The sequence below is a fragment of the Martes martes genome, assembly GCF_963455335.1.
Source record: "Martes martes genome assembly, chromosome: 8".
Taxonomy (NCBI): Eukaryota; Metazoa; Chordata; class Mammalia; order Carnivora; family Mustelidae; genus Martes; species Martes martes.
Genome location: NC_137895.1, coordinates 6,727,493 through 7,010,477, shown reverse-complemented (window position 1 = coordinate 7,010,477; position 282,985 = coordinate 6,727,493). Strand labels below are relative to the sequence as shown.

At 50.0% G+C, this 282,985-nt stretch overlaps 10 protein-coding genes across 13 annotated transcripts; 6 read left to right on the top strand and 4 right to left on the bottom strand.

Moving 5' to 3' along the window:
• Nucleotides 1–3,277: 3,277 nt before the first annotated feature.
• On the top strand, nt 3,278–5,934 carry LOC308348037 (uncharacterized protein; the record flags this gene model as incomplete). The annotated part of the gene is made up of 3 exons (XM_080811856.1): nt 3,278–4,595; nt 5,544–5,637; nt 5,865–5,934. The coding sequence occupies 3 exons, from the start codon at nt 3,278–3,280 to the stop codon at nt 5,932–5,934; spliced, it is 1,482 nt and encodes a 493-aa protein (XP_080667982.1).
• A 5,492-nt stretch (nt 5,935–11,426) lies between these two features.
• Nucleotides 11,427–24,002, top strand: SEPTIN3 (septin 3; the record flags this gene model as incomplete). Of its 3 annotated transcripts, none has more annotated exons than XM_080812253.1 (10): nt 11,427–11,613; nt 14,349–14,477; nt 14,900–14,981; nt 15,932–16,069; nt 17,478–17,595; nt 18,496–18,591; nt 20,263–20,359; nt 21,404–21,455; nt 21,735–21,828; nt 23,937–24,002. In XM_080812253.1, 10 exons carry the CDS (start codon nt 11,451–11,453, stop codon nt 24,000–24,002), a joined length of 1,035 nt encoding a protein of 344 aa, XP_080668379.1. The 3 variants fall into 3 exon arrangements, with proteins under 3 accessions (XP_080668379.1, XP_080668380.1, XP_080668378.1); XM_080812252.1 differs by having other exon boundaries at nt 11,451–11,613; nt 20,260–20,359; XM_080812254.1 differs by lacking the exon at nt 14,349–14,477 and having other exon boundaries at nt 20,260–20,359.
• A 3,221-nt stretch (nt 24,003–27,223) lies between these two features.
• Nucleotides 27,224–52,575, top strand: WBP2NL (WBP2 N-terminal like; the record flags this gene model as incomplete). The annotated part of the gene is made up of 7 exons (XM_080811851.1): nt 27,224–27,285; nt 43,334–43,442; nt 43,702–43,843; nt 44,063–44,155; nt 48,995–49,105; nt 52,062–52,387; nt 52,495–52,575. The coding sequence occupies 7 exons, from the start codon at nt 27,224–27,226 to the stop codon at nt 52,573–52,575; spliced, it is 924 nt and encodes a 307-aa protein (XP_080667977.1).
• A 30,055-nt stretch (nt 52,576–82,630) lies between these two features.
• Nucleotides 82,631–92,294, bottom strand: NAGA (alpha-N-acetylgalactosaminidase). The gene is made up of 10 exons (XM_080810012.1): nt 92,224–92,294; nt 91,710–91,792; nt 90,739–90,874; nt 90,171–90,342; nt 89,509–89,686; nt 89,055–89,149; nt 88,211–88,372; nt 86,743–86,940; nt 85,515–85,658; nt 82,631–85,041 (listed from the first exon to the last, which is right to left on the bottom strand). Exons 2-10 carry the CDS (start codon nt 91,723–91,725, stop codon nt 84,907–84,909), a joined length of 1,236 nt encoding a protein of 411 aa, XP_080666138.1. The 5' UTR covers nt 91,726–91,792; nt 92,224–92,294; the 3' UTR covers nt 82,631–84,906.
• A 2,137-nt stretch (nt 92,295–94,431) lies between these two features.
• PHETA2 (PH domain containing endocytic trafficking adaptor 2) lies at nt 94,432–98,977 on the top strand. The gene is made up of 4 exons (XM_080810013.1): nt 94,432–94,602; nt 95,341–95,492; nt 95,903–95,984; nt 96,807–98,977. Exon 4 carries the CDS (start codon nt 96,812–96,814, stop codon nt 97,583–97,585), a length of 774 nt encoding a protein of 257 aa, XP_080666139.1. The 5' UTR covers nt 94,432–94,602; nt 95,341–95,492; nt 95,903–95,984; nt 96,807–96,811; the 3' UTR covers nt 97,586–98,977.
• On the top strand, nt 97,696–103,171 carry SMDT1 (single-pass membrane protein with aspartate rich tail 1). The gene is made up of 3 exons (XM_080810015.1): nt 97,696–99,725; nt 101,057–101,197; nt 102,937–103,171. Exons 1-2 carry the CDS (start codon nt 99,540–99,542, stop codon nt 101,192–101,194), a joined length of 324 nt encoding a protein of 107 aa, XP_080666141.1. The 5' UTR covers nt 97,696–99,539; the 3' UTR covers nt 101,195–101,197; nt 102,937–103,171.
• Nucleotides 103,172–104,392: 1,221 nt separating this feature from the next.
• On the bottom strand, nt 104,393–111,835 carry NDUFA6 (NADH:ubiquinone oxidoreductase subunit A6). Its single transcript, XM_080810014.1, has 3 exons — nt 111,661–111,835; nt 105,704–105,819; nt 104,393–104,598 (listed from the first exon to the last, which is right to left on the bottom strand). The coding sequence occupies exons 1-3, from the start codon at nt 111,797–111,799 to the stop codon at nt 104,467–104,469; spliced, it is 387 nt and encodes a 128-aa protein (XP_080666140.1). The 5' UTR covers nt 111,800–111,835; the 3' UTR covers nt 104,393–104,466.
• Nucleotides 111,836–135,881: 24,046 nt separating this feature from the next.
• On the top strand, nt 135,882–138,677 carry LOC308347654 (uncharacterized protein). The gene is made up of 3 exons (XM_080811260.1): nt 135,882–136,664; nt 136,952–136,994; nt 137,300–138,677. Exons 1-3 carry the CDS (start codon nt 136,491–136,493, stop codon nt 137,419–137,421), a joined length of 339 nt encoding a protein of 112 aa, XP_080667386.1. The 5' UTR covers nt 135,882–136,490; the 3' UTR covers nt 137,422–138,677.
• A 436-nt stretch (nt 138,678–139,113) lies between these two features.
• CYP2D6 (cytochrome P450 family 2 subfamily D member 6) lies at nt 139,114–143,565 on the bottom strand. The gene is made up of 9 exons (XM_080811259.1): nt 143,215–143,565; nt 142,415–142,586; nt 141,697–141,849; nt 141,436–141,596; nt 140,802–140,978; nt 140,482–140,623; nt 140,062–140,249; nt 139,461–139,602; nt 139,114–139,363 (listed from the first exon to the last, which is right to left on the bottom strand). The coding sequence occupies exons 1-9, from the start codon at nt 143,401–143,403 to the stop codon at nt 139,185–139,187; spliced, it is 1,503 nt and encodes a 500-aa protein (XP_080667385.1). The 5' UTR covers nt 143,404–143,565; the 3' UTR covers nt 139,114–139,184.
• A 5,154-nt stretch (nt 143,566–148,719) lies between these two features.
• TCF20 (transcription factor 20) lies at nt 148,720–254,181 on the bottom strand. Of its 2 annotated transcripts, XM_080812483.1 has the most exons (6): nt 253,901–254,181; nt 198,944–204,625; nt 163,961–164,054; nt 156,405–156,454; nt 155,217–155,344; nt 148,765–149,997 (listed from the first exon to the last, which is right to left on the bottom strand). In XM_080812483.1, the coding sequence occupies exons 2-5, from the start codon at nt 204,587–204,589 to the stop codon at nt 155,261–155,263; spliced, it is 5,874 nt and encodes a 1,957-aa protein (XP_080668609.1). In that variant the 5' UTR covers nt 204,590–204,625; nt 253,901–254,181; the 3' UTR covers nt 148,765–149,997; nt 155,217–155,260. The 2 variants fall into 2 exon arrangements, with proteins under 2 accessions (XP_080668608.1, XP_080668609.1); XM_080812482.1 differs by lacking the exon at nt 155,217–155,344 and having other exon boundaries at nt 148,720–149,997; nt 253,901–254,029.
• Between the last annotated feature and the right edge of the window lie 28,804 nt (nt 254,182–282,985).

The window sequence follows — 282,985 nt, the reverse complement described above, 5'->3', positions numbered from 1 at the left end:
TAGTTCTTGGCTCAGGGGGAGTGCTCAAAGGATGTCCTGTATTGTCATTGCTGTATGACTGTAAGGACCCGTTTACATACCCATCTTCTGGAGCAGCCGGCGAGCTCCTTCCCAGCCTCGGCACAGTGCCTGGCATATAGTAAGTGTCCAGTAAATGGCAGCTATGATTAGCATGATCACTGTTATTACTGTTGCGATGACAGGGGCAGAATAAGACACTCAGCCCACAGGGTGGGGCTCCCGGGCCCAGACCTGGGTCATCTTCATGTCCTCAGGGCCTTGGGACAGGGTCCAGCTGGAGTGGGGAGGGGCTCAAGGAATCATTGAAGCAGACAGCCCTGGCTTTAGCTTCTGGGAACTCCAGCTTGGCCCAGAAAAGACCTCAGGTGGGTGGACAAGATAGCTGAGAGTCACAGAGCTAAACGGGGGCGTGGAAGCAATGCAGAGCGAAATGAGGATGGTGCAGGGACCACCGGAGTGTGGTGGTATTTGGAGTGTCCTTAATTGGCTCCAAGAGCTCTAATCATTTGGTTTACAGGATAAAACTGCGTGGGTTCCCGTGTGAGAACCCTAGCTATGCTGGGAGAAACTTCGGAGGGAACCAGGAGACGTCTCTCAGGGGTCAGCGTCTGTGGGGGGACAGAGTAGATTTAAATTTGGGGAGGGCAGACGACAGGGCACAGCCCTCCCCCGAGATGCTCTTGAGTCCAGGGCAGCCCAGCCTGGCCATTAGGAGCCTCCCCAGGCCCTTCAGGATTCCAGAGGCTCAGAACAGCCATTCACGGACGCCCACTCCTGAGAAGCCAGCCCCTCCCTGCCCCGTAGCCCAGCCCAGCTGCAGATGTCGCTGGTGGGACAGGTCGGGAGAGGGCTGGGCCCTAGGCCTGGGGACGATGGCCTGGAGGCTGAGCAGAGGCCCATGAGGGGACCAGAGGGAAGAGAGCCCTGAGCTGGTCACAGTAGCCCTCTGGGCACAGAGGAGGGCTTCCCGGACTGAGGAGCGCTGGACTTTTCTTGTTCTCTGATCGAGGCAGGTGGGTATTTATGTGTGTGTGGAGAGGGAGTGGATGGGAGAGGACCAGGGATAGATGATGGGAGACAGGCTCCGTGAGGGGGTGGGGGTTTGGTGATATTGAAACAAGTGGATCTCAGAGATCCTCTCCTCGGGCCTGCCCTCTCCGTGTGGGCATGCACACCGAGGGTAGATATTTGTGGGTGAGGCCAGCGTGTGCCCAGGTATGCGTGGTTGTGGATAAGTCCAGGAGAGGAGGGCCATAGGGCTGTGCTGAGTGGGGGTGATGGAGGCTGGCACAGTCTTGGGTACTGTCCCAAGTGGCTGGAGAAGGGCTGGGGTATCACTGTGAAGACCCCTTGCTCCAGACCTTAGGGACATGGCTTTAGGGTCAGCCCCTCTCCTGAGAACCCTTCCGACCAGCCCCGGCTTGCCCAGCCTGCTGTGTTGAAAGCAACAGGAACAACTTCAGTCCAGCAGGGAAATTATACCGAGCCCAGAGTGTGCGCTAGCTGGCCAGCTGGGGCTCTTGGAGCCCACCTTGGGAGATAGCTCATCCACACAGACTATCAGCCAGCATCCTCGACCCCTCCTCTCCCCACCTCCTGCTGGTCTGTTGTTTCTACCACTTGTGCTGGGCAGCCTTCTCCAGCTCCACGCCAGCCACGGAGTTTCAACCGTGTGTGTCCCTGCCAGTCCCCTGGCCTCCACTTCTGTTCCCTTCTCATCCCTCTGTCACCCAGCACAGGAGTGACTCTTGCCACCGGCTGATCTGACTGAGTCATTTTCCTGGGCCGAGCATCACTGTGGCCTGGCCTGGGCCTGATCACTGCACCTGTGGCTTTATGCCGCCCTGCTCCCCCCCCCCGCCAACAGCCTAGGAGTCCCACAGTTGATTTTCAGGCAGATAGCACACCCCTCACCTTTGGGGCTTCTGTGGGAGCCATCCCAGCCTCCAGGCCAGCGTCCCTCCTCTGAGGCCAACGCCCACGTCCGGCTTAGCTGGGCAGGCTTCCCTGCCTGGCACCACTGGGGATGGCAGGTTCCCCAGGGGCAGGGACTGTGGCTAGTTCACTGTGAGCCCTTGTCACTTGGCTTCCCGAGCCTCCCCTGCACCGTGGCCCTCTTCAGCTCCGGCTGATTCCGGCCCCAGCAGCAGGCCAGTCCAGGGCTCTTTCCTGATTCTGGGCAGAAGCCCCAGAGGCAGACGCTGTTCCCAAGCCAAACAGGTCATCCCTCGGTCTCCCACCTGGTTGCCTGAACTCCTGTGGGTGCTGTGGGTGGGAACCCAGAGCCCTCTGGCCCCTCCTGGAAAAGACAGAGACAGACAGGCTTCCGATAACCACTGCCCTCCAGCAGGGGTCCCAGCACAAGGCCCCTTCAGACCTGGCAGTGTTTTTTTTGTTTGTTTGCTTGCTTCTTGTTTTTTATTTTATTTTATTTTATTTTTTTAAAGATTTTATTTGTTTATTAGACTGAGATCACAAGTAGGCAGAGAGACAGGCAGAGAGAGAGGAGGAAGCAGGCTCCCCGCGGAGCAGAGAGTCTGATGCGGGGCTCGATTCCAGGACCCTGGGATCATGACCTGAGCTGAAGGCAGAGGCTTTAACCCACTGAGCCACCCAGGTGCCCCTTGTTTTTTATTTTTAAGTAGGCTTCTTGCCTAATATGGGGTTCAAACACAAAACCCCAACATCAAGAGTTGTATGCTTTACTGACTGTACTGACTGAGACAGTCAGGCGCCCATGACCTCTAGGTATTTGTGTTTTGGATAAGTAGTATAAAACTCAAGCCATTGAGGATTCCACAATTTTATATCCTGATATATTAAATTTTTTTGGTCAATATCTTTCTTGTAATATATTTCTGTTTTCTTATTGTTAACAAATTATATCTAGAGATTAAGCTTTATATATATATTTAGCAATTTTTTCCATTGTTATACTTCCACCAGTTATAAGGTGAATAGTTTTTAAAACTATTTCGTACCTTACTGACTGCATAATATGAAAATGAGAAATCAGGCTTTACCCAACAATTACTCTGTAACATTTCATAGGATTTAAGTATTGTGCATTTTAAAATACTGTCTTGTTTTATAAGACCTTGGCAAACACTGACAACTGCAAATTAATTTGCTACTTAGTAAAGAAGTTTTCATACTCTTTATTAACCAGGAATCAAAGAAATGCAAGCGGATCCCCTCACCGCCCCCTTGGCACCTTCGCTCTGTTGATTGCCTCAGGGGAAGACGGAAGACCCAGATGGACCACAATTTTGAGATGCAGCGGCATGGCTCCCTCAGCCCCGCAACCCCTCTCTCCCACAGCCACCTGCTGGGGCGCCCTGCCCGCCCCTCAAAACTCTCTGGAGGGGTGTCTCCCCTCGTCCCTGTCCTCAGGAAAACCATCCGTCTGGATGCCTTTCCTCAAAGCCATATCCCACAGGCTTCCGGCCGACCAGGCCCTGGAGCCAGGGCCCGGACTGTGCCCCCACAGGAGACCGTGCCCCGGAAGCTCAGCTCCATTTCCTTAACACTCCGGCAGAACAGCCAGGCATGGCCCCTGAATTCTCTACCTTCTCACTGGGAAGAGCTGCCCACCCCGGGCAAGGAGGCTGCCACCCATGGAGGAGGGAGGCTGCCCAGCCCGGGCTCACGATCTCTGACCCAAGTGCCGGGGGGCAGAGTCCACTCTGAGGGCCCAGGGAACCCAGGTCTGGCCAAACCCAGCAGGATGCCCATAGTGGAGAAGCCTCTGGTGAGTTCCTACCTGGCCCTACCGTTTCAATCCCGGTTAGCCCAGAAATCACCAGGTCCCGCAGGGCCAGGCTTGGTAGGTCAGAAGCATCCTGTCCCAGGGACTGCCCATGTGATTACCAGAGCATCTCCAGGAAGAGGCAAGCCCCGGGCCAGGGGTATCCCGAGACCCCGGCTGCATCTCCAAAGGGCCACCTCTACCATGGGTCCTGCAGCGACCCTGGATTTGGCTACTCTGGACACAACCAGGCTAGGCACAGGCAGACGTTTAGGCACAACGGTCACCAACAGACCTAACTTGACTGTCCATCCGGCCACACCAAACACATCCGGACGGGATCCAGGCATGGAGTTGCCTGCTCTGGGCACCAAGCTGGACGCAGCCGTGGACTTTGCTACAGCAGACCCAACCGAGCCGAACACGGTCACGGATTTGGTGACCCCAGAGCCAGACAAGCTGGGCAAAGCCATAGCTACAGCAGGTCCAGCCAAGCCAGATCCAACCACAGAGGGCACAGCCGTGGATTTGGTGGTCAAATCAGTCAAGCTGGGCACACCTGGGACACATGCAGCTACGGCTCTGGCTAGAGCAAATACAGCCCAGCCGGACAGAGCTCCAGATTCTTTGGCTTTGGACACAAGCAAGCTGGACACCGCCATGGGGGAGATCACACTGGACAGAGTCATTAACCTGACCATATCAGCCACCTGCCCGCTGAGGCCAAACAGAAAGACAGCCCCATCATGGGTCCATGCTACTGCAGATGCTGCCAGAGACTGGCCCGCAGAGCCTGGTGCACTGGACCGAGCCAGAGAAACCAAAGGTAAATGCAAAGAGCTTGGCTGGGGATGTACGGGGGTGTTGTGGGGGGTCAGAGTGTGCTGGTTTGGAGATGAGTAGATGGGGAAAAGGAGGTAGGACTGTAAGGTCAGGGGTGAATGTGCTGAGGGAAAAGACATCGAGACCAAGGGGTAGAACACAGGAAATGCACCCTAAGCTGGGTCCCCCCTGCCGGTCAGAGGTGAGGTTAAGGGAAGTCACCAGAAGGGAAGTTTCCAGGGTGACTTGTGCAGGAGCAATTGTGCTGAGTCCTTCCTTTAGCATCTTCCGTGGTGGAGTAATCAGGTGATCTGGAGTAATCAGGTGATCTACAGGTGAGTCCAGCTTTCAAAGCGAACCACCTGTATGGAAATACAGACTTGCACGTCAAGAAGCGGTGATTTGTCCAACAGCCGTCCCTACAGTGCCTCTCCAGATAGGCACAGAGACCTCATCTGAGACCTTCTAAGCGATGCACATTCAGCCTTTTGGGAAAGGCTTTTGCTGGAAAGGTGCCCCACCTGACCTGTTCTTCCTTGGTCCCCTACCCCCAGCCCTTTCGTCCTGAAAGGTAAGTTGGAGACTTGTATGTACAGAAGTCCTGCATGCAGTATGCAGAGAACTGTAAATAGGTCAACATAAGGGCTAGAAGTTCATTCTGTCTCGGAGAAACCTGGGTTTCTTCCTTTTCTTCATCTTTCACTCTCTTTCCAACCAGTCTATTTCCAACTCTGATGATCTATCTCAACAGCACTTGGCTGGCTGACCCTACTCTTTGACCCTCTGCCCCTGCCATGCCACAGTCCTGCCCTCCCTTCCCCCACCCCCACCCCACACTCCAGGTTGGGGGGTTCTCTGTTCCCCATGCAGCTGTCCCAGGGACTCGCGGATGTGATGGTGGCTCTTTATGCTAACAGTCACTGGTGACTCACCGGCTTCCCTCAAAGTCCAGCTCCTTCGCCCAGCTTCCAAGACTTTGATCTTTCCCAGCCTCCAGCTCTGTATTTCCATCTGGAATTTTCTCTGCTGCTGCTGCCCCAGGAGCTGTGAGTTGTCCACCAGCACCAGGCAGCTCTCCCCTCTGGGTCTGCTCACCTCCGCTGCCCCTGACCACAGAGTGCCCTTCCCCTCATCCCTCCCACCTCCATCTGCCTTTCTGTCTTAGCCCTCACCTTCCCCATGAACTCTTCCAAAATCCCTCTCCCCGGGATGACCACCTCACAGCACCCAGTACTCCCTGTGTACCCCAGCCCCCAGCTGTCTCCCCCACTAGGCCTAGAAGAGTCATCCTCATCCCTGTGTCCCCAGGGCCTGGCAATGAGCTGTCTATTAATGTTGACTGAATGCATGAACATTTTTTTCTGATGGGTAAATTGAGGCTCAGGAAAGTTCCTGACCACCTCAAGGTCATAGGGCTCATCATCCAGAAGCCAGGCCTGGAACCCGGGCCCCTGACTCAGGGCTCCGCAGGCGCCGGCGCCTGGGCAGAAACGCGCTGAGCCCGCGCAACATCCCCACCGGCGCGTGACCCGCGCGCGCACCGCCGCTCGCCGCTGTCACCGATCCCCCGCGCCCCCCGCCCCGCCCCAGCTTGCAGGGTAAGAGGCGGGGAGCGAGATGGGGGGGCGGGCAGGGATCGAGACTGGGATGCGGGCACCTCCCCCGGCGCGGCATCCGGAGCGGCAGGCACAGCGCCCCCGCGCGCCTCCCGGGCCGCCTGCAGCCGGGACCCGGTACCCGCTCCCGCGTGCGGGCGGGCGGAGAGCGGGTGCGGGCGCGGGCGCCGTGGGAGGGGGAGGGGCTCTCGGCGGGGCCGGCAGGCGCGCGGGTCACGTGGTGCGGGTGGCAGCGGCAGCGGCGGCGGCGGCGGCGGCGGCGGCATCCGTGCGCGCGGGCAGGGGCAGAGGCGCTGAGCGAGCCGAAGCGAGGTCCCCGGCGGGCGCGGCGGCGCGGGGCGCAGGGGCGGCGCGGCCGGGCCGCGGGCCGGGCGGGTGGGCGGAGAGCGCGGAGGGGCGAGGCCCGGCTGCAGGGGCCGCTCTGCCCAGGGGGAGCCCGCGCCCCGCTCAGCCTTGCAGCCCCGCGCCCTGAGCATCTCCCCGGAGGAACGGAGACAAAGGAGGATTCATGTCCAAAGGTAGGGCGGCTGGCCGGGCCACCGGCGCCCGCTGGGAGGAGGCTGCGGCCCCGAAAACCCCGGCTGGAGGTGCTGCCAGAGGGAGGGTTGCTGCGGGGAGGAGCCCACGCGCGGTGACATATGCACGGACACACGCACACACCCCAAGGTATACATGCCCGGAGAAATGCACACACGGGATCGCGGGGAGTTCTAGAGGCCCACGGACGTACAAGCAGGGACCCAGATGCGCACAGAAAGCCCCACGCTAGAGCACACGCATACACATGCACACCACGCACAGGTATCGGGGCCACGGACAGCCAGATAAGAGACCTGTGCGCTGACACATAGGCCCCTTCCCCCCCACACAGGCGCACACTGAGACAGGCACCAGCTGGTGGTCTCCAAGGGAACTCATTGGCCTCCAGAGAACTGGGGTGGGGGAAGGGGGCGTCCCAGGGCCCTTTGCAACTGTGAATGGGAAAGGATCGAGATGTCTTAGGTGATTCGTTTTCTAAGACCGGAGCTGGAGCTGCGGTGGTCTGGAATTGGTCTGGAATTGCCTCTGCCGGTGGGGGTGGGGTCTTGGAGGCTGCTAGGGCTGGGAGCAGGGGAAGATCTTCAGCCCTGGAAGGGAGGAAGAGACCCCTCCCACCCCCACCCCTCGCTGAGCCAAGGAGGCAGGTGCTATTCCGGAAAGATCCTCTCCCCCGGCTGCCACCTTCCCAACAGAGGGGTGGGGTCCCTGGGCCAGACAAAGACAAAGCCATTTATTTGGCCGTGTAAACGAAAGCGCTGGGGTCCTTGCTTGGCACGGGGAGGGGGTTCTGTTTCTGTGGGGGCCTCAGCCAGAGCTGAATCAGGTGGACAGTGCCTCTCCCTAGAGCATTGATGGGGCAGGTGGCACCTGGCAGGGGGTGCTGCTGACAGATCCCCCACCTCTCCAGGAAGCCTGGGAAAGCTGGGAGCTTAGGAGGACCTCAAAGGACCATCTAGGCAGGGTGGCACTTGAGCTATATCCTGCTGTGACCTTCATCCTTAGCTCATCCCACCCTTGGGGAGCCCCTGTCCAATCCCTGTGGCAGGGAGAGAGAGGGCTGCTCTTCACAGAGTCTGCTCCCTTGACTGTGGCCTACCGAGGAGCGATTTGCTGGCTGGGGGGGTCAGCTGGTCTGTAAAGGGAGCAGCCTGTGAGGGAGAAGAAAAGTGATGGTTCTAAAGTGACATCTGGCTCCCTGCGAAGCATCTGTCCATCCGTCCATCCAAGCACCCATCCATTGACATCTGCCTCCCTGCCAGGCGTCTGTCCATCCATCCATCCATCAATCCATTGCTGAGTGCCTGTGTAGTGTTAAGTTCAGTGGGGGCACAGAGATCAATGAGACACAACCCCTTCCCTGAAGAAGGATGGGCCTATGTTCAATGCCAGGTAATTTGCATCCATGCTTTTGTATAACTTTCACAACAACCCAGCAACATAGGTAATGTGCCCATTTTCCTGAGGAGAAAACTGAGGTTCACAGAGGTCATCCAGCTGGGAGTTAAGCCTGGGCCAGCTGCCCATCTGGGGTTGGCATGGTAGGACCAGGGCTGCTGTCTGGGCTAGGGGTGGAGCTACGGAATTCCTTTCCAGAGCAGCCTCGTCCTGTGCCCTGGGAATGGTGTGCTTGTCAGGCACCCTCACCACACAGTGACCCTTGGGGGTGAGGACCTTGTCTGGGGTCCAAAAGTATCTTTGGCACGAGGTCTAGGGTTGGCTGGAGTAGGCTTCCATTTGGCAGCACATGAAATGTCTTGGAAGTGGGGTGCCCTGTGGCTCCGTTGTTAAAGCGTCTGCCTTTGGCTCAGGTCATGATTCCGGGGTCCTGGGATTGAGCCCCACATCAGGTTCCCTGCTTAGTGGGAAGCCTGCTTCTCCCACTCCCCCTGCTTGTGTTCCCTCTCTCTGTGTGTCTTTCTCTGTCAAATAAATAAATAAAAATCTTAAAAAAAAAAAAAAAAAGAAATGTCCCGGAAGGCATGGAGTGAAGGAACGAACCTGATGGGTCCAGGGTACTGGGGGGTTGAGGAAGCACAGAAGAGGGCCACGCGTATCAGGTAGGAAAGCAGAGGCTTTTCTAGAGGTAGGCCTTGAGCCCAATGGCGAAGAAGGAGTAGGTGTCAGCCAGGGGCTGGAGTGGGCAAGGGCCTTCCAGCAGAGGTTGTGGCATAGTGACCCGCCACACGTTTGCCGTGCGCGTGGCTGATGGGTGGTTGCGGGTAGCATGTGGCTGGCATGTAATTGGCCAGCCAAAGGGTTGGGAGAGGTGTGACTTGCTGGCAGGCACGCCACACAGTGTGTGCACGGGTGCGAGGAGGTGCTTGCTGGTTCTAGAAGTTGCCTGGGAATCTGGTGGGCGGTCCCCTTCTCGCAACCAGCGTCTGTCTTTTGGGAAGGCTCTTTTAGGATGCTGCCATCGACGGGCTCGAGCTGAGCCAGCCATAGGGAGGGCACCTCCTTTACAAGGATACTAACAAAATCTCCGGAAAATAAATACAAGACTCACTTTCCAAGTCTGTGAAATAGTTTGTGATACCCCCCTGCCCTCCAGTGGATCTGTCTCACAACATGGTTGTGCTTGGCTGTAGAGGCATGGCAGGGGAAGTGGCCTGGGCCAGCCGTGGCGGCAGCTGGGCAGGGAAAACGGGGCACGGCCCCCGGTGCAGGTGTGCTGAGTGGGACCCGGGAGCCACGTGCAGAGAGTGGAGGAGCAGGCCAGGCTGTGAGAGTCAGCTGCCGCAGGGCTGAGCCAATCTTGCGGCCGCCTGGAGCCGTCTGGCTGGCAACAGCTTCCTGGGAAGCAAGGGGGAGCCACGCCAGGCCCTGGGGAGGTCCTGAGGCTTTGTCAGATTCGGCTGTGCCTGGGAGTGACAAGGAAGGAACAGCTTCCCATTGGGAGAGAGAGTCTTGCCAGGACTGGCGGCCGGACCAGGTGGTGGGGGTACAAGAACAGACTCCTGGCTGAGTCTGGGGGTGGGGGAGGGAGGCCCTCCTGTCCCCTCCCCCTCTTGCCCATCTGCTCCTCCATCAGCTCTCCCCGGGAGCCTGAGACTCTGCAGGAACCCCAGGATTCCAGAATGGCAGTGCTGGAAGGGGTCCTGGAGAGAGCGTGGAGTCCAATAACTATGCTGTGTAATTAACATCGCTTGCCCACGCCCCACCTCATTTGCCCTCCGGACAAGCTGGTGAACTTGAAAGGGGCACAGGGGTCAAGAGGGTCTGGAAGTGTGGGGGGTATGCCGCTGCTTCTGGGCATCGTAGCTCACGTGATGCTCACCACAGCCTTAATCATGATCCTAGCTTATAGATGAGGAAACAGGCTCGGGGGTGGGGCGGGGGAGTGGTAATTTGCCCAAGTGCAAGTAGCAGGGCCAGGCTCGTTCCACTTCACCACATATACCCATTTTATGGACGGGAAAATGGAGGGTTCTATACTGAAACCTGCCCTGGGGGACATTGGCCCCATGAGGAAATGCACAGATTTCCCTTGTGCGTGAACATGCCTGTGACCTACCAGACCCAGAGGGATGTTGGCCTTTCCCTACTAGGGAATGGCTCTGTCCTTAGCCTCCCCTTTCTTTTGCCACCCACCATTCCAAGAACACACTATGTCATCTTAGGCAGTGGCTGCCGCAGGCTGGCTGTGTCTCATCCCCTCCCCACTGGTCAAAAGGAGAGACTTATCCTTCCCACAGATTTAAAACTATGGCTAGGGGTGCCTGGGTGGCTCAGTGGGTTAAGCCTCTGCCTCCGGCTCAGGTCATGATCCCAGGGTCCTGGGATCGAGCCCCACATCGGGCTCTCTGCTCAGCGGGGAGCCTGCTTCCTCCTCTCTCTCTGCCTGCTTCTCTGCTTACTTGTGATCTCTGTCTGTCAAATAAATAAATAAAATCTTCAAAAAAAATTAAAAAAAAAATAAAACTATGGCTAGGATGGTGTCTGGGACTCCTCAAGGCATAGACACCCCGACTTTGCAGTGGTGCTTATGGAACAGAGGGGACACTGAGGCTGGGGGCAAGAGTGATGCTCCTGTGGTGTGAGGGGAGAGTCCTGTTTGCTTCTATAAGACAAAGCAACTGAGGTCAGTGACAGTCAATAGAAGTTAGGTCCAGTATCCTAAAAGGTCTTAGCCCTTTATTTGAGGAGGCAGAACTCAGGTCAGAATAACCCCAGACATATCTTAGATCGGTGGTTCTCCACTAGGGTTATGCTGTCCCCAGGGGGCATTTGGCACTGTGTACAAATACTTTTGGTTGTCACAACTGGCATCTAATAGAGGTCAAGGGGGCCACTGAACATCCTACAGTGCACGGGACCGCCCTCCCTCCCCACCCCCCCCAGTAATTATCCAGACCCAAATGTCAACAGGGCCAAGGTGAAGTCCCTGGATTAGATGCATAGATGCACTTTGGGGCAGCGAGTACACCAGAAAGTGCCCCAGCAGCTGGAGAGGCTGGGCCCCGATCCTGATCTGGCATTTGACTTGCTCTGTGTCTTGGGGAAGTCCTTCTCCCCCGCACCCCCAGGCCTGTGAAGTGAGGGACCGATGCTGGATGACACCTGAGGTCCCTTCCAGTCCCAACTCTGTATGATTCTGTTTCAAGAGACTAATACTGTGGCTGCCACGTGACTCCTGTTTTCCTCCAGCCCACCTCTCCCACTTTGGCTTTGCAGGGCTCCCAGAGACCAGGACGGACGCAGCCATGTCAGAGCTGGTGCCTGAGCCCAGGCCTAAGCCGGCAGTGCCCATGAAACCCGTCAGCATCAACTCAAACCTGCTCGGCTACATTGGCATCGACACCATCATTGAGCAGATGCGCAAGAAGACCATGAAGACTGGTTTCGACTTCAACATCATGGTGGTCGGTATGGAAGGCCGTGGGGTCACTGGAGGCCATGCTGGTGGGCAGCACTGAGGATCCTGTTTCCTTCCCTAGGCTGGGCCTCAGCCCTGGCTTCCCTAGGATGAGCTCTTTCCAGGAGGAAAGATTTCACTATGTTGATCACAGAAGCCTGACTCTCTTCTCCCCAGAAGACTGGCTAATCCAGGGGTGGGAACTGTAGGTAGATGGTCAGCCTGGCCCCACTCCCAGTAGGGTGGACACAGGCAGCCTCTTAGCCATACTCAGCCAGTTTTTAGGTGTGTGGCACGGGGAAATCATCAGTGTCTTTCCCCACTGGTATCAGATGGAGGGTGATCTTCTGTAGTGCTTGAAACCTTAAAGAGAATTTGCAGGACATTGACTGGTCACTAAGTGGTGTCACCAGGTCACAGCATGTAAGAGCAGGAAGGGACCTTTGCCTGATATTAGTGAGATATTCACTCAATTGCTGAAACAGGGACCTGGACATCTTTCTTTCTCCCTTATTTCATTCCATCAGCCATCAGGACCTGCTAGTTTTCCCTTGTAAATCTCTCTGAAGTCTGCCCATGTCTTTCTTTCTCCGCCGTGACCACTCTGAGCTAAGCTAGGGCTCCCACCTGGATTGCCACAGCTCCCTGACTCAGTGCTGCTCAAAGATAAGGAGCTGGCTGCAGTTTAAACCATCTAGAAAGTCTTGTTGTAAAAAAAAAAAAAATCAGGTGAACTAAATAGTGTGTTTGGTGCTCTCTCTCCATTCACTTCTTGCCACTAACCGTGTAGCATTCTACTCCTCATTGGTAAGTTCTGGACTCTCGGTGCTCTTTCCAGCCTCTGAGCCTTTGCCTCTGCCATTCCCTCTGTCTAGAACCCCATTCCAGCTTCTCAGGGGTCTTTTAAAGTTTCTCCGAAGGTTTCAACTTAGTTGTTGCTTCTTCCGAGAAGTCCTCCTTTATTGCAGAGAGACTGGATTACATTCCCTTCAGTTTGCTACTGTAATACCCTGTGATTCCCTCTTTCATGGTGATTAGGGCAACATACCGTAACTACCCGCTTGTGTTTTGATCTTCCTCACACTCAATGGCTTCTTGAGGGTAAAGATGTTGTTTTGTTTGCCTCTCTGCCTCCAATTCCAGCACAGCACTTAGCACTCAAGAGTACTTAGTGAGCAAATAACCTCAGAAACTATCCAGACCGGGAACAGCAAAGGAAGCTGTGCAGGTTTCTTCTCTCCCCAGCAGCGCCACCAGGAGAGACTTTGCTGGTCAGTCCCGGCTCACATTCAGGACTGAGCCCACAGGTAGCCTTTTTAACATATTGGCTTGGGTGGCTACTGTTGACTGATCAGTTGGAATGAGACATGCCCCTTATCTGCTATCCCTGGTCTCATCCAGTTCCCTCCCTTGCCATCACTTGTCAGTAAGGAAACTAGAGGAGTGAACACGGCTAGTCCCAGGTGTTCAGGGAAACCGCGGTGTTGGGTCTGGAGCTTTCGGTTCTCATCCGCCCCCTAATATACCACAGGCATGTTCTAGACCAGCACTTCTGACTTTACTGTGTATGTGATTCATCTGGGAGAGTCCTGTCAAAGGGCAGATTCTGAATGATAGGGCTGGGGCGGGGCCTGGGAGCCTGCATTTCCTATAAGGGTGCAGGTGACGCTGATGCCATTGAGCAGATGTAGAGCCTGCTTGTGTGATTCTCGTGCATCGCTTCTCGGCCTTTTGGCTAAGATCAAGTGTGGCATCTGATCCTTGTGCACGTACAAGTTTGAGAAGCGCAGCTTGGACCCGTGGTTTGCAAGCGCCTTTTAGTTGCAGAACTCCTCCTTGGAAGGAAATCTTCTCTAGATTCTACAGACCCTTGTAAGACACGTCAAAATGGGGTGCCCAGGTGGCTCAGTCAGTAGAGCATGTGATTCTTGATCTCCGGGTCCTAAGTTCAAGCTCCAAGTTCAGAGTGGAACATATTTAAAATTAAAAAACAAACAAAAAAAAACACCCCCAAAATGCAAAAACACACTTCCCTCAGGAGGGAAGTGGAGATGAGGGACCGACCCTGGCTGGTCAGCCGCCCCCTCCTCTCTCAGTGCCCTCCTGGGCATTTTTCTGGCATGAGGTACTAATGGCAGCACTAGAATGAGGAGTGGACACAGAACCAGGGGGTTCCTTGGGTTCAAGGCCCTGGTCTTGCCTTTCTTAGTTATGTGACCTTGCACACTTCTTATGTCGGGTGGGGGTCAATCTCTCTGGGACCACTTGAGCTGGGGATAAAGAGAGTTCTGCTAGAAATTCCCAGGGCTGTGGGATTCAAAGGCAGATTTGGCTAACAGATGTGAAAGTCTCGGATCCACTGAGGCAGCCTAGGAGGACAAAGTAGTTCTGTCATTCCGTTTAGTATTAGTAAAGACTAAAAGCTGAAGTCCAGCAGGCACAAAACAAGAAATCGCTGCGCTAGACAAAGGCAGAAGTTGTTTCCCCTCCCAACGGTCCTGGGGCTCCAGGAAGGAGAGCATGTGGAATCCAACTGATGTTTCCCCAAGTCCCTCTCCGGTACCAGGGAAGCATCCCCACCTGCCTGCTCTCCCACCCAGTCCTCTGCTCCCCCCATGGGCGGTGAAGAGGGGGCATGCCCTGGATCAAAGCTGTAGAATTCTGTAAGCTCGTAGGAGAGATGGCAAGCGTAGGAGGTAGACACGGGTCTTCCCCACCGTGTCATCCTCCTCCTGTCTTGCGGCAGGTCAGAGCGGACTGGGCAAGTCAACGCTGGTCAACACACTCTTCAAATCCCAGGTGAGCCGCAAGGCCTCCAGCTGGAACCGGGAGGAGAAGATTCCCAAGACCGTGGAGATCAAAGCTATTGGGCACGGTGAGGACCAGGCGGGGACCCCTGTGGCCCTTGTTCGGAAGGCTCTCTGCCAGGGAGGGAGAGATGGGCCTACCGGGGAATGAGACAAATGGAAAGCAATCTCAAGACAGAAGAGAACGGAGGCCTAAAGTCTGTAGAACCAACTCCTTGGTCTAGAAAAGACAGGGGGGGATTAGAAATGGGGCTTGAGCTGAATGGTGGAGCATGGGTGGGATTCAAGCAGCAAGAAGCAGGGAAGGCATGCTAGGTGCAGGGAACAGCATGAACAGAGCTGCCGAAGCGGGAAGACCCTGAAATTGACTTTTCCCATAATTGGTCCTGAAGAAGGAAGGAGCCTGGTTCTCCCTGGATGGTAGCCAGCAGCGTAGCCAGCATCAGCCCGATGATTGACATCCCTGGTGCCTTTTCTGTTCACCCTCCAGTGATAGAGGAAGGCGGGGTCAAAATGAAGCTGACCGTCATCGACACCCCGGGCTTTGGAGACCAGATCAACAATGAAAACTGGTATATGTCTGCCTGCCTGTGAGATTTCTGCCCTGAAGACGCTGAACACGGTGCAGATTCCTTCATATTGAGAACCATCTGCGCCCTCCATGCTGAGGGGCTAAGTGGGAAGGCGCGCTAAAGGATGGGAGAAGGGGGCTTTGTGAAGAGGCCCAGGAAAGGGCCAAAGCAGAGGGAATTTTGGCTGTGGGATTGCCTAGAGGTGGCAGCAGGGCAGGGCAGACCCAGGGGGACCTGTGGCAAACATCTAGGCTGACCTGAAGGCTGTGGCCGAGCTTGGCCTGTGGGCAGTGTCATAACCCTGCATGACGAGAGGACACAGGGGAATTTCCAGGAGGAGAACACCTCCAGGAATCCACAGAGCAAAGCGGCCGTCAGCATCCCTCCAAGGATGTAGATGGAAAGTTCCAGGCGGAGATTTGCTCCCAGATAGGGACAGAGACCATGGTTCCTCTGTGAGGATGCTGGGGTCTGCCGCACACAGGCAGGGTCGCCAAACAACACAACTTGATACAATCTTAGAAAAGTGACTGGTTGTCCTCTCCTCTGGTTATAGACATGCTCCTTAAAGGAGAAAGGTAGTGATAGCGTTGACAACGGTCATGATAATGTGTTGTGGCTGTGTTGAATACTTTCTATGTGCCGTTGCTATGTTAAGTAGTCCTTAATCCCTCCAAGCACGCATTGGTACTCAGAGAGGGGCTGAGACTTCCGCAGAGCCTCCTAGCTAATAAGGAATGGAGGTGGGGAGAGTGTGTGCTGCTCTCTGGGGTGGGGCGGGGTTCTGCAAGTTCTTCTGGCTCAGTCAGAGGACCAGGTCCCCGTGGGAGTTCTGGCTTTGCTTAACAAAGAAAGCTATCCATGGGGGCCTGAGGGAGAATGGTCAACAGGCCTTTCTTTCTGGGACACCCGTCTGCTTTCTTCCTGCCCCCCGCCCCCCGCACCCCCAGCTGGGAGCCCATTGAGAAGTACATCAATGAACAGTATGAGAAGTTCCTGAAGGAAGAGGTCAACATCGCCAGGAAGAAACGGATCCCCGACACTCGTGTGCACTGCTGCCTCTACTTCATCTCCCCCACGGGACACTCGTACGTACCAGTCCCTCCCCCCGTGGCTGTGGCTCGCTCTGGTTTGTGTCAGCTGTGCCCGTTCTGTCATGGAGAATCAACACCCCCAGATGGGCCCCGATGCCATCAGGGCCCTGTGATCGCCTGGATTTTCCCCCAGAGAGTGTGACTTTCCCACCAGGAGAGTAAAGCTGACCCAGCCCAGCCCCCATGCTGCCCACTGGTGTTCTAGCACAACTGTGCCAGTGGTGGGGGGGAGTCTGCATGTGAGCCCAGAGGGCTCCTCATCTATACAGGAGATCTGCTTTGCACAAGGCTGGGGTGGGGGGAGGGGCGGGCAGCAAGAAGCGTGAAACAGGGAGAGGCAGGGCGACTGGATCAGGTGGGTGTTTTGGGGGGGGGCATGGGGTCCAGCTGTAGGCATTTGGTGGGTGGGCAGCCCAGCAAATGTCGAGAGATGAAGGCTGGTGACGAGCAGGTGTGCAGGGAAGTCCAGTTGTGAGTGGCAGTTGGGCCGAGTGCCAACGAGTGCCAGTGTGGGATGGAGAGATCCCGGTGGGCAAGCAGGCGAGCTTCCATAACTTACTGCTACGCCTAACTGCTGGGCCAGGGTTCAGTTCTTGAGCGGACAACGTGAGCCAGGTAGTCCCCCGATTTTGGAAGAACTGGGTACTCAGCAGGTGTTCGATGGTGGGGTCTAGGAGCTCCATAAAAAGATTAGCTGTATTGCTCCCTAGCATGTGGACTCATGGTAGAGCCAGCCAGCAGACGGCCTGAATTAGTAAGTCACCGGACTGGGAACTAGAGCCAGATGGGGGCCCCAGAGCCCAGGGGAGCGAGGCCCTCAGATGGGGAGGGCCAAAGCCCCCAGCTGGGCCCTCCAGGACTAAGGGTGGGCTGGGAGAAGGCCCATCAGAGGGGCTGTCCTGGATGCCTGGCTGGCTCAGCCCGTGGGGCATGCGACTCTCAATCAGGGGGGTTGTGAGTTCAAGCCCCATGTTGGGCATGGAGATGACTTAAAAAAAAAAGTGCTGTCCTATATGGAGAATAAGATATATCAGTAACCATGACACAAGGACTTAAAGGGACATAAAGGCAGAGATGACAGTCCATGACTATTCCCAAGAGAAAAAGATCCCCACGGCAGGAATGGTGTCCTGAAGGAGCAGTTTGAACAGGGCTGCGGGAGGGGCGGGATTTGAAGAGAGGGGGAGACCGGGGTCTCTGCCCTATGGGGGCAGACGGTTGCAGCCTGTTCCACAGGCAGTGAGACTCTGGGAGCGTGTCATGGAGGAGAGGGAGCAGCCCCTTGGCCTCAGCCAGGTTCCCCGCCGGTCCCTCCCATCCCAAGGGTGGCCCTGGCGTAGTGGCCATGGCAGAGTGGGGGAGGACAAGGTGGCTCTGACACCCCGCCTTCTCTGGGCCCCAGCTTGCGACCCCTCGATCTGGAGTTCATGAAACACCTCAGCAAAGTTGTGAACATCATTCCGGTCATTGCTAAGGCTGACACCATGACCCTGGAGGAGAAGTCTGAATTCAAGCAAAGGGTGAGAAGGCCCCTCCTCCTTTTCCTGTCCCCACCCTTCCTTCCCTTCCTCTGCTCCAAGCCGTGTCCTATCCTTGGTCATTATATCCCCCCTTCCCACTCAGCTCCCACTGAACCATTAAAGAGGCTGGGCTGGCTGTGTCGAGGACCAATGGCAAAGAGAAATTAGTAGCCACCGGCTGCTTCCTTCCCACCCTTCAAACTTTCTGGTGAAGACTGCTGAATACATAAATCACCGTGCAACTGGAAAGCACTCCTTGATGTTAGTTAGCATGCTTGAGGGGCTAGAATAATTAATCACCTGTCCGCTAGTCTTTATTAGTGTCTTCTATAAGCTCGTCCCCGTGCTGGATGCACAGGGATGGAAGTGGGGTCTGCAAGTGAGGTACAAAGACATTTGCTGCCTTTGAGAAACTTGTAATCAGGTAGAGCACTGGGGAGTTGCTGGATGGCTTCCTGGAGGAGGTGAGACTTAAGCCAAGCTTCGAGAAAGGACGGACCAGACAGGCTTGGGGTTGAGCCTCAACTCTCTTCCCTGCAAACAGGAATATGACATATGGCGGCATGAGCACTGCCCTTGGGGAATCTCTGCTCGGCAGTGCTGCTTGTCTAAACCCTAAGCTTCTGGACCCTGAGATGCGCAAGCCGCACCCCCCAGATTCTTCCTCATCTCAGCCCGGGCTGTAGCAGCTGGATGACTGGGGCTGCCATTTAGGATCTTCCTGCTGCTCAGGGCCTTGGAGCTCAGAGATGACTGGATTAGCAAAGGCTGCACTCATCCCTCTGACTTCAGCGCGCGCACACACACATACACACGCTCCCATGTGCACACACAACGCCCACCCCTGCCCCGCCAGTTATCCCAACACTTGGCTACCTTGCTTCTCTTCCTTGCCCCTAGGTTCGAAAGGAGCTTGAAGTGAATGGCATTGAGTTCTACCCCCAGAAGGAATTTGATGAGGATTTGGAGGACAAGACAGAGAATGACAAAATCCGGGTGGGTGCCCAGGGCTCTGTTCAGCACACACATGTCCCCCTTGGAACCAGTGGGATGTGGATTGTGTCCCCCTTCTGTCTTGCCACCTGCTTTCCCCCTTTTGAACCCTCTGCCCCACCTTGCCTGACCCAGACCAGAAGTGACATAGGAGAGGATGAGGGGTAGGGCCCTGGCCAGGACTGTGAACCCTGCACCCAGAGAGCCAAGGTTTGCATCCATCCCCGGGCTACCCCAAAAGCCTCTTCTTCCCCCACAGGGCCTGGAAAAACAGGGTGTGGTTGGTGGAAGAGCGTGGGCAGAAAGAACATCAAGCTGGGGTCCAAGGTGTCCGGGCTCTAGTCAGAGCCCTGCCTCAGTTTCCCCTCTGTAAGAGGCAGAGGTCAGGCTAGGTGAGTGGCGTATAGGCATTTTTTCTCCCTAGAGGAACTCTTTTAAAAAATTAAACATTAGACAGAACTCTTGTTGAAATATAAAACATGAAAACAGAGCTGCTCTGGCTCAGGGATGTGGGCACAGAGCGCTGTCTTCTCAGCTGTCCCTGGGGTGTCTCCTGGGGATCTTTTTTTTTTATTTTTTTATTTTTTATTTACTTGACAGACAGAGATCACAAGGAGGCAGAGAGAGAGAGAAGAGGAAGCAGGCTCCCTGCTGTGCAGAGAGCCCGATGCGGGGCTCGATCCCAGGACCCTGAGATCATGACCCGAGCCGAAGGCAGAGGGTTTAACCCACTGAGCCACCCAGGTGCCTCTCTCCTGGGGATCTTAAGGCTTCTTGGGATTTCTACAATCCCTCTCAATTCCAAACTTTGACAGTTCTGGGATTTTACATCAGAATTCTGAGTTCCAGTCCAGGCTTTTCTATGCACCACTATGATCTGAGACAAGCCACTTGCTTTGGTCTGGAGTCTCCTCTTCTGTCGGGGGTGGATAATCCATCTGAAGCCCCTTATCTGGTGTAGCTGAGAGAGGTAGTGGGTCAGTTAATTGAGAAAATCCACTGAAGAGAAGAAATCACTTTAAAAAAATGGTGTATGCAAATCTTAATTTTTTTTTTCAAATCTTAAATGTTTTTAAGACTTTCTCAAGTCTTTCTGAAACACTCAGCTTGATTTTCAGAGAAACCATTCTCCACGGTCACACATCCTTGGCTTAAATCGTAGTTTTTCCAAGAGCAAATGAAACACACATCAGGCAAATGGATTTGGGAATATATACAACCCACTAGGGGGGAACAGAGGAGGCTACAGAGCTCCAAAGGTGGAGGGCGGCAGACACGGACCTCTGCCTGCAGGTTTGATGGGAGGTAGCGTAAAACATGTAACTTGGCTATCACATAGGTACGTATCCCTAATGAGCTGTCGTTCTGTCCTAGCTGTTCCAAACCAAGCCAAATGCGTTAAAACTCCCTAAAAAACACAAAGCTTTCTTTGGTTGAAGGAAAGCCAACCTACCGAGGTTAACCTGCTAAGCAGGGAGGGATGCGGCCAGGGCTGGACCCAGAACTCAGAGTCCCTTTTAAGAGACACGCGCCTCGCCCTTGCCCATCAGTGGGATCGCGGAATGGGCCGTGGAATGTGTAGTTCAAGGCCAGAGGCCCAGGACCCTTGGGCATCCTGTCCATGGCAGCCCGGATGGCAGGAGGCTGACATGCATGTGTGTGGTTTGTCAGCAGGAAAGCATGCCGTTTGCTGTCGTGGGAAGCGACAAGGAGTACCAAGTGAATGGCAAGCGGGTCCTCGGCAGAAAAACTCCCTGGGGGATCATTGAAGGTAATTCAGTGCATCTTCTTGAAGAACTGGCCGTTGCGGGTACGTTATGCTAACTCACTCAGCCTCTAGAGTTCAGGGCACTGTCCTGGCACGTCAGATACGAAACGAATGCCAGCCAGACCCTGCTGTAAGGAGCTAACAGTCTAACTGAGAAGATGAGTGTCTGAGGCAGGCAGCGGTCAAAGACCGGTTTAACACCTGCCTGGGAGGCCCTGACCCACGCGTCAGAGGAGTAGAGGACACGGAGAGACTAAAAAGCACTGGAAAATCGCAGAAAGGTTTTCACATGAGAAGGGACGTGATCTGACAAACCGCTAAAGGGTGTTTCGGAGGTGGTCATTTTTGTTTTGTTGTGAATGGATGTGACCTTGAGAAGGTCAATAACGATTCTGGAAGGTTTCAAAGAATTGCTTCAGTGATCTTGTTCAAGCCTGCCCACCCTCTGTGGGGAGCAGGGGAGGCGTGCCTGTCCTCAGAACATTAGCCCCCGAGGCCTCGAGCCTCAGACAGGGGAAGGGTCTTGCTCAAGGTCACACGACTTGTTAGCGGTTGAAACTGGGATTTTAGAGGCCACAGCTGAGTTGATTTTAATTCCAAAACCAAGTTCATCCCATTGGATCACGTCTCTCGTTTGCCGATGACCTTGTGTTGAGATTTTTTTTTTCATGGCATTTTCTCATCCGCCTTGAACTAGAATCATTTATGAAGATGTCTGTCCTGTCCTTTAGATCGTGGGACTAGAGCCTTCGTGTCTTAGTCCCCTTCTCCCATAACGTGTGGCAGATGGCTTGCAGCTAGTAGGTACTCAAATCCGTATTGAGTTAGAGTCATCGTGTAGCGTGTGACCTTTTCTAAGAGGGCTCGGCTGTTGCATTTGGCGTGTGTTACTGTCTTCCAATCAGATCATAAGCTCCTCGAGGATAGGAATTGTGTCTGAGGCCTTGGGCCAGTTTTTAGAAGCCCTGTGTGATCGGAACAGAAGTGAGCCTGCTGGGTGTTGCTGCATTAGTGAAATGACCACCTGTTGTTCTGTTTTGTTCCCAGTGGAAAACCTCAACCACTGTGAGTTTGCCTTGCTTCGAGACTTTGTCATCAGGTGAGATGCGCCCCGTTCCCTCAGAGGGTGGCTTTATTTGTTGGTCAGGAGGCCATCCCTTCAGGTCTCCTTCTTCTGACAGAGCGCTCTGCGCCCCGTTCCTCGTCCTGTCATGAAGCAGAAGGGGCAAGAGGAGTATTTTTATTTTCTCTCTGGCCTGGGTCCCAGTCATTGGGCCGCAGGCCATGGGAGCGATGCACTGGCCTCAGGTGTGGGTCCGTCTCTTCCTCCTCCCACCCATAACCACACCCCTCTCTCTCCTCACCCCGTGTCCTTCAGGACCCACCTCCAGGACCTCAAGGAAGTGACACACAACATCCACTACGAGACCTACAGGGCCAAGCGGCTCAATGACAATGGAGGCCTCCCTCCGGTGAGCGTGGACACAGAGGAAAGCCACGACAGTAACCCCTGACGGCCCTTTCTCTGTATCATCACACATCCCCGCTTTTCCACACACACATCCCAGTACCACCACCAACCACCTTCTTGCTTTCTACTCTGTCCCGCAGGCCTGTCTGGTGTTTGTGGAGTTTGTCTACAGTGTGTGAGTGTGTGTGTGTGTGTGTGTGTGTGTGTGAGAGAGAGAGAGAGAGAGAGAGAGTGTGTGTGTGTGTGTGTGTACCTGCGCAGGGGTGAGGTATTTTCACTGCCTTCCCTGGAAGATCCCTTGTAAGTTTGGTTCCTCCATGGCTGTCCATTATCTGTCTCCTTTCCTTGTGTCCCAGAACCAAGCTGTGCGCCTCACTCAAGAGGTTTTGGGGGAGGTTTCACTTAAAAATGATGGGGAACAAGTGAGCCACAGGTAACTTTCTTATCTCTGAACCGCCCACAACAGGGACGGCAGAGACTCTCTAAGGACAGCTTTGGAGCTGGACCTGGTGGGGGAGGGGGTAAGGCTGGGCCTTCCTAGGAGTGGGAAGGTCGAAGGAGAGCAGAGTAGGTGGGAGCTGGGCTCCCGCAGAAAAGAGAAGTGGGGAAGAGAGCTGCACCCTTCAGTGTGTGTCGTCTCCACTGTCTCCACTGTCGGAAACCCACCACCTGTCACCGTCTGTCCTGGTTGCAGTCCGCTGCCTTCCACACGCGCCTCGCCTCACTCCCCTCTGCTCCCAGCTTCTCCCCCTTCCCGCGTTCCTTCATCCTGCCCCTCTCCGTGACTTCTTCCACTCGCTTTGAGTCTAACCCATCTTAGCTACATTCCTATATGTAGGACTTATGCCCAATCTACTTCCAAAAAGGCCTTCAGGCCACCTTAAAATAAAATCACAGCCAACCACATGACAGTGCCCACAGAGAGAAATCAGACCCACAGAGACGAGAGGGAAAGAAAGTTTCCACAGCGCATGGTGGACCCATGTGGGCCCAGGCAGAGGAGGAAACACGAGTTACCCAGTTCCCAGTATCTGGTTCGAGAAGCACATGCGCTGGTCCAGCACTGAGTTTGGGCACTGAGTTCTAGGAGAACTAGATCTAAAGACATCTCAAGAGCAGTACACGATCTTTGCCTTTCTCTGTGGTTTGGCTTCCGAGGCAAATGTGAGACAACACCTCACTTTTCTCCATCAGGATTCTTCCTCCCCCCAAAGTTGGCTTCTCTACTGCTCGCTTCTCATTCATGCTTGACCCCCTCTGGGCTTCTGTTCTCTCTCACTGTGCATGTCTGTCTGTGTGTCTGTCTGTCTTTCTCTGCTTTTCCTCGCTTTCCCCCTCCTGACTCCCGCAGACGTTCCTAACGACATGCACAATCGTACAGTCAGCCTTTTCTTGCCATTCCCTACAGCTCTGCATTAAGGCCTAGATTTCCCCCATTGGTTTTACAAACGAGTTCCTCTTCCTCCTTTAGTCTGTAAGGTGGCTGAAACTTGGGGCTGGGGAAACAGTTTAGCCTTAGGTAAGGGAAAACACCAACTAGCTGCCGTTTACAATGACCTCATACAACCTCCTGTTCCACCTCCGGGCCCAGCGCTCGGTGTTTTATTGGTCCACGACAAATCCCAGCATTTCTAGTCTCTTATCACTCAGGTGCTAGGAAAACACATAGACTTCAGATCAAGATTCAGTGGGCCAGGGGAAAGAGGTGGGTGAACCCCAAAACCAGGGACCCAAAACCTATGGTCTCAGTCTTTCTTGGAGGCTCTTTTCCAGTGCAATACACATAGCCCCGCACCCACAAAGTCATTGCAGGGTAAGCACCTAGCAGGATAGGACAGCAGCAGGGTTAAAGCACAGAGGTTGCTACATTTCAACAGGAGAGGGACCCCTGGGGTATACGGTGGGCAGTCATGTAGGCAGACGCGGGGCTGGCCACCTAAGGCTGGCAGGGGAGGTCTCGTGGGGGTGGCGGGCATTGGAGAGGCTGAGTAGAGAATGATGCTTGGCACCCCTACACCTTGACGTCAGCCTCTGCGGAGAAGCTGTGTTATGTGTCTGCTGCCAGCTGCTGGTCTCCACACCCTCAACCGTTCTCAACCCCCCCTGCAGGGAGAAGGCCTCCTGGGCACTGTCCTTCCACCTGTGCCAGCCACCCCCTGCCCCACTGCTGAATGAAGGCCATTTCAAGCACTGCTTCTCCCTCCATTCCTCCCAGCTCTTATTGCTGCCGGGCTATGCCCTTTTTTAGAGCTGTGCTTGCCCAGCCCACCACCACCACAGCCCCCCTTCAGCTCTCAGCAGGTCGGAGGGGCCAGCTGTCTCTTTAGGACAGTTGCTTTCTCCCTGTATCCAAACCCCTCCCTGCTCCCAGTGGAATGGAGCTCTCGCCAGCCCAGCCCTCCTCCATCGTCTGTATCAGCCGGTCCCAGCCCATCTGTAGGGGGAAAGAACTCATCAAGAGCTCCTTCTGCCCTTGGACACCCATACCAGCTACTTGTAACCATCTCCAAGGGGAAACGGCATTGCTCCCTGTCCATCCATCTGCATGAGATACTCTTGGCTTCCTTCAAGGGTCAAGAAAGCAACTTTTCTGCTTGTCAGATTTGTGGATGTCAGCCGTGTGAGCCCCAGTGTGGGACAAGGGTGTCTCCTTCATTGCTTACAGCTTATTTCTAATGATGGGTCACTACGGATGTGGGGGGAGCCAGGCCTAGGGTCATTTTAAAATAAAAATCACCACTTGTGGCTGGCCCAGAGTTCAGCTTCACACTCGCCCCACCCTGTAAGGCAGCCACTTAGAAAGAGTGGTTTTCCTGGAGAGACATTTCTGGAATTGACTTCCTTACCCTCAAACTTTAAAAAAGAACTAAACACAGACACGAACCTCCAGAAACCCGCGGGGTGTGAACTCTAGGAAGGGAAAAAAAAAAAAAAAAGCACGCTTCTGTCCACTTAGCAATAAGAGGGATCTCTTCCCACCTACCCTGACTACTCTTGCCACCTGCTACCCTGACCTTCACCCTGCTAATGTGAGTCATGAATTAGCCTGGCCTCAGTTGGTCACTGTAGGCTAGTGGAAAATACCCAGTGGAGGGCGGAGCCCCCCATCAGATGCATGAATGTTTGCGAATGTTGGCTGCCACTGCCCCACATACTATGTCTTTATGGGATTCCCCACCCCCCAACTGCCCACCCCCGCCATCTCTACCTGGACACTACTTTCTCAAAGGCTGGTGACTTGTGGGCCATTCATCTACAACTAAGTCCTGATGGAGGAAGAGGCCCAAGCCTAGGGGATGCAAGAACGACCCATTTCTTAAATGTTACCAGTCCCAGCCAACCTTTGGGTGACATTATGGTTAAATTTCCCAATTGAAAACAAGCCAACAGACACTCCAACTGGTTGTATAAATGTTGCTAGACTTTATGTGTTGTACAACTAAACATTGCTGTTTGAACAAGAACTGTCTGGCCTGTGTTTCATTTGTGCTCTTCACTCCTTGGCTGAAATCAGCCATTACAGGATGGAGGGTGAGACAGGGACTGTCTTGGTAAGAAGCAGTCACAGGAATTATAGGTGGGAAACATTTCATGAGATCAGTTTGTCTTCAGTTGGCTTGAGATTAGACTTCAGTCATTATTCCACGGAGTTTTGTGTTCAGAAGGAGTGATGGCGCTATCATGCTAGACCTTCAGGGACACTGTGTTCTGTATAGACCATCTCCTTCAATGAAAACAAGGTTTATTTTCATTTAACTAATTCCCTAGCTCTTCCCTCCTTTCTCCAGAAGGCATAAAACCCAGTTCTATGAAAGGAGTGGGCCTTTCGTGCCTGGAGACCTGCCTACTGTACAGTGAATGCTTAAGGAGTTAAGAATTTACATCTAAAGCACTAGCTGTTCTCTTGTCTTTTTCAAACTTAAACTTCCTCCCTTTGAGGTTCCTAATCTCTTCTGTAGCCAACAAATAACACAACTCTGTCTCTGTCTTTCTGAATTTGAATGTGATGGCCATAACAATTGTGTTTGTGGCCTTAATATTCTGTAGGGTGAATGCAAGGTATAGAAGAGTGGTGGGGAGTCATTCAGGTAGAATGATGCGGACCAGGAGCAGAGTGACAATGCCACACCAAGATGGACAGATGTGGGAAGATTTGAGTGATAGAGTAGTTCTGCCAACTTAAAACTCACAACTAAGAGAAAACAGTTCTTTTAGTTCAATTCTTTGATACAGATATGGACACTGAAGTCCAGAAAGCATAGTTGCCTTGCCCAAAGTTGCACACTTAGTTACCATTGCAAGAGAAGTACTCTATCTCGATGCTCCTTCTACAGCTTCACACCATTCCTATTGTATTGCATTTGTTCCAATAGTCTTGTGTTTAAAAAAAAAAAAATCAGCTTGGGGGCACCTGGTTGACTGAGTCCCTAGAGCATGTGACTCTTGATCCCCAGGTCATGAATTCAAGCCCTATGTTGGATGTAGAAATTACTTAAAAAAAAAAAAAAAAGCTTACAACCGATGACACATCTTTCCTTGGCAACTGTTTTTTCTCAGTGGTACATTTTAAAAATGATGCATCTTATAACTGGCAGCATCTTAAACTTGGTGAAATATGGTAATCCTGAAGCTGTTACCATCCCTTTGCTTGAAGCCCTTTGGTGCTGTTTTGCGAATTCTAAAGGAAATAAGAATATGGACAACAGTTTAGTCTTCAAAGCGATTCCAATATAACGTATCCCACCAGATCCTCCCAGTCACCGTTCCAAGGAGGCCGCGCAGGTAGGATGGTTGACACAGGCTCTCTGGATCTTGGGGCCGCACAGACACCCCCGGACCCAGCTCATGCACCCTTTCCTGGACGCTGCCTCATAAGAAACCGGCTCAGATTCCAGGCTTTTTCTGGTGGGGGAAAAGTTCTGCTCGCCCTAGCAGAAGCGAGAAATCCTTCTGGACCCTTTCTCCACAGGGCATTGGCCTCCTGACCGGGCCAGAAAAGCTGCAGGAAAATCCTGCTTGTAAGTCCATTCCCGCGGGCAGCCAGCAGCCATGCCCGGGCTACGACGCAGGGACCAAGAGGACAGGTGTGGATCCAGGAGGCCACTCACCTGCCTCTCAACCCTCCGCGCTCCGGAGGCGGGGTCAGTTCCCCCGGTCCGTTCCCCCGTCCGCTCCCTTCCCCGCCCGCTCCCCCGCAGCCGGCCGGCATCCCAACCTGGACACCTGCGGGTTCTCGGACCACCGCCCCTCACGTGACCCGCCCCTTCGCCCACTCACCCCCCACCCTCGTCCTTGCGCCATAATCTCCGCCCTCCCCTTCAAAGCCCCGCCCCCCGGCCTGGCGCAGGCCCCGCCCCTTCCCATCTGAGGGGCGGCAGGAGGGGGCCTGGAGAAAGATGGCAGTGAATCAGAGTCACACCGAGAACCGCCGCGGGGCCATCATCCCTTTTGGCGAAAGGTGCCTGAAGGGAAGCGGGGGGACGGGGAGGGGTGCTGTCAGAGGCGGGAGGAGGCCGGCGGGTGGGGCCGGCGGCTTGCAGACTCTCTGCCAATGGGGGCCTTTCCCGCCTTTTCCGGGCACCCCAGGCAGAGCCCCGCCCCCTCCGTTTGAGCACGCGCGCCCGGGCGGGCGTTTAGGGGCTCAGGGGTGGCGGAGGCTGGAGCGCCTGGCCTCGGTCAGGTAAATGGGCGGGTGCGCGGTGCGCGGCGCTCGTCGCTTCAGGAGAAAGGCGGGAGCGCACTGGCAGTAGTAGGGTGTCTCGCCGCCCCTTGGGGTCGCGTGCCGCTGCCGTTGGGAGCGCAGGGCCTCCGCGGGGTGACGGCGGCCGGGCGGGGGGTCCTCGAGGGGAAGCGGTGGGCGCACCCCTCCGGGGCTCCCGGAATGCCGGGGCCGAAGAGGCAGGAGTGCGGCCCACTCTGACCGTCCCGCGCTGCGAGGGCCTCGCTCGCCCTCAGAACCTCCTGAAGCCCCGTTTCTATTCTCCCCGACCGGGGCGGGGGGCTGACTGCGCTTCCTTTACCGTAAAGATGCGGACCAGACCCCTAGGGAGGCGGACGCTGGCTGCGCGGTGCTTCGCGGTTCGCGCGGGGGCGGGCCCGCCTCTCGCTCCCCTTCCCACCTCGTGCCTCGCCTCCACGCCGCTCCCCTGCTCGGTTCCTCCCGCCCAGCTTTCCAGACTCCTGCGCGGTGCCCCCCGGCTCGTGTCTCTGCTCCGCCTGGCCCTCGGTCTCCTTTGCTGTCGGGTAGAGGGAGACTCTGACACCCAGTGCTGTGCTCCGGGGGGACTGCGCGTTTGTCGGGAAGATCCGCGCAGACAGTACCGAGTGCTGATGTCCAGATCTGTTTTCTCTGCTTCCTCCCCGAGAAAATGTTGTTGACAGATTCCTACGCGCGGTGGAGGCCGTCGGTCTCCCTTGTAGTAGGAGATGATGATGGCGCGCCGCACGCGAGGTCTCCCGGCTCACCCGCCCAGAGCGCTCTGACCTGAGTGCAGGTGGCTCTGTGCCCTGCAGTCACTTCTGATCTGGTGTTTGGGCATCTTCTCGCTGAGCGTCGGGTCTGTCTCTCTGCTTTTCTGTGTGTGGCTCGGAAGCAGGGCATGAAGCATGTTTTAAAAGATTGTAACAGAAACACTGATTTCTTGGTCGTTCGAGTTATCTTGATGGGGTCCATTTTGTGCTCTTGAATGCTTGATCATCGCCAAACACCTGTAAGAGCTTCGTACTCATCCCTGCTCTATCTACAATGAGGATCAGCAAGCAGTGTTTCCCTTATTTCTCAGGGAATTTCTCAAAGTGAAACAAAGAGAAGTAAATTGCTTGCACCGGGAGAGCTTGGATTGGGGTCTGATCGTCTCAACTCCAGCTGTCCCTCAGAAAGCGAAAGGACTGCTTCTCTGCCTTGTCCTCATCAGAGAAGACCCACCCTGTCAGTGCTCTGGCTTCTTGTGTAGAAAGTACGATATTTCTTTATTTTAATTTAATTTAATTTTTTTTATTTGATCATAGTTGACACACAGTATAACACTGGTTTCAGGTGGACGACATAGTGATTGGGCTGCTCTGTAAATTATGCTAGGCTCACCCTAAGTAGTCACCGTCTGTCACCATACAAAACAGATTACAGTGTTACAGTACCATTGACTGTTCCCTGGGCTGTTCCCTTTTATTCCTGTGACTTAATCATTCCAAACCTGGAAGGCTGTGTCTACCATTCCCCTTCATCCATTTTACTCAACGCCCCCCCTCCCTGCTCCGCACCTTCCCTCTGGCAACCATGGGTTTATCCTCTGTGTTTATTCTTTTTGGGTGTTCATTCGTTTTGTTTTTTAGATTCCATGTATAATTGAAATTGTATGGTATTCTTTGATTTATTCCACTTAGTGTAATACACTCTGGGTCCATCCATGTTGTTGCAAATGGCCAAAAAATAAATAAATAAATAAAAATCCCATTCTTTTTTATGGCTGCATAATATTCGTGTGTGTGTGTGTGTGTGTGTGTGTCACATCTTCCTTATCTAATTTTCTATGGAGGAACGCTTATGTTACTTCCATATCTTGGCTGCTGTAAATAATGCTGCAGTAAACATAGGGGTGCTTATATCTTTTCAAATCAGTGTTTTCATTTTCTTTAGGTAAATACCCAGTGGTGGAATCACTGGATCATATGGTATTTCTGTTTTTAATTTTCTGAGAAAACTCCATACTGTTTTCCACACTGTCTGCATCAATTTACATTCCTGCAGAGAGTGCACAAGTGTTCTTTTTCCTCTACATCCTCTCCAACCCTTGCTTTTGTCTTTTTGATGTTAGCCATTCTGACAGGTGTGAAGTGAGCTTTCATTGTGGTTTTGATTTGCATTTCCCTGATGATGAGTGATGTTGAGCATCTTTTCATATGTCTTTTGGCCATCTGTATGTCTTATTTGTAAAAAATGTCTATTCAGTTCCTCTGCCCATTTTTAAATGGGATTGTTTGGGGTTCTTTTGGTGTTGATAGAAACTACTTTTTAAAACAAGGTTGAGAAGAAGATTGGTTGTATTTTTACTTCTTTTGCCTATTCAGAATACACATTTGAGAATTTTATCACACTGTAGCTGTGTTCTGGGGAGGTTGCTTTTTTTTTTCCCCCCAGCTAAGTTATAATTGGACATATAGGACTCTACTGGTAAATAGGGAAGACACTGAGTTTTCTTTTTTTAACCAATATTCTAAAATTGTGCAGATAGTACCATATGTGTTTATTGTAGACAAACTAGAAAAAAAATTAAATTACCCCAGATTCCAACATCCAGTGCTTTTTACATTTTGATATGTATCCTTCTGCACTTCCTCCCAGGGAAATATGAGCAACACCCCCACACCTGAGACTACTTTGTAATTTGTTTTCCTCACTTCCCAATGTATTGGGAATGCTCTCCAGTATCAATACCTACATCATTATTTTCAATGACTGGTATTCAAATATTCATGAATCTTTGTTTAAGCTCCTCTCCGGGATGTTCAGGGTGTAATTTGTCATTGCTATAAACATTGCTTCAGTGAACACTTTTGACGACTTATCTTTGCCCACCTGTCACAGTGTTTCTTGGGGATATGTTCCTGAAAGTGGAACAATGGAATCAGAGGATACAGACTTTTAAAAAAAGATTAAAATCTATTTTTAAAATATATAAAAATTCTGTCAAAAATATTTTAAATTAAGCAAATGTATGTTGAAAGATATATTTTTGCAAAGTCACCCTATAGAATTTTATCAATTTATATTCCTCTCAATATTCAGCGTGACCATTTCACCACACCTTTGACAACACCTGGTGTTAAACTTCGCTATCTCTGCCAGTCTGAATAATTGAATCTTTAAAAAAATTTATTGCTGGTGAATTTATTTTTTTTTCTAATTTTAAAATTTTTTTCTAATTATTTTTCTATTTAATTCTAAGGTTGTTGGCTATTAGATAATTTTCTTTGTAAATTTCATTTTTTATTAACTTCATGATTTTGTGTTTGTGTGTGATAAAAAACAGGATGAAATTTACCATATTAACTATTTTTAGAAAATAGAAATTACATATATATATTTAAGGTGTACAACATGATGATGTGATATACATATACGTACTGAAATGATTTATACAGTCAAGCTAATTAACATATCACCTCCTGGGACGCCCGGGTGGCTCAGTTGGTTGGGCGACTGCCTTCGGCTCAGGTCATGATCCCAGGGTGCTAGGATCGAGTTCCACATCGGGCTCCTTGCTCAGCAGGGAGCCTGCTTCTCCTTCTGCCTCTGCCTGCCTCTCTGTCTGCCTGTGCTCACTCTCTCTGACAAATAAATAAATAAAATCTTTAAAAAACAAAACAAAACAAAATATCACCTCACAGTTACCATTTTTTTGGGGGTGATGCATGTGCCTGAAATCTACTCTTTTAACGTACATCCAATGTTCTATATATAATTTTTAAAAAGATTTTATTTATTTATTTATGAGAGAGAGAATGGAAGAGAGAGCATGAGAGGGAGGAGAGTCAGAGGGAGAAGGAGACTCCTGCTGAGCAGGGAACCCGATGCAGGACTCGATCCTGGGACTCCAGGATCATGACCTACCAGAAGACAGTTGCTCAACCAACTGAGCCACCCAGGTGCCCAATATACTCATTTTTTTTTAAGATTTTATTTATTTTTTTGATAGAGATCACAAGTAGGCAGAGAGGCAGGCAGAGAGAGAGGAGGAAGTAGGCCCCCCACTGATCAGAGAGCCTGATGCCGGCCTATCCCGGGACCCTGGGATCACAACCCAAGCCGAAGGCCTAGAGGCTTTAACCCACCGAGCCACCCAGGCACCCGCTATACTCATTTTTAAAAGAAAGATTTTAGTTATTTATTTGACAGAGAGCAAGAGAGCACAAGCAGGGGTAGTGGCAGAGGGAGAGGGAGAAACAGGCTCCCCACCGGGCAGGGAGCCCGATGTGGGGCTCCATCCCTGGATCCTGGGATCATGACCTGAGCCAAAGGCAGAAGCCCAACCCACTGAGCCACCCAGGCACCCTTTCAATATATTCATTAAGTGTAGTCATCATGCCTAATGTATGTTGGATGTCTAAACTTATTCATCCTACAAAACTACAAATTTGTACCTTTTGACCACCATCTCCCCATTTCCCCCATTCCGTGAGTCCCTGGTAGCCACCATTCGACTTTTTGCTTCTATGCATTTGACTTTTTTTCCTTAAGATTCTACATATAAGTGAGATCATACAGTACTTACCTTTCTCCAGGTTATTTCAGTTAGCACACTGTTCTCAAGGTTCATTCATGTTGTAGCATCTGACAGGATTTCCTTCTTATGATTGAATGATACGTATATATAAATACCACATCTTCTTTATCCGTTCATTCATTGACTGACAAGTAGGTTGTTTCTCTATCTTGGATATCGTGACTAATCCTGCTGTGAACATAGGAGTGCATGTTATCTCTTTGATATCCTATTTTCATTTCCTTTGAATATGTACCCGGAAGTGAGATTGCTGGATCATATGATAGTTCTATTTTTATTACATTGATTGATATTCATATGTTGAACCATCCTATGTTCCAGGAATAAATCCCACTTGGTTATGTGTATAATCCTTTCAATGTACTGTTATACTCAGTTTGCTAGTATTTTGTTTAGGATTTTTGCATCAGTGTTTTTTGGAGATGTTAATCCATAGTTTTCTTGTCTTGTATCTTTTTCTAGCTTTGACATCAGGGTAATGCTGGCCTCAGAGAAGGACTCAGATTTTCTGGAGGATCAGTGTTAGGTATTCTTTTAGGGTTTGGTGAATTGTCCAGTGTAGCCCTCTGATTCTGGGCTTTTCTTTGCTGGAAGTTCTTGGTTACTAATTCAGTGTTTTTACTTATTATTGGTTAGTTCAGGTTTTCTATTTATTAATGAATTAGCTCCTAGGAATTTGTCCATTTCTTCTAGGTTATCCAATATGTTGGCATACAATTTTTCATAGTATTGTCTTATCCTTTTTTTTCCCCCTCTGTGGCTTCCGTTGTAATGTCCTTTCTTTCATTTCTGATTTTGGTAATTTGAGTCATCTCTTTTTTTAAGTAGTTAATCGAGCCAAGGATTTGTCAGTTTCATTGATTAAAAAAAAAAGACTTAGTTCCATTGATTTTTTTTCTGTTGCTTTTGTATTCTCTTTTTTGTTTATGTCAGCTCTAATCTTTATTTCCTTCCTTCTATTAGCTTTGGGTTTGGTTTGTTCTTTTTTTTTTTTAAAGATTTTATTTATTTATTTGACAGACAGAGATCGCAAGTAGGCAGAGAGGCAGGCAGAGAGAGAGGAGGAAGCAGGCTCCCTGCCGAGCAGAGAACCCGATGCGGGGCTCGATCCCAGGACCCTGGGATCATGACCTGAGCCGAAGGGAGAGGCTTTAACCCACTGAGCCACCCAGGCGCCCCATGGTTTGTTCTTTAGTTTCTTGAGGTGTAAAGTTAGGTTGTTAACTGGAGACAGAATAGTGTTTGATATCCTTAGCCAAATAGGCTATGAAATTTCTTTCTTTTTTTTTATAAGATTTTGTTTATTTTGGGGTCCCTGGGTGGCTCAGTGGGTTTGGCCTCTGCCTTCAGCTCAAGTCATGATATCAGGGTCCTGGGATCGAGTCCTGAGTCAGGCTGTCGCTTGGTGGGGAGCCTGCTTCCTCCTCTCTGTCAAACAAATAAATAAAATCTTTTTTTTAAAGATTTAAAAAAAAGATTTTATTTATTAGTTTGACAGAGAGAGGGACACAGCAGGAGAGGGAACACAAGGAGCTAGAATGGGAGAGGGAGAGGCAGGCTTCCTGCCGAGCAGGGAGTCCTCCTACATGGGGCTTGATCCCAGGACCCTGGGATCATGACCCAAGCTGAAGGCAGATGCCCAACAACTGAGCCACCCCAGCACCCTGGTGCTGTGAAATTTCATTTGCAGTTTTTACCTCTTTTTTAGAAATTTGTTGTTTCCACATTATAACATTTACCAACATGATGAAAATTCATTCTTTGTTTCGCTGTACTGTACTTTTCACTGAAATTTTGCAGTCACTTTGCCATCCTTGTAGGACAGTGGTTCTTGGTCTGGGGTGATTTTGCACCCAGGGGACATTTTGGTTTTCACAATTTGGTGTGGAGGTGGGCTACTACTGATACTTGGTGGCGAGAGACAAGGGGTGCTGCCAAACAATTTATAAAGCACAGCCCATAACGACAAATAATTATCCAACCCAGTCAATAGTGCCAAGATTGAGAAACCCTGTGTATTATATGCTGACTCAAGGACATGACAGAATGAAATTGCAAAGAGTACTCCTGCCTCCTGAATATTTCAACATGTCTAGAGCCAAATTTATGTCCCTACTTCCCAATAAGTTTCTTTTTCTGGCTTTCCTATTTCTTTGGAGGCAAAGATCACCTTTGATTTCTCATGACTTTTTTGTCTCCCAGATCCAATGAATTACCAAACTCATGGGATTCTTTCTTCACAGGTTTTTAAATTTGATTAATTGATTTATTGAGGTTTTACACTTAATATATAAACCTACTTTTTTACTGAGGTACAGTTCATATAACATAAAATTTGCCATTTTAACCATTTTTAAAAAAATGGTTTTATTTTATAGAATTAAGACATATGATAGAGTTCTTAGCATAGGAATATCTTTCTTCTCAGACACAAGATATCATTCTTTCTTTTTTAAAGATTTTATTTATTTATTTGACAGAGATCAAAGTAGGCAGAGAGGCAGGCAGAGAGAGAGAGAGGGGGAAGCAGGCTCCCCACTGAGCAGAAAGCCTGATGCGGGGCTTGATCCCAGGACCCTGGGATCATGACCTGAGCTGAAGGCAGAGGCTTTAACCCACTGAGCCACCCAGGCACCCCCCATTTTAACCATTTTAAGATGTACAGTCAGAGGCTTTTAGTATAGTCACAATATCATGCAATCACCACCATTGTCTAATTCCAGAACGTTTTCATCACCCCAAAAGAAATTGTATTTATTAAGGAGTTGCTCCACATTCCTCACTCAACCCAGCTCCTAAGAAACTCTGATCAAAAGAACAGCCAGACAGAAGATAATAAAACAATAGAGGATCTGAACAACACTATTGGACCCAATTGGCCCTAATAGACACGTGCAAAACCCTCCGCCCAACAACACATAATATGCATCCTGGGCTTTTTTTTTTTTTTTTTTTTTTTTTAAGAGTTCATTCATTTGACAGAAATCACAAGTAGGCAGAGAGGCAGGCAGAGAGAGAGAGGGGGAAGCAGGCTACCTGCTGAGGAGAGAGCCTGATACGGGGCTCGATCCCAGGACCCTGAGACCAGGACCCGAGCTGAAGGCAGAGGCCTAACCCACTGAGCCATTCAGGTGCCCCATCCTGGGCTTTTTTGTTGGAATTTTTTTGGTTACTGATTCAGTCTGCTTTAGTTCTATTCAGATTTTCTTTCTTATTTTTTTTTTTTAAAGATTTAATTTGTTTATTTGACAGAGAGAGACACAGTGAGAGAGGGAACACAAGCAGAGGGAGTGAGAGAGGGAGAAGCGGGCTTCCCGCTGAGCAGGGAGCCTGATGCAGGGCTCGATCCTAGGACCCTGGGATCATGACCTGAGCCAAAGGCAGCTACTTAATGACTGAGCCACCCAGGTGCCCCATTTTCTTTCTTTAGTCCATTTTGGTTGTTTGTCTCTAGGAATTTATCTGTTTCAAATGGATTACCTAATTTTTTTTTAAGATTTTATTTATTTATTTGACAGACGGAGATCACATGTAGGCAGAGAGGCAGGCAGAGAGAGAGGAAGGGAAGCAGGCTCCCTGCTGAGCAGAGAGCCCACTGCGGGGCTCCATTCCAGGACCCTGGGATCATGACCTGAGCCAAAGGCAGAGGCTTTAACCCACTGAGCCACCCAGGTGCCCCAGATAATGTAATTTGTTGGCATGTAATTTTTCATATATTCGCTAATAATCCTTTTTTTCCCTATAAATTCTGTGATAACATCCCCACTTTTATTTCAAATTTTAGTAATTTAGGTTTTCTTTCTTTTTTTCTTAGTCTAGGTAAAAGTTGGTCAATTTTGCTGATCTTAAAGGATAAAGTTTTGGTTTCATTGATTCTTTTGTTTCTATTCTTTATGTTCACTATAATCTTTATTATTTCCTTCCTTCTGCTAGCTTTGGGTTTAGTTTGGTCTTGTTTTTATAGTTTTCTAGTGTGGAAAATTAGATTATTGGTTTGCTGTTCTTAAAAAAATTACGAGCATTGGGACGCCTGGGTGGCTCAGTGGGTTAAGCCTCTGCCTTCGGCTCAGGTCATGATCTCAGGGTCCTGGGATGGAGCCCCACATCGGGCTCTCTGCTCAGCGGGGAGCCTGCTTCCTCCTCTCTTTCTGCCTGCCTCTCTGCCTACTTGTGTTCTCTGTCAAATAAATAAATAAAATCTTTTTTAAAAATTGCAAGCATTAAAAGCCATATATTTCCTTCTTAAGCACCACTTTTGCTGCATCTGGAAAGTTTTGTGTGTTTTCATTTTTATTCATCTAAAAATGTCTAATTTCTAGTGATTCAATTCTGTTTTCTAATTTCACTTTTGATATCTTTTTTGAACCATTAGTTGTTTAAGAACATTTTGTTTAATTTTCATGTATTTGTTAATTTGTCAGGTTCCCTCTGTTATTACAATTTCATTCCATTGTGGTCAGAAAAGATACTCAATATGATTACGGTCTTCATAAATTTAGTGAGACTTATTTTGTTGCCTAACGTATGATCTGTCTTACACAATGTTTCGTGTGTATTTGAGAATAATGTGTATTCTACCTTTGTGGCTGAAGTGTCCTTATGTTAGGTCTAATTGACTTTTATTAAATGTTTACATTTGTAATGTCTTTTTGATGATTGGCCCTTTTATCATGATATAGTATTGTCTCATAATAATTTTTGTTTTAAAGTCCATTTTTTGGGGCACCTGTGTGGCTCAGTGGGTTAAAGCCTCTGCCTTTGGCTCAGGGCATGATCTCAGGGTCCTGGGATTGCCCTGCATCAGGCTCCCTGCTCACTGGGGAACCTGCTTCCCTTCCTCTCTCTCTGCCTGCCTCTTTGCCTACTTGTGATCTCTGTCAAATAAATAAATAAAATCTTTAAAAAAATAAATAAAGTCCATTTTTTTCTGATATTAGTATAGCTCCTACAGCTCTCTTTTGGCTACTGTTTCATGGAATATCTTTTTTATCCTTTCATTTTAAACCTATTTGTGTCTTTGGATCTAAAGGAAGTCTTTTGTAGACAGTGTATAGTTGTATCATATTTTAAAAATGTATATTTTGCCAATCTCTGGCTTTTAATTGGAGAGTTTAATTCACTTACACCTAATATAATTATAAGGAAGGAATTAACTTCTGCTCCTTTGCTATTTGTTTCCTCTATGTTTCAGTTCCTTCATTAATGCCTTCCTTTGTGTTCAATAGATATTTCCTAATATACTATCTTGATTCCCTTCTTATTTCTTTTACTGTTTGTGTTTTAGTTACTCTCTTTGTGGTTGTCCCGAAGATTATATTTAACATCTTGATTTATAATACTAGTTCAAATTAATACCAATTTAGTTGTTTTTTAGAGATTTTATTTATTTACTTGAGAGAGAGAGAGCAAGTAAGGGAGAAAGAGAGCATGAGTTGGGAGAACAGAGGGAAAGGGCTAAGCAGATTCCCCATTGAGCAGGGAGCCCAACACAGGTCTTGACCCCAGGACCCTGGGATCGTGATCTGAGCCAAAGACAGACACTTAACTGACTGAGCCACCCACGTGCCCCAATACCAAATTTTAATTCTATGCAAAAAATTTGTTCCTATATAGTCTGTCCCCTTATACTGTTATTGTCTCAACTTACATTTTTATACATTGTGTACTGATCACTGCAGATTTACAATTATTATTTTATGCAATTGCCTTTTAATTCATATAGGAAGAAGTGAAGAGTTCCAAACCAAAAATACATTAATACTGACTTTTATGTTTACCTATGTAGTTAGCTTTACCAGTGTTCTCTGTTTATTTCTAAGGGTTTGATTTACTGTCTGTGTCTCTTTATTTTTATTTTTTAAGAGAAAGGTCGGGGAGGGACAGAGGGAGAGAGGCAGGGGGAGAGAGAATCCCAAGCAGGGGCCACCCACAGCATGGAGCCTGATGTGGAACTCAATTTCACAACCCTGAGATCATAACCTGAGCTGAAATCAAGAGTTGACTCTTAACTGACTGCCTTCCATGTTCCCCCCTAGAGTCTTTTTGTTTCAGGCTGAAGGACTTCCTTTGGCATTTCTTATAGTTCAGACCTACTAGTGATGAATTCTCAGTTTTTGTTTACCTGGTAATATTTTAATTTCTCCTTAATTTTTGAGGGATGGTTTTGCCAGATACAGAATTTTTGGTTGACAGATTTTTTTTCCTTTTAGCACTTTGCATATGCCATCCCACTAGCCTTCATAGTTTTTTTCTTTTCTTTAAAGATTTTATTTATTTGAGGGGTGCCTGGGTGGCTCAGTCCATTAACCATCTGTCTTCGACTTGGGTCATGGTCCCAGGATCCTGGGATCGAGTTCTGTATTGGACTTCCTGCTCAGTGGGGAGTCTGCTTCTCCCTCTCCCTCTACCCCTCCCTCCTGCTCATGCTCTCTCTCTTTCCTGCTCTCTCTCAAATAAATAAATAAAAATCTTTAAAACCTTTTTAAAAATAATAATAATAAAAGATTTTATTTATTTGAGAGAGTGAGAGAGAAAGCACAAGCAGGGGGAGGGGCACAGGTACAGGGGCAAGCAGACTCTACACTGAGCAGGGAGCCCAATGTGGGGCTCAATCCCAGGATCCTGGGATCGGGACCTGAACCAAAGGCAGCCACTTAGTCAACTGAGCCACCCAGGCACCCCTGCCTCCCTAGTTTTTGATGAGAAGTCAGCTATTTGTCTTATTGAGGATTCTTTGTAAGTGATGATCCTTTTCTCTTGCTACTTTCGAGTCTCTGTATCTGGTTTTCAGCTGTTTGATTATAATATGTCTTGGTGTGGGTCTTTTTGAGTTTATCCTAGTAGGAGCTTATTGGATATGTAGATTCATGTATTTCATTAAATTGGAGGAAATTTTGGCCATTATTTCTTCAGATATTTTTTATGCCCCCTTTTTTCCTCTCCTCTCCTTCGGGCAGTCTCATTATGCATTTGGTTGTAACCTTGATTTTGTCCCACAGGTCTATTACACTCTGTTCATTTTTCTTCATTCTTTTTTCTTTCTGTTACTTGGATAGTAACTGTTATTTTTAATTGACCTATCTTCAGGTTCACCGATTCTTTCCTTTGCTTGCTGAAATCTGCCATTAAGCCCACCACTATTGAATTTTTCACTTTACTTATTGTAATCTCCATCTTCAGAATTTCTATTTGTTTCATTTTTCTATTTCTATCTCTTTATTTATATTCTCAACTTTTTGAAACATTGTTCTCATTATTTCCTTTGGTTATTTTAGACATGGTTTCCTTTAGCTCTTTAAGCATACTTAAAATAGTTTATTTAAAGTCTTGGTCTTGTCGGGTGCTTGGCTGGTTCAGTCAGTAGAGCATGTGATCCTTGATCTTGGGGTTGGGAGTTTGAGCACCACATTGTGCTTAAAGTTTCACCTAACAAACAAACAAATAATATCTTTGTTTAGTTAATCCAATGTATGGGCTTCCTCAGGACAGTTTCTATTAGTTTGATTATCTAAGGTTCACAGAAAAACCTATGGGCCATACTTACTTGTTTACTTGCAAGCCTCATGATTTTTTAAAAATAATTTTTAAATTTTTTTTATAAACGTATAATGTATTATTAACCCCAGGGGTACAGGTCTGTGAATCGCCAGGTTTACACACTTCACAGCACTCACCATAGCACATACCTTCCCCAATGTCCATAACCCCACTACCCTCTCCCTCCCCGCCCCCCCCACCAAGCCTCGTGATTTTTTGTTGTTGAAAACTGGACATTCTGAATATTATAATTCAGCAACTCTGAAAATCAGATTTTCTCTCTTAGGGTACATTGTTGCTGCTTGTTGTAGTTATTGTTTATTTAATGGCTTTCTGAATTATAAATTTTATAAAGTTTTTACTCTTTGTCAAGTGTGGTTACTGAAGTCTCTTTTATGTTAACTTAGTAGCCAACTAGTGATTTGACTATTTCCTTATAAATCTCTACCAAAAAAAAAAAAAAAAGAGATCTTCCTGCCTTTGCAGATGGTGTCTGCCTATATGTTTAGAGCATGTTTTTGTCATTCAGCCAGGCAGTTTACAGCTCTGTCTTAGCTTTCACTTCCTGCTTGAGAAGAGCCTCATTGTCAACCAGAGGTAAAAGTTTTGGGCTGTCTCAGTTTTCTTTTGAGCATGAATCCAGCCCTGGACAGATATGCATATGGCTTTCTGGAGTTCCATGAATATGTCAGAGCTTTTCAAAGCTGTTATTCACTAATGCATCTCATCAGCCTTTCCTTCCTAACTTTTCAGTTTTGTTAATTTGCACTAAGTGTCATCTTTGCCCCAGACAGCAGCAACTAATACATTTACCTTGAACTGTTTTTGATAAATGCACCCTGGGTAGTCACCTGGGTAGTGCCTGAATTAGGCACACACCCTTTGAGCCAGCCCCTCGGGGAGCTACCAGACAAGTTAAAACAACCACAATTCTTTGAGAATAAGGTGTGTTCCGCTCTCTTTGGTGCTTGGCACTTAGACTAGGAATATGGGTTATTTTATTTTATTTTTTACATTTATTCAGAAATAGTTTGCTTCACCAGAGTTTCATTAGGAGAGGGAGAAGTGGGCTTCCCACTGAGCAGGGGGCTTGATGCAGGGCTTGATCCCAGGACCCTGGGATCATGACCTGAGCCAAAGGCAGACACTTAATTACTGAGCCACCCAGGCACCCCGGAATGTGGGTTATTTTTAAGGCTGTTGCCAAACTGGGGATTGGAGGAGGGTACCAGGGTAAGTTAAAAGTGTCAAAAAGCTCTCTTACTGAGACTCAGCTATTTTTGATTATTTTGATTATTTTGATTATTTGATTATTTTGATTAAACATTATCTTAGTTGCTATGAGGTTTTGGTTAGATTCCAGAGTTCTGAACTGAGTTTTGGAGTTCCCTATTTTTTAAAAAGATTTATTTATTTGAGAGAGAGAGAGGAGAGATAGAGGGAAAGGGAGAGAGTGTCCTAAGAAGACTCCTCACTGAGTGTGGACCCTGACTCAGGACACAATCCCAGACCCTGAGGCCACAACCTGACCCCAACCAAGTCCAACATTCAACCAGTTGCACCACCCAGGCACCCCTGGAATTCCCTATTTTTCCTGACATTTTTGCTGGTATCCTATACTTTCATTGTATATTAAAAAGCCCTTTTTATCACCATACCACCACCCCAGTTCCAGTTCTTATTGCTGCACATCAGGAATATTTTAGGGATTCTTTTTTTTTTTTTTTTAAGATAATCTCCATACGCAGCATAGGACTTGAACTCATGACCCCAAGATCAAGAGCTGCATGCTCTACTGACTGAGCCAGCACAGTACCCCTTAGGGATTCTTAAAGTGGTGCCTCTCATATGCCCCCCCTCCTTGATCGTGTGACTAGCCTGCTGAGATAGCTGTAGCTCACAGTTTCTCCTCGCCTATTACATAGTATCTCCAAGCTCTGGTTCCAGCATGGCTTTCCAGCTCTATCTCACTCTTCTCCCCGACCCCAACACTCCCATGCTGTTTTGCTGAATCCACACATGTAGCCTGCTCCCAAGTGTGCAGTTTGCTTCCCGCTGCGTACACCATGGATGCTGCTCTTGCATCTCCATTCATGCTGTTTGCTCCCTATCCGGACTGTCCCCTGCCTTCACCTCTGCGTCCTGAAACACGGTCCATAGCTTAAGAATCAGCTCACACTTCGATCTTTCTATAAAGTCATTTTTAATCACTTCGACCGAAGCTAATCTCTCCTTCCACTAAACTTCTATGACATTTTTTTTGCCAGTAATGTGATGTATGTCATATTAGTACTTGCTCTATTATTTATTTATTTATTATTATTTTTTTAAAGATTTTATTTATTTATTTGACAGAGATCACAAGTAGGCAGAGAGGGAGACAGAGAGAGAGGGGGAAGCAGGCTCCCTGCCGAGCAGAGAGCCCGACGTGGGGCTTGATCCCAGGACCCTGAGATCACGACCTGAGCCGAAGGCAGAGGCTTTAACCCACTAAGCCACCCAGGCACCCCAATACTTGCTCTCTTATTTATATTCATGTTTTCATTCATGCATTCTGTCCATAAATATTTAGTAGCACCCACTGTTTGCTAGAGCTGCAGTGGAAAGACATTGTCCTTAATGATCATAGTTAAGACATTGAACAAATAAGCACATATCTATTATGGTAATTATTGAGAAAGAGAAGAAACTCGATAGGATTCTGTGAGTGAGAATAGGATGAGTCCAAGTTTCTTAGGTTAATAGCGAGGGAAGAACATGACAGGAAGAGGACACAACATGCCTGAGGAATCTGAAGCCCGCTGTGTGCCTTACCGTCTCTGTAAGAGTCACAGAAACAGGGGCACCTGGGTGCCTCAGTGGGTTAAGCCTCTGCCTTTGGCTCGGGTTGTGATCTCAGGGGTCCTGGGATCGAGCCCCGCATCGGGCTCTCTGCTTGGCAGGGAGCCTGCTTCTTCCTCTCTCTCTGCCTGCCTCTCTGCCTACTTGTGATCTCTCTCTATCAAATAAATAAATAAAATCTTAAAAAAAAAAAAAGAGTCACAGAAACATTTCCATTACCACAGTGCTTTATACTTACTGCACACAAAGAATAAAAATTAGTGAGACGATAAGAAGGTTAAGAAGAAGAGGAATGTAAATTAGACAAGAAAATAAAGAACCCAGAGCACCGGGGTGGCTCAGTCAGTTAAGCCTCTGACCCTTGGTTTCAGCTCAGGTCATGATTTGAGGATCTATAATAAATAAATAAATCTTAAAACTTTTTTTTATTTTTTATTAACATAAAATGTATTATTAGCCCCAGGGGTACAGGTCTGTGAATCGCCAGGTTTACACACTTCACAGTACTTACCATAGCACATACCCTCCCCAATGTCCATAACCCAGCCACCCTCTCCCGACCCCACTCTCCCCGGCAACCCTCAGTTTGTAATAAATAAATAAATCTTAAAAAAAAAAAGAAAAGAAAAAAAGAGAAACCAGTGACAAAAAAGGAGAAGAATAAGTGAGCAGCCAGAGAATAATATCATTTAATTTCCTTTCTATTTCAGTAAAATAATGGCAGTAGCAGCAGCAGGTAATGTTTATTGAGTGCTCACTCTGGGCTAGGAACTATGCTGAAAGCTTTATGTGTGTCATTTTACATAACTTTTAAATTGAGTGGTGTCTGCTCTTTCTTTTCTGCAGTGTCTTGACTCAGTGTCAGGATGTAGAACTCTCCTTCCCACAGCAACCAGAGGGATCCAGTGTCTTCTGTGGTACAAAGAGGGGAACAGTGTTTCTTACTTCATACCGGGTAATTCTACTTCTATTTTGATCGGATTAACTGCACATTTGTTTTCCTTAGAATGGAGAGAGGGTAAACGTTGACTTTCAAAGTGTTTTAAAACATTCACACTTTTATGATTTTCCATGTTGAGGGATATGGGAGAAAATGGGTGATGTTTCTCAATTAGGCCAGGAAGTCAAAGCAGCCTTGACCTTAGAATCGCTCTGCCATGTCTCAGTCCGTGGACACACTGTAGTCCTCCTCTGAAATTTCTTTCCTCTCGCAGGTGATCTTCGTGACGTCACACACAGTCAATGACTCCATGTTGTCTTTTATGATGCCGTTTGATCTGATGAGTAACTGCACCGTTGAACAACCAGTCTTTACCCCCAACTTCATTAAAGGAATCATCCAGGCAGCCCCAGATGGTAAGTGTTCCCCCTCAGAAGTGGTTTTTTGTTTGTTTGTTTGTTTGTTTGTTTTTTCTCAAAAGCTTCCAGAAGGTTTAAGATTCAGACTTGGCTCATGCTGGAATTCAAAAAAAGCTGCCCTGTTCCTTTGGGTAGTGCTTCTCTCTCCGTCTGGGGCAGTCCTCTCTGGCCAGCCGTGCTGGCACCTTAGTGAGTGTGTGTCGTTTCTTCCCCCAGGTGGCTGGGAAGGACAGGCTACCTTTAAATTAGCCTTCAGGAAAGGAGGTGCCATCGAATTTGCCCAGACGATGATGAAAGCTGCCTCTGCTGGTGAGCAATGCTAATAAGGATTCTAAATGCTTTGGGGGGGTTTGAGGCCTGTGGAGGCGAAGTAGGACTGTTACCCACCCGGTCAAGACTTTGACCTCTGAGGTCAGGCAGTTGGTAGCTGCACATGTATTCCGCAGGCATTTCCTGAGCCTCCCTACTATGGGACACGTACCACACCACAGGCTGGGAGCAGGATTAGTCAGTCCCTCCTTGTCTTAAAGGAGTTTGCAGTCTACCAGGAGCTTGTACTCAGACACCTGAATGACTCATTTTACCTGATAATCTCTTGTCCATTTAAATGCTGGTCTCATATCATTGGGTAGTCTCCTTTTCAGCTCTGCAAGCCCCAGTTGCCTGAGCTCTTTTTCCTCCGTTGTGCCTTTTCGTCTTTTCTCCTCTCTGGCTTTGGCTTTGCTTCTCTTAGCTGTAGTTCCCATTTTCATGAGAAGAGGGAAGAGGTATTGTCAAGTGCTACAGCACTGATCTAAAGTATGTACCAGATAACTCTTTTCAGACTGTGAATACAAATAATCCTTTTATGGGGCACCTGGCTGGCTCAGTCAGCAGAGCATGTGACTCTTGACCTAGGGGTTGTGAGTTCAAGTCCCATGTTGGGTGCAGAGCCTACTAAAAAAAATAATAAATCCCTTAATGATATATTTTTATTTAATCTAGCCTCATTTCATACCTCTCCTCTCTCACCTTTTGTACTCCAATCTAATTGGACTTCTGTGTGCCTTGTTCTGTCATCTCTGAGCCTTCATGTTATTTGTTCTTTCTGGGTAATTTTATTTACTTGTCTATCTATCTATTTATTTATTTTTACTTTTTAAGTAAACTCTATACCCAATATGGGGCTTGAACTCATGGCCCCAAGATCAAGAGTCACCTGCTTTTCTGACTGAGCCCACTAGGTGCCCTGAAATTTGCTCTATTTGGAATGTTCTTTCTTTTTCTCTGTTGCCTCCACCTCCAACTCCAATCTCGTTGAGATGAACACAATCTAGTTGAGACGGACATATGCAAATACACCATAACAGAGGCATGGACAAAATGCTGGGGACACAGAAGGATGGAATGAATGTTCTAGCTCAGAAGACTGATCATGATACTATAAACCATAGTGAAGAATACAAGAGACAGTCTACGTTGGAGTTTCAATTTTAGATATACTAACATTTATTGAACGCTTACCATATAGTGGGCAGTGTTCCAGACCCTTTACATGTGTCAGTACTTGTAACCCTCACAAAAACTTATGGTGTAGCTACAGTCATTACCCTCAGTTGATAACAGGAGAAACTGAGGCAGTGATGGTTATTCAGTGTCCCAAGGCTGTACAGATAGAGAGCAATGGAGCTAGAATCTAAACCCTAAACCTCTTCTTGCTTTTTTTTTGGACTTTTTGAAGAAAAATAATCTTATCTATGGAAAAGTTGCAAGAATATTGCAACAAGGGGCGCCTGAGTGGCTCAGTGGGTTAAGCCTCTGTCGGGCTCTCTGTTTGGCGGGGAGCCTGCTTCCCCCTCTCTCTCTGCCTGCCTCTCTGCCTACTGGTGATCTGTCTCTCTCTGTCTGTCAAATAAATAAAATCTTTAAAAAAAAGTATTGCAACAAACTCTCATGGACCATTCATCTAGATTCACCCATCATTAACATTTCCCACCTTTGCTTTATCTTGTTCTTTTTTTGCTTTGTTTCTACTAAAGTATTTGGGAATAAGTCACAGAGATCATTTCCTTCATCCCTAAGTATTTGGATGTAAATCTCCTAGGAGCAAGGGTATTCTCTTATCTACCCTCAGTCTGCTTATCAAATTCAGGAAATGTAACATGGAAACAATGCTGTTATTTAATATTTGGTTTACATTCAAATTCAAATTCAAATGATTAACCCATTACTGTTCCTAATTCTAATAGCACATTCCACCCCCCCCCCCCCCCCCCCCCCCCCCCGCCCAGGTCGGGATCTAATCCCAGATTACACATTGAATTTAGTTGTCCTGTGTCTTTGGTCTCCTTTAATCTGGACTCAGCCTTTCTTGATGCTGACATTTTAAAGAGAATATAGGCTTATTGTTTTGTAGAATGTCCCTTAATTTGGGTTTGTCTGGTTCCTCATGCTTAGATGCACATCATGCATTTTAAATAGCAGGAATACGATATAAGTGATGTTGTATTTTTTTGATCCTATATTATTCATTCCTGCATCTTATTAACTATGAGGCTAGTGGCCAGTGGATTTGCAGCTCAGAGGTCCAAAGCTTCTAGAGACTGGTTTAGAAATCTTCAGCACACAGGTCATCTCTGGAGCCATGTGAGTGATAGGATCCTTCAGTGATTTACGAATGGTATTCCAAGGGTCCTCAACAGCTCAGGGATGGGTATAGGGAGGGGTGACCTTAATGAAGAATGCAAAGGGGCTGACTGAGGCAGGAGGAGAATTGAGTTTATTGTCCTAGAGGTCAAGGAAGGTCAAGGCGTTACCGAGTGATCATTTGTCAGCTGTTACAGAGATGTTTGATAAAATGAAGACTGAAGGATGTGCATTGCATGTGGAAATTTGAGTTTGTTGGTGCTCTTAGCAAGAGAGAAATGCTGAAGAAGATAGGTGGCAGAAAAGCCATATATAAGAAATTGAGGAGTAAGAAATTGTTTTACTGTTACCTTTAAGATACAGTGCAAAGATACAAAGGCCAAGTAGCTCACACGCTGTACCCAACCAACAGCTCTTCATCGTCCAAAGGGCAGACAGCATCTGGAAGCCTGACACTGGGTAGCAAGGTGTCCTGGCAGACAGAGCACAGCCTTGTGGAATTCAGAGTCGGGGGCCACTTGGAAGTCCAGCTCCTCTTTCCTACCGGTGTCTGCAGAACTCAGAATAACTGCATATCGGTTCTTGAGTTTGCTCTTATTTTTGGCCTCACAGTACTGAGGGGGCTTATTTTTAAGATTATGGACCAAGGATCAGACAACTTGAGGGGATCCTCTTTGTGTTCTCGTTAAGATCTGCTTCTTGGGGGTGCTTGGGTGGCTCAGTTGGCTGGCCATCTGCTTTTGGCTCAGGTCATGATCCTGGATCCTGGGTCCTGGGTTCGAGCCCCATATTGGACTCCCCACTCGGAGGGGAGCTGCCTTTCTCTCTCCCACTCCTTCTGTTTGTGTTCCTTCTATCGCTGTGTCTCTCTCTGTCAAATAAATAAATAAAAATCTTAAAAAAAAAAAAAAAGATCTGCTTCTTGGCCTGCAAAACTATGGAGTCCCAGCAGTTATATAGCTACTTGGGAAGAGTTTAGGCAACGTAGGTGAGCTTGGCCCACTGTTTTCTGGGTCTGATTATATCATGGCTTAAGTGTGGGAGCCTACCCCCGCTCCCCTGGTAAGAACGTAAGATTGTGAGATGGGCTTCTTTGAGGTCTTTAGAATTAACTACCCATCATGCTTCATGATCTGATTCTTTGACCCTTTGCAGAAGTCCCTTCCCCTCTACAGAGCTGACTTGTTGGGGCTCTTTGATTCTTGTTTTTACCAAATACATGTTGAGTACCTGTTGTTTGCCAAACTCTGTATGAGATGATTAAGAACACAACAGTGAACAAGGCAAACATAGCCCCTAACTTTGTTAAACTCACAGTCTAGTGAGAGTCATACAAGAAATAAGCAAACAGGGGTGCTGGGGTGGCTCAGTTGGTGAAGCATCTACCTCAGGTCATGATCCTCGGGTCCTGGGATCGAGCCCCGCATCGGGCTCCTTGCTCGGCGGGTAGCCTGCTTCTCCCCCGACCTCTGCCTGCCACTCTGCCTACTTGTGCGTGCACTCTCTCTCTCTATATATATATATCTGTCAAATAAATAAAATCTTTTAGAAAAAGAAAAAATGAGCAAACATATAAGTTAGTAAAGTAATTACTTCTGGGAAGGATATTAATAGGATATTGACAAGGAGGATAGTAAGGGTAAAGAGGACAACTTTAGATTTATAATGAATTAGTTAAGATAATGCTATCTCTTGAAACAGAAAAACTCCAAATTATCAATAGCTTAAGACAGTAGATATTGCTGCTTATGTAAAGGACAATCAGCAAGGGTAATATGGGGCTCTGAACCACACAGCCCTTTAGAGACCCAGAGTACTAGGGTCTTTGCCATCTTTAACACATGGCTTCCACAACCCGTCTGGATAGCTGGCAGAGAGGGAAAGAGAGTAAATATTTCACCTGGGAAGCTTGCACCAGGGAAGCCCCGGAAGCAGTGTACCTTATTTCTGGTCATATGCCATAGGCCAGAAATAATGTGGTAGGCCGATAATGACTCCCAAAGATATATCCATGTCCTAACCCTCAGAATCCGTGAATGTTGCCTTGTTTGGAAAAAGAATCCTTGCAGATGTAATTAATTTAAGGATCTTGAGATGAGGAGATTACCCTGGATTATCCAGGTGGGCCCCAAATGCCATCACAAGGGTCCTTATGAGAGAGATGCAGGGGAAGATATACAAGAAGCGCTTTCTTTCTTCTGTATCATGTTGCCATTACATGGGCTTCAGTGGTTGTGTCTTGCCAACTAGATAGAATCCTCACTTGGATTCTGAGTATTTTTTATGGTAAGTGCTATGCTAGGCCCTGGATAAGCACAGGCAAATAAGACACAATCTCTGCCCTCACGAAACATGCAGTTCAGGACAAGGGAGGTATATATTTTTTATCTCATATCCTGGGAGCATTTTTGGACACGTATGTGAGATGATGGTTGATATTTATTAATTATTTGGTTGATAGGTGCTATACATCTGACTTAAAAGTATTAAAAAGTCCCTATTTTGCCAAACTTGTCTTCTCAGCTGCCAGGGGAGTTCCACTTGGAAGTCTAAATTACTGGTTCGGCTCTCCAGGACTGTACGTAGTTACTGGGCAGGGGGGCATGATGTGCTCCCAACAGATGCCTTGTCCAGGTAAGGAAGGAGTGGCAGGGAAGTTCTCCTTGGGCGGTGGAAAAATATGCCAAGGGCTCAAAGATCCATTCATTGCTAGTTTGCCTCCAACTCTGCTATAGGAGAAAGAGGAGATGTTTAGAGAATTGGAAATGGAGTCCATGACTTTGTTTCTAGACTGAGGCCCCGTGGCAGGTCAGCAATGACTGGGCTTCAGTTTGAGGCCTACTTTTAACTGTAATGTACACATACGGAGCAGACATGGATGACTCCTGCTAGCAGGAACTGTCACTTCCTGCTTATAGCCTGAGTCAAAACACGTGCTCTTTCCCACTGACCCCTTCCCATCTCACACAAGTATAGCCATCATGCTCGTGCCGGGCCCTTCAGCCTCACTGAGGACTCCAACTGCATGCCCTGTGTCCTTTAACAGTTGTGCCTGTCCACAGTGATTCTCAAATGTGGTCCATGGACTACAGGTGGGCCACAAAGGGTCTCCTAACAGACCGTCAACAGGCCCCAAGAGATAGTCCTTTCTCGGGTTCTCCTTGAAACATGACATACGTGTCTACAGCTTTTAGTTTTGTGTACAACTGATGTCACAAAATTACATCTTTATAGTTGTGTGGCTAAAAGTATAATCTTATAATTCTTTTAAATGCGTTAGTTTCTGAGAGGTGCCTGGGTGGCTCAGTCAGTTCAGCCTCTGACTTGGTTTCAGCTCAGATCGTGATCTCCGGGTCATGAGATCGAGCCCTGTGTCAGGCTCCGCGCTCAGCCGCGACTCTTCTTGAGATTCTCTCCCTCTCCTTCTCCCTCCCCCTTTGCTCCTTCCTCCACTTTCATGCTCTTTCTCTCCTTAATAAACAAATAAAATCTTTAAATAAATAAATAAATGCATTAGTCTCTTAAATTACGTAGAAAACAAAAAATGGAATTATAAGCCATTATTATAAAATATTAGCTTTTGTAATTGCCCAGTGGTTCAGCTTTACTGAGGTCTCTATTCCTATAAAGTTGGCTTTAAATTATTGTCTGGCCTCCTTTCACTTCACCTTGCAGGACTACCTTAAGCACTTCTTACCTGGCAAGAATGAACTCCTTCAGCTTTTGTGTATCTGGGAACGTCTTCATTTCTCTCTCACTCTTGAAGGAGTTTTGCCAAAGAGAGGATTCTCGTTTGACAGTTTATCTCTGGCGTCTAAAGTTTCTGATGGGAAATCTGCTAATTATCTTACTGAGGATCCCTTGTATGTGATGATTTACTTCTCTCTTTCTGCTTTTAAGACTCTCCCTTTGTCTCTGTCTTTTGAAAGTTGAATTAGAATGTATCTCAGTGTTTGTTTCTTTAAGTTCATCTGACTTGAAGTTTATTGAGCTTCTGGATGTTTATATTCATGTTTTCATCAAATTGGGGAAATTTACAGTCACTATTTGTTCAAATATTTGCTCTGTCCCTTTTTCTCCTCCTTCTGGGACTTCCTTCTGGTCTGCTTGATGGTGTTTCACAGATCCCTCAAGCTCTGTTACTCTCAAGCTCTGTTCACTCTTCTTCAGTGTTTGGGGGTGTGTGTGTGTGTGTGTGTGTGTGTGTTTCCTATTCCTCAACCTCTATTGTTTCCATTGTCTTATCTTCAAGTTAATGGTTTCATTCTTCTGCCTACTCCAATCTGAATTTGAATCCCTCTAGTGATTTTTTCATTTCAGTTGCTGTACTGTTCAGCTCCAGAATTTCTTTTTGGCTTCTTGTGAAGTTTTCTACTTCTGCTGGTATTTGTATTTGGTGCATACTTCCTCCACATTTTCCTTTCGTTCTTTGAGAATCTTTAAGACCATTCTTTGAAAGTTTTTTCTAGTTATCTCAAACATAAATGTGGATTACAGCAAAGTAACTTGACAGCTGTCCATTCATTGACTCAGTTAAACCACTTTGGAAATGTAGCCAAGAAAATAAAGTCCAGGTTTATTGCAATGTGAGTTAGAAAATTGGAAATGGGGTCCCTGGGTGGTGCAGTTAATTGTCACACTCTTGGTTTTGGCTTAGGTGATGATCTCAGGGTCCTGGGATCTGGTCTGTGCTCAGTGTGGGGTCTGCTTAAGACTTTCTCCCTCTCCCCTTCCCTGCTCCTATGCTCAAGCTCGAGCATGCTTTCTCTCTCTCAAATAAATAAATAAATAAAATCTTAAAAAAAAAAAAAGGAAATTGGAAACAACATGCTCTCCTGCAGCAGGGAAATTAAGTAGCACCTATCCATGTGATAAAATGTTGTCTAGCTTTTAATGTATGAAATATGCTAATAATATAAAGAAAATTTTTATAATGTCAAGTAAAAAGAGCCAGATAAAAAAATGTATGGGTGTTATGATTGTGAGTGTATAAAAATATTAACAGATTCTACAAAGAAATACACCAGAATATTAAATTTTTGTCTTTGAGAGTGGATTATAGACGACTTTGAAGTGCGTCTTTTCAGGGTGTGTGGGTGGCTCAGTTGTTAAGCATCTGCTTTTGACTCAGGTCATGATCCCAGGGTTCTGGGATCGAGCCTCACCTGCTTCTCCCTCTGCCATTCCCCCTGCTTGTGTCCCCTCTTTCACTGTGTCTCTCTGTCAAATAAATAAATAAAATCTTTAAAAAAAAAAAAAGTTCATCTTTTCTTTATTTTCTAAATACATACCCCTCATTCAGCATGTATTGCTTTCTTCACACTCAAACAAAATTTATTAAATAAAATCTATCTTTGAGCACAACTATAAGTAATGTAGAGCTATAACTGTAAGGTTATTTTCATGTTAACTTGAACCCTTCCAAAACAGGAAACGATAAAGCCTTCATCCAGTGGTGGCTGAAGGATCCGGCTTTAGCATTATTTTGCCCGAATTCTTTTCCTGAGTCAGTTTGCTTCTTCTTCCTTCTTACCTACTCCTTGTCCACTCTAAAAAATGAGTAACTGATTTTTTTTTTTTTCCTTCTCAGCCTACCCATTTGTTGTCTATGGACCCCCACAGGCAGGATATGGACCCGCACAGGCGGGATACGGGTCCCCGCAGGCGGGATACGCACCCACACAGGCGGGATACGTACCCTTGCCAGGGGTGTATGGAACCCCACAGGTGGGATACGGACCCCCACAAGCAGGATACGGGCCCCCGCCTGCGGGATATAGACCCCCACCTGGAGTATACGGAACACCCCCTGCAGGATACGGATCCTTACCAGCTGGAAATGAAGCTTCACTGGCTGGAAATGAAAACCCACCCGCTGCAAGTGAAGCCCCGCCTCCGGCATATGAAATTTCACCTGTTGGAACTAGAGCTGGGTCTAGCAGATTTATGGCAGCCCAGCCTGCTGGGTATGAGCCTTCTCTTCCCCCTCCTTCATCTTCTGAGGCCCATCTACAATCTTTTAGGAAATAACCATTGAAGACTCACCAAGCAAAGTGGCACTCAAAAACCGAAGTCAGGATAAGAAGGCGGACTCCGGTATGTGATTAAAGGCATGTGTGAAGTACCGGGGCACCCTGAGGGAGGGCAGTCTTAGGGGAAGGATAAAGCTTTACTTCCATGCCTAGATTTTAGAAGCTGAGTCAACTCTCGGCCAAAGGAGAAGTAGAATTAGAGCTAATTCCCTGATAATTTGGTTGACATTGGGCTGCATTTTTTTAACATATGTGAGGGTGGAAAAATCTTCCTGCCTTTCTCCTCTACCCCACTCAAGAAACATTTATTATGCTGTTTGCCAGGCCCTAAAATGTGTTAGAAATATCAAGTTGAACACAGCATTATTTATATTATTGAAAGGATAGAACAACCTAAATTTCCAATAGTGAGAGAGAATTTCATAAATCATGGTACATCCATATAGTGGAATATTATATGGCCATTGAAAATGATATCTGGATGTAGGAAAAACCTTCTTTAAGATCAAAAAGCCACCACCTGGGTGGCTCAGTGGGTTAAGTCTCTGCCTTCAGCTCAGGTCATGGTCTCAGGGTCCTGGGATCGAGCCCCACATCAGGCTCTCTGCTCCACGGGGAGCCTGCTTTTCCCCTCTCTCTGCCTGCCTCTCTGCCTACTTGTGATCTCTCTGTCATATAAATAAATAAGATCTTTTAAAAAAATCAAAAACAGGGCACCTGGGTGGCTCAGTGGGTTAAAGCCTCTGCCTTTGGCTCGGGTCAGGATCCCGGAGTCCTGGGATCGAGCCCCGCGTCGGGCTCTCTGCTCAGCGGGGAGCCTGCTTCCCTTCCTCTCCCTCTGCCTGCCTCTCTGCCTACTTGTGATCTCTGTCTCGCTGTCAAGTGAATGAATGGAATCTTAAAAAAAAAAAAAATCAAAAACAATGAAACAATATAGGAAAGCAGTGATAAGGTTGACGATATCAAAATTTGGGACTTCCATGTGACCAAAATTAAAAGCTAGGAAATAGAATAGGAGAAAGTTAATCTCCAACATGTATGTTAAACAAATAATTTATAGTCAGAATATATGAAGAACCCCTACAAGTCAGTCAAAAAGAAAAGATGGACAAAAGATGTAAATTCCCAATTAACCGAGGCAATAGAGTGGCTCAGAAACTGTTGAAAAGATGTTTATTCAACTTGACTAGTATTAGGAAAATGCAACTTCGGATGAGAATTTTATCTATATTTACAAATATTGAAAAGATTGAAAAACTTAAGTGTTGAGAAGGAACACGTGTGGGGAAAAGGTTATTTGATACAAAACTAGTGAGAGTGTAAATTGGTATGAATTTTTAGAAGGAAATTTGGCAGTACCTTTTAAAAGTTAAAAGGTACCTCTACTCTCGATTTAGTAGTTTCACTTCTTAGTATCTGTTCCTGAGAAATGTTTGTACATGTGCACAAAGATGTGTGTAGGCAGATGTTATTACATTGTTTCTAACATCACAGAATTAGAAACAACCTATGTGTTCACTCATAGTAAATATTTACAAAACTATGATACCTCTAAGCTACATGTGCAAAAATTTCTGTCTTAATGTTAAATGAGAAAGGCAAGTTATAGGGGTTATGTACTACAGTGATTTTCAATCCCATCAGACTGAATGCCCACGTAACAAATAGTTGGTAATGTCTATATTACTGGAGTGAAATTTGTAGACAGCTCTGTATGCTTCCACACCATTTCAACCAAAATCAGTACATAATACCATAAATGTGATACAGAGAAATAATAGAAAACTAGTTTGTAGTAAAATTTTAAGTATTTTAGTATATAAATGCTCAAATTCCACCATACTAGAAGACCACAAAGTAATCAGGTGCTCACCCTGGGATGTAGATTCACCAAATCTGTAAATGCTGGGGATGCCAACTGATCCTTGTATGTTGCATTTGTGACTTGAATACCATGCTGGCAATGCCACTGGCAATGTCATTTTCCAAAATAACCAATTCTTGACAAATTTCCAAATAAAAGATTTAGTTTTTCCTTGATTTACACAGTGGTTGAATTCCTGAGAAGTTCTGTATGTATTAAAATCATGTGAAACAGGATTAGGATCTAGGCTTAAATGATTACAAGCCCCTGTTTCACCTGTATCAATGGCCAGAGATTCATTTGTTTGTTGTGAGGAACTGCCCTGTACTTTTCAGGATGTCTAGTATGCTTGACCCCTCACCTAGCAAATACCAACTGTGGCCTCTAACTGTGATAACCAGAAATGCCCCCACTTATGTCATAATTGCCCCCTGGGAGTCAATGCCTTCCCTGCTAAGAACTCATTCTAGACTATTCTAGACTGTTCCAAGGTTTTCAGCCTCTTAAAAGCTCACTGTTCCCCCTACTTTGACCAATTTCCTGATTTAATTGGCCTTTTCTTGCTTGCTTTCAGGCTCATCAAGCCACCTAAAAGTGAGGTCTTAAAAATATTATGTCAAGTGTTTTTAGATATATAGCAGAAGGGTTTCAGGAGCTGTAGTGCACAGTATTACCAGACCCAGAAGACATTTAAATCATACATTTTTTCCTATGTATATTTTGTATGTAGCTGAAAACATGTTGTACATACAGTTTCACCTGATACTTTATGTTTTCATAGGGTTTTTTTTAACGGCTTTGAGGTATAATTGCTACATTAAAAATTGCATATATTTAATGTACTTTTTAAAGAGATTTTATTAATTTATTTGACAGCACAGTAGGGGAAGCAGCAGGCAGAGGAAGAGGGAGAAGCAGGCTCCCAGGAGCCCTACATGGGGCTTGACCCCAGGACCTAGGGATCATGACCTGAGCCGAAGTTAGATGCTTAACGACTGAGCCACCCAGGCACTCCTTAATGTACAGTTTAATGAGTTTCATTGGCTTTTAAGAATTCTTCATAATATTGTTAGTGTTTACATAATACTCTGACAGGGTTGCACCATTACATATTTTCTCGATCCTTATTTTAAGGTATTTTAGTTGTTTCCAGGTTTTTGCTATCACAAACAACATTGCAATTAACTTCTCTTATATAGAGCTTTTTAAAAAAAAGTCTTGGATTATTTCCTTAAAAGAGGTTAGTTAAGAGTTACTGAATGATCTTCATTGTAACAATTAGGAACCCAGATGCTCCTGTGTTGCCAAGGACAGTCTTTCCTAAGGAAGTGGTGGGTGTTAATGGGTCTTAAGTGAAAAGGGGGGTTATTGAGTCATATATATTTGAAAAATCCAGGTGAACAATTTCTTTACTTTATGATTTCTTAGCACCTTGAATATACTAATGAACATAAATCTCCAAGGGAGAGAGAATTTCAAAATATACATATTAAAAAAATTTTTTTAAGATTTTATTTATTTATTTGACAGAGAGAGAGATCACAAGTAGGCAGAGAGGCAGGCAGAGAGAGGGGGAAGCAGGCTCCCTGCTGAGCAGAGAGCCTGATGTGGGGCTCCATCCCAGGACCCTGGGATCATGACCTGAGCCGAAGGCAGAGGCTTAACTCACTGAGCCACCCAGGCACCCCTATACATATTTTTTCAAAATTATTTGACCTTAGACTATTTTATTCACTAAACATTTTGGAAAAACTATTACCCAGTGGAATAAACATTGGGAAACACTTTCTGGAATGAGGGGATATTAGAATTAAAGTCCTGTAAGTCTCTGGAATATGCTAGCCCTTGAAACTCTTCCCAGCAATGAGACAAGTCAAGGACCATTCTTTCCCTTCCAAGAAAAAGAGTTTCATGTCCAGTTTGTAGACAGCAGGGGATCTTCTTGAAGAAGGCATATGATGATATAGAAAATAGCTCCGGGTTCCTCTCAGAAATCACTGGCATAGAGTCATGGGTCTAGGAAGCTGGTGTGTCAGTAGCACAAGGGGTTGACAGTATGCCCAGACAACTGTCATGAAGGGAAGAAGTAAAAAGGGAAACCGTAGGTATAACCCTTTTCTAAAGGTTCCAAATAGATATTTTAGATCATATGGATCTAAAATGTGGGTCACAGGTTCCAGGTCTCTTTCTCTTAAAATCTTTTTGAGGAAAGTGATAAGGATTTTTTTTTCTTTCAGGAGTTTCTTCTTTTCTCACTTCTAAACCTCTCTACATGGGCAGAAGTGACAAGATGAAGAGGGAGAGATTCTACAAACCAGAGCAGGAGTAGGGTTCCCCTCATTCAGCTTTTCAGTTTCTGGAATGTGATGGTGAGTTGGAAATAGGGTCAAGGGGTGAGACCTCTTTTATGCTGGGATAGTTCTTGAAATAACCAATGTCTGGCAGACACATTCTGGGCTTAGAATTCTAAGAGTAGCAACTAAAGTTTGCCTTCTGCTCTTCATTCTAGGTGGGTTTTTTTTTTTTAAAAAGATGGATTTATTTGAGAAAGAGAGCATGTGTGAGTGGGAGGAGGGGCCGAGGGGAAGAATCCTCAAGCAGGCTCCCTGCTGAGTGCAGAGTCTGACTTGATATGGGGTGGGGGGGGGGCGGCTTGATCTCATAACCCTGAGATCATGACCTGAGCCGAAACCAAGAGTCAGATGCCTAACTGAGCAGCCACCCAGGGGCCCTTGTACCAGGTGAATTTGAAGTGAGGTCCAGTGACCTAGAAGGATTAGTAAGTCCAAGTCTCCCGAAGGTGGAATTCCATAATGTTCTCCCATGCAAAGGAAACGTGTTCACCTGTTTCACCAGGCTGCCCGAATACAACCAAAGGTTGTGATTGTATAGAGATGGGACCAAGCAGAGCCACAGTTTGGATCCATTTGGAGCTATGTGACAGACCTCCTACTCTTAGCTCCTACTACCTGGTGCAGCTGTTCCCCCAAAGACTCAGAGTCTTTCTATAGGAAGCGCATCCCAGGCTCTCTGCTCAGCGGGGAGCCTGCTTCCCCCTCTCTCTCTGCCTGCCTCTCTGCCTGCTTGTGATCTCTCTCTCTCTCTCTCAAATAAATAAATAAAACCTTAAAAAAAAAAAAAAAGAAGCACATCCTATTAAGAGAGCTTTGGGTCCTGTGTATTCAAAGGGATCTGGTTTTGATCCGTCTATCACAAGTCCAGTGAGAGTTCAGCTAGGCCTGTTATGTGCTGAAAGCTCTAACGCTGGGCCATTCAGCTCCCCACTGACATTTTTAAAAAGTTTTTATATTTATTTGAGAGAGAGATAGTGCACAGAGAGGGAAAAGCAGACTCCCCGCTGAGCAAGGAGCCTAACATAGAGCTCATAGGGCTGATCCCAGGATCCTGAGATCATGACCTGAGCCCAAGGCAGATACTTAATGGACTGAACCACCCAGACACCCCTCCGCTGACATTTTGGATGCTTCCTTCCTGACTCACTCCCTGAGCTGTGGATTCTTTCTTCTTCCTGTCTCTTCCCCAGCTGCAGTACAGAAACTGCTCTTGCTGTCTCTACTTTGTCTCCTCATTTCCTATTAGAAATACAAAGGGAAAGGAAGAAGGCCTTTTATCTCTGCACTATCTGCTAGTGGACCCACAAAATAAGCATCTAAATATTCTCTCTCTCTTTTTTTTAAGATTTTATTTATTTATTTGACAGAGAGACACAGCGAGAGCAGGAACACAAGCAGGGGGAGCGGGAGATGGAAAGCAGGCTTCCCACCAAGCAGGGAGCCTGAAGCAGGGCTCATTCTCAGGACCTTGGGATCATGATGCAAACCGAAGGCAACTGCTTAACCACTGAGCCACCCAGGCGCCCCCTAAATAGTCTTTTTCCTGGATGAGTGGACGCTTGTCAGCCTGCTGCTGCGAGCCTTCTGGCTTGACTGTCCTGTGGAATCAAGGGGAAAATGGAGAGTGGGTGGGATTTTCCAGTCCATAGATTAATATATGCAGGAAATACTGCATATCTTTGTTATCCCTTAATTTAGTTCTGTTATCAAGATCCCCCCCCCCACCATCTGCCTTGCTGGTGGACTCCCCCAAACTCCTGAGATTATGCAAAGGTATCCACATCTCACGCAGCATCAAGACTCCAGGAAGCCCCTTCCAGGCATCAGATTACTTCTGAAAGAGCTACTGCCCAGTCCTGGTCCCATTAAGTCTGATAGCTCGTTTGTTCCCTCATGTCCCTGGAATCTTGGGTGGGGCCTGGCAGCTGGGTGTCAGAGGTCCAACTCCATGTACCATGTCACCGCGGAGCCCCGGGAGCAGGACCCCAATGCCTGTCCTGGAGAAGCGCCAGTTCTTTCCCAACTTCTCAGATTCTCCAGTGCCCCCATCCCTTCTACTTCTTGAGCAGCCATTATAATCCTAATCTCAGGATTTGGGTTTCCATAGAAGATAATAGAGAGCCTTTGCCTTCATGCTGACTTGGCTTTTCTTACCCGCTGCCTGGCTGCTTGCTTGAAATCATGTATGTGTGACTATGTGTAGGATGTAAAGACCCCATCCAAATTCATACCGCACAGGTGCCCTAGCCATCTGGTAGAAAGTAAAACATGTGGCATCCATCCCAGCCTTTACCTGGAGTGCCTTTAGGAGAGGAGATAGTGTGGCACACTCAACCAAGGACTGCTGGAGGATAAACTTTTTGAAGATTCTTAAATGGCCCAAGAAGAAGGGATTCAGTCTAAGGGAGAGGGTCTATAGATTCGACCAGCCATTTGATTAGCTATGCATTTAGTAGCTAATGTTTAAAAAACTTGTATAATATTTAGTAATGAGAATTTTTTATTAAAAATAAAATAGTTTTTTAATGGAACTGAGTGTTAATAAGTAGCTACTAATATTGAACACAGTTGTTAAATTCTTTTTAAGGTCTAAATAGTCATTTGACAAATCATTTGACAAATCTCTAGCCCCAAAGCTACTGGGACTAGATTTTTGAGTCGTGAGAAAAAGCAAGGACCCTTTCGTCCTCCATCTCCAAGAGAGGTTAACAGTCGTCTCCTGAGTTTGGTGAGAAGTTACCAGAATGTGCCTTGCTCTCCTCTTTCACCATGTATGCGTCTGGAATGCTTTCTACCTACCCCTCTCCCCGCTGCAGTACTATGATCCTTTTGGCTGCCTGGTGAAGTTCTATTCACCTGCTCAGTCCCAACTCAAAGGCTCTATGAAGCCTTTCTGAGCTTCCCAACCAGATTCAGATGTTAAATCTTCTTCTGTCCCGCTCTGCTTTGTGCATGACTCCATTAGAGAGCACTTACAGAGTAAATTGTCATTGCTGGCTTATATGTCTGTCTCTGCCCTGAACTGAGTTCTCTGAGGACATTTATTGGGCCATTACTCCTAGTGCTATAGAGAGGGGACAAAGTTGTCTAAAATATAGTCCCTGTCTTCTAAGAACTTACTGATCAGTGCTTCAGGGCAAAAAGGGAACTAGTTGTCAGGTAGTTGTTGGCCTCACTCTGCCGCTCTTCTGGAGGACTGAGGGAAAAGAATTTCTGGTTGTTGTTTTAGTATAGGTTTTATTATTATTTAGGTATGGGAAGGCCAACGGATCAGGAGACAGCTGCCATTGAGAAGATAATTTGTTACACTTACAGATGCAAAGGCAGTGGCATGCCATGCCATGGGGGCCACTAAGGAAAGCACCAGGGGTGAGGGGAGACTGTACCAGGGTCTTTACTGTGGTTTCCATGGGAAGGAATAGGCGAGGCAGGGTAAGTAGGTTCAGGATTGCACAGTTTGAGTAACTTCAGTGGGCTCAGGGGCAGAGAGGCTGTCCCTGTTTGTCCAGTACCAGGCCCAGGGATGATTAGAGCTGGTAGAGCCTCATAAAAGAGGTGGTTGGGGAAACGGCTCCAGAATGGTTTGCTTCCTTTTGAAAGGCACGTTTTCTGGCAGCTTGTTTACCGTCTTTAGAAACTGGCTAACCTTGAGAGGGGCAGCCCCTTTAGGGCAAGTCCCCAGATGTCCAAGAATCAGACTACAGAAAATAAAAGAAATGATTAATACAGTGATAAAACTAGGTCCCTGGCCTTCCTCAGTAGGTTCCCTAATGCTGGGTGGAATCTCTCAAAAAACAGGGTGGAAAGTTCTTTCTTCTGAGTACTCCCCTTCCAGAGTAATTACCCTTCTGCTGAGCTTGCATTGTTTCTGGTGAAAACCTGTGCCAAACCTGTTGGGATTGCTTGCGTACCCATCTCCTCCATGACCTGTGAGCTCCTTGAGAACAGGGGCTGTGTCGCATTGCAGGGACACTTAGCAGAAGGTGCTGCACAGAGTGGGTGTCCAGTAAACATTTGTTGAGGGAGTAAAGATGTGAAAAATTGTATTTTTTGATTCATCACGTACACACACATCACATATATACACCACTAAGTTCTGGCCACCAGTTGAAGATTATAATTTGCAGGACGAGTTTTGTTTGGCAGGCTGTTAGAGAGGATTAGAATTTCAGATTTTAGAGAAAGTTGTCCCTTCTCTGTCCGCGTGAGTTGAACAGTCCTGAACGCGTGGTTATGTTTCACCTCTTCCTACCTCATAGCCATGGTTTATATGGTTCCTACTGGCCAAAGCCACTGCTGGCAAGGTGGTCCCATAGAACTTACCTTGTGTCAAAGGTCTTTGGAAGTGAATTAATGATCATTACTAAAGTTGAGTGCCGGGCAGTGTGCTAAGGCACTTCATAAGCGTGTCTCACTTCATCCCCACAGTAATTCAGTGAGGTGGGGACTGTTCATTTCCTCATTTTACAGCTAAGCACACTAAAGCTTGGCGACCTCAGGAAACCAAAGAAGCCCCACCTGTTGAGTGGTGGACACAGAACATGAACTCAGGCTGAACATGAAGTCCAGAGCCTGTGACCCAATCCCCTGACTGAGGAGCCCACCTCCTAGCATCATCCTCTTTTCATCCCACAGGTGCCAGGCAGTAGGAGGTGTTTCCTTGCATGGGGTACCTCGATCCTCTCCGCACATCTGTGAGGTCCCGGTAAGTTCGGAGTCCCTTCCTGGTTGTGGGCTTATGATCCCTGGTGGTCAGAGGGCATCCAGTATGGTCTAGTAGGTCAAAGAGGGCTCAGATTTCTCACAGGGCCAGAAGATTTGTTCTAGATCCTCTGTGCCATTGTAACCGGGCTGTGGGGGTCGGGGATCCCAAGGCTAGCTGCCCTCAAGTCAGCTAAGCTGGTGCAGGAAAAAGGGAATCCTGAAATCTTTGGTTTTTTTCTTGGCCTCGTGCCCTCATCACAGGCCTGCATCAATGGCCTTAGTGATGCCCCTGAGTGCAGAGTATGTATAACAGACTAGAGGTGAAGAGTTTGAGAGAGGCAGTAATTATGTCAGATGGCTGGCCCATTTCTGAACTAACCAAGCACGGTGCTAGGCACTTTACAGGCATAACCTAGCAGGGTGAGTGCTAGGACCCCGGTCTCACAGTTTGAGAAACTGGGGCAGAGAGGGAAGCAAATTGCACACAGCTGGCTAGTAAGGGATGGCGGCGGGGTGGGGGGGGGCGGGGATCTGAGCTAGGTTTTGCTTCTCATTCGCACACACTCATTTATTGAATTGCCTTTTGTGTTCCATCTCTGTGTACTTGGGACATCAGTGACCAGACAGAAGTCCCTGCTCTTATGGAACGTACATTGTAGTGATACTGAGATGCAGTCAATACATTAGTTATGTGATATAACTGGGCATATCCTACTCAAACTGCAGGAGAAGCAAAGACAGAGAAGTTGGTAAGAGTTATAGAAAAGTACAGAGCGAGGTGTGGGAGATTGGGAATGCCAGGCGGTGGCAGAGGGAGCAGACTTTAGCGGAACCTTGTTGAGTAGGTAATGTCTGAGTGAAGACCGGAAGAATGAAGGAGGTGAGGGAGCTAGCCATGCAGATACCTGCGGTAGAGTGTTCTAGGCAGAGGAAACAGCTAGTGTAGAGGCAGCTTAATTCCAGGGTGACTCAAGACATAGATGAATGTGAGAAGACTCTTTTCTCAAGGAAGGAAAATGCTTGAAAACGGATTGCAAACCAACTAGAGAGAGAGAGATCTGAACCAGTCCACGTAATACAGCTTGGGGACGGAGACTGATTTCTAGATTCTCGTTAGAAAACAGGCCTTCTTCCTGCCTATGTCCTGAGGAGAAAAAAGAAGCTCATGTAACCGAAGAGGCGGGAGTCACCCTGGCTTTACATCCTTGATTAAAGTCTGCTTGCTGTCGCAACACCTCTGCCGTGCCCTTGGTGTCTCTGTTCCTGAGGGCGTCTGTGATACGCACTGCCTGTTGCTGGTCCCGCAGGACCACCCATAGGTAGCTTGGACATGCCTGGGCTCTTAGATTCCTGGCTGGGCTCTGCACTTGTCTTGCTTCAACGGTTCATTGTCTGGTTCCAAGACAGATGCATCTTCTCAGTGCTAATGTCTCTGAATCCCCTGGATGGAGTACTTGCCTAAATCGGGGAAGCCTGCCCTCTGACTCTCCACAGAGAGGAGGACCGTGATAAATTGTTGCGAGAGCTGTGGGCTGACCACTTGTTCACTGTGCTGCCCAATATTCTGCTCTCGGCTTCCTAAGGATCAGTTCAGGTCAAGGACCTACTGAGGCAGCTTTACGCCAGCCCTGTGCTCTGAGGGATCTGACATGCCCTGATCGGAGGCTACACAGACTGCTCCAGAGACAGAGAGAGAGAGAGTTTTACTATGTTTTGCAAGTTTCCACCCTGTCCTGGACCCCACCTACCCATGAACTCTCGACTGGCAGCAGATGAGTACTCCACCCTCCATGTGGTCTCCCTGGGGAGGTTGTCGGGATCTCTCTTAGCTTGCTCTGATGGTCTTAATTTCCTTGGTCCTCATACCTCTGTTTGGGCATTGATGCACCTCAGCTTGGGACTATTTTAGAAATATTTCCACTTGAGGGGTGCCTGGGTGGCTCAGTGGGTTAAGCCTCTGCTTTCGGCTCGGGTCATGATCCCAGGGTCCTGGGATCAAGCCCCGCATCAGGCTCTCTGCTCCGCAGGGAGCCTGCTTCCTCCTCTCTCTGCCTGCCTCTCTGCCTACTTGTGATCTTTGTCTGTCGAATAAATAAATAAAATCTTTAAAAAATTTTTTTTCAAGGGGGCCTGACATTTTTGTGAGTGTTGACTCCAGGAATCCTGCCAAGTCCTCCACAGTAAAGAGTAAAGAAAATCCTTTTGTGCTTCCAGCAGGAAGAATAGAAAATTAGCTATATTAAAAATGCACCCAGAGCATTATTTTCTCCTTAACATGGACTGCCCTTAAGAGAAACTTCTTAACTAGAGCCTAACTGACCCAGGGAAGGGAAACACCCAAGGCAAGCACTTTAGCCTTTCTGCCTTAACTAAGGGGGTAGGGGAAACCCAGCAACTGAGAAGAACTTATGGAGGTCAAAGCCCATGGGCTCATTAAAAGACTGACACCTAATCATAGGACTATAGGATGCTTCCCTTCCCCCATCACCATACCACCACATCAGTAGAGCCGCTGCGTAATAACAGGATTGCAAATGAAAGAATGGCACATCTCAGACCTTATTTAAGATGTCTCTAGGGAAATACAAAGACAACGGGGGAGGTAAAAATAAGAACACCAGAGGAAATTCATCTCTGACAACCTGTGGCTATAGTAAACAGTGAACACAGACTAGCTCCAAACCAGATAAACCTAAAGTACCTCAAGCACACTTGAGGCCTATTTTCTTCCATCTCTTTTCAGAGTATATCATGTCTGGCTTTCAGCATAAAACTGGAAGTCCTACCAAAAGACAAAAAACCACAACTTGGACAGAGCAATCCTCAAAACCAGACTCATACATGACAAAGATGTTGCAATTATCAGAGAGGGAATTTAAAACAACCGATTTTATGCAAAGAGCTCTAATGGAAAAAGTAGACAACGTTCAAGAACAGATGGGTCATGTAAGCAGAGAGATGCAAACTCCAAGAAACGATAAAAGGAAATGCTAGGAACAAAACAAACAAAATAAAACATTGTAACAGAGATGAAGCATACCTTTGATGCTATCATCACTGAACTGGACATGGCCAAGGAAAGAATCAATGAGTTTGAACATATGTCACTAGTAATCTCCAAAACTGAAAAGAGAGAAAGGAATGAAAAATATGGAGCAAAATACCCAAGAACGGTGGGACAATTACAAAATGTTTAGCGTACATGTAAGAAGAAAAAAGATAGAAACAAAAGAAATAATGACTGAGAATTTTCCAACATTAATGACAGAAAAGAAACCACAAATCTAGGAATCCTAAAGGATACTAAAAAGGATAAATACCCAAAAAATCTACAATTGGGCATATCATATTGAAATTGGGAAAAAAAAAAAAAAAACTGAAGACAAAGGGAAACTATTGAACGAAGCCAGAAGGGGAAAAGCTTACCTGTGAAGGAACAAGAATCAGAATTATATCAGACTTCTCTTCAGAAACCATACCAGTAAAAAAAGAGTGCAGTGTAATATTTAAAGCATTCAAAGAAGAACAATGTAGAATTCTATACTCAGTAAAATTATCCTTCAAAAATAAAGAAGAAATACTTTCTCAAAGAAAAATTGAGGGAATTTGTCACCAACAGAGCTGCCTTGCAATAAATGTTAAAGGAAGCTTTTAGGGAGAAACAAAATGATATACATTAGAAATTTGGTACATACAGAAACGAAGAGTGCTAGAGAAGGAATAAATGAAGGTAAAATGAAATCCTTTAGTCTTCTTAACTGATTTGACATAACAGTTTGTTCAAAGTATTGATAAGAACAACAACAATGTGTTCAGTATTATAGCTTATGGGTAAGTGAAATGAATGATGGCAGTGTTATAAGGAGGAGTTGGAAATACTGTTACGAGGTATTTGCTCTGTGAAGCAGTATAATGCTACGTGAAAGAGGACTTGGATTAGTTGTAAATGGGTATGGGAAACTCTAGAGGAACCACTTTAAAAAGTTAGAAAAAAATAGTATTAATGATATTGCAAGAGAGAGAAAATGGAATCACATAAAATGCTTCATTGAAACCAAAAAAGGCAGAAAAAGTATAGAAGGCAAAAAGATTAAGAAAAAAACAAGAGGGGTGCCTGGATGGCTCAGAGGGTTAAAGCCTCTGCCTTCGGCTCAGGTCATGATCCCAGGGTTCTGGGATCGAGCCCCACATCGGGCTCTCTGCTCCGCAGGGAGCCTGCTTCCCTCCTCCTCTCTGCCTGCCTCTCTGCCTGCTTATGATCTCTGTCTGTCAAATAAATAAAATCTTAAAAAAAAAAAAAGGAATGGATTAAACTATACTTTGCTAACACAAACCAAAAGAAAACCAGGTAGCCATCCTAATTTCAAACAAAGCTGACTTCAGAGCAAAGAAAACTATCAGTGGGAAGGAGGGTCATTATATAGTGATAAAAGAGTTAATTCTCCAAGAAGATATAACAATCCTTAATACAAAATTACCTAACAGAGAACCAAAATATATGAAACAAAAACAGAACTACAAGGAGAAATAGACAAATCCACTAATACAGTTGGAGAATTCAACACCCCTCTATTACTGACAGATCCAGCAGGCAGAAAATCAGGATGTAGTGGAACTAAAAAAAGCACTATCAAATGACTAGATCTAATTGATAATTAGAGAATACTGCATCAAGTAATAACAGAATATGCATTCTTCTCAAGCTCACATGGGACATTCACCTAGACCACATTCTGGGACACAAAACACAACAAATCAAAGAGTATAGAAATCATACAAAGGATACTCTCAAACTGCAATGAAATTAAACAAGTCGAGAAGAGAAAGATGGGGGGGAAATCCCCCAATACTTGAAGGTTAAATAATATACTTCTAAATAACACATGGGTCAAAGAGATCTCAAAGAAGTAAAAAAATTTATATATATATATTATATGTATGTAATATATATATGTGTATGTATATACATATGTGTGTGTGTGTGTGTGTGTGTGTGTGTATGGTTTGTTTATTTGAGAGAGAGAGAGACTCCTTAAGCAGACTCCTTGCTGAGTGCAGAGCCCAGTGTGGGCCTTGATCCCAGAACCCTGAGATTATGACTTGAGCTGAAATCAAGAGCCAGCTGCTTAACTGACTGAGCCATCCAGGCACCCCAAAGTCAAAATATATTTTGAACCAAATTAAGCTCAATACAACTTATCAAAACTGTGGGATGTAGTAAAAGACCTAATATCAGTAATCTCAGCTTTTGCCTTAGGATACTAGAGAAAAAACAGTTTAAATCCAAAGTAAGCAGAAGAAAAGAAACTAAAACAGGTATCAATTGAATTGAAAAGAGAGTCAGTAGAGAAAAACAAAACCAAAATTGGTTCTTTGAAGAAAATCAATAAAATTGTAAACCTCTAGCTTGGTTAACTAAGAAAAAAGAAGACAAATTTCTAATATCAGAAATGAAAGGGGAGGGTGGACAAAATGGGTGAAGTGGGGAGGGAAATACAGGTCTCCAGTTACGGAATGAGTAAGTCACGAGAAAAAGAGCAGAGCATAAGGGTGGGGTGCCTGGGTGGCTCCGTCAATTAGGCATCTGCCTTCAGCTTGGGTCATGATCCTGGAGTCCTGGGATGGAGCCCCGCACTGAGGTCCTTGCTTGTGGGGAGCCTGCTTCTCCCTCTCCTCCCCACTTGTGCTCTCTCTTTCTCTCTCAAAAAAAAAAATCTCTAAAAATATTAAAATAAAAAGAGAGCACAAGGAATAGTCAATGATATTGTAATAGCGATGTAATGGGACAGATGGTAACTCTATTGGCCAACATAGCGTAGTGTATAAACTTGTCAAATCACTAAGTTATACACCTGAAACAAATGTAATGTGTGTCAGCTATACTCAAAAAAATAGAATAACTAAAAAAAATTGTGGAGCAATCACTACTGATCCCATAGACATTAAAAGGATAATAAGGAATATTATAAATACCTCTATGCCCACAAATTTGTTAACCTAGATGAAAGGGACCAATCTATCGAAACAGTCTACCAAAAGGCATAGTCTACTAATCTATACAATCTACCAAAACTCACAAAGAAAAATAGAACATTTGAATAGGCCTTTATCTATTAAATAAATTGAGTTTATAATTAATAGCCTTTCAAAAAAGAAAGCACTAGGTCCAGATGGGTTAACTGGTATATTGTACCAAACATTTAAGGAAGAACAATATTTTCTGTTCCAGAAATAGAAACAGATGGTATACTTCTTAAATCATTCTATGCAACCAGCATTAACCTTCTATCAAAACCAGATAGATACTACAAGGAGACTACAAATTAATATCTCTCATAAACATGGATGCAAAGATCCTCAAAAAAAGTTACCAAGATGAACTCAACAATATATAAAAAAGAATTATACACCATGACTGAGTGGAATTTATTCCAGGTATGGAAGTCTGATTTTTTAAAAAGATTTTATTTATTTATTTGACAGAGAGAGAGAGAAAGAGATCTGCAGGCAGGCAGAGAGAGGAGGAAGTGCTCCCTGCTGAGCAGAGAGCCCGATGCAGGGCTCCATCCCAGGACCCTGAGATCATGACCTGAGCCGAAGGCAGAGGCTTAACGCTCTAAGCCACCCAGGAGCTCTGGAAGGCTGATTTAATATTAAAAAAATTAATTAATGTAGTCCATCATATCAATAGGCTAAAAAACGTATGATTATATCAGCAAATGCAGAAAAAGCATTTGACAAAATCCAACACTCATTCATGATAAAATATCTCAGTAAACTAGGATTAGAGAGAACTTGTCAACTTGATAAAGAACATCTACCAAAAAAACCTATAGCTAGGGGTTCCTGGGTGGCTAAATCAGTTAGGCATCCAATTCTTGATTTTAGCTCAGGTTATGATCTTGGGGTTATGAGACTGAGCCACACGTGGAGCCTGCTTGAGATTTTCTCTCTCTCTCCTTCCCCTCTCCCCTCTCAAAAAAGAAAACAAAACAAAAAACCTACAGCTAACATCAAACTCAGCAATAAACAACTAGATGCTTTTCTGCCAAGCTGAGAAAGAAGGAAAGGATGTCCCCTCACTACCAGGGCTGCTACTGCAAGCCCTGGATAATGCAATAAGACAAGAGAAAGAAATGAAAGATACAGATTGGGAAGGAAGAAATAAAACTCTGTTTCCAGATGACATGATTATCTATGTAGAAAATCTGAAAGAATTGACCAGAAAATCAAAACCAAACCAAACAAAACCCTCCTGAAATTAATAAGTGATTGTAGCAAAGTTGCAAGATACAAGATTAATATACAAGTCAGTTGTCATCTTATATACCAGTGATAAATTACTGGAATTTGAAATTTAAAACACAATCCCATTGAGGGGTGCCTGGGTGGCTTTAGTTGGTTGAATGGTTGACTCTTGATTTCTACTTAGGTCATGATCTCAGGGTCCTGGATCGAGCGAGCCCTTATCAGGCTCTGTGCTCAACCAGGAGTCCACATCAGGATCCTGTCTCTCCCTCTGTCCCTCCCCCCACTCACTTGCTCTCTCTCTCTCTCTCTCAAATAAATAAATAAATCTTAAAAAATAAAAACCAACCCCACAATACCACTGGGGCACCTGTGTGGCTCAGTCAGTTGGGTGTCTGATCCTTGGTTTTGGCTCAGGTCGTCATCTCATAGGTCTTGGGATTGAGCCCTGTGTCAGACTCCCTGCTGGGTGATGTGTGTTTGTGGGGTCTGCTTGAGGATTCTCTCCCCCTGCCCCACCCCTTTCTTCAAATAAATAAATAAATATTTTTAAAAAACAAACACAATACCGTTTACCAAAGAAAAGGAAATACTTAGGCATACATTTTACAAAATACATACAAGATTTATACTGGGTAAAACTACAAAACTCTGATGAAAGAAATTCTAAATGAGAGATTCTATATACAAGGATAGGAAGAATCAATATTATCAAGATGTCTGTTCTTCCAGTTTGATCTATAGATTCAACATAATCCTAATCAAAATTCTAGCAAGTCGGGGCACCTGGGTGGCTCAGTTGGTTGGGTATCTGCCTTCGGCTCAGGTCATGATTCCAGGGTCCTGGGATTGAGCCCCACATCGGGCTCTCTGCTCCGCGGGAAACCTGTTCTCCCTCTCCCACCCCCTCCCTACTTGTGTTTCCTCTCTCGCTGTCTCTATCAATTAAACAAGTAAATAAAATCTTTAAAAGAAATTCTAGCAAATTATTTTGTGGATATCAGCAAATTGATCCTAAATTTTATATGGAGAAGTAAAAGATCATGAGTAGCCAACACAATGTTGAAGAACTAAAACAAATTTGGAAGACTGCCTCTATCCAACTTCAAGAACTGCTGTAAAGCTACAGTAATCAAGACTGTGGTATCGGCAAAAGAATGGACAAACAGACCACACAAATATAGTGAACTGATCTTTAAAAAGGAAACAAAGACAATTCAGTGGAGAAATGATAGTGTTTCCAATGAATGGCCCTAGAACACTGTTCATGCACATGCAAAAAAAAATCTAAAAGCAGATTTTTCACAAAAATTAACTCAATATGCATCAAAGACGTAAATGTGAAGTGCTAAGCTGTATACTCCTAGAAGATCACATAGGAAGATATCTAATGACCTTCACTTCTGTGATGAATTTTTAGAAAATAACACCAAAAAGTACCATCCGTGAAAGAAAACATTGGTAAGTTGGATTTCACTGAAATGGAAAACTTCTCTTTAAAGGCACTGTTAAGGGAATGAAAAGACAAGCCAGAGACTGGGAGAAAATATTTGGAAAACATGCATCTTGTAAAGGACTGATTTCCAAAATATACAAAAAACTCATACAACTGAACAATAAGAGTGACCCAGTTAAAAATGGACAAAAGACCTGAACAGACACCTCACTAAAGAAGATATACAGATGGCAAATAAACATATGAAAATATGTTCAGCATCACATGTCATTAGGGAATTTCAAATGAAAACAACAAGCTACCACTACACACCAATTAAAATGGCTAAAATTCAGCACACTAATCATACCAAATTCTGGGAAGGATGTGGAGCAACAGGCATGCTCTTTCCTTGCTGGTAGAAGTACAAAATGGAACAACCATGTGGGAGATAATATGACAGTATCTTGTAAAACTAAACATATTCTTACCGTATGAACCAGCAGTTGAACTCCTTGCTATTTTCCCAAATGAGTTGAAAACCTATGTCTACACAAAAATCTGCACCTGAAGGCTTATAATAACTTTATTCATAATTACCAAAATCTGGAGGCAATCAAGATGTTCTTCCGTAGCTGAGTGGGTATATACATAACGGATAGTTTCGTCAATAAAAAGAAGTAAGTTACCAAGTCATGGAAAGATATGTTGGAACCTTAAGTGCGTATTGCCAGGGGAGAGAAACCAATCTGAAAAGGCTACATACTGTGTAATTCCAGCTCTGTGACATTCTGGAGAAGGCAAAACTATGAAGACAGTGAAAAGATTAGTGGTTGTGGGGTTGGGGGTCGGTGGGGGCGGGGGGATGAGTAAGTAGAGCCCAGGATTTTAGGGCAGTGACACTTCTGTACTGTAATGGTGGATACATGTCATACATTGGTCAAAACCTACACAATGTACAATACAAAGAGAGAACCCTAATGTAAACTATGGACCATAGCTGATAATAACGTATCAATCCTGTGATCAGTTATAACAAATGAAACAACTTAATGCAAGATGCTAATAATGGGGGACACAGTGGAGGAGGCCTGGGGGGTACAGAGGATATATGGAAATTCGGCTTCCTGTTCCATTTTTCATAATCCTAGAACTGCTCTTTTAAAAAGGGTGGTAGCAGGGAAGAAGAGATGAGGGTTGGGGTATCCCTTAAGGAGAGCCTGTTACTTCCACAACTTCCTGCAGAGGGCGCCCCGGCTTAGGGGCAAAAACCACGATGTAGAGAAGACTGGGCGCAAATACTTAGGCGCCTAAATGCTTTACATAAATTACCTTATGTAATTCTTGAGCAACAATCCTGTGTGAACTATTAACATCCCTACTTTACAGAGGAGGAAGTGGAAACACAGAGAAATTAAGTAGCTTGTTCAAGATTGCACAGAGTTAAATGGAGTCAAGATTTATTTTTTTAAAAAACAACTTTTTTAAAGGATTTTATTTATTTGAGACAGATATATAGATATATAGAGAGAGAAAGTGCATGAGAGCATGAGCAGGGGGAGAGGCAGAGGGAGAGGGAGAAGCAGACGCCCCACTGAGCGAGGAGCCCGATGTGCGGCTCGTTCCCAGGACGCTGAGATCATGACCTGAGGTGAAGGCAGACGCTTAACTATTTGAGCCACCTGGGCTCCCCTGGAGCCAAGATTTAAGTCTAGATATTAGAATATGTAACTAAATCACTACAAGCAACTTGTTCTCATTCTATGAACTGGGCAGTCTTTTTTTTTTTTTTTTTTTTTTTTTTTTAAGCGAGAGCTCGTGTCAGTGGTGGGGAGGTGCAGAGAAAGAAGGAGAGAGAGAAGCTTAAGCAGGCTCTCACTGAGCGGGGAGCCTGACGTGGAGCCTGACGTGGTGCTTGGTCCCAAGACCCTAAGATCACAACCTGAGGGGAAATCAAGAGTGGGTCGCCCAACTGACTAAGCCACCCAGGACAACCCCCCCGCCCTGGGAACATTTTCATCACCCAAAGAGAAACCCCCCGCCCTTGGCAATCACTACTCAATCCCTTTTGTCAACCACTCGCCTACTTTTTGTCTCTATAGATTGGCCTATTCTAGACATTTCATATAAATAGAATCTGATAAGAGCCCTTTGTGTCTGGCTTCTTTCACTTTGTATCATTTTCTAGACCCATCCATGTTGTAGCATGTATCAGTACAGACATATTGTATGGATTGTATGGATATACCACATATTTATCCAATTGACTAGCTGACACAGATTTAAGTCGTTTCCACTTTTTGGCTGTTACGAATAATGCTGTTGTAAACCGTTCATATATGTCTTTGTGTGGGCTTATATTCTCATTTCTCTTGAGTGTATGCACGTAAGTGCAATTGCTGGATCACTGTGGTAACTTGTGTTTAACATTCTGAGGAATTTCCAGAGAGTTTTCCACAGTGACTGATGGTTAATGGTACTGAGCATCTTTCCATGGACTTATTGGCCATTTGTACAATCTCTTTGGATAAACGTCTCTTTGAATCTTTTGCCTATTTTTAAATAGGTTATTGGTCTTTTTATTTTTATCTTTTTTGTTGTATTTATGAGTTGTAAGTGATCTTTATATATTCCCATAATAGATCCTTATCAGATATAGGATTGGCAAATATATTTTCCCATCCTGTGTGTCATCTTTTCACTTCCTTGATAGTGTCCTTTGACACACACAAGTTTTCTATTTTTTTTTTAAGGATTTTATTTATTTATTTGACAGACAGATCACAAGTAGGCATAGAGGCAGGCAGAGAGAGAAGGGAGGAAGCAGGCTCCCTGCCGAGCAGAGAGCCCTATGCAGGGCTCGATCCCAGGACGCTGGGATCATGACCTGAGCTGAAGGCAGAGGCTTTAACCCACTGAGCCACCCAGGCGCCCCCAAGTTTTCTATTTTGATAAGGTCCAATTTATTTATTTTTTCTTTGGTGGCTTGTGCTTTTAGTGTCATATCTAAGAAACTGTTGCCTAATCGAGAGTCATTAAGATATAACTTTTGTTTTCTTCTAAGTGTTTTATAGTTTTAGCTCTTAGGTCTTTGTAGGTCTTTGATCCATTTAGAGTTCATTTTTGTATATGATGTGAAACATAGGTCCAAGTTTATTTGTGTGGCTAGCTAGTTGTCCTAGAACCATTTACTGAAAAGGCCATTTTTACTCATTGAATGGTCTTAGTGCCTTTGTCAAAAATCAGTTGGCTATAGATGTATGAGTTTTTTTCAGGACTCTGTATCTCATTGATCTATGTGTCTATCTTTATTCTATTACCACAGTTTTAAATAGTATAGCTTTCTAATAGGTTTTAAAATTGGAAGTGTGAATCTTTAAAGTTTGTTTGTTTTTGTTCAATACTATCTTAGCTACTCTGGGTCCCTTTCAGGATCAACCCTCCATTTCTGTAAAAAGGCTATTGAAATTTTATTAGGACTGAATCTGTTAGGACTTTTAACAATATTAAATCTTCCAATCCACAAATAGGGAGGTCTTTCCATTTATTTAGGTCTTTAACTTCTTTCATCAATGTTTGGATGTTGTATTTTGTCAAATGGTTTTTCTATATCTATTGAGATGATCATATGATTTTTGTCTTTCAACTTATCAATGGGGTATATCACATTAATTGATTTGCATATGTTGAAGCATTCTTGCATCCCAGGGATAAATCCTACTTGATCATGGTATGATCCTTTTAGTGTGGGGTTGAATTCAGTTTGTTAATATTTTGAGACTTTTTGCATCTGTATTCATCAGGGATATGCGTCTGTAGTTTTCTTACAGTGTCCTTATCTGTCTTTGGTATCAGGGCAATTCTGGCCTCATAAAATGAGTTTGAGAGACTCCTCTTCTCTTCATTTTTTTTTTTTTTGGAAGAGTTTGAGAATGGTTAATATTAACGCTTTAAATATTTGATAGACGTCCGCAGAGAAACTCTGGTCCTGAGCTTTTCTGTGTTTGGAGATTTTGATTACTGATTCAATTCCTCATTATGTATCTGTTCAGATTTTCTATTACCTCATGATTCAGTCTTGTTAGGTTGTATGTTTCTAAGAATTTATCCATTTCTTCTAGATTAGCTAACTTGTTCGTGTATAATTGTTTATAGTAGTCTCTTATGCTCTTTTGTTTTTCTGTGGTATCATAATGTCTGCTCTCTCATTTCTGATTTTATTCAAGTCTTCTCTCTCTTTTCCCCCTTTGTCTAGCTATTTATTTAAAAAAAAAAAACCAGCTCTTTCATTAATGTTTTCTATTTTTTTTCCTGGCCTCTATTTCATTTATTGCTGGTCTAATATTTTTTACTTCCTTCTTTCTGCTAGCTTTGGGTTTGGTTTGTTCTTTTTGTGGTTCCTTAAATTTGAAGTTATGTTGTTTATTTGAAATCTTTTTTTTTTTTAATGTAGACATTTGCCATTTAAGCTTCCCTATTTTAACACTGCTTTTGCTGCAAGTTTGGTAAGTTATGTTTTTATTTTGTTTGTTTCAAGATACTTTTTAAATTTCTTCTTCTTCTTCTTCTTTTTTAATATTTTATTTATCTATTTGACAGAGAGAGCACAAACAGGGGAATGGCAGGCAGAGGGAGGGAGAGAAACAGGCTTCCCACTGAGCAGGGAGCCCGATGCCGGGCTTGATCCTAGGATCCTGGGATCATGACCTGAGCTGAAGGCAGATGCTTAACCGACTGAGCCATCCAGGCACCCTGATAATTTTTTCTCTTTTGATTCCTTTTAGACCCATTGGTTGTTCAGGAGTGTGTTAATCCCCGCATATTTGTGAATTTTCCAGTTTGTTATTGCCTTCTAGTTTTCTACTGATGTGTTGGAAAAAATACTTGCTATGATTTAAATCTTAAATTCGTTAAGACTTTTTTGTGATATATCGTATCATCTATCCTGCAGAATGTTATGTGTGCACTTAGGAAGAATGTGTGTTCTGCTGCTGTTCAATGCAGTGTTCTGCATATGTTTTTAGGCCCATTTGGTCGTAGCTGAAGTCCAATATTTTCTTACTGATTTTTGTCTGGATGTTCTACCCATTGCTGAAAGTGTGATATTGAGTTCCTTTGCCATTACTGGATTGTTGGCTATTTCTCCCTTCAGATCTGTTAGTATTTACTTAATATAGTTAATCTTATGTTGGGTGCATATATGATTGCTATGTCCTCTTGATGAATTGCCCTTTTATCATTATATAATGACCTTGTCTCTTGTTATAGTTTGTGGTTTGAGGTCTATTTTGGCTAAGGGTGGTTATCCCTGCTGTCTCTTGGTTTCCAGTTGTAGAAAATATCTTTTTCCATCTCTTCACTTTGAGCCTGTGTGTCCTTAAAGCTGAAGTGAGTCTCTTGTAGCAACATACAGTTGGCTTTTGTTTTTTAATCCATTTATATCAAGAGTAATTATTGATAAGTAAGGACTTACTAATGCCATCTGATTAATTGTTCTTTGGCTTTTTAAAATTTTTTAATTTTTTAAGGTTTTTTTTTTAAGATTTTATTTGTTTATTTGACAGACAGAGAGAGAGACAGATCACAAGCGGACAGAGAGGCAGGCAGAGGAATAGGGGGAGGCAGGCTCCCTGCTGAGCAGAGAGCCCGATGCGGGGCTCAATCCCAGGACCCTGAGATCATGACCTGAGCTGAAGGCAGAGGCTCTAACCCACTGAGCTACCCAGGCGCCCCTCTCCAGCTATTTTTTGAAGAGTTCACTATACCTTTCTCTCTCTTTTGCTGTCTTCTTTTGTGAATTGATGATTTTCTGGAGTGTTATGTTTTGATTCCCTTGCTTTCATCTTTTGTGTATCTATTGCAGGGTTTTGCTTTGTGGTTACCATGAGGCTTACATAATATATCTTATAGATACAGCAGTCTATTCTATGCTGATAACAACTTTACTTCAACCATATGCAAAACTCCACCTTTTTACTTTCCCTCTTTTTACATTTTTTTTCTTTTTACATTTTTGATGTCACAGTTTATCTTTTTATATTGCGGATTCGTTAACAAATGATTGTAGCTATAATTATTTTTAATACCTTTGTCCTTTAACCTTTATACCAGAGTTAAATGGTTAATACACCACCATGTTACAGTATTAGAATATTCTGAATTTGACAATACAGTTGGCCCTTGAACACCATGGGTTAGAATTGTGCGAATCTACTTATACACATTTTTTAGAGTTGACAATAAGGGCCACAAGTCATTTATTTACAACTGCCGTCTCCCCACCGTTGTCACAGACTGAATAGAAAGTGACTGGTGCCGGTCATACCTGCCACTCCGTGGGTACCTGTGGAGGCCCGCAGAGGCTGTCGGCAACCACAGGGGGCCCAGGAGCAGGCAGGGATGCAAGGTGCCCTCTGTGTGCAGGGACAGTGCTGTATAGGGAGACTCACACCCTAGCACCCCTGCCCCTTGAGTGCTCCAGACTTGCTTCAGGGCTGTGGTAGTGCAGCTGTGGACCTTGGGCCCCTCCGGGGCAGAGTGTGGACCCCTTCCTGCGGTGGCCTACACCTTCCCTCCCGCCTTCAGCTTCCCAGAGGCCGATGCACTCACGTGTAACTGCAGCTGCTGATGGCTAATGCCTACCTCCAAGCAGATGGGACAGCTTTACTGCATCTCTAGGTCACTGTCATTGCCGTGGGCCATCCTGGTGGCTGCCGCCGATAAGCCAAAAACCACCAGGCTGTGGAACATTGACATCCCAGAGCTCTCTACCCAGTTGGCCCAGCCCGCCTAATTTTTTTTCAGTAAATACACATATGGTACTGTACTTCCTCTTCCTTATGATTTTCTTAACATTCTCTTTTCTTTAGCTTACTTTATCGTAAGAATACGGCATATAATACATACAATGTACAAAATCTGTGTTAATCAATAAGTTATCAGTAAGGCTTCCAATCAACAGTAGACTATTAGAAGTTAAGTTTTGGGGAGTCAGAATTATAACTATAAGGGGATTTTTGGCTGTGCAGGGGTCAGTGCCCCTAACTTCCTCCCCCCCCATATTGTTTGAGGCTCAACTATATTTACCTTCTTGCATATTTTCATATTTTCACGTTACTAATTAGCATATTTTCATTTCAGTTTGAAGAACTCCTTTCAGCATTCCTTATAAGGCACTTCTATAGATATTTTTAAAGATTTTATTTGTGTATTTATTTGACAGAGAGCAAGAGCCCAAGCAGGGAGAGTGACAGGCAGAGGGAGAGGGAGAAGCAGGCTCCCTGCTAAGCGAGGAGCCCAATGCAGGGCTCGATCCCAGGACCCTGGGATCATGATCTGAGCTGAAGGCAGACACCTAACTGAGCCACCCAGACGCCCCTTATAAGGCACTTCTAGTGATGAACTCCCTCTGCTTTTGTTTGTCTGAGGTAATCTTTGTTTTTCTCTCATTTCTGAAGGACAGCTTTGCCAGGTCATTCTTGGTTGCAGTTTTATTCTTTTGGCACTTTGGATATATCATCCCACTCTCTCCTGGCGTGTGAGGTTTCTGCAGAGAAGTCCACTGATAGCTTTATGGGGATTCTCTTGTAAGTTATAAGCTTCTTTATTCTTGCTGCTTTTTTTTTTTAAGATTTTATTTATTTATTTGAGAGAGAGTGTGTGCACAAGTGAGAGATTACCAGCAGGGGCAGCAGCAGAAGGAAAGGGAGAAGCAGAATTCCCATTGAGCAAGGAGACTGATGCGGGGCTCGATCCCAGGACCCTGAGATCATGTCCTGAGCCAAAGGCAGCCGCCCAACAGACTGAGTCACCCAGGCGCCCCTTCTCTTGCAGCTTTTAAGATTCTCTCTTTGTTTTTGATTTTCAACACTTTCATCCTAATGTGTGTTGGAGAAAATCTCTTAAGTTGGGACTTTGGGAACTCTCAGCCATTATTTCTTTAAATAAGTTTTCTCCATCCACTTCTCCCTCTCTTTTCCTTCTGGGGCTCCAATAATGAGCATTTTGTTTCTTTTGATGGCATCCTATAGATCATATAGGCTTTCCTCACTCTTTCCTTCTTTTTCCTTTGTTACTCTCTGACTGGATAATATCAAAGTTCCCTTTGTTCTAATTCACAGATTCCTTCTCCTGATTGCTTCATTCTACAGCTGATGCCCTCTGTGGCATTTTCCACCTCATTCAATGTATTCATCAGCTCCAGAGTTCATTTGGTTCTTTTTTGGTATGATTTTGATCTCTTCTGTCTTTCTAGCTCTGATTTCTATCTCTATCTCATATTATTTGTCTATTCTTTTCCTGATTTCATTGAATTGTCTTTCTGTGTTTTCTTGTAGCTCATTGAGCTTCCTTAAAACAGCTATTCTGAATTTTTAAAAAAGATTTTATTTATTTATTTGAGAGAGAGAGAGAGAAAGAGTATGAGTGGGGAGAGGGAGAGGGAGACGCAGGCTCCCCGCTGAGCAGGGAGCCCGATGCAGGGCTCGATCCTGATCCCGGGCTCGCTCAATCCCTGAGATCATGAGCTGAGCCGAAGGCGGACGCTTAAATGGCTGAGCCACCCAGGTGTCTCTGAGAGCCTCTGTTTTGTTTTCTCAAGGGTGGGGTTAAAGCTCATGTTCGTGGTCTCTCCCCAGTCTGCAGACTCAGGCTGGCTTTCTGTGCGTGCTCACTAGCCATCTCCCAAAGCTCACTGTTGCCACCATCAAGAGTTTGCACAGAAAATCATCCATAGGGTAAGGGGGTGAGACAGGAGCTTATAGGGGGTGAGATCCGAGGCTCACCAGGGATATCTTTGAGCCATTTGTGGGGATCTGCAGGCAAGATCAACGTGTGGGCAGGCTTCTTATTGGAGTCTGAAACAGTAGGATCCACGTCCCTTTAATGCCTTCTGAGGGTCTTATCTGTCACTCTCCCAGCCTTTTCCCACTCCCAAGTCACACAGCTCATGACTCAGTACTCTGGTCAGTGCAACCGAGAAGTAGGTTTGTTTGGCAACTTGCTGCACAACTGGGGAAGCCACGTGCTCTCTCACATGCCCTTATTTTTCCCCATGGGAGAAATCGAGGGCCAAGAAACATCTGACTTGGCACTGAGCTATGCTCTTCGGGGAGGAGTGACATGTTCCTCTTTCCCTCTCCGGTGTGTTCACATTTTTATTTTCTTTCTCCACTGGTGTGCTGGAGCTTCTTTACAGGAAACCTGGGCTCCCACAAAGGCTCTCTTGTCTGTGGGTGATTGTCTAAGACAGTGATCGCCAGCATCTCTCAGGCTGGAGCCGGTTCCCAGGCCCTGCAGGGTTCAAGCCGGGAGTAAGGTCTGCACACCTATTACCTGTTGCACTGGTGGTCTAGACTCTTCCCTCTCGGGCTCTGTGGGGTGTGGTGTTGAGTCCCACACCTTCCACGAGGTACTTTTGTCCGTGAGTGAATGCCAACTTGTTTTCGAGTTGGGATGTGGGTACGGGAGGGCTAGCTTGTTTAGCGACCCCACCTTTTAAATTCTTACCCTTTACCCCGAATATCCGCCTGACAGATTACATTCTTCCCCCTCTCCTTGTTCACCCTTTTGTGGATGGAAATGACATGGGGAAGAGTGAGGCTGGCTCTGTTCCTGGAGCTGTCTGCCATTCCGGTAAGGATGGCAGAACAGTTTGGATAACATCAAATGGGAAAAAAGGAATATTACAATGTTATTTTGCATTTTGCCAGGAGTCTGGAAAAAGAAGGAAGTAGAGAAAGACTCATTAATGGGAAGTTGGCATCTGACTGACATCCATAATCCATAATCCCCAGCAGTGGCAGGAGGATGCCCTGCCTAACGACCCCCAGTCCCATCCTTCTTCATTCCTCCTCTTGGGCATCCTAAGGCTGGAAGATATGCACATCTGGATTAGACTTCCCTTTTGTGTGTGTGTGTTGTATTCCTGGGGAATGCCGCTGTCCTGTTTGCGATCCAGACTGAGAATGTTCTTCACAAGCCCGTGTGTTACTTTTAGCCATATTGGACCCTACTGATCTGGGCCTCTCCGCAGCCACCACTCCTAAATGCTGGGCATCTTCTGGCTGAGTCTCAGGGATAGATCTCTTTTTTAAAAAATATGGCAAAAAAACATAATATAAAGCCTATCTTAACCATTTTTAAGTGTCCATTTCAGTAGTGTTAACTGTATTCACATCGTTGTGCCGTGGATCTCTAGAACTTTTTCATGCAAAGCTGAAACGCCATACCCATTGAACAACACCCCATTCCCTCCTCTTCCAAACCCCTGGAAACTACCATTCTACTTTGTTTCTACAAGATTGACTACTTTAAATACCTCACGTAAGGGAATCACACAGTATCTGTCTTTTTGCGGCACGCTTATTTCACTCAGTATATCCTCACGGTCCATCCATGTTGTAGCATGTGACAGAATGTCCTTTTTTAAGGCTGAATAATATGTGTGTGTATACTTTATTTCTTTGTCCTTTCATCCATCAATGGGCTTTTGGGTTACATGTCTTGACTATTGTGCTTAATACTGCAGTGGATATGGGTGTGAGTTTTGTTGTTTTAAAATTTTTATTTTTAAATAATCTCTCCAGCCAACATGGGGCTCAAACTTACAACTCCGAGATCAAGAGTAGCATACTTTATCGACTGAGCCAGCCAGGCGCACTGGTGTGAGTTTTTTTAATGGCTTTACTGAGATATAAACCATATAACCACAGTTCATTCATTTAATGTGTGCAATTCAACGTGTTGTAGTATATTCACAGATATGTGCAACCATTACTGTAGTCAAGAACTTTTTCATCACCCCAGAAAGAAGCCTTGTACCCTTTAGTTGTTATCCGTTATCCCACCACCCTCCCCCCCGGCCCTAAGCAGTCACTATTCTACTCTCTGTCTCTGCACATTACCCAATCCTGGACTTTAAAAGGAATGGAATCATATAATATGTGGTCTTTTGTGACCAGCTTCTTTCCCTCAGCGTACGGTTTTCAAGGTTCATCTGTGTCGTGGCTCATGTCAGTACTTGACTCCATTTTGTGGCTAATATTACATTGTATGGTTAACCGTATTTTGTTTATTCACTCAGGAGCTGGTGGACATTTGGGTGGTTTCCACCCATTAGCTGCTATGAATAATGCTGCTATAAACATCTGTGTGCGGGGTTTCATGTGGACATATGTTTTCATTTCTTTTGGATAGATACTTAGATGTGGAATTTCTAGGTCATATAATAACCCTATATTTAATCATTGGAGAAATTGCTAGATCCTTTTCCCCAGGAGCTGTATCAGTTTTACATTTCTACCAGTAGCATATGAGGGTTCTAATTTCCTCATATCTTTATCAACAATTTTGACTTTTTTATTCTAGTTATCCTTTTAGGTGTGAAGTGGTATCTACTGGTTTTTATTTGCATTTCCCTAATGGTGAGTGATGTGGAGCACTGGCCATTTGCTTATCTTCCTTGGAAAAATGTCTATTCAGATCCTGTACCCATTTTTAAATTGGGTTTTTTTATTGTTGAGTTGTAAGAGTTCTTTATGTATTTTGACAGAAGTCCCTTATATGACATGTAAATTGCAAATATTTTCTCCCATTGTGTGTGTTGTCTTTTTTCATATAAGTAAATTATACCTGCAGATTTCCCTCTGATCCCTAGTTTTACTCCGTAAGTTTTGGTATGTTATGTTTTTGTGTTTGGGGTACCTTGTATGTTCATTTTCATTCATCTCAAGTATCTTCCCTAGTCTGTGCTGATATGCTTCTGTCTTGCTGCTTTCAAAATTCTCCATTTGTCTTTTGAGTTTGATTGGGTTCTGTCTAGGGCTGAATCCCTTTGAGTTTATCCTACTTGGAGCTCATGAATTTCTTGGATGCGTAGCTTAATTTTGTCATCAAATAGGGGAAACTTGTAGCCATGATTTTTTTCAAGTATTCTTTCTGCCCTTTCTCTCTCTTCTTCTGTGTATGTTCGTGTGCTGCAGGTCGGTCTCTGAGCCTCTGTTCATTTGTCTTCATTCTGCTATTCCGTAGACAGGTTAATTTCAACGGACCTAACTTTGAGCTTGCCGATTTCTTTGCCTGGGCATGTCAAATTAAAAATTTTTTTTTAATCTCAGTTATTGTACTTTTCATTTTGCATTTGGTTCCTTTCTGTAATTTCAGTCTCTTTACTGATAATCTATTTAGTGAGACAACATTCTTATTCTTTCCTTTAACTCTTTGTACATGGTTTCTTTTAGCTCTGTGAACAGATTTAAAATAGAGTAATCTAAAGCATTACCAAGCTTGCTGTTCGTAGCAATGTTCTACTCTCAGGGTTACTGCAGGCTTTTGATTCACTTCCAGAGTTCTGTGCAAGTTGATTCTGATAATATGTGGCAAGGTTATCATTGCTTTTATGGAGGGAACAAACATTTGGTGGTTATTACTGGCCCACTTTTGTTGACTCCTTGCTTGCATTTTGATTCAAACAAACTATAGAAAGATATTTTTGAGACAGTTGGCAAAAACTGAACACAGAATGGTTATTAGATTATTAAAAACTTTATTTTGTTGGCCAGGAAAATTATATTGAGGTCACATATATTTTTAAAGACCTGCTAGAGCTACATAGTGGCATTTACAGTTTTCTTTGATTTACTTTCAAATATTCCAGCTCACAAAAAGTACGTGTGGGAAGACAGCTATGAAATCTTGGCACATGTTGATGGTTGCTGGAACTGGGTAATGGGTACACAGAGTTCACCATTTTAGTTTTGTGTTTGAAAATTTTTATAATCTTTCTTAAAAGATGAGGTGTACCGTTGGGTCCAAACAAGGATGCCTTGAACTGGGAAAAAATAATTGAGCTCCTAATTGGCCTTGGGTAGAAGGGAGTAAAACCACCCCTAGAAGATAGGCAGGGGGTGATATCGAGAGCATGAAGGCTAAAGAGAGAGAAGCAATCTGGCAGCCCCAGGGTAAAAGGACAAGTTATACCCTAAGTGAAGACATATAACTGTGTCTCAGTCTGGAGGGCAAATGAACTGACTGGTCAAGTCTGGGCTGCTCCCTAACCCTGACTCCCAAGTCTGTGGTCTCAACCGCCGTCCCTGCTACATCCCAGGGCAGTGGGAAAGACTTCTTTCCTAGGACTGGCCGAAGAATGCACCGCACCTGAGGCCATTCCCTCTAGGCTTGACTCAGGCTATAGTCGGGATCCAAAGCTGGAGCTCTGCATGGGGTGACAGGCCTCCAAGGGACGAGGTAGGCTTCTGACCCTCTAAGTGACCCACAGCCTTAAGACATCAGCTGGGAAAAGGGAGCTCTCTCTGATGACCCCAGACTCAACCAGTGAAGCCCCAGTGATCTAAACGACACAGTAAAACATGCAGTTCTTTCGACCATGTTCCTATAAAGGAACTCAAACCCTGAGGGAGGGAGCATGGGAGATCTACCCAGAAGAGTTCCCACAGGGCAAAAGAGTGCAAGGCCTGAGGCACGGGGTGCGCCCACCTTCAGAGCCCAAGGAAAACCTACCTAGCCTGCTCTGCTGCCAGCTTTCCAGATGGGGACAAGAGCCACCAGGGACCACAGGTGCGTTGTGGCCTTAGCTAAATGAATAGGGTTTGGGAAATAGGAACCAAAGGCAGACAGTCAAGAACCTGCCATTCTTTGACTTTCCCGAGGAGGAGGAGGAGCAGGAAGTATACTGTAAGACCCAAAGAGCCCCTCGACTTGTCTTTGGACACAGCAGTGGGATCGGAACCTCCTCGGAAGCCAGGTTAGGAAAAGAGAAACCAAGGGAGGGCTGGGGGCACTGCCAGGCAGAGGACCAGCTGTCGTGGCCCCGTGGGAGAAGGCTGGCTGACCCCCTCACTGGCAGCCCGCTCCAGAGTGCCACTGAACGAAGCCCTGCAGAAAGGGGGACATGAGCAAACAGGTGCTGAAGACAATGCAAAATCCTTAGCAGATCAGGGTCTTCTAGCAGCACGAGGGCTGAGGAGTGAGTCTGAATGGGGTGGGGGAGGGGTGCACAAGACAAAGGGCCTGGGCATGCTGCTGCTCTGCTTCATAGTCGTTCCTGCTCTGTTGGGCAGAGCGGGGTGGCTCCCCGGGGAGAGGCAAGTCTGGCAGGTCTAGGAAGTACAGTCTGCAGGTCACTTTGGAAAATGAGGAGCCAGAAGATGCCACACACCTTCCATGTGGGGTGAGATCTGAGACCAGCAGCCTGTGTACTGCCCCCCAGAGTCCCTCACTGAAGGTGCCCGTGGCCCCAGGTCCATACTGCAACTACTCAGTTAAAGAACAGCTTTATTGGTAACCTGACGGAACCAAGGTTACCTTGGTGGTGTCAGCCTATAAGGCTTTATCCACGCAGGAAAACCAATCATACAATTCATGGGAGTTCCTGACAGGAGGTCAGATCTCCACTCCTAATCATAAGAAAAATTCCGAATTTGCAAATTTCCAAAAAAATTCCCGATTTCAGAGTGAACAAAAAGGTCAGACGGTTATCAGTCCCCCTGCTTGTGGGGGCTCAGAAGGCTGGCTGAGTTGCTCAGTAACATCTGTGGGGCCGCGCAGACAAGATGGAAGCCAGGAAGGCCATGGGAAATCGCCCCAAGACAAGTTTCCGAGAAGGTTCACACTTGGGCAGGGCATGGAACCTGGCCCTGAGATTGCACTTTGGGTCTGAAGGGGCCAAGTGCCCGAGTGGGCCTGGGTATCGGAGAACCCTGCCTGCTGGCCTCGGCATGTGGAGGCTCCGTAGTCTGGGCTCAGCGACGCCGCCACAGCATGTTCCACGTCTCAGCTCCTCAGAGCTGGGGCGTCCCCAGCTTCCTGACGGGATACAGGTACCACATCACCACCCCCGAGGGGTTGATGATCACTGTGAAGTTGGTTTTAGAGTGGAGGCCACTGATGACATCACCCGTGTAGACGTTCTGGGCCTGCAGTGGGAGGAGACATCAGCAAAACCACTATAAGAACAGCTGCACAGAGCCCCCCTCCGAGGGCAGGAAAGCCTGTGGCGGGCCTCCAGGGTGCCCCAGAGAAGGGGGAGCACGGCACCTCCCATCACTTCTCCATTGGCCAAGCCAGCAGTTGCCCAAACTCAGGCAGTGGTGAAAGCCCCAGCCCACGGACAACCGGAGGAACACGCTGGCGAGGACAGACCAATAAGGGGACGTGTGCAGCTTCAGGGCACAGGCCTTAATTATACAGAGCAGCTCTGTTTGCAGAGCCTGAAAACACCAGTGCGGGGAAGGGTACAGCCACAGCCCTGCACACCTGCAGCTGCCCCTCGGGCTCCTGCCAGAGCCCCCAGGATCCAAGGCCTAGGGGAGGCCCTGTTCGAGGCAGCAGCACCCCAGCAACGCCCTCCCAGGGAAACTTGCAGCCCTGCGGGTAGCAGGGTACTCACCTCATACGTGTGGGAGTTGTTGAAGTTGAGCTGGGCGAGGGAGGAGTGGTAGTGATACGGCATATCCGTGCGACGGCTGAAGAAGACTAAGGCGCTGGCCGCGTTGGCCAGGGGCCGCATGAACACTTCAATGCGCGCTTTCTCCTAGGCACACAGGATGGCTACCGGCTGGCCTCCCTGCTCAGGCAGGCCCTGAAATCCCCTCCCCAGCCTGCCTTTGAGCTCTGGGTCTCCCTAGCCCACACTTTCATGTCATGCAGAAGTTTGGGGGGATAGCCGGGCCTTCCAGCACCCCAACCTACTCTTGCCTGACTCAACTGTGTGCCAGGCCCCATGCTAGAACACAGAGACAAATGCTGTATGAGGTCCTGTCTCGGAGAGGCAGGGTCAGGGGCGGGATAGACATGGGCAGCTGCTGGCACCGGAGTGGAGACCACTGTCCAGGAAGGACGATGCCCTCTGGCCTGAGCAGCCAGGAGGGTGAAGCCCCATCTTCCAGAAGGTCCCTGGGCCTGGTTCCACCATAAGGCCCTCCAGTAGGAATTAAGTTACCTCCTTTGGGCATCACCAACTCCGTAGGTGACTTCTATAAGTTGTACGGATTTCTTTTAACTAGAGCGGGGAAGATCTGCACAAACAGCACAAGCTTTTGAGGCTCGACTGTTGGGAGTTAAGTCCTACTGTACCATCTACCAATTCTGTGGCCTTGTGTTACTCAGACTCCTCAAGTCTCAGTTTCCTCATTTGTAAAATGGGGAAGGAGTATTCACCTTCTGAGAAAAGGTACCAGAACGCCCAGTGCACAGTAGGTTCTCAGTAAACAGCGAGTGCTAGTTTCGTACTAGTAGTGGTTCATTCCTTGGCTCAAACAATTCCTAAGCTCTGGAGGGAAGCCCTAGTTCTCTGCCAGACATCACCGACGTGTGCAGAAGTCTTATACTGCCAAATCGAGGGACCCCACTGTCCCGTGTGCACTTGGGGGGTGATGTGTTCCTTCCCCAGATCCCATGAGCTCTGGCTTTGCTCTCACTCAGGCAAAGGGGCACTGGGGGTAGGGGGGGACGGCTGGAGCAGCTTCTGGTAGAATCCTTGACTGAATGCAACCAGGAAGGAGAGCTGAGCAGATTTCAGGGGCCCACCCAGCCCTCTGTGACCTCCACCTTGCAGCCTTGTTCTCAGGGAAGCCCAGTCCCTCGGCCTCCCCTCCCCTCCCCCCTCACCCCAGTACCTTGCGAATCCTGCGTCCCTGGATGCCCAGGGGATCCTGGTTGATTTTGATCATGAGTGGATTCTGCAGAATGTCCATGTTCTGGGCTGAGATGGTACGCAGGTCTGTGGACATGAAGAGGGGTGCTGCCAGCACCGTCCATAGTGCCATCTGGGCCCGGGCTTGCTCAAAGCTGAGGCCAAAGTTCCCTATGAGCAGCTGGGGTCAGAGAAGAGAGGAGCGGTCAGCTCTGTCCTCTCCAGGGAAGTGGGCACAGGGCCCAACCCTAAACGTATAGCCAAGGCAAGAGGTGATGGAGGAGGACAGCCTGTGAACACCACTTCTCAGGGGCGTGGCCTTGGGGTGAGCCGAGCACTCTCCCTGTGAGCCTCAACTTTTATTTCACCAAGAATACAGGGTGAGCGTATGTTCTGGCCATGCCACAGGTTGTTCAGATGATCCAGTGGGATCCCACTGCCAAACGCGTTTAGACACTGGAACACCGAAGTCAAGAAATACAGTCGGAGTGGCAGCCGCAGGTAACCAGACCTGGACAGAGTCCCTGCTCCCTCTCCTACCCACCCACCTGCCCTAGCCACAGGCGACAGGACCAAGGGGGCCTTCCTGACCCCAGGGCAACCAGTCCACAGACTGGACACAAACAATAATGGCTAACGCAAGCAACATGCTTAGGTACTTAGTGATACCAACTGAACCACCACTGGGTGTGCGCCAAACTGTGCCGAGCTTTTAAAGAATCATCCGTTTTAATACTCAGAACAGCCCTATATGAGGTAGCTACTCTTCTCATTTTCCAACTGACAAAACCAAAGCACAGGAAAAATTAAGTCACTTTCCCAAGGCTGAGTGGCAAAGCGGGAACCAGAACTCCAAAGCAGGCCATTCTGTTTCTCCAGGCGTCTATCTGGCCTACGTAATAATAGTATATACAATAATGTAATTATTATAATCATCACTGGTAGTAAATGCTTGTTGGCTAAATGAAGAGACAGCTATAAAGTCGTAAGATAAATGGCAAGAAAATTTCGGTCATGGGGCTCTGAGGTAGGCACGAGGGGCCACCTCTGCCTGTCGAGGCTCTGTGGGCCGTACCAGGGCACGGGGCAGGGCAGTCTAGGGAGGGAATGGCCACAGTGCGTGGACTCTTCATGATCTTCAGCCCCCAGCGGAATACAGTCCCACAGGTGGCACTACAGACCGAGTCCTCAGGTTTTAAGAAACATCAGAACTGCCTGGGAAGATGGTTAACAATGGGCATTGCGGGGCCCTCTTCGAACATTCTGATCCAAAAGGTGGGGGTGGGGCCCTGGGAAGAGAGGAAAACAAGCTCCCACAGTGGGTCTCCCGCAGCTGGTTCAAGGACATGTTTTAGAGACACTGATCTAGAACCTGGCGGTGAGCATCTAGGGAGACAGCACAGGGCAGTGGGGAGCGGGTCTGTCGTGGCCATCCCCCTCCATGCTGGTACCATGTCTGGGTCGTTCCAGTGCCCAGGGCCTGCCACCGGCTGCAGGATGTCCTGGTTGTCCACGAACCAGTCGAGGATGGAGAGCACGCTACTCCAGGAGTCCTGGATGTCGTCATAGTTGCGCCAGAGGTTGCAGATTTCTGCCAGCAGAGTGTAGTTCACCTGGGTGTTGGGGGAAGGCGGAGTCCGGCACCAGAGTCAGGCCCTGCTGCCTGGAGGCCGGCACAGGGGCTGAGGAGCCTCAGCAGGAGACACGGAGGGTGGGGGATGGGGATGGAGGCAGAGAACAGGCCCTGAGCCAGATCAGCATGAGGAAGGCCTCCCCTGCCCTCTCATGCCACCTGGGCCAAGCCCAGGGTATGGGCCCAGGCTGGTGTACCCATAACCCTCACCCACTGCACCCACCCCTGTATTTTCTCAGTGAGTCCCACCACCTGCCTGCGCTCTCCCTCCGGTAAGCCAGTCTGATCCCACCCTTTCCAGTGTCCTAGGTGCTGAAGTGCCCCTAGGGAGGCTCAGCCGCACCTGCCTGGCCTCACCAGCCTTCTGGACCTCCTGGGCCACTCAGTACCACCAGGATTCTGCCCATGTGCTGGGTGACGTGTGTCTGCCCATGACATGCGGTTCCTATGCCTTGGACGCCCATCCCTTCAGTCCACCACACAAGTGTCTCCTCTTCTCTAGACCCAGGGCTGGCTGAGGCCCCCTCTGGGGCACTTACAATCCTCTCCTAGACCCACAAATCAGCACATGGGCAGCTGTGATGAGAGCAGCCCTGACTGCACAGGGGCAAGGAGGCTTGGGTGTGGGGCGCACTGCCAGGCAGGTGCACAGGAACGCTTACCTTTGGGGGAAGGCCCCCTTCGTAGGCTGGCCAACTGCAGGAGAAGGCAATGGGGCGGCCTGTGGCATTCAGGGCAGCTGCCATCTTGGGGTACCCTGGGGAAGCCCAACCACCACATTTTAGGACTGAGGAGGCTCAGGAGAATACCTGAAGCCTCAGCCCAAACCTCCCACCAAATGTGAGGAAACAGACTCAAAAGAGAGGCACTTCCTCTTTTGAGTCTCACTTCCTTGGTGGGGCATGGTGCCAACCCATCTGTAGGAAGCCTGGGAGGCAGGAATCCCCCCCAGCCTCTGGGTGCAGGGAATTGGAAATACTACCCCCTAGGGGCCATATGGACAGACCAGCTCAAGCTCAGCCAGGTGGGCACCTGGGAGCTTTCCACGGCCGCCCCACCCTGTCTACCTGATAGCTGCCCCCCCCACCCCCCACCCCCACCAGCTCTAGGACCCACCCTCGGCCCGTTCCTTGGGGGTCGAAAAGCAGCCATCCAACTTCAGCATGTCCACCTTCCACGCGGCAAAGGTTTGAGCGTCCTGAACCACCTTGTCTAGTGTGGTGCCTGGGTAGCCCATACAGGTGAAGTTGCCCATGTCCTCGTAGATGCCCAGCTTCAGGCCCAGGGAGTGAGCCTGTGGAGGGTTGAGGACACTGTGGGCTCAGGCAGGGAGCCACCTCACAGGCACATCTGACCAGGCCTCATTATAAAACTATCAATGGCTCCCCACTGCCCAAAGGAAAGGGTCTCAGTTTGCTGGCCTGGCCTCTGCCAACCACAGACCTTCTCCTCCCTCCAACACACACCTCCCATGGGCAGTTTCTGGCTTCTAGGCCTGGCTTCTGCCGTCCCTCTGCCCCGAATGCCACTTCACTTGTATCAGCTCAGGAACTGCCTCCCCCAGGGAATCTTTCTGAAATCCCAGGCTGGATAAGATGCCTTTCCTGGCTCAACCCACCACAGTGGGCCCAAGCAAGCTGTTCATTTATCTGCTTCCCCCACCAGACTGAGATTTTTCAAGCAGGGGCTGCAGAACTGAACCCTAAGTAAAGTGGTGGCGGTGGGGCCGAGTGCGGTCTGGACCCCCAGCTCTAGGGCAGGGCGGGGGTGGGGCTCACATAGTCAGCCAGGAAGGCAATGCCGTTGGGGAAGCGCTTGGGGTCGGGCACCAGGTTGCCTTTAGCGTCACGCCCACCAATCCAGCAGTCGTCGATGTTAAGGTATATGTAGCCTAGGTCCCGCCATCCATCCTGTGCCAGGTGGTCGGCCATCTCCATGAAGAGCCGCTCACTGGTGAGAGGCAGGGTGGGGGGCAGCTCGGTCACTCCCCACCCCCTTCTTTAGAGCTTTTCAGACTTCCCAGATAATCTGAGTGTGAATCCGGGCTGTGAGAACCATAATCAGGGTGGAACGAAAGGAGTGGCTTGGCCCGCAGGCTTGCGCGACTGAGCCGGCTTTCACAATTATCTCCTTTCAGTGACCTCGGGGGCTGGGTCCACCACGATGTCCCTGACCCATCAGGGCTGACAGTCCCTACATGGGCCCCAAGCAGGTCACAGGCTGTCAGATGTCCCAGAAGTCACCTCTGGCTGCATTCTCTCTGGGATGGGGATCTCTGGCCCTCCCCTCTCTGCCCCACTCTGCTGGGTCTCGGGCGAGGCTTGTGCGGTGGTGGGTCTTCCTCACCTGATGCAGTTCTTCGGGTCCTCGTCGCAGTTGGTGTTGCAGCGAAAGCGTTCCCAGGCCAGCCAGCCCATGGGTGGCTTCCGCAGGAGCCCATTCTCTAGCACCAGCACCTGGGCCACCAGGGCCAGCAAGACCACTGCAGGGGGGTCAGAAAGACGACTGTCAGCGGCTCCCATAGTAGCCCCAGGCCTCACGCCACTCCATTCATACACTGCTGTCCGGCCTGGCTGTTCCGCTCTGCAGAGGCCGCTGGCCTTCCCCTTAGGAGAATCAATAAGGTAGAACTAGCTCTTCCTGCGACGGCTCGCTCCAGCAGTCACAGTGAGGGGGCTCCCGGTGCCTGGGGCAGGGCGCTGTGCTCCGGGCCTGAGTCCCCACTTGCTGTTGCCACAGCTGTTGTTGCTGGAATTTGTAAAAACTCACATCTGAGCTTGTATCCTTTCTATACCCTGACCAGCTGCCCCCATTTACACAGAACTTGACAGAACCCTGTAGTCAGACTCCAGGTCTCCTGACCCCCATCCATAGGTCTTTGCTCTCCACCACAGAACCCCCAGCTCAAGAGGCCTCATAAGGGCTTAAGGGGTCAGCCAGGTTGGACCTGCACCTAGCCAGCTCACCCGGGTGAACCCTTGCCCCCTCGGGCCTGTTTCCTTATCTGTAAGATGAAGTTACTGTAACTGACTTTACAGGGCTGTTCTCTGCCGTGTTGATAACACATAAAATAGGACTTCTGCACTTTGAGGGAGAGAGGACCGGAAAGGAAGAGGCTTCTTTGGAGGGTAACTGATTCCTAGGTAGGGAGCATCTCCTTTCTGGTCCCGTTCCAAGAACAAGAGGAACATGTCTCCCCACATACCCACATCAGGGAAGGAGGCCCTGAAACCAGAGGGCTGGAACTTCCTCCAGGTAGCCCCTACCCCCAACAGGTCACCTACCCTCCCCCAAACCAGCCCCACGAGCGTAGGTACCTGTCTTCAGCAACATTGCTCTGGACTCAGCGTCTCGGAACCTGATCAGATCTGCTCTGCTTTTACCAGCTTTATGTGTTGGACTTTGGAAGCAAGGAAACGTTAGAAAAGCACTGGGGTCACTACTGCCTCGCTAGCTCTGCCGCCCTCAGCCTTGGGCGTGGATCCCCCACTCCGTCCCCAAGACGCCCTCATTGCCCACCACCCCCGGCCCCCAGCCATCACTTCCCCGAGCTTGGGGATGCCTCAGAAATACTAACCAAGGCGTCTTAGACGATAGACACCCCCCCCCGTAGTGCTGGGAACCCCGAGCGCCCACGGGCGGCCCTCCGCCGGGCCGGGGCCACAAAAAGACAGCGATCCCCTCTGGGACGCCCGGGAAGAACCGAGGCGTCGGGCTGGGACCACGCTTCGGACTCCCACCGGGTCTGGGTTGCCCCCGGCCCCCAGGACCGCAGCCCAGCAGCCCCAGAGCGGGGACCCTCCCCCAGAGTGCCCCGCTCACGGAACTCACCCCGCGGACGCCCCCAGAACGCCACCGGCTTCTGCCTCTGGGGCAGCCGACTGCTGCTGTAACCCGATTTGCCTGCTGCGTTCCAGAGGGGGCGGAGCCTGGCGGCGGCACGCCTTCCCCGGCGGAACCTATCAGAATCCCCCTAGCAACGTCGTGTCCCGCCCGCTGTGAGCCCAATAAGCCTTCCCCCGAGCCTCCCCAAGCCCCGCCCCCCTCGAGCTCGGGCTCTGAGCCCACCCCTGACGGACGCCAGCCGAGCGGGTTTAAGGACTGGCTGAGCTGGCTACCGCGGCTCCCGGAGAGGGTAGTCGTTCCACCTCTGCGGGGTCCCTGAAGGCCAGCATAGTGCCCGGCACAGGGTACACGTTGAATTAATAGTATGGCGTGAATATCTGCGTTATTAAAGGGAAGTGAGGAGATGCCATGAAGCACGACCCAAAGTAAGCCACTCAAAAACGGTAGTCGAAGACGAAAAGGCATTACGAGAAAGATGGGTGGGGGAAAGCAAATCAGGTGTAGGGCACTGGTTTTTGCAAAGCCAGGAGACTCTCCTCCCCTACCTGACACTCCGGGCCAGCCACCGGTTGTACTGGCCCAGGCACGCATTCTGCATATTTCTTCTCTTTCATTCATCAAACATTTATTGGGCGACTACTAGGTAGGTGCCAAACACTTTATTCTCGGCACCTTCACTTGGGTGGTCACTGGGCATCTCAAACATAACCGGCCCCAAACCGAACACCCCAAATGGTATATTTCTCAGGTAATGGCAACGCTCCTTCCATATGCTCAAGCCAAAACCTTGGGGTCCTCTTTGCCACCCCTCCCCCTCACTCCCCATATCCAGTCTTTTGGCAAACCCAGTTGCCCTCTGCCTTCCAAACCCACCTCTCATTACTCTCCCGCCAACCATCACATCTTGCCTGGATCATTAGTTGCAGCATCCTCGTCAACCGTTGGCTTCCACCTGCACTCACTCTCTCCACAGCAGCCAGAGTAGCCCCATAAAACACGAGCTCAGTTGGGGCACCCGGGCGGCTCGGTAGGTGAAAGCCTCCCACTCTTGACTTACGCTCGGGTCATGATCTGAGAACCGTGAGATGGAGCCCAGGGTTGGGCTCCTGCTGAGCCAGCTTGGGATTCTCTCTCTCCTTCTCCCTCTGCTTGCTTGAGTGCTCTCTCTCTCTAAAAAAATAAATAAAATAGAAAATAAAATATAACACAGATCATGCTTTGCTCCACCCTGTGATGGCCGTTCATCCCAGTCTAGAGGCTCACAGATTTACAAAGCCTCACCCACACGTTCTGACCCCCTCTCCCACTGCTCTCCCCCTCCTCCCTGACTCCCGGCCACACCGTCCTCCTTACAGTTCCTCCAACACACAACAGGTCTCCGGGTCCTTGCACTAGCTGCTCCCCCTGCCTGGAACTCTCTTCCTCCAGATTTTGGCATGACTGGCTCCTTTATTTCCTTCCAGTGTACCTCAGAGGCCACCTTCTCAATGAGGCCTACCTTGACCTTCCCATTTGAAATTGTGACCTCTACTTGAGCAGTTCCCAAGCTCCCTGGCCCTCCTATATTTTCCATACCCCTTATTCCCTTCTAACACATTTATTATGGTTTCTATTATTAAATGAATTAAATTTAGTAGAAGAGACAGATAAGAAGAAACGAAAGCGTGAATACAGGGGAGTTTCTACCGTGGCTAGAGAAAATACAACTCAGGGATATGATAAGAGACTTGAGGGTAGGATCCTTTCCATCGCCGATGTGAAGGAGCCCTGAGACGTTAGAGCCCAGGGGTAGGGACAAGAACACACTCTAGGCTGCAGGAAAGTGTAAAGGCTGGAGCTCCGAGCCCGGAACCACCAAGTTCATGGGCAGATACGCCGACCTCGCCGGCTTCCAGCCTCTGGTGTGTGGCTGAGCACTCCTGCGACCTTCACTACAGTCCACCAAGAGACCGACCCCAGGCAGAGCCTGGGGGCCGCGGGTGGGCGGCAGGCCGCTGGCAGTGGCGGAAGCAGAAATGGATAAGCCCCAGAAACAGAGATTCGAGAATTTCTGGGGCCGGGTGGAGTCGCCAGGAAGCTCGCCCGGGCCTCTCGGGCTGGATAGGAGCCCGCCCAGAGGAGGCGCCGGGCCGAAGCCGTCCCAGGCTTGGCTCTGTGGGAAAAGTGGGCCGGGCGGGATGAGGGGGCTGGAGAGGGGGGAGAAGGGCCCCGAGTTCTCCCGGCGGTGGGCTGGGTCCGAGGCCCGCGGACGGCCTGCGGTGGGGCCCTGGGTTCGAGGTCGCCGCCGCTGACCAGCTCTGTCCGGGGCTCTGGGGCCTCAGTTTCCCCCCCGCGTGGATCAGGGGCGGCTTCGCGGACCACCCGGTGAGCCGCGGGAGGGGAGGGGCGCGGGGGGTAACCCGAGCCGCCCGGAAGGGGTCTCCCGGCGCCCGCGGCCACGTTCCGGTCCCGGCGGAGGCGCGGGGTCCGGAGCCGCGGGCGCAACCCACCCCGCGGGCCGCCCTCCCGAGCGGCAGCGCGCCCGGCGGCGCGGAGGTGAGCGGGCCCGGCGGGCTCTGGAGGCGGCGGCCCCGGGAAGGCGTGGCCCGCGGAGACGTGGCGGGGCAGCCCCACTGCGCGGACCGGGAGACTGAGGCGGCCGCCTCCGCTCTGCGGTGCTCGGCCGGGGGCTCCCGCGGAGGCCACCGCTGTTTTCGGGCGGTGGCGGGTCCGGGGCAACCCGGTGGCCCCAGGCCGCTGGGTCCCAGGCCCCAGGCCGCTGGGTCCCAGGCCCCAGCCCGCCCAGCTCCTCTAACAATAAGAATCAGGAGACACGGGTGTACCGGCCCCTCGCGGGCTGTGCGGTCCGCGTCCCGCACCCAGGCTCGCGGCGGGGGCCGGAGCGCTGCCCCGCGGGGCCCGGGGCCCCCTTTCCGCGCCCCGGTGCCATGCCGGGAGGACCTCAGTGAGCCCCCGCCGCCCGCGACCCGCCACTGGCACGGCCCCGCCCCCGAGGGCCCGGCCTGTTTCTCTCCCCAGGCCTTATCGGGACTGGTCCTTAACGTGACTTCTTACTTACTTAATTTTCCCATTCATTTATTATTTATCTTTGTCTGTTTACAGTGTCTCCCCGCTGGAATGCAGGCTCCAGGAGGGACGGATTGCTTTGTCCACTGCTGTCTTCTTGGTTATTTCAGTACTTTCTGAAGTCTTCATCTTGATGGGCTGGATATGGGAGGCCACGTGGGCAGCCAAGCCGAGTCCCGCCCAGACGAGTCAGTCCTGAGCTAGACGTTCTGGGGCTGGGGAGAGTGCGGTAAACAAGGAGATCATTGTGGGGGAAAAGAAAAGAAAACAGAAGTGGGGGGCTACTGGTTGGGTCAGCTTGTGCTCAGGAGCACTTTAGAAACAGTGATCAGGGCAGGCCTCATAGATTAGGTGACTTCAGCCCTCAGATAAAGCCTGGAACTGCTAAAAAGGCAAAGCAGGAAGCTGAGGACACTTAACTCTGACCTTGACTTTGGGTGTAGGGGACTGAGCTCTGCAAAGTGATGGTCAGTTGCTCTCAGGTGCCTGGTCAGGGGAGGCTTCCTGGAGGAGGCGGTGGTTTTACTGGGCCTCTAAGACTGAGTAAGCGTTCTCATCCTTTAGGATGCTGTGATGGGGTTTGACAATTGTTTTGCAGGTGCCCTAGGAACCACATAGTCAAAGGGTTAAGCCGAGAGGCTGGACGAGAGGCCCCCGCCCTCTTGCTGTGAGCTCTGCTGGTAAGTGGGTCCCTGCGGAGACTCGCCCCCAGAAGGCATGAGGGAATCAGGAGACCAAGCTCTGCTTCTCACTGGCCATGTGAGCTTGGACAGCTCATCTTTGCTGCTCTGGGCATCCGTTTTCCATGAGTCAGGACAGTTGGATTGGGTGCCCCTTAGGACCCGTGGGGCACCCGCATTCAGTGGTTGCAGTTGGTCCTACCCAGCCACACCCTGTGTTCGTACCACACTCTTGTATACTGAGCAGGTCCCCATGTAAGCCTCCCCCCCAAGCCCCCACCCCTGCCAGTGGAGGAATGGGGCCGGCTTGCCCCACCCTGCCTTCATCTGGCCCGGAAGGCCACAGATTCTTAACTAAAGGATAACTGCCATTAACCAAGGAGAGGCTGGTGGGGGCCCAGGAGGGTCACAGAAACCTTGGAGGTTTGGCTTCAGGGTTGGAGCTAAGAGACCCCTGGATTAAGGGATGGTTCAAGCAGTGATTTCTATGGGTTTGGGGTCCATTTCAGCTCAGCTGATGCTTTCTTCTTTGGAGTTTAAAGAGCTGTTTCAAACCCCTCCTTACCTCCTGGTCTGGGACAGTCACATTATCCTTCTCTCTGAGTCCTCTGCTGTCCAGTTTTTTGCATGGCCCCCGCAACCACCCTTTGCAAGAAAAGGCAGGGACACCAGCCCATTTCACAGATGAGGACCCTGAGAGCCTGAGGGTATACAGCAAGTGAGTAGAGGCCACAGGGCAGGGGCCCAGGGGTCCTCCAGAGCCAGCAGGGGCAGAGAGGCTGCCTTCCGCTCTGACCTGTGGCCACCCATCTCCCCTCACAGTTCTTATGGGAGCCATGAAGCTGAATGAGAGGAGCGTGGCCCACTACGCGCTGAGCGACTCCCCGGCTGACCATACGGGCTTTCTGCGCACCTGGGGCGGGCCAGGGACTGCACCGACCCCCAGTGGCACCGGCCGGAGGTGCTGGTTTGTCCTCAAAGGCAACCTGCTGTTCTCCTTTGAGAGTCGTGAGAGCCGGGCCCCGCTGAGCCTGGTGGTGCTGGAGGGCTGCACGGTGGAGCTGGCCGAGGCTCCCGTGTCCGAGGAGTTCGCCTTTGCCATCTGCTTCGACGCCCCTGGTGTGCGCCCACACCTGCTGGCGGCCGATGGGCCCGCGGCGCAGGAGGCCTGGGTGAAGGTCCTGTCCAGGGCCAGCTTTAGCTACATGCGCCTGGTGGTGCGCGAGCTGGAGAGCCAGCTGCGCGAGGCCCGCCACAGCCTGGCCTTGCACCGCCACTCATCCTGGAAGGCCACTGGCAGCCACTGTAGGCCCCGGGCTCCTGACCGCCGGTCTCCAAGCCTGGAAAACGGTCACTCCCCTTCCAAGGACTGCAGCCCCGTTGAAGAAAGGGGCAGCAGGCCAGCGGGGCGGGGCTTGGCCGAGTGGCAGGGCCCGGCCAGCCTCTTCCTGGACAGGAGGCGGAGCCCCACATTCCCCGAGACCTCCTACTTTTCTACCCTGCACAACTGGTACGGCCAGGAGATCATGGAGCTGAGGCAGAGGTGGCTGCGGAGGGTCTGGGGGAGCCGGCCAGCACGGGACAAACAGGATGGGCCCTGAGCCTCAGCCCTTGGGGTTCTGCCCTTATCCTGCTGGTCAGGATTCAGTGTTTATTCGGTTTCAAGCTGCTTTTTCTTGAGAGGGTTCTTTCCTTCCTGCTTTTTAGTCCTTCTCCAGGTTCCAGATCCACCCTCGTGCCTGGACGGGATTGAGGGATCATTCCTTCCAGCCCCTTTATTTCCTGAGGCCCAGAGAGGAAGGGGGCTTGCTTGGTAGCCACGGAGCCTGACCAAGTCTCCTGCCGCTCTGCTGGACTGGCCCTCTCGCAGGGGACACTGATCGAATGGTGGAAATGGGGAATATTATGTGGCCATAGAATGCTACCTACACACCAGACTCTACAACCACAACTTCCTACACAGGGAGCCTTGTGTACATTTAAATACCAGAAGTTGGCTGAAGTGTTGGCTTGGGGAACTGACATCATCAGAGAAAGTAGGTTTATTGTCATAGGGGTTTCTGGGGCCCGGTGCTTCCTGAGAGGTGGGGCATAGGACCCCCCCCCCTCCTGCAGTTTGGGTGGGGCCCCTTGGAGGGAGAGGGTCTTCAGCCAGCAAAAGGGGATTGATTCTGCTCAGAAAGTGTCGGGGGCCCCCAGCTTCTCTCCCTGGCTGCCCTGTCTATAGATGGTGCTAGTCATGGCCCCAGGAGGGACTGGTGGCAGAAATCCTTCCTGTGTTCTGCCCTGAGGCAGCTGGCTCTGGGAGCTGCCAGGTGGGAAGCTAAAGGAGTGGGGAGGCACATGGGGCTCCCTGGGGAAGCCAGGCTGTTATTTTGGTTCTCAGTCGGGGTCGTTCTAGAAGCTTGTTGGAGGCAGGATTCCCAGCAAGCACCCTGTGATAAACTCTTTTCTCCTAACTGTGCTAAGAGCCACTCCTGATCCCGAACCTGGCCTGGGAACTCACTGATGGTACCGCTGGTAAGCCAGTGCGTATCTGCCAAGACCCTGTCTTTGCTACTCTGAGCAGCTCGGTGCCAAGTGTTTTCTCTATTGTTGAGGGAGGCAAAGTGACTTGAGTGGAGAGAGCCAGCAGCCAGACCCGCCGGAGCCCCAGGGTGTGGCCGCAGCGGCTGGATGGAAGATCCGGAGCCGGTCAAGACATCCCCCCTCTGCCTGCAATCGGCCCCTTCTTAGCCTCTCGAGCCCTAACCAGGGCCTTGGGTACACCGCCCAGGGCCTGAGTAGGTCTAGAAGTTTCGGCTCAGCCCAAGTCCAGGACGCCGGGAGGCCACCAGGGTCCGGAACCCGTTCCTGCGGGCTTGTTCCCAGGAAGAGGGGCTGGAGGAGCCCCCAGCCCACTGCGCCTTGTTTTACACACAGACACTACAGGCTTTTGTTATCGTTCTTACGGTCACAGTGTTTTTTATACGAGTAAAACACTTAGTTTTTATTACTCACTTCGGTTCCTCGAGTTTATTTCAACAGTCACTTGCCCAGTTCGTGCGAAAGCTCGCACTTCCCCTTCCGACGTATTTCCACTTGCCTCTCTGTAGCGTGCACCTTGGCAAGAAGCAATTCCAGAATCATCCGGGTAGTACAACTAACGGGTTTGAATCATATTTTTTAAGTGTTAAAAAGGGAAATACGACTGTCTGAGTGACTTCTCTCCCCAACGGTCACCTGCTCTGCCCAGCCCCGGCGCGCCACGATGAGGGAACAATGGCGGAAGTGAAAAGGTTCCACCACGACCACTGGCGGGATGAGCCGGACCGCCAGGCCCGGAACTAGGCGGCTACGGGGCGTTGGCCCCTCCTCGTGACGTCACCACGTCGGGCGCGTGACAAACGCCTCTTTCGCTCGGCAACAGGAACTAGGCGCACTGCGCCAGTGTGAGGGCTGGGCCTCGAGTCTGATCCCAAAAGCCTCGCGAGGTTTGGGGCGGTGCTCTCCCGGGGGGCGTCGCAGCGGCCGGGCGGTGGGGTCCGGGTGCCGGGCTAGGGGCGGAGCTGGGAGATGGCGTCCGGAGCGGCTCGCTGGCTGGCATTGGCATCCTTGCGATCCGAGGCTTTCCGGAGCGGGCCGAGCTTGAGGAAAGGTGGTGATGTCTCCGCCGGAGGAGGTGGCGCAGGTCGGAGCCTGGTACCGTCGAGGTCAGTCATCGTTACTCGCAGCGGCGCCATTTTGCCCAAACCGGTGAAAGTGAGTGTCTGCCTGGAGGCGGGGCGAAGGGGCCGCGGCCAATCATTATGGGGAGTGTGCGCGGGTCGACGCTGACTGATAGGAGCAAAGGCCAATCAGACGACCGCCTTAGACCGGAAGACGGATCAAGGACAAAGTTTAGCGATGATGCTCTGCTAATTTTGACAGGTGGGAGGAAACGGGTCAGATCCCGGTGCTGAGTTGGGCGCACCGAGACGGAGGATGGGGGGCGAGAGCTGAGAAGGACTGCACTCTGCACTAGCTCGTCGTGGTGAGCTAGCAGGGAGCGTGGAGCCCTAGTTCTCCAGGCCACAAGACTCGGCTGTGTGTGTCCGGTGTAGACAAATCACGTAACCACTCCGTTCTTGTCCACCTCGCAGTTGATGGGATGGAATAAAGAGTTGTGAAAGGGCTTTTAAATAAAGGGTACGTGGGACAGAACTTCTGTTTTTATAAGTTTTGACTTAGTACTTTATTCACGTGATTTGCTGTTCTGAGAGGTAGGCAAGGAGTTATTACGATCACTGTTTCTACGAATGAAGAGTCAGGCCAAAGCAGTGAAGCCCTGAGGCTCCAAAGCTAGCAGCGAGTTAGGTCCTGGAATCCAGGTTTCTGGCTGGTACAACCCCACCCCCCAACCAGGTCCTGTTTTTCCCACCGCTGAATGCTGTCGTCTGCCCAGAGTACTTTCCCCCCCCCCCTAAGTAAAATGGAAACAGCCCCTTACATCAAACAAGTTTGCTTTTTGACTCCAGGGCGGTGTGGGAGTTAGAAAACAGAAATTCTCCTACAGTTAGTATGGCCAGTGCTAGCTCGCAAAGACAGGTGAGTTCGACTGTTTTGTGGCAAGAAGCAGGATCCATATTGGGGAAAAGCTGCCTTATAAAAAGGCACAGCTGGAGAAAAATCTGAAACTCCGTAGGAAAACATGAGAGGATATGTTGAAATTCCACTGAAACGCCCCTAGTCCATCTACATAGCTAGTCTTTTATGGTAAAGACATGCTTATTTTTCAAAACATGGTTGTTTTTGAGATTTAATGTGAAATTAAACTGGGGAATCTGTTAAAGAACTGTACGAAGTATCCTTCCACGTACATGCACATCTAATTTCTAGATGTCTAGAATGAATGCCTTGTACTTTTCTTTCTTGGAGCCACATTGGTGGCCATAAAATAACCTTTTCTTTTTTCTTGTTCTGCATGTTTCCAAAATCAAGTAGTTGTGTATTATGGGTCTGTGGTTCACAGGAGTGTCCCTTAGGGGCCAAGCCTTCTGTGGTCCCCCAGAGTGGGCTCTGGAGCTCACAGCCACCGCTCTGACCCTCTGCAGATGTCCTTCGGCCTTCTCCGTGTGTTCTCCATCGTGATCCCCTTTCTCTATGTGGGGACGCTCATTAGCAAGAACTTTGCTGCTCTACTTGAGGAGCATGACATTTTTGTCCCGGAGGATGATGACGACGATGACTAACAGGTAAGACTTCCTTTTCTCCTACGTGGACCAGGAACAGGAAGGGGGTGGGGCATCTGAACTCTGATGCAGTTTGCGCTGGTAGCAGTTTCTGGTCCTTTGAAGCAGAAGTGCAGACCTTTAATAAATTGATTGACTTCGCTGTTTTTATTTTGCCTTTGCTCTATGTTGATGAGGAAATCTTACTGATTTAAAAATTCACTGGGATGGGATAGGGCACCTGGATGGCTCAGTTGGTCAAGCGTCTGCCTTAGGCTCTGGTCATGATCTCAGGGTCCCAGGATTGAGCTCTATGTTGGGCTCCTTGCTCAGCAGGGAGTCTGCTTCTCCCTCTCCATCTCCCCCTACCCCCTGCTTGTGCACGCTCTCTCTCTAATAAATAAGTAAAATCTTTAAAAAAGAAAATTAACTAGGATCTCTTCCAACTGGGTTGGTCCCAACCAGTCTTTTTGTCTTTTATGTACCTTTGTTCTCTCAACCCACAAGTTTCTTAACAATTTAATGCCTTACACACGCACCCCAAACAGCTTCATTCTCCGCATTGGAATTTAGAAACTGCAGGTCTTTACTGTGGTCAGCAAGGTTACCACACTCTCTGCCTGTTCCATTCAGCTCTCTGATGTTGGCTCCCCGTGCTTGAATATGAGCTGCTTGGCTGCCCTTCTGCTGTAGCTAAGGACAGTTCTGGCTCCATAGTCTGACAGTCAAGCGTGCCGTGATCTGGTCACATCAGTTATTCAAGCCTCGTCTTCCATATTCCCAACCACTCACCTATCCCCAATATTCACTGTTTCTTGAATTACCCACAGGCTTTCCCGCTCCCAAGCAGAGGCTCACTCTTCCTTCCAGTTGGAAGGCTATTTCGCACAACTCTTTAAGATTTTTTTTTGTTCATTTGAGACAGACAGACAGCACAAGCAGAGGGAGAAGGAGAAGCAAACTCCCTACTGAGCAGGGAGCCCGATGCAGGGCTCGATCCCAGGACCTGAAGATCATGACCCGAGCCAAAGACAGATGCCTAACCACTGAGCCACCCGGGCGCCCCCGTTTCTCACCACTCTTACTTCCACCAATTCTTCATTGTCATCGATGAAGTCTTCCCTCATTCCTCCATTTGAAAGTGACTGCTGTGAGGCGCCTGGGTGGCTCAGTGGGTTAAAGCCTCTGCCTTTGGCTCAGGTCGTGACCCTAGGGTCCTGGGATCCAGCCCCGCATCGGGCTCTCTGCTCAGTGGGGAGCCTGCTTCCTCCTCTATCTCTTCCTGCTTGTGATCTCTGTCTGCCAAATAAATAAATAAAATCTTAAAAAAAAAAAAGTCTTTAAAAAAAAAAAGGGAGGGACTGCTGTGCCCTCTGACTGACCAGTATGTCTTGTGACAGTATTACATGCTTAAGCACACAGGCACACCCCCAAATTCTACTAGACTAAGAGTTTCTTTGCTGGCAAGGAACACTTTTTTTTTAAAGTAAGCTCTACACCCAGTGTAGGGCCTGAACTCACGATCCCAAGATCAAGAATCACATGTTCCACCAACTGAGCCAGCCAAATGCCCCCGGAAGTGTGTGTTTTATACCTATGGGTCCCCAGTACCTGGTCTCTGATGAATGTTCATTAAATGTGTGAGTGAAGAAACAAACTGTCTTGCTCCTGCCTTGTTTGGTAGAACCTCTCTGGAATGCTTTTTGGTGTGTGGCCAGAAGGCTGCTCTGTGCCCAGTTCACTGCTGCTTTGCTTTCTTACAGGACATGGAGAAGTACAGAAAGGAGACAGCCCTAACTTAATTATGATATGGTGATGCTCACAGCCTCTCCTCCTGCCCTGTCCGAAGGGCACAGGGAAAGCCCTCAGCCTCCCAACGCCAGTGAAGCCTCCTGCATCGTCTGTGACCGCAGCCCAGATCCCCAGGCCCTGGGACGTTCCCACAAATGTGCTGTCCACTGAGCACAATCAGCTTATGAATAAACATGCTAAACATCAGCTCGGTATGACTGAGTGGTGGCTGAACTGTCCCCGCGTGAGTAGCCCCAGCTGCAGTTTCTTGTCCCCGCAATCCTTTCTCTGGCAGCTGGACGTTAACAGGCCTTTGATTTACAGCCCAAGATTTCCAGACCCCCTGCCCCCTGGATCCACAAAGGTCATTACAGGCAACTGGGACCTATTTTCATTATGTACAAAAGCCCAACAGAAACTTTACCCTCAGTAAAGATACACAGGATAACTAAAGCCTCAAGCTTTTTCACGTTGAGGAACACTGGCGAGTTGTCACATGCCAATCATAAGCTGTGACCGTTTACAACTCTTTGAGAAACATCGTTATTAGAATGAATCTTTCAACACTTGGGTTCCTTAGATGAAAAGATAGTAAAGGGGTTGGTGGTGCAGAAGAATCTGGGAACACTCAGGGTGACCACCTGCCAAACCCCTCTCTCCAGCACTTAGACTGGCCAGGGGAGGAAGCATCGAGAGCAGAGAGGAGTTCTTCAACGTGTGTTGACTTTTATTCTGTCACTGGAGCTATAACCCAGTTTGGAAGAACAGTAGAAATATTTCTGCTCCGTGTGCACTCAACAGTGTTCCTAGCCGAGTGCCCAACGGGGTAGGAAGGTAATTTCATTTTCAGGACTGCTGCTTGTTGCACGGAGACAGGCGAGGCCTCGTCAGAACCCAGGGGAGAACAGCCCAGCTTGGCAGCCTGACTTCTGCGCCTCCTAGTTTTGCTCTGATCTCTCTCCCGACAGCAAAAGCTGGCTCATTCTGGATAACCTGTGCCGTGACACCAAGCAATCCTAGGGGCTGTAGAAACATGGCTACTTGGGGGCACCTGGGTGGCTCAGCTGGTTAAGCATCCGACTCTTGCTTTCCGCTCAGGTTGTGATCTCGGTCGTGAGATCGAGCCCTGAGTGGGACTCTGTGCTGGGCATCCCTCTCCCTCTGAGCACCTCCCCCCCACCCCCTTAACAAAGTCATCCAGCCTGATAGCCAGGAGGCTAGTTTCTGAGCAGATGGCCTCATCCTTCCTGTTTACTGACATGCGAGGCTCTGAGAAAAGAGAATCTAATTTGGAGGAAACACCGCACTTCAGGAAAGGGAAAGAACAGGTGGTGTGTACACGAAGACCCCACTTGCTCAGGCAAAAAGGGAGACAGACTGCAGGAGAGGGACTCCCCACGGGCTCACCAGTGGAATTCTATTAGGAAGTGACCATCACATACTGAGTTTATTTGCGCTCTACAACATTTAAATATCAACATGCACCTTTCCCCTGAGTGATTTCACGGGTCGTGGCCAACATAGAACTTGGACAGGAAATCCTTCGGCCTCGGCGCTTCTGTTTCATGGAAGAACCGCATGACGTGCGTGCGCTGCTTCCACACGTTGATCGTCTCCTCCAGTTCCATCTTGCCCTGCACACGTGGGGGAGAGGGGTTTCGTCAGAGCGGCCGAGGGGAAGGAACGCCACGCTGAAGGCCAGGATTCTGTTCTCTGCTCTGGCACAGACCTACTGAGTCACCCTGGGCAAGGGACATCCTCTGTCAGGACCAGTTTCCGCATCTAGAAAACGGGGTGGTTGGGCTAACTGACCTCTGTGGCCTTTCAAATACTCTGTAGCGAACTGATTCCAGGAGGGGAGACTTCCAGGTCAGCAGGTCCCTGCCCCGACTGCCTGACCTGACTGGCTGAACTTGGGTTTCTGCTAAACACTCGTCCTGTGGTACGTACTGGTCCTTGCTAAAGTTCGCTCTGACGACCAGAGAGGACACAATCAGGCCTGGGATTTGACCCCATTTACAAAGGACTCCGCTAACCAGCCTGCCTCTTCCAGCAGCAGCCTGGTGAAGCAGTAACTTCAGAAACAAGGTTCAGGAAGAGTTTCAAACCTTCCTCTTTATGTCTTTTTTCCAAAATACAAGCCCCAGAGCATCTGGGTGGCTTAGTCGGTTAAGCGGCTGCCTTCAGCTCAGGTCATGATCTCAGGGTCCTGGGATCAGGCCCTGTTTTGGGCTCCACACTCTTGGGGTGTCTGCTTCTCCCTCTCCCTGACCCGTGCTCTGTCTCTCAAATAATAAAATCTTTTCAAAAAATTTTTTAAAAAAGAATTTATTTATTTATTTGACACAGAGAGATCACAAGTAGGCAGAGAGGCAGGTAGAGAGAGAGGAGGAAGCAGGCTCCCTGCGGAGCAGAGAGCCCGATGCGGGACTCAATCCCAGAACCCTGAGATCATGACCAGAGCCGAAGGCAGAAGCTTAACCCACTGAGCCACCCAGGCGCCCCACAAATAAAATCTTTAAAAATAATGAATAAAAATAAAAATGCAAGCCCCGGTGGGCTTCTTCTTGAACAATCTTCTATTTAATCAGGTGATAACCACCTCTAAGTTCATCTGTTTTCTTTGAAACACTAAGCAAAAGTTACTGACCTAGTAGTTGCTTTTTAAACTTGGGAGACAAAATCGAGCAGCTCTGGACAAGCCGGCTGTTCGTAAGCCCGTCAGGGAGGGTCACTTACCTTAATGACCAGAAGATCCACCACCCTGGGGTCTGTGACGTGGGCATTCTTCAGAAACATTTCTCGGACTTTATCCCGTCCTTGCTTCACACTGATGTCGAGCTGGAACATGTGCACTAGAGAGGAAACATGATTCAGGGAAGAAATTACATGGTGAAAACCTGTTTTACAAAAACGGGAGTCAGTGAACACATACAGGCTGCCCATTCATTTCATCAGGGTCACTAGCCTGACCCTAAGCGAGGTGTCCGAGGCTGTAGAGGAGTGCCACGTGCCCGCAAGGAGCTCAGAGTTTACTTGCGGAGACCGGACCGCCGCGTCTGAGGCGGCGGTCGAGCACGGCAGAGCACAGTTCAACATCCCAGCTTGGTCACAGCAACCTGTGTGGTCCTGCGGCCGTAAACTTCTCCGTGCCGGAGCGTATTTGTTTCTGAGGGAGAGGAGGAGGAGAATAGCACAGAGAACTCCAGAGCTGTCGGGAGGATTCCATGAGATAAGATGCTTAGAACAGTGCCGGGCATGGAATAAACTCTCAAAAAGGTTAGCTTTATTCTCAAAGAGAACAATCGGCAAATGATGACGGGGTTGAAATTAACCAGCAGTGATGGGGTGCGGGTTTGAGCGGCACACAGCTCAGGGCGCGGGGAGCCTACTGTGTGTGCAGGGACGGCTTCAGTCTGGCCAGCCATTCCTACCACATCAGGTTACCCAGGGGAAGGAGGGGGCAGTCTTCGAAGTTAACTCCTACTCGTCTCTCAAATTCTGATCCGAGGGACAGCCACCCGTGAATGCAAACATAAAATCACAATACTCCGCAATCCCTGGCTAAGTCGATGCCTCAAAGAGTGGCACAGCCTTAGGGACCCGAGACTTCAGCTGAGGCACATTATATCCTTTGAAAATTAGGTTTCAGTCATTTGTAGTCTCACCCTCTGGCAGTCAGCCTTCAGTGGCTTCGCCGACGACGAGGGCACGAACAGGGCCTTGTGTGGTGGGCAGGATTAGGGAGAGGGGGTACATGAAGCATAAATAAGGCTAGGAGGCTAGAATGAGCATGTGGTTGTGTGTTCATTTGGTGAGGACGCCTGGTGTTGTGGCCATTCCTGTGACATGTCCACTCTCGTCCACAGAATCAGAACCAGCTCTGAACACCATGAGAGCTATGGAGTGAGTGAATGAATTGACAATCAAGTTTCAGTCGTTAACTATACTCAATTTAGAGCCAGCGACAGGAAAATAAAGCTTCTGCTGAGGTATTTAGACCATGCCTTGCTGATCCCAGCAGGGAATAAGCACCCGCAGAAACCGAACAGGAGAAACCGCAGCCAGCTTTACAGGGAAGTGTTAACAGAGGACAGGAAATCACTCACACTGGAAAGAACTGGGATCCAGTGGCGTGCTGGAGCAGGCTCTCCGGGAGCCTCTCTTCCCAATCTGCCTTCACTGACTTCACTTTGGTAGCTTAAAATCAACCATGGCGGGAGTACCAGCTCCCAGGAAATTGGTAAATGCTATAAATCTGGGTTCCCACCAGTGTGTATCATAGTAGAATTTTATTTTTAATTTTAGAGAGAGAGAGAGCAGGGGGAGGGGCAGAGGAAGAGGGGAAGCAGACTCCCTGCTGAGCAGGAAGCCCAATACAGCTTGACTCCAGGAGGCTTGATCCCATAACCTGGAGACCATACCTAAGCGACCTGAGCCAAAACCAGGTGCCAGGTGCCTCTCAGAGTAGGAATTTTAGAGAAGAGCAAAGAGAGGGACAGTAAGACAAAGAGACACAAAAACAAACGCAAACAGGGATCCCGGAATTCAGAATCCTCCTGTTTGGGGGGAGTGAGGCCTATAGCACCGTGGGTACTTGCCTTAAGTCATACGATTGGTCCCTGGCAAATGTGGGCCTGGAATCCAGGTTGTTTATTTTTATTTCACAATCTGGTGTTTTTTAAAGGAAATGAATATGAGGACTCTTCCCCTGCTATTAGTGTGTACCCTTCCTGCATTTTTATATTAGAGCTCTGCCCAACTTCGGGAGCTTAAAAAAACAAGGTCCCTCTATACTAGGGGAGCTGGTGCCCAGCTGCCCCCGTTCCTCATAATCTCCTGAACTACACACCAGGACGTTGGGTGTGTAAGTCTTCTTCCTTAGGAAGATGTTCACAAGCACAAATGCAAAGTTTGGCTTACGATGTCAGTTCACAGGTCCCTGAATGCCCATCCTTCCCAGGTTAACAACCCTCTGTGGAGAGACAAGTTCCATAGCTTTGTCCTGATCTCCCTCCTCCCATCCCAACCCTTTGACCACGCCCCTCCACCAGCGAGAAAGGCTGTGGGAAGGCAAACAGCGACAGCCTAAGCGATGACCTGCCCGACTTCGGTTTAACTCGGTGCTTTCTGCTTAAACCAGCAACGATCCTGCCCACCGGCACAAATGGCCATGTCTGGAGGCATTCTGGGTTGTCTCACTAGGGAGAGAGTGCTACTGGCATCTCGTGGGTAGAGGCCAGGGATGTTGTTAAAAATCCTACAATGCGGGGCGCCTGGGTGGCTCAGCGGGTTAAAGCCTCTGCCTTCGGCTCAGGTCATGATCCCAGGGTCCTAGGATCGAGCCCCGCATCGAGCCCCGCATCGGGCTCTCTGCTCAGCAGGGAGCCTGCTTCCTCCTCTCTCTCTGCCTGCCTCTCTGCCTACTTGTGATTTCTGTCTGTCAAATAAATTAAAAAAAATAAAATAAAATCTTTAAAAAAAAAAAAAATCCTACAATGCACAGGACCACCGCCCCAACGATTATCCCGCACAAGTGTGCTGAGAGGCCCTGGTATAAATTAATTCCAACTGCTCTCCCTCAACTCAGCTTCTTGGCTTATTCTTTGAATTCTGAATATTGAAATTGCGGTTTTCGAAAAAATCTGAGGACTAAGGAAGGTATCAAATCAAAATCAAAAGGAAGGTATCAAAGTGCCCCTCTTGGATGAAGGTGCCTTTTCCACAGCCTCTGCGTGTTTTTCTAAAATTACTGTCAAGGTTTTCCTGAGTCAGAAAGGCTCTGACACATCAAGAGGGAGGACACGGATATCCTCAGCTGTCTGCTCCGCTCACTCAGGAAGCATTCATACCAGGTACTTCGAGATCCTGAGATGGGAAGGCGGCACAGTGTGCTGGAGAAGAGCACAGGGCCAGGGGTCAAACCAGCTGGGTAAGGTCTCCCCAGCATTATGAACTATGACCTTGACTTGGGTACAACCTCCTCAGCCTGCTTCCTCAACCAAAAAATAGGAAAGAAAAGAACCTCAGACCTAATTCCTTTATGGGAACATGGCAAAAATTGGTGACAACAGTTTGTAAACCGCAAAGCTATTATAAACGTTAGTTATTAAACATTTCAGCACCTACATCTATTTTACATTTTAAAATACATCTATTGTAAATATTAATGGCTTGGATATATGCCTGTCTTCCTGATGAGACCGGAAGGCCCCTGAGGGGAGGGCTGTTTTATTCACTTTTGTATCTCTGGGCATCCAGTAGCGGCCCTATTGTACAAGAGATCCCAGTGAAATGGAAATTAAATCGTTTCTACAGAAAACCTCCTGTTTTGTAACCAGTGAGCCTCAGGTAATACTTCTGCAGTAGAGGGGTCTGAAGGAAGGTAGTTCTGTCTTTGTGCTCCCATGCAAGGCCGCCACCAGCCAAGCAAAGGGCTGCTCACGCGTGCAGGGTAACTGGGTCCCGAGAGATTCAGGGAAAACTCAGCAGGAGCAAAGAGCCAGTGTAAAAGCTGGATAGCCAGGGTCTGCAGTCTGGCCCCTCTCCTCACTAATAGTGTGATGAGAAGACACACTCAGGTGCCTCCATTTTCTTATCTGTAAGACAAGGAAGCAATTAGAACCCACCCTCAAATAAGGCAATGTGAGGCATTTAGCATAGTGCTAGGCCATATGCATGCAAGTCAGTAAATGTTAGTTATTAGAAATACTATTACTTATTCCAAGTCTTGGTTTGGTTCCTCAGCTGGAGTGCCAATCATGGATAGCCTAACACTAGTGGAGACACAGGCCTGAGCAACTGACCACCTACGGACCACGAGCTACAGACCATCAATCCTCCCCATAAAGGAGGTACCACCCCTGTGCCCCTCCCCACCTGCCCCCCCACCCCCTTTTCAGGGCCCTTCCAACTCTGGAATAATCTTCTCAAACAGTATTTGAGGGGAATTCCTGAGAGGGGATAGTTTAAAAACTTCTGGACCCTGACTGTGGATAACTGGGTCTGTCCTCAACTGAGCCATCGATTTTTTTTTTTTTTTAAGCCATCACGAACAATTCTTCCTGCATCTGGGTCTTGTTCCCACCTCTTAACTTCTCTCTGCAACAAGAAAGGGTTCTAGGCACTCATAGGATTCTGCTAGGCACACATTCTGTTTGCAAACATCTGCAATTGAATACACCCTCCTCCCCCGGCCCAAACACACACGTGCAGACACTGGCTGCTCTCACTTCCCTATACCTATTATCCACCTGCCCCCTGAAAGCAACTTGTTTCTCCCTCCCTTGTATCCTGGGGTGTAAGTTCTGGTCATCAGCAACCTCTCAGAAAGTCAGGTTCAGGACAGGGACACTGTGGAGCAGACAGTTCTCACACACCAAAAAACTGGATTTTGCACACATGCTCCTACTGTAAGTAACAGTAATAATATAATCATTATAATAAAAACAACAGTAGCGGCCAACATTCAATGAGTACCTAAGTGCCAGGGCTTCCCCTCAGCACTTTAGATATATTACCTTTTTAATAAGGGCTACTCTCTGAAGAAGGTATCACCATGATGCTCGTTTTACAGATGAGGAAACTGAGGCACAGCAAGATGAAATAATTTGCTCAAGGTCACACAGCTAGTACGGGGCAAGGTCTGGGGGCAAGTCTGTGTAACTACCACACTCTACTGCTTCTCACACTCACGTAGGGAAGGGACAGCCCAGAGGCGAGCTCCCTTACGAACACCTTCCCTCTCAGACCAGCAGTGACGGTCCACATTAAAACACACTCAATCAATCAACAAAACAACAAAATATCGACAGCCCCTGACGTTCGTACCGTCCTTGACAGTTGATGTCCCCCAATCTTTTCTCATCAGGGACATTGGGCAGCGCCGAGGGGGAACGACGAGTTAAGAAAACAGAATCTCTGCATCCGGGGACCTCGTATGTCAATCCTTCCAGTGAACAGACTGGTTCTGGGGCATCTAAGTGAAGGCAGGGGACAGCGAGGCAGTAGGGGGCAGGTCACGCGGGGGAGGGGACGGAGTTCCTAAGAAATGAAGAAATGCTAGAGGCAGGCAGAGCTAGGGAGCAAGTTCGGGAAGCTGTGGGAGAAGGCCACCTCACTTGGCCTGGAAAAGGGACCACTGACTTAACTGGAGGACCTTGGGAAAGTCACTTCCCTTCTCTGTTGGTCTGTTTTTCCGGGGGGGTGGGGCTGGGGGGGTGGGAGACATGACCACTCAAGCCCTACACCCACTTTCGGTTCACAGAGCCTAATGGGCACCTGTAAATACATTCAGCAACTCTACGGCGGACTTTGGGTTCCAGATCCACCAAGGCTGGCTCTGGGCCTCGGGGGCATCACTTCGCCTCTAGGTGCCTCACATGCCTCACCTATAAAATGAGCCTGTCACCCACAGTCCCTCCCACGGATTCGGTAAGAATTACGGGGACGAAAGGGCCAGCGCGCCCAGGGCGCCTAGAAGCGCGGTTCGCACGCAGGGCACGGCTGCTTTTGAGTCCGGCGCTGCCGCCGGGTCGGGTCCACCAATGCTTGGGTGACCCTCCTCCCCTGAAGCACCCGGAGTCGCCTGTGCCCAGGTCGGTGACCTCAGCTCGTCCCGGGAGAAATGGGAGGCCAGGACGGCTGCGACCTTGGGCGGCTGCATCCGGAGCCCCGCTTGCGCCGCGGCCTCTCACCAGTGTTCGGCACCTCTCGATACCAGGCGCGGTACAACTCGCGCACCCTCCGCTTGGCTTCGTTCATGTCCCGACTAAAAATGGGCTTCACTGAAGTGGGCACCGTAGCAGCAGCCCGCCGGAGGCCGCTCGCCGCCATCTTGCTAAAGAAACCACCTTCTGTGAGGGCGGCCGAAGGACGAAAGCCTTTTCTCATTGGCTAAAACTGAAAGCCACGCCCCCAAGCGCCACGGGTAGGCGGGAGGATAGCTGTGGGGCTCTCTAATTGGCTGGGAGGACGCTGAGGGCTGCGCATGCCCAGACCCGGAAACCCCAGCTCAGCTGTTGCTGGTCCTAACGGTGGCCCAACCGCGCCGCCAGGGGACGCTCGAGCGCCAGGCTGGCCGCAGAGCCGCAGCCTTGGCGTCCCCCAGCGTCCCGCCCGCCACCAGCTCGCCGCGCTCCTTTCGTTGTGCCTGTGGGCGCGCGGGTCTCGAAGACCTTTGCGGGTCGCTTCCCCCGGGCCGGGGCCACGGGTCCCCAGGGGCAGCGGAAGCCCCCCAGGGCGCCTGGGCTTCCTTGGCGCCGGCCTAGCCCCTGTGCGGTTTTTCTGCAGCATCATTTTTTTTTCTCTCCCCCCAAATAAATCAACTCTTCGGAAGCGCTGTGCAGCCGCCAAAGCGCTTTCCTGGCCGTTGCCCTCTTGGCGCTTCTCCACGTCCCGGGAAGGTAGGCTCTATCATCAACCCCGTTTCAGACAAGAACCTTTTCATCCTAACCTGTGCATCTCCGTGAGAAGCGGCCCGGAAACGTGGAGCCGGAGGCGGGCTTGCATCGACCGTCCTGGGTGTCCCCTCCGTTGCGGCATTTGTCTACTGAGGTTGTCATCTGGCCATCCCGGGGGGTCCGGAGGTGCTAAGGGAGAAATAACAGCTAACGCATGGCAGGCCGCACACTAGACCATTTTACCTGGTCTTCTTTAATCTCATGGATCAGAGAGGTTCTGTTAGCACCCCAGGAAACAGGTGGTGTGGGGTCAAGGTCACATGCACCTTGTGAGGGTCCTGGGGGAGGGGCAGGGGCGGGGGCTAAGCTCAGCTCTGATACCCCAGCCAGCACGGAATAGGGCCCTGCCACTATCCCAGGCTTTCCCATTTTAAAGGGTAAAAGAAAATCCGATTTTTGTTCTTGTATTGCCTTTTAAAATGTATCTGCTTTTAAGTGAGTTACGCATTCAAAGGAAGCTTGCACCATATACGAGTTCAAAGCATGATAATAAAATGGAAACCTTGAAACCTCAACCACAATCCCAAAAAGTGGTGATAGAGTTAAGGTTTATATAAGCAGACTGTGCTCTTGACAGCCACTGATTTGAGTTCTCCAGGCACATTAACTTGTTCATGCATCACAACACACCTGTGGGATCAGCACCTTTAAACCCATTTTACAGATGAGAAAACAGACACAGAGAAAGGAAGTTACTGGACAGGGCTGGCTTGAGACCCAGGTAGCTGTCCCTGGAATCTGTGTTCTACGTCTCACAGCACCTACATCATCACATCTACCTGTCTAATTCTAACCCCGTCCATGCTCCTGCCTCCTCCAGGAGTAACCACTATCATGAATGTAGCGTTTAATATTCCTTTTCACTGGAAAAAAAGGGGGGGGCGCCTGGTGGCTCAGTGGGTTAAAGCCTCTGCCTTTGGCTCAGGTCATGATCCCAGGGTCCTGGGATTGAGCCCCGCATTGGGCTCTCCGCTCAGTGGGGAGCCTGCTTCCCCCTCTCTCTCTGCCTGCCTCTATACCTACTTGTGATCTCTGCCTGTCAAATAAATAAATAAAATCTTTTTTAAAAAAAAGGCCACTGAAACAACCCACAAACTGGGAGAAGATATTTGCAAATCATTTATTCCGTAATGTATTTGTATCTAGAATATATAAAAGACTCTTACAGCTCAGTAATAAGAAGGCAAATAGCCCAATTTAAAAATAAGCAAAGATGGGGCCTCTGGCTGGCTGAGACAGTTGAGCATCTGACTCTTGATCTCAGGGTCATGAGTCCAAGTCCCATGTTGGGCATGGAGCCTAGTTTAAAAAAAAAAAAAAAAAGAGCCAAAGTGACAAACCCAATGGCAGGAACTCTGTCATTGTTGGTGAAAATAAAGAATCAGACAGCCACTTTGGAAGTCAGTTTGGCAGTTTCTTACAAAACTAAACATCCTCTTACCATGCGATCCAGCAATCACACTCCTCGGTCTTCACCCGAATGAGCTGGAAACTTTTGTTCATGCAAAAACCTGCACAGGGATATTTATAACAGCTTTATTCGTAGTTGCCAAAATTTGGAAGCATCCAAGATGTCCTTCGGGAGGTGAATGGATAGATGAACTTTTGTACATCCACACAATGGACTATTCTTTAGCATTAGGAAGAAATAAGCTATCGAGCCATGAAAAGACACGGAGAGGGGCATCTGGGTGGTGCAGTGGGCTGGGCAGCGCACTCTTGGTTTCGGCTCCAGTTTTGGCCTCAGGGTCCTGGGACGGAGCCCCGAGCTGGGCTCCATGCTCAGTATGAAGTCTGCTCAAGACTCTCCCTCCCTCCCCCTGCCCTCCCAATAAATAACTAAATATTGTTTAAAAAGACATGGAGGAAAGTTAAATGGATATTACTAAGTGAAAAAAGTCCACCTGAAAAGGCTGTATGCGGTATAATTCCAGGTCTGTGGTGTAACAGAAAAAGACGAAATTGTGCAGACAATAAAAAGATCATTGGTTGCTATGGGCTGGGGGGAGGGAGCAAGGAATGGATAGGCGAGGCTCTGTGTGATACTCCTTTTTTTTTTTTCTTAAAGATTTTATTTATTTATTTGACAGATCACAAGTAGACAGAGAGGCAGGCAGAAAGAGAGGGAGAAGCAGGCTCCCTGCTGAGCAGGGAGCCCAATGCGGGGCTCGATGCGGGGCTCGATCCCAGGACCCCGAGATCAGACAGAGGCTCAACCCACGGAGCCACCTAGGCTCCTCTCTGTGTGATACTCTGTGGTTGATAGCTGTCATTATACGTTTGTCCAAACCCATAGAGTGAACCCTGCTGTAAACTGTGGGCTTTAGATGACAGTGGTGTGTCCACGGAGGTTCATCAATTGTGACAAATGCACCACTGGTGGCATGGGGGGGGGATGTTGATAATAGAGGGGGCTAGGGTTGGGGGGTAGGCATATAGGGGAAATCTCTGTACATTCCACTCAATTATGCTATGAACCTAAAACTGCTCTAAAAAATAAAGTCTATTTTTTTTAGTGGGCAAGGGATTTGAATAGTTATTTCTCCAAAGAAGATACATAGTGATCAATAAACACATGAAAAGACACTCAACATGGTTAGTCATTAGGTAAATGATAAAATCAAAACCGTAACAAGACACCATTTCTTACCCATAGAATCCTAGAATTAAAAGATAATAGTCAGTGCTGGTGAGGATGTGGAGAAATTGGAACTCTCATACACGGCTGGTGGGAATGTAAAAGGATGCAGCCACTTCAGAAAACAGCCTGGCAGTTTCTTAGAAACTCCAGTCCTGGGGCGCCTGAGTGGCTCAGTAGGTTGAGCCTCTGCCTTCAGCTCAGGTCATGATCTCAGTCAGGGTTCTGGGATCGAGCCCCGAATCGGGCTCTCTGCTTGTAAGGGAGCCTGCTTCTCCCTCTCTCTGCCTGCCTCTATGCCTATGATCTTGTGATCTCTCTCTCTCTGTCAAATAAATAAATAAAATCTTAAAACAAAAACAAAAACAAAAAACTCCAGTCCTAGGTATCTACCCAGAAGAAATGAAAACATTTGTCCCTATGCAAATGTTCATACCAGCATTGTTTACAGTAACCAAAAAAATAGAAACAACCCAAAAGTCCATCACCTGATGGAGTTAAGAAAAAAATAAGTGGATAAAAATGTGGGATATCCATGCAATGGAATACTCGTCAGCTATGAAGAAAACATTACGCTAAATGAAAAACCTAGAAACAAAACACATATTGTAGGATTTCATTTATATGAAGGGTTCAGAAAAGGCAAACAGGTGAGCGGGCTGGGGGGGAATGCAGACTGACGGTAGCATGAGGTTTCTGGGTTTGTTTTATTTACTTAAGTTCAGTTAGCCAACACACAGTACATCTTTAATCTCAGATGTAGTGTTCAATAATTGATCATTTGAGGGTGGGAGGTTGGGGGAACCAGGTGGTGGGTATTAGGTAGGGCACGGATTGCATGGAGCACTGGGTGTGGTGCAAAAACAATGAATACTGTTACGCTGAAAAGAAATAAAAAAATTTAAAAAAAAGAATTGATCATTTGTGTTTCTGTTTAGGCAGCGGGAGATGCTCTGAAGTCTGTGGTGTAGTGTACAACTTTGTAAACAGACCAAAGTCCATTGAATTGTACACTTAAAATGAATGGAGGATAAATTTTATGTAAGTTACCTCTCAGTCAAGCTGTTGGGAAAGACAGCCTCTGATGATTTTTCAAATGTGTGAGGTCCAGTGTATTTTAATAATGTCTTCTTGCTCTCATCGCCTTAAAAAAGAAAAAAAAAAAAACCTATTTGTCTTTGTTAAAAACAATGATTTTAGAAAGTTGGGAAAGTCTAGCACAGCACAGAAAAGAAATATCCTCTACAGAATTAGAAGCAATGTAGTATACAGTGAAAAGAATTTATTGTCTGTTCCTGATACTAGTTATAAGCTGTATGTCAGGTTACCTTTCCCCCATGGTCTTTGGTTTCCATATCTGTAAAATGGGGATAACAGTGGCTACCACACAGGGTTGTGAGGATTAAATGAGATAAAGTATGTAACGTGAAATGCCTAGAAGATGTTTGGTGCACACGGATGTTTGCTAAGTGTCTGCTAATCAGATTGTGAGAATCCTGTTAACTTCCTTTAGCCTCAATCCCTATAACATGTTACACAGAGTAGATCCTGGCGAAAAAGAGTGAAGCAGCAGTCTCGTGGGGGAGGGGTGGGATGTGCAGCACCTCCAGGGTATTTTCTTGATCCTGTGTTAACATCTAAGACGCCAATTTCTACTTACATTGTACATTACACCCCAAATTAAGAAAATGTCCATATTCTGTAACAAAGAATGTTACTTTACTGGGGGAACGGTGTTAATATAGATGTCGGTTAAAGGCTAACCACTACTCCCAGCCCCTCCTGCTACTGTCCTTGGTACCCAGTAAATGTTAAATTGGGCTGAATGGAAGCCCTGGGCGTTTCGGAGACGTGTTCAGTTGATGGTGGAGTGACAACGAGATCCCCGAATCTCTTGTCCAGTGTTTCTCTTCCACTCCCCCCCTCCTCCCACCCCACTATGGTGTTGATTTAAAGTTTTTCCATCTAAAACAGTCAACATCTGTTTGTGTTCTTTTTCCTTGAGGCTACCTAGGGTCAGAGATAAGAGCAGAGGGTCTGTTGAGTTCCAGTGGCAGAGGGGACCATGGAGTCCCCAGGTGGAGGCAAAACCAGGAGCTGATTCGGGGTCCAGAAACACAGCCGCACACCGCCTCCCGCTTGGCCTTTTCTTTCTGCTCCCTAGAAGGAACGAAAAGCGGCTTTTATCATTTTTCCTGTGTTATACCAAACATTTTAAACTAAACTTTTAAGGTAATTGTAGATTCATATGTGTAAGAAATAAAACAGAAGTCCAGGTAGGGCCTTGACTCAGTTTTCCCCGATGGTAGCGTATTGTAAAAGGATAGTGTCGTAGAACAACCAGGATATTGACATCGATACAATCAAGATACAGAATATCCCCATTGCAAGGACCCCTCGTGTTTCCCTTCCCCCGCCCCCTTCTGAGTCCCTGATAAAGGGACCCCATTTTGTCATTTCAAGAATGTTATGCTAATGGGATCATACAGTATATAACCTTTTGAATAGGCTTTTTTTTTCCTAATCAGCATAATACTTTTAAGATTCACCCAGGTTGTTTTGTGTATCAAAACTTTATTCCTTTTCATTTCTGGGTACTATTCTGTGATACGGATATCCCATGGTTTAATCACCACCCCGTAGAGGACATCTGCGTTGTTTCCGATCTTAGGCTCTTATCAATGGAACTGCTACAAACGTGTGTATAGCTTTTATTTTACTCTGTGTCTTCGTTTCTGTGGTGTAAACGCCCAGGAGCACAATGGCTGGGTCATGCGTTTGCTGCCTATACTGTTGTTTCAGAAACTACTAAATTGTTTTCCAGAGTGACTAAACCATTTCACTTGCCCATTAGCGGTGTGTAAGTGTCCAGTTCTCCACAGCCTGGTCTGCAGCGATGCGGCAACTTCTGTATTTCAGCCGTTCTGAGCGCGGTGTAGGAAATACCTCATTGCTGTTTTAATTCGCATTCTCCTTATGGGTAGTGATATTGAACATCCTATGCTCATTTCCCATTTTTTTAAAGATTTTATTTATTTATTTGACAGAGAAAGATCACAAGTAGGCAGAGAGAGAGGAGGAAGCAGGCTCCCTGCTGAGCAGAGAGCCCGATGCGGGACTCGATCCCAGGACCCTGAGATCATGACCTGAGCTGAAGGCAGAGGCTTTAACCCACTGAGCCACCCAGGTGCCCTCATTTCCCATTTTTAAATGCTCATTTCCCATCTTATATTCTCTCTACTGAAATGTCTTTTGTCCATCTTCTAATCAGATTGTTTGTTTACCTGTTGACTTTTAAGAGTTCTTTATATACTCTGGATACTAGTCCTTTGTCCAATGTGCAGTTTGCAAATATTTCCTCCCACTCTGCAGCTTGTCTTTTCCTCTTTCTTTCTTTTTTTTTTTTTTAAAGATTTTATTTATTTATTTGACAGACTGAGATTACAAGTAGGCAGAGAAGCAGGCAGAGAGAGGGGAGGAAGCAGGCTCCCCCCTGAGCAGAGAGCCCGATGTGGGGCTCGATCCCAGGACCCTGAGATCATGACCTGAGCCAAAGGCAGAGGCTTAACTCACTGAGCCACCCAGGCGCCCCTTGTCCTTTCCTCTTTCCAACAGGGTGTTTCACGGACCAAAAACATTTAATTTTGATGAAGGCCAATTTATCAACTTTTTTCCTTTTATGGATTGTGCTTTTGGTGTCAAATTGAAGAACCCTTTGCCAAGCCCTAGGTTCAGAAGATTTTCTATGATTTTTTTTTCCCTAAAAGCTTTATGTTCTACATTTAAGTACCTGATGCATTTTGAATGAATTTTTGCATAAGTGTTAGATTTAGATAAAGATTCTTTTTTTTTTTTTTTTGGCCTGTGGATGTCCAAATTACTCCAGAACCATTTGTTGAAAGCCAGTTTTTCTCCATTGAATTGCTTTTGCACCTTTATCAAAAGTCAGTTGAGGGGCACTTGGGTGGCTCAGTCCATTTAGCGTCTGCCTTCAGCTCAGGTCAGGATCCCAGGGTCCTGAGATCAAGCCCCGTGCTGGGCTCCCTGCTCAGTGCAGAGCCTGCTTCTTGCTCTCCCTCTCCCTTTTCCCCCTCTCCCCCCACTCACGTTCTTTCTCTGTCTCAAATAAAATTTTTTTAAAAAGATTTATTTATTTATATCAGAGAGAGCACAAGAAGGGGGAGCAGCAGACAGAGGGAGAAGCAGACTCCCCGCTGAGCAAGGAGCCTGATGTGGGGCTCGACCCCAGGACCCTGGATCCTGACCTGAGCCGAAGGCAGACACTTAACCCACTGAGCCACCCAGGCACCCTTCCTTACCTGATGTTTCTCTCCCAGGACTCTTATTTGTTTCAGGCAGGTTGATGATGGCTGCTTTAACATCTTTGCAGATAATTCTGCCTTTGTCATCTAGCTGTTGGCATCTAGAGATTGTTTTTCTGTTGTTTCAGTTTAAGCTGTTCCTTGTTTTTGGTATGATCAGTGATTTTTTTTTTATTGAAACCTGGACGTTTTAGGTATTGTGGTGTGAGATCCTGGATCTTATTTAAACTTCTTTCCCTCTTCCTTCCTTCCTTTCTTTTTCCCCCCTCTCTTCTTTCTTCCCCCTTTCCTTTCTTTTCCTTCCCTTCCCTCCCCTCCCTCTTTCTTTCTTTCGTTTGTTCTTTCTTTCTCTTTCTTTCCTTTTCTTCTTTCTTTCCTTCTTCCTTCCTTTTTTTTTTTAAATGACACCAACTCCAGCAAGGGCAATGGAGGAACGTTCTTGTTTCTACAAGTCAGGGAAGGAGACCAGGTTCCCACCCGGCCTTAGCTGACACTAAGGGGGGCCCCTCACAGTGATCAGCAGGAGTGGTCGTTCTGGCTGCCTGCGGATCTCCCTCTCATACCTCTCTGGTCAGTAAGGGCCAAGAGGCCTCCTTACTGCTCCTCCCCTCGTGGCTTCCACAGACACCATGGGAGCGAGGTTGCTTTTGACCTCGGTCCGTGGTGGAAGTCCCGCCTCGCCTCTAGGTCTCCTCTGACAACACTGAGTAGGAAGGGGGAGAGGCACCGGGTGTGGTCATCCGAGCACCGGGCCCCGTGTGAAGCCGGCTTGGAAAAGCATCTCATCACTTCGGATGAGAGGGAGATCTCACAGGGCATGGGCCGAAGTCAGAGTCCTCGGGAGCGGGGAGGAGGGGGGCGGGAATCTGGATTTCGGGCCCTGCCACGGACCCTCTGTGAGACGGTGACCTGCGTTCCCTGGACATTCCCGGTGTTCCTGGCCAGCCACGGAGCCAGAGGCAGAGGACACGGAGGAGGAGGAGGCACAGTCCTCGCCCTCATAAGCCTTGGCCCTGCACAAGCTCCTGGAATCTGGGTCAAATTCTGGGTAGGGGCTGCGGGGCCCCAAAGCCTCAAGAACGACTTGGGGTTCATTTCCCGCCCCTTGAGCTGAGTTGACTATTAAGCTGATATCACAACGTAGAACAACAAAGATAAGAGGACGGAAGTGTGCCGTTTCACCGTTCTTGCACGTTGGCATTTGTGCGCTGAGCTTCGGGGAGGTGGTGTGTACACGGCTCCTACCACACCTGTTGTTTCGCATCTGACTTTTTTTTTTCCTCACGAAACGTCTCCAAGATCCTTCTCTCAGTTTCTCTCCGTCTGATTCATTTTAGTTCTGGAAGCCGTTTCTGAAGTGGCTATATCATATTTTGTATTTCAGCTGTTCCCCTGGTCAGACATCTGGGGGGCTTCCAACCGTGTGCTGGTAAAACACGGGGCACCCCCATTTCGTGCCTCATCTAAGCCTACCTGGGTGGGGTTTTCTCGGGAACAGGTAACTAGAAGTAGACTTGCGGAGGCGACAGCTATGTGCCTTTTACGTAGACGTGGCCAAATTGCCCTCCGCTCCCTGACTGAGAGGACTGGTTTCTCGCCCCTGCTTCGACATTTAATATGATCAGTTTTACGGTTTTGCCAACTTGAGGGGAGAAAATGCTAGCCCTTTCTTCTTTCATTTTCATGATTACTAAAGAAATTGAGCGGCTTTTCATGTGGCCGCTTCTGTTTCTTCCTTTTCGTTGCCCGTGTTTCTATTTCATTGTCCAGCTGATTTGCGGGAATACTTTTTTTTTTTTTAAATAAGATTTTATTTATGTATTTGACAGACAGAGATCACAAGTAGGCAGAGAGGCAGGCAGAGAGAGAGAGAGGAGGAAGCAGGCTCCCTGCCAAGCGGAGAGCCCGATGCGGGGCTAGATCCCAGGACCGTGAGATCATGACCTGAGCTGAAGGCAGAGGCTCAACCCACTGAGCCACCCAGGCGCCCATGCGGGAATACTTTTTGTAGTGTCCATATTTAACGCTTGCCATATGTACGGCAAATACCCCCATTTCTTATTTGTTTTCAGCTTTGTTGACGGCTTGGTCATATAGGCGTTTAAGTATTTGTATAGTCTAAGAATTATGTGTCTTATTTATTTTTTTTTAAAAACATTTTATGTATTTATTTGGAGGGGGTGGGGCAAATGGAGAGCGAGAGAGAGAAACTCAAGCAGACTTGTGCTGAGCTTGGAGCCCGATGCGGGGCTCGATCTCACAACCCTGAGATCACAACCAGAGGTAAAACCAAGAGCCCGATGCTTAAACTGACTGAGCGACGCAGGCGCCCCCACCCCCACATCTTATCTGTGAGATCTCTTCTACTCCAAGGTGGCAAGCATATTCTTTTAAAAAATACTTTGATAGGGGGCGCCTGGGTGGCTCAGATGGTTAAGCATCTGCCTTCAAGCCCCGTGTCTGAGCCGCATGTCTGGCTCCCAGCTCAGCAGGGAGCCTGCTTCTCCCTCTTCCTCTGTCTCTTCCCCTGCCTGTCCTTTATCTGCCTCTCTCTCTCTCTCTCAAATGAATAAATAAAATCTTTAAAAAAAAAATAAAAAACTTTAATAGGGATGCCTGAGTGGCTCAGTGGGTTAAGCAGTTGCCTTTGGCTCAGGTCATGATCCCAGGGTCCTGGGATCGAGTCCCACATGGGGCTCCCTGCTCAGCAGGGACCCTGCTTCTCCCTCTGCCTGCTGCTCCCCATGCTTGTGTGCACATTCTCGCTCACTCTCTCTCTCTGACAAATAAATAAAAATCTTAAAAAAATACTTTAATAGACTCTTTGAATGCTTTATTTATTGTGGAGTGCTGTTTGTCTATAGGGGGTCATGAAAACACATCGCCAGTCGGGGTGTACTTGTGGTTAGACTTTAGGGTGCTGGGGCTCCCCATTCCTGCTGGGTGTTCAGTACCAGCCACCCAGCCCTTCTCTGGTCAAGAATCCTCACCCTCGTTGCTCTCACCTGGTGTTTGATGCCTCTCTATTTGTCTGCTTGCCACAGGTGGAGGAGAGCAAGTCCGTCACCTTTCTGCGTCCCGTGAGTCCGCAGCCAGTCATCCTGATCGGGCTCTGTCCTGCTCCCCAGACCCACCACTCTGACGAACAGTCAGAGACCCCCAGAATCCTTGCACCTTCCCACGGTGATGCTGTCTGCCTGTATTTTGGGCTTTGCGTGTCCTCTGCCAACCTCCTCCTGTCTGCCTTCCACTTTTGAGGGACTCCTTATAGCTTCTAATGTAACAGGCATCACCCTTTGGCATCCGGTCCCGTTATGGATTTATTTTCATATCTACATTCTTTACCTCTGCGGTGTGAGGTAGGAGCGAGAGGCTGTGCCCAGGTGGCAGGCTGGTGTCTGGGCCCAGTGGCCACAGAGAACCTTCCTATTGTCCTGACATTGAAGGCTGACTCGGCTCACATAGTATCTTGAGTCACAATCATTTCCCCTCAAAACTCCTACTCCACTCTCCTCTGACAGACAGTATTGCCTGTGGCAGTTCTGATGCCCTTCTGAGTCTTTATTCTTTTTAGGCAATCTGGTTTTTTCCCTCTGCCTTACTGTTTTCTTTTCTTTTTTTTTTTTTCCTTTTTTTCTTTTTTTTTAAGATTTTATTTTTAAGTAAGCTCTACACCCAATGTGGGGCTTGAACTCACAGCCCCGAGATCAAACCTCTCTTGCTCCAATGACTGAGCCAGTCAGGTGCCCCCTTAATGTTTTCTTTATTCTTAAAGCTAAAAAATCTTACCAGAATATGTATACTTAGTGTTACTTTTGCCTCATTAGGTTAATCTAAAAGCGTGTGATTAAGAGTCAAGGCTTCCTTTACTTTGAGGAACGTTTTTATTTCATTGCTTCTAACTCAACTGTCTTCCTCCTCTTATACTTATTCGACTATTCCGTCTTCTAGGTTTGTCTTCCATATCTCTCATCTTTTCTCTCAATGTTTCTATTCTTTATATTTTGCCTCTGTGTTCTGGGAGAATTTCTCGGTCTTTTAATGCAGTTATTCAGTTACTATTCTTTCTTTCTTTCTTTTTTTTTTTTTTTTGCTTTTGTTTTTTTGTAGTATCCAACCCACTATTCACAGTTTCCATGATATCTTAAAATTTAGGGGCAGCTGGCTGGCTCAGCTGATGGAGTGTGCAACTCTTGATCTCGGGTTTGTGAGTTCAAGCCCCATGTTGGGTGTGGAGGTTACTTAAAAAATAAAATCTTTAAAAAAAAATCAAGTTTAACTGTTGGCCTATATCAGGATAAAGTTTTATTCCTGCCTGCTGCAGTTTCAAAGATACACTGTCTTCTTGGATATTGTTGAGAATACAAAATAGACATTTCTAGCTTTCTTCTGTTTTGGAGGGTAACTATTGCAAAGGAGACCATGGATTGCTCTGAGTCATGGTGCTGAATTCCTCCTTCTGGCCATTTCTTTTCACATGCCCTTTTTTCTGTTTCTTATCCTTACAAAAAATATCTATGTTTGTTCTGTTAGGAGTTGAGTGGGTTCTTTTGAAGATTATGTGAGTACCCGTTTTAAATGTTTAAAGAATGTTTACAGTGTTTGAAATCTGGAGGAAGAAAAAAATAGAAGAGTTCCTTTTACTTTACTCTCTCTTTTTTTTAAAGATTTTATTTATTTATTTGACAGAGACCACAAGTAGGCAGAGAGGCAGGCAGAGAAAGAGAGATGAGGAAGCAGGCTCCCTGCTGAGCAGAGAGCCCAATGTGGGACTTGATCCCAGGACCCTGAGATCATGAGCAGAGCTGAAGGCAGATGCCCAACCGAGTCACCCAGGCACCCCATCTTTTGCCCATTTTAAAAATCAGTTGTTCTGGGGGCGCCTGGGTGGCTCAGTGGGTTAAAGCCTCTGCCTTTGGCTCAGGTCATGTTCCCAGGGTCCTGGGATCGAGCCCCGCATTGGGATCTCTGCTCCTCAGGGAGCCTTCTTCCCCCTCTCTCTCTGCCTGCCTCTCTGCCTACTGTGATCTCTCTTTCTCTGTCAAATAAATAAATAAAGTCTTTTTTAAAAAATCAGTTGTTCTCTTATTATTGAGTTTGAGAGTTCTTTGTATATTCTAGACAGATCTCTTTATTAGATATATAATTTGCAAATATTTTCTCCTAGTCTGTGGCTTATCTTTCTGTTCTCTTAATAGTATCTTTGGAAGAGAATATGTAAATTTTGATGAAGTCCAATATATTAGCTTTTTTTCTATAATGGATCATGATTTTGGTGTTATATTGAGAAATCTTTGCTTAATCTGTGGTCACAAAGATTTTCTCCTATGTTTTCTTCTAGAAATTTTATAGTTTTTGGTTTTAGATTTAGGTCTATGATTAATTTTGAGTTATTTTTTATACATGGTATGAAATATGAATCCAAGTCCACTTTTCTCCATATGAATACCCAGTTTCTCCAGGACCATTTATTGAAAAGACTTTCCTCCAGTGAATTATGTTTGCACCTTTGCCTCAAATCGATTGACAGTATCGAGGCTCTGCCTCTGGACTCTTCTGTTTCATCTCTCTTGACTTCAACAATTTCATATTGTCTTGATTGCTGAGCAACTTTGTTTTTTTCAAAAGTGTTTGGCTATTTTAGGTCCTTCACATTTCCATACGAACCTTAGATACAGCATATTGGTTTTAACAACTAAAAAAATTTGCTGGAATTTTTATTACAATTACACTGAATTTATAGATCAATTTGAGGTTGGAGTTGACATTTTAACAATGTTGAATCCTCTGATCCATGACCATGGTATATCTCTTCACTTATGTAGGTTTTTTAAAATTTCTCTCAGCAGTGTTTGGTCCTGTTTAGTGTACAGATCTCGCACACATGTTTTGTCAGATTTTTTCTACACATTTCATATTTTTGATGCTATTATAAATTATATCTTAAAACATTTCAATTCCCAATTGTTCATTGCTAAGATACAGAAATATAATTGACTTTTAGAAATTTTTAAGATTTTATTTATTTATTTGTCAGGGAGAGGGAGAGCACAAGCACAGGGAACAGCAGGCAGAGGGAAAATCAGGCTCTCCTCTGAGCAGGGAGCCCAACGTGGGACTTGATCCCAGGGCCCTGGGATCATGACCTGAGCTGGAGGCTGACATTTAACCAACTGAGCCACCCAGGCATCCCTAACTTTTTAAATCTTTAAATATAGTTTATTTTTTAGGCAGTTTTCTCTTCACAGTAAATATATTTTATTTTTATATATTGATCTTATATCCTTCAACCTTGCTAAACCATTGTAGCTTTTTGTATGATTCTGTAGGATTTTATACACAATCATGTTTTCTGCAAAATAAAGCCAGTTTTACTTATTCCTTTCCAATCTGGCTGACTTTTACTTCTCTTTCTCTGTCTCTCCTATTCTCTCTTTCTTTGTATGTTAAATTTTGTAGCTCATTGAAGGGAGGGGTCATCTTTTATAATGGCTGATTATGATTATCAAATTTGAAAAACATTAGTTTAATCCATGAATAACATTATGACATATTTGCAAGTGAGAGGCTTTTGTCTCATTTGCAATTTGCCACAGAAATTGATGGAGAAAAATGTTACAGCTCTTTTATGCAATAGACACAAGTAGTAGTATATAAGATAGATATTTCTGGTATACAGCTGAATCATTGCAGTAATAAGGTGGCTCTGACTCTGGAGATCTGTTACTGAAAGTATAGAGTTTGATGTCAGGAAAAAAAAATTGACAAGTAGTAATAAGTCAGATTTTCAAATGTTAGGTTGGTCATTGGACTAGATTAGTCAGGGTGGGGTAAGTTTAATATTATGCTTTATTGTTAATATCTTTGCCCCTTTCAGGAATATGGTAGGTTTACTGATGGTGAAAGGGGCAATTACTTCTTCCTTTCAACTGAGTTCATTGTCTAAAACTTCCAGTATACCATGTAGAAAGGATGAAGGCAGACATCCTTGCCTTATTCCTGAACTTAGGGGGAAAGCGTTCGGTATTTTGTCACTGAGTATATCGTAAGCACTAAGTTTTTCATTCATATCCTTCATCTGGTCGAGGAGGTTCCCAACTCCTCCTAGTTTGCTGGGAGGTTTGTTTGTTCTTTTCCCCAAGAACAGATGTTGATTTTATCAAAAAATTTAAAGCATCTATTGAGATATTCATATGCTTTTTCTTTTTTAGTTTGTTAATATGGTGAATTATGCTGATTGGCTTTTGAATGTTGAACCAACCTTGCATTCCTGAGGATAAACTCCGTTGGTATTATGTACTATTCTTTTTATATGTTAGTTTCAAGTCAAGATTTTCTTTTTAAACATATTTTTCTAAAGACTTTATTTACTTTAGAGAGAGCACAAATGAAGAGGGAGAAGCAGACACCCTGCTGAGCAAGGAGAGCCCAGCATGGGGCTTGATCCCAGGACCTGGAGATCATGACCTAAGCCAAAGGCAGACACTCAACCGACTGAGCCATCCAGGTGCCCCTCAAGTTAGGATTTTCTTTCTTTCTTCCTTCCTTCCTTTCTTTCTTTCTAAGATTTTATTTATTTATTTGCCAGAGAGAGAGAGAAAGAGAAGCACAAGCAGGGGGAGTGACAGGCAGAGGGAGAGGTAGAAGCAGACACCCTGCTGAGCAGGGAGCCCGACGCAGGACTCCATCCCAGGACCCTGAGATAACGACCTGACCTGAAGGCAGACGCTTAAGCAACTGAGCCACCCAGGCATCCCTCAAGTTAAGATTTTCTTAATAATATTTGCCTCTATGTTTATGAGGGATTTTATCCTATAGTTTTCTTGTGTTGTCTTTGTCCAGTTTTGATGTCCAATAATGGTGTCCTTGTACAACAAGACGGAAAGTTTTCTCTCCTCTTTTTCAGGAAGAGTGTATAGAATTAGTATTATTTCTTCCTTAAAAGTTTGGTAGAATTCACTAGTGAAGCCATCTGGAGCTTTCTTTGTGGGAAAGTTAAGTAAATTTAATGTCTCTAATAGATATTGTGTTATCAGGTTATGTATTTCTTCTTGCATGAACTTTGGTATTTTGTGCCTTTTAAAGATTTTGTCCATTTCCTCTATATTGTCCAACTTATTGGTATGGCGTGTTCATAATATTCCCTTACTACCATTTTGCAGTGTATAGGGTCTGTGTCTTCATCATTCGCTATATTGATCTTATCTTTTTTCTATTGTATCTTATTTTTTTCTGGTCTAGTCTATTTACAGAATTAGTCATTTTGTTGACCTCACAAAACCAGCTTTTGGTTTTATTGATATTTTTCTATTATTTTTCTGTCTTCTATTTCAATTATTTTCACTTTAATCTTTTTAATTTTAATTCTTATGCTTACTTTGGCCTTTATTTGCTTGTCCATTCCCAGTTCCTTAAAGTAGAAACTGAGGTAATTCATTTGAGACATTTGTTATTTTCTAATATAGCTGTTTCTAGTGCTGTGATTTTTCCTCTATGTACTGCTTTAACTGCATCCCCACCATTCTGATATTTTTTCATTTTTATTCAGTTCCAAATACTTTCTAACTTTCTTTTAGATTTTTTATTTCACTCGTGTGTTATTTAAATGTGTGATGTTTAGTTTCTAAATATTTGGGGATTTTCCAGGGGCTTCCTGTTACTGATTTCTAATTTAATTCCATTATAGTCAAAGAACATACTTGAAACTTTTTTTTTAGGAGGCTCCACACCCAATATGGGGCTCAAACTTACAACCCCGAGATCAGGAGTCAAATGTTCTACCGACTGAGCCAGCCAGGTAGCCCCTAGAAATGACTTTAATATTTGAAGTTTCTTGAGGCTTGTTTTGTGGTTTAGAATATGGTCTGTCTTGGTAACTATTTCACGTATATATGAAACTAAGCATTTCTCAGTTTTAAGCATCCATACTTTTGTTCTGTTTTTTTAGATTTTATTTTTTGAGAGAGAGAATGCGTATGCGAGCTGGGTGAAGGGCATAGAGAGGGACAGGGAGAGAGAATTTTGAGCAGACTCTGCGCTGAGCGCAGAGCCCGACTCAGGGCTTGATCTCAAGACCCTGAAATTATGACCTGAATTGAAACCAAGAGTCAGACACCTAAGTGACGGAGCCCCCCAGGGGCCCCCATAATTTTGTAATTATTATTTAGTTACATTCATAGTAACTTGGGGAGGGTGTCGGTTATGGTCTTGAATCAGAAGATGTCTGCCTCTCAGAGGCAGGCTCTGTGTCCTGTTTGCCTTTCTAGCCCCTCAGCATTTCTCCTGGCCCCAAATGGAAGCTGAGCAGACACGGGCTGGACGGCTGGGGGGCGCACAGAAATCGTTAGACTGTGTTCTTGTTTTTGACTCAGAAAATATCCTCACTGTGCCATGTGACGGGGCGGAGTCCCACCCCTTTATGTCTTTGTATCCCTACAGGACTTGGCACGTCGCTTGGCACACCGAAGGCGCTCGGCCCGGAATGGGACTAGAGAGATGGCTACAGAGGGGCTGCCTCCAACTGGTGGGGCTTCAAGGCCGCCCTGAGTCACCTGGCAAGCTGCTCTGGCCACAGTTGGAGGGGCTGTCCTGTCACAAAGCCCCCCGAGACGTGATGTCACACACAGACACCACTGTCCTTGCAAAAGGGAGGGGCTGGGCCCCGGACTCCCAGACTTAGCTGGGCTCCCGTGCCCTTTGCACACTCAGTCCCGGAGCCAGACGGGAGGCGAGGAGGACACTGCCTGGACACTGGTAGGGTCGCTGGGTGCTCTGCAGACCGCTGACATCATCGGGGTTGGCAACTTTGGCAAACGGGCTCGAAGGCTGTCCTCAGTAAGGCTCCCAAGCAGGTGGAAATTGTCTTGACGACTCTCAGCTTCCCTTTGCCACATCCCTTCCTAGCCGGCTTTCCCCTTCCCGTCTTCTTTCCCACGGGACCCACTGACTCTCCTCTCCTCCTCCAGACCGCCTCTCAGGAAAGCCTGATACCTTTGCTCACACTAAATTAAAAGTGACCAAAAAGCTTCCCGGCGAATACATTGCCGGCGGGTTTCTCCTAGAAGGTGGTCGGGAGAAGGGAGGCGCGCAGGGCCCTGCGGAGAGGGGAAGCGAGCCAAGCCGGGCAAAGGCCCCCAGGGTGTGGTGTGGCCCAGAGGGGACTGGTGACCTTGGTGGGGGAGGTCTGGGAGGTTGGCAGGGCCGGGAAGAGTTGGAGGCAGCTGTGGAGTGAGGGGAGGCCGAGAGCAGTGAAGACGCCCAGGACAGACAGCTGGAGGGCTGCGGCGGACGGTGGGGGCCGTTACAGTGGTCGCTGGGGAAGGGATCTGGTTCAAGGGAGAAGGCATTTTTTTTTTTTTTAGAATTTTTTTTTTTTTAGATTTTATTCATTTATTTGACAGACAGAGATCACAAGTAGGCAGAGCGGCAGGCAGAGGGAGAGAGAGAGAGGAGGAAGCAGGCTCCCTGCTGAGCAGAGAGCCCGATGCGGGACTCGATCCCAGAACCCTGGGATCATGACCTGAGCTGACAGCAGAGGCTTTAACCACTGAGCCACCCAGGCGCCCCGAGAAGGCATTTTTTTTTTAATGGGAGAGATGAGCTGTGTGTGAAATGCTGATTAGGAGCCTGAAGAGAAGGAAAGGCTGAATGTATCAGTGAGAGATAGGGGCCCCCAAACACCCAGGCGGGGAGAAGACCAGACGGAACCGAGCACGGAGCACGGAGTGGGGGTGGCCCAGAGAGCAGAGGGCAGCTGCCTCCCCGAGGCGGGAGCAGAGATGGGTGGGTTTGGTGGCAGAGGGTGGAGGAAGTCCCGTCTGGGGGTGCCTGAGTTCCCCGCTGAGAGTGGAGCACGTGGACGTGGGGGTGCAGGGCTAAAGGGAGATTCTGAACTTGTCCCTGGGGAGACTAGGGAGCTCCCTTGGGAAGTGGAGGCTTCCCAGGCTACATGGGGTCTGGCTCACGTCGGAGACCTTGACTTTACTGTGCCCTTGACTTGTATGGAGTTCGACCCTGCCGATGGGATTTCAGACGGAGAGGATCTTTTTGAGACACTAGGGATCTCCCCCAGGACTCCCCAAATTACAAGAGTAAATAATAACGATTAAAAACTAACACTTTCAAATATTTCCTGTTACACAGCATTTCTGAAATAAGTAGCTACCTACAGCTGGGGTCATTTTACACCAAATGTTCAACAAAGGGCTACCTTTTTCCTTCATCCTGACCCAAGTCCCTTTCCTCAACCCAGTTCTCTGAGAACTACCTTCCCAGCTCCGAAGGCATTGAAAACCAGCTTTTGTTTGGGACTCTGAGGTCTTGGGGGAAATTCCTGAGCATTTCCAAGCTCCCAGGGCTAGCTCAGTCTGTCCTAAGTTTGGCTGAGCCCTGCGGGTGGAGGTCCTGGCCTTTCCCCGATCGTCTCTGGCCCATCGCACTCCCTGGAAGCCACCCAGGAAAGGAACACGGGATCCCGGGCCTGCGCGACGCACTGACTGTGCACCCATCTCTTCTTCTTAGACTGAAAATGGTGCTTGGACTGGGCTGCCAAAGAGAGAGGTAAAGTTACATGGGCCCTGCCACAGTGCCTCAAGTGACCGGGGCGGGGGACCGCACTTGGGTCCAAGAGGGAGGGAACATAGGGTTTTCTATTCCCCTTGCCTTGACTGCTCTAGTAGCTCTGGGACTCAGGGTTGGGGTGGGAGGCCTGGTCCTGGCAGGTGGGACCTGCCTGTTCGTGTGCATGCCTGTGTGTGTGTGCATGTGTGCATGCATGCATGTGTGCATACGTGTATGTGTGCATGCATGTGTATATGTGCATGTGCGCGTGTGTGCGCATGCACACAGGGAGACCCTGTCCCGGCAGCATCAAGGTGCTCTGGTTGTGCCAAGGGAGGGGGCCCAGGAGAGGTGGGGGAGTCATGGGGATACAGTTTCTGATCGGAATTGTGGGATCTGTCAGTCCAGAGCAGGGAGGCCTTGGAGGACCGGGGTGGGCGGTGGGGAAGAGCTGATCGGGCACTGAGTACCCAGCCACGGCCGGGTTCTTGCTTTCTGGCTGGGAAGGCAAGGTGGACCCAGGGGACAAGTGCGGAAGGAAAGGAGAAGGGAGTGTGCTCTAGGCTCGAGTCTTGCTCTCAGCGGAGGCGGAGGCACAGGGCCTGCCCCCCCCCCGCCATCCCCGGGCGGCGGGAAGCCCCCTCGAGCCCAGTTACAGCTGAGGGATTTATTCCCCTGCAGTGTCGGGACATGCACGGGCGGCGTTGGCCGTGGGGTTTGGAGTGGGAGGAACCCGGTGCCCCCCACCCGGCCCTGCAGTGAGGGCACGAGGTGCCCCAGCTTTACCCTCAACTCCACTTTCCTTCCAGGCTCTACAAGCCCCTGTACATAGCACACCTCTTCATTCTTGCAGGTAAGGGCCTGGGCACTGGGGCCACGGCGAGAGTGTGGGGGGCATGGGGGGTGCTGGTTCTCACCTCAAGGTCGCCCCGCTCTCCAACTGCCTACCGCCCGGGCTCCCAGGGACTGGCCGTGCTGCTCAGAGTCAGGGCTGCCCTCTGTCCCTTTCCTTCCTCGGTACCTTCCTAGTGAAACGGATTTGAACCCACATTTGATTCGAAAACCCATCCTCCCCCCTCCCCAGAAAACCCACGAACCAGAACCCGCACAGCCTCATGTCCCATAGCGGTGACCTTCAACGTCGGCCTGCACGCCAGTAATGGAAAATCACATATCCTCTCATACACTTCCTTACCTAATGTCTTTCGTTTCCAGTTCAGTTTAAAAGGATGCGATTTCTGGCATATTGTAAATCCTGGCTTCGTCATGTGATCGTCTTGCTCTTAAATGTTTCATTCAGTCTTTCTTCACCCGCTGCAGGTGTGGTGTACTACTATTTTCAGGGGTCTGTGGGGAAGACAGCCCCTGACCATGACATGGCTGAGGAGTCCTCACAGGTGAGCGCAGTGGAGGCCGGGGTGGTCTCCCCGTAGCCTGAGTAGAGGTCACCACCCTGGACCTCAACTCTTAACCAGCTGTGTGCATGTGCACGCATGCGTGTGTGCGTGCGCGCGTGTGAACGCGAGGGCTCTGCAGAAATTGGTTGTGTTTCTGGCAAAGTGACAAACTGAGGCTCCATCCCTCGCGGGCTGGCTGTATAGTCACCTCGGGGCTCTGTGGCCGTGGCCGTGGCATCCATAAACCAAAAGGAAGAGATGGTCCCTCATTCATGTGAGTAGCTCTGGAATGTGGCTCAGTGCTCATATGTGGATGGGGTGATGGGGAACAAGACGCCTGCCTGGGGTTCATACTGTCCTCGAGGTCCCAGAGCTAAGAACCCAGTGCAGAAGCCCCTGCTCCCAGCCCTGGGGGCACGCTGGACGCCCACCAAGGGCCACATGCCAGACTACATGCCGTGTCCATATGCTCAGTCGCTGTAACCCTCACAGGAGCCCAGCAGCTAGCACTTCTTGTAGACGGGAAACTGGCCCCCAGGGGACAGTGACGAGCCAGGCCGCCCAAGGTGACAGGCCAGAACCACATCCTTGATCTCTGGAGGCCTCCTGCTCTCTGCACAGTGCCGTTGGGAAGAGGGGATTCCCGTAGAGACAGGGGCCTCGGTGACTTAGAAGCACCGAGAAGTATGTGCTACACCTTTTGGGGCTGACGATTCAGAGGTGGGGAGCCCCTAAGAAGGCCCATGTTGGCAGGTGCCTTGGGGGCCACGGAGTCCAACTTGACTTGTTTCCTTTGTTGTTGTTTAAAGTAACTGGTCACGTTTCCACTTAAAAAAAGTTTCAATGTCATCAAAGGTAGGCATGTACACAGTTTGCTTCTTCAAAGTTTTAAGATCTGAAACCAGCAAATGGCTGCCTTGTGCCCCGCCCATGATCCCCGCACCCCAGGGTGGGAATCTTCCCAGCCTCCCACCTTTCTAGCTGGAGCCTTTGATTTTTCCTGTTTCTAAATAGCAAAGCTCATCCTGCTTTGTCTTGAGTTTTCAGATTTAAACAGTAGCCAGTGAATTCCTTTTTTTCCTTTTTTTAAAGATTTTATTTATTTATTTGACAGACAGAGATCACAAGTAGGCAGAGAGGCAGGCAGAGAGGCAGGCAGAGAGAGAGAGGAGGAAGCAGGCTCCCCGCTGAGCAGAGAGCCTGATGCGAGGCTCGATCCTAGGACCCCGAGATCATGACCTGAGTCGAAGGCAGAGGCTTAACCCACTGAGCCACCCAGGCGCCCCAGCCAGTGAATTCCTACAGTGGAAGCAGAGGACTGAGCTCTCGGAACAGCTGTCCGTGTGCCGCCCTCCAACACACACTTCGCCTCCCTCCAGCCTTCCAGTACGGCTACAGCCGGGCTTTTGGGTCATAAAATTTCTAATCTGAGGAATGACATTTTCAGTCGTTAAAATCTTTTAAATAACAGGGCTGCCATTTGGGTGATTTTTCTATCATTTTGCCTTTTAAGTCCCCCTCCACTGCAGTGGGCTCATTGTTGGCACCTGGGTAACCCCCACCACTGAACTGAAAAACAGAGCAGTTTCATCCCTTGGAAGAATTCCTGCGGACTCACGTGCAGCAGCCCTTCCCCCACCCCGACATCCAGCGAACAGTTTTCTGTTCTGATAGTTTGGCCTTTGCAAGATTGCCCCGTAAGTGGAGACATCTGCCTGTCGTCTGGTCTCCCACTGACTTTGGGGCAGGTGAGGCCTCTCTGGGCGCGTGGGCAGCAGCAGCGCGTTCCTCCTCCTCGCTGGGCAGGGGTCCTTCGTAGAGGGGGTGCTGCAGTTTGTCTGCGCAGCACCTGCGAGAAATCTGGGTGTTTCTAGTTGGGAACGATCACAAATAAAGGCTCTAAGGGTCATAAATGAAGCCTGGGTGGCTCAGTCCGTTTAAGTGTCCAACTCTTAGTTTCTGCTTAGGTTATGCTCTTGGAGTCATGGGATCGAGCCCCTGCATCAGGCTCTGCGCCCAGTAGGGAATCTGCTTCAAGATTCTCTCTCCCCTTGGCCCTCCCCCATTCGTGCTTTCTCTAAAATAAATAAAATCTTTAAAAAAAAACCCCACTATCAATATTCATTTATAAGTTTTGTGTCAAAATCGGTTTTCCCTTCTCTTTGTGCCGGCAGCGAGGCTTGGTGGGTCGTGGGGTCGGCGTCTAGTTGGTTGGGTAAGACCCAGCACCTTCAGAGGGGTCGCGGCCCATTCCGCTCGCTCAACAGCCCTGAGGGCGAGCTTCCAGCCCGTTCCACATCAGCCCCAGCACTGGCTCTGAGGTTTTGGCCATTCGGGGGGGCGTCTGTCATCATTTCTATTAGACCAGCATGGAGGGCTTACATTTTGCCCCCGTGAGAACGGTGTTCCGAGCTGAGTCACCTCGTGTACCCTGGTTACTCCTCTCGATGTATGATTTGGGTCTTGTCTCTTTTTCCCTCAGTTTTCTCTCTACCTACAATTAATTTACCCAGGCTCTCCGCCAAAAGTATCAATCTCCTTGCGGTACATTTAGACAAATTAGGTGCTTTATCTGATATGGTCTCTGCAGAGCCGTATCTCCCGGAGCCCTCCCTCCTGCTGCCCCCACACTGACTGGAGGGCTTGGAGGTTGGCTGCTCAGCTGTCCTGGGACCTCCCTTTCTCATCGCTCTGGGGAGCCCCTGTCACCCCTTTATTTTGATGGAACACAACCTCTAGGGGAACCTCTGCTTCCTGGGGGGGGGGTGGTCTTGAGATAGCACGTGTCTGAAATAGTCTTAATCCGTATTTGACTGAGAGTTCGGGTAGGTATAGGATTCTAGACTAGAACTATTTTTCTCATAGATTCTGAAGATTCTCATTGTCTTCTGGCTTCAAAGACTTTTCAAAGAAAGGTCTGAGAGAAGTTGAATTCCTAGAACAGACTTTTTTCTTTGTACTTCTGGAAGTTTTTTTGTTCCTGGTCCTCGGTGTTCTGATATTTATTGATGACAAAATCCGGGGCGGATCTCCGCCATCCATTGTCCTGGACACTTGCTGACTCCTTCTCTTCTGCAAACCCATGTCCCTCACGTTTGGGAAATTGTCTTGATGACACGGGGATGTATTTACCTGGCATCGCCCCCCGCCCCCTCGGCCTGCTGGCTGTTCCCTCGCAGAAAGATCTATGAGGGGCGCCTGGGTGGCTCAATGGGTTAAGCCTCTGCCTTCAGCTCAGGTCATGATCTCAGGGTCCTGGGATCGAGCCCCGCATCGGGCTCTCTGCTCAGCAAGGCGCCTGCTTCCTCCTCTCTCTCTGCCTACTTGTGATCTCTGTCTGTCAAATAAATAAATAATTAATTAAAAAAAAAAAAAGAAAGATCTATGAATTAGCTGTGGGAGCTCCTGGTCTCTTCTCTCTGTTCTTTCTGGGAAAAAAAATTTTTTTTTCAACTTTACCTCCTACATTTTGATTGGATTTTTCATTCCCATTATTCTTATATTTTTGTTTTCAAGAATTAGAGGGTTTTTTTTGGCTATTTCTGTTTTAGGGCCTATTCTTGTTTCACGGATGCCAAGTTGTAGCTTTCTAAGGACGCATAGTTTTTAGGTGTCTGGTGTCTGTGTGTGCGGGCACCGACAGTGAATTAGCGTGTCACCTCAGCCTTCCCTCCCTCCTCGCGCTCCTTGTCACACAGCTTGAAGCGGAGACCTTGAGGCCGGTGTGGGGGCCGATGGATAAGTGCTACCCTGTGACCACTCAGGTAGGTAAGGGCCGGGGGGACCCCACTTCCCCTGGAGTGGGCCTCCTGGGCAGGTGCAGTGGGAGGACCGGCCCCTCCCGGCGTGAGTCACTTCTGTCTCCCCCCGTAGAGACGCAGAGTCAAGGGCGGGAAGAAGCGAGCCTCTGAGGTAAGCGAGGCTCCCTTCTGTCAGAGCTCCATGGGACGCAGCAGAGACACCCCTGCTGGCGGGGGGAGTCCCAGGGATGGTGGCAGCCACCACCCGCCCCCCCCCCCCGGGGAAACTTGCAACTTGCTGAGAAGGGACGGGCTCCCCTGGGAAGGTGCGGAGGACGGGGCAGGAGGGTGAGGCGCTCGGAGGGCCCTTCCGCCCGTGTCCCCCCCCCCCGCCTCCTCCCTGCAGGCCATGTCCCCCACGGCAACGGGAGGACTGAGCAGTGCCGCCCCCGCGGAGGAGACTGAGCTCTGGCCTCAGCGTGGCGGGGCGGTGAGGCCCCCAAAGGAGGAAGCGGCCAGCCCGGGCCCCGTGGCCAAGGAGGTGGACGAGGAGCAAGAGGCGGCGGGGACCCCAGGCTGGGAGGTAAGGAAGCCTGGCGCCCCCACCGGCACATCCCCAGCGTGGGCCCTTCTGCGAAGCCCCGGAGCTCTGGGGCGGGGGGGATGAGGAGGAGGGAGGGGGGAGGACTGTGTTGGGGAGGTTTGGGGCAACCAAACTGCCGGCCCAGGGAGGAAGGAGCCGTAGGGGGCGGAGCAGCAGCAGCCCCCGGTGCGAGCGAGGAGTGGCTCCCGACCGCCTCCCCGGCCTCCCCGTCTATGCGATGTGGCTCCTGTCTCTTCCCACCACCGTGCCCCCGTCTTTCTTCCCAGGAGAGCAGAGATGTCGGACAGGAGGTTGCGACATACCCTCCGGGTAAGGCGGCAGACCCGCCGGGCGGCCCAGGGACCCTGCAGAGCTCCAGGGGGCCCGGCCTCTCTCAGGCCTCCAGGCCTGCACGCGGGAGGGGAGGGGAGAGGCCCGGGTAGCCAGAGGCCCTGTCCCGCCTGAAGGTCTCCGCGGCCTCCTGCTTCCTTCCCGGTGGGCGGCAACGTGAGGCCTCTCGCCCCGGGGCCTTCCGACAGCGCCGGCCTGTTCGCCCAGCGTCAGAGGGCGCCCCGGCCCTGGGGACACACCCGCCCCAAAGGGACCCACAGGGCACGCCCGTTTGTGCTTTGTAGAAGTGTCTGAGGAGGACAGCGAGGAGGAAAGGCCTGGGGGCTGGGTCCCCCAGCTCCTGCGGAAGCTCTGGCTGGACTGGTTCCCAGCCCCTGACATCCCGAAGACGCAGAACCACGAGTGACCGAGTGTCCAATAAATCGGGAGACTTGCTGCTTCTGCCGGCCCAGCCGCTTCCTTTCAGGGGTTTTGTCTAAATGCAACGAGGCCCGGTCCACACTCCCTGCCCGGACGAGCTGCCCCTGAGCCGCCCCCACAACTGCTGGTCCTGCGGAGAGGCCCCCCGGCCCCCTGCCAAGGGGCAGAGCAAGTTCCCCGAGGGCGGAGAGCTGGGGAGCTCCACGGCGTGACCACACTCGGAAAGTGCTGGGGGGCCCCTGTCAGGGGTGCTGTTGGGTACGGGGCGGAGGGGTGTCCTCTGGCGAAAGAGGCGCCCTGACCTCTCTGGTCCGCAAACGGTTCCCTAAAGGCACCAGGGGGTCTGCCCAGGACCTGGCTAAGCGGGTCCCTCCCGGGCGCTCCGTCCAGAACCGGCCAGTTGTGGGGGTGAGCACAGGGGGAGGACAGCAGCCCTGCTCTCGGCTGGGGCTCCAGGCTAACCGGGTCACGGCCCCGGAAGTCAGAGCAGGACCACCGGACCCAGCAGCTAATCTGGTGCAATCACCCCGTTGGGTTAGGGGAAAACAGAAGCCCAGGACAGGCAGGAACCGGCCCAGGGTCACAGTGAATCCCAGCAGAGCAAGACTGAAAGCCAGGGTGTCCTCCTCCAAAGTCTCCACGTGGCCGCCTCCTCCTCTGGCCATTCCACTGTCACACGGGTCCGAGGCTGACCCCTGCCCCTAGGGTATCTGGGGCCCCCAGGTCTCACTTCCTACCCCTGGCCAAGTCTCCTGAGAGCCTAGCTTGACTCAGCCACTCAGGGGACTGTGCCCTAGGCTGGAGCCCCGATGACTGTCGTCCTTCTGCTCCAGCCTGGCCGCAAATGGTTAACTTCTTGGCAGGTGCCTGGATGCAGGCGTCCCTGAGGAGCTGGGAAAGGTGTCTCACCTAGCTTGGGGTGACTGAAAGGCTTAGGGAGGTGGCTCACTCCTGGACTGCCAAAGGGTTCCCAGGGAAAGTTCTGGCGCCAGTGGACTGAGCCCTGGGTGTTAACCTGGCACCCCCCTTCATGGCCATCCCTGGGTTCCCCCATCTTTGAGGGTGTCGTAGATGAAGGGGACAGATGAGCTGGTGCTGGGGCGCCTGGGTGGCTCAGTGGGTTAGAGCCTCTGCCTTCGGCTCAGGTCATGATCTCAGGGTCCTGGGATCGAGCCCTGCATCGGGCTTTCTGCTCAACAGGGAGCCTGCTCCCCTCCACTCTGCCTACTTGTGATCTCTGTCAAATAAAGAAATAAAATCTTAAAAAAAAAAAAAAAAGAGCTGGTGCTGCTGGCGGAGCTGCTGGGCCATGGGGTGGGGTGGGTAGGGCTGGACCCGAGAGGTGGGTGTCCAGACTGAGTGGGGCCCTGTCCACCCCCACCAGGGCCTGGCTGAGGGCTCTCAGCAGCCCGTTCTAGCTCTGCCTGGCATGAGCCAAGACCTAAGGACAGACATCATCCCTAACCCATGTCGCCAGGATTGGGTCCCCCTGGGTAACTGGGGGTAAGCTGTGATCTTCTGGCCCTCAGCATCCCCATCTCTCAAATGGGATCACGTGCAAGGTCAGGATGGCTCAGGCCGGGGCAGGGGCAGGGGCTGGCCCTGGGGAGGCTGCTGAGGCCCCATCACGGCCAGAGGGGGCGGTCAGGGGTCCCTGGAGGGGACTCGGAAGCCAGGATGGAGCCACCCAACTGGTTTATTGGCACAGCAGAGCCGTGCTGAGGAGCCAGTGGGGGGTGCTTCCTCCCTCTAGCGAGGCTCGGCGCAGAGCTGGTAGGGGGCGGGGGTCACCAGGAAGGAGAAGGTGCCATGGTCGCTGGGCCGGGGCTGCCCGGGGGGCACGGAGAAGACGAAGCGCTGCAGGAGGCGGGTGAAGAAGAGGAAGAGCTCCATGCGGGCCAGGGGCTCCCCGAGGCAGACGCGGCGGCCTGCGGGAGTCCGGGGGCGTGCTGTGAGCCCAGGGGCCTGGGCTCCACCCTCCCGGCCTCCCTCCAGAGGGGCCATCGAGTCGGGCAGCCCGGGCACCTGCGGAGAAGGGCATGAAGGCCTCCTGCTTGACGAACCGGCCCTCGGCGTCCAGGAAGTGCTCGGGGTCGAACCGGAAAGGATTCTTCCAGGCCTCCTTGTCCTTCAGCACCGATGACAGGTTGGTGATAAGTCTTGTCCCCTGGCAGATGCCTGGCATGAGTGGGATCTGGGCGTCCCTAGCCCAGACCCCGCCACCAAACATGGATGGGCGCACACTCTGCCCGGCACCCACCCAGACTCTTCCAAGTAACCCCTCGGCCCGAGAAACTTCTCGGCACCCGCTCTGTGCCCATGGCGGGGCTGAGTGCCTCACCACCCACGGGCGCCCACACTGTCACCGGTCCCTGCGCCCAGGCTCCTCCGACACCCCGTGGTAGGTTTTAGTTCGTCTTCCCCAGGAGACTGGGGGCTCTGAAGGGACAGGGCCAGCCCTGCCGCGCCACGGCTCTTGCCCCCACCCCTGCCCAGGCTGGGCCACCCGCTGTCTGCGGAAATGCGGACTGTGGTCCAGACCCCCCTTCCCCGGGACGTCAGCCGTGCTGGAGCTGCCAGGCCGGAGGTGGTGCTGAGCTCACGCTGGGGAGCCTCGCATGCCTACCTTGGGAATGAGGAAGCCCTGCACTTCGATGTCTCGGGTCGTCATGTGGGGCACGCCCAGTGGCACAATGTCCCCGAAACGCTGCACCTCATGGACCACGGCCGTGGTGAAGGGCATGTGGGCCTGGTCCCCCATCTCCGGTTGCCGCGCCTGCCCTATCACCTCATCTATCTCCTGTTGGACACGTCCTGGACAGACAGGCACCCCCACAGCGGTCAGAACCCGGGGGTCTGGGCTCCCACCTCTGCCTGACTCCCGAGGAGGGCTGTGCCCATAAATAGGCAGCTCCTACCTCCGACCAGAGCCCAGCCTCTGCTCGGGGCTTCGGTGGGGCGGGGGCATTGCAAATCATGTTCAAGAGGCCCCAGCCTGTCCCTCTCCTCCCTCGTCCATCCCACCGGGCCCCCAGCGTGGGCTCACGCTGCACATCCGGGTGCAGGATCATGAGCAGGAGAGCCCAGGTCAGCGTGGTTGAGGTGGACACCATCCCAGCCGCGAACAGGTCGGATGTCACCATGCTCAGGTTCTCGTCATTGAAGCTGCTCTTGGGGTTCCCCTTGGCCTGGGCCATGCCGAGAGGGTGAGCTCTGGGGCAGAGGGAAGGAGCCCCCAAATGGTCTCCTAGCCCACGGCCAGCAGTAATCACTGATCACGGGCTGATACAGGCCTCCCCCCCCACCCCCGCCTGGTCCTTGATTCACGGGGCCCTCAACCCACAACCATTGTTCCGGACACCTCACCTTTTCCACCTCATCCAGGAAGGCGTCAGTCAGGTCTCGGGGTGGCTGGGTCGGGTCCCGGGTTGTCCTGTGTTCCTGGACTAGCTCTTCTATCAGGGTCATGAAGGCCTTCTGTGCTGCGAAGACCTTGCCAGCCAGTCCGGGGATGTGCAGGAGCCCGGGGATGGAGTTCAGGACCTGTGCGGGCCACAGATCGGGGACCTTCCTGTGCCCAGGTGTTCGCTTGGTTAGTCAGGACACCGCCTCCAGGGTGTCCGCTCGGCCTCCAGCCTCCGGAGTGTCCGCACCACTGACATGGTTCCTTCCCTAACTTCGGCCTTGATCCTTTTTCCTGGCCTGGGGCCCAGTAGGATAAATCTAAAGTCTCGATCTCATGGGCTCTAGTGGCTTCCCAGGACGGAGGTGCTAAGATTCCGTAGCCTTCTCCGGGCCCCGCCGACCCCCGGCCCGCCGACCCCCGGCCCGCCTCTGCCGTCTCCCTCCTCCGGGACTTCCCCACCTCCAGGCCTTCCGCCTTGGAACGGTTTCTCTCCCGCACCCCCTCTCCCCACGCCCTCCTCCCGGAGGCCCGTTTTAGGGGAGGCCTCCACCCGGGCGCTCGCCCCGCGGGGCTCCCCGGCGCCTCGCCCCGCACCTCGCGCAGGAAGCCCTGGTCCTCCTCCACGCCCGCGTGCAGCCGGTCCAGCAACTTGAGGAGCCGCGGGTCGTCGTACTCGAAGCGGCGCCCGTAGGTGAGGGAGGAGATCACGTTGCTCACCGCTTTATCCACGAGGGCGCCGGGGCTGAAGGGGCGTCCTGGCAGGGGGCAGTGCGGGTCCGGGACTCGCCTCCACCGCCCCTTCCGCGGCCCCTCCGTCCATTCCTGTCCCCGGTGTCCCTCGGCCGCAACACTCACCGGCGTAGTCGGCGAAGGCTTCACAGAGGCACGAGGCCTCCTCGGTCACCCACTGCTCCAGCGACTTCTTGCCCAGGCCGAAGTTGCGCAGGGCGGACAAGGAGAAGCGCCGCTGCTCGCGCCACTCGCGCCCGTAGCGCGCCATGATAACCCCTGGGGGCGGGGCGGTGGGCGGGGCTGTGGCGTGCCCGCCCCGCCCTTTCACGAGGCCCCCTGCCCCGTTCACAGCCCCGCCCCCTTGATACAGGCCCCGCCCCTGCCCGCCTACACCCAAACTTACTCCCCAACCCCGCTGAATCGCGCCCACTTTGACAGCCCCTTCCTGCTGGGACGGGTCGCTCTGCCTGCCCGCTCTGCTCGCCAGCTGGGGGCAGGTGCTGGCCCCACTCTGCTCTGCCCACTTGACTCCCTCGCCGCCAGGGAAAGTCCTGGCCCGCCCCTGCCTCGCCCACACAGACTTCGTCCTCCTCATTCCCGCCCACTCTGACCTCCTGTTCCTGCTCCCCGGAGCCGGGGTCCCACGCGGCCTCGGTCAGGCCCCGCCGGTATCCTCCCGCGTCCCACCCAGGCACTTGGCACCAACTCCATCCTCCACCTGCCGCCCCTCCAAATTCGCTGCCTCTTCCCTGCACTGGACGTCCACGATCCTGCCCCCGCGTGGGCCTGCCGGGGTTTGAGTCACTGCTGGCTCAGTCCCGGGCCCCCCTCCTCCGCTTGCCTTGGGAGTGCGGCTTGAACCCCAGGTGCTCATAGATGGGCATCGGCGGACGGTCTGCTGTGTCCTCGCTGTGGTACACCAGGGCCTCGCGGACGGCGTCCAGGCCATTGAGCACGACCACCGGCGTCCAGGCCAGGTGCAGGCTGAACACGTTCCCGAAGCGCTGCCGCAGCTGCCGGCCAAGCGTAGAGGGCGTTGGTCGAGCCAGGTGGCCACCAGGCTGCCGGCCTCAGTCTCATGGCGCACAGGCAAGCTCTGCCTGGTGACCAGCGCGGTCACATTCTCTTTGGAGAAAGGGCTGATGCCGGATCACACCTCTTAGCTATGACTTTGCAAAGGTGACCAAAATTGTCCCTAGGCTGTTAGGATCCCAACCCACAGGTGAAGAAACTCAAGTTCATAGAGGTGAGCACTGAGGCCCAAGGACCCGCAGTACCAAGAGCCGAACCTGTCCCTCTCCCGATGTCAGCCTGTTTCCTGATTTAAAGGGGGCTCACGTCCAGATTCCTTCCTCCTGATGTGAAGGAGGGACCAGGTCACATAGTTTAAGTGCTGTCCAGCTGGATCTCAAATCTACTGCCAAGACCACACTCCACTCTAGGCCTTTGCTCTCTCTGACCTTTGTTTGAAAAATCCAAACTGTCCTTGAGGCACCAAGGCCCTCCCCGGGTCAGCCCTTCAAACCTGCCTCCTCTTCTCAGCCCATGCCCTTGTGCAGCCCAGGGCTTCACCTACCACCTGCTGTCTGCTGCTAGGTGGGGTCCCAGGATCTCTCCTCCCCAACCCCCTGCCTTCGTTACCTGGTCGAAGTAGCAGAGCGTGTTCTGGAAGTCCATCTGCAGCAGGTTGCCCAGCAGGGGCAGCGGCATGGGGCCCGGCGGGTAGCGTGCAGCCCAGCATCTGCGTCTGTGCATCAGGTCCACCAGGAGCAGGAAGACGGCCACGGCCACGGCCAGGGGCCCCAGCGTAACCCCACTCAGCAGCCCCATGGTTGCCTCAGTGCCCGCTGGCCTCCTCTGGCACACGGGTGTCCCTCAGCACACCAGGGACCCAGGACCAGCCAGCCAGGGTGCTCTCCCACACTGAGCGAGCTCATCCAGCCTGGCCCTGCTTTCTAAAGGGAGCCGAGACTGGCCTTTGCCCTCGGCCCTGAGTCAGCATGTCAGGGCGATTGCACTGCCAGAGGGTACGGGGAGGGGCCAGGGAAGGTCAGGTGAAGGGATGACCACAGGAGTCTGGTCCCTCCTGGCCTCTCCGGGTGCTTCCCCAGGGTAGTGAGGTGGGGGTAGGGGAGAGATGATGAAAACCCCCCTTCAGCCTGACTCTGCAGGAAACACCAGGGGTCACTGGACTTGATCCTGGCACCCAGCCATCATACGGAATCACACCCTGTAATGTGGTTGCAGCCTTGTCCCCAGAACACGTCCTTGCCCTCACCTGCCTCCTCCCAACTGGTTTTCGCCTCCCAAGTTCGTTACTGGCCCTTGCCCGTGCAGTAGGGAGGTCACAGTGGTCAGAGGGACCATGTGTGGGGGGGCTGGGGAAGCGGCATGGAAATGAAATTCTCGGTTTCCCCTCACTTCACACCAGTTCACTCAACACGCACAGAACCACACAATCACCAACTGCTCACACATTCACAGATACTACCCACATGTTCACACACTGACACACAATCACAGGTATGCATTACACACCCACACACATGGAAAACCACACACATGGTACACACATGCACCACTTACACACACACACACAGACACACACACATGCATGCACACACTCGGACGCAGGCACCAAGTTCCCTAGTTTCCAGTGGCTGCCTGGGCCGGACCCCGGCCTCCTGCCCTAAGACCACCCGCAATGGTACTGAAGCCCCCCACCGGGTAGGCCGCTGGCCCAGCTTCCTCAGTTTTGGCCTGACCTTGGCCTAGTGAGTCCGCATCTGGGGCTGGAGAGGGAGCTGGGTTGACAAGAGCTCCTTTGTCACCCGGACCAGCCAGTTCAATGGCCGGGACACTTTTCCCTAAGTTCCTTACATATTGGTCCTGGGACCTCCTAGCATCACCCGTGATGCTGCGTCTCCTCGGGCCTGTCCACTTTCCTGACTTGGAGAAATGGGGCGGCGGGGGCGGGGGGGGGGGCTGCCCTTCTGGACGGAGCTGCTGCTGAGCTCAGGCTATGAGGGTGACTTAGAGAAGATATGTCTCTGTCCTCTGAGGAGTGGGTCTGCTTCCTCTTCATTTGTCCTTGAACATCAGCTGCTCAAATTCATTCTGGAAAACGAGGGGATGGAAATCAAACGGGCCACAATTTCTTTACGCCCTCGCAGGCGTCCCCTGCTGAAGACCACAGGGAATGAATTCTCAGGTCCCCCCCCCCCACCCCGCCGCCCACCCCATGTCAGCTCCTCTCTCTCCCAGGCCCGGTCCCCCTGGCTCCAGCCCCGTCCCTTCCAACCCCGACTCTGGGGTTGGACTCTGGAAAAGATGCGAACCTCTGTACCACCCGCACCAGTGTCTGCCACCTCCAGGCTGGAGTCGTGCCTACCAGATCCTTCCTCTTGCCCCACCTCTCTACCCCTCCTCTGGGGGGTTGACCACATGGTGCCAGACCTCAGGCTCCTTCTTCAACAATGAGAGGGCTGATTTGAGGCTGAGTTGTTAAATCGAGGCTGAAGGGAACTGAGGCCAAAACCCATTCAAATGAGAAGGTCCAAGAACCCAGAGGGTGGGGAAGAGGCATTTCCTGGGTAGGCGTCGGCCCCCTCCCCCATCCCAGGGGTGTATGAGGCACTCCCATTCTGGAAACAGTTGGAGTGCTCTCTCCCAGGCTGACGCAGGGCCTGGAGGAGGCATTCCCCACCGCCCTCCCATATCCCCCACCCTGTTCTCTCTCCCTCCCCAACGGTAGGAGGACTAGGATCTTCCTGGGGCGCCTCCTAATACTCCTGACTCAGAGATGCCGCTCAGACATGGCAGCCCAGGGGTGTGTGTGGCCTCTTGGCAATGACTTTCCAAAGTCTGCAATTCCTGCTTGATTTGTGAAAGCTGCTCCCTTCCCGAATGCCCACATCCCTACTCTCCTGCCAGACCCAGGGCCACAAGGCCTAGCGTGCTGGGGCCCAGCCGGGCCTTCCCCGCACCTTGCCTTGGCCAAGCACTGGCTGGGCTTGAACTCTGTCACCCCCTCTGCCCCCCAACGCCAGAGGTGCCCTGTGCCGGGTGTTGGGCTAAGTACGCCAACGCAGTGGGAGATGGCGGTGAGACTGCTCCAGCGTGCTTGGGGCCCAGAGGAGGCGTGGCGGGTCAGAGAGCGGCAGTGTGGGGACTGCTTGCAGGGTCATGGGGACATTGCCCCCAGGCTGGGACAGGACGTGCTGGCAACACTTCATGGAGATTTTGGCTGGCTTGAACCACAAGCCAAAGTGACCTGGCAGCGGGACCAAAGCCCCACAAGGCCCCATGCGCGGTGAGTGTGGGGCAGTGTGACGGGGACTTTGCAAGCCAGGCTGAGGACTCGACTGGGAAACCGGAGTCTCTGGGCGTCCGGGAGGCAGGGAGCCCACTTTGGAGGCCCCTCAACAGACCGGGAGGGTGAGACCCAAGGGTACACTGGGGCCTCTCATCTGCCTCAGCTGACCGTCCCCGAGAACAGCACAGCGCGCAAGACGGCCAAGGGCGTCGTATCTGCCTGTCGTCTTGGCGGCCTTTCCCAAGTGGTCACCCGAATGCATCATGAAGGGCGGCGGCCTCCCCATCCTGGGGGCCTGCTGTCCAGGATGGGGAGGCCATGAGGGAACCTGCCATCTCGAGGCCTGTGGCCTTTTGCCATCACTGGGCAATTCAGCTTCGTGGTCCCCAAGCACCGAGGAGACAATCTCAGGTCACGTCAGGTCAGAATCCTAGAGCGGCATCAGGGGTCACGCCAAATGCACGCTCTGAGTTATGTACACAGTTTGGACGTGAACTTCTCCAAGGGCCAGCACGTTACTGAGCTTTAGAAACACACCGGGCCCCCCTCTGCGGATGGTGAAACTGCTCTGGTGAAGCAGAGGGAAGGATTCCTGGGGCCGCCCCTGGTCACGGTCACGGTCACGGGTGTGTTCACCTGCGCAGGGGTGGGTCCTCTGCCGGGGAGGGACACCAGCAACACAGTGGGCTGGGAAGCCCTGGCTCAGGGCCCTCCAGGCTGCACCAGGGCTCTAGAGAGTAGGTAGGGAGCCGGGCACCCAGCAGGGGGCGCTGGGCACAGGGGCGGCCTGTTGCTCGCCTTGCCCCCTCCCCCTCCCCAGGCACAGCAGCGCCCAGAGGAAGCCCCCCCAATTCCCACTCCTTCCTGGGGGCAGAAAGGAAAAGCAACCGGGATCCAGCTTGCCAGGGGTGGTGGTGGCGTAGGGCCTGCCCCCCGGCGTATTTTAAGGGTTCAGGGCTTCCGCTGGGCGCAGGAAAGGTTCTAGAGATCCCGTGCACGACCATGTGAATATAATTAATGCTACTGAACTGCACGCTGGTTAAGACGGTAAATTTTATGTTTTTAACCACAACTTAAAAAGTTATATATGAAAATCACCATTGCATACCTATTAGAACAGTCAAAATCCAGAACACTGACACCACCAGAGCCTGGCGAGGCTGTGGCGCGAGCACCTTTCACACACTGCCTGGTGGGGACGCAACAAGGGGCAGCCGCTGCGCAAGCCAGTTCCGTGGCTCCTTACCACAAGATCCAGCAAGCTCCTTGGTATTGACCCCCCGGAGCTGAGAACCGATGTCCACACAGAAACCTGCACACGGATATTTATAGCAGCTTTATTCATCATTGCCCAAACTCGGAAGCAACCAAGATGTCTTTTGGTAGGTGGATAAGCGGTAGTACATCCGGACAATGGAACATTCTTCAGTACTAAAAAGAAATGAGCTACCAAGCCCTGAACAGACGTGGAGGAACCTTAAATGCATTATCACTAAGTGAAGGAAGCCAACGTGACAGGGCTGCATACGGTAGGACTCCAACCATAGCACGTTCTGGAAAAGGCAAAACTACAGAGACAGTAAAAAGCACAGGGGCTGGGAGGAGGGCGGGAGGACAGGCAGAACACAGAGGATTTCTAGGGCAATGAGACTCCTCTGGGCGACACTGGAACAGTGGATACACGTCACTAGACTGTTTGAACCCACAGAATGTGCAACACCAAGAAGGAACCCTAATGTTAACTGTGGGCTTCGGGGGACGAGGATATGTTGGCGCAGCAGGACCACCGGCTGTCACAAACGCAGCGGTCTGCTGGGGGAGGCCGTGTCCGGGGTGCAGGGGGTACATGGGAACGTTCTGTAACTTCTGCTCAATACTGCTATGAACTTGAACTTGCTCTGAAAAGGTCTATGAAAAAAAAATCCATAGAACTTAAAAGCAGTGGAAGCTGAAATGCGCACGAGTCGAGGCTTCCTGCAGAAGGGGGAAAGCTGGAGCCAGGAGGGGGGCGTGGAGCACCGCCACGCCCGTCAATGGTCGTGTCACCAGTCAGTTTGAGGAAAGACCTAGAATCATCACAAGTGCCTTGCTCAAGGATCATCAGCAAGTCAAAAGGCGACAGGAGAAGAAAAGCAAAATGACAAAGAATCATTTGCTGTCGGGAAAATATTTTCCTCAAGATACATATTTTTCAAGTTTTGTGGTTTAGCCCCTGACACCTGAAATCTATCAATTTCATTTGAACTGTGTTAATGCCCAGTCAAGACTGGACGGAAAGCCACCCAGCTACTTCTACGCAGGTCCTAGGGCCCGCGCAGCACACCCGCCCACGCCTCTATCCTGGTGAGCGAGATGAGAAATGGGCTGCACTGCTTGATGGAGCCATTAAAACAGAATTAATCTGCCATTTCTGCAGCCCCAAATTGATGAGCGCACAAGAACTCATTTATAATTGCTTATTTCTACTTCACAACACTCCTTCCAGTATTTCTGTTCTCGAAAAAAGTCCATTAACATCGCATTATTTTTTTATAACCTTTAAAATTAATGTTGATTGGAAATATGTCCTCATACCAACTTAAGTAAATCTGACCGTCCCCACACACTGGCTGAGTTCCACCCACCCCGGGTGGAGCCGCCGAGAGGAGCCCCAGGGTTTTGACTGGTTCCAGGCCCTGCTGCGGGAGGGGGGCCCCCCCCGGGGGCGGGAGGCTGGGGCTCCGCTGGACAGTCACAGGGTGGCCTTCTCTGCGGTGGAGCGAAGCCACCTTGGGGGGCTGGAGCGGGAGGAGGAAGAGGCGCGTTTGCTTTACAGTAAACAAAAAAGGAAACAAGGTTAAAATGAAGTTTATTATTTTTTGATTTTTTTGTTTTTTAAATAAAACTGTTTGTGAAACAGCTATTTTATCCCCACGGCAGAGTGACCCCTGAAAGATGCACTAACCCCTTCTTAAGGCCTTAACAAGATTTTTTTTTGTACTTTTTTCTTTTTTTAAAACTCAGATATTTAAAAATTATACAATTTACAAAACAAAACAAAACAATACAACATAAAGAATCATGTAGCGTGGGGCTGCTCACCTGACAGGCCCTCTTTTCCTTTATAAAAATGAAAGCAAAAGAAAAAAGGGTTAACTGGGTGTTTCCTGGTCAGCGTAACCCACACTGATCACACTGGACAGACACAGTCCCTCCCCTGTGTCAACTCCTACAGCTCAAGATTTCCTGTCCTGTCCTTCCATCCTGGGGTGGGGGGCGGGGGTGGGCAGGGCACAGCTGCCAGGAACACACCCGGTGGTGGGCCACCCCCGACCCTGCCTGCCACGCGCACTTAGTGGGGCGCTTGAGGTTCTCACTGGCCACAGTGATCCAGGACACAGCTGTGACCTCGGGACATCTGCCAATTTCACCCCCCAAAAAGATAAAAATTTTAAAAATAATAAATAAATAGTGTTTCTGGAAATGAAAAAAATTTATTTTTGTGTTTAAACATCATTCCCCCACTCTTGAAAACACAGACCGTCCCCCATATCCCCCCCCCACCCCGCCCCAAACCTTCCCACTTTTGAGACAAATTAATGACAAAGGATGGTTCTGGTGTGGTTTGTCTGCTCTTCCAGCCCTGGGTCTGCAGCTCTCTGAACCGGTGTGAGACGGGCTAAAGATCAAAGCCACGCCCTGCCTCTTATGAGACCAGCTTGTTCAATTTCACACTTAAATTTCACTGTTATTGGAACAAATTTGGAGTTCTTTAACTAGAGAATTTTTAAAATAGAATCAAAAGGGATAGCGCACCTTTCATTTAAACAAAGTCTTTCCAGACTAAAAATAGATTTATATATATATATTTTTATCCCACCCTTTGCACCCCCCCTTCCCATCATCCCACCCCTCCCCCCTCCCCCCACATTGTCACTATGGAGATTGTGTCCATGGAAACAGCCATTCCAACTTCTTGGGTCTTTCTTTCCTGTGGTGTCACGGTTTGGGTGTGATGTAAGGACTTGGGGAGGAGGTGCTGGCGGGGCGGGCGGGGCAGGGCGGGGCCGCACAGCAGGACGGTTCCTTCCATCGCGAGTGTCCACCACCTCTCATCTCCACAGTCTCACCTGCAAGACAGAACCGACACTGGGTGCTGGGAATCCTGTGCGGCCCCGTGGCCGACAGCCCCTGCTCTGGGAGTCCAGCAGCTGCAGACCCCCGGGACCAGTGGTGGAGCCACCGTGTGGCCCAGACCACGTGGCCCTGGCGCACGGTGAAGGGCGGCGGTGACATGGCCCGCGGTGCTGCAAACGGACCCCGGGCCCCTTGCGGCATGGCGGCCTCCCCAGTGTGCGGCAGGAACGGAGACCACGAAGGAGCTCCCCGACCTTCCAGCTCTCGGGGTGACCCACCGGGGGCCCCCGTGGGGCTCGGCACTTTGGTGGCCCGGAGCGGTCCTCACAGAGGCGGCTGAGCACGCAGGTGGTCCGTGGGAAAACCAGCTCAGGACCCGCCACAGCTGCTCTCAGTGACAAGAGTGCATCCTTCACACTCCACAAAGAACTCTCTCCAGCCGGCTCCGACCGGACGGCGGGGCCCTCCTCCGGGGCTCCCCAGGCGTCCCCTGCCCTCGCTCCTCTTCCAGCCCAGGCTCCGCGCTCAGTAAGGTGATCCCGATGACCCAGTGGGGCAGTGGGGCTGGACCACGGGCCTCCTCGGAGTCCGTCATGGCTCACTACGCGTGCAGGGGTCTCCGAGGGACATGGCGGTTGGCAAGGATCCGGGCAGAACAATCAGAGCAGAAGCAGGGGCGGCGGCTTCCCCTGACCTGCTCCCTGCCAGTCAGAGCACTCCCTCCTGCCTCAGACCCTCCTGGCGCCCTCGGGAATAACCCCTGGGGAAAACCCAGGCGGCACCATCCCTTTCCTGGGTTCACACAACTTACTAACGGGCAAAATCGTTCAGAAGGCTGGTCTGTATGCAGGGGCTACGAACCTTCTATTTGAAAGCACCCACATAGGTATACCTGCCCGGACCAAAGAGGCGCATTAACTGCTCAGGGGAAAACACGACCACATGGGGAGACCTGCAGAAACAGCAGGACACTGTCCCCATGCTCAGGATGTCCATGGTGACAGCCTGGCTTCCCTGTTCTGAAGGTGGCTCTGGACCCCGGAAGTCGCCCCAGCCCTGCTGGCCCACGCTCTGGTCTGCCTCCAGCCCAGGGAGGCTCGCCAGTCCTGCCCTCTGGTTCTCCTAGGGTTAAGGCTGCTTGCCAGGAGAGGGGACAGAAGTGGCCTCCCCATGTTACCCCAGCAACCAAAAGCCCTCTGGAGATGCGAGGATGAGGGCGGAGCCAACAGGAAGCCTCAGGCAACAACGGGGGGGGGGGGTGCAAAATCTTGCTGGGGATGTAGGACCACGTGAACAGAGGACAGATGTCCAGGCACACCTTGGAAGGCTCTGCTTGTGGAGTGGGCGACAGGGCAGGGTTTGCCCTCCCCCAGGCTTGCCAGTGTTGGGCCCGTACCCCCGGCCCCAACCTGGGAACGGAGCACAGTTGGCGCCCCGGGCCTGCCTGGCTGGGGGAGCTCTGTGGGTTGCCAACCTCGGGCCATGGGTGTGCCTGGTAGTCTGGGCAGCTCCGGTCTTGACAGCCGACCCCCGCTGTGGCTCTGTCTTCCAGCCTTCCTAAGGGGACCTTTCCCCAGGGTCTGACGTCACACACCTTCAAGGTCAGCGGACCCTAACTTCTCAGAGTTACTTCTCAAACACTGTTCCTTCAACAGAGAGCTTAGGAAGGAAATCCGTGTGCCAGGCTCTATGCTAGGAGTTTCGCAGAAGTTATCTCATGATGACACCAAGGCCTGACACCCGCCTCCCCCTGCCCCCGGTCTCGGAGAGGACAAAGCTGAAGCGGAGGGACCCAAAGCCACGGGGCTGCTGAGCGGTGGGACTGGGGCTCCCATCCAGCAAAGCCCTCTGCCCGGCCCTTTGAGACTCTGCCTGCGAGCCTCAGTCACGGTGTGGTCCTGTCCGACTGCATGGGACTCGGCTGACAGGTGCGGGCCAGCTGCAGCCGGCAAGAGCGCCGCGAGCGGGCATCCACTCTGTGCCGGGGGGTTTTCAACACTCTCTTTAAAAGGCATCTTGATGTCCAGCTGCCGGTGAGGAAAGTTTCACCTGGGGCCACAGCCTTCCAGGACTCGCTCACCTTTGTCACGCTCCCACCTTCCTTCGCTTTCAGCGGCCCCTCCACGGTCTGAGCCTGGCGGGGCCTCCTCCAGCCTTCTCCCAGCACAGCAAGAATCCACCACGTCCTCCCCGCCCGGCCGGTTCCCACCTGCAGGGATGGGGCTGTGCGGTGGGGCCGTCGACCGTACCTATCCAGGCACAGACAGGGTGACGAGCACATGCCGCCCTGCGGGGCACGCCCTCTCTGACGGACTGGGCCAGCCCCGCCTCGGGTGTGCTCCAGGCTAGAGCAGAGAAGCCGGAGCCAGACACGGTTCCTGTCCTCACTGCGTGCACAGGCTAGTGGAGATGCACATAAGCAAACGAATGAATGATTCCAAATTGGCACAGGAAAGCTGCGGCGTGCAAAGGAGCCTGACAGGGACCCAGAAGGGAAGGCCTCTGCAGCTGAGACCCAGAGAGGAGAGGGAGCCTGTCACGGAAGATGGGAGGCAGGGGACCCAGGCCCAGGGAATGGCACGTGCCAGAGCCCACAGGGAGAAGTCCCGCCTCTGAGCAGCTCGCCAGACACGCCCACAGGCCCTGGCGGAGGCATCAGCAGTCAGCACAGGGAGAAGGTGGGCGCCCACAGGCCTCCCCACTGCTTCCTCACGCCCAGAAACGGGCAAGCGGCAGCCTGCTGCGTGGAGGGCGGCCCAAAGACTTTTCCTCTCTGGCACGGCTGGTCTGCTGAGGGCCAAGTGCAGGGACCTCATATGCTGCTGGAGGCTGGGGGGGATTCAATCTCCCATCTCCCAGCCCCTAGTTTTCTACCAGACAGGGCGGCAGCAGGGTCCAGCCCGCAGCCTTGACCCCTCGGGCTCCTGCAGCGCCCCAGGACCTGCACAAGCTGTACCCCACGCCAGGCCGCGCGGACACCTTGAAGACATTTCTTAACTGAATCCTCACAAGGCTGGCCACCGCTGTTCCTCTCTTTACCGAAGAAACAAAAGCAGAAACAGCAAGTGCCCCTGGTCACACAGCTCTTACTGTAGGAGAAAACGGGGCCCCGAGAAGCAGGACCCAGGTACTCACGTCCCCTCCCTGCCATGTCAGGGCACCCAATGGCAGTAGCTCTCTGTCCCTAGAACGGGCCCCGAGATGAACTGTTCTCCGTCCCAATCACTGGGGCTCCCGTACAGTCTGCCGAGGGCCACCACCCGCAATGGGACAGCTGAACCGAGAAACAGGACAAGGGCCCGCCCTGGGGATGGCACGAGGAGAAAATCCTTTCAGGTGGGCACGACTGGATGCAGCGTATGTCCACCCTTTCCCTCCAAGAGGTGGACGGTCGGACCTCAACAGACGAGAAACCACCCCACACCGATGGGTCGGCCACGTGACCGCTCGGCGCGGCAGCGTCTCCTGTCCGCACGGGGACTCCTGCCCACACCGACTGAGGTCTGAACGACGAAGCTCAATGCCCCGCTTGGGGGCTGAGGGCTGGCAGCTGGCAGCGCCCAAGGCTGGGTGGAGAGGAAGGAGATGATGAATGAAATTAAAATTCCCAGCCAGAGATCTGCCCACCAGGCCCATGGCTCAGTCTCCCCTACAAACACGGGCTGGAATGCCAGGACGAAAACAACGGCACCTGACAACAAACGGTTCCTTCCCTGACCGGGTCGCCAGGACAGTCAGGAACGTTCCTTGCGGCCCCCACAGCACACGGCCCTACCCATCAGGCAGAGGAATTGACGGGAAGAAGGCAGAGCCCAGGCACAGACCAAAGGCCAAGAGAAACATGCTGGAGAACCGTCCAGACTGCTGTCGTGCACTGAGGGCTGCTCGGGGGAAAGGCGTGCAGGAGCCAGCGGGCCCCGGTGTGTTCCGGAAATCCAGTGGCCGCTGCTACCGCAAGTTCGCTCATTTGACTCCTGGGACCTGACCACCTGCCCTTCATTCCCAACCCCTGTCCCTGAAGAGAGAAAAGAAAGGCACGACCGCAGAGGCCTTACTCGACAGCCCCCCTGGAGAAAGCCGACAGGCCTCTCTACGGGCCCATGGCCTCACACAGCAGAGCACAGGGGGCTTCTCCGGAATTCGGCACTGGGACCCTCCGAAAAAACCGAGGACTTCTCAAAGGAGGAAAAGTGCCACCGTCTGAGAGGAATTATTTTCTCCTCAAGTGACTGGTAGGTATTGCGGGGCAAGGTGGAACCTGCCGGCTGTCACGGGGAGGGAACGTGCCGTGGACTCTAGCACGTCTGTGTGTGGCTTTCAGGCACCTGGAGTAAACACATTAGCCCTTCACTTGAAGAGAAATAATCCCTTAATGAACGTTTCTGAGACAACTGGTCCCCCTCCCCATCCCCGAGGACCAAGTGCTTCAAGTTACATCTTGGCTTTTCTTTCTCTTCTCTCTCTCTCTCTTTTTTTCTTTTTCTTCTCTTTATGGTCTATTTTCTTCAACCTTCAGGACTCTGTGGGCGTGGGGGGCAGGGGGCGAGCAAGCAGGGCGCAGGGGAGGCGCACTGCCTCTGGAGACGTCAGTCCACTAATCCACACTAATTCCACAGACGCGCGCTGCCGCCGCCCCGACCACAAGCCCAGACACACTCACAAAAAGCACAGCTCGATCTCTTGAGGTTTTTAAGAGTAAAATGAAATTGGATGCTAAAGTCCCCTAAATCTTTGAGGGGATTTCCCTTCCCTTTGTACTTCTGTGCAAAGGAGTCCTTCATAGTACTTGGGGAAAAGATTTCAAAGAACAAAACTGAGGAATGTTTTGTTTTTCAAAGGAAGAGCCACCACAAGCTTTGCAGATAGGGAGTAAATTGGAAAGGCCAGTCCACTGGCTAGAAGCGTTTCTGAGCCGGGGACAGAGGGTGCGCTGCTGGCGGGCTCTGTCCCGGAAGCCTTCCAGAGCGCCACACACAAGCCTCACCTCGGCTCAGTCACCGTGAACTCTGACGGGCAACGGGACAGTTTTAAAGCCTCAAACATGTCTCCACGGACATTCCGGGGAGCTAAATGACAGTCGGAGAAACACTTAATCCACCTGTTTTTGGCAATTCAAGCGCTTATAGGCCGGTGGCGCAGCCTGGCCTGGGGCAAGCAGGGCAGAGGCCATGACACCGACTGGGACCCTGGCAGGGGTGCGGCCCCGACTCACCTGTGCTTGCTGTACTTTCCATTCCCACGAGCACACTGCCCCCCTCACCCCCGCTCCGACTGCTCTGTGCTGAGGCTGCCTTTCGCTGTCTTGTTCTGCAAGGGTGGGAGGGGGAACGGGAGGGGAGGCTGCCGCCGGCAAAGCCAAGGAGACAAGACAGGAGGGAAAGAAGAACAGTGCGGGGGTCAGGGAGGGCAGAGGCGAGGAGAGGAATGGCACACAGAAAAGGAAAGAAAAAGCAGAGAGTCAGTATTGAATGACAAACAGGAGATATTCAGACAGGGTTTTCCAAGGCAAAATGTGGCCATTAAAAAGAAGTTTAAAAACTAAAACCATGCAAATTAAGAGAGAACACTATAAGATCCTGTGGTCCATCTCTGAAAATAATTTTTAAAGAAAAGCATAAGCAAGCATCTTTCCGAAGCGTTTTGGGGGCAGACCCGTCAGGAGGACCGCTTTTCGGGTTCATGTTTGGCCCCAGTCGGAGCCCGGAGCCTGCGAGCGACCCGTGACCACCAGGTGTCAGTGTGACCTCAGCCAGAGGAGCGCAACCGCCACGTAAACGCCAGGTGGCGCCAGACCGGCAGGGCGGGCCCCATCCTCCGCGGGGCTTCCTTCTCGCACCCTCCCTGCCCCACGTGCTAGGTCTGCGACAGCCCAGGCGCCCCTAATCCTTTCCTAAAGGCGCATCCTTTCCTAAAAGGGTCACACCAACAGACCACCTCCTGAATTACTGGGGAAATCAGGCGGCAGCCCCCACCAGCTGCACCACCGGTCACTTCTGCTGAGGTCAAGCCTAGAAAAGACCGTTTCCCCCCCAGAACCGTGGGGTCAATTCTTATTTCTTTTAGTCGGGGAAAATGCCTCTGATTATGTATCAAGGCCCACAGGCTTACCTCGTGCCAACCTGGGAACTGGGGGTCCACTAAACTAAAATGGAAATCAGCAGTTGTATTGAGTTTGCTCTTTAAATTTCTCTTAACAATCCAAAAATACCTTCCGCTCCCCCACGTTTCTCCCAGCCTATCACAGCACGTGGGGGCCACTCTGGGGTGCAGGGCTCCCTCCAGCACCGGGCCTCTCCACTCTCTCAGGGCCAGGAGCAGGCAGCGGCCTCCCACGTATGGTCTGTAGATGGTGAGGGACACCCCCTCCCCAGGCCTGCGGGGGCCACACGCACTGACTCACCTTGTGCTTGGGGCACCTCACCGAGAAGTTCTCCTCATGGAGCAAACAATCTACAAGACAGAAGGGCACAGTCAGACCGAGCCAGCGGGTGGTACAGCCCGGGGTGAGGGGGGCCACACTAGCCAGGACTGACAGTGTCAGACAGGGAGGTAAGAGGCCCCCATACTGTGATTTCTGAAACATCAGAGACGCCCCCAAATGAACTATGCTACTGCAACATGATGGGAGTATCAGTCCCTTAAAATTTTAATGCTTCACAACAGTTAATGGTACAGGGAAACTCATGACACAGAATGGCTTGAAAACCAGTTTACGTAAATATAGAAGTACAGTCCTAATTTTATCAAAATGTGTTATGTGCACGAAAAACAAGACAAAGGAAACTTACCCAGTGGTTCTCTTTGGCTAGCAACACTATAGGTGACTTTATTTTTTTAAAATGTATTTCCACAATTATACTAACAGTCAGAAATCATCTCCAATAAATGTTATTTTTAAAATTCCTGATTCTCGGCTAAGCCCATTCGAGCAGGCCCGAGCCAAAGCTTCCTCATGGCAACACCGCACACCTGGGGGCACCTCTCTCCTCCGTCCAGAGCCCGGCTACCACCTTTGCCGGACAACCCATGGAGACACAGGAGAAGTTCCCGACACGAGCCACATAATCCACACTAAACGCTTCAGGGGAAAATGAAATCCCACGAGGGGGTTACTAATCCTTGAAGGAAAATGATTCATTCCAACTTTTAACGTGGTGACAGCTTCCTCGCTGACAGCAAGGACACGCGTCCGCCTCCAGGTGTGCTGAGCTCCGTGGCACAAGGGTGGTGTGTGGAGCAGGGCGAGGAAATCTAATTAATGAATTCACTCTGCACACCGCAGCTCCCGGAGACCGACAGCCAGGTCACTGGTGCAAGATGCGGTGGCAGAATGTTAATAAATATTGATCACACATTCTCAGAGAGCTCCCGGGCACCGTGGCGGGAAGCAGCCATGGTACTTAGCCTTGTTAAATGTACGATTTAACTCCGGTTTAAACTGAGGTCCGGATTAGCAGCCTATGTATCCGCAGGTTTCACAGGATACGGGAATAAGCAAGGGAACACACAAACGAAAATTTCTCAGGTCCTCTGTATCTTAAACAAATGGAAAAAGACCCTTTCATAACTGGGCTGGGCCTGTCCCATCACGGCCTCCCTCTGGAGCCCCTGAATACCCAGGAGTGGGCAGGCAGCCTCTCTGCTCCCGGGGCCGGCCTCCAGGCCCAGGAGCCCGGCAAGTCTGGCTAACCCCCGAGCCCTCCCCCGCAAGCAAATAGCATGGCAGTAAATGAAATGTGTTAATTTAAAACCCGCAAGTACACGGCGTGACCAAGGCCCCTGCTGCTCCAATCTGCCGGAGAGCTTATGAACAGCAGGGGACAAGGCGACCGGCGCGCAGGAAGCACTCGCGCCTTACCTGGGCTTTGGCAGCACTGCTTGCTGGCGGTCTCTAGTCTGGGCCAGAGAAACCGCAGAGCCCCTGTGGGGCTCGGCCACCTTTATGCCACAGGGGTTCAGAGAAATGAGAAGGGGGGACTGTATTAGCTGGAAAAGGTGCTATGGGAAAGGCAGCGGCGGCTCAGTTCCCCTCCCAGCCACGGAGGAGCGGCCAGCTGTGACAGACCATTAGTGAAATGCGTCTGAAGTTAGGAGACACGCTCCCTCTACGTTAAAAAGCAGAAAAGAAATAAGACAACAAGTGTGCACTGGAGGCAACTGGAGCTAACATCAGGCTCTTCTGGAAAGGGGAGTCTCCTAAACAAATCTGCCAGAGACCACGTCCACCTTGGAAAAGGCCTCCAGCAGGAAGACTGCAGACCAGGGCTCCCATCCGTCCTCGTCACGTCCGCAGGCCATCGGGAACCGCAATTCACGCTCTTGGCGGGGCCAGAACCGTGGCCAGAGAGCTTAGCCACCCGCAAGGGCCCGGGGAGCCCCTTCTTGGCTGCCCTGACCCAGGCCCTGCTGCGAGGAGCAGAAGAGCGGTGAGAGGCTCGCTGGGGCCCCGCCCGAGGTCGCTGAACAGGTGCCCGCCCTACACGGCGGGCCGGCCTCGGGCTTGGTTTTTCTCAAGCCTGTGGCCATATCCCACACTGGCCAGAGGGCCTGGTCAGCACTTCCACACAGTGAAGTCGAAGGAAACGGCGTGCTGGAGCATCGCACACGCTGGAAAAGACTCACAGGGTTGTCTTGTCAACAAGATGGCTCCCAGACACAAACGCAGCACCCACAAGAGGATGCCGCTTTCCTCTCTGCACTTCGCTTAAATGCACAGTGGACCTCACCGCACTCCTCACAACAAGCGACTCGGAGCTACCCGCACCCATGTGCGGCCACATCTTCTCTGGGCCAGCGGCACTAAGCTCAAGGCGGGGGAGATGAGAGAGGGGAGGGCTGCTGGCGCTCGGACCTGCCAGCCCCCAGACGCCGTCTCCAGCTCGTCCGCAAACTCTCCTAGAGCTATGGTTGGTGCTTAGATTGGCCTGATCACTCTGGGTCCTAGGGACCCGCCAGCCACACCCACCTTGTCGAGGGGCTCCTGGGCCCGGTGAGGGGACTATCAGAGCCGGGCAAGCCCTGGCACTGGTCCTGGGGTGCAGAGCAGGGGCCTCTCTGGGGAAGGGCCGGCCACCAGTCCTTTTATAACCCCAGGGGGCCTGAACCCACTGCGTCCAGATCAGAGTCCGCGGTGAGCAGCAGGGGTGGCTGCAGAGAGCGTGTCCCCGCTGGGCCTCCTCCTGAGGTAAGAGAAACCCCCTCCAGGCTGCATTCCTCGTGCACAGTACTTTCTAATATGTGGCTGCGGCTCTTTTTCCCTTTGGTCTTAATTGCTGTGGCTCGTTGCATTAATACATCACTTTTTTAAAACCAGGGCTCATGTTCCTGTCACTGCATTTCCCCAAGCCACACTCTGCCCCTGAGACCTGAGCAGCACGGGGCGGCTGACCGTGACGTCACGACTGCAGGAACAGGCCTGGGGCGGGGGGGGGGGGGCTGCAGCAGCCACAGACCCTCAGTGGAAAACAATCCCGTTTCCATGGAGCTGCCCCAGCAGTTAGAGTTCCCCCTGAGACATGCACAGCTCCGTGAGGTTTGGGCGGTTCGCAGCAAAGCAAAGATGGACGTTTAATCTGTTCCTTACTCCACGCGGAGATGAGGAACTCTCAAACTCAGGGACTTATTTATTTAGGATGTCAATCAATGAACGCCCTTCCTGGACACAAAAATCCATGGTATCGAGAAGCGAACTCCTGAGAAGACCGTGTGGGGTAAACATAAGCATCCGTCCCACAGAGCTGTTCAGGCTTCTGGGTCACTGGGACTCCGGGCATCAAAAAGACTGATAAATGCCCAAGACATGGTCACCCTGTAGTGCTACTTCCTTGGTCCTGTATTTCTAGATGGAGCAGCAGAGCAGGTGGCTGCTGGGGCAGCAAAGCCGGGGGGCCAAGGACCTGCCTGAGCCCCCACCCCTCCGACCCAGGCAGCCTTCCTCTCACCGGATACTTGGCCACCAACTTCTGCCGAATACACACGTGACCCACTCACTTGGGCAGGCCACGCGAGACAGGTGCAGACAGAGTGACCAACATGGCTTACTTACTAACCCTCACTGGTAAGCAAGCTTCCTCTGGAGGGGAGGCAGAGCCCTGTGCACTTCCCCGAGACCCCACGCGCATGGCCTGAGCTTGACCAAGGCGGGGCTAAGCCGGTGCTCTCCAGCTCCCAGCCGCACTTGCACAGATAATTAAGTTTAAATACAATGAAGTCAAATAAAAATTCAGTCCCTCGTTCCCAAAGAGCCACACTTTAAGCACTCAGTGGTACACAAGGCTTGTGGCTACTACGCTGGAGAGTACAGATCTAGAACATTCCTGTCATGGCAGAGGGTCCTCCTGAGCAGCACTGCTGAATCCCTCAAGAAACTGCCAGGAGCCTGGTCCCTAGCTTGGCTGGTGCCCCATTGTGCAGATGGGGGTGCACTCACATGGGGGGTAGGGGGTAGCGGACGAGACGAGGTTACCTGTCTGCCGCTCACCAGATGTTTCTGAGCAAAGCCTCAGTACAGACCACCTCTTACCAGGCTGCTGACTGCGAGAGCCAAGCCTTGCATAAAATTATAAATAACTGCTACAAACTTAATACTTAAACATCTTCACTTAAAAATCATGAAGCTTAGGGGCGCCTGGGTGGCTCAGTGGGTTAAAGCCTCTGCCTTTGGCTCAGGTCATGATCCCAGGGTCCTGGGATCGAGCCCCGCATCAGGCTCTCTGCTCAGCAGGGAGCCTGCTTCCCCCCGCCCCCCGCCTGCCTCTCTGCCTACTTGTGATCTCTGTCTACCAAGTAAATAAATAAAATCTTAAAATGCCATGAAAAAGAGAAACGGCAACGGCTGGCTGTTGAGAGTGAGGAAGAGAGCGTAAGAGAGAGGACGGAGCGGCTGTACGATGGAATGTGCCAGACCACGACTCAGGGTGAATTACAGCTCAGACACAGCACAGAAACATGTTGGGGAAGAAAGAGTATGGAAAGGGACAGACTAAAACCCAAGCTCCCTGAACTGACATTTCAAGGCTCTCTTCTTACTCCCTCTGGCCATACAGTGCCCTGGCCACCGGCCGCCCTTCAGCAAGTGCAAACACACTTTTGTGAGAATCGAACTGTGGCATAATACGCGTTATCTTTCTGTATTTTTCTGGTTCTTCAGCTGTACCTCCTATGGAAACTTGGAAAGACAAAAAGAAAGGGAGGGAAAGGAGGCACAAGCTCAAACAACTTCCCGGGAAGGAAGGGTGGTTCAGATGAACTCGGACTCCCCTCCCCCGACCTGTCAGATCCCACTCTGAGCTTCATGCCCCTGTACCTGCTTCCCCCACCTGGACGGCCAGGCCCTCCCCTCCTCCCTCTCAAGCACGTAGAGATAACCGGCAGCCTGCCACTGGCTGGACCCACGCTGATCTTCCCTTTCTCCCCCTCCCTCCTGAATGAAAGTACTAGGAGGGCCGGTGAGGGGAGACATGTGCTCAGAAAGTAACTGGTGAAAACGTCCACTGAAAGGGTAAGACTACATGGAGAGAGAGGACTTCCTCAAGCTAAAGCTCAGAGTCAGAATTTAAGGGTTCTGCATCATTCTTTCACTGGCTGGAACTTCGTGGACAAGAGTCCCCCCTTCTTCCGACAGTAGTGATACTGCGAAACACTACTCTGATCATCTCAACAGACATGGAAAAAAGACGGTAAGATGCAAAAGCCATGGTTGAGAGAGAAAAACACTCAACAAATCAGTCAAACAGGGAACTTCCTCAGCTGCGTCGAGAACATCTGTGAAAACCCCACAGCTATCATCACACTTACTAGGTCAGAAACAAGGCAAGGATGTCAGCTCTCGCCGCTGCTACCCAGCATTATGCTAGAAGTTCTAGCCAAGACAATTAGGCAAGAAAAAGAAATAAAAGGCATCTGACTGGAAAAGAAGAAGTGAAACTACCCATTTGCAGATGACATATCTTGTACATAGAAATCCATTAAAAAACTATTAGAACTAATCAATGAGCTGAGCAAAGCTGCAGGATACAAGATCAATACACGAAATCAATTGTGTTTCTATATGTTCACAACAAACCATCTGAAAACTAAATTAGGAAAACAACTGCATTTACAATCACACTAAAAATAATAAAATACTTCAGAATAAATTTAATGAACAAGCGCAAAACTTATACTCCGAAAACTACAAAACACTGTTGATCGAAATTCAAGAATGAGACAAAGGCAGAGACGCTGCCTGGCCATGGGCTGGAAGACTGTTGTTAAGATGGTAAGACTCCCCAGCTGCACCTGCAGATTCAGTGCAATCGCTAGAGTTTTAATGGCTGGTTTTTTTTTTTTTTTAAATAGAAATAGACCAGCTGATCTTAAAATTCATAGGAAGTAGCCAAGGACCCAGAACAGCCAAAACAATCTTGACAAAAGGAATATTCAGAAGACTCAAACTTTCCAATTTCAGAATCTACTACAGAGTTCCAGTAATCAAGACAGCGTGGGACTGGACAAAGTTCAGAAATAAGCCCACACATCCATGGACCACTGGTTTTTGACAAAGGTGCTGAGATCATTCAATGAGGAAAAAATCATCTTTTCTACAAATGGCGCTAAGACACTGGAATCCACGCACAAAAGAGTGAAGTGGGTGCCTGGTGGGGGGGCTCAGCGGGTGAAGCGGCTGCCTTCAGCTCAGGTCATGATCCCAGCATCCTGGGACTGCGTCCCACATCAGGCTCCCCGCTCGGCAGGAAGTCTGCTCCTCCCTTTCCCTCCACCTGCTGCTTCCCCTTGCTTCTGCTCTCTCTGTCTCTGTCAAATAAAGTCTTTAAAAAAAAAAAAAAGAGTGAACTGGAGTCCTATTTCATACCATATATAAAAATTAACTCAAAGTGGATCAAAGACCCACGTAAGAGCTAAATTCTGAGAGGAGAAAACACAGGCATAAATCTTTGTGATTTTCTGGATTAGGCAACAGTTTCTTAGACGTAAGAAAAAGGAACAGGCCATGAAAAGCAAAAACAGCAAAAGAAAAAATGGATAAACTGAACTTCACGCAGACACCACCCATCATCAGCCACCTGGGAAATACTCCAATCACAATGAGATGCTGGGATGGCGGGGACACAAGAGGCAGGTAACGCCAAGGGCCGGTGAGGATGTGGAGAGACCGAAGCCCTCCTACACTGCTGGAAGGATGGGAAAGGACTTAGCCACTTGGGGAAAGTCTGACCGTCCCGCCACAGAGTTACCATACAACCCAGTAATTCCACTCCCGGGCTGAAACCCCAAAGAAGTGAAAACATTAGATCTAGAGAAAGACTTGTGAGTGTGCACTGCAGCATTATTCATAATAATCAAAAATTGGAAAACAATCTCAATGTGCATGGACTGACGAGCGGTACATAACATACGGTGTGTCTGAAACACAGTTGGGCAATAAAAATGAAGCCCGATGTCTGCTGCAACATGCACAAACCTGGAAAAGCGCGACGTGAAGACACAGATGCCGGCGTCCTAAGGAACACCTACTGTGCGATCCCACTTACACCAAGTGCCCGGAACAGGCAAACCCATCAAGATACGAAGTAGGTCAGTGGTCGCCAGGGGCCAGGGTGGGTGGAGGGGGAGTGACCACTAATGGGTAGGAATTCACGAGGTGACGAAAATATCCTAAAATTGACTACGATGACGGGTGCACGTCATCTGAGTGTACTAACTCAAACCCACTGGACTGGACTGGACTGGACTGTACACCTAAAGAGTGAATCACGTGTGAATTATAGGAATAAATCTGTTATTATGACGCCGTTTCACTCCCTTTTATTATCCTCTCTGCATCCCTGTAGAATCCACAAACAGAACAGGGTCAGAAGAGACACAAGAGAATGATAAAGGGAAGAAGGCAGAGAGAGTCAAAGTGGCCGTCCCAGCCTTCGGACGCCCTGGACAAGGGCCGCGGTCCCATCTTACCTGCGTCAATGGCACACGGGTAGTGGTATCGGAAGGAACAGCCTTTGTTGTAACAGCCCAAGGTGGCACCTGCCTCCTGGCAGTGGGAACATTTCTGAAAAGAAAGAAGTGCGGCAGGTCAGCATCCCAGAATTCACCCCTCTCCTCCAGGCCCTCCCGAAGCCCCGTCTGTCACCCCCCAGCTCGTCTCTGTGGTTACAGGTCAGCGGTGGGAGGCTGGGCGGGTCAGGTGCTAACCGCCACTCACTGACCGCACCGTGGAAAGGATCCAGCAGAGACGTGCTAGGCCAGGCCTCGTAAATGGCCACAAATAGATCAAACAGAACAAGGCAAAGGGGTGGGGTGGGGCACCCGGACTTGTCCCCGGTGCGCCTGTTGTCCGCTCGCCCACACACGTGCTTGCCCGTCCTTTCCTCATTTCTCCCGCTTCTTAAAATGCCAGATCTTGCCTATTTATTTCTGCTGTGGAAGTCTGGGGTGGGAGGAGAGGGTAAGATAGTAGAGTTATATATAAACCTTTTAGAATTAAAAGTGGAATTTGGTTTCTAGTTCTTGTATTTGTAAGATTTTATTTTTATTCTACTTATCCCGAATGCCCAATACAAGTATATTTTTCTCTTCAGAAAAGATGGGCTCCTGTGTGCAAATGGTATTTTTATACACAAATCCTATTTTAAATGCACTAGGAAACCTGCCACAAATTTCTGGCTAAGTGAGACATTATTCCGTAATTGAGATGTTCCTCCTTATATGGGCAGGTTTTCTTAAAGTGGGGCACATCTCTATCATCCCTGTGATCGCTCAGTCCTGTCGGCATACGAAATGTGACCTAGCAACAATAATCATCATTTGTAAAATTCAGCCAAATCGGCCCTACTGTGGGAGGCTGCCAGTCCTTCTGGTGGCCGAGGCACACCCACATGAGGCCACCTGAGTGATACAGACGCTTGCTCCTGATTCTAGGAAAAATAACATGAAAGTGCTCCCTCAGCCGTCGTGCTTGTGGAGAATGCCTCCCCACGGGGGCCGGCACCCTCCTGGGGGCAATAAGCCCAAAGGCTGCCCTTCTCCCCCTTTTCTCATGCGAAGGCGGAGCCCAGCTGGCGGCTCCTCAGGAGTCAGTGTGGCTCCAGTGGGAGCGAAGCGCACCCGGACCCAGTTTCCCCGACGCAGATCGACGCGAAACCCACCCCAGTGCCGGCCGCAGCACCGCCTCGGGGCCTCGCCATGCAACGGGTGTCGCTGTTGTGCCACAGCCATAAACCCAGTCATTCAGTCCTGGAAGCTTCCCCCTCCCACAGATGAGGTGCCCGAGGCACCCGGAGCAGAAGTTCTTGCTCCGGGTCAGAGCCGATCCAAACTGACCGGCCCCGGCACCCTCCAAAGACAAGGGGGCAGGGAGAGGGCCCTAAGCCACGTCCTCCGCGAGCTCTGCCTTCCTCTCAGAAGACCAACGTCCTTCTGGGTGCTGAGGATCCGGAAACGTTTACTTTGCCCGGAAACAAAAGATGACTCCGTGGCTGGAGTAAACCAAGGACCGCCGGCAGCACCCTGAACAGCGCTCGACTGTACCCCTCTGTCAGCGCCACAGCGGACGTTCAGAAGCGAGGTCTCCCTGCTAACTGGAGGGGACGACTGTGGCTCATCTGTCAGTCGCCTGCCCGCAGCAGTTTCCGCTGGAGGCCCTTCTGACTGAAGAAGCCGGATCAGCTCCCCACACTTCTGCTCCAGGCCCTCCCCGCCCCGAGGGAGAGGGGGTGAACCCCAGTCAGTGGTGGCCACTTACGAATGGGTGTAGCAAGCGTTCCTGGTAGGGAAGCCCGCAGGCTAAGGAACTTGCGGGAAAGTTTCACCTCTCTTAAACCGGGGCAAGAGGCAGGAATAGGCTGCTCACTCCGCCGGTTAGGGTGGGATGAAGAGATCTGTTGAAATCCCGTTATCACCATGAAGGGACAGCTCTTAAGACAAAGCCCAAGCTGTTGAGGACAGCAGAGCGACAGGACAGAGGGAACCTGGACCCTCTGTGACGCTGCTGACGACTCTGTTAACCAGGTCCAGAACCATCCCATCTCCAGACCGCTAAAGGAGATGACACTTAAAAAAAAAATCACTTTTTAATTTTGTAACGTACAGTCATCACTGATACTGGAAGGGACTAATATCCGAAGCACGGCCGCAGAAGGTCAAGTGTGCAGGCTCTGGAACCTAAGCAACCCGCTGGCAAATGCTCCCACTGCCGCCTCTATGTGCTCCCGGCCAACGCCTAACCTCCGCTTCCTTAAACCGCAAACACGAACCTACCTAACAGTACCATCCACCCCGCAGAGCTGGGAGGGTTAGCATGTGAATCCAGGCTGAAGACGGTGTCTGGATCAAAAGTGTCGGTAAATGTGAGTGACACAGACCACCGGTGAGAAGCAAGCTGCAGAGCTGGCCTTGTCATCACCTGAGCTCCCGGACGGGAAGGAGAAACAACCAAGCTCTGGGCTGAACGAGGTCCATCTCCCTCCTACCTCAGCTCAGCACAGGTCTCTGTCCCCTGCAGGGCCTCTCACTGCTCCCTCCCGGCCCTGAACCAGCCCACAGGCCACAGGGCCCATCTTTTGCAAAAAGCAAGCAAACTCACCCCTCACCAGGAAATTACATCAATAAAATGACGCTTGCTTCTTTCAGGTAAGAAGCACAATTAATTCACTACATTGCATCCAGAGGAGAAAGACCCTGTATGGTATACTCGGGCCTTAGAGAAAGGACATGAAAGAATTTGGTTCAGTGGCTACAGTGTAATCCTTGGACCAGCAACATCAGCATCACCCTGGAACTTGTTAGAAATGGAAATTTTGGGATTCTGGGAAGATGGGGGAGTAGGCAGCACCAGGAATCTCTCTCTCCCTCCTGGACAACAACTGCATTGGCTGAATCTGTCTGATACAACTATTCTGGAACTCTGGAGTCTGTTGTAGGCGTGCAGCTTCCGGGGGAAGACTTGGGTGGTAAACGGCAGCTAATTTTGGTCAATGTCAACTCCTAGGAGCACAGCGGCAGCCATCCATCTCCCACTCCCGGCCAAGTGGCAGGCAGCTGTGCACACGATCTTGGAGCAGCTTGCACACAGCTTGTGGGAGCGGCAGGGGGAGGGTGGGCAGAGAGAACCCTGTCTTCCAGGTATCGGGAGGGATCCCTGCTCTGACTGCTGATGATCGCTTCTGATCACAGAGGTGCAAACACAGGAGGGCAGTTACTGCTGCAAGCCCGTCCCCCTCAAGCTGAGATGACTTCCGGGGGATTGAAAAGACTGGCACCCTCTCCCCATCACTTTTTGCTTTTTTTCCCTTTCGAGAGCTAGACATTAAAGAGTAGGATGTATAAAAAAACAACTACATGTGTGGGTACAATTAGAAAGTGACCCATGTATTCCTGGGGAAAGGCTCAGAAAAGACCCGAGACTGTAACCTGACACCTCAGGCTGATCCTAGACATAGCATGAACAGTAAAAACAAAAACAAATCCAAAAAACACAACACCACCAAGCCCAAAACAAGTAACAACCTCCCAAAAGGCAATGCTTGGGAAAGGGAGAGAATCTGATCTTCAGAGTTATCACATTATTTTATTTATTTATTCATTCATGACAGCGAGTGCACAGGAGCAGAGGGAGGGAGAGAATCTCAGACTTCACACTGAGCCTGACATGGGACTTGATCTCAGGACCCTGAGATCATGACTTTAGCCAGAACCAAGAGTCAGACACTTAACTGACTGAGCCACCCAGGGGCCCCCAGAGTCATCACATTATTAAATTCAAATTTCCAGTGTTTAAGAAAGACTTGCAAGGCAAACACAGAGACAGGAAAGTATGGCCTATTCAAAGGAAATAAATAAATCAACAGAAACCTCCCCTGAAAAAGACACAAGGGCAGGTACACTAGACAAATACTTGGAGAGAACTGTCTTAGAAATACTCAAAGAATTAAAGAGAGATGATTGGGTGCCTGGGTGGCTCAGTGGGTTAAGCCTCTGCCTTTGGCTCAGGTCATGATCTCAGGGTCCTGGGATCGAGCCCCGCATCAGGCTCTCTGCTCAGCAGGGAGCCTGCTTCCTCCTCTCTCTCTGCCTGCCTCTCTGCCTACTTGTGATCTCTGTCTTTCAAATAAATAAATAAGATCTTAAAAAAAAAATTAAAGAGAGATGGAGATAGTCAAGAACACAATGTGTGAACAAATAAAAATACCAGAAAAGAAAACCTAAAAAGATACCAAAATAAATTCTTCTTGAAGTTGATAACTGTAATAACTGAAATTTAAAAATTGATCAAAGGGATTCAAAGGCAGACTGGATCAGGCTGGAAAAAGAATCAGTGAACCTGAAGATAGGACAATGGAAATTACTGAGGCTCAGGAACAGGGGGAGGAAGAAAAAAGGGCCAAAGAAAAGTGAACAAAGCCTAAGTGAAACCATTAAGCAGACCAACATATGTACTAGGGGAGTCCCAGAAAGAGAAGACAGAGGAAGGGGCAGAGACAATTTTGGAATGACTGCAAACTTCCTAAATTTGATGAAAGATATGAATATAAACATCCAAGAAGTTCAATGAACTCCAAGAAAGATGAACACAGAGATTTGCAGTGATACAAATTATACTCAAATTTTCAAAAGCCAAAGAGATAATGTTGCGAGAAGTGAATTGTTACAATCCTCTCTATAAGATTTGCAGGTTTCTTACCAGAAACTTTGAGGACAGCAGTGGGCTGATGTATACAAAGGGCTAAAAGAAAAAAAAAACTATCAACCAAGAATCCTATACCCGACAAAGCCATCCTTCAAGAGTGAAGGAGAAATCGGGACACTGCCAAATAAACAAAAGCCAAGGGTATTCACGACCGCTAGCCTTCCTCTGTAAGATGTGCTCAAGGGGGTCTGCAGGTGAAGCTGTACAGAGAAATAAAAATCTTAATAAAGGTGAACACATGGGCAATTAGAAAAGCCAAGTGTTATTGCAGCAAAGGCTCATAAATGAATTTTTTTCTACATGATTTAAGAGATTAAAACAGTTAAATAAAAATTATCAGTGTAAAAGCTAGTATTATTGTAACTTTGGTTTGTGACTACAAATCTTGTTTTCTACATAATTTACGAGAACACTACATTTAAAACATTCTCAGTTTATGTGTTGGGGTATACAACATATAAAGATGTAATTTTGTGACATCAACACCTGAAAAGATTAGAGCTGCAAAGGAGCAGAGTTTTTGTGTGTCATTGAAATTAAGTTGGTATAAATTCAAATTAAAGTGTTAATAATGTTAAGATGTTACATACAACCCCCATGGTGACCTTAAAGAAAATCACTATTAAATATATAGAAAAAGGAGCACCTGGCTGGCTCAGTGGGTTAAGCCTCTGCCATCGGCTCAGGTCATGATCTCAGGGTCCTGGGATCGAGCCCCGCATCGGGCTCTCTGCTCAGCAGGGGGCCTGCATTTCCCGCCCCCTCCCCATGCCTCTCTGTCTACTTGTGATCTCTCTCTCTGTCAAATAAATAAATAATCTTTAAAAAAATATATAGAGAAAGAAATGAGAAAGAAATTTAAACTTTTCACTATAAAAACTGAACACAGAAAAAGACAGTAATGCAGGAAATGAGGGACAGAAAACTACAAGACATCTAGAAACAAAATAGCGAAATGACAGAAGGTGCCTATTATCATAATTACTTTAAATGTAAATGGCTTAAACTCTCCAATCAAAAAATGGAGACTGCCAGAATGGATACAAACTTATGATTCAGCTATATGTTATATACAAGAGAGTTACATTAGATACAAATAGACAAAGTGAAAGGACAGAAAGAGATATTCTATGCAAACAGTGATCAGAAGGGAGGAGTGGCTATCTTAATATCAGACAAAATAGACTTTATGGATTAAAAAAACAGAAGGAAATAGGGCGCCTGAGTGGCTCAGTGGGTTAAGCCTCTGCCTTTGGCTCAGGTCATGATCTCAGCATCCTGGGATCAAGCCCTGCATCGGGCTCTCTGCTCAGCAGGGAGCCTGCTTCCCCCCTCTCTCTGCCTGCCTCTCTGCCTACTTGTGATCTGTCTGCCAAATAAATAAATAAAATCTTAAAAAAAAAAAAACAGAAGGAAATGGAGATTCACACTAATAAAGCAACTCGTCTAACAGACATATACAGAACTACCCCCCAGCAACAGAGTACACATTCTTTCAAGTGTACATGGAACATCTTCCAGGATACAGCACATGTTAGGCCACAATTAAGTCCCAAATGATTTAAAAAGATATCCTACAAAGTATCTTCTTTGACCACAATGAGATAAAGTTAGGAATGAGTAACCAAAGGAAAATGGAAAATTCACAAAATTGTGAAAATTAAACATCTTAAAAGAAAAAAAGATTTATTTATTTGAGGGAGTGTGTGCACGAGTGTGGGGGAGGGACAAAGGGAGAGAGAGAATCCCAAGGAGACTCTCCACCCAGCAAATGACTGAGTCACCCAGGTGCACCTAAACAACATACTTCTTTTTTTAAAAGATTTATTTATTTATTCATTTTAGAGAGAAAGAGAAAGAGAGCATGCACACACGCATACATGTGCACGCAGGGGGGAAGAGAGAGAGAGATTCAAGCAGATTCTGTCCTGAGCACGGAGCCGGATACAGGGCTCAATCTCACAACCCTGAGATCATGACCTGAGCTGAAACCAAGAGTTGGACGCTTAACCAACAGCGCCATGTCCCTAAACAGCATACTGTGAAACAAAAAATGGATCAAAGAAGAAATCACAAGGGAAATAAAAATATTCAGAATGAATGGAAAGAATGGAAAGAAAACCACAACCATCCAAAACTTTTGGGATGCAATAAAATTTGTGCTAAGAGGGAAATTTATAGCTATAAAAGCTTATATTAGAAATATAAGCATTAGAAATAAGAAGGATCTCAAAGCAACAACCTGACTTAAAGACTTAGGTAACTACGGAAAGAAGAACAAACTAAACCCAAAGCTAGAGGAAAAAGGAATAAAAAAGGATCTGAGTGGAGATAACTGAAACCGAGAATAGGCGCAGAGTAGAGAAAAATCAGTGAACCCAAAAGTTGCTTCTTTGCGAAGTTAACAAAATAGACAATACTTTAGCTGGATGAATAAAAGAAAAAAAAAAAGAAGTCTCAAATTCCTAGAACAGAAATGAAAATGGGGCATTACTACTGATTCTACAGAATAAAAAAGACTGGGGCTCCTGGGTGGCTCAGTTGGTTAAATGTCTGCCTCTGGCTCAGGTCATGATCTTAGGGTCCTGGGATTGAGCCCTGCCTTGGGCTCCCTGCTCATAGGGGGGTTTGCTTCTCTGTCTCCCTCTGCCCCTCCCCCTGCTCATGCACTCACTTTCTCCCTCTCTCTCAAAAAAAAATTTTCTTTTAAAAAGATTTTATTTATTTACTTGAGAGAGCTAGAGAGAGAGAGAGAGAGGGCAAGCGGGGGAGGAACAGAGGTACCTCTCAAATGAATAAGATCTTTTTTAAAACAAGAAAAACAAAAGGGATTATAAGAGAGTACTATGAAAAACTGTACACCAACAAATTGAATGATCTAGAGGATATGGACCAATTTGCAGAAACACAAAAACCTACCAAGATTAAATCATGAAGAAATAAAATATCTGAATACACCTATAATTACTAAGGAATTTGAATCAGTAATAAAAAAATCTCCCCCAAAAGAAAAGCCCCGAACCCGATGGCTTCACTGGTGAATTCTACCAAACATCTGAACTATCTGAACACTGACTGAACTATCTGAACTAATACCAATTCTTGTGACCCTTCCCCCCAAATTAGAGGAATATTTTCAATATTATTCTGAGGCCAGCATTACTTGAAACCAAAGTCAGACAAATACACTGCAAGAAAAAACAAACTACAAATATTCTTTATGAATAATTACATAAGAATCCTCAACATAAATACTAGCCAACAGAATTCAGCAGCACATTAAAAGGATTACACACAAGGGCCAAGTGGGATTTATCTCCGGAACGCAAGGATGGTTCAACACAAGAAAAATGCTCAGTGTAATACATGAACAATATGAAGGAAATAACCAGATCGCCATCTCAATTGGGGCAGAAAAAGGTTCCAACAAAATTCAACACTCTTTTTATGATTAAAAACATTCAACAAACTAGGCATGGAAGGGAACTACCTCAACATAACAAGAAACATAGGAAAAACCCACAGGGATTATCATACCTAATGGTGAAAGATGAAAGCCGTTCCTCTAAGATGAGGAACAAAGTAAGGATGCTGGCTTTCACCAGATTTAACCATGTTCACCATTACTTAACATAATACAGGAAGTTCTAACCAGAACAATTAGGAAAGAAAAAAGAAACAAGAGGTGTCCAAACAGGAAAGGAAGAAGTAAAATTCTCTGTTTGTAGATGGTAACGGTCTTATACATAGAAAATCCTCAAGCCCACCAAAAACCTGTTACAACTAAGGAGTGAATTTGGCAGAGTAGCAAGATATAAGAACACTACACAAAACATCAATTGCACTTCTACATACAAACAATGAACAATCTGAAAAGGAAATTAGACAAATGCTTTTGATTTTCAATAGCATCAAAAGCAGGGGAGGCTGGGTGGCTCAGTGGGTTAAAGCCTCTGTCTTCAGCTCAGTTCATGATCCCAGGGTCCTGGGATCGAGCCCCGCATTGGGCTCTCTGCTCAGCGGGGAGTCTGCTTCCCTTACACTCTCTCTGCCTGCCCCTCTGCCTACTTGTGATCTCTGTCAAATAAATAAAATAAAAATCTTAAAAAAATATATAAATATTTAGGAATTAACTAAGGAAGTGAAAGACTTGTACAATGAAAACTACAAAACACTGCTGAAAGAAATTAAAGAAGATATGAATAAATGGAAACCCATCCCATTCTCATGGATTAGAAGACAGTATTACTCAAGTACGAATACTATGCAAAGTGATCTACATATTCAACGCAATCGCTATCAAAACCCCTATAACCTTTTTCCCCACAGAAATAGAAACACCTATCCTGATACTCATTTGGGTGAATGAATGGACCACGAAGAGCCAAAATAATCTTGGAAAAGAAGAAAAACTGGAAGACTCACACTACCTGATTTCAAAACGTACTACAAAGCTACAGTAGTCAACAGTGTAGTCCCGGCATAAAAAAGCGATATAGACCGAGAGAACAGAATAGAGTGTCCAGAAGTAAACTCTTGCATATAGAGTCAAATGATTTTTTTTTAAAGATTTTATTTATTTAGGGGCGCCTGAGTGGCTCAGTGGGTTAAAGCCTCTGCCTTCGGCTGGGGTCATGATCTCAGGGTCATGATAAATAAATAAATAAATAAATAAATTTTAAAAATCTAAAAAAAAAAAAAAGATTTTATTTATTTATTTGACAGACAGAGATCACAAGTAGGCAGAGAAACAGGCAGAGAGAGAGAGAGAGGAGGAAGCAGGCTCCTCGCTGACCAGAGAGAGCCCAATGCAGGGCTCAATCCCAGGACCCTGGGATCATGATCCAAGCCGAAGGCAGAGGCTTTAACCCACTGAGCTACCCAGGCGCCCCTGGTCAGATGATTTTTGACAAGGGTGCCAAGACCATTCTTCAATGGGGAAAAGGACAGTCTCTTCAACAAATGCTGCCAGGAAAACTAGATATCCACATGCAAAAGAATGAAGTTGAATCCTTCCTAACACCATATACAAAAATTAACTTAAAATGAATTGAGAACCTAAACATAAGACCAAAACAACAGAACTCTTAGAAGAAAACATGGGCTTCACAACACTGGGTTTGGCAGCAATTTTTGGGTTATGACACCCAAGGCCCACATAACAAAAGAAAAAAGAGACAAACAGGACTTCATGAAAATTAAAATATTATATACATCAGAAGATACCATCGACAGAGTAGAAGGGTGATTTACGGAATGGGAGAAGATATTTGCAAATCTTGCACAGAATAAGTAAATAAATAAAACTCAACAACAACAAAACAACAAAACAAGCCCTGAATACGTATTTCTCACAACATACAAACGGCCAATGGGCGCGCAAAGCAGGAAGCTCAGCGTCACTCATGATCAGGGAAATGCAAATCAAGAAGACGAGATACCACCTCATACCCAAAAGAACACCTACTACAAAAAAAAACAAACAAAACCAAAACAAAAACCCACCCCAAAACAACAAGTGTGGTAAGGATGCGGAGAAACTGGAATCCTTGGGCACTGCAGGTGTGAATGTAAAACGCAAAGCCACCACGGGTTAACAGGATGGCAGCTCCTCAGAACGTTACAGATCCCCAGAAGTGAAAGCAGGTCTCACTGGCACACCTGTGTTCACGGCAGCATTAGTCACAAAAGCTAAAATGTGGAAGCAACTCGGGTGTCCACTGACAGATGAAGAGATAAACAAAACGTAGTACATATGTACAACGGACTATCATTCGACCTTTTAAAAGAAGGAAATTCCGCCAGCTGCTACAAGCAGGGAACCTTTTGTGGAGGCCATTGTGCTAGTGAATGAAGCCAGTACGAAAAAGACATATACTGGATGAGCCACTTACATGAGATTCTTCAAACAGTTAAAACAGAGAAAGCGTAAGGGTGGCTGCCCTGGGGCGGGGTGTAGGAAATGGGGAGCGTCTCATGGGTATAGTCTCAGTTTTGCTAGATGAAAGAGTTCTGGAGAAGGATGGTGGCTGATGGCTGAAATGCAAGTCCTCAAGGCCCACCTCAGTCCGTGCTGGGGCAAGTGTCCAGGCAATTCTGACGCAGGACACAATTTGAGAAGCCACTGGTTCAATGTCAAGTCCCCAGCTTTTTTGGTGAGGAAAACAAAGACCCAGAGAGACGCACAACGGGATGAGTAAGGATTTCAGGTGTCCTGGGGGAGATTTACTGCTTGCTTCCCCATACCTCTGCCCCTACTGACCGATGCAGACTATGGGGCACGACAGGCAGAGCAGCCCCACGACATGTCCAAGATGTCCGAGCTCATCCCCAGGACTGGTCACTGCACACGGTAAACAGAGTCTGCAGACACGACTAAGTCGAGAACCCTGGGGTGCAGAGAATATGCCAGGTTGTCCAGGGGCCTCCCATCTAGTCACACAGGCCGATGCAAGCAAAGAAGCCCCCCCAGGGGCAGTGAGAGTTGAGGGCTTTAGGGTGATGGGGTGATGGGAGCAGGGTCAGAGATGCTGCTGGTTCTGAGGACGGAAGAAGGGGCCACGAGCCAAGAATGGGGTCAGTCTTCAGAAGCCGGATAAGACAAGAAAACGAATTTCTTCCTTGGAGCCTCCAGAAAGGAACTCAGTCCCGCTGACACCTCAGCCTGAGCCTAGGGAGATTGTGCCAGACCTGAGACCGACAGAACTGGAAGGCTGAGTTTGTAGTCGTGCGTTACAGCAGCGACAGGAGACTAGTCGGGGGGGATTTCCTGTGAAAATCTCACATTTTCCTTTTACATTCTTCAATGTAACACATTTCTCCCTCATGGAAACACCCACAATTTCACTCCCATTTTATTGGGCAAGTCCTGGCACCATCAGTGACACAGGAACTAGAAGGGACACTGGGTCTGTCGTTAGGGCCCTTGTTTCTCGTTCAAGAAACAGCCAGAAGCAACGTGGCCTGCTGGAGATCAGGTGTCTAGAAGTATCCGCAACTTCGACGCACCCCAAGCTTGACCTTCTCCGTACCGTACCACGAGGCCTGCTGGTCCCCCTCATTCACACAATTATCCAACAGTCAGAAAGTACTTTCTACATGCCAGGTGCCAAAGACAGAATAGGAAAACTTATCTCTATAGTGTCCTCTGTTTCTATTCTCCCCTTCCAACCCCCAAATCAGTACCCAGGCTAATACCATTTCTAATTGTTTTTTGTTTTTTTACTTTTTACCTGAAGAAACTACACTACTGTTCTCTTATAATGCAAATGACAGAATCAAGTCACTGCACAGCTCAATGTCCTTTGTTTTTGACCGCTCTGCCGTCAGTGGAGGAGAAGTCCACATAATACTGCTCCCCCCACACACGAGACACCGTGGGGCTTCAATCATGGTTTCTAAATCAAGGTATGTTCTTCAAACAAGCAACAGCCCGGTCTTCCAAATAGCAAAATTTTCATGTATTACTGAAAGGAATATAGTTATTTTTTTTGAAATCTGACATCTGGGACACTGGGTGGCTCAGTCGTTAAGCATCTGTCTTTGGCTCAGGTCATGATCCCGGGATCGTGGGATCGAGTCACGCATCGGGCTCCTTGCTCAGCGGGGAGCCTGCTTCTCCCTCTGCCTGCCGCTCCCCCTGCTTGTGCTCTGACAAATAAATAAAACCTTTGACAAAATAAGAAAGAAATCTTGACATTTCTGACACTGTCATCTTGGGAAATCGGCTATAAAATGTATTCTTAGTTTTGGGACACGTTTGAACAACAGAGAGTAGCCAAACACCCACCCTGATCCCTTCATTAACCCTTGTCACTGTCGCAGGGGTAGGGCTACCACACTGGAGGTGGCCAGATGCTAAATCACCTAAGAGCACTTTAATCCGCATCTGACGGGAGCTCCGAGGGAGAATTTTGCTTGCCTCTTCATTCACAGAAAGGCTCCTTCCTAGGAGATGTAACAGCGACCTGAATCATCACTCTGTTTAATGAACATCTCGAAGCAGCCTCAGAGCGCCAAAGCATCTGGGTCAGAGTGTCGTTAGGGCTGGCGATCGGTTCTGTTTGAGGCTTGACGATCCTGCGCCTTGCCCCCGCCAGGCCCGAGGTGGCTTTCATCTAGCACCGCGCGCACTTCTGCTTGTGCTCACGTTATTTACTTATTCATGTTTGTGTGCCTCCCCTGAACCGGGAGACTCACTCTTGCGTCCCCAGGGCACAGCACCACGTAGGGACCGTAAACGTGGCCCGATGGAGCGAACACAACGTCTAACCAATCTGAGCGCCCGAGAAGACGAACGAGGTCACTCTTCAACAGGGAGTACACAGCCGACGCTGGCAGAGCCTGGAGAATGTGGAACAAGGTATGGGCTCATTTTTTGCCAGAGGGCCCCCCCCCTTTTAATTACACCTCCTATATCTAGGACAGAAGCCTCTGTCACCAGAGCAACCTACCCTAGCTACGCAGCAGTGACAAGGTTCCCATACAAGGAGCTACCCTTTAAGGTCCTCCAAGCATCTTTCTTTGATGCAACTCTGCATCCTACCAATTTTCTTTCAAGAGCACTTTGAGGTGTCGGCCAAAGCAATCCATATAAAACCCTATATGTTTTGGGTCCTTGCTTCCTCAGAGCTAGATAATCTCCTTATGTTCCCTCGAGAAAGCCCACGAGACCAGCCAGAGCATTCTGCTGCTGCCTGCCGTGCTCAGACTCCAGAGCCGGGCTTGGCAACAGACTCTGCAACCCACACCACGGCCCAGAGCACCAAGGTTTCACAGCCAACCCTGAAGGGCCAGAAAGTTCTCTGGCACTATGGGAAGGTGTAGTGAATGGGTCTGAAAGGTGCATTTGTGTCCCGTAGCTTTTCTAGGAAACTCCTCGATTTCAGAAACTGAATCCATTAAATGCACCTCTTAATAAATTACGACACCAGTGCAAATGCCCGTCCGTCAGTGTTAAAAGGATGTGTGTACAAGAAAACAAAGTTTCAGGTTGGATGTGGCTTTTTGGAAGAAATGTGGATGGCCTCATCTCAGTACTGTCCAGGTCTGGAGCAGTGCAAGGGCCAGTGGAAAGAGAACCTGAGGGTGTCAGCTCTTGTATGAAGGCCAAGAAAGTCAGCACATCTGTTATCATCTGTAAAATGGGGACAACAATATTTGCTTTGCCTTCCTCATGAGGTTGTTGTGTGAAGTAACTGCAATGTCTTCCAGAGTTATGTAATTATTAGGACTTATAAAAACATATAAAACATCTCTCCATCTATAATACATCCTATTTTTGGCAGTTACTGATGTCAAAATTAGACCCAACACAAACCAAGTAGAGTCTATTAAATTAGGACGAACTGGGTTAAACAATGATGTTTTGAAACTTTCCCCCTTAGAATCCTGCCTGAAACAAGCAGCCCCCCAGGGGGGCCTGAACATCTGTCACACGGTCCCACTGCAACTTCCGAGGGTGTGTGCGCTCAGCTTTTGGCTATAAATAACGACAATTATTCTTAGGGTTTGGGGAAGCACTTTTGAACTGGAAGGTACTAAATAAACAAGGAGGAATGAAACTACGCACCATCAAGTCCTAATTAAACACTTGCAGGAGGTCAGAAGCATTGAAAACTATCCCAAAAGTGGCACACTGAGCACAACCGGGATGAGGACAAGTGCCCGGCAGGCTGGTCGGCTGCGTCAGCAGCTCCTTCCCTCTGCGGCCTGTTCCGTGGATGGCAGGCTCTGGCTGCCTGCACCAGTGTCACCTGCCCCGTGCTCCTCGCCTGGGTTCTCCCAGCCTATCCCCACCCTTGTTATGCAACCCCACTCACCCACATTAGAATGATCTAGAATGATTTCTCCCGCTGCCTCTGGCTCTCCTGCTGCCACAAGGGACTGAGGCCTAGCAGGTGGTACTGTCCCTCCCCACACTTCTAGAGCCTAACAGCTCACCTCCGCCCCCTGGGACAGTCATCTGCTTCCCACCAAAACCAGAAGAAAAAACACACACGTCCAATCTTCCCTAATCTGATCATTATCTTTCAGATACATAAAGAATTAGAAGTATCCTTTTAGATGCCCCCCACTTCCATCCCATCAAAAAGTCCCCGATCAAAAAGTGGTTCTGCTGCCGACCCTGAAATTATCAGTTTCTTTGGGAAAGCTTTTCAAACCACACTAAAAACATACACTAAGTATCTCTGTGGCTGAGTCAGGGTTGAGGGGAGGCTGGCCCTGGAGGTGGAAAATGCAGGACAGCAGCACCAAGGTCAAAGTCAACATGCAGCTGTTCTCTGGCAGTCTCCTAGTTACATCCCTGATCCACGAGGAGAGTCTGTTCCCTGAATACCCTTCCTACTGCCTTTGTACCCGCAGATGGATTTACAGTAAAGTTATGATGCTTTGAATTAGGCCAGAGGGCTCGCGATTAAAGGACTCTTTTCTCTTCATTAACAATGTCCTTCCCTGTCTTTCTGCACTTCATCTGCCAAACAGAGGAGGCCAGGATTTAGCTACAACCTTGAGCACACGGAAAATATATTTAGTGTACACATGCCTCTATACAATGGATTTGTTCATTCTATCATACAGCAAACGAATGATGTAAAATTAGGTCTCATACGCAACTGGGCAAGAGTGTCTTTTCTCTGGAAGACTCTATCAAATAGACCTTTTTTGTGGATGCTCTTTGGTAAATCCAGATGCCCACAGGCCCCTGTGCTGGAAACAAGGTCCATCTGTTTCCCTCCATCAGACGGAACGGTAACTAGGGGCGAGCAGGTGAGTCAGGCTGGTGCTTCTTTATAGAATCACAAAATGCGAGTTAATTCTACTGAATATGAAGAAAGGATCTGATTTCCTGACAAGCTGTTCTTGGGACTTTAATTTGCCTCATTAGCACGTTGACTCTGAGTCTGTGGCACAAAACTGCCAAGTCCAGAAACTGGAAACAAGGGCTGGAGGAAAATGAGGAACCACCGGATCCGCTTGGTCTCTACTCGCTGTTTTCTCTGCTCCCTACCGTGCCTTGAACAGAATCATACTCGTGTCTCTAAAGGCTGAAAGAGACCCTGTGATCCAGGGGCCTCTGATTCTCAGCGGACTTTGCTTGGTATCTCGGTTTTCTTAAATGGTATCGCCTTCAGAAAAGTAAAGAGCGTTCCTTTGGATTGCTCACTCAACACACTGTTACAGCATGCCCCGGAGCAAGGCAAAGGGGCCCCAAACTGAGGACCCAAAGTCCAGGTAGTGTCTGTCCTCAGGGAACTTCCAGAACAGTCTGTGATGGGTTATGTATGACGTCAGCAGGATCCTAGAGGTTAGTGGTAGCATGTCAGCCTCTTTACGGTCAGGAAAGCATTCTTTTTTCTTTTTTTTTTTTTCTTTTAAAGATTTTCTTTATTTATTTGACGGACAGAGATCACAAGTAGGTGGAGAGGCAGGCAGAGAGAGAGGAAGGGAAGCAGGCTCCCTGCTGAGCAGAGAGCCCGACTCGGGGCTCGATCCCAGGACCCTGGGACCATGATCTGAGCCAAAGGCAGAGGCTTTAACTCACTGAGCCACCCAGGCGCCCCAGGAAAGTATGCTTGAGGGAGTACTGTTGAGCAGTTGTGAAGGAGTAGGAACCACTCGGGCAAAGGGGGCAGGGGAGTCTTCCAGAGCAGAGAGAACAAACCGCCTTATAGGAACGAGGGCTCAGGGTGTCAAGGGCACATGCGGGGGAGCTCGAGTCTGAAGGGAGGGGCAGGGCACAGCAGAGCAGGAAGGTGGGGCCGACAACGTCACTGCCAGCTTAGGGATGTCGTGAAAGTGTGTGTAGGAGGATGTGGAAAGGCATTCAAGAGGATGCACTTAGAGACACTTTAGAAAGAAAATAGGTAGGGCGTGGTGATGAGCTACAGACAGGGGGTCTGTGAGGCGTGTCTCAGTGTGTGGTGGTGGGCACCTCACTGGTGGGCACAGCGGAAGGGGGGGCTCCTCGGGCATCAGTGCGCAGCAAGATTCTGAGGAGCAGAGGACACACGTGGCCCCAGGTCTAAAACCCATTTACTCTTTAAAATGTTCCATTTACAGAACAGAATGTTTTGGACCTAGAGAAAATCTCAACTAGAATGATCAGGAATGGGTTTAATTTCAAAAGACATTTTCTGGAACCCATCAGTCTACATGTTCTGAATTAAACTGATTATTCTCTATTGCCACAGAGTGATGATTCCATGATTAGAAATAATCTTGGAAGACACTAAGTAAAGACTAGGCTTTATCAAAGTGACCCCAAGACAGAACTTAAAACATGCTTTTAAAAATAAGTATCTTGGGGTGCATGGGTGGCTCAGTGGGTTAAGCCTCTGCCTTCAGCTCAGGGTCCTGGGATCGAGCCCCACGTCGGGCTCTCTGCTTGGCAGGGAGCCTGCTTCCTCCTCTCTCTCCGCCTACTTATGATCTCTGTCAAATAAATAAAGAAAAAAAAATTTTAAATGAATAAATAAATAAATAAATATCTGCGGGACCCTGGGTGGCTCAGTCAGTAAAGGGTCTGCCTTCAGCTCAGGTCATGATCCCAGGGTCCTGGGATCGAGCCCCGCACTGGACTCCCTGCCACTCCTCCTGCCTGCCACTCTCCCTGCTTGTGCTCACGCTATCAAATAAATTAAATCTTTACAAAACAGTAAAAAAATAAAAATAAAAATAAATCTCTGCTAACAAGCTTTTCTCCTTATCATTTTCTTGTTTATTTTAAAGTGGAGACGAGAACAAAAACAATGCAGCTGAAGGCCTGCTTGGGTTTTTAGCACACATCTCCTCAGTCTGCCCTCCCTGTACTCAGTGGGGAATCGCGGTTCCTGCCTCAAATACGGGCAAGTCTAAGAAGAAATGAAGACGGGACATGAGAAAAATGGAGAGAAAGCCGGGCTGGAGAAAAGACCCTCGGAGCTCTTTACCACGGTGGGGGCTGCACGGGACGGGAGACCAACCCCCGGCCTGGCCTCTCACCGGTCAAATGAGGTTGGCCTAGATCATTCATTTAAGCCTCGATCTTCACAACAGTAAATCGAGGCTAAAACCCCCCATGGGAAAAGCGGAAGGGGGTGGAGAATCTTTTAAGAAAACAGATTGGGAGGGGGGGTCCCTAAACCAAACAAAATCCTGAATGTGTTTGACAATGAAGGAAAGAGTGTTTTTGAAATGACATGTAGGGTACTCTTGAGACACCCTGTAGAAAAACAGAAGGAAAAGAGTCCCAGCAGAGACCCCACATGGAGCGGCTGGCCCCCTGAGCAACCAGAGTCTCCCGGGCTCCTGTGCGTGGGAAGCTGGAGGTGGGCAGCAGCGCAGACATCCAGAAGGGCCGGCTCCTAAAACGATCCACGCCACTAGCCGTTACCCTTCAACGCAGCTAAGTTGCTACTCATGTGCACTTGTTCTGAACATTCATCTTTTTATTGGTACATTTTTAACAGGTCAGGCACAGTATTTACCCCATCTTTATTCCCACCCTCAACTATATGTCTTAATTGAAACACTCTACTGATGATTCCGTTCTCTAAACACGTACTGACACCAGTACAGCCGCTCGTGATTACTTTTACCAGAAGTGCACAAAGCTGAGACTATTTATAATGACCACACATGGAACTATGGAACTTCACCTGTGGATGTGGCAGGCGCGGACACAGGCCACCTGATGTGGGTTTTACATGTTCTATGGTTTTCTGTCTAATTCTCCTGAGTCTACGGTCTTCAGCTCCAGTAATAATATACAGGCAAAACAAAGCAATTTCCCTAATAAAATGCATCCATTTGCCACCATTTAAGTTAAAACCAATCTTCATCCCCTCTCCTTTCTAGAATACCAAAGTGTTATGGAAGAAGGTTTTGTTTTCCTCTTACACAAAATGTGTATGAATATATATTCTTCATAATTCCACTTAACAAAAAGTCTGTACAGGTTTTGCTAAGGACGTTTCTTTGGGCTAACTAGACCTTGGTTTCCCCCACTTTGCAGTCTTATCCTACACACAGTCTGTATTTTATTTTACCTACAAGTACATATGCTCCATTAAAATAATTCTAATCAGAGGGTTTCTTTTATAGCCAGAGAAGAAAGCTGTGACTTTGATAAAACATTACATATTTTGTTGAGGGGAATTTTCAGACAAATCTTTCAAAAAGACAAGAGATTCGTGCCCTTTAAGAAATCAGAAAGGAGAGGCTTAGGTCGGGGAGGTTTTTAAAGCAGTAATTAGCAGGCTGGCTCCAAACAGCAGCTGAGAGCCTGAGAAAAGGCTGCACCCAGCAGGAGCAAGAAGAAAGAGAATAGCCTTTTCTAGAAGTACAGAGATAAATGCTTACGGACAGAGTTGGAAACACTGAAATTAAAGGTGCACGAGACTACGTACTAGCTTAATTTTATTTCCCCCTTTGCTCAAACACTGGATTGGATTAGAAGGAGAAATGATTACCTTCTGTGTGTAGAAAGGCATCTTTTTAAAGAAACTGCCCGACAGGAAAGCAATTCTCCGTATAATCCTCCTCCCCTCCATGGCTCATCCCAGGAGTTGGGTCTATGCTTCCAGAAAGCCAGTTACGGGGAGCTGCTCGTTCACAAGATGCTCACATTTAACTGTTGGAGATTTCAGTGGCAGGGATGACAAATGTGCTGTCACAACGGGCTCCCCTTAACAGGATCTCGAATCCGCGCAGCCCACGCGGGAACTTCCATCTTGGCAGAAGGTCTGAACTCCTGGCCCTGGAGGTCGTCTTCCTGTTCTTACTCCCTCCCTTCCCTCTTGGTTTGTCTTCTCTTTTCCTGCCCAGATCTATCTCCAACTCGCCAGTCCTCACCCGTGTCTTCTCAACTGAACAACTAAGCAGTTGTAAGTCACGGTCCTTTCCGCAAAGCCACCCCACTCCGGACGCGGCAAGTTCTTCAAAGGCAGGGCCAGACTGAAAAGGGACAGGGAAGGGACTTTTACATAGGATCAGAGATCCAGCAAAAAGGAACCTGAAAAAACTAGGATGTCATGGCATATTTAAACTACCTCCAGTACAACTCTCCACAGGGCTGCCAGTCCCCACACCTTAACGCCAGCTGCCAGATCCCTACAACTGTCTCTGGGGGCTTTATGGGGCCAGTTCAGGAGGTGATCATGAGTGAGACACCTCCCCGCTTCAGGTCTCAACTCTCATGACTTTCTTCCCAGAAACCTTACACTGGAAGGAAAAAGTTGGTCCGAACCTAGCATGGAAACTGCTACCGAAATTAACTGACTAGCTCTCGACCTAGCTCGAGTGGACCAGCTAAAAACTGAAGAGTTCTCACAGTCGCTTTCAGTCCAGCACCCGAAGCAGACCACAGCCACGATCCGGAAAGACTGAGCGTGCAGCATCCCAGGTGCTCTGTATCCCCAGGAAAGTTTAAGTACTACTGGCTAACCCAGCTTCATGGACATGGACATTTTCTTCTTTATTTTCTAGTTTAGAAGCTTAATCCCAGAGTATAAGAAACTCGGCAAAAGGCTAATCTTAACTTCAACAGAGGAAGACAATGAAAACTTGTAACTGACATGACCAAGAGCAGAGATCTTGACTAAATTCAACAAATACCTCTTCCACCTCCAATTTTTTAAAATATTTTATTAATTTATTTGACAGAGAGAGAGAGATCACAAGTAGGCGGGGGGGGGGGGGAGGCAAGCAGGCTCCCTGCTGAGCAGAGAGCCCAATGTGGGGCTTGATCCCAGGACCCTGAGATCACGACCTGAGCCGAGGGCAGAGGCTTCACCCACTGAGCCACCCAGGCGCCCCTCCACCTCCAATTTTCAAATGACAGTTGACTGTGAAGACCGATCTCATTTTACCCCTTAAGACAACCTGAAAGGGTAGTCTAGTTATTATTGTCGTTTTAAGGGTTAAAAAATTGGGCCACAAGAGGCTCAATGACTTGTCTACCATTACAATTTTCCAAGTAGCCAATCTTTATGAATAATTCAAGGATAAAATGAGACCTGCAAGAGCTGGTAATCATGACCCCTTTCAGAGACCTTCTCCTGGGTAAACGCAAGAGCCCCGCTTGCTCTCCCCACTGTCCCTCTGCCCTGGGCAGCCCTGTCAGTGCGCGGTGGTTATGCAATCAAAGGGAGCTCCAGCACATGGCTTCTCCTCCTTCATGACTAAGATTACAAACGCAACACACACAGGATGGCGTGAGCAAAATTATTTAAACTGTCTGAAAATCTATCAATGACCATGGCATTTCAGAATTCCCAAGTCAAATTAAAGAGCTAAAGGCAACAACTGGTGTTTGCTAGTGGTCTCAGAGCCTTTGAGGGCCCAGGTGTAGGGGTGTGTGTGTGTGTGTGTGTGTGTGTGTGTGATTTCCTGGCGTTCCCTAGAGTTAATCTGGAAATTAATTCTGAATGTAGAGTCTCCAAAAAGTCACCCACAAAATCGTACTGGCACAATCACTATAAATGGAACTCTTGTTTCCAAAGGAGGGTGTGGGGGTGCAGTGGGTCCAGGAAAATGGAATTCCCTTGCCGGAGAGAGAAGACCCCTGGAAGCGAGTCGCTCTCGTGAAGAAAGGGGCCTGCAGCACTGTAAAGCCTCGCCCAGGAGGCGAAGTGGAAGCAACAGCTGCCCCACACCCACATGGCTACCTTGCACCGTGCTCCTCCACCACTACTGTGCATGCTTGGCACGCGACTGGCCTGACCTGTCCCCACGGAGGAGAAAAGTCTGCTCTTGGACAGTGCCTGGCCCACAGCGAGGGCGCTAAATCCTAATGACTGCTTGCGGCCACCTGAGAGGAATGAGGGGCAGGAGCATGCGGAGAGCCAGAGGTGCTCAGAGCAGAGAATGACGTGTGCGCTCCCGGTGGACCGCGGGTTTCCGAGGGCACGAGCGAAGGTCCTGGGAAAGGAGGAAGACGTGGGTCTTGCCGTGTGCCTGTTTCTCTCCCACTCACTCTTCAAACTCCCCAAGTCATCTGACCTCTCGGCAGGTCCGAGCATACGCTGAGCCTTCCTGCCCCAAGTCAGGTGCGGCTTCCCGGTGCCTGCGTGGGCCCCGCACCCGCAGCCTCACAGCACGTGACGCAAGTGCTGACCTAAGCAAAGCTCGGGCCACTCTTAGCTGCAAGAAACCGTCCTCAGACCTCCTGAATTCTGAAACGGTCCTACTTCACTGGGATGTCTAAGAAGCATCTCAGACTTGACAGGAACATAACACACCGGACTTCCCCCACCAAACCTGCTCCTCCTCCAGGCTTCCCAGTTTCAATCAAGGGCACCCCAATCGTCCCGTTGCTCTGCTGCCACCCCTACTCACACAGGCCAGAGGAATTCGCTCCTGCTGACCTCTCCAACCTCATTACCCTCTCTCTGCATCCTGTACTGTCTTCCCACACTGCTCTTTCTGTTCCTCACATCCACCAAGCTCGGCTCCCCCGCCACAGCCCCTGGATGCTCTGAAATGCCCTCTGATCTCAAAGGCTGGCTGGACAGGCCACTCCCACCTCAACCCCTCAGGGCAATTTCCCTGGACCCCCAATCCAATGCACCTCCCCGGGGGGCTGGGTGGCTTAGTGGGTGAAGCGTCCGACTCCTGATTTCGGCTCAGATCATGATCTCAGGGTCGCGAGACTGAGTCCCATGTGGGGCTCTAGGCTGGGTGTGGACCTGCTTAAGATTCTTTCTCTCCCCCTCCCTCTGCCCCTCCCCCTCCACGCACTCTTTCTCTCTCTAAAATAGCAATAATAATAATAACAATAACCATAATGACAAAGCAGCTACCCATCACTGTCTCTCACGCTGTCTTATTTTAACTAAGTGCGTGGATCTGTTCCTGGCACGTAACAGATGCCAACATACACTGGCTGAACGGACAAGGGCAGGGTGTTAGTAAACTAGGGCTGTAAGCTCGCGCTGGCACGGCCCCACTTGGGTTTTAGAACTAGCATTTCAGAGCACAGGACAGACTAAAGGGGCTCAAAGTAAAGGGTAGCAGGACCAATCACGATGCTACTGTGATGAGAAAAGATGATGGTCTGGACTTGGGGGAGGGAGGTGGTGACAAGGAAGATACGAGAGAGATTTCAATTATTTGGCTAATGAAAACAACAGGGTAGAGTGAGTGCCTGGACAGGAGTAACAGGGGAGGGGAGAGTCTAGGATGGCTCCAAGGCTTTTGTTTGGGGCAGAGGGTGGCGCAGAACCACGCAGGGGACACTGGTGTCTGCGTGTTCTGGTTTAGCGCGAGGACTCTGGCAGGTGCCTAGACGGCTCTCAAACCTGAGTTCTAAGTGCCGTTAGGTGAGGTTCGCATTCAGAAACTGTTCTCCCTTCTGAGTCAAAAAGGAGGCTGTCCTTTAGACGGTCGGGCTGGATCATCAACACCAGTGGCAGGACCCCGAGGCGACTGCCCTCTGCATGTCTGTGTTTGTCTCAGGAGGCGCACACTGAGACACAGGCACAACAGAACCTGGCACAGATGCCCTTAATGGGGGGCAGAGCCTGTGGCAATGGTTCCCAGCACGCTGCACCCCACAAAGAACTACTGGGGTAAGCAATTCAGACTGGTCATCCATCTCTTGCCTATTGATGTTTTCCCGGAAGTGAAGAACTGGCAGATGGAAAAAAGCTGTCACTCCGTCTCACCACCAAAACACCCTTTCACTCCTCTCTTCAATTCTCTCATGCAAAGATTAAAATCCTAACCAGTATTTTCCTGATTTTCAAGTATATGTTTTAACACAAGTACTTTAAGTGGTTTCCGAAGGCCTACCTCCTACCACGAGGCATCTGTTGCTCGTTACATGTGGCTTAAGAGAGCCTGCTGGTCCCAGGTTCACCCCACACGGCACCGAGCAGCCATGCGTCAGGCACTACGGTGGGCTCAGCGGGGAAAACTGTCACAATACACGGTGCTAAGTGGCACAACAGGTGTAGCGGGAGTGCTGGGCACTTGCTGTCTGGGGAACCAGGCGGCAGGTGAGCTGGTTTTTTCAAATGCGCTTTTCATGAACAACAGTGTTTAAAATGCCCAGGCCTGCTGGGAGGTGCAGAGCCGTGTTTTGGCAAACAAATATATTGTTTTCGAAGGGGCTGCCTTTTCAAAACATTAATATCTTTTGATTTCTTCCAGAGGGAACTCTACTTAGGAAACAAGCAAGCAGAACCAACTGGCAACACTCCTGTTGCTTCTGTCAATGCGCTATTATCCCACCAACTCAGCTTTAAGTAGTTTTTGGACAACAACGAAAGTGACTTGCAAGAGAAGCGAAGCCCTATGCCTGACCTCCGTCTCCACCAAGATCTGAACTTCACAGGCACAAGCCTCTAAGTCTAGAACCAGCTGGCAACGCCACAGAGCGAGTCACAAGGAGTACGCCTGCGAGTTAAATGAACATAGACATTTTACTAGAAACTTCCACCGGCCGCTTAGTGAAAACATGTAAGAAATGAAACGCCTCCAAAGCTGATGTCACCACAGCTGGGTCCCACTCCCATCCCGAAGTTTGTTCTTTCAGATGGAAACGTGTCACTGTGTTGACCTTGGTCCTTGCATCTGCTTATGTGGCAGCTCGTGGGTTCTATTCTCACAAGGCACATTCCTTGACAGCAGTGTGCTGCCAACATACTCAGATAAAGTGTCAGCCCCAAAGCGCACACAGCCCAAATCAGTCCCCAGTACCTGGCTGACTGGGACAGGGTCACACGGGGCCGAGTTCTTTCTCCTGGACTTGATTTCCACCCAGTAAGCTTAATGACAGGGACACGTCTCCACTAAAACCACACCTGAGGACAGCTTTCAGAACTGACCCCAGCTCACAGCACATACTTCCTTTAAAACCACCTCAGCTCAAAGCCTCTAGGAATCCTTTGGTGCCCAAGGAAGCTACCTGATCTCCGGCAAAGTTAATTTTGCCCCCAACAGTCCTCTGTCACTGTCCTATTTATAGATGAGAAAACTTTGTCTAAGAGCTCTCCAAACGCCTCATTTCGTGGCACTCCTGAAGAAAGGGCTCCCGTCCAGTTACCAGATAAGGGAGCTACTTGGACTCAGGAAATTATGCGCAGAGAAGTGACAAACTGAAGAGAAACTTTAAAATTCCAAATTAATGACCAATGGATGTAAAACATTAAAATTAATAGGGAACCACAGCGATATCACCAATACAAGAAATAAAATTTAAAGGAAAAAATTAGGGGCACCTGGGTGGCTCAGTGGGTTAAAGCTGCTGCCTTCGGCTCAGGTCATGATCCCAGCGTCCTGGGATCGAGCCCCGCATCGGGCTCTCTGCTCAGTGGGGAGCCTGTTTCCTCCCTTCTCTCTCTGACTGCCTCTCTGCCTACTTGTGATCTGTCAAGTAAATAAATAAAATCTTAAAAATAAATAAATAAATAAAGGAAGAAATTAAAAATTTAAAAATACCCAGCGCTGAGGTTCTGGTGGGCTGGTGTCTATCTGTGGATGATCGCCGTGGCCGTGGACATGGCTCAGCATGACCCTTTTTGGTTAACCCACAAGACAATGACAATCAGAACCCATAAAATAGTCGCACTTTTTGACTTAGCAGTTTAACATCTGGGGATTTCCCCTCAACTATGACTCCATGAATAGAAATGTCTACCGCTGCATCAGAAATAGTAAAGTAACCGAAGGCCTCGGTGTCTAACAGTGGAGTACCTAGCGAAGATACAGTACGTACATATTAAAACAAAATACCGTAAGTTACTACACAAGTTAAAATTACAAAAGTAAGTGAAAAACACAGTGCTGCCTCGTATGTCTAGTTAATGGCAGAGACTCTCTGGATGTGGATCCTGGACTCCGTTTCATCCAGGAGAAAGCCCACCTCAGAGGGTTGCTTTGAGGTTTAAATGTGAGAATTCATGCACAGCGCACTTGGAAAGCACTCAACCCATGTCAGCAGTTGTTACTACACTATTACTAAATCTAGTAAAACAAGCACATGGACAGAATCTAAAAAAGAGGCTAATTGACTGGGCTATCAGGACTGTGGCCTTCTTTTACCTGCAGTTCTTGTACTTTTACAGTATGAATAACATTGTTAACATTTACTCTTATGTGAATGCTACGTAATTCCCTCATAAAAAGTATTTTATCGGGGCGCCTGGGTGGCTCAGTGGGTTAAAGCCTCTGCCTTCGGCTCAGGTCATGATCCCAGGGTCCAGGGATCGTGGATAGGGCCCAGCATCGGGCTCTCTGCTCAGCGGGGAGCCTGCTTCTCCCCCTCTCTCCCTGCCTGCCTCTCTGCCTACTTGTGATCTGTCAAATAAATAAATAAAATCTTTGAGGCACCTGGGTGGCTCAGGGGTTAAAGCCTCTGCCTTCAGCTCAGGTCATGATCCCACTGGGGTCCTGGGATCGAGTCCCGCATCGGGCTCTCTGCTCAAGAGGGAGCCTGCTTCCCCCTCTCTTTCTGCCTGCCTCTCTGCCTACTTGTGATCTCTCCCTCTGTCAAATAAAGAAATAAAATCTTTAAAAAAAAAATCTTAAAAAAAAAATATTTTATCTTTTCAGGCCTCAGGAGTTAACACTGAGCCTCAAGCCCACGGATGTACCCAGTACCCCCTCTAAACCCTGTGGCCAGTCTGTTAAGCCTGCTCTTCTGTCCTTTCCTGGTTTCCTGTTGCTTCCTGTGAGTGGAACCCTCCAAAAATAAGTATCTGTGCATAATGACTATCTGAACCTCTGAACCCATGTGACCTCAAAGTGAAGTGCACCTTGTCTAGTCTCAGTTCAACACACAGAGGCCTGGGCTACATCCTAGGACTCTCAGAAAATGGGGAGCTACTGTGCACAACAGAGCTTTTTCCAGGCCCCCAAAAGTAATGTTTCTTATCAGCTCTTTCTCACCATAATTAAACGCAATTTGGCATTCCACTGTGTTGTCAATAATGTCAATGTCTTGAAAAATTATTAGAAAACCAAAAATAGGGGTAGCTGGGTGGCTCAGAGGGTTAAGCCTCTGCCTTCGGCTCAGGTCAGGATCTCAGGGTCCTGGGATGGAGCCCCACATTGGGCTCTCTGCTCGGCGGGGAACCTGCTTCCCCTTCTCTCCCTGCCTGCCTCTCTGCCTACCTGTGATCTCTCTGTGTCAAATAAATAAATAAAATCTTAAAAAAAAGAAAACCAAAAATAGCAAATGACTCTTCTGTGACCCCTCCCATTCCCAACCATATTACAGGCAATAATTCAAATGTTAGCTTAATGTCTCTGATAGCTTTTCAGAGTTCTCTATAAGGAATTAAAAAAAAAAAAAAAAAGACAGAGCTCGTGATTTTCTATTTCCTCCCACTTTCTTGCAATGTGGATTAAGCTTCCTGGTTTTACGTTTATGCAAAAAGCTAAATAAAAACCAGCCAGTGCTTATGAAAAGCACTGTACTAGAGACCCAGAGTGCTGATGACCTGAACATGCAGATTCGGCTGGGCATTCCACACCCCGTAGTCTCTTTTGCCTGCTACACATTAGCTACAAAACTAAGGTCTCCCTTCTCTTCCTTGATCCACCCCCGCCTTTGCTATTACTGGGGTCTTACCCAGCCCACTCCATCGGCCAACCTGCCTGCTAAAGGGGAAGCCTTGGGTTTATTCCTCACCTCCCTTTACCTGCCACACCTAATCCGTTTCTGGATTCTATCGACTTTAAATTCCAAAACGATCCTACTATCTGTATGCTCCTTCCAATAAATCCTTCCTCTGCTCCTTCTTTAGCCCTTATCATCTCTAGAGAGATCAATGCCACAGCCTCTCAACCACTGGGCCTGCTTCTTTCCTCTCCCCGCGTCTCTCCTGAGTTGCCTTTATAAGCCACAAACCTGATTGTGTGATATTACACACTCAGCACTGCTGGTGGTTTCCCACTGCCCATAAATCAAAGGCTCAATCCTCAGACTACAACAGAGCCCTCTCCAGTCCTCCTGTACGTATTAGCTACTTTGGGGGGAGTGGGGCGGGAGGTGGAGTGTGGTTATTCTGAATCATTCTATGAATTCTTAATTATTTTGGATCTTCCTTATAGCACTGACCCATCCAAAATGTTTATTTAAAAAATAACTGTGTTACTACGTACACTCTTTACTTTGGCCTTAGGTATTCACTATAAAAAAATGACCAACTCACAAGAACATTAATGCTTTTACTAAATGTGCCAGGTAGAGTTTATTCCCTTCTCCTGCCTCCTCTCCTCTGAACGCCCTAACTGCTGAGAATGTCTGTGAGGGCTGCGCCAGCTCATAAGACACTAATTAACACTGCACCCTAAATACCACACACCCGGCTCCCCACAAACCCAAGTTTCCCACAAGAGTAAAAATGAAAAGACAATGGTGGTCTCCTGTGCAAGATAACTTTCCTTCCCGGGAAGAAGCGCCGGTTGTGCAGGTCTGGAAGGATCCGAGAGCCACGGCCCACTCAGCGAGCGAGCGAAGCGGAACACACCCGAACTAGGACACGTAAGGACACGACCTGAGGGCAGATGCTGGCCCACAGCACTCGCCCAACATTCCTCTATGAAGCTTCTGAAGAGTCACTCATGCTTCTAACGGCCTTCTTTGCGGTCGGCACTAGCAGTTTCCATACTTTATAGATTAAGAAGGTGAAGCACACAGGCTAAGCGCCTTGAGCAAGTGACCAGCTAGGAAATGCTCATTTCACACGGAGCAGGGGGACTGCGGGACTCTCGCCGAACCCCCGCCTCCCCAGCTGGTGAGCGGAAGGGCCAAGCCAGGCGGATCTCTGAGGGCACGATTAAGCTGAATGGATTTTCCCCTGCCGGACTTCTTTTCAAAAAACGGGAAGCTGGGAAGAAGCTGGCCTGCAGTTGGTGGCCTTCAGGGTCCTATAAAATTGGCCTTGGATTGGGGCAAGAGGTTAGGCCGGGGGCAGCAAGGGGGAAGCTCCATCTTTCTTAAGAGTCTGGAATAAAGGAAGCTGTGCATCCTGGAAAATTCAAGCTCTCGTGCAGGAACTGTGTGGCAAGGTGTCACTTTCTGCATGAATCACATAAACCCTCCTGACAAGGTCCAGGAGCCTTGCTGCCAAGTGCTGTTCCTCATATGCCAGCCGTGGGACTGGGCCCGAGGCCTCCCACACCATGAAGGGAGCTAAGGGCCCTTAGAGCATTCTAACTTCAGAGCTGTATCGGTTCCCTAGCAAGGACTCGGCTAGCTGCTGAACTGAAATGAACACCTCCTTCTGCATGCCATTTGATCGTGTTAGCTCTTTCAACACATTAGCAGTAACTAGTGTAACATCTCAGAGATGAATTATTTGGTCTAGTATATACTATCTAGTAACCTATCGATATTCTTCTTTATGGCCCTTCACCTGTAGCATTTTCAAACAGTCCACCCATTTTCAGTTTCATTTATTTATTTATTTTTTTGAGAGAGAGCATGGGGGAGGGGGAAGGAAGAAGTGCAGAGGGAGAGGGAGGGAGAGAGACTCTTATTAAGCAGGCTCCATCCAGCCCAGCATGAGATCAAGAGACCTCAGACCCTGAGATCATGACCCGAGCCAAAACCCAGACTTGGACACTTAACCGACTCCACCACCCGGGCGATCCTGTAAGTTTTACTTTAAAATCAGGTGTAAAGCTTCTCTCATCATCCTTCCACCCCTAAAAGAAATAAGGAAATAGACTATAGGAAAACTCTTTCAATTTGTCACAATTTATTCTGTAACAGTATATTAAGCAAGAAAATTCCAAAACCGCAAATTTTATGATATTCCTTAGGATGCAGAAAAACCAAATCCTGAGAGAAAATGACCCTTTTCTCTGGAGGTTTAGTCTCGAGGTCATCGTGTAGTGATGTAAGAGCACACACAGGTAGTGTTAAGAAAAACAGGTAATAAGATATCATACAACTTTGTCCTTCCTACTTGCTGAAAGTCACAGGAACAGAGGGATGAATGAACCCAGGTGCCTCAACGTGTTAACACAATCAGGCTGGGACAGCAGTGTGAGCTGTGGCAACAAAGATCAAGGGACAGGCTCCAGAGGGGACTAGACAGGAAAGGAAAGGGTGTAAGGAAGCCAGGGGAGGGCGAAAGGGAGGAAGGATGAGGAGAGGGTACAGGGGAGGGTCGGTCACTGTGGGGCACGTGTGCCTGGTGAGTCAAAAGCAGAGACCAGGAGTTTCCGTGGGAAGGCTTCAGCACGACCTCGGCGGGGGGCAGCCCACTACTAACTTAGGGAGCACAGATGGAAATTCAGGGAGCATAAAGGATAATGCCTTTATTTCACACATCACCAGAGAGGTTAACTGATCTGTTTTTGATGTTTTAACATGCAGTTACATTTTCATAATGTCATCGATTTATTGATATTTTACACTTGTCAAATCAGTTTTTTTGTTTTGGTCAAAGTTTACAGTAAATTAGAGATGGAGGATAATCTATTTAAACTTGCATTAAAAATAAACTTCAGGGGCCCCTGGCTGGCTCAGTCAGAAACAGCATGCAACCCCTGATCTCAGGGTTGTGAGTTTGAGCGGCACACTGGGTGTAGGGATTAAATAAATAAAACTTGGAAAAAAAAAAAAACCTTTAAATATAATCTTTAACCTATTGATCAAAAGGAAATTAACCAGGGCGCCTGGGTGGCTCAGTGGGTTAAGCCTCTACCTGTGGCTCAGGTCATGATCTCAGGGTCCTGGGATCGAGCCCCGCTTCGGGCTCTCTGCTCAGCGGGGAGCCTGCTTCCCCTCTCCCTCTCTGCCTGCCTCTCTGCCTACTTGTGATCTCTGTCAAATAAATAAATAAAATCTTAAAAAAAAAAAAAAGGAAATTAACCCAAATCCAGTTGACATACACAAATTCCCATGGAGGTTGTTAAGAATCTGTTCAGAAGGGGAGCTGTCAGCCCAGGTGGTGGGGGAAGGAAGGGAAGGGATAAACACAGGTCAGCTCTCCTGGTAACACAACCCTGAACCTTGAAGGCCTTCACATTCCTAAATGTACCAAACGTGACTTCTACATACCAAGTCCTATGTACGTCTGTTTAAGAGGCAAGTGCCTCTATCACGCCATCCACACCAGATCAGAGGTCACCGTGGGCTCACATATATAATCAGACCAAGATTAATGAGCAGAAGTCAAAGTCAGACAAAACCAAAGACGACCGTGTAGAAATGAATGGATTAAGTCCTATGCTCAGAAAAGGAAGGACAGCAAAGGCCATCTGCTTGAACAGGAAAGTTCTAGTTTTCCACAATTTTCACAGTATGACACCTATGGGGAGGGAGCTACTGTCTCTCGAGGACTTCATATTATTTTGTTATAATATCATGCTTGTCAAAACACCTGATAAATACATGGGCCAAAATGGATCTCTAATGAAATATATGTGGCCTTATCTCAACATGATAGGATTGGGCAGGCCTGTTAAGCGGACTGAAATTGAAAGCATCTGCTAAAACCTAAGATAAAACTAGACTCAGAGTGGCCTTGACAAATTGAAACAGCATCTATCAAATTAAATAAGAGAAGGCAAGTTAGTGTAATTTTAATTTGTTCTCAAGTACATCAGGAAAAGGAGAATATAAACCTAGGGCAAATAAAACAGAAAAAGATCTTGTAGTCATAGTGGAACATCAGTCAGCTCAAAAAGGCAAAGCAGCATTTTTTTAAAACTATTTTTAAAATTAACGCATCCCTGGGCTATATACCACTTGAGCGTGTGTCACTAAAGCCAAGTCATCCTTTATTGTGAGGGTAACGGGATGGTACTGTCTCTCCCTTCTCCCTTCCCATCTCACTGGGTGGCTTGTGGGAGTAAAACAGATGTGTGAGTGTACTGAGAAATTAAATTCAATATACAAAGCTAGCATTCTATTCTAAAACGAGGATGTTACATAAACAGAACAGAATCGAGGGAAGAGAAAGTTTAGTATTTTTAAAGGGCCTGGCATCATGTGAGTACAATGTAAGGAAATAATCGTAAAGCTACAGTATAGAGATTTATCTAAGATTTGTCATGGAACAAATACAATGTTATATGTCAATTACATCTCAAATGAAAAGAAAAAAGACTGGTCAACTGTTTGGGTTCTAAAACATGTTATTAAAAGAGATGGCGGCGTGTGAGCCCTGGGAGGGCCACCAGAGAACCCAAAAATCTAGTTCAGAGCCTCTACTATATAGGAGCATCCTAAGCACAAAAACACCTGTGTTTTTTTTTTTTTGTTGTTTTTTTTTTTTGGACAGAGAGAGAGACCACAAGTAGGCAGAGAGGCAGGCAGAAAGGGAGGAGAAGCAGGCTCCCTGCCAAGCAGAGAGCCCGATGCGGGACTCGATCCCAGGACCCTGAAATCATGACCTGAGCTGAAGGCAGAGGCTTAACCCACTGAGCCACCCAGGCACCCAAAAAATACCCGCTTTTATATCTTTAACCTTTAAATGAAGTGTCCCAACTTTTTATCCCTTAAAACATGTAATTTGAAGTACTTTTGAGTGGCAGAGGCTGGAATTAATATTTTAAAAAACAAAAAACACCTTCAATATTCTCTACCTAAATTGCTTCATGTCATCTTAACCACACAGCTGACAATGCGGGGGGGGGAGGGGATGGGCAAGAGAGAACGATTTATTCATATTCAGTATACCTAGTCTAATTATAACATGCCAGATTTTACTTTGGGATCAAAGCTGACAAGTAGTAAGCTGAACTGTCACTTTCTGAGGACACAGATTCCCGATGAGTAATTTTAAAAGGCAGGCCTGTGGGTCACCAACTTTTCTGGGACAGAGGGGCCACCTGTGGTTTAGGGTGGTCACAGCGTTCTCAGGTGCCCCTACTTTCTATCAACTAGACCTGGATTGAGACACAGGATTTAAGGATCTGGCGGGCAGGAGTCAGCCTGCTGATTACCAGTTACCAATTACTACTACGGAATGTTCAACCGTTTACACACAGAAGTTACTCTGAGAGATATTAATAATATTCTCTGTTGAAATAAAGAAAACACTGGCAGATGGGCAGGGACACACACCTAAAATAACAAATAAACAAAACAAAACAAACCACTAAATATGGCAGGCAGGCCACCAACTGGGGCGAGACGATGACTGATGGATTAGGGAGTACTCAGAACTGACTATTTAAAGAATTCTGTACTTTAGGGTCTTAAATGCCATGTCCCTTTAAGACTTTTGTATTATGAAATGTCACCATGTCTAAGAAGCCAATCTATTTCAAACCTGGGGATTGGGAGTGACTATGGGGATGGAGAGGGAAGGAGGGAGGGAAAAAACTCACGTGGTGGGGGAGGGTCTTGGAGGGAAAGCAAGCTCCTCACGTGACTGAATTAGACTGTTCTAATATAAAAGGTATAAAAACTTCATATTAATTAACATTTTTTACTATAGTTTGTAGCTTTGACTTCCTTTTTATCAGACACTGTGGTAAATTCTGGAAACAATGCAATGATAAAATAGAGTGCTTCTGGTGAAGTGTAGGGAGCGAGCAAAAGAACAGCATAAAGTACCCCCAAAATACTATGGATCCTGGCTGACACGACCCTTCTTCACTATGACTGAAAATCATCAGTATATTTGTCAACTATGGTAAATTTTAAATATAAATTAACACAAAAATCTCATGTCATTAAGCATCATAGACTGAACGTCCATTTCCGCATCTTTTCCCTTCCCACAAAGACAAACGGATGAACTTATATGGCAACTTCATGAGGACACCAAGAACGAGAAAGGGAACACACACTAGAGATGTCCCCATTTCCGGACGCTGGAAATCAGACAAGGAGGGCACGACCCAGCAATCTGAAAGGCAGGGAGAGGAACGAGCAAGCGCAGCAGAGGGGCCACTAGAACACCAGCCAGTGAGGGGCACAGAGCCGGGGAAGCAGGCGTCTCAGAAAGTGGGGCCAGAAACCAGGTCGTTGGCTCAAAATTTTAAGAGGAGTTAGGTCCCTAACCCAGCCCAATTCAAGCAGGTCCCCGCGACAGAGATGTTCAGAGGAGAAAGATGTTTTGAGAGTATCAGAAATGAATATAAATAAATAAAAAGTTAGATGGTACAGCTGGAGAGAGCGTGGAGAAATGAGAACAAAAAGACAGAGAGAGAGAACCCAGGAGAGAAATGGTAAAGCCAGAGAATCAATCCAGGAGGTACCTAATCCACAGGATTTCAGAAAGTACCAAGAAAACAGACGGAAGGAAATTGTCCAAGAAACAACACAGGACAAACTCTCCCAAGCGGGACACAGGAGTTTACAGATGGCAAGATCTCCCCGTGGGGGTGGCACAGCGATGAAAAGACCCACCCCAAGGGAAACCGAGAAGATCCTCAAACGCTCCAGAGGAGAAAGGCAATCCACACACTCACAGCAAGGACTGAAAACCTCCAACGGCCCCCGTCCCCGCGAATGCAACACCAGCAGCTCGAGGCCAGGACTCTTAAGACAGTGAGAGAAAATGATTTCAAATCTAGAATTCCATACCCACCCCTCAAGCAAATACAAGGATGGGACAGAGACATAGTCTCACCCAAGACGAGGTCTCCAAGTATTTTCCTCCCACGTACCCATCTCGGGAAACTCCTCAGGGACAGTGTACGCGTTAAATGAGGGCGCAGACTAAGGCGAAGACAGGCAAAGACTAAGAAAGGCATTGGCTGGAAGAAAGAAGGGAGTGACAATGACGACGAACACCCCAGGATAACAGTTACGAAACCGACCTAAAGAATGAACATCCTGTTGTCAAGTCTGGATTAGAGCGATGTGGTCCAAGAGAAGCCTAACGTGAATGAGTAATTCCAGAGAAGGGAAGAGTCCGAGAGGAAAGGAAACAGAATCACAGCGTACTCTGTAAGGATTACAGAGGCAGATGTTGAAAAATGGGAGAAAAGGACCAATAAATAAAACATCTAGCAGCAAAAGCTCATGGTGCAGAAACAGAGGAAGGCGGCAGAGCACTGGGCGGGTGGGTTCGAGGCGGGTGGAGGGGGGACGCTCGCTCTGCCGCGCGGGGCTCCCCAGCACGACTCTGCCACCTAGGGTCCGCACTACCCATAAAAACAGAAGTTAAACAAATCTTCCAAATCACTCCATTTTCCGCCCCTCCTGTGGGCTTAAGGGCTCCAACCTGGGGGAACGACCAGCCGGACCGGCGGGGCTGGGGCGAGTGCAGGAGGGAAAGAGGGGAGCAGAAGGCGGGAAGAGGCAGGGCGAGTCCCCCCCTGGATTTGGGGGTGGGGGGGGAGGGCACACTCACCATCTCTCTGGCTATTTCCAGCGCCTCCTGCAGGCCGTAAAGCCGGCCGCAGACCAGGTAGATTCCATTGGCCCAGAGAATACAACCCTCATGGACCCAAAATTCATTGCTGTCAAGAGGTAGTTCAGGAATTTGTAACTCCAGCTCGGGGCCCCCTTCCGAAGTGGTGGGCACGGAGGGCTTCGAGTCCAAAGCAGTCTTGTCGCTGCTGCCCTCGGCGGTGGCCTTCTTACAGGGGAGCCCCCGGGCCAGGGAGCGAGGGCCGCCACCGCCGCAGTCTTCCGAGCGGTGTCGCCGCTTAAACCTGGGGTGCGCGGCCAGGCTCCTCTGCTCCTTCTGCTGCTGCTGCTCCTCCTCCTCCTCAGTGTCCGTCTTGGAGCCGTTCGAAGCGCTTTTGTGCCGCACCTTCACTCTGCTCTGCATCTCCGCGGCCCGCTTCGGGGGCGGGTTCTTCGGGAGAGTGGCTGCATAATCTTGCGGGTAAAAGGGTCCAAAGAGGTCGCCCATGTTGCGGTAACTGGCCCACTTGCCACACAGACAGCACACCAGGTGCCCCATGACAGAAGACTCGGTCACCACGGGGCCCTGCAGCATGAAGGATGAGGCCGGCAGCGCCTTGCTTTCCGTGCTGCTGGGGGGCGGCGTCAGCGACCTCTGGCCCTTCCGACCCCTCACCAATTTGGTCTGCTCCTCCTCCTCGGCATTGATGATTGTACACACGGCTCCAAGTTCACACTTATTCACTACATGGATGTAAGGGAAAAAAGACTTGTTCTTGGCATCGGTTTTATCCAGTGGCTGGGTGGCGTACTTTAGTTTGATCTCGGGTTCTTGGGGTTCCACGATGGGAACTGCTTGTTTGGTTTTCCGCTTCCTTGGCTGTGCCCCAGGCTTCCTCCTCTCCCGCCTTTGCCTCTGCTTTTTTGGCTTTGGCTCTCCATCCGCAGAAGCTTCTGGTATCTGAGGGGGCTGAGGGGGCGGAGGTGGTGGCTGCTGTTTCTTTTGCTTGTTCACACTACCAATGGGTCTCCCCTTCTTCTTTCCTGATGGGAAGTACCCCTTCGGGGGGAAACCCTCTTGTTTGGGGGAAATCGTCACTGAATCGTTCTCTTTCTCCTCAGCCTTGGGGTTTGCGTCAGGGGCCGACACGCCCGCTGGAGGTACATTCTTTGAGTCTGAGAAGATTAAGGGCGCAGTCCCACCAAGGGAACCGTCTGGTCTCCCCTGGTTACCCCCAGGCTTCTGTGAGGTCGCAGATGTCATGGCGCCAGGGGGGTCCTTTCCAGCAGTGACCGTCTCCGGGTGCGTCTCGGTCTTCACTTTGTCGTCCCCACCGCCACGCCACTCCTCTGAAGCCCTTGGCAGGGGCTTTTCGATGTTCAGGTCCTGGCTTGTTGGACAGACCAGGTCAGATACCAGCTCACCTTTTCTCTTCTCCATCTCGGCATCCTGAACAGCAACGCTGCCACCTTCGGGAGGGCCACTCTTCAAAGACAGAATGTCATCGAGAGTGACCGTGTCTGCGCCGGCCTCCGCGCTGTTCGAAGACGCGCTCCTCCTGATGTTTGGGGACGTGATCTTCTGAACTATAGCTTCCAATTTCAAGCCCCGGCCTTTCCGAGGGGGCAGTATTTTGGTCTTAGCAGGACTCGTGAGGGTAACCGCGGGGCAGTTTCTGCTGTCTGGACTTGGAAGGTCCTTGGAGGATTCTCTCTTCGGGATGGATTTGACATCCTGGCTGTGAGAGAGATGCGCATAGGAATTGAACGCTCGGTCGGCGCCTTCTTTCGGTGGGTGAAGGAGGCGCCCTTTATCTTCCGTGTTACTGTTTTTCACATCCTGTGACTGCCTCTTGCTGGGAATGGGAGAGATAAAGGAACGCACCCGCCGCCGCATGATTAAGGGGTTCTGAGAAGAATGATCCTCTTGGCCTGGGAGCCTGAGCATAACATTACTGGGTTTGGACGACTGCGGCGTGTCGGCGAGCCCGTGTCCGTCGGCCTCGTGGGGTGGCCCGTACCTCTTCTGATTGGACATCCCCGGAGGACCGCTGCTTTTGGCTGGAGAAGTCTGCCGGGAAAGATCCCAACAAGATTCTTGTTGTAACTTCTGGGAGCCATGCTTCAACTCGATGCCTTTGTTAGACAGACCATCGGCAGACATGAGGCAGCGCCCCCCCTCCTGACCGCTGGGGTCATGGTAAGTCCCCATTGGTGGGCCATACATCATACCATCTTTGTCGTTCTTCAGAGGGCTCCGCACTCTGTCGAGAAACTGCTGCTGCCTCGGGCTCTTCCGTGGTCCCTCCTGCCTGTGCTGCGCGGCGGCGATCACTCCCTGAGCAGAGCTGCTGCTCCAGTCTTTGTACTCCTCTTGCTGCTGTTGGTACATCTGCCTCTTATAATGGAGCTGAGAATTCAAACCTGCGTTGGGGTCCCCATAAGCATGAGCCCGAGTGTTGGCGTGGTAAGCAGAGGCCAGGCTTTCTGAGTTGGGAGAGAAGGGAGCGTGTAAAGAACTCCGGTTGGCCCGCTCCGAAAAGGTCATGTGTGGGTTCATGTGATGAGGGTCTCCCCCTGGGCCTCTGCTCCTCCCAGGAGACATCTTCAGTTTTTCTGAGAAGTCATGATACTGCGAAGGGGACCGACCCCTCATGCCCTCCCGGCCACCGACTCTGCCAGGAACCCGCCGCATCGGCGTGGGTCTGCTGTCTTGGGGGCCGTAGTCTGAGATGGAATCGTGAGCTGCTCCAGGACTGGCGTTGCCTCGGTAAGACTCATGCTTGATGCTGGCAGGATGGCAGTGGTCTCCGGATTTCTTGTTGTTGAAGCTAGCTTGAGATTTGGACTGTTCAAAGTCTTCCTCTTTTATCTGCCCGCTCTGGGATTTCAGCTTCGCTTCCATGGATACCAACCCACCGGGAAGAATGACCGACTGACTTAAACTCGGATTGAGCCGATCGCTCCTCCCAAGTCTGGTGTCGGTACCCATGTGTCCCAGTGAGTGAGCCCCCGGGTCCCTGACAATCTGTCTTAGTGGAGAAATGTCACAGATCACGGATCTTCTTTCAGAGAGGGAACCCCCGGGTTCATGGGCCGATGACTGTGGCTCTATTTCAAACTTTCTGGGAATCGGATAGTCAGCCAAATTGATCTGTTTCATTTCGGGAGCCGTGCCGCTTGACTTCCTTTCCCAAGGGCCCCAGTGCGGGTTTTCTAATAGGGACCCGATGCTCTTGTTCAAAAGGCCCCTGCTAGCTAACTCATTGGTTTGACTGACCAAGACATTAGGCCTCGTGGCTGCTTCCAGGCCTCCCGCCATGCCCTGATGCTCCTGAGCGCTCCTGGAGTACCTCCTGTCCGGGTGGTGATGGTAGCCCTGAAGCACCTCCTGCAGCAGGCTGGGGAACTTCTCGTTCCTCCCCTTCCGCTCCCCGTGGCCAGCGAAGTCCCCCTTATCTTGTCCTGTAGGGTACTGAGGAAAGCTACTGACGTTTCTCGGCACGGCTGACCCGAAACTGTCTTTGTAACTATAGCGCAGGCTTCCAGGAGATTTGCTGGGCTCACTCCTGCCTATAAAACCGGGGCCCACCGCCGAATGCCCGCCCTGGCCGTTTCCCTCTCCATTGTGGTTGGAGTTATTATCTACATTCTTATTTCCTTTGCTCCCTCCCCCCAGGGGCTCTGGCTGTGGGACTGACGGGTGACTGGTCTCCTTTGGCCCTCCAGTGCTGGGTGGCCTCTGCGTGGCTGTGGGATCCTCCTCCTGGGAGCCTTTATCTTGTCCACCAGGTTTTTCGACCCGACCTGTCATGGCTTCCCGGGAGACAATCACCCCAACGGTCTTCTCGTTGACTTTGGGGTTGCCCTCGGACGACAGCGGTGTGTCCTTAGCACCAGGCGAGGCAGCCTCTTCTCTGGCCGCGGGACTGGCACTGAGTCTGGGGGCCTCATTCTGAGCGCCCTGCGCCGGGGAGGAGCCCGCTTTCTCGGAGGCCCCGCCCTTGTAGGTGGTGTCGGAGCTGGTGCTCTGGCCACTGAGTTGCCTCACCCGCTCGCCTTGGTCCTCGGAGCTGCTCGAGCAGCCTCCGTCCAGCGACTCGGCCATGGGGGACTTGAGCTGTTCCTCGGGCTGGGAGGAGCCTTCGGAGTTTGTGCAGCTGTCCGCTTTCTTTGAAGAGGAGGAGGGCCTCTTGGACGTCTTCTTCTGAGGTGTCAGGGCATCGGAAAGTAGCATGTGCTGAACGGTATTAGGAAGATTAGCCACTTGAGTACTCAGGGCGCTCAAACTACTCAGCCCGGGGTCTGTCAGTCGCTTTTCCGGCACTCCTTCTAGGCCAAACCCTTTGAAGCCTGCGGCATGCGAATTAGGACTGGGCATCATGGAGGGTGTCGGGCTCAGCTGGGGCATTAGCTGTAAAATTCGGTTTCTGGAACCCATGGGCACACTGCCTTGCCCACACTGCAGGTTCTCCCCGCTCTGCATCAGGGGGGACGGGGTGGAGCTGCAGCTTGGAGACTGCACCACAGAGGCCGCGGGGGAAGGGTTGGAGATGGGGCTGAAGTTCTGGTGGAACTGCATGGGCGACCGCACCGGAACCTCGGGCTGGCTGTACTGCCCCACCTGGGCCTGCAGGGGCAGCTTGGTGGCGGTGTTCGTGTACTGCATCACGTGCTGCGGCGGGGGCTGCGGCGGCTGCGCGGGCGCCTGCCCCTGCTGTGTCCCCTGTGGAATCTTGGCCGGCTCAAAGCCCTTCACAGACTGAGGCTGATAGCTGTAGTTGGACTGCGTGCCGTACGCCTGCGCGTTAGAACCCACGCCGTGTCCCTCGTACTGGGACCCAGCATTCACGCTGTAACTGCTGTCGTAGCTCTGGCCGGACTGGCTGAAACGCTGCGGAGAAGGGAAGGAGGAGGACGAGGAGGCGGCGGAGGACTGGTAGTGCTGGCCGAACTGACCCACCCGCAGCTGGTACCCGGAAGCGGAGGACGGCAGCGTGGAGGGCCGCTGCATCGGCTGCAGATGGGACGATGCGGACGCCGGCTGGCCGGTGGCCTGTGGCAGAGGCTGGTGGGACTGGTAGAGCTGCTGTCTCAGCTGCTGTACCTGCTGCTGCTGCTGTTGCTGGCTGGAGGCCTGCTGCTGGTACTGAGCGCTCCCTGGAGAGAAAGGCCCCGTGTAATCCTGCTGATAGTGAGACACCCCACCGAGGGCTGAGTGCTGGGCTTGAAACTGGCCCACGTGGCCCTCGCTCCCATACTGATTGCCAAAGCTGCTCCCCTGCGGCGGTCCGTAGCTCTGCACAGGCCCTGAAGGCCTTCGCTGAGGCGGCTGCGGGGTTCCTGTTGTCACCGGGTCTTTGCTGCCTGCCATGTAGTAGAAGTCTCCAGCCTCTTTCCTGAAACCCTGGTAGCCCTGGTGCCCAGAGGTTTCGCTAGCCATCGCTGCCGCAGCCGCTGATCCTCGTCGCCCACCACCGCTGCTGCTGCTGCTGCTGCCGCCGCCGCCGCTGCCTGCACCCCCAAAATTCTGGAACATCTGGGCCTGACGCGGGCTGAACTCTTCTATCCGGGATGAGCTGTGTACCTCCTGCGGGTAGCTCTGCTGGTCTCCGTGGTAACTGCTTTGCTCCCGGAAGGACTGCATACTGTTCAGCAGCACGGCAGCAGGCCAACAGCCCTCCTGGAAATGGAAGAGGAGAGAGAAAAATATCAGACACGCATCTCCTCTGCACAAAGGAAATCAAGTCTGGGTGATGGAGGGGATACAATAATTCAGATGCCCAGATGAAGGGGACCGGTTTGAATTTCCTTTCATTTCTTGTCCTGTCCATTTGTGAAAGTGCCAATAAGCAGAGAAATGGCCTCAATGGTGAGGCAGAAGTCTATGGGAGTGTGAAAAGAAACATTCTGAGTAAATACAAATTTGGTACAGAAAAAAAAAACAAAAAAACCCCACCTCATTATTAAATAAAGGAGCCCCCAATATCCAACTGGGCTAAAATATGGGGCTGTACTATTATTGTTAATTAAAAAAAAAACCAACAATTTTTAAGTCAATCTTCTAGTTATGCTGGGGAGGTTGAAAAAAAAACCACTTTCATCTATTGGCTTTCCTGTATTAGCCTGATCGCTGGACTAAGGTCTCAAATAATGACGAGGCAGTCCCTCCACTGGCTGTCCCCGCCCTCTCCAACTTGGAGAAACAGAACTCGCCCGGGGAACAGAAATCAGACTCTCATGTCCAAATGCATGTTAGTGCAGATTTCCTGTAATTACCTACTACCTGTGAGGACTGGCGACCCCAGGACACTCAAGTCTTCTCACTACCTGGATTGCTCAGGGCTGCAGCAAACCGCACAGACCTAGGGCTTAATCTCTTTCCTGACCCATAACTGTGTGCAAGGCAGTCCTCCCTTCAACCATCTATTCTTAACTCCCAGGGACAAAGGTCTAAGCAGCATAAGCTAACGCAGCAGTGACCGTTCTTTCCAGATTTTTCTGGAGGGTACAAGAAGTTCCGGCACCTCTAACGCCCACATCGTGTTTTATCTGCCAATCTAGTATTCGCAGAGTTATTACTGGCCATTATTGTGAAAGACGGAATTGAAACGGTCTCTCAGGAAGATAGTACGAGATACGGAGGAAAAGAAAAATTCATCAAGCTAGGACCCAGACGCTTCCCAAAGGCATCTGATTGGGTCGATACTTTACACTACCTTTGCTAATGTAATTAGCATATAATGTACCACTCCTCTTAGAAAATAACTCAAGAGAATTTTATTTTGCCTTTTGCCTGGGCCCACCTCCTTCTCAGAGTCAGCTGAGTAGAACATGGCCAAACTGCTATAAAAGTCTTTAAAATCAATTATTTAAAAAAGAAGTGGCGAGAAGTGCCTATGTGGTTCAGTCAGTTAAGCGCTCGACTCTTAGTTTTGGCTCAAGTCATCATCTCAAGGCTGTGAGGTCGAGCCCCATGTCGGGCTCCAGGCTGGGTATGGAGCCTACCTAAGTGTCTCTCTCCCCCTCTCCCTCTGTCTCCCCATCCCCAACCAAAAAAAAAGCTGTGAAATACCTATGGGTTAGGGTGAGTTAGGACAGAGTTTTACTACAATGGCTTACTAAGCTAGCATAAATTTGCTGGCAGGAAAGTCAGTGACCCTTTTAAAAGGTAAGCTGAATTCCTTATTTCCAACCCCAACAGGGGCTCCCCCTCTCATTCAAGTGAAGCTGCTTTCGGGCGCCCTGTCTCCACCCCATTACCTCTCTGACCTCCTGCCCTGCCACACTCTGCTCTAGTCCTGCTGCGTCCTGCTCCCGGGAGCACCAGAGGCATTTTTAGAGGACTTCTGCTCCAGCCCGTAATGTGCTTCCCGGCAGCAGGACGGCTTGCCCTCTTCCTTCTCTCATCTCTGGGCAAACGTCAACGGACTGGAAAGGCCTCCCCTGGCCATCCTATCCACAACAGCTCCCTCCACACGGCTCTCCCCATCTCCCTCCCCAGCACTTGGTCCAACGGACACAGATGGGCTACTTGCGTACTCTCCGTCTCCCCACCCCCACTAGAATGTCAGCTTCCCGAAGGCCGGAGACTTTGTGCCTTGCTGTAACCCTCACGTCACCAGAATGGCGAAGAGTGCACGGCAGGCACTCGGTGAACCTGCAAATGGCATAAGAACTGGGCTTGAGAGAACTAGGCTAGAACGTACCTACTCAGAGGTGGTGGTGTGGTGGGGAGATGAGAGAGCTGCGCAAGAGAAAATAGAACATGATCGATCTAAAAGCAGAGCTGGAGGATGCTAACGCTCTGCCTGAAAAATCCTCCAGGCCCAGTTCCAAGGGAAAAAGCCCAACTTGAATCTACAGGAGAGCCCTAAAGAGGCTTTAGAGAGTAAACGTGGGTCATGGCCGAAGACGGTCCGTTAACTCCAAACTCAGAGTGCTGCCCCACTTGGTCCTGAAATATCTTCAGTCTAAAATAGCTAGACCAGAGTCTACTACTTTGATATTAAGTTTGATTACATAATCACATGACCCCAAATCATCTTTCAACATTCCAGTACAAATAATCTCAGAAGCTAAAGGAAACCGCTTCTCATGTCCTCCGAATGGCTCTGCGACAGACTTGACTGCTCTTTTCCGTGCTCCAGTGACTCTGCCGGGCAAAGACGGCGGCTCACGGAGAGCCCGTCTGGTACGGCAGCCGCCCTTCACACGCACCGTCACCGGCCCTCACAGCATGGACGTCCTCGCTTTACAGATGACGAGACCAAAGCACAGGGCTCGCCAGGCTGTTGAGCAGCAGGCCCCTCGGGTCCTATTCCTAATGCTACACTACCCGGAGGATCCGGGATGCGGTCAGCACCAGCTGCCACCGGGCCCGTCAGAGGTCGGCCTTGAAAGTGGGCGGCCACCAACGATGCTTCTCGGTGTGTCCCTTCTCTGCTCCCCCTTCACCAGGACCTTCCCCACTATTCCCAGCACTGCCAGAAACACTGTGTCCGCACAGGTGTGTCCCCTGTTTGTGGTGTGCCTCTATTCTGGCTCTTGGGGCCAGTGGCCTCCTCTGCATGATGGAAAGCAGTTGAGATGGGTTATGGTGGACAAAAAGACTAAATCTGGAAGTTTTAGTGAAACTAAAAGCTTTCTCAAGAGATAACCTCTCCACAAATAAATATTTTACATGTTGTTTAATTAAAGCCTTCCGTAAATAAAATCAGGCTACTGAAAATCTGTGTGTATAAACAATGTCACTTGCTCCAAATTTTTCCTTAGCAGGAGCTTCTAAGAGCCAGTCCCACCGCATGCCGCCTGGTCCCTGGGAAACCCTAGCGGCACAGGGGCAGACATTTGGGTACGATTTCTCAGAGGCCTGTGCTCAGCCCTTCTCTGGAGGTTCCCTGTCCTGCCGGATGCCCTTCTCCCTCTTATAGTTCTGGTTTATGGACCCGACGAAAAAGAAGAAATTCCCAGCCAAGTACCTCCCGCAAGGTACAGGTCACGCTAAATATTCTTAGTGTATAGGAAGGATCCGGTCGCAAGAAAGTGAAAGCAAGTTCATCTGTTCGAGAAGTCCCACGTAAAGCAATCAGGAAAACCAAGTATACCAGTAACGGAAAATGTCGGCCCAGAGTATCTGTAATTTTAGTATTAGCATTATAAAATAAGCTACTAATAGAGATCATTCCAGTACTAGTCTGTCATTTTAAAAAAGCAAATATAGTTAGTTTTGAAGCATCGTGATTAATAATGACAAGCGCCTGAATTTCCTTGTTTGAAAGAATACAGACGTGGCTGAAGAAAGTTTGCCGCTCCAAAGGAAGTCAGTCACCCAAGAGGGATTTGTGCGCCCTCTGAAGGGAGCTTTCCCAATGCACCTCCCTCCCCAGCTCTCCCTTTCCCTGACTTCCCCTTTTCCGACTTTCTTCTGTTTTCCTAGCTTTCCGAATGGTTTCAGCGGGCTGTGGAGTTGACTAGCAAGGTCCCGAACCTACTGCCTTTATGCTCACAGCCTGGGTCCACACACTGACCTCGCGGCAACCACAGCTCCTGCCCGTGGCCTGCTCTGCACCCAGCACAGGGCCCAGGGCCGCGCCATCTTACCGAAGACAAGAGCGGCTCCCATTGTCCTCCCTCCTTCACCTGCCCAACACCATCCCACTCCCCGGTCTATTCTTCTCCGCAGGTTCTACAAACTGTCCTCACCACAGATTCCCCTCCACCATCTTTTTAAGCACCTGTCTCCTCTTTCAGTTTTTCTTCTTCTCCTTCCTCTCCTTGAAAAAATGCTTCACCTCCCAAGATAAAAACATGACCTATGCTTCTAGTTAGGGCCTCTGCCTGGTGGATTACTCTGTTTTTCCTCCAGCCTCCCTCCTCACCCATCTCCGCCCTGCTCTATGTCCCGGGAGGGGCTATAGTAAGGACCCTAAGAGGCTCCAGTGCCCCTGGCTTCTGTCCCAGACTGGTTGGGAAGAGCGGGGAAGAGGCAGGAAGAGAGCTGGGGGTGGGGGTGGGGGGGTGCTGTCTGAGCTCCAAACCTACAGTTGCTGCAGCTGGCCCAGATGGTCCACCGGTGGCCACGCCCCCTTTGGGCAAACCTAACAGTCACTTTCACCAGGAATTTCTCCCAGTTCCTAGGAACTGCTTCCTCCTCTTGCCTTTCAGGCCCCGGGGAGTAACAAATGGTGGCCCAGGAGGCCCTGCCTTCCCCACTGGGGACCCTATCCCTCCTCACCCCTTTGTGAAAAGTCCCAATTCTGAACCGCGATCAGCTTGGAGTCGTGACGACCCTCCTTCTAAGCCCTCCTCCGCAGATCAGAAGCTGGGAGCTACTTCCCATAAACTTCTTTCCAGCACAGATGCAAAGAGCACAAGAGAGATTTGAAAAACAGAAGAAAAAGGAGAGACTGGTAGCCCCAGAGGGAGCTGCACCAGCAGACACAGATGCTTGGCGGCTTCCCGGCGAGCTCCTGAGAACCACTCACTGTGGTCAAGAAGCCTGAGCTGGTCGGGCACAGCTTCCCGGACCTTCTCAACCCCCTGTTCTTCTGGCAGTGGGATAAACCCTTAATTCCTCTATCAGAACTCTTCATACCTGGAACAGGAAGCCTTCCTGCTCCTGAATGATACAATTAAATGCTCCTCAAATTACCCTGTTTGAGTGTGCCATCTGCTTCCTACAGGACCCTGACTAATATAGTTCTTCTCTTAGTCCTGGGATTTCAGAGTAGGATATTATCACTTAGAGAGTGAGAGACTTCTATCTCATGCAATATGGCATACCAGAGGAACTAAGAAACAAAACACCTAGAAATGTCAGAAAAAAACGCACAGCCAAGCTGCAAGTAACAAATATCCAGGGTTCAAAACTGGATGGGATACCAGAAACAGAGAGGCAAGCAGGTGCTGGGCTCTGGCCGCCAGGGATGGGGTGGGGGTGGGGGGTCCGAGGCACTTACCAACCACGTGGCTGTGGTTCTAGGGCCCGTACGGGGCCAGAAGAGAAGGCCTCCGGCCCTCTTTAGGTAGTAGTGGGGGGACAGAACAGTCACTTGTGGCTAGAATAATTTCTATAAAGATGACAAAATGTATTTATTCTTAGGCTGTCACCAACTCATTTTCAGTGACAAAAATGTTCTTTCCTCAACTGACCTAACTTCCCATCCTCCAGGAAAACCACAATCAGCTCTCAGCTGTCCCAAGCAAGAAGCTTTAGAGTAATCCCAAACTCATCTCCTCCTATAACCCTTTAAGATGTCACCTAATCCTGCCGCTTCTCCACGTCCTGCATTGGCGCTTCACCGCCCCGGCCCTTGTCACCACAGCTTTCATCTTTCTGGGGAGTCACAGCTCCGCAAGTTCTCTTTCCCAGCACCAGTCACCTGGGATGGCTTTTCTTCACCCAAGTCTTGACAGTGTTCCCCTCCCCGCATGCCCTGAAGCCCACTGGCATCTTCCCAACCCAACTTCTGCTCCTCTCCATTGGCTGCCACAGACTGGTCAGTCCCCTCCAGGCCGCCTGCTGTTCTCACCACAAAGCCTTCTCTGAAGCATCCCCAGGTCCAAAAATTCCTTCCCCCTTTGTCAGTCACATGGCTCTCAGAACCTTAAGAGCTCCGGAAATGTGATCTTCTCTACAACTCTTCCTTAAAAACAGAGAATTCTCTGGCTTTTCTCTGCTCAGTGAAAACAAACGTAGTAAAGTATATTCGCCTTTAATCACGGCCTAAGGTACGTGCTTCTAATGTGATAACAGCTACCATTGATCCTACGTGTCATCCGCTGTGTGGCTTTATGTATATTTCAACTTCTCACAGATGAGGAAACAAAAAACAGAAAAATGACAGAATTTGCCGGAAGCCACTCTTCTGGGATAAACTGGAACGGACAGGCTACAACTCAGTTCTGAAGCCCATATTTTTTCTTTCACTGCAGCACAAATTCAGCAAGGAGCACCCAAATCCGGGTTTTTAAAAAACCTGCCAGATTTATGACACTGCACAGCTCTGTCCTATTCACTACAGACCTGACACAAGCCCCGTACTGGGCCAGGCACTGCACACACATGTTGATTTGATTTTTTTTTCATAAAACTGATTCTCATCTACTTTTTTTTTTTAAGGTTTTATTTATTTGACAGAGATTGAGATCACAAGTAGGCAGAGAGGCAGGCAGAGAGAGGGGGAAGCAGGCTCCCCGCTGAGCAGAGAGCCCGATGCGATGCGAGGCCTGACCCCAGGACCCCGAGATCATGACCTGAGCCGAATGAAGGCAGAGGCTTAACCCACTGAGCCACCCAGGCGCCCCTGCACACATGTTAATGTAGTTCACCCTTGCCATGTGCTGAGAAGCATTACTGGTCCTTCCTGTAAACTAAGGCTCAGAGATGAGAACAAGTGACACATTCATCGTAAACGGAGAGGTGAGATATGGAATGCTCACCCCTAAAACCCCATCTGTATTCTGGCAGAAGCCTGCCTTAACCCAGCATCAAGACACTCACAAACTGGGAAGCAATGTAAAAAGAAATCTTGAAATTCGCTCGGAGTTCACGGTTTGTAGCTGGATCTATCCGTGCTGTTTTAGGTTATGTGCAAACGTGGGATCTTCCTAAGGAGATCAATCCGGCACAAAGACTTGCCCAGTGACTTGATATTTCAAATTCTATATCCTGTTTGCAGAGTTGCAGAGTCTGGATTTTTCTTGGTGGCCGACAGATCTCAGTACAATCAGGCCTTCAGAATAAGAGGAGGCACTGGCAGTACTTGCTGACCGGCTCCCTGGCCGAGAAGCCCAGAGAGCAGCTTACGGAACCGACTCAGTCAGAATTTGCAAGGCAGTTATCCAGAGGAAAGGAAACCCACCAGAGTGCTACAGATCAAAAAAGTTTGCTCTCTGAGGGTCCAAACCTGTATTATATTAAGCATGTGAGATAAAAAATATCTACCTTCGACCATGACCAAATTAATGCCAGCAAAAACTAGAGGCACAAATTTATATTTATCAATTTTCCCCCCAAAATTAAGAGATGATACCCCATCTGGTGAGATTAGGAAGAAGCTGGTACAGTCAGAAAAGCAGTGTACATTACTACAACTTTTTAAAAAAGCAATTTGGTTAATAGAAATATTGGTATTTTTGACCTAAGTAATTCTGTTTACTAGATTTTTATCCTAGGGAAATCTCAAAACAAGCAAGCGAAAACCAAAGTACCAACCTATTGACTCCAGTGATCTGTATAAAAAGAAAAGAGGCAGCGGGAGAGTGAAGAGAAAAACCCTGCTCTCCGGGCTCCCACCCTGCAGCTGAGACGGCCCACCGAGGGCCACACTCCTTTGGACAACCTAAATTCTGGCAAGAACCTAATTCTTTATCATTTGAAAATAACTAAGCAAAGTACGGTAAATCCGCTTAACAAAACAGCACACACTGGTTAGAAACAACTGTTTGGACGCGTGCACCGTCCACAGTCCAGTGTGGAAGAGCAGCGTGCACAGGCACACCTTGGAGATGCTGCGGTTTGGGTTCCGGTAAAGCAAGTCCAATGAATGTTTTACCCAGTGTGTGTGAAAGTAAGGGTCATACTCTACTGTAGCCTGAAGTGCGCAACAGCACTGTGTCTGAAGAAACAATGTCTAGGGGCATCTGGGCAGCGCAGTCAGTTAGGCGCCTAACTCTTGGTTTCGGCTCAGGTCATGATCTCGGGGTTGTGAGATCGAGCCCTGTGTCGGGATCCGTGCTCAGTGTGGAGTGTGCTTCTCTCGTTTTCCCTCTCCCTCTTCTTCTGCCCCTGCCCCAGGGCTCTTGCCCGCTCTCAAATAAATAAATCTTTAAAAAATAAAAATAAAACAATGTATGTACCTTAATAAAAAATACTCTTAAAAAATGCTATCCAGGGGCACCTGGGTGGCTCAGTGGGTTAGGCCTCTGCCTTCAGCTCAGGTCACGATCTCAGGGTCCTGGGATCAAGTCCCGAGTTGGGGGCTCTGCTTGGCGGGGAGCCTGCTTCCTCCTCTCTCTCTCTGCCTGCCTCTCTGCCTACTTGATCTCTCTGTCAAATAAATAAATAAAATCTTTTTTAAAAAATGCTAACCATCGGGACGCCTGGGTGGCTCAGTTGGTTAAGCGGCTGCCTTCGGCTCAGGTCATGATCCCAGCGTCCTGGGATCGAGTCCCACATCGGGCTCCTTGCTCGGCAGGGAGCCTGCTTCTCCCTCTGCCTCTGCCTGCCACTCTGTCTGCCCTTGCTCGCTCGCTCTCTCTCTCTAACAAATAAATAAATTAAAAAAAAAATGCTAACCATCTTCTGAACTTTCGGCAAGTCATAATCTTGATCACAGATCACCATAACAAACATAATACTGAAAATGTACAAAATATTGCAGGAATTACCAAAATGTGACACAGAGACACATCCTAAAGCAAACACTGTTGGAAAAATAGCACTGATTAACTTGCTTGGTGCAGGGTTGCCACGAACCTTACATTTGTAAAAAACAAGAAACAAAAAAACAAAAAAACAAAACCACCACGGTATCTGCCGAGAATCTGCGGAGGGCAGTAAAAGGGACTCGGTAAAACAAGGACGCCTGTAGGCGCGCACCTGTATTATGGCCACAGCGCTCTCGAAATCAGACATTCATCTGGTCCACAGCCAAAGAGAACAGTATGAAAATTAAAACCTTGTGACTCTTCAGGGTGGCAGAACTGTGGTTTGCATTTTCTTCCCTTCCATTTCTATTTACATTAATGTCTGTGTAGAAAATAATCACTTTAAAATTTAATTAACCTCATTTAAAAAATTTACTCCTCACCCTACTTCAAAAATACCTTTGCTCTATCTGTTCCTACTGACAGCAAAGCCCTACCCTGGCCACGGGGAGGAAAGGAAGGCACGGGAGAGCCCACAAGTCCAGAGCAGGTTGGAGGCAGAGGCACCTGCCAGGCAGCATCTCTGCTCCAGGAAGCCTGGCGCCAACACCGCGGGCGCACCGCAGAGCTGTGGTGCCCAAGCAAGTGTGCGCACAAAAATAACCAGCTTGGAGCTATTTTTCAGAATCAGGCCTAAAAACAGCTGAATTCCACTCCACAGTGGGCAGGCCTATTTTTAGACACAATCTCAAACACCATGAGGTTGTAGCATCCTATCAATTGTACGCTTCTGTAACTGTACAGAAATGCCATCAATTTGCTCCTTGCTAGGCCAAAAGAGGCTGCGTCCCATCCCCACCTGATGGCTACCTGTCATCTTCACCGGGGCATCCCAAGATCAATTCAGATGATCACATCTGTGGCCAGGATGGCCAAGAGTTCTTGGAAAGAGGGCAGGAGCAGGGTGAGGGGCTAGCTGGGGTTCCGGGTGGATTTCTCCTAACTGCCCAGCTTGAGGACTTTTGAAGATGTTACTGCATTTCCCATTTAAAGACTGTTTGAGTACATAATTTCTAAACCTTCCCAGACAAAAGGGTCACAAAAAGCAATCAGTGTTGCTACTCGGAGGCAATAAGTGTCTCATTTTATAATAGCAACAAAATTAAAAAGCTACCAGTGGGTTAATCCAAAGGAGAAATGGGCAAAAGCTAGATGATGAAAATTACAAACTTTACTGAAGGACCCAAAAAAAGGAGAGCTGGAAACACAATGAAATAGACAAACCAGAATGCACAATGTAGCTAGACAAAAAGAGACCCATTTTACAGAGATCAAGTCTCCAGATTAGTTCATAAAACTAAGAGTTCCAGTCAAAATCTCAGTAATATATTAAAAAACAATTTTGAAATAATTTCAAGTGTACAGAAAAGTACAAGAACAGTACCGTGCTCACACACTCCCTTCAGTAAGATTTCCCAACTCATGTTTTATGTCATTGGCTCTAGTAACAACGCACACTCATTACCTATAATATATCCACCCCCCCGACACACACCTACTCACCCACACCCATTAGCTTTTTCCTGACCTTTCTGAGAGCAGGCTGAAGACATAAAGCCCTGTCAACCCTAAATATTCCAGTATGAGTATTTTCAAAAACAAGGACACTCTTGCATGTAACCAGCACCTAACTCTCCATATCAGGAGATCAACGCCACAAATCTAATCTGGTAAACTGTCCAAACAATATTTCTTTTTTCTTTCTGATCCAAGATCCCCTCCATGAACACAAGTTGTCATGTCTCACTGTGTCCCGTTGACCTGGAATGGTTTCTCAGTGTTTTCCTGACTTCCACGCCCCTTCTATCGCATAGGATGGGCCTCACCCTGCATGTCTGGACTCGGCTCTCACGCTCCCTGCGGCAAGACGAGAGGCGGTGCTGCTCTGGCTAGCGACCACAGCAGGAGACACACAAGGCGAGCCAACCACTGTCACCTGGTCAAAACCCATCTCCGCCAGGTTTCTCCACTGCAAAGCCACTACTGTACTCTTTGTAACCCATAAGTGTATAGTGAAAGAAATCCTGAGATTTTGCCAGTATTTTGTTCTTTGTCAAACCACCACCCTCGATGACTCCTATGTGAATCAACCCACCTCTCTGATGGGTGCCAGACGGTGATTCTCTATTCATCATTAGCGGGCATTTCCCTCCTCAGCCATTTATTGGTTCATCCGTTTGATGCTCCAATTGCCCCAGATTTGACCAGTGAAAACCTCCTCAGATTGGCCTCTGTTCCCTTTTGACTCATTCCATTCTTTGAACGTTCCCTTACTTCCTGGCACAAGACGTCTCAGGCTCATCTTGTGTTTTCCCTGCCCAAGCCCTGCAACTAGCCATCTCTCCAAGGACACCAGATTCCTTTAGGAGGAGGAGAATATTTAGAAACAAAGAACTGGGTGCTAGTATTGTGGTGAATAAACACATTGCTACTGGGATGTCATTGCTTCCAGCTAGAAAATATTATGTACATCAACACCCACACCTACAACTACTTCTGTTGACACGGTGAGAGGGTGAAGAACCAGGAGTTCATTTTGATGCCTCCAATTCCAATCCAACACCCTCAGAGTTCTTCCTAACCTTTCCATGTGTGTAACTCCCTCCTCAGACAGAAACTTGGCTCCCATTGTCCTCAAGATACACTTACGTACCTGCTTAATCAATTTACCTTTCTGCAATGTAAGAAATGTAATCTCCCAAACTCTGCAGCCCCGCCCTTCACACCCCTGCACCGTAACCTCCTCAGGAATGGGACCGCCCCCTGCCTCTGCACAGCAGAGCCTCCACAGGTTTTGATAAATAAATTCTACAACTCGGAAAAGGAAAATGTGCAAAGGTAGTCAAGAAAACGTGGAAAACCGTGAAAAGTCAGGAGATATTTGCTCTACTGTGTATCATAACTTTTTCTAAATTATAATTAAAATAAATTAAAGGCTATTGGGATAACATGCTACCTTCTTGGGAGAAAAGGAGTTGTTAGACCTCATTTCATAATATTCATAAAAAAACAAGCCCCAGGTGAATGAAAAAGCTAAATCAATCTCTCTTTCTTTCTCTCTCTCTCTCTCTCTCACACACACACACACACACACACACACAGACACACAGAGGCATGGTTGTTTTTGGAAGAAAACACTAATAATCCTAAGGAACCAAGCTGACATTCAGTTTTGGGTTTCTAAATGTCATTCTTCACTAAATGGAACTAGGGCTTCTTGGGAAAATGGCTGATATTCCAAGGGGCAGGCCAAGTACGAGGTGTACGCCTACACTGCTTGAGTGTGCCAGAAAGCTGGGACATGCTTCCCGTCTAAAGGAGACATGTCAAAGAAGCCTGAGGGGGTAACTTGAGATTTTGTAGGACTGAGCTCTTTTTTCTTTTATTATATTAGATAAATTAACAATGGAATTTTCCAAATTAACTCCTACATCTGTGTGTGTGAATATCGATAAATTTTAGGTATTTTTTTCTAAAGATTTTATTTATTTATTTGACAGAGAGAGAGTGCATACAAGCAGGGGGAGCAGCAGGCAGAGGGAGAAGCAGGCTCTCTGCTGAGCAGGGAACCCGATGTGGGACTTGATCCCAGGACCCTGGGATCATGACCTGAGCTGAAGACACTTAAGCCACTGAAACACCCAGGCGCCCAATAATGATAAATTTTAGAAACAACAGACATGAAAAACGCATGGTATTTGGGAGCATGGATCTAAGTGGAGGGAGGGCTGGGTGATGAGTACACAAGCACCATTATTAGTCTGGATGCTTTTCTATGTTTGACATATTTTGCAAATAAAATTCTGGTTCCCACCTAACCAGTTTGAAAATGTACCACAGAGCTCATGATCCCTCAAGATCCTTCAGTGTTTCTGACACCAACAGAATTTCTAGCTTCACCTCTCATGACCTCCCTTTGCATACTACTTTCAGGGCCCCTGGACTTCTCTCCATCTCCCCATGTGTGCCTCAGACCCCCAGGTCCTTGCCCAAGCTGTGACCCATGAGTGGAATGCTGCGACCCTGCCCACTGACACTACCTGCCTACCCAGACTCCTGTGAAGACCAGCTCACACGTCCATTCTCCAGAAGCCGCCTTCTCCTGGCAGCACGGACTCTGAACTGAGACAGGTCAGGTTCTGAACCACATTTTGTAGCTCACTGCTAGTGAGAGCTTGAGCAAGATACTCATTTCTTCAAGCCTCAGTTTCGTCAACTGTAGAAAAGAAACAGCCCAGGAGTTTGCCCTTTGTAAGGAGAACAATTCATTGCATTTTTCTTTCCCCTGATACCGGAAGCGAGCTCCATCTTTTCTTTTGTTACTGATAAATTTCAAAACAACAAGGGCAGGGCCGCCTGGGTGGCTCAGTGGGTTAAGCCTCTGCCTTCAGCTCAGGTCATGATCTCAGGGTCTTGGGATCGAGCCCAGCATCGGGCTCTCTGCTGAGCAGGGAGCCTGCTTTCTCCTCTCTCTGTCTGCCTCTCTGCCTACTTGTGATCTCTGTCAAATAAATAAAATCTAAAAACAAACAAAAAACACACAAAATGAACAAGGGCAGAAAATAGCTGGAAAGGATACATACCAAAACATTAACTAAGGGAGGGACTTAAAAAAAGAGAGAGAGAGAGAGAGAGAGAGAGAGAGAGAGAGACTATAGTCATGTGTTATTTAACACTGAAGCTGAAGCTCTGAGCATGAAGAAGAGAGGACCAGAGCGAGGATTCAAGATAAAGACCTAAGAAGGGGGGAAAGAGTAAGCGTAAGGACAGTCCCTGTCCTCAAAGAGCCCACATCTAACAGGGGAAACATTTACACATATGAATATCCATCATTCGATACACACCTGACCAAACACTACATTGCAGGCACCGATTCTAGGTTCTGAGGATGCGGCTTTAGAGAAGACACAAAGTCCCAACCCTCTCTGAAAACCGCACTCAAGCAGAGACGAAACAACCAACAGACACGTGCGAGCCAGGGACCAGGAGAAGCTAAGAGGGAAATAAGGGAGGCCGAAGGGACGGAGAGAAGGATGGAAAGGATAGGACGGGAAGTGCAGCGGGGACCTGAACGAGCTCAGGGAGAGGCCACATGAAGACCCCAAGGTGAGCACAAAGCCAGAGGCAGAGCGAGCCGGGGAGAAGAATAACCAAGTGGCAAAAGCCAAGCTCGGGGGCGCCTGGGTGGCTCAGCTGGTTAAGCCTCTGCCTTCAGCTTAGGTCATGATCCCGGAGTCCTGGGATCGAGCCCCGCATCAGGCTCCCCGATCCTCAGGACGCCTGCTTCTCCCTCTCCCTCTGCAGCTACTCACTGCTTGTGCTCTCTCTGTCTCTGTCAAATAAATAAGTAAAATCTTTAAAAAAAAAAAAAAAAGGAAAAAAAAGCCAAAGCTCAGAGAGAGCAGAGGGAGAGGCAGCCAGAGAAAGGGGCCCCGAGCACAGGCCTTGCTACATGGGGCCCACCGCGGAGGGGGTGCTCGCTGGAGAGGCAGAGGCTCAGGTCCCGAGGGCTGAGCCGATCGGAATCTGCACGTAACGAGCTGCCCACCAGTTTGGAAAGTACTGACAAAGGGCCCCGCAAGCCGTGCAAGAACTTCGGATTTTATTAGGACATACTCTGGTTTCAATTCTCGAATGGCCACTCTGCTCTGTGGAAAACAGGCTCTGGGAGGGGCAAGGGCAGGCGCGGGGAGCTGGTTGAGAGGCTACTCTAGTCGTCTGGATGAGGGACGCCGGCCGCCCAGATGCATGCGGCACTGATGGAGGTGCTGATATGTGGCCAAAGAAAGGGCAGGTTCTGAAGCTGGAGCCACAGGAAACTGCTAATGGACCAGAAGTGAGCAGGAGGGACACGACAATGACGACAAACAGCAGCAGCCGTCATCCCTGAGCGCCAGCACGTGCCAGCGCGCCCCACGGCCTCCGCAGGTAGAACTTCAGTCCCACAGGGAGGGGACAGCCAGCAAGGCTGCTGTATTAAAATGAAGACCATGAGCAGACAGCGCTTCTGGAACTGCCCAAGGCCTCCCAGCTTGTCCCACAGCCGCCTGGGTCTGAGCCCCGGTAGCGGGCCCCGGAGCCTCTATTCCAGCGCCGTCCTCAACGGAGCCACTGTGAACCCTGCGCCGTGGCTGGAGCGGGTCGTGACGGGGAGTGGGGCGGGCTGGCGGGAATCAAGGGTGCTCTACTGGCCAGGTTCCTTGTGAGGTTCCTGGTGGACATCCAAGTGGGGATGTCAGGTAGACAGCTGGCACGTCCGGATCTCAGGGAAAGGTAGGGATGGAGATACAAATGGTAAGGTCCTCAGCGCAAAGATCGTATTTAAAGCCAAAGGAGTGGATGAGATCATCCAGAGCGAAGGTTGTGAAATCAATTTAGTGGGTCATGAACAGAACTTAAAATGGAAAATAACAGAGTCCATGGGCCAGAGTGAGATGAGGAACTGTTCTGAGAGACCCTGTTTCAGGTGTGTCTGTGTGCACTGGCGAGGGCAGGGCGTGTATACCAGGCTGGCATTTGGTTTGGTCAAAAAAAGGTTTAAGCCACGCTTGGGTCCAGGGACTCCGTACAGGATCGATCTTTGAGTCACTCTAGCACTTAGAGGTTGTGAAAGAGGGAAAGCAGCTACAAAAGGAGAGTTAAGGGGGAAAAGCAGCTAGTGGAGGCGAGAGAAAGGCAATGGGGGGCCCCCAGGGCTGAGTGAGTGTGACATGCTGGACGGGGGTGGGCTGGGGAGGGTCACACAGAGTGACCCCAAACAGGTGTACAGAAGTAATTATGGGACAGGGAGGAAACACGCAGCGCTGTGGGAGCACGGGGAAGGTGACCTCTTGAAGGCCTGCTGGCTGGGAGCAGAGTGGAAGGGAGAGTGGAGACAGAGAAGATTAGGACTTTATTCTAGACCCTGAGTGTGAGGGGACAGCGGGTCATCCAGTGTGTAATTTCCACAAAACGCAAATATCTAGTTGTTCGAGTCTCCTTTCGTGTCTACTCTGTGCCGGGCTCCTCCCCAGGCCTGGGAGTACAGGGATGACTAAGACTGCGGGAGAGGAGGAAGGCGACTGCAGGACAGCGACATCAGGGCCGCGAGGCAGAGCGGGTCACTGCCATTTTCGTCTCCAGGCACACTGCTCACTACTGGCCGGCCCACACCCACCACTCCGGCCAGACTGCACACTCAGCACCTGTACTCCTACCTCTTGACTTGTGCTTTGCTCCTCCCAAAAGTCTTCCCTAAATCTGAGTCACCCTCCTAGGCCTGGCTTGGGTCTGACCTCTTCACGGAAGCCTTCGAGCCATGCTCCGCTCCGTGATCCTGCCCTTCCCGAAGAGCTACAGCGCTTCCCGTTCACACAGCATCTCCGGTGCCTGGTCGCTGCCTTGTCCTTGCTCCCCTCCCTCGCGTGAGCTCATTTCTGCAACCAGGACACACATGTTGAAGGCGTGTAACAAAGGTGTCTGACATGGACAAGGCACTCTAATAGCCAAACAAACACTTGCTTCCCCACACTACAAGACTTCTATCCAACTTCCATCTCAGCACTGCTACTGAAATAGGTCCGACCGAGTCACTTCGGCCTCTAAAACCTTCACTGGCTCCTAATTACCAGCAAAGTACACATACAGCCCGGACCTGTCCTCCAAGACATGCCATGCAGCCCTTCCTTTCCCTGCATCCCAAACCCCCAACACCCTAAAGCTGGAACAGTGGCTATCAAAGCAAACACAGGTATACCTCATTTCGTTACACTTCCAGACACTGAATTTCAATTTTTTCTTTTTTATACAGACTGAAGGGACGCCTGGGTGGCTCAGTTGGTTAAGCGGCTGCCTTCGGCTCGGGTCATGATCCCAGCGTCCTGGGATCGAGTTCCACATCGGGCTCCTTGCTCGGCGGGGAGCCTGCTTCTCTCTCTGCCTCTGCCTGCCACTCTGTCTGCCTGTGCTCTCTCGCTCTCTCTAAGAAATAAATAAACTTAAAAAAAAAAATCTTTATACAGACTGAACATTTGTGGCGAGCCAGTGTCAACCTGGCCATTTTTTCAGCAGCATTTGACACTTCAGGTCTCTGTCACATTTCAGCAATTCTCACAATATTTCCAATTTTTTTCATCATTATTATATGTGTTATAGGGATCTGTGACCACTGATCTTTGATGTTACTACTGTAATTGTTTTGGGGAGCCACAAACCATGGCCGTATATGGTGACAAACTAAAATTTAATCAATAAATGTGTGTCTTCTGCGTATTCCTCCTTCCTTCTCTTGCCCCTCTCTTCCTCTCCTCAGGCCTCCCTATCCCTTGAAACATAACCATATTGAAATTAGGCCAATTAATAACCCTACAATGGCCTTCGGTGTTCAAGTGAAAGGAAGAGTCACACATCTCTCACTTTAAATCAAAAGCTAGAGATGATTAAGCTTAGTGAGGAAGGCATGTCAAAAGCCAAGACAGGCTGAAAGCTAGGCCTCTTGTGCTGAACAGCCAAGTTGTGCGTGCAAAGGAAATGTTCTTGAAGGAAATTAGAAGTGCTACTCCAGTGAACACATGAATGAGAAAGTGAAGGAGCCTTCCTGCTAACAGGGGAGAAGTTTTAGTAGTCTCCATAGAAGATCAAACCAGCCACAACATTCCCTTAAGCCAAAGCCTAATCTAGACCAAAACTCTCCATTCTGTGCAGGCTGACAGAGGGTAGGGAGCCACAGAAGTTTGAAGCCAGCACGGGTGGGTGCGTGCGATTTAAGGAAAGAAGCTGTCTTCCGAACATGAGAGTGCAAGCAAGGTGAGGCAAGTGGGCACGCGGAAACTGCAGAAAGCTCTCCAGACGGTGGAGCTGAAATAATGAACGTGGCCACAGCGAACAACAGGTTTTCAGTGTAGACCAAACCGCCTTACTTTGGAAGAAGATGCCATCTAGGACAGCCACAGCTGGAGAGGAAAAATCAATGCGTGGCTTCAAAGTTTCAAAGGGCAGGCCGACTCTCTTGTGAGGGGCTAATGCGGCTGGTGCCTTCAGGCTGAAGCCAAGGCTCACTCCCCATTCTGAAAATCCTAGAACCCTTAAGAATTATGCTAGGTCGGGACGCCTGGGTGGCTCAGTTGGTTGGGCGGCTGCCTTTGGCTCGGGTCATGATCCCGGGGTCCTGGGATCGAGTCCCACATCGGGCTCCTTGCTCGGCGGGGAGCCTGCTTCTCCCTCTGCCTCTGCCTGCCTCTGCTCACTCTCTCTGACAAATAAATAAATAAAATCTTTAAAAAAAAAAAAAAAGAATTATGCTAGGTCTACTCTGCCTGGACTTTCTAAATGGAACAACAAAGCCTGGACGTCACACATCTATTTACGACACAGTTTGCTGAATATTGGAAACTCACTGTCGAGAACTACTGCTCAGAGAAAAACGATTCCGTTCAAAGTATCACTGCTCATTGACCGTGTACCTCTGGTCACCCAAGAGCTCTGATGCAGAGGTACTACGAGACGAATGTTGTTCACGATGCTGCTAGCACAGCATCTGTGCCGAACCCCAGGGATCGAGAGTCATTTCAACTTTCAAGTCTTACTACTTAACAAACGCGTATCATAAGGCTCTAGCTGCCATAGACAGTGATCCCTCTGATGGACCGAGGCAAAGTAAATGGAAAACCTTCTAGAAAGAATTCACTATTCTAGATGCCATTAAGAACATTCATGATTCATGGGAAGAGGTCAAAATAGCGACATGAACAGGAGTTTGGAAGACGTTGATTCCAACCCACGATCACGGAGGGCTCTGAGTGGTTCAAGACTTAGCGGAGAAATCATGCAGATGTGGCGGATACAGCAAGAGAACTACAGTCAGAAGTGGGGCCTGAGGACGGGGCGGAACTGCTGCCGTGTCACCGTCAAGCTAAGGAGGAGCAGAGAACGTCGTTTCCTGAGACGGAAGGTCCCAGCGAAGCTGCTGTGAAGACCACCGAGATGACAACAAAGGATTTAGAACAAGACACACATGTAGCTGCCCAAGCAGTGGCAGAGTCTGAGAGGACGGACTCCGATTCTGAAAAAGTTCTACAGTGAGTAAAATGCTATCAAACAGCATCACACGCCACAAAGAAACCACGTGGGGAAGCAGGGTCCATCCGTGTGGCAGCCTTCATGACCGCCTCATTTTAAGGAACTATCACAGCCACCCCCACCCTCATCAGTCAGAAGCCACGCACCAGGAGGCAAGACCCTCCACCAGCCAAAAGATGACGACTGGCTGAGCTCCGGTGCTGCTTACAGCATTTTTTAGCAGCAAGGTTTTTTTTTTTTTTTAAATTTTATTTATTTATTTGATAGAAGACGCAGCAAGAGCGGGAACACAAGCAGGGGGAGTGGGAGAGGGAGAAGCAGGCTTCCTGCTGAGAAGGGAGCCCAATGTAGGGCTCGATCCCAGGACCCTGGGATCATGACCTGAGCCGAAGGCAGACGCTTAACAACTGAGCCACCCAGGTGCCCCTGGCAGCAAGTATTTTTTAAGTTAAGTTGTGCACCTTGTTTATTCTTTTCGACGTCATGCTATTGTACACTTAACAGACTACAGCACAGTGTGAACGTAACTTTCACATGCACTGAGAAGCCAAAGTGTGTGACTCACTTTACCACGGTGGTATGGAAGCAAACCCACAGTAACTCTGAGGGATGCGTGTACAAAACAAAAAGGTGCACAGAGATGAATGTAAGGAGACAGTCACCAAACTCTTGATAGTGGCTGTCCCTGGGGTACGATTGTGGGGGACAGTCACCTTCTAGGAAGTGGTTTAATGAGCATATTAACTTCAAAACAAGAAATACCATTTAAATAGCAAAGAAATTTGACAATTGCAGCTACTTTTACTGAGGGCTTACACACATGCCAGGCAATATAGTACAGTCTTTTCTTTTTTTTTTTTTTTTTTTTTTTTTTTTTTTTTTTTTTTTTTAAAGATTTTATTTATTTATTTGACACAGAGAGAGAGATCACAAGTAGGCAGAGAGGCAGGCAGAGAGAGGGGGAGAAGCAAGCTCCCTGCTGAGCAGAGAGCCCGATGTGGGGCTCGATCCCAGGACCCTGAGATCATGACCCGAGCCGAAGGCAGAGGCTCAACCCTCTGAGCCACCCAGGCGCCCCAGTACAGTCTTTTCTTTACTTTTTTTTAAGAGAGAGAGGAAAGAGAGTGCACACATGCAAGCAGGGGGGAGGGGCAGGGGCAGAGGGAGAGAGGGAGAGAGAACCCTAAGCAGGTTCCATGCCCAGCACAGAGTCTGATATGGGGCTCGAACACACAACCCTGGGGATCATGACCTGAGCCAAAATCAAGAGTAGGCATTTCCTACAGTCTCATTTAATTTTAACAAGTCCGTGACATAGTCATTAGCCACTGTGCAGATGAGGAAAATGAGGCTCAGAAAGCTTAACTCGCAGAGGGTTACACAGCTTATTAGTGAAGAAGAAATGCTGGGATGTAAGCCCAGGTCTCATAAAGAACGTGCCCTTTACCTCTCCTGTTCTTAGTCATGTTCTGTGTTCCCCAGTGCCCGCCCCCCACCGCATGCAGCCTCTCCTTCGCTCTAGCTGGTTTTTCTGCCTGAGTAATACTAGTATTGCTGACATACCACTTACCTTGAAAGTCTAGTGCAAATCCTACGTTCCCCCAACTCCCCCCTGCGGCACGTGCCTCGGTCAGCATTATCTGAGAGCTCTTCACCCTCTCCTTGCCCCACAGCTTGGGACTTTGGCTCTCCTACCGCCACGCACACAGCAAGAATACAAACGCCGGGTGAATCAGGTTGACGATACAAATTCTCCTTCTGACAAAAGCAAAGGTAACAGACGGAGACCGAAAGTTTTCACCTGTGAGGGAGGTTGATCCTGAGAACGGTTTCTATAACCGCTCCCTCCCTCCCTGCTTTGAGCCCCACCTCTAGTTGACACGTAAGGAGAGGGAGGCTGATCTATACCTTTTCCATGAAATGGCCGAACACAAGAGTTACCATTTCGGATAAATAAAAACAACTTACTATTAAATAACATAAACCAAAAAGTTTTTAAAAAATGTTTTAAAGGGTTTTGAAAATTTGCTACCTTTTCCCAAAGGTTCTCACCTTTGAAAGAAAGCACTTTTTAAAAAAAAGTATTTTATTTATTTGAGAGAAAGAGCAAGAGCACGGGCAGGGGAGAGGGGCAGAGGGAGGGGGAGAAGTAGGCTCCCCATTGATCAGGGAGCCTGATGGGGGGCTGGATCCCAGGGATCATGACCTGAGCCCAAGGCAGACGCTTAGCCGACAAGAGCCATCCAGGTGCCAAAAGAAAGCACTTTTTAAGTTCAGCGCAAAGAAATGCAAAAATATTAAAAGACACTTCACATATACACAGAGACACATGAGCTAGTGAATCTGATGTGTTTAAAATGCAAAAAGGTCTTTCAACACCAACTGAACACATCTGAAATTATGAACAGTAGTTGAGTCCAATCAACATATTAGAAAACAAAAGTAATAGCTCAATAATCCTAGAAAGGAAATACAGGATGGGACAAACAGATTTTCACATGTCCTTGGCCTGCTTGGGCAAAGCAATGAGAAACGCACTCAACCAAAGCATTAAGACTTGATTTTATGGGAGGTACCAACACCATAGGTCAACCTGTCAAATGAAGCAAAAGGCCGGATTGAATTCTATGTGGAGAGTCCACTCCAGATAAAAGCCAATGGGCCTTTTTACAGTTTATGGGGTCCTCTCTGTGTGGCTGGGGACGCAGGCATGGGAGGACCACCGTCTGGATGATTCATTCCCGTGGAAGAGCACAAGAGAAGCTGAGCTGAGCTGACACACTCCACGACTTGCACTGCTGCCTCCAACGGACCACAACTCCAAAATCCTGAGAAGCAGTGTGTTAGTTCTTGTTAAATGCATCTATAAATTAAGTATCCTTCTAAAGATTATTAAGGTTTCCGCTTAAAAACAGAACAGGGGCGCCTGGGTGGCTCAGTGGGTTGAGCCTCTGCCTTCGGCTCAGGTCATGGTCTTAGGGTCCTGCATCGGGCTCTCTGCTCAGCAGGGAGCCTGCTTCCCCCTCTCTCTCTGCCTGCTTGTGATCTCCCTCTCTCTGTCAAATAAATAAATAAGATCTTAAAAAAAAACAAAAAACAAAAACCAGAAAAACAAACAAAAAATCCAAGAAAATTCCACACCTATAAACAGCTCAGAGGATTGTTTCAAACATGGTACAAACTTCAAAACTGCAACTCCCAAACTAAAGAGTCACCTCTAAGTCTCCAAGAAGTGGTTTAAGAGATTAGCAAATTAGGAGCGCCTAGGTTGCTTGGTTGGTTAAGCAACAGACTCTTGGTTTCCGCTCAAGTCATGATCTCAGGATCCTGAGACAGAGCCCAAGTCAGGCTCTGTGCTCAGTGAGGGATCTGCTTGAGACTCGCTCTCCCTCTCCTCCTGCCCCCACCTCCCACATGCTCATACTCTCTAAGATAAATAAACCTTGGGGGATACTGGGTGGCTCAGGCAGTTAAGCATCTGCCTTTTGCTCAGGTCATAATCCTGGGGTCCTGGGATGGAGCCCTGCACTGGGCTCCCTGCTCAACTTGGAATCTGCCTTTCCCTCTACCCCCTGGTTGTGCGCTCTCTATCCCTACCTCAAATAAGTACACATCTTTTTCTTAATTATTTTTTAAAAGATTTTGTTTATTTATTTGATGGAGAGAGCAAGCACAAGCAGGGGGAGCGGCAGGCAGAGGGAGAGGGAGAAGCAGACTCCTCACTGAGCAAGGAGCCTGATGCAGGTCTCAATCCCAGGACTCTGGGATCATGACCTGAGCCGAAGGTAGCTGCTTAACCGAGTCACCCAGACGTCCTAATAAATAAAATATTTTTGTTAATTAATTCTTAAAAAAGAAATCAGCAAATTAATCTGGAGCTGGAGGATCTTTAAGAAATAAAAAGACATCATTTCAGTACCTTAAGATCGTTGCAAGTGGCTTTAGCTCTGGACTGTATTTCAGGTTCTCATTTCACTTCAAAATGCAGGGAGATTGGGGGGAGCGGGACATAACTGTAAAAAGGAGGGTGTCAAGTACACATGTAACAGGCGCTGAGAGACAAAAGAAACTGCTCCTACAAACTGTTTGCTCTTTCTCAAGAGGTCTGAGAAGCAACAGCCATAAAACCCTCCTCAACTGGGGCCTTGTTCAATGGGCCGTATTGGAGAGAGGAGCCAGAGAGTGGGCTCCAGCCAGTACACAACCGTCCAGCCACCTCTCCCACCCACTTCCAGGACCACGAGAGCATCGAGCACTGCCCTCTCACTGACAGTCAAACTCAATGTCTGGAAGAAAGATACCAAGAAAAATATGTTTCAAAAATCAACTGAAAATAGAATTTTATTTCAGCAGGCAAAATGAGCAAAAACACAACTTTATTTTAGCAAGATACAATTGCTTTCCCTATCAAACTTGTTTTCAACAGAGTCTCCTGAGTGATGCATTGGAAAAATACTAGATTTAGAATCAGGAAGCTTAAATTTAAATACTTATGGTTTTTGCCACTTGTTCTGTGACTTGGGCACGTTAATTTAACCTGCCAGTCCCACTTTACGCATTTGCAAAAATGGCAGTTAACCCACCTTACTGCCACACAGGAATGTTCCACAACAAACACGTAACTGTTAAGTACCACATAAATTAAAATGATCATTATTAGTCTTACCATCCTCTCTGACTCTCCCAGGTAAATGTCTGAACCAACGAAAAAACAGGCAAAAGAAAAGCGACAAGGAGAAATACTGGAAGAGGCAGAGCTGTCAGTCAAGCAAACATGAAATACAACAAACCCCTAAAAAAAGCCAAAAAACTGCTATGACTGTTAGAAAACCACTCTATGACAGCTAATTCCTATGTCATTCTCTAATTAAGAAAGCTCCCACACCCTGGGATCTACAGCCCATTCATAAATATCACAGCAGGGTTAAATCCTCACCAGTCCTCCTAATTCACAATCAAAATGCCAACAGGGCACATTCTTACTCCATAGGCAAGAGTCACAGCCACAGGACCAATCCCCACACCTACCTCCCCACTGAGGGACAGTGGCCTGACTGCTGGAGACCCACGGGGTCTCTGAAGTACAGGAGAGAGTGCCTCGCCCTCCCCTGACCCAAAGGCATGAAATGAGCAAACACCAACTTCAGTGACTCTGAAATAAGCCCACAGAGAACAGGTGGCCGATGAGAAGGCCATCACTGCCTGCCATCCCAAATTTTGACAATAAAAGCCAAATTATATAAACGTTTTCTGAAATATCAGATACTATCAAATTTTCTAGATAGTTACAATAACAGGTAAAATTTATCTGGTGATTACTGTGAGACAGGCAATATCCTAAAAGTTTTCATGATTAACTACTTGAATCAGTACAACCACAGGGAAGTACAATTAATATTTCCATTTTTAGACAAGAAAACAAAGGCACAGAACGGTTACTTGATTAAGATCATACTGCTAAAAATTAAAAAAAAAAATCAGAATGCTAATACGTGGTAGAGGTGGGATTCAAAAGTCATACAGTTGGCTTGCTCGAGATACGGTTCTTGGAGATCCCTCCCACAAACCCTTCGTGGGTTTCCCAATCAGTTCTGCCATCTCCTACACACTCAGCGTCACAGTGAGGTGTAAACAAGACTACGGTGTCGTGTCTCTCACCTTACGGTCGCTTGTTTCTAGGTGAATGTTAGGATAACAGGAGCCCAAGGAAATAAGGTCTCATATTCTGCAACCAAAAACGATGGACTAAGTAATGTGACACAGAAACTGGATAACATACACATGTATCTTTTTAAAGTAACAAAAAATTAACAGGGAGTGAGGAATTACTGTAAAAGAACAGAGTCCAAAGACATAAGACCCGGGGCAACTGCTGATCTGCCAGTGGTGGCCAAAGAGGTCCGGGGGGGCAGGTCTGGTCCTTCAGGGCCCTGCATAGGGAGATACTCTGTCAGCCGCCCCGTACCTATCAGTGGACTGGGGCCCTAAAGGGCAGCATCCCAAGAGTAAGAGTGAAATGGAAGGAAGTCTGCCTTCCCATGGATTCAGTCTCAAATCACCCGGTTAGGCCAGAAAATCTAAAACTCTCCACTTGGATTAACGTGATCCTGGTTTGCTAGTACCCTTAAGCACCTGGGAAAAGCAAATAAAAATCCTCCTTGGCAAAAGACATTGAAGGCCTCTAATTATTTCTATAAATAATGTTTCAAATACCACGTTCAACACACAAACATAAGAAGAGACAAAACACCATGAATAAGAACCATCAAAAACTGTCACAGACCCAAAGGAACTCCAGATAATGGAATTGAGAGGTTATAGAACAACTATATTTCCTGTTTTTAAAAAAGCCAAGCTTGAGAAATTTAGCAGGGTACAAGACTCCATAAAAAAGCAACGCAGCAGATTTGAAAAGAACCCAAACTGAAAAAGGTAATAAACCCATCCACTGAGTTCTTAATTTCAATTAAGCACAGATGGGTCAAAGAGTGACCTGGTTAAATGCAAGACAGGTCAAAATTAACTACCCGGAATGAAAAACGGAAAGGGGCAAAAATACGGAGACAGGGTAAGTGACGAAAAGGACACAAAGAGGAGGTGTGACACATCCATGAAACTGGAGCCTTGGAATGAGGAAAGAATGGGGGCAAAGCAATGTGGAAAAGAACGGCGGGGAATTCTCCGGAACAGGGAAGAGACACCAGCCACAGACTGAAGAAATCTAGAACGTCTTCTACAAATGGCACGGCCCACTCTCCAAGCATAGTGCTGCAGCGCGTTAACCCAGACCCTACTGCAGGCCTACTAGGGGCCGCACACGGGGGACAGAAAGGCAGAGCGTGCCCAGCATGTGAGGAGTTCAAAGTCAAGCACCTAGAAGACAGCTGTTAAATCATCATAACCTAATACACTCCATCTCATGTGCTACCAAAAAGAAGGGGGAGAAAGGGAAGAGGCAAGAAGAAAATGCAAAAGTATTTAAAAGAAAAACCAATGAACCTAAGAAGCAATAAAACTGGAGAAGGCACTGAAGGAGAAACAATATGGAGGACCCAACATTCTCCAATGGTCCAGGCCTAGAAGCTATTTCCATTCTTTTTACAGTGCTGGTCAAGCGGCCCTCAAAATCTGAACTGAAAATCCTTGGCATGAGAAACTCAAAGAAGAATCTTCTCCTCATATTATCCCCTTAACCCTACACCTAATAAGGGATTTTTAATAAAGAAATTTTTTAAAAAGATTTATTTATTTATTTGACAGAGAGAGAGAGAGAGAGAGAGATCACAAGTAGGCAGAGAGAGAGGGTAAGCAGGCTCCCTGCTGAGCAGAGAGCCCGATGCGGGGCTCGATCCCAGGACCCTGGGATCATGACCTGAGCCAAAGGCAGAGGCTTTAATAAGGGATTTTTAAAAATGATAAATCTGGGGGTGCCTGGGTGGCTCAGTGGGTTAAAGCCTCTGCCTTCAGCTCGGGTCATGATCCCAGGGTTCTGGGATCGAGCCCCGCATCAGGCTCTCTGCTCAATGGGAGCCTGCTTCCCCCTCTCTCTCTGCCTAACTTGTGATCTCTGTCTGTCAAATAAATGAATAAAATCTTAAAAAAAAAAAAAAAGTCCAAGGATCTCTGCCTTCTATTAAGCTCAAAATGCTAAACGAACCCTCTCCTCCAAGAAGGTAAAATAGACAGACACAGCTTCTAGAACACAGCTCATGTCCACATAGGGACTCAAGTAGGAGTGGAACTGGCTGAAAGGTAAGTAGAAAACCCTGCTCCCAAGGTGGAAAGCTGACCTGCAAAGCAGCAGGTGATACATATACCAACGTGCTGACGAAATGAGAGGAATCCTTTCTAAAGCAAAGTTCTAGTGAAGTTTCTGGACAAGCTGTCTATCACTGGCAGTGCTCCCGTCATTCTGTGTTTAGAGTATGACTGTCAATTAATATGACATGATTCAACACATAACCCTCAATGTCTGTCTTAGGAATAAAGTGGTTTACAGTATTTTACGTATGCTGGGACCACTTTCCGAGCTCGGTTTCTTCACATCTCCTGGGTCTTGTGAGCTGTATAGGCTTCAGAGATATCGGGGAAAAAATACAGTGAGTAAATAATAATACAGGCATCAAATTTCAAAATCATTCAAAATTGCTTCTATTTCTGGGATCCCACTATTGTTCGAACCTGCACACAGGCTTATTCATATCTAAGCCAATGTATCTAAAGTAACTTATTCAAATGATACTAGAAGAAAAGAACTCCAAATTCCCAGACAATGAAAACTGCCTATCTGATGTCCGATAAGAATCCAGTATCCAGAATATATAAAGAACTCTTACAACTCAACACTAACGAGACACACCATTAAAAAATAAGCGAAGGACTTCCACAGATAATTCTCCCGAAATGATACTGAAATGATCAATAAGCGCATGAAAAGATGCTCGACATTATTAGGAAAACGCAAATCAAAACCACAGTGAGATCCCATGTCACACCCACTTCTATGACTGTGATCAAGACCCAGGAAATTACGAGTGTTACAGGATGTGGAGAAACTGGGACCCGCACATGTGCAAACGTGAACGTAAAATGGTGCAGCCACTCTGGAAGCCAATCTAGCAGTTCCTCAAATGTTTATACAGAGTTACTACCCATACGACCCAGCAATCCCATTCCAAGTATGCACCCCGAAGAACTGAAAACAGAGATACAAAAGATGTCTGAACGCCAATGTTCACCGCAGCATTATTCAAACCAGGCAAAAGGTAAAAACAATCCAAGTGCCCATCAGATGAAGGCATGAGTCAAATGTGACATATACACAATGAAGTATTAGTCAACCATAAAAAGGAATGAAGCTCTGACAGCTGCTACAACATGGATGACCTCTGAAAACATTAAGCTTTGTGTCCAGACACAAAAGGACAAATACTGGATGATTCCACTTACACGAGATACCTAGAACAGACAAATTCACAGAGACAGGAAGATTAGAGGTACCACAGCCTGCGGCCAGGGGGAGGAGGGAATGAGTAGTATTGTACAACAGGTGCACAGTTTCTGTTTGGGGGATGAAAAGGTTTTGGAAACAGACAGTGGTGCCGGTTTCACAACACTGTGAGTTATCAATGCTAGTGAAATATACGCTGAAAAATGGGTTAAAATTGCAACTTTTACTGCAACTAAAAAAAAAGTTAAGTCATTTTGGAAGATCATTTGACAGTTTCTTACAAAGCTAAAATATTTTCATCAACAGGGCACCTGGGTGGCTCAGTTGTGAAGCGTCATGCTCAGGTCATGATCCCAGGGTCCTGGGATCGAGCCCCACAATGGGCTCCTGGGATAGAGCCCCGCATCGGGCTCCCTGCTCCGTGAGGAGTCTGCTTCTCCCTCTCTCACTCCCCCTGCTTGTGTTCCTTCTCTTGCTGTGTCTCTCTCTCTGTCAAATAAATAAATAAAATCTTTAAAAAAAAAATTCTTATCACACAATCCAGCACCTGTGCTCCTAGATGTTTACCCAAATGAGTTGAAATTTCTGTAAACACAAACACCTGCACATTAATGCTGACAGCAGCTTTATTTATAATCGCCAAAACCCGTAAGCAATAGAAATGTCCTTCAAAAGGTAAATGGATATAAGCTGTGGTACATCCATACAATGAAATACTATTCAGTGATAAAACACATGAGTTACCAAGACACAAAAGACACAAACTAACCTAAATGCACACGGCTGAGTGAAAAGCGGGTCTGAAGAGGCTACATAACTAGATGATTCCAACTACATGACATGCTGAAAAAGGCAAAACTAGAGACGGTAAAAAGATTAGTGGTTGGGGGCACCTGGATGGCTCAGTCCTTGGGCGTCTGCCTTTAGCTCAGGTCATGATCCCGGGGTCCTTGGATCGAGCCCCACATCAGGCTCCCTGCTCAGTGGGAAGCCTGTTTCTCCCTCTCTCACTCTCCCTGCTTATATTCCCTCTCTTGCTATGTCTCTGTCAAATAAATAAATAAAACCTTAAAAAAAAAAAAAAATCAGGGCGCCTGGGTGGCTCAGTGGGTTAAGCCTCTGCCTTCGGCTCAGATCATGATCTCAGGGTCCTGGGATCGAGTCCCACATGGGGCTCTCTGCTCAGCAGGGAGCCTGCTTCCCACCCCCCCGCCTGCCTCTCTGCCTACCTGTGATCTCTCTCTCTGTCAAATAAATAAATAAAATCTCTAAAAACAACAACAAAAAAAAAGATCAGTGGTTGTCAGGGGCCCAAGGGGAGGGAAGGGATGAACAGGTAGGTCAGAACAAACTTTTAAGACAGTGAGATCATTCTGTATGATGATGGATACTGTAATGGTGGATATAGGACATTATGTCTTCATCAACATCCACAGAACATACAACAAAGAGTGAGCCTAAAAAGAGCCATGGATTTTAGTCAACAGTAAGATATCAGTATTGGTTCATCAACTCTAGCAAAGGCACCACACTAACTAGCAATGTGAGTAACTAGAAACATCTCACAGCAGTGGGATTAGTGGGGTACATTTAGTGTAACTGAACAGATACTGATACTTCATTATTAACTTACTATTACGAACTGAAACAGGTATTCAAACAAAGTCAGGATATATGCTACAATGTGGATGAACTCAAAAACTTGCTGAGTGAAAGAAGCGGGGTAAAAAAGTCACATATCCTCTGATTGCATTCACAGATCGTCGTCACAGCAGGCCAACCCACAGACAGACAGCAGATTGCTAGTTGCCAGGCAGGGGCCGGGGATGGTGGGGAGGGGATTAGCTGCTTATGGGGCATGGAGTTTCCTTTGGGAGTGATAAAAATCCTTTGAAACCGAGACTGTACACGCACAACGCTGTGAATGGACTACACGCCACTGACCTGTTGAACTATTCGCTTGAAAATGGTTAATTCTGGGGTGCCTGGGTGGCTCAGTCAGTTAAGCATGTGACTCTTGGTTTCAGCTCAGGTCATGATCTCTGGGTCGTGAGATCAAGCCCCATGTCAGGCTCACATGCTGGGCGTAGAGCCTGCTTGGGATTCTCTCTCCCTCTGCTCCTCCCCTCCCTCGCTTGCTCCCCCCACACTTCTCAAAAATAAATTAATTAATTTTAAAAATAATAAAATGGTTGATTTTGGTCAAAGGGTATTGACTTCACAGTGGTAAGATGAAAAAATTCTGGAAACTTCATGTACAGCATGGTTACTACAGTTAATAATATATCATATTAAAAATGGTTACTTTTGTGTTTTGTGAACTTCACTTTAATTAAAAGAAGACCTGGCTGGCTCAGTTGATGGAGTGTGTGACTCTTGATCTCAGAGTTCTGGGTTCAAGCCTCATGTTGGGTGTAGAAATTACTTAACAATAAAACCTTAAAATTTTAAACAAGCACACACAAAACCAAACCCAAGGACGCATCTCAGTCTAAAAGAACCCAGGACAGCCAAGAGTGAGCAATTTTATGACTTAGTCTTTCCCACTCCTCATCATGAATCCTGGCTCCCTCCCATGAATTTCAGTCTCCAGCCCTTGGAAATACCGAACAAGCCGCTATGAAAGTTTCAAACACGGAATTCACTATTGTTTAATACCGACCTACTTCTCCTGTAAGATCTGAGCTCAAACACTAAAAGCTAACCTTTCACCATCATCGTCCTAAAATATCTCTGGATACCTTCTGTAACGCTCATTTAAGAGGGACAGAACAACTGTTTTGACCCAAAGGCTGCTTCCTGCTGCGTGATGCCAACCCTTCTGCTCATCTCCTTGGGACCTCGATCTTGCTAAGGGCATTGGCTTTTACCCCAACCCCTTTTCCAGAATCACACGTTGTCTTCTAGGGTCTTCCCTTCTCCATGGCTAAATTTTCATAAGGTTCATACTGTTCTAACACGTCCGTTTCCCTCACTATACCGCTGACACCCTGAGGGCAAGTCCTGGGACTCACCCCGGAACTCTGAAAATCAACTGCTCCTCCTCTAGTCATCTCTCCATCTGGCTCCCCGCCTCCTCCCGCCGAAGAGGAGACCCACCGGACTTCATGCTTTACCGACCCCCTCCCCGCCCCTGCGCCCAAACTCAGCTTCTCTTCAGAAACATTCCTGACCACCAAAATAATCCTTGTCCTGTGCCAAAACTAAATGCCATTAATTCTGTCTTTCGTCTACCTTTGTTCTTCTCTACTTCAAGAACGATTCACAGTCCGCTCACATAGTCAGTGCACCACAGAGGATGTAAGGAGTGTTGACACTACAGTCTCTGCCTTCCGAGAGGACTGGGGAAGGAGGGTGAGAACGCGTTCAGAAGAGTATAATACAAAGCAAAGATTAAATATACATAAGAAAATTACAAAATTCCATGAGAGAAACACCCAGTTAAGGGGATGTTAGGTTTCATGGAAGAAGGAGCAAATAAAAAAGGCCTTGAAAGCCCGAGATCTCCACAAATGGAGTGCAGGCAGAGGGCACGGTCACGGGCATGGGACTGAAGACACGGAAGCCGCAGGAGAGCACGCGGGTAGGGAAACCAGGAGATGGGCCGGGAAAGGCAGGGATGGGCAGGGGAGCGGCCTCCTGCGGAGCTCTGAGCAAGGCAAGGCCTCCACATTTAAGCCAGCACACAACTGAGAGGGACACGACAAGAGCTGTGCTTCAGACACTATCCTGCAGCGGTTACAGGCTGGACCGGGGACTGGGGAAGAGTCACCCTTCCGGGGCCACGACAGCAGCGCAGACCGGTCTCCCACTCCCTCACTCAAACCACTTCCCAGCTCTCCTCTCCACAGCAGCCTCGGCTAGGCTGGACCGGGGACTGGGGAAGAGTCACCCTTCCGGGGCCACGACAGCAGCGCAGACCGGTCTCCCACTCCCTCACTCAAACCACTTCCCAGCTCTCCTCTCCACAGCAGCCTCGGCTGCGGCTCAGCAGCTCCTCAGCATCTCTAGGGACGCGTCTTTGAACTCCTTTGCTTAAATCACTAACTAAAAAGGAAAATAATGTTAAGAGTCTGTCCTACAAAAGTGATTAGAGGCACATCGTACAGACTGATAGGGCCTATGGCACAGACCTCTCCACACCAATATGTGAGCCCCTACTGGGTCCCATGCACAGTGCTAGGCAACAGGGATGCACAGGGGAAGGAGCCCGGGTCTACCCCACGGAGCTTACATTTAAGTGGAAGAAAGAGATAAAAGACCACATGTCGGATAAATGCTGTGAAGGGAGAGAATGAGGCAGAGAGCAAGTGCAAACACGGGGGCTGTCTGGGCTCAGGTGGGTGGGGAAGGAAGCAGCCAGACAGTATGCATTTCTAGAAGGTGCACGTTTTACATTACAAGGGAGAAGGAGGTTTTGGAGCCACCAAGAGCTGGGTTCAGGACTGGATTCTGTCAATGGTTGAGTGACCTCTTGCAAATGACTTCATCTCTCCTGAATCTCTTTATCTCCATTTTACAGGTAAAGTACCGACCTTACACAATATAAATACTGTGCACTTAATAAAGGATATATAAACGTTAGCCGTTAGATCAGTGGTTTAATACACGTAAATTATTTTGCTGCTATATTTGCCATAAACTGTGTAAAACAAGTAAGTTTTTGGGAGATGAACCAACTACTAACAGAAACCTGGGAACCGGGGTGTCTGGGCGGCTCAGCAGGTTGAGCGGCCAACTCTGGATTTTGGCTCAGGTCATGATCTCAGGGTCCAGGGATTGGCCCAAGTTGGGGTCCATGCTCAGTGCTGCTCAGTGCTGCATCTACTTGTCACCTCTCCCTGTGTTCCTCCTGCCCCCCTCAAGGTCTCTCTCTGTTAAAATAAACATATGGACAAAATCTTAAAACAACAACAACAAAACACACCTGGCAATATTTCGTTAAAGAGTATTAAGAACCACCTTTATCTACACATAAAAATGCAGTTCTAGGGGTGCCTGGGTGGCTCAGTTGTAAAACAGCTGCCTTTGGCTCAGGACATGATCCCAGGTTCCTGGGATCGAGTCCTGCATCAGGCTCACTGCTCAGTGGGAAGCCTGCTATTCCCACTCTCACTCCCCCTGCTTGTATTCGCTCTCTCACCATGTCTTCTCTCTCCCTCTGCCAAATAAATAATTAAATAAAATCTTAAAAAAAAAAAGAGGTGTTTATAAAAAAAAATGCAGTTCTATTATTCAGTGACAAAAAATGAGCTACCAAATCACAAAAAGACACGAAAGAAACTTAAATGCATATAACTGAGTCAAAAAAGCCAACTGACGAGACTACATACTGTATGATTCCAACTCTATGACATTCTGAAAAAGGCAAAACCATAAGACAGTAAAAAGATGAGCGGCTGCCAAGGGTCGGGGGGAGGGAGGGATGAACAGGCGCACAGAGAGCCTTGGGGCAGTGACACTACTCTTTGTAATACTGTCACGGGTACAGGTCATTCTCCGATTCTCTAAAACCACGGAACAACACAGCACCAAGAATAAACTGTAATATAAACTATGGGCTTTGGGTGACAATGATGTGTCAATGCAGGGTCATCAGTCGTGACAATGCACCTCGCTGGTGGGTGATGCTGACAGTCAGGGAGGCTGCACATATGTCGAGGCAGGAGGTGTGTGGGACACCTCCGTACCTTTGCTCTCAATTTTGCTGGAACCTAAAACTGTTCTAAAAAATAAAGGTGGGGTGCCTGGGTGGCTCGATTGGATTAGCATCTGACCAGCTCTGGTGTTAATCTCCCGGTTCTGGGACTGAGCCACTTAGCCAGCGTAGGGAAGCCCTGCTCAGCAGGGAGTCTGTGTCTCCCTCTCCCTCTGTCCCCTACCCTGCCACTTGTGCCCGTGCTCTCTCTAATAAATACAGAAAATCTTTAAAAAGTAAAAAAATTTAAAAATAAAGGCAATTTTTTTAAAGTGCAGAAAAATATGTACTGAACTGTAAAAAGTTATCTCTGGAGAATGGTATTATACACCTCTGTACTGTTTTATACAGTAAGCACATACTAATTTCATAATAAAAAGACACATGTCAATAAAAGTTATAAAAGTTAAAACAAAACACAATGCTAACTTTCTTGACTTTTTTTTCTCTAACATACATAATTCTCTGTGTAACTACTTCAACAAAAATAACTATTTTCAGGCCCCTGGGTGGCTTGGTTGGTTGGGCCATTGCCTTCAGCTCGAGTCATGATGCCAGAGTCCCGGGATCGAGTCGCGCATCGGGCTCCCAGCTCCACGGGGAGTCTGCTTCTCCCTCTGACCTTCTCTCCTCTCATGCTCTCTCTCTCTCAAATTAAAAACAACAACAACAACAAAACTATTTTCGTATGACCATTTCATCTCTAAGAGTGGTAGGATTTTTTCAAATTTCTAACTGGTAAGACTCAAACCTTATTCTTAAGAGAAAATAAAATATTATGAGGTATGTATTTACATAGAATGTTAAGCTGAATCAGGTCAGCAAAAGAAAGAATATATTGGCTTACGGACCTAAGTCTGAATATTTATAGATGAACGGAGACAAAATTTCCCATTCTCCTATTCTCAAATGATTTAATTTAGAATGAACTAAAACAGAGAGAAAACATTAGTCTGCTTCTCCTTAGGAGCCTATATGACCTAGTAATTTGCTAATGAAATCAGATATATGCCTTCTACAGGGCTGATGCTGTGGCTTTCCATTAGCGGAGACAGCTCTCGAGCTGTGCCACCACTGGGCGCCTGGAAGAGATTTCCTAACCACTCACTCACTGAAGAAGCTTCTGCAGCAGATGCATGTGGACTGGTATCAAATATTAAGAATATTGGCAAAAAAAGGTAAGTAGAGATGATGCTTGGTCTGTTGAGAAGGATTCCATAAATATGTAATCTCAGCTACAATCGTTAGAAGTCACTTCTAATTCTCCCTCTTTCTAGTTAAGTGGGTTTTTTTTTTTTTGGTTGGTTTTTAAGTTATTTTATTTTTTTAAAAGATTTTATTTATTCGACAGAGAGAGAGACAGGGGGAACATGAGTGGGAGGAGAGGGAGAGGGAGAAGCAGGCTCTGTTCTCTGCTGAGCAGGGAGCCCGATGAGGGGGCTTGATCCCAGGACCCTGGGATCACGACCTGAGCCAAAGGCGGATGCTCCACGGACTGAGACACCCAGGGGCCCCTAAAACTTTTTATTTTAATTCCAGTTAGTTAACACCGTGTCATATTAGTTTCATGTGTACAATACATCCAATTCTCTTTAGTAACATTTTTAAGGTTTATGTCTTCAACACAAGCATACAAAAAGCCAAAAAAGCACCAACAAAAGAAATCATATTTACATTAAAAGACTGCTGAAATCTTAAAACCTAATATTTTGATTCTGAAAATAAGTTGCTGGGGTTTTTTTAAACCACTAAACCAGCAGACTGAGCTGGCATCCTTTGAAAGCCCAGCAAGGTAAGTTCAATGAGAACGAGCAAGAGATAAACTCACAGGACTCATTAATTCAGAAAGGGATCATGAACAGAGTCGAAGGAAAAAAAGAACTGAGGCTTCCATGGCATGTTCTCTTGAGAACTGGCAGCAAAATTCATTTATTAAACACACAAAAACTATTTGCTGAGCACTAACTACGTGCCACGCACTCTTCTAGGCACTGGGGAGGTGATGGGGAACAGAAAGTCCCTGCCCTCACACAAGTGGTGTTCTAGCGAGTAGGTCCCCAAATGGCAATTCCTGGGCTCCACTCTGCTCCTACAATCCAAACCCAAACTCCTGCCCTTCAGAGGGGTCACAGACTTATTCTGCAAGAGTTATCACCCAGTTCATTTACATTAAACTCAGAACTGCACTGTGAACAGGTTAAGGGCACAGGGTCTGTAGTCAAGGATGCCTGATACCAAATCCTGACGCTGCTGCTTTTTAGATGAGACCTTGGGTAAGCTGCTCAACCTCTCTGTTACAATGTCTTCATCTAAATAAATGGAGGAAATAGGGGTGCCTGGGGGGCTGGGAGGGTTAAGCATCTGCCTTCAGTTCAGGCTGTGACCTCTAGGTCCCAGGATCGAGCCCCACGGTGGGCTCCCAGCTCAGCAAGGAGCCTGCTTTTCCCTCTGCCTCTCCTCTCTGCTCATGCTTTCTCCTCTCTCTCTCCCCCTCCATCCCTCTCAAGTGAATAAATAAAAGCTTAAAAAAAATAAAAATAAAAAAGGGAGATAATAGTACTACCTCATAGGATTTTTTTAAGAATTAAGAAAGTTACTATTCTTCAAGTGTTTGGAACAATATCTGGCACTTAGAATTATTATTTATATAATTTTATTACCTATTATTTAGTATTATTTATTCCAGTTTTTGATAAATAAAAGATCCTCGCCTGTTTTAGAATCAAGTGGGTTGATGCCAAAATTTCCTATAAATCCATTTATTTCAACCAGCTGCTAAATTTTGCAGATCTTTCTCGTGCAGACTGGAGCCTTGACGAGGAAGAGGCACAGATGATCAGTTCACCAGCCCTCCCCCCCACCCCCCCACCCTACCCCCGCAACTAGTCTCTCAATATCACACCTCTCTTCCCAAAATCTTGTTCCATTTATGAGAATCCAGTGCCCTGGCCCAGATCCAAGGCTCACTCTTCACCCACAGCCCCTTCTGATATCCCTTCCCTGTCATTTCCAGGCCCCCTGAATAGCCTGAGCTTTTCCCTTTAATATGCCACATAGCTGCGGGCCTTGCCACTCAGACACTGAGCTGTCTCTCCCAGCCGTCCTCCCAGGTGGTGCTCGCATGTCTGTCCCTCCCTCTACGGTGTTCTCCAATACTCTTCCCACACTTGAGCAGAAGTAAAGCCCCCGCCCCCTAATTCTCTCCTGGAACTCAGGCTACCACTACTTTAGCCTTACAGATCCCACAGAGAGTTTATAAACGTGAATCTTTCCTGTCCGACTCTTCTACAACACCGCACTCCAGGGAAAGGGAAGGGGTCTTATTCTGCATTTCTGGTTCCTAGCATGGCATGAAGTTAGCAACCTCGGCTGAAATGAAATGGGAATTTTCATTTTCTCTGATATTTCACTCCTATAGGCCTCCTTTAGCCTTATGTCCCTTATCTTTAGAGATAGTCCATTTCTAGCCCCTTGCTAGCCAATGTAAAAATATTTGCATTTCTTATAAAAACAAACAAACAAACGTTCAATAAATGCCGCAGGCTGCAAAACCCTTCCATGTGTCAGGTTCACCAACACGGCCCGGGTGCGCTGTGCTTGTAGGAGTCGTTTGGCGGGAATCCTGATGGCAGGTTCTTTAGGCCTCTGCCATCGAGCAGGGATTACTGAACACAAGTGAGTCTGTTCCAAGGTCTACAACTCCCCAGGAGAAATTGCTGGCCGTCCTCACGCAGCAGGGGGTTACTGGGTTTGTTCCCCTAAGCCACTAACACCCCACTAACACTCTGCTGTTGTTTTCTTTCTCAGGGTTGAGAACAGCTGACCGTCACTCTCCAACACATGCTAAAACCCTTGGTAACTTATTGTGTAGAATACTTCATCGGGTTAAATTAACTCAGTTCTTTGGCTGATATTTTCTCTGAAATTTTTCCCCATTCTTAAACCATTTTCATTATTCTCAGGAACACTCTGCACGTTTTTGTCTGTTTGTGTGTGTGTGTGTGTGTGTGTGTGTTTACAACGAATCCAAATTTAACATTACTCTTTTTTTAAAGACTTATTTACTTATTTGAGAAAGAGAGCCCATGTAGATGCGTGCATGCGGTGGGGAGGCGCTGAGGGTGAGGGAGAGAATCTGGAGCCGCGGAGCCCTGACACGGGGCTCGATTTCACAACCTGAGCTGAAATCAAGAGTCAACGCTTAACTGACTGAGCCACCAAAGCGTCCCCAAATCTGACATTACTTTTAATACCTACTACGTGAACGAGATCAAGAATTAAGATTAACAAGACATGGAGGCCACCTAAAAATACACAATTCTGTGGTGAGAAAGGCACATGCTCTATCAACCGCAATGTACGACATACGTAACTGTAACATATGAGTAAAGACAGAGGAGGAAGATGGGCATTCCAGAGCAGAGCCCCACAGGCAAAGCCGGCATTTACTCGCAGCGCACTGACAGGCAAAATGCCAGATGCTGGGGCCATAAAATAAAACAAAACACAGCCTTGACTGCAAGGATCTTACCACCTAGTACAGTGGTGTTCAAAAACATTTTGCAGTTTTTCCAGCAAAAATTTTACACATATACCCAAAAGCTAAGAAAGAGATGAGAGGGGGTGCCTGGGTGGCTCGGTGGGTTAAAGCCTCTGCCTTCGGCTCAGGTCATGATCCCAGAGTCCTGGGATCAGGCCCCGCCTCGGGCTCTCTGCTCAGTGGAGAACCTGCTTCCTCCTCTCTCTCTCTCTCTCTCTCTCTGCCTGCCTCTCTGCCTACTTGTGATCTGTCTGTCAAAAAAAAAAGAATGAAGTTACTGGTCTAATCAATGGGAACGGCAGAGGCATCTGGAGGAGTGGAATCGCCAGACACAAGGCAGGAAAAGCTGAGTCCAAATCACTAGCATCTAGACACCAGACAAAGAATTGTAAAGGTCTGATCAGTTTCTTGAAACACCCCAGAGATGGAAAGCTCATCCTAACCACTTTCTACCCGCCCCCCCCCATAATTCCTGTTTCCTTAGCAGCTCTACCTGCTCGCCACAGCAGTTTCCTCGAATCTTTCCTGCGTTCTTCAAGCCTCCAACTCCCCACCTCACTCTTGTCCCCCAGCAGGATCTTCACAGAACACACAGAAAAGTACCTCTTACCTGCCAGCCCTCATGCCCAGGCTTCCCCCCCCACACACCTGCTTTCCTCCCAGAGGAGGATTCTCAACCACCTGAACCAACGCCCCAGATCATAGCGGGGCCCTGCGGTCTTGCAGAAGGCCTCCCCGCCCAGCACGCTCTCTTGCAACTTCAACACGGTCCTGTACTGCTCCTTCCCACTTCCCTTTACACATGCTCGAGGTTCTCACACATTTTAAAAAATGTCTTCTCGGGGCGCCTGGGTGGCTCAGTCGGTTAAGCATCTGCCCTTCACTCAGGTCATGATCTCAGGGTCCTGGGATCGAGCCCTGTGTCGGGCTCGCTGCACAGCAATGAGTCTGCTTCTCCCTCTCCTTCTGCGATCTCTCTTGCAAATACATAAAATAAAAATCTTTTTAAAAAAATAAAGAAAAAAAATAGTCTTCTCTTGACCCCAGATTTTCCCTGCAGCTATTTTTTACTCTCCTTTAACAGCCAAACTTTGGGCAGACTTGATCCCAAACTTACTGTCTCTACATCTTCACCTCACTTTCTCATGAACATACCACAAGTCGGCTTCACCTGTCCCCTCCCGTCCCCTCCCCCCACCCAACAGACACTCAGTAACCTTGGCCACCACCTCTGACTTGGAACACTTACTTTCTGTCCTCGTGCCATGCACTCTGGGTTTTCCTCCAAACCTGTTGGGCTGCACTCCCCTGTTCCTGAAACACTGCCCTGCTCCCTCGAATGTTCCTATTCCTCCATCTTGTCGGTCTTGTCCTGCCCTTCCAGTCACTGTCATTATCAGCAACAATAACGGGGGGGGGGGGGGGGCACGGTGTGTGTAAAACTAAAAAACCTCCCAAGTAAGGGCTGAACTCTGAACTCTGAAGCCGTCACTGCTGGTAGAAGACGCTCAGCACTCAGGCAGGGAAAAAGCAACCGCTTCTCTCCCTTTCCATACGCACATCCTTGTCCACTCCGGAGAAAAACCTCATCTATTTCTAGGCCAGACCACATGTGCTAACCTCCGAGTCTGAGTCTACGGCCCAGTTCCTTCTCCTAAATGTCACATCTGTGCCTCAAACCCTTGATGCCTTCCCCAAACTTAAGTCCAAAATGAAATTCATCACTTTATATCCCAGCCCAATTGCCTTTTCTCCGCCACTTTCTATTTCAATGAATGGCACCACTATGACCTAGACCTAGTTCCCAAGCCCAAAGTCCTCACTTTCCTTGGCCCCTTCTGCCTCACAGGGAGACCTCCTGAGCAGGCTCCTCAGGTCGCCACCATGCCCGACGCCTTCACTCAGTCAATCCTTTTGTCCCGTATGGGCCAAATGCTACTGCGGACACTAGGAATACAGCAATGAACAAGTCAAGCTCAATCTGAGAGGGAGGAGGGGTGCCTGGGGGGCTCAGTCATTAACTGTTTGCCTTCAGCTCAGGTTATGATCTCAGGTCCTGGGATCGAGCCCCGCATCAGGCTCCCTGCTCAGCAGGAGGCCTGCCCCCCGCCTCACTCCCCCTGCTTGTGTTTCCTCTCTCGCTCTCAGTCAAAAAAACAAAATCTTAAAAAAAAAAAAAATCTGAGAGGGAGGAGACAGGCAAACAAAGAAAAGGCCAAGATAATTTCAGATTTGATCAAAGTTATGAATAAAATAAAGCTCGGAGATGTGATGGGGCATTATTTTAGACAGAGGGTCAGAGAGAATATCCTAGAAAACTAAACATTTAAAACTGAACCTGAACCACAAACAAGTCTCACACAGATCCGGGAAGTGGAGTGCTCCTGGCAGCGGGAGGAGCCAAGTGTAAAGGTCCTAAGGCAAAAATGAACTTCAGGTATTCAAAGAACAGGAGGAGCGTCAACAAGGCTGAAAAGTGTGCGGTAGGAGGAGGCCGGGGCCGATGGGCTCAGAGGGAGACCGGGCAGGCAGGCTCTAGCTGGCCACCATGAAAGCAATGGAAAGCTACTCGAGGACTGTGGGAAGACAACTGACATAACCCAATCTGAATTTTTAAAGGTCACTTTAGCCGATAAGTGGAAGAAATGGTTTGGGAGGAGGCCAAAAATAGAGGGTTGGAACACCAGTCAGGAGGCTACAGTACAGTCCGGATAAGAGGGGACGGTGCCTGAGATGGGAGAAACAAATTCAGGATAGGTTATGGACATAAAGTGAACTTGCTGGGAGATTAAAAGTTGAAAGTGAGGGGGGAAAGAAAGGAATCAAGGACAATTTCTAGGTTATTTGTAGGTCCAGGCAGTAAAATTGCACGTAGTCTATGATTCAATCAGATTTGATGACTGCCTATCAAGACAGAATATTTCCGTCACTCTAGAAAGTTCTCTCATGTCTCCCCACCCTGTCAACCCCCTTCCACCCCAGAAGCAACCACCGATTCGATTTCTGGTGTCATAGACCACTTTTGCCTACTCCAGCTCTTGTAAGTGGGATCATCCATTACGTACTTTCTTGTGTCTGGTTTTTCATCTGGCATTAATACCTGTGAGAGTCAATCTTACTACGTGTATCAGCAGTTCATCCCTTTGTATTGCTGAGCCGTCTTCCACTGCATGAACGCATCTATTTATCCATTCTCTCACTGATGGACATCTGGACTATTTAGAGTTTCTGGCTACCATAAATGAAGCTGCTACGAACATTCTTGTATAAGGCTTATTTGTGAACGTGTATTTTCATTCCTCTTGGACAGATCCTTAGAAACAGAACTGCTGGGTCACAGGGCAGACATACATTCAGCTTTTTTTTTTTTTTTAAAGATTTATTTGTTTGTTTGAGAGAGAGGGAGAGGGGGAGGGTGGGAGAGTGAGACAGAATCCAAGCAGACTCCATGCTCAGTGTGGAGCCTGACACAGGGCTCGATCCCATGACCCTGAGATCATGACCTAAGCCGAAACCAAGAGTCAGACCCCTAACCAACTGCACCACCCAGGCACCCCATTCATTTAGCTATTGGAGAAACTTCCAGTTTTCCAAAGTGGTGGCATCATTTTACACTTTACATCATTTGCATCTTTGTAGATGGACTCTACGGACACTTTCCCTCCTTACCCCATCATCTCCTTTCCTGTCTGTCACATGCTACTCATTCATTCAACAAATATCCTGAAGGATAAGAAAAAGGCTGGGCTGGCCAGCGGGTTTGAGGCTGAGGAAGTAGCATATGAAGAAGTCCCTGAAGTGGGAAGGAGCTGGGTGCCTCCAGGAGACTTGCGAGAAAGGGAATGTGGCTGGAAGACGGTGAGCAAAGGCAGCAGGAGGGGCAGTCAGAGAGGCGGGCAGGGCCCAGGGTCCTGAGGGCCTGAGAAAACGGGAAGGAGCTGGGACTGTCTTCCAAGCACTATGAGAAACCATAAAAAGATTTTAAGTGGAGGAGAGACAGGCAACTCTTGGCCACTCTGGGCAAAGGAGAGGAGAGACAGACAGGAGGAGAAATGGAGAGGCCACACTGAGAGGCAATGACCGTGTGCCAGGTATGAGACAATGGTTGCTCAGAGGGCAGTGGCAGGAGAATGGACAGACTCCAGTCACAGCACAGAAACGGCGCTGACAATGACTTAGTGATGGACATGTAGAGGATGGGGACAGAGAGGGAGGACGCCAATCTGGGAAGCTTCCTGGCTAGTAAAGCCACTCACGGAGAAGGGGACAGATGAAGGAGAAAGAACTTTCAAGGAATATCTATTCAGTTTTGGACTCACGAAGCTCAAGCTACTGGTGACAGATCCACGCGGTGGTGTCGCGCAGGAGCTGGGGGAGCCGGAGAGATCCAGCTGAAGTTATCAGTGTGGGGCTCGTCAGCTCACAGATAGTCATGAAAGCCTGGGGGTATCCGAGAGCACCCCGGGAGAGAGTACACGACAACACGAAGGTCCAGGCAACACCTACGGTCAAGCAGGAGTGGAGTGAGCTGCAGAGGTGGAAAGGGAGAGCTGAGGGACAGGCGGGTCGAAGAGGAAGTAAATGATCCACCTCTGAGAAGCCACTTGTGACCTTCCATTTTTTTTCTTTAAGATTTTTAAAATTTATTATTAGAGAGAGAGGGTGACTGAGCATGAGTCGGGGGAGGGGCAGAGGGAGAGCGAGATTCTCAAGCAGACCCCCCGCCAAGTGCAGAGCCCAACGTGGGGCTCCATCTCACAACCCTGCGGTCATGACCTGAGATGAAACCAAGAGTCAGACGCTGAACTGACTGAACTGACTGGGCCACCCTGGTAGCCCATGTGACCTTTCCAGTTAGGGTTCCACATCGTGGTAGAGCATCTTGTACTGCCTCATCAGAGCACTTCTGACACCCTGTTTATGTGCCCTTCTCTACTGGGCAGGTATGTGAGACCCCCGACTGTACTCTACAACCGACACACTTGGCAGGAACCCACCCCGCTCTAGTTCAGGGTCTTGGTACAGAGCACACAGTGTTGAATGCCAGTGTCCTGGACAACTACCATTTACTGAGTGTCCCCTAAGGGTAATGCACTCCACTGTATATTTTCCTGTGTTAGTTCCTCTTTCCAATAGCCCCAAGGAAAGTGCACTTCCATTTTACAGATGAGGAAACTGTGGCTCAGGCAAAATGTCACTGCCAAAGTGACGGAGCCAGACTGTGGCCAGACATCCTTCTTCACACACGCTCTGCTGCCTCCATGAAGTGCCCGTCATGTGGTCTCTTCACAGCAGGACTGCCCTCTCACAGTCCTGCCAAAGGGATACGAAAGCTGTCCCCAGGTCAGTGGCCCACCAGAGCTCTAAGTCAGGGAAATGGCCCGGGACGCAGCTCTGCTCGCCAGGACTCCTTGCTCTTGCCACAGTGAATGGTCTCCAGACTCCCCAAGTAACGTTTCATACTTAGGCTGCTTCAGAAGGCAGAAGAGAGATCTTCCACGAAACCGAGGTCTGGAGGTGAAAACACGGGACTCTTATGGCTTAACTCTTGAATTTTAGAACTCAGCCACATTTCAGAAATTTCCCCCTGTACCTAAAGGGCCTTACTCTAACTTCACAACTAATGCTAAATGCGGCATGTGTTCCAGACCAAGGCATGATCAGGACGGGATTATGTCTCTGTGAGGCCTGAGAAACCAACACTACAGATCTGTGTGAAAAGTAACAATGGTATAATATTCTTTTCCATACTCTGATTTTCAGATTAACGTGCTGCCTCTGCTCTACTTCTTCTTCTTCTTTTTTTTTTTTTTTGAGAGAGCAAGGAGAGAGAATGTGAGGTGGTGGGAGGGGGAGGGAGAATCTCAAGCAGGCCCCACACCCAGTGTGGAGCCGGACACAGGGCTCGACCTCACAACCCTGAGATCATGACCTGAGCTGAAATCATGAGTCAGACGCTTAGCCGACTGAGCCACCCAGATGCCCATGCCCTGACTTCTTCAAACTGGAAATACATGGGCTTTTTCAAACTGAGTGGGTACATTAGTACTCAGAGACTTCCTTTCGTTTTCCACTCAGAAGCAGCTGTTAATTGTCGATCTTCTGGTGACAGCATGGGCTATGGTGGAAAGAAAACCAGCCTCGCTGGCAAAGAGCAGAGTCCTGGCCTTGACTCCGTCAGCGTAAAGCTGCGTGAATCTGGAAGTCACCACCTTCCTCAGCATCTCTCCTGAGTTGTAAAGCCAAAGGGCTAGCTACACTAGCTGATTTCTGAGACTTCTTTCCGCTCTCTACAGAACTCTATAACCAGAGAGCACGGACACAGTGAGTAAAGGTATGCAGGATCCAGCAGGATGGCTGGGAAAGGCTGGGAGGATGAACCCTCCAGGCTATGATTAAACTACCCGTCTGACCTGCACTGTTTCTCTCCCTGCCAGAGCCCCCCAACTCCGAGCTATCCTTGCTTCCCGCAACAGCCCCCACAGTTCCACTCAGTCGCTCGGGATCCTGTGTTTGATGCAATGCCTAGCAGAGCGCCCTGCACACAGATGTTACTAATATTTGTTGGTTTCACCTGAAGCTTTAACCAAGTACAATGATTACAACAAAGACACACAAACACAACTGAACAATGTTTCTAATAACGCCCAGCACTCACCAATATTATAACACATCTCTACTTTTTTTTTTTTTTTAAATCAGAACTACCCTTTACAAGGGGGTAAGCGTTTCTTTCTCTCTAACCCTCTCAGCACCTTTGAGCCAGGTCCCCAATCACAAAGCATGAAGATATAAACAGAGGAAAGGCTTCAACTAACCCACTTCTATTCTTTGGATTAACTTCCCAAGATGCTCAGGGCTAAAGCAAATTACTTACTTTGTTTAATGCCATTTTCATCCATCCCACAGACCAAGTCTGACTGCCCTGCTGGCAGCAAAGGCTTCAGAAGACGGAACATCTACTCTCACATGACATCCCAAGTCACCACCATATTGTCCTTCTATTCTCTTCATAGTTATCACTGCCTGATATTCTTATTTGCTTACTGTTTACAGCCCGTCTCCAGGGCAGGTTCCTTTTCTCCCTTGCCCACCACTGCATCTCCCATGCTTAGAGAACCGTCTATAAACACCTGTTAATGAAAACTAGAACACGCACAGAGGGCCTCCGTCCACATTCAGGGATGTGATGTGCAAACATAGAAACCACCTTCCCATCAGGCGCCGTGGCATTCAAGTGTTCCAATGAACTTCCACCCTTCCCTACAGAACAGCTCACACGTGCACACTACAACAAGGATATTTCCCCCTACAGCTAATGTTTTCTCTTTCTTAACTTCCCCACAATGAAGCATCAGATAACAAGCCACAGATACACCAATAAGTCACTTTCTAGTTCATCTTCCTGCTGGGTTGTGCGCATTACCTACAAAGCAAACACGGCTCTAACGCGAAAAGTACTGATTGTGTTTGTCACCATGAGAACCTTTTCACCCACACTGCACGCATCATAGGTATTAAGAGGACTTTGAAGCAGCCTAACTAATAATAAAAAAGCTATCCAGTCTAAGTGCAATGTGCCCAAATTATGCCCTATGAAAGCCACGACTTCATTATATCTGAAATGTGTAACTTTGATGTACAGTTATACTCCAACATAAACAGGGTTTTACGGTTTTGCTTCATTTCGTTACTTTTACCTCCACAAAAAGAAAATGAAGGTAGCAGAGTGAGAAACCCCAGACAGATCTAATGAGCACTAAGGTGCCTTGAACACAAGCAACCACGAGGAAGAGAGCTTAAGCCACACAAGGGACTGTCTTCTGGAAATGTATCTTTTCAGTCCCATCTGGTCAAACACAGACCGTGCAGTGCAAACCTGTGTGGCAGCACAGACCGGAAGAGAGACAGCCCCTCATATGATACCATTCTCTGAGCTGATACGAGAAGTTTCTGGCTCAAAGACAGAATGGCAGAATTGGGAATGAAGGAGAAATTTTTTAGATTACATCTCAGGTACACTAGCAAAACTGGCTAGTTATAGGGAAAGTGAAAGTGTATAGAGGTCCCAGGGGGTCACTAAACCGAGTCTGGTTTGGTGGCATAGCTGCAAAAACCATGTTTTCCAGTATTTTGCCCAAGTCCAGATATCCATTTCACTATAACTTATGAAAAAAAAAAAAGGAAAAAAAATAGGGCACAGCAACTCCAAGGCCAATTTACCACCAGCTGATCTGTGCCGTGCGCAGGCAGTGAGCTATAACAGATCTAGTCAGGCTTTGCAGCCACGGTAAGGATGGTCACAGCCAATCTCTGACCCTCACTAGCTCTTTGAACTCTCAGGAAAAGGAGAGATCACTTATACCGCTCAGGTCTGCTGGGTAGATTCTGTAAGACAAATTAAATAACTGGGACAGAACCTAGCATAACGGATTTAAAAAACAACCATTAAAAGCCGGCACAAATATTAGCATTCTTTCCTATCCATATGAAGAAAAAGCTGGACTCACCAGACGTCCAACTTTAATTTCTTGGTCTAAATGGATGTGATTTAAACTACATTCCATTCCATTTTATGAAATTAAAGAAGTATACCACTAAAAGATTATGGAATCTAAAACCCATGTCTCCTAACATCTTACTACCTTAGCAACCTTCTTTCACCTGCACACACAAATCACCTCTAAGTTTTATAATAATCTTTTCCCCGTTACTTTGTAACACAAATACAAACATATGTGAGTGTGAGAACTACTTACGACTTAAGCAACCAGGATTTTTAAAATCCCACACCAAACACTAGGTCATAATTCAAATACCCACACAGAACAAATTACTTATTTTGAGAAACTCCCAATTATTACTCTGTGTAGCCATATTAAAGTCTACCTATGTGACAGGCCCGATGTTAACATACGAAAAAAATTACACCAATCCATCTCCAAAGTCAGCACTATGAGCACACATCCCCTTGCGGAGACCCTTTCTGAAAATGTACAGACTGAATAAAAAAAGTGGCAGAAGACACATTACACCACATTAGGCACATGTCCTCAAAGCATCAACAGTACCTGAAATTTAAGACAGACAAGACCAGAGCTGAGGCTGGTCTAGAAGGGCTAACCAGTCAACAGCATGGCCTAAGGCTCTCACACACCATAAAATCAGTGAAACTAATTGGGGTTCTGAAGCATCTGAGAGGAAGCATCGGCCACCATTAAGGAATAAATTGGGGATGCAAACAATTAGTGCACCCTGAGGTGACAGTTAATTCCACCAGCATACCATTTCACAGGAGATATTACGGAATTCCACTTTATCCCTACTCTTGAGAATACTGAAGTTGGAAATTTCAAAAATTAGCCAAATGCCAAATATCCCTTCAACGAATTTTAAATAAGGTCCCTCCACAATTCCCTACATAAAAAGACCTTGGAACTCTCTGCAGCCAACCAACATACACAGACCCGAATACACTTACATTATCCACACTTCCAGTCAAATGTTCTCTGAAATCTTTCTCCTGGTAACTTTTTTGTACAAAGACAAAAAAAACATAAGACATACTCAACACAGACTATAATACAGTACACTTTCTGAGAAGCACAGAACAGTGTCTGGGATTTGAGGGGAAACTATGCTAACCAAGTTCAATGCTCTGTTGAAGGAAAAGGCTGGATACTAAAAAGTGGGACAGGATCTCAAAAGACAGCGGAGAAACATCCTGCATTTCTCAAGAAGGCTGCATCTGTACAAAAGCACAAGGTAGTAGACCAAAAACAAACAAACAAACATTAAAAAACCAAAACAAACAAGAAAACCTACCCTCAACCCCTGCAGTGTTTGACCTAGAAGGGAGTCCTCATTTAATAGAGAAGGAAACTGGGAGGCTTGAGAAGGTAGGTAACTTAGCCGGGGTTACAGTTTCTTTGGGGGCAAACCTGGAAGTAGATTCCTGGTCTCCCAGGTCGGACTTCACAGCAGTTTCCCACTCTACCCACGTAAGATCTACCGCTGCCACCCCATGTAAGATGTTTCATAAAAGTCTTCACTGAAGCTGTTAACATAAGGGTCCAATTATCATTCAGAGATCTGCCTGTTAGATAATAGCTTGAAAATTCCATCCATTTTACAGCAGTTACCAGAGTCATCTAATGGGGGGGGGGGGCAAAGAGAAAAGGAGGAAAAAGTCCTAATTTTTATCTGTCCCCTAAGGGCAAACGAAAGGGATGCCTACAGACCGGCAGACAGCTCTAGCATCCACAACCACAAAAACAGACAATAATCTCCACCCACAGGCCCAGGAAGGAGACCGCTCCGCGCTCCCCCCGCCCAAAACACACTGAATTCCACTCCCATCTCAGCGCACGGGAGGCATTCCACCTCCAGCCGCTTCAGAGCGAGCTGGGCCAGAGGGGCCGCCCTCCTTCAACCACTCCCCCCCGCCCCGGAGGAGACGCGGAGCTTCAACCTCAGGCCCCTAAACGGACGCTCGCTCGCACCCGGGACCACCGGATCCAACACCCGCCCCGCTCACCGCGGCGGGGGAGGAGGAGAAAACCCCACGCAGGAAGTGTGTCCCGCGCTGCGCTCCCCGCCCCCCCGCGCCGGGACCTCGCGCCCCGCCAGTCGGTACCTGTCCTCCGCCCCCAACAGGCAAGAAGCTGCCGCGTCCACATGGCTTCAGGTGTTCACATGGCAATAAACGGGCCCCCGTCCCTCCCGCGGCAGGGCGCGCTCCGACTCCGGGCTGCCAGCGCCGCTCCCGCCCCAAGCCCAGCCTTCGCCCGCCGGCCTCGCCCCCAGCCGCCACTAAGAGGCGAGCGCCGCGGGACGCCGGGGGCTGCCCGGGGTCCCGGGGTGGGCGGCGCTGACCCCGCGGACCCCTGGGCGCCGCCCGCTCACACCCGCCGCCTTTGCACCCGAGGCCGCGACAAGCAGGTACATTCCCCCGACACCCAAAGGCTAGGACTGGTGCCAAAGCCCTACCGGACTCCCAGGCCAGACCCCTCAGACCCCTCAGCGCCCTAACGCCAGGCCGGGCCCCTTCCCCTCCGCACCCCCAGGACAGGCCGCTCCTCTCTGCACTCCCGGGTCGGGCCAGGCAGGGACCTTCCCCTCAGCACCCAGTGCCCTGGCCTCGGAGTCCAGGGGGCTCAGCACTTCAGGTCGGCCGGGCTAGGACCTCTGCCCCCGGCCCCCGAGGCCGAACACCCCGGCCCGGCCCCAGCCGCTCAGCCCTGACCCCTGCCCCTCCCCCTCAGGCCCGGGCGGCGGTTACCTGCAGGGGCCCCCCGCCCGGTCCCTCGGCCTCGGCCGGGGGCGGGAGGGGAGGGAGCGGCGGCGGCGGCGGCGGGCGGCGCGGCGCGAGGTGGGGGTGGGGGAGCCTCCGCCGCCTCCAGCTCGGGCACCCGGGCCGGCGGCGGGGCGGGCCGGGGCCGTGGCCCCTCGAGCCTCGCTCCGGCCCGCGCGCTCGCTCCCCGGTCAGGCGCGCCTCAGGACGGGCTCCCCCGGCGGAGGCCGCGGCCGCCTCGCAGGGGCCGAAAGCGGCTCGGCTCGGGGTTTTTTCTCTCCATTCTCCCAACACACAGGAAATAACAGAGCGTCAGGTGACGGCGCGCGGCCAATGGGGAGGCTCCGGGCCGCGGCGCGCGGGCGGGCGGGAGGGCGCGCGGCGGGGCGGCAGGGGGCGGGGCCGGCGGGGGCGCGCGTGCCCACCCGCGTGCGGCGGCGCCGAGGCCTGCGCGCGGCGGGGCCGGGGCGGCGGAGACCCTCCGCCCGGCGACCGGAGTCGCGCGGGGCTCCCCTAGGCAGCTGCCCGGCGCCGCGCGTGCGGCTGGCCGCCCGCACAGTGCCATCTTGGCCGGCGGCTCCGGGCCGTCCTGGGAGTGGCCGCGAGCCAACTTTCTGGGGAGTTGGTGGCCCGGAATCTCTCCCTGGGATTTCTGGAGTTCCCTGGAGCCTCCAACGCCAGAATCGCGCCTCTGGCATCCTGGGGAACCCGCGGGCTAGGGCCTGGCCTCCCCGGGGGAACCTGCTGAGGGGGGCCGGGCATGGGGGCAGCTCCTGACCGCCAAGCGCCCTCCGTCCGGCGCAGAGGGCCTGGTTCCCTTCCCTCCTCCGCCCCTTAGAGCCGCGTGTCCTTGGATGAATGACTTAGGCTCTCTAGATAACAGATAACTTCCTCAGTTTCCTCCGCAATAAAAGCGAGGAGCTGGGAGGCCCACCAACCTCGCATGTAAAATAGATACTCACCGAAAGCCAGTTGCCTTGGCCCGCGGCGGCATTAAAACGCTGCAGCGCCTGGCTGACTGGACCCAGGGTCCAGAATTAATTTGGAGATAAGGTGGAGGATTTGCGGTGCCAAGGCCTCGGGCCGTTCCCAGCCTTCTTTTGCAAACCTCATGTATGTTTTATGGAGCAAAGGAATGGCTTTTTTTTTTTTTTTTTTTTTGAAAGAAAATCTCAGTTGTAGAACCACCACTGGGATGTTTGTTCCCTGTGACCCACTGCTATCAAAAGGGAGAAGGCCCGGGGGGGTGGGATGTGTTGGGAGTGTTTGTGATCCTACTTCTGGCTCACATAGGGATCTGACCAAATTCTCTCCCCAGTCTGGGCCTCAGTTTCCGACTGGTATATAATGGGAAGGAGGGGAGTTTGAACTAGGTGCCCCTAATGTTGGCTAACATTGCTGATTCTAAATTAGGCCCCCATCTGCCCTAGATGTTAGGGGAGTATGTGGCTTCCTTTCCTGAAGCAACCCAACTTGAAAGTCATTTGGAACTGGAAGAGTGCTTTGGGCAGCAGGTGGAAGTTGACAGGAACCAGGTGTGGCCTGGGACCCAGATTTCAGTCCATTTGAGGTACAAAGCTCCCCTGGGCCTGGGTCTACTCTTTCACCTCTAGCCTCACCTAGCCAGAGATAGAAATGCTTTACCTTGCCTCAGCCCACCCAAGGAGGGTCCTGGCCAGGCAACACCTCCCCCCAGTAAAGGGATCCGAGGCAGGGCCTCAGTTGGTCCTGGCACTCAGGAGGATGTGGTTGAGGAAGGCAGTGATTTCTCCTGGCTCCTGTCCAATTTCACAAAGTGGGGGCTGGCTCCAATGTGGGTCAGAGCTATTCTTGGAGACTTGATTCCCCAACACCTCCTGCACGCCAAACGGGGTGCTGGGCTCTTCCGGGGCAGAGCTGGAGAGGTTGCTCGGCCCTGCCCTCTGACTGTTCCATTGTTCTGTGAGTTTCATTTTCAAATTCTTTGGCACTAAGACTTTTAAAAGACCAGTGCTGGCTTCTGCTTGGGTCAGGGCTGCAGAGGGAAAGGATGGGGGGACTCCCAGCACACATGCATGTTTTCTGGACAAACTTAGAAGGATGCAGGGGAGCTTTCTAAGCACAGAGTGGTTGGGAGCACCCTCAATTTCTTGAGAGAACTCATGAAAGGAAGCCCTTTTCCTTAGTCTCCTGCCCCATCCTTCCTTCCTCTCCCCTCTTCCTCAGTCCACTCAGGTCTCAGACGGAGGGACTGAAACATGAAATGAATGGTCACAAACTGTGCAGAGAGCCTCATTCAAAAAGGAAAGAATGCAGATAGAGAACTTGCGTCCAGGCTCTCATCTGCTCCTGCCTCTGGTCCTGGGACCGATTCTACAGCCCCCTCTCTCCCAACCCCTTTGGACCCTGCCAGGACATTGCCCAGCCAACCTCTACCTGGAAACTTCCCCAGTCCCAGGGCCAGGCCAGCCTGGATCTCTTCACCCATGGTGGCCTGGAGTCACTTTTCCTTTCAGTACCACTTGGAAAAAGAACGTGTGAGCATTATGGCCAACAGACAGATCTGGGTTACTCTTGGGCAGTGTGGCCAGACAAATCACTTCACCTCTCTGAGCTCTGATTTCCTGAGCAGTAAAAGGGGATAATAAGGTATCATGGGAGCCTAAAGAGATCTGCATAAAGAATTCAGTACAATACCAAGCACATATTAACAACAGCTACAGTTCCAAGAGATGGCCACAACAGGACACACGAGCAGACGGAGGCTGGGAGAGGGCAAGTTACCGCCCAAGATTCCACAGTGGCCGGAGCTCAACTGGGGAAGTCCTCTTTGATCACATTAGAGTTCCTCCATTGTTCTCTTGTCTCATCTGTGAGAATCTTGTTTTTCCTACCACTTTAAGGAAGGGACAGTAGATCTGTTTTTTGTTTTTTTCCTCTCCTAACCTAGTCTACTGAAAAAATACTTATTGAACTGAATCAGTGGTTTCAATTCCAGAAGCAAAATTAATCCTTTCCCTCCTCCTCCGGCGCAGAGATGGCTTTTGGAAACCCTGTGTCACTCCCTTTATTACAAACTCCTCTGCCCTCCTCCAGGCGCCTGGGCCACTCCGGGATTACAAATGGAGCCTTCTGCCTCTAGGTCACTGATTCCGCTACCATCTGTCAGCACGGATTGATTGAGGAGCCTGGCCTGCTCGGCAGATCAGTGACTTGTGCGAAGTGAGCCAGGGTGTCAGTGCCTTCAGCGGCAGGCGGATGGCCTTTCTCTCCCTCTCTGGCTCTCAGGAGCACGTGCACAGCCCTCACCTTTATCCTTCACCGGGTCCCAGCTCCCCTTCCTCTCTGGAGTTGCCTCCTGCTAACTCTAACACACCAAGAGGGAGGCCTGGAATGCCTGCTCGCCGTCCTCCAGGAGACCACTTACAAAAGCCTCTAGTTAACAGAGTGAGGAACCCCCACCACAGCCTCCTGCGAGGTCTGTCCCAGGCCAGGCACGAACAGCAGGGGTGGCCAGATCCTTTGTGGACATGCCTTCCTTCCACACAGAGCACTTAGCTGTGTGCTAGGCCGTGAGTCCTGACGGAGGGAGCACAGGGGCTCACAATAAGTCCTTCTGGGGCAGCAGCAGGGCAGGCTCTAAGGCTAAGGGAATAGGGAAGCTCTAGAGGGAGTCAGGGATGTCAACACTCGTGTGTGCATGCAGCTGCCTGCTGTTCTCAGGAAGGCTGTGCCCAGCACACACACAGGGGAAGGAGAGCTGAGGTTGCAGAGGGGGGCGGGGTGGGATGCTACACTGACATGCTTCTTGACATGAATTTGTTTCACAGGGTCTCACAGGGACCGCTGCTTAGGACGCCAACCCTGCCCTCCACCCCAGCCCTCCAGGATCAAAGCTGTGGCTCCCTCCTCAGCTCCCAATGGTGACACAGGGCTGTGTGGGACTGTATCCATCTCTCCCGTGGGGCTGTGAGTATCCGCGGGGCAGAGACATCCTGAGCAGGGCAGGGCATCCTATCCATAAAAATGATAACGTTAGGAATCCCGATACAGCCCTGAGGGATCCATGCTTACTGGGAATGGGCACTGTGGGTTTGCGGCAACCTGATGAGGTTGGCTGAGACTGTTATCGCTCCCACCATTACAGAGAGGCACCGAGAATTTAACTTGTCCCAAGTCACACGGCTTGGAAGAGGCCATGCTGGGACTGGAACCCCGGTCTTGACGGGCTGCAGTCTTAACCACCAATCTTCCCAGCACTCAGTAAACACTGGAAGGATGGATGGTTGCAGACAGTTGGCAGGTCATGAAGTCTGCAGGCAGATCAGGCACGAGATAGGAGAGGGTCTGCGGGGTCAGCACCAGCCCTTCCCCACTAGGGACATGTCCAAGCCCTGGAGACTGGGCAGCTTGCAGGCGATGGGCTCCCAGACCCCGCCCCCAGAAGACTGTGGCCTGCCCAAGTGGCAGCTGCTGTTGTGGCGGCTCACTCTTCCCACAGGCGAGCAGAGAGAAAACACTGGAGGAGACACTGAGCAGCTGGAGGCCCCCCGCAGCCTGGCCGCAGGGGAGATCACCCCTCAGCACACTTGGCACTCCTGTCCCTAGTGGCTTGACTCTCAGGCCCTGGCATGATGGCCTAGCGCAGGTCACTAAACTAGGGGCCCAGCCTGCTCTCAGCCACGTATGTCCTCCAATGGCTCTAGTCTCAGTGTCTCCATCAGGGTGGGAGGAGGGGCTGAGTGGTCTGCCTGCCTCCAGGGAGTCGGGCCCCTTACCCGGGCAAGCCCATTCACTCCTCCAAACAACCTTACGAGGCAGGGATTGTCGTCTCCATTGTACAGAGCAGGAAATGGACGCACAGAGATGCTAAGAGATTTGTCCGAGGTCACATAGCTAGCAAATAGCAGAGCTGGAATCTGAACCCAGGTTTTGGGCTCCAGGGCCCCACTGAGTCCCTGCCAGCACTACAAAGAGTTCGAGATGAAACGGTCTAGCAACAGCAGTGACACATGCACGTTCTAAGCACTTCACCCACATTAACTCGCCTAATCCTTACAACAGCCCTCCCATGTGGATGCAGTTACCTTGTTTTGCAGATAAGGAAACTGAGGCACAGAGCAGCCGAAAAGGGGCAGAGTTGGAATTGACACAGGCAGGTCAGACCGCAGAGCCCCTGCATAGCCTTATCACATGGTAACAATGGGGAGGTTCTGTTCCATTGGGATTATTTCTGCTTGAAAGCCCGAGACTTTTAGCCCCATCACTGCTGGGCTCCCCGGGAAGGCAGTGCCGCATGCCGAGGCGTGCTGGGAAAGGACTTTGTTCCATCCTGTTTTGTTGACATGCTCTTCATTTTAAGCCCGAAACCCAAGCTTGCTGCAAAGAATTGAAAAGGAGGAGAAAAACCGCAGCCGAGATACAGCCGCTACTTCTTGAGCCTCCGGGGTTCGCTGCGCTTGGGGCTCTTGAGTGTGTCCTCGCATTTAACCTTCACAAACCCCCAGCAGCCCCCGCTTCACGGCCGGAGAAACTGAAGCCCAGAGTTGCTAACAAGAGGCCCAAAGGCACACAGCCGCTAAGTGGTAGATCGGGGACGTGAGAATCCTGGCTCTTCTGACCACGGGAGCTGTGCCCCCGTGGGAGCTGGGAGGTGCATCTTGTTTGCTGGGCTCGGACAGAAATGCTTCTGCTCATCTTCTGACATGGGCTGGTACCTCCGAGTCATAATCCTTGGCCATGGGGAAGGCGCCCAGACGGAGGTGTAGGGGTGCATAACTAGATTTGCCTTCTGGGTTGGAGAAGCCGAGAAAAGTGGACATCAATGCACCACCCCCCTTCCCGCCCTGACTCCATCTATCCCTCCAGTGATTTGGGAATGGCCGCCGGGCCACCGAGGTGATGGTCTTCCAGAAGCGGTCACGGTGGGTGAGGTTCCTGGTCTCTGCCCTGCCTCTCCCTGCTGGCTCACGAGGATAACTGACAAGGCACATGTGTGATTCCGGCGGAAAAAGCAAGTAGCACGGCCGATGGATTCTCCAGCTGCCACCAGGTCCTTTTGGCTGCAGCCTCCGTTCCTGGCCCACCCCATCCCTGCAGCAGACTTCGTCACGGTGACCCACAGCCAGCTTTGACCCTCCTGCCCCTGGCGCGGAAGTCTTCAAAGGGTCCCAAGTGCCTTCAGAATTCAAGTCGATTCCCATTCAGCGGGCACACAAAGCCCCTGGCTGGCCCCAGCTCAGTTCTCCAACCTTCTCTCACACGTCCGGTTCTGCCTCTTTGCCAGACCAAGCGAGCTGTGTTCCTGCCATGTGCTTGGCTGCTCCCCGAGGCAGGCAGTCCCTCCCTCCTCCCTGGAGACCGAAATTACAACTTCTTTCAAGACTCAAGTGCCACCACCTCCACGAAGCCTTACCTTAGTACTCCTCATAAATTCATTCCAGACATTCATTGAGCCTTTACCATATGCCAGGCCCCAAGTCCAAAGGCCCCTGTTGTCATGGGGCCATTAGAGAGAACAAGTCAACACGTACGATCATTTGGTAAAGTTGTGGTACACACTAGTAAGAAAGCATGCCGGGGGCACAGAGGGTGTACAATGGGATGCTGGGTACCGGGGGGTCCAAGACATTTGAGTTGAAACCTGGAAGATAGGAAGGGGTCGCATGATGGGGTTGGACGCGAGCCCCAGGCGGTGGGCACAGCATGGGTAAAAGTCTTGAGGCAGGAGGGAGCGAGTCGTGTTTCAGGAAGGGAAAGGAGACCAATGCAATTTAAGTGAAATGAGAAAGCTGGAGAGGCGGCTGGAATCAGACGGTGCAGGCCACAGAAGGCATGGGGACTTTATCCCCAGGCAGAAAGGGGGAGCCATTGAAAGATTCTGAACAGTCAATATTCATTTGTAAATGACCCGGGCCAGCTGCCCTGTGCCTGAGCACCCTCTCAAAACCCAGACTTTGCATCCAGCCGCCCCTCAACCTCAGGACCTCTGCTGAGTCGGGTGTGGAGTCTTCAAAGCCTTCCTCCTAGACCGAGCTATCGAGGGTCGGGCTGACTTCCGGTTCTCCCACCTCACCCCAGCACACACAACCACTCCAAAAACGTGTGGAACAAACTAAGAGAGGACGAGACACTTACCGGCATTTCCCCTGGAAGGGGCCAGGCTGCCTGAGGGGCCTTCCACGTTCTCTGGAAATCACAAAATTCAAGGGTTTTAGCAAGGCCACTACTCAGGGAGCCCTTGAGAGCAGAGCCAGCATCCCCCCGATGGCAGCCAGTATCCAGCATGACACGGCACAGGCACCTGCCCGTGGCCATCTCGTGAATGACCAGAAACAGAACCCAAAGGTCTCAACAGCCAGAAAGTGCTCCTGACCTCACAAACTCCGTTTTGCACAAGCCGTCTCACCCAGGGTCCACCCGCGCAGGTGGGAATGGTTCCTGCCCCCTTTCACAGATGAGGAGACGGAGGCCCAGGAAAGGAGGGGTCCCTGGCAAGGCGTGTCAAAGCCAAGACCAAAACCTGACAATGGTCAGGCTACTTATGGCCCCGTGGGGTTAAGAAAGCTCTCCAGAAATTTCTTTGGAAAATGTTTTAAAATGACATATTTCATCAGGATGTCTGTCACGCCAGCAGTGGGAGCCAACACACCAATTCTCGAAGGCTGTTCCCGGTACACGTCAGACCCACACGCTCAGCCCCAGGCCCTGAGGCTGGCAGCTTCGCCCAGAGCACGGGAGGGGCCTGACTGATGAATCCTTGGCTCCCTGGCCTTGGGGCTGGCACACAGCAGGTACTCAGGAAACTGACTGTTTGAGGGGAATCCGAACGGATTTGAGGGGATGACTGGCGAGAACATTCCTACAGCTCTCGTGTGGGCACCGTGCTGAGGGAGTAAACCTGCATTAAGTCAGGTCCTCCTCACACAAGCCTAAGGGCCGAGTCTGACAATATCCCCATTGACAGGTATAGAAACTGAGGCTCAGAGCAATAAATCATTAGCCTGCGATCCCACAGCCAGTGAGCGACAGAGCCAGGATCTGAATCCACACAGAGCCCTTAGGTAACTCCACACCCTGACTCAGCCAAGGTGAGCAGAGAGGTCCCAGGCAGGGGGGAGAACTACCATGCATCCTTTAAGGGCTGGGACCCTGGGTGGGGGTGGGGGGTGCCCCTCCCCCACACCTGTCATGACCACTATTCCCCTCCTGCTGTAACCTGCGTGGGCTAGCAGTGACAAGCTGGCAGGTAAGCACCTTGTCACAGGTTTCTCATCTCCCCAGCCTCTCTCCCCTAGTGGTCTCTGGGCTCCCTTCACCTGTCCTACCTCGTATGGACTCCCAGCATTACAGTCCGCCCCAGCTCCCTTTCGGTAGTAGGTGTGATGTGAAAAAAAAAGGGGAAGCGGAAGACGATGCAACGCTGGCCAAGCTCCCTAAGCTCTTGGAGCCTCAGCGCTCCCACCTGCAGAACAGGGACATCACCACCTGCCACGGAACACTGTCCACGCAGGTGTTTCATCGGTGACCTTGCACCTAAGGGCGGTTTCCAACACTCTGGCCTCGGGTACCCCACGAGGTGGACTCGCTCGTCCGGGGAGCAAGCCAGGCTCAGGGAAGTGAGGTGCCCCCAAGCACCCGGCAGAGGATACACTGGAACAGGGGTGAGCGGTCTGTCCGGATCCAGGAGAGGCTGCAAGTGAACCCCTTGGGTCTTCCCTGGCGACTCAGCTGCACACAGGCAGGTGTGGGCCAGATGTGGTTCCCTAGCCCTGTGTGCTCACACTCCCAGGGCACTCCCCTAACAAGCTCGTGCCACATGGTGTTGGGGCCCCTACCGGGCCAGATGGATGCCCTCGGCCCCGTACTCCAGGCTAGGTGAGGTGTGTGGGTGGGGGCAGAAGGCTAGGCACTACGGCTGACTGCAGAATAGAAGGCAAACTAGCACCCTTTCTGGAAAAATCGATGGGCAGATGATGCTGCCAAAGTCCCAAGCTGCACGGAAGCCACACAAGAAAGTCAGGGACGAGAGAATCAAAGGCCCTTCGAGTGGGTGGGGCCCTGAGAGGTGAGTGAGCCCAAGTCTCCATCATATAGATGGGGAAACTGAGGCCCAGGGTGGGGCCATGACCTCAAGAGCCCCGAGTGTGTTAGTGGCTCTCCCATACATGAAGGGGTCCCGCGGCTGGTGGCTCATTCAGTGTGGAGGGTGGGCCCTTTGCCGGTCTTCATGCCTCCCACCCCAGCCAGCCGATCCTCTCTGGTCTTGTCCACACTACCAAGGGGGCTGATTTAGCCTCACCCAGGAAACACCAAATCTCAAGTTTTTCCTCGTAGGTTTCGGCTCCTGGTGATGCCCTACTCCCCATCCCCACAATCCCCTCACCTGGTAGGCAGAGCTGGAGAGACTGTATTCAAAAAGCGACTACATAGTTCTAGAATCAGAGCCCACCTAACAGTTAAGTGCTCATAAATGTTAGCTACTATCACTAGGCACGATTATCACCACTTTACAGCTAGGGAAACCGAGGCTCGGAGGAACTGACTGGCCCACAGATATGAAGCGGTAGCTAGAGGCTTCACTCTCCTGGGATTTTTCTTTAAGCTAACAGTTACTGAGTGCCCCTGGCAGCCAGGCTCTGGGCCAACTACACAGTCCTCTCCATGGCCCTGTGGTTTAGGAACTATGATCACCCCAAGAAACTGAGGCTCAGAGAGGGCAGGCGATTTGCCTGAAGCCACACGGCTGGTCCACAGCAGAGCCCCAGGTGATCTCAGGCAGCCAGGCCCCCATCTGCACTGCCCTCTTACTCGGGGAGTAAACACCCTGCCTCTTGCAGGCAGAACTCTCACCCAAGTCAGACTCCAGGCGTCCATTCTCTTTCCCCAGCAATGACTCACAGTGGGGCCTGACCCCCAGGGGTCCTGAAACTTCAGATTAAAGAAGACCCAGGCTGGCGCTTCAATTCAAAGATGGGGCTGTCTGGGAAGCCCACCACCACAAGACCAGCCTGAGAGGCCTGACTTGGGAGGGGCTAAAACCAACAAGCCCGCTTTCCAGGATCCGAGAGAACAGTGCGACGTTCTAAGACGCGAGGCTTGCTGTGATCAAGACGTGTGTGTAAATCCTGGCTACCAGGTCATCAAGTCAGGCTCCTACCCTTTTCCAGAACCGGCTCCCACGGCCAATGGCCCTCTCTCCCCTAAGCCCTCCCTGAGCTTCGGCTCCATGAGGCGACGACCCTCTTACACCTCAAAGCTGTGCCCTTGCTCTCCCCCTGATGAAAGCCCCTCCCCTGCCATAGCCTAGGCAAATTCCTACTCATTCTTCAAGGCCTTCAAATGCCGCCACCTCCTTGAAGCCCCTCTCAACCGCTCCGCTCCGTAAGAATTCACAAGAGTACCGCGGGGAGAATATTGCACTGGGCCTCTGGGTTGCTGGGACAGCCAAGCTTCCTCAGAACTACAGCTGCCACCAATCAAACACCTGCTGGGGGCAGGCACGGCACCTGCAGTCTCTTCGAGCATGAAGGCAGAGGTGACCATCCCTGGGGCCCTGCCTTTTAAAACTGCAACTCTGAGAGTTGCCCAAGGTCACGCAGACAGGAAGTGGCCAGGGAAGCCTGCCTCTCCAAACCGTCTCACTCCAGAGCTCCTGGGATGCATCCGATCGGGGGCATCCAGAGAGAGCGGGCCTGCATGCCAAGGGGGTGCCCGCTCCAAGTGGGCAGGCTCTGTGAACTTGGGCTGGGTGAAGTGAGCCGACTGGCCAGCCGGCCCCGCCTGGGGCTCTCTGCACCTCAGGCCACATGGTTCTCGAGCCCGGGGCCTGGAACGGACTCAGCAGCTTGGCCTCGGGGAGAGCCTCGCCGCTCTTCCTTCCTTTTCCAACTGGCAAAGGGAGCTCCATAGGAAGGCCAGGCGGGCAGCTGCTCCTCACACAGTCTCTGCAGTGCTTTCTGGCTCCCCTACGGGGGTTGGCTTGTGGGCCCAGGACCTGAAGGAAATGCCAGGGCGGATGAACAAGCCCACCGCCAGTTCCAGAAGGGACGTTACGTAGCCACAGAAGGCTCTGCAGCTCGGGGCAGACCTCCCCCTCATAGGCATAGCTCGTTTTGTCCTCACCTGTCGGGCTCCGTGGGGAAAAATTCTCTTTGGATGGGTCTTCCCGAAGGAAATGAGCCTAACACCCTTCCTAGGGAGCTTGGCAGGGTGACTGTTCCTGGTGGCCCACTGTCCTGGCGAATCTGTGGGTCTGGATCTTCTCCCCTGGCCTCCAGGTGATAACCTCCTCTGTGCTCAGCTCTGGGCAGGTGCTGGGAACCCTGGGAGGATGGCCTAAAAGTCCCTGTACCCAAGGGCCTCTCGGTGACCACAGTGTGATCAGCGCTGTGAGGGGGCGGATGGAGCAGGCATGGCCCAGGCCCCCAGCCCATCTACGTGGAGGGAAGCCTCCCCTTTCCTGGAGGAGGTAAACTGAGTCCAGAAGGACTTGACAGGGCAAAAGAGGAGGGAGGGAGGAACCAGCTTCCAGGGAAAGAGAATAAGTACAAGGGCCACAGCCCGAGGGCTGGTGTGTGGCAGGCTGGACCTAGCCCGCCACAGCCTTCCCCTGCATCTCCATCGGAGAAGGGCTCTTGCCTCCACTTCTCAGCTCTGAACTCTCCACCCCTGCTGGGGCCGGAGCTAGGGCCTGGTCCTTGTAAGACCCTACCCTGTGTGTTCTCTGGAGACCCACTCCAAGGACTGACCCTCTGGGCCTGGCACCGCACCTGCTTGTGCCCTCTGGGAGCCTGGAACCTTGGGCTCTGGTCACTCTCTGGGCCAGGTGAGGCTCAGGCTCCAGCTCCCTGCCCTCCCGGGCCCGTCAGAGGAGTCATGGTTCTGGGACACTTGGCCAACACCGGCCTGGCCACAGAAACCCCTGGCCAGCCTGGCTTTGTATCTCCGAAGCCCCATCTGGGCCTCGGTCCCAGGCTCTCAGCCTCCAGTCACCCTTGGGGAGCAGCTGTGGGCAGAATTAGCCTTCCGAGACCTCAGGCCGCCTGGACTAAGAGAATGATGGGACTGTGACCCTGACTGGGGACAGAGACCTAGCAGGGAGGCAGCCAAGATGGGGCAACGGCTGGGGGTCAGAAGAGCAGCCTGGGCATCCCACAGAGGGAGGAGGGGGCTGCTGTGCCGGGGAGGAGGGAGGACCAGCTCCTCCCCGCCATGCTGGCCTGTCTGTCTCCAGTACTTCACTGTAAAAATAAATGGAAGAAGCACACGCCAGACAGAAAAAAGGGAAGGGAAAAAAAACACCCCTAACCGCCCCACATGGGCTCCCTCAGCGGGTCTGGGCCAAGGCCTTGGCCTGGGTTACTTGCTGCTGCTTTTCCCGGGCAGCTGCTGGGGCCAAATTTGCATTTACCACAAACAGAGACAACACAATGTCATAATCCTTCTCCTGTCATTCTCCCCTCTCTTCCTCCTCCCACCTCAGACACACACACGCTAACACAAAATGACGGCTCCCTCGACAGCCTGAATGAGCAAAGCCCTCGATCTGCCTCTTAATTGCTGGCGTTTCTCTCTGGCCCGTGCTCCGAGCTCTCCGTGCCCATCGCCCAACTTACAGCAGACCACCCACTGCCCCCTCCTTTGTCCCGAATCGCCGCTGACAAATGGCCTGCTGGAGGTAGAAGAATATGCCTGGAAATAATGGGGGGGTGGGGGGGAAGCCAGCCCCTGCGCCCCGCCGCCTCGGGCACCCTCGCTGCCGGGGTCCTGGCCGCGGAAGCTGGCTGGACTCCAGGGGACAAGGGGCAAGGGAGGGTGACTCGGCCCCTGGGACTCTGACCCGGGGCCCTGCCCTTCACGCCCCTGCTGCTGCCCCGGGGCCACGGCGCTGCCTGAGCAGCTCCCCTCCCGCCCCTCCTCTCCCGGCCACCCTCCCGGGCACTGCTCTGAACATCCCCCGCGCTCCCCTCCCTCTCTCGCTCTTTATGGCAGTTTCAAAGCTGCAGCCGCCACTCGAGCAGCTGCGGCCTTTGATGGGGACAAGGCAGCGAAGGCGGCCCGGGAGGCCCCTGCCCGCCCTGCCCTGGCCCTGCCCGGCCCTGCCCACCCCCGCCCGCCCCCCGCCCCCGCCGGGAGCCTCGGGCCGGGCCCGCGCGGCACAGCGGAGCGCCCAGCGGGCACGCCTCGCGCACCAGAGCAAACTTTCACGACCGGAGGGAGAGCACCGCGCACGCCCGTTACCTTTGCAGCACCATCCTTCCCGGCACTTGCCCCAGCCCCTCCGACAGACCGACAGACCGGCTGGGAGGAGAGCACGTCCCAAGCCCCAAGCCGAGGCTGGGGAGGAGGGGAGAGGGAAAAAGGAGGAGGAAGAGGAAAGGGGGGCAGTTTCTCGTCTTTCAGCCTCCTCGCGGCTCCTCCTGCCCAAGCCGGCAAGTGAAGTCACAGGGCTGGGGCGGTGACATCAGCTGAGCCTCTGACATCACGGCCCCTGCCGGATCTCACCTCTGCAGGGTGGAGATGGAAGAGCAGCGGGGAGGAGGGGTTGGATGGAGGAGGGAGGGGAGCACCGATCCTTCCTTCACCCTCAACTGCGGAGAGCCTGTGCCAGCATGGTGGGGGGGGGGGAGGAGAGGGGAGGGGAGGGGGGGTGGCTCCTTTCCGAAGAATATGTTTTATCTCTACAGATAGGGGCGATTATGTGTCTATTTATAATTGGCCCCAGAGTGAATGGCTTAAAAGGGGAGACCGCCCACCAGAGGCGCGAATCGCAGCTCTCTGCTTTTCTTGGAGCCACAGGGTCAAGGCCAGCGTGACGGCTCACAGGTCAGGGACTCACACCCAACACTCTGTGCAGTGGGCACGAAGACCTGGCGAGGCTCAGAGAGGGAAGGGCCTCCCTGAGGCCACATAGCCGGAAAATGAGCTGCTATCGGACGGGCAGAGGCACAGGGAGGGGGGAAAGGGCTGGTTGGGGCCAGGAAAGGAGCCCAGACAGAGCCTGAAGGGCAGCTTTAGGGCTTTTTGAAGCCTTGGCTGGCTGCAGGAATGAGGCTCCGGATCCGATCATTCAGCCCAGGCCATCCCTCCACAAAGGTGGGCTTCCGAAGGGGGAGGCAGGGTGGGGTAGTCCGCGCCACCCCAAGTCCCATCCAGGTCTGCCCCTCAGGTATGGCATGCTAATTCCAACAGGCTGAGCACCAGGCACCCCGACTCTCTCTCATCCCGTCGCAGTGTCTGAGAAGTAGGTACCAAAACCCCAGGTCAAGGTGGAGAAACAGGCCCAAGAGGTGGTGGGCCAAAACAGGTACCCAGGTGTCCAGCGCCCGGACTCCAGATCTTGGCCAGACCCTTGGCCCTGCAATGCCCTTGGCCTGAGCCTCCTACTCTATAGCTGCTTGGGCCAAACCCAGACTGGCAGGGTCCCCCTGGTCCTATGCCCGCCTCCTTGGAGAAAACCACAGTTGCTCCAGCCTCTGCCCTCAGATAAGAGGCTACATAGCCCACTCTGCTCTGCCTCCTTCAGCCTGAGACCCCAAGCCAGCCCAGGGCCCTTCTAGGCCCCAGTGTGCCAAACCCTGATAGCACCCTCTTCCTGGCCCCACAGGGGACCTAGGCTGCTGACCACTGACTGCCCCAAACTCGGCACACACCATCTGAGCTTCCCAGCCTGATGTTTGGGGATGGCCCGGTAAGCACCAGGCTCTACCTTCTCATTTCATCCTTTCCACGGGCAGGATGTCAGGGTTACAAGGTTTCAGGCCAGGACACAGGGCTGCTCCCACTGTCCGGAAAGTACGTCCATTTCTCTCGGGCTTTCACCAAAGCCCAGAGCTAATGTTCCCAGCTCAGTTCTCAGGACTCCTGCCATGCTTTGCACTGGTCCTTCCCCCCAACCAAGACCAGATATGGAGCAGAATCCACACAAGACACTCAGGAAGCCCTTGGAGGCAAAGGACTCTTCTCACAAAAAAATGAGCGTGCAGCTCCAAACACCAGCCAGGAAGCCCAGAACGAACACTTTCCTTCTGTCCCCTAAACCAACCACACGGTCTCGTGCCTCCAGGCCTTTGCCCACGCTGTCCCCTCTGCCTGGAACACCTTCTCAGCCCAGCCCCACCCCTTTCCCGGCAACAGGAGGGTCTCAACGGAGACACCACTTCCTCTGAGAAGCACTCCCTGACCCTCAAGTCCAAGTTCGATGCTGCTTTTCATTCTCTCCCCCAACACCAATCCTACTCACGGTGTCCTGGGAGGCCAGCAAGGAGTGGTGGAAAGGGATGGGGATTCTGAGGCAGACTGCCAGGTTCCCATCCCAGCTGTTTGACTGCTCAGTGTGTGACCTTGGACAAGTGACTTGACCCCTCTTGATCAGCTTCCTCCTCTGTGAAATTGGGGGAGTAAGAGCAGTCCAGGCCCTCACCAGCCCCCAGCAAAACAGCTCCTGCTCTTTCTCCGGTCTGCCTCCCTAGCTAGGCTGCCAGATCGGCCAAGGACACGGGTCTGTCTTGTCGACTGACCCCTGGCACAGTGCCCACACACAGAAACGTGCACCGAGGAACCTAGGCAAGGTGGTTGAAACGGTGGACTGGAGATTTTTAATTCCGTTCGGCAAGCACCTACATCGGGCCGTCTGGTTTTTAAATCTTGGCTCCACCACTTCCTTCCTGTGTGATCTTGGGCAAGTTACTTAACTTCTCTGAGCCCTGTATGCCCCACCTGTAAAGTGGGGCAAGCATAGACTCTGCCTTATAAGGTTGTTGTAAGATTACGTGAGAGAAGTGAAGTAAAGTGCTTAGAGCGGGGCAGAAGCTCAAAGGGACCCAGCCCTGTGTGAGTGGCCATCATCATTTCTTTATCTGACCAGGGCCTGCAAGATACCACAAAGGACAGAGATACGGTGGGACAGTGGGAAGGAAGAGGGCTTTAGAGGAACAGAGACTGGGCTCCAACTTCATCTCACTGAGCCTTAGTTTCACAATCTTGAAGCAGGGAAACACCCCTTCGCTGAGTTTTTGAGTGGGTGACTGCAAACAAGGAGTATAAAAGTGCCTGGCACGGGGTCAGGCACTTAGGAGATAAGCAGTACATGTGGGTTCCCTTCGGTTTCCCCAAACCACGGTTATTCAATAACTTCCGTGACCATCCTGACATGGGTGTGGTGTGATCACAAGCCAGGAGCAAAAGATGCAGAGAAAAAGCTTAGAAGGAAGGACAGTTGGGAGGAGACCACAGGAAGGGCTTCCTGGAGGAGGAGGTATGTGAGTAGGGTCAGGAATCCTCCCCAGGAAGGGAAGAGGGAGCAAATGCACGGGCAGAATCCCCCTAGAGCGAAGCACATTGCTGACGCAGCAAATTGCAAGCATACTTGGGGGAGGGGGCCCTGTCCCCTCTGCCTGGAAGCAGAGGTTTTTGGCAGCATGAGGGCTGAGCCGGAGGGCTCCGTGAGCACCAGGCCTCTGTGCTGCGTGTGCTATTGTCAGGCATAAAGGCCCATCACATGGAGACCACGCAAGCGGGGAGGGATGCTGGGATTATCTGGCCCCACCATTCTACACACAAGGAAACTGAGGTCCAGAGAGACAAAGGGATTTGTCCAAGGTCACATGGAAGATCAGCGGCAGAGCCAGGACCTATGCTCAGCGCGGTAACCCCTGGACCAGAATTCTTTCCATGGTAACAGTGATAACAATTAATCATAACGTATGTAGTGCTTCCCGAGGGCACCCCTGTCTTGGCTTGTTAAGAGGATGAACTAGTTTGAGCCCCACAACTACTCTCTGGTGAGGGACTACCATTACGCCCATTTTAAAGACGAGCAAACTGAGGCCCAGAGACTTGAACAGAGTTGTCCCAAGTTATACCGCCAATAAAGAACATACCCAGGATAAAACCCCAGGCTCTCTAGCCCCAGAGTCTGGGCTTTTAACCACTATACCCTCCTGCTTCTCATCATTACATGCATCCATCCCATCATGCACTCATGCACACATGCAGCCATCCCCCCAACCAAGCATGCAAGCATTCACTCAAGGAGCGCTGATTTGAACTCCTGCTGTTCCAGGCACTGACAAGTTAGCAGTGAGCGCATGGCCGACCCCCTGGAGCTCCACCCCCCTGTCTGTGGCCCCTGTCACCCCATATTGTGCTGAGCTGCTTCAGGGTAAAAACCGTCCTCCTGAAAAGCCCCGCTTGGAATGTAGCTGCTCACTCTACTATTGGGAAACCACAAACCAGTCCCCTTTCAAAGATTGCTAGATCGCCTGCTTTCACACAGGGGAGTGATGAATGAACGAACCAGTATCAATTTCAGGGCACACTGGTGAGTTGCATGGAGGTCTGAGGCCTCCCTGGCAAAATACACAGACACACACACACACACATCCTGCAGATCAGATCTGAAAATGCTCGGTGCATGAAGCTTAAAGCAAGTGAGCCAAAAAGTGCATTGGTTGAGTTCTGCTACCTACAAGAGCTTTCCACAAGCCCAGCCCTCTGGGCAGAGAGGCAGCAGCTCAGTCACATGGGCTGGGCAAACTTTCAGATAGCCTTCTGGTCTTCCAGAAGACCTAGACCTTTCCCTGCTCTGTTCCAGGCCCACGACACTGTTCTACCCCCAAAGGCTGGCATGACTGTGCCATTCCCCACAGGAGGAGACTGAGGCTCAGAGAAAGGAAGACGAGCCCAAGGTCAGCATGGACCCGGCTGGTTCCAAAGCCTGCGATCCCCTTCCGACAATGCAACTTCAGGGCCGCCCTGGGCAGGCTCATTCCTCCTCCGATCCTCCGTTTTCTCCTCCTTGAAGTGGAGAAGGAGCCCCCTTCCAGCCCTGGCACCCCAGTGCTCCCATCTGACGAGGCTGCAAGCCTGGGGCTGAGGACAGGAAGGAAGGCCAGGCAGATGCCTCCCAGCCCGAACACCACCACCTTCACCTCCCCTCCACCAGTAACCTCGGCTATGCTATAAACAGCCCTAGAATAACAGATCTTAAAATAGGCCTCGACTTCAAGGAGATGAGGTCCTTTTTATGCCCATTCTACAGATGGAGCCACGGATTCTGATCTCGAGGATCAGTGCTCTCTCCCTGCCCCTGCACCTGCAACACACTCTGGGAGGTTCCAAACAACGCCCGCTGTTGCCCAAAGAGCAGAGACAAACCCAGAGGAACTGGATCGCTGCTGAGATCAGGGTATCAGGATTATTAATAATCATACCCCAAATCCACAGAGCACGGTACCACTTCCTGGCTCACAGCCTGCTCCCTCCTCCATAAAACGGAGTTAATACTCATTATTGTTCCCTGAGATGGCAGGACAGGGATCACGCTTCCCGTTTTACAGATGAGGACACTGAGGCACAGAGAGGCGGCGGGAAGTGCAGTGAGGCCACACTTGGAAGCTGGGTCTGAACAGAGGAGCCTGAAGGGAGAGGAAGGCCTGGGGTGGGCGTCGGGTGGGCTGGGATGCTGAACACACTCTCATCCACTGGCAGGCTGCCGACGGCCACAAATGAGGGGTGATCTGCCCGCCCGGGGGGGGGCCCATCAGGGGCCCGCAGCCTGCCCTGGGCACAGCTGCCGCCCTGGCAGACCCCCAAAGAGCCCCCTGAAGAACCGCGGCACTCGCGAGCTTTTTTCCCATTCCAAACATGCCAGAGCCCCGCGGACCCCGGAGGCTGCTACTTAGCGCCAGATTAATCACACCGAATTCTCCATCCAGATATTGCGTGCAGGCCGAACTCCCACCGCTAATCGCCGTAATATTCTCCTCGGCGTGTGCAGGCGGCCGGGGCGATGTTCCAGGAATATTAATTCTCCACAGCCGGCTCACTCCCGCCGCACGCATGCGCCCCCTGCACCGCCGGCTGCTGCTCGGGGATCGGGGGGCCAGGCCGGGGGACCGGGCAGGGGGGGCCGCTAGCAGGAGGCACAGCGTGGGCCAAAACCTTCCCTGGGGGCTGGGGCCTCCCTGGCCCCAAGCAGCGGCCCCAAGGCCCGGCTGACCTTTCACCATGAGCCCCTGCAGGGCTAGAGATGCCCATGGTGAGGGTCCCCTTCTCACCCCATCTCTCCTCCCAGTCCTGCCCCTGAGCCCCCCTGCCCCAGGACCTGCGGGAGGCTCAGGGCCCCCAGGAAGCCATACAGCATGGGCCCTCTGCTGCCTTCTCAGCACAACAGAGCTTTGAGGAAACGGGCAGCTAGGGACCATCGAATCCCAGCCAAGAAAAAAAAAAAAAAAAAAGAAAAAGAAAGGAAAGAAAAGACACACAAAAAGAAATGAAAATCTTTCATGTGCTCCAAATATAAAAATGTGGGTGTTGGAGGAGACTCAGGTAAGGGGAGGTTGGGCTCTGCTGTGGGCCTGGCTGGGGCACTGAGGGGGCAGGTCTTGGCGGCCGGCTACTCCTAACCCTATTAGCCCAAGTCAGGGAGCGTGTTCCTACAGCACAACCATTAGTAAGGGGAACCCAGGGAGCACTGGGGCACGATGGCTTCTGGTTTCTGGAGGGTCGTGGAGGACAGAAAGCACCCCTCTGTTGCAAGCCCAAAGGTTCTGGCTGAAGCACAGGCTGCTGGGCCTGGGAATGAGACACTGGCCTGTCCTCGGGGAGCCCCCAACTCAATGTAGTGGCCAGTATCCCTGAGCACAGGCCCCAGATTCGAAGCTCCTGTTCATTTGGACCCTGAGACCCCCAGAACAGTGTTGGGAAGAGACACAACTTCAAGGGCTTTGCCAAGCACCCTCATTTGCTTTGGCTCAGCACAGCCATAGGAGGCAGCTTTAACATGCTGTTTACAAATAAGGAAACTGAGGCACAGAGAAGCGAAGTAAAGGGCCCAGCAGTTGAGTCCCCAGACTGTCAGAATCCAAAGCCAGTACCCTCCCCTCTCCACCGCACGGCCCGACTCCATGCCCCGTCCCCCCCCCACCCCCGGGGCTCCGTCTCTTCTCCAAAATGACCTTCAAGGTCCTTCTTTCTCCCACATCCTGTCCAGCGAGCAAAAGCATTTATTAGACACCTACTACATGCCAGGCCCAGGGTTCCAGAAATGCATAAGGTTGCTCAAGGAGCTCACAGTCTCGGGGTGGGGGGCAGAGAAATAAGCCAATGACCATAGTCCAGTCTGAGCCCCAGGGCAAGGGACCTTCCTCCATGGCCTTGGGAGATAGGGAGGGCTTTCCCGGGAAGTGGAGAGGTGTGGGGATCTTTACACTGGCGTCTGGACTAGGGTGGACAGATGGGGCCAAGGGCAGTTTTTGTGCGTGGTGCCGCGGAGGCAGCTTCCGTTGGAAGGGCATGACTGACAGTGGGATGGCGTTCTGGGTGGGACGGGGCTGAGTGTGGATCCAGGTAGGCTGGGCGGTCTGGGCCAAACCAAGCAAAGGCAGGGCCCTGCAGGCAGGGGACACTGAAGAGGGGGACCTCTTGAACCCAGGTCTCCTGACTTCTGGTCCAGTGGTCTGAGAAGCAGAAACTAAGAACACCCCAAAAGAGAGGGTCCAACCTAACAGAGTGCGCATGAGGGGGCCACATGAGGGTGTGGGGCTCAACCCAATTACTTTCTGGCACAGAGAGATGAAGAATCAAGGTTTAAATCACAGAAGTGAGGGATGAAGTCCGAGCCGCTGGTCGGCAACAGCAGCCAACGCCGGTCCAGCCTAAGGGACACCGGTCACCCCCCTCCCCCCAATGCCCCATGGAGCTGAGGTGCGTAAGCTGGGAAGCTGCCAGGCCCCTCTCAGACACTACCCCGCACATAAGTCTCGCAGCACTAGAAAACCAAGGGGTCCCTCACCCATTTCTCAGATAAGGGGACTGAGACTTGGAGATAAAAAGCACAGGCAGAAACCAACCCACAGGACTCCTGCATGCTGGGTTCCTGCCCATGATCTCAAGAGGGTGGGGGGCATTATAAGTCCCAGAGGTGGCAGGAGGCAGCACTTTCAGGCTCCTGGGCCTGGGCCTTGGTGTTCAGCGTCCTGCCCCCCAGGCTCCACTCCCGCTCCTGCTGACAGCATGCCTACGGGGACCAGAACGTAGTAAAAAGGAGCCCTTCTTGCCTCCCAAGTCCTCAAGCACCAGTTCCGTGCCTTAAACTCCCTTCACGGGTGAGAAATGCTGACCAGAGCTGGGACTCAGCCGGGAGCCAGCAGATAGTCTGGGAAGCTGGGGGACAATCCAGGGGCCAATCCTTCCCTCAGGAGGTAATGTCCCAGCATGTCAGCTGACCGAGGTGGGCCCTGAGACCCCAATGGAGTGGGCATCAAAACAGCCTGGTAAAGTCCCGGAAGGCTTCCTGGAAGAGAGGGTGTTTGGTAGTGACCTAGAGAGTAAGGAGGCCTGCATAAGCTGTAAAACACCACGCACCTGAGACACAGGGCCCCATGACTTTCAGGCAGACAGGGCCCTGACCCTCTGCCACCCCCTCCCTACCGCAACCAGTCCCATTCCAGGCCAGTCCTATGCCTGTGGCCAGTCCCAGTGCCGGCCCGGTCCCAGGAAATTCCTCCTAAGTGACTGGTCTGACCACCGGTAGCCCAGAGGTGCCCTGAGGCTCCACATCCCACACCCACACATCCCCTTCCACTGAGCACCGCCTGCCTGGGAGTGACGGGGCCTGGGCCTCAGCTGCTATCGGAAACAGGGCCGACAGACCAGGGAGTCAGGTTCCGGGGCTCTTCCTAGACTCGCTTCTGGAGCAAGGTGAGGGGACAGACAGGGCACGAAGCATGGATGACCCAGGGGCCCGCTCCCTCACAGGAAGCCTCCCGGTCAGGCCCAAGTCTCTCGAGGGGGCTGACAAGTGTCCTTCCTGGGCACCTCTCCCTGAGAGACTCGGTAGTTTCTGCTGCTGGCTCCCACGTGGTAAAGATCGAGGTCTGGGCCCAGCCTCCCAACTCCTCACTGAGACCCTGAGCAAACCACCTCCATGCCCCCAAACCCTCAGTTTGCTCAACTGGAAGCGGGGCTGGCCACACCCTTCTTGCCAGATTATTGCAAAGATCTGAGCGCTAAGTTGTCTCACGGTGAATGCCAAACAGAAAAAGTAAATGCTGGCCCCTTCCCTAGGGCTCAGCATTTGGGGGTGGGGTGGGGTGGGGAGAGAGAGCTAGGCATTTGAAAAGCCCCAGGGATATAAAAGCAGGTCTTCTCCCGAACAAGGGAATTCACATTCACCTCCTTTACTGCTCATGACAGCCCGGAGAGGGAAGGACTCAATTCTAATTTCACAGGTGAGTATCTGGGAGCAGGTGGACAAGGGGTCTTGCCCAAGGTCACAGAGCTCCAAGTCCTGGGTGTGCCTTGTCTAACTGGTAAGTGAGTGCTTTCAGGCTATGGGAAGGTGTGGGCAGGGAGGAGGCCCGGGCCCACTAGCCAAACCCAGCCCTGGAGCTCAGCCTGGCCGCAAACCCCAGCTCGGGAAGAAGCAAGCCCCCATTCCCTACCTCCCCGAGGCTGCAGCCATCTTGGGCTCTGGCAGGGGCTTGTTTTGCAAGCCGGGAGCCCATCAGCCCTAGGACGGAAGCCAGGAAGGGGCTGAAAAGCGGGAGCATCCCGCAGGATGAGCCTCCTGGTGGGGAATCACCCCCCTGCCAGCGTCCCGCCAGCCTCCTGCAGCGCCGAGGATCAGCAGAGCACCAAGGCTGTGCACGCGCGCCCCGGCAGGCACCTGCCAATCTCAGCCCACGGCCCCCGACCCAGCCCCCCTCTCCCGGAGGACAGATAATTCTCTCGCTCTCCCAGCCTGACAAAATAACTAATGCTAACTCAATAAAGTCCCCCTTGAAGGTTTTTAATTACCAGACTGTGCCAAAGACTAAAGACTCTGGGAGCAGGAGGGAGGCCAGGGGAGGCTGATGGAGGTCGGCAGGGCTGAGGTAGGGCAGTGGGCGGGCGTCCCTCCCGACTGAGGAGAGGGCACGGCCAGGCCGCTGCTGTCCAGGGTGCTGGGCCAGGCGGTCACAGGGATTTAGGATTCACATTTGCAACAGCGGCCACTGATGGAGGAGGCCAGGCTAGACTCCCAGCAGGAACCTGACGGCGGTTCTCTCAGGCAAGCCGCGTGGCCAATCACAGGCAGAGACCGACACCCCACTGTACAGATGAGGACAATGAGGCTCAGAGGGGGGCCGTGGCTTGCTGTGGTCATACAGCTGAGCCTGGATTGTCCGGTTACACTTGGCGTCAGGCAGAGCGCCTGGCTGACTGCAGCCGGAGATACACAGAGGGAAGTGTGGTTGAGTGGAGGGTCTGAGGGCACGGGGATGGCCCCCCGCAAAGGGTCTAATGCTGGGTGATGGCTTCTGGGCAGTGAGGTGTGCTGGGCTGGGGAGGGAGAGACACACACAGCCAGGAGCTGGCCAGACAGAGGCTGCCCAGGGAGACCTGAGAACCTAGAGGCAGGAGCAGCCTGGCTGGGTCCTGCCTGAACTACCACCAGTCATGGGGCAAAGGGGCTCAGAGACCTCCCCCTCCACGAGCCCCCACTGCCACTAAGGGAAATGACGAGAGGAGGGGAAGTCACTGCAGGAGAAAGGGTGACACCGTCTAGTGACCTAGCCAAGCCGCCTAAGCCTGACCCAAGCACTTCTTTGCCTGAAGGAAAATTCAGGAACGCCTGGAGGGCCCCACATGCTGCCTCTGCCCCAGAACCAGCCCCAAACTCCCCCCCACCCTCTGTGAGCTGGCCCTGCCCTCGTTGGGGCCAGCCACTCCACACTCCCATCTGGGGGCCTGACTTCTGCTCCTTGCAGCTCGCCCTGCCTCTTCCTGCCTCAGGACCTTTGTTTTGGCTGTCCCTCTCCCAGGGATGCTCTTGCACAGCTGGTGCGTGCCGTTCAGGTCAGAGCCCACATGGCACCTCCTCAGAGAAGCCTTCCTTGAACCGCCTGCTTACCGTGGCCTTCTCCATCCAAGGCCGAGTGCCCCCCAGCAGAAATGCCATGTGGTCTCAGTCCCAACACATGCATCCATCCCCTCCTCTGGGCAGCTGCCCCATGCCCCAGGCAGAGTGACCTGCTCCCCCAATGGTACAGGTTGCCCTCAGCACTTGCACCCTAGGCATCACGGAGGTGTGGCCCCTCCTGGGGTTCAAATCCTGCCTCCGACACTAGCTGTTTCAGCTCCTGTGGTTGTCAGTTTCTTCATCTATAACATGGCCGGGGGAGGCGGGGCGGCACACAGGGCAGTGCCTGGTGAGGGCTTGGTCACCCCGCACAAGCCCTGGCCATGAGGAGAGCTCACCATGCTGGCTCTACAGCTGACCCTGCACAGCCGGCCGGGGAGGTGGACAGGCTCCGTCTCCTAGGTGAGGCCACGGAGGCTGCGGGAGGCTCAGCCTTCTGTGGTCCTGCGGCCCGGCTGTGTTCTTTTCGCTGCTGCTTCTGTGAATCTGCTCTTCCCAGCTCTGCAGAGGCGCCAACGTGGGGGGGCGGTGGCGAGCGCCAGCACAGCTGTGCCTGGCTCCCGAGGGCCGTGTGGGGCGGCTGGAGGCCCCAACACCCAGCCCTGCCTGGAGCCTGCTGGCTGGGATCACAGCCCTGCGGTGCTCGAGCTGCTGCCCACCAGCCAGCCCCCTGGCATCGGGCCCGGGATGCCAGCCAGCCGGGAGAGGAGGCAGCTTGGCTGTCAGCCAGCTCACGGTGCCTGAGCTGTCAACCGGGAGGCAGGCCAGGCAGGCCAGAGACCCCCGCCCCCCGAACGGGGCCCCGGCCAGGCCACCGGGACAGGGCCAAGCCGCTCACCGCACAGCTATCGGGGGCCCTACGGGCGCCGGCCCCAAACAGGGCTCAGGGACATGATCTCACTGGGTGGGGACCCAGGACGCCTTGTCCCCATTTATTCCGCTCGGCTTTCACTATAGTGGAAGCAGCACGTGGAGCAGGGGAATTTTCAAGTCAAATAATAATAAAAACAGCGACAACCACAGCTGACATTTAGCAAGGACTTACTCTGTGCCAGGTGGTTCATGCGCCGCTGCTCTGGCTCCAACCCCCTCTATGGACTGGCAGCTCAGCCCAGAGAGGTGTAGGAAGTCACTCAGAACCACACAGCGAGCTGCGGGAGGACTTCGATTTTGAGCTCAGGCTCCAGACCCTAGGTTCCGACCTCTCTGCTCCACTGGCTCAGGCCGGCCTAGGTGCTCAGGCTGGCTAGCCCAGCTGGGTGGCCTGGAGCCAGGAAGTCACCCGTCTGTAAAATGGGCACAGAAAGGATATCACTGCAGAGTGGAACCAGGGGCTAAAGACAGAGAAGCAGACCTGAGCAGAGGTCATGTTCCCTAAACATGGCTAGTCATTGGTCATGGTCGCTGAGCTTCAGGAATGATAACAAAAAGGCCCATCGCATCAGAGGCCCTGCCAGCCGGCCGCATCCCCCCACAGTGTCCTGGGCGCCCTCCATGGGCACGGCTGGGCTGGCAGGGGGTGGCCCTGGGGAGGGGCAGTTCCTAGGGCTAACTGGAAGCCCACTGTATACGGCCTTGAGACTCAGACCCAGGAGCCCTTCACACCACCTCTCCCCACTCCTAGACAAGGTAAATTCAAGAAAAACTGGCCAGAGAATCGTGGGCCTAGGCCAGACCAATGCGCACAGACCCGTCTCTGGTGTGGCGCTCTCTTGCCCCTCAGTCCACAGAAAGGCTTGGGCTCTACATTCCCTGGCCGGGTGGGGCCCGCTATTTCTGGTTCAAGGTCTCACAGAAAAGACCGGGGTCGGGGTGCCCAGGTGGGGCGATCAGTGAAGGTCCAACTCCGCTTCGGCTCGAGTCATGGTATCAGGGTCATGAAATCAAGCCCCGTGTCAGGCTCTGAACTCAGCGGGGGAATCTGCTTAAGATTCTTTCTCTCTCTCCCTCTGCCCCTCTCACTTGTGCTCTCTCAAATAAATCTTAAAAAAAAAAAAAAAAAAAAAGACTGGGGTCACTGGGGAGCATGTGCAAAGACAACCGGCCAGCCCACTTGTTTTTACCATCCGTCTTCTCATTCAATTCGAAACAAGCCCAGTGGGAGAGAGGGTCTTGCCACTGTCCCCATTTCCCGTATGCCCAGACAGGGACACGGACTTACCCAAGGTTACACCAGGTCATCGGGGTGCAGCCTGGGCTCCTGAGGCCCCCCAGCACTCCTATTACCAGATGTCCTTATCTGGGGGAGGGTGAAGCCCTCAGGTTCAGAGCCAGTGCCAGCTCCCAAGAGCAGCTGATGGGGAGCAGGGGAGGGTGGAGGGCAAACAGGTCTGGGTGGGTAGAGGTAGAGAGAGAGTGGATGCGGGCCAGTACGCTGGCCCTCACCCTGATGGGCTGCCCACGGCCAAGGGCACCCAGTGGGCATAGCACGTGAGCACAGATGCTGCGAAGACACCCAGTGAGACAGGAGCCCACCTGAGCATCACTGACTAGGGTTTCGAGGAGGGAGACTGGCCAGATGCCAGGAGTGGGTGCTCCTGGCATTCCACAATGGGAAGGCTGGCAAGAAACTGTGAACCACCCCCATCCCCGGCATTACTGAAGCCTGTCTGTGCCCTCCTGCCCAGACACCTGGGCAGCAGACAGTGCCCAGAGCAGAGTGGGGTGGGGATGGTAGAGGAGCCCGGCTGTGTGACCCTATGAGTTGCAGCCCCTCTCCGAGCCTGAACAACTCCTCTGTGCAGTGATGGAGCGGGACAGAGGACACTGTCACTGCCCTGGTGGGCACACAGTAGGACTCCCAGCCCGCTGGCATAGTTACAGCTCTACCCTAATTGCTTCTGTCTCCGTGCACACACGCCTTTCATGGACTCTCCTGCCAGGTTTTTTTAACCACAGAAAGTAGAGCAGGGCCAGGCCTGAGCCTGGGGGCCAGGCAGGAGTGGGGGACCCTCCCCCAAAGTACAGATCAACCCCCTCAGGGAGTTCTGAAGCAGCGGGTCCCACACCTTGCATTCCATCCCTGTGTGTCCTCAGCCTCAGGGCTCGCAGATGGGTGCACTGGGCGTGGGTAACACAGGGCAGGGATGGCAGACACCAAGACCTCCCAGACCCACGGCCTGCTCTCTGTGGGTGGGGAGGAAAATGGGGGCTCGCCAGATAGATAAATCTGACACAAGCCTTGGAGATTCACCATCAGAAGGCTTGACAGGGACAGGAGGGGGTGGTGGACAGGTGGAAAGGGCCCCCAGGGCCCTGGGAATATTTTACGGGGCAGGCAGCAAGCCAGCAGGTGAGGGAGGGTCCCGCTGGGGATGGGGACCAAGGGCCCCGCCCCACATGCTTCTCACACACCAGCCACCCACTGGTGCTACCCACTCCTACGTTCCTTACCTTACCCTCCCCCACTCCCTCCTGCCAGTGGGCCTCCAGTACCCCAGGCCTCAGTTTCCCTCCAGGACAAAAGGGCTACAGCCTTGAAAAAGGCAGCCTTGGCCAGAAGACCTGAATAAAACATGCCGGCAGGTCACCCAGGATCATCAGACAACTGGGGCAGGGGGTGGAGGGCTGTCTCTCCTCCACAGTGGACACAGCCCCAGTGGTGGGTTACTCTTCCTTCCTGTCCGCAGTCAGCGGCTCACCAAGCCCCACCCCTCTCTGCACAGCAGCCCTCTCCCCCAGAATTCAACCACCCAGGGTGACCTGGGCCGCAAGTCACCAGACCAGGTGTGTAATGCTAGTAGAGGGCTAGTAACCTGGAGGAGGAAAGGGTGGCGGGGCTACAGACTAGGGAAGGAAAGGAAGTGGAGGGGAAGGAGGAGGAGGGAGGAGAGGAGAAGGAAGGGGGGAGGAGGAAGTGTAGGGGAGGAGGGAGGAGGGGAGAAGAGAGAAAAGGGTTGGAGGGAAAAGTGGAGGGGAGAGGGAGGGAGAGAACGCGGAAGGGAAGGAGGGGAGGTGGGGAGGATGGAGGCGAGGGGGAGGAGATGGGAGGGGACCGAAGGGGAGGGGCAGAGGGGCGGTCGGAAATCTCCCGCAACATCAAAGCCTTCCCCGCCGCAGAGCACAGTCACGTGCGTGTGGCCTCGTCGCTCATTCCTTCGTTGGGAGAAGCTGCTGGGCCTGGGGCTGCTGAAGGAATTTTAAAACGAGGCAGATTGCCTGGAATATTGGGGGGTGGGGGGGTGCAGCCGGAAAGCTTTATCTCCAGGCCGGTTTGAAACCTTTCCCTCCAAGGAGAGCATCAGGGCAGAAGGGGCCTCTGGGGTCAGCCGCTGGGCAGGTGGCCAAGAGCGACGGCCACCCAGCTACTTGGGACCCGCTGGTGAGAGGCTTGGGCAGGGCCATCCCAGTTCAACAGAAGCTGGAAATCGGGATTTTATGTGAAAGCTTCCCCTTTTCAATACTGGCTCAAGTTTAAAAAAAAAAAAAAAAAAAGGAAAACAGGAAAGGCAAAAACCACCACATGGGCCAAATAGAGCATGTCCTGATTTGGGCCTAGGACCTCGGTCTGCCGCCTCGGATGGACTCCAACCCACTTGTACGGCAAGTGGGGAAACTGAGGCCCAGAGAGAGAATGGGGCTCACTCAAGGTCACATGGTGGGCACTTGGCAAGGGGGGTGGGTTAGAACGCGGGGATCTTGGGACTCCCAGGCTGGAGCCTCAGGGTCAGGCGGACAGACGGCCCGAAGGTCTGGAGCCCCAGACGGGTGAGCTATTGACGAGTGGGGAAAGGGCTAGTGGCAGGGGAGGGTCTCCGAAAGCCACCTCTGCTGTCCTGACCCACACTGCCCAGTCCTCCCATGATGCATTGGTTCATCACACTGGCCACGCCCACCAGGCCCTGCCCCCGCCCCCCCCCCACAACCGGGACTGGCGCCAACCAAGGTGGGGACAGAGAAGTGGGAGCACCAAGGAGGCAGCCTGTGGGGTGGTGACGGGGGCTTCCCCAAAGGAAAGTCCCGGGGCGGGGCACGGAGGATTCTAGGCAAAATCCCTGGCATCTGCGCTTGCCAGGGTTGGAGTAAATGGGTGCTGGTGGCTACGGGTGAACTTGGGGAGCCCTGCAAACCCAGAAGCTTGGGCCATTTATCTTAAGGGCACCCAGGAGGCCCTGGAGGTGTCTGAGCTGGAGAGAGAGGTGGGCTCCAATCTCCACTCTGGGGTCGTGGGTATGGGGCCAGATAGG

Bases quoted from the DNA above. Each gene is read 5' to 3' on its own strand.
- LOC308347654 (XM_080811260.1), top strand. From the start codon at position 136,491: ATGTCCCCCACGGCAACGGGAGGACTGAGCAGTGCCGCCCCCGCGGAG. The intron at 136,665-136,951 runs GTAAGGAAGCCT...CTTTCTTCCCAG, and splicing joins CGGGGACCCCAGGCTGGGAG to GAGAGCAGAGATGTCGGACA. The intron at 136,995-137,299 runs GTAAGGCGGCAG...TGTGCTTTGTAG, and splicing joins GGTTGCGACATACCCTCCGG to AAGTGTCTGAGGAGGACAGC.
- SMDT1 (XM_080810015.1), top strand. From the start codon at position 99,540: ATGGCGTCCGGAGCGGCTCGCTGGCTGGCATTGGCATCCTTGCGATCC. The intron at 99,726-101,056 runs GTGAGTGTCTGC...GACCCTCTGCAG, and splicing joins TTTTGCCCAAACCGGTGAAA to ATGTCCTTCGGCCTTCTCCG.
- NAGA (XM_080810012.1), bottom strand. The intron at 86,941-88,210 runs GTACCAGCATGG...CTCTGACCCCAG, and splicing joins ACTGGAACGACCCAGACATG to CTGCTCATAGGGAACTTTGG. The intron at 85,659-86,742 runs GTACTGGGGTGA...CTGTGTGCCTAG, and splicing joins AGGGACGCAGGATTCGCAAG to GAGAAAGCGCGCATTGAAGT.
- PHETA2 (XM_080810013.1), top strand. From the start codon at position 96,812: ATGGGAGCCATGAAGCTGAATGAGAGGAGCGTGGCCCACTACGCGCTG.
- TCF20 (XM_080812483.1), bottom strand. From the start codon at position 204,589: ATGCAGTCCTTCCGGGAGCAAAGCAGTTACCACGGAGACCAGCAGAGC. The intron at 164,055-198,943 runs GTGAGTGTGCCC...CTTTCTTTTCAG, and splicing joins TGGAAATAGCCAGAGAGATG to AAATGTTCCCACTGCCAGGA. The intron at 155,345-156,404 runs GTGAGTCAGTGC...TGCCGGCGGCAG, and splicing joins TGAGGTGCCCCAAGCACAAG to CCTCCCCTCCCGTTCCCCCT.
- NDUFA6 (XM_080810014.1), bottom strand. From the start codon at position 111,799: ATGGCGGCGAGCGGCCTCCGGCGGGCTGCTGCTACGGTGCCCACTTCA. The intron at 105,820-111,660 runs GTGAGAGGCCGC...TTTCCTCTCTAG, and splicing joins TCGAGAGGTGCCGAACACTG to TGCACATGTTCCAGCTCGAC. The intron at 104,599-105,703 runs GTAAGTGACCCT...CCACGTGTGCAG, and splicing joins TGGATCTTCTGGTCATTAAG to GGCAAGATGGAACTGGAGGA.
- CYP2D6 (XM_080811259.1), bottom strand. From the start codon at position 143,403: ATGGGGCTGCTGAGTGGGGTTACGCTGGGGCCCCTGGCCGTGGCCGTG. The intron at 141,850-142,414 runs GCAAGCGGAGGA...CCCCGCCCCCAG, and splicing joins GTTCAAGCCGCACTCCCAAG to GGGTTATCATGGCGCGCTAC. The intron at 140,250-140,481 runs GTGAGCCCACGC...CTGTCTGTCCAG, and splicing joins CCTGCACCCGGATGTGCAGC to GACGTGTCCAACAGGAGATA.